Genomic DNA, 288,358 nt, shown 5'->3' with positions numbered 1-288,358 from the left:
ACAATCACAGCGGTCAGCTCTCATACATCTCTCTCTACCTCTTTTTTCACATCATCTGTGTGCTGTCATCACTTCTTTTCCTTTCTTCCACAATTTGCGTGTGATTAGATCTCTGTCTGGCCTTGCGTGCCAGTCCCTCTCGTCCTGTCCTCCATCTTCTCCAGCAAACACCTGTCCATCTCTCGTCTCTCCACACACCACTGTGCTTCTGCGTAACATCACCATGACTTCAGCTTGATCTAATCCAGGCTTTTTACGTAGTATCTGCACGAGTCAACAAAATAGACCATGCACAGTTTCTGCCAGAATAACAGTTACAATAAAATCATAATCATTTTTTATAGGATCAAACATTTGAGATTGTTCTTTTTCAGTAGTTGATCAGCTTCACATCAGGCGAACAAAGGACAAACACAAACACATGGCTGAACGTTTCATTTGGCAAACAGGTGTGAATATTACTGACATTTAACACTGTGTCATGAAACACGCATGCACGCACACACATAAGGGCTCGGTTGTCAGTATGATTTCTTGATTTTAATTACCCAGTGTCAATTATTAAATCATAAGATCGATCTTTTAAGACCCGTTCATGCACCATGTTCATGTTCATTTTAAGCAGGCGCTGCAGTTTATCTGCTGCTTTAAATGCTCGGGCTCTTTAAAGCTGAATAGATTCTGATTGGCTGACAATGTTGTTTTTTTAGCATTTGTAAGCTAGAGAAATGGTTCTGAAATTTATTCCAACCAATGTTGTTGTGTTGTTCTCTTAAAGGGGTCATCACACTGTAAAAAGTGATAAGTTGACTTAACTTAAAAAAATTGAGGAAACCCGTTGCCTTAAAATTATCAAGTAAATAATAATTAATTAAGTGAACATGACAATTCACTTAAAACAAAAAAAAAAACATTTGTGAAAGTTACGTTAGAACGTTCCCTGTAGCCTCAGTTCAGATTTAGCATGAGCTGTGTGTTTCTTCACACGTGTTCTTTGTCCGGTAAAAGTTTTAGTCTACTCACTAAAGTATAAATATGTCTGCTTCTCTCTCGTTCTGTCTGCACAAGAAGTGTTTGTTTTGGTCTACATAATTTGAAACAGTTCTTCTTGACAAAGGGTTTTTGGACACTTAAACATGAGAAGAAAGGGGAGCAGGCACTTGAGTAGTACGCGAAGGACCCTGCGCGAGGACATGTGTGCCACTCAGGCACAATGCAGAGGTTGTGTTGCCATGCCAACAGCGCATCGCCACTAGAGCCACTACTGTCCTTAGCATCTGTGCAACACGGAAACACGTGCAAATATCTTGTGATGAAAGTTGAAAGAAATCTAACATGCATCTCATTTAGGGTTTCAAAAGAGATGCCAACAATCTAAGTCTCATATCAATATCAATATATAAGTCTCAAATAAGATCCCAAATATCAGAGATCTCCATATGAACTCATTCAGTGAGTGCCATCCAATTATTGTCTTGGAAATATCTCAGAAATAGTTTGTTTATGGATAATATTTACTTTTTTTCATCTATTCTTCTTTTCAAAACATCAGGGTATCAAGGTTATGAGTTTCTGGAGTTTTGGTGTTGGAATATGGTCCCATTCTTGCCTGATATAGGTTTCCACCTGCTGAAGAGTTAGTGGTTGTCTTTGACATATTTTTCATGCAATGATACGCCAAATGTTCTCTATAGGTGAAAGATCTGGACTGCAGGCAGGCCAATTCAGCACCCGGACTCTTCTACTATGAAGCCAATGCTGTTGTAATAGTTGCAGTATGTGGTTTTGCATTGTCCTCCTGAAATACACAAGGCCTTCCCTGAAATAGACGTCGTCTAGAGGGAAGCATATGTTGCTCTAAAAACCTTTATATACATTCCAGCATTTATAGTGCCTTCCAAAACATGCAAGCTACCCATACTGTATGCAATTATGCACCCCCATGCCATCAGAGATGCTGGATTTTTAACTGAATGCTGATGACACGCTGGAAGATCTCCCTCCTCTTTAGCCCGGAGGACACGGCGTCCGTGATTTCCAACAAGACTGTCAAATTTGGACTCGTCTGACCATAGAACACTTTTCCACTTTGAAACAGTCCATTTTAAATGAGCTTTGTCTCACAGGACACGATGGCACTTCTGGACCATGTTCACATATGGCTTCCTTTTTGCATGATAGAGCTTTAGTTGGCATCTTCCGATGGCATGGGGGATTGTGTTTACCGACAGTGGTTTCTGGAAGTATTCCTGGGCCCATATAGTAATGTCAATGACAGAATAATGCCGATGAGGGATGCAGTGTCGTCTGAGGGCCCAAAGACCACGGGCATCTAACAAAGGTCTTCAGCCTTGTCCCTTACGCACAGAGATATCTCCAGTTTTTCTGAATATTTTGGTGATGTTCTACACTGTAGATGATGAGATTTGCAAAGCCTTTGCAATTTGACGTTGAGGAACGTTGTTTTTAAAGTATTCCACAATTTTTTTACGCACTCTTTTCACAGATTGGAGAGCCTCTGCCCATCTTTACTTCTGAGAGACTCTGTCTCTCTAAGACATCCCTTTTATAGCTAATCATGTTACAGACCTGATGTCAATTAACTTAATTAGTTGCTAGATGTTCTCCCAGCTGAATCTTTTCTTGCTTTTCAGCCCTTTGTTGCCCCCGTGCCAACTTTTTTGAGAACTGTAGCAGCATTAAAATTTGAAATGAGGTCATTTAGTGGATAAAATAGTAAAATGTTTAAACATTTGTTATGTTATCGATGTTCTGTTGTGAATAAAATATTGGCTCATGTGATTTGAAAGTCTTTTACTTTTTATTTTATTCAAATTCAATAAAAGTCCCAACATTTCGTGTTGTATATACTGTATATTTTTTCTTCTTCTATTATTATTTCCATTATTATATATTGTCCATCTACAGTAAATATATATTATAATATAAATATGGTCTAAAATATGTTAGAGAGTACATTGGAATTTTTTATTCTTGCTTCTTTAAGTACTTTTTTTCATATGGGACAAAACACTTTTTGTTGTTTACTGCACATTTAGGCAAAAATAGCTCTACTGTAGTTATTTCATTAAAATGTGCATACTGCATTTCAAACATACCCTAATGAATTGTATAGCTCATACGTGTCTGAAACATCTTAAACAATATCCAAATAAAATCTCCTTATGAAAGAGCTAACTCAGTCTCTCTCTCTGGATTGTAGTGCTCTATCCTCCTGCAGTATAAGTGAACTCTGTTCAATCAGCGGTGACCTTCACGCACACAAAGCGCTCCTCCTCTGCACATACATTCACAGAGATACAGATCTGTGTGTAGGTGTACAGGTACAGGATGATGGAGGCTGAATGTGATGGTTGTTAGTCTCAGACTGTTTGTTTGAGTTCCCCATGTGATCCTCAGCCTGAAACAAACCCAGCGCCGCACCAAGTAGCCTGCTGTGCTTTAATTTCTCGGGTCACAATGATTCCTGCTGCATCACACCTGAGAGGACAGACTGAATGTTTTAACAAGGTGCTGTAATTACTGAGCATCTGTTAGATCAGATGTGCTCTGAATGTCTTCTGCAATCATCACAGCACAGCTCCGTCTGCAACAGATGAGCAAAACAAACTTACAGCTTACCTGCTAACTAAACAGTTTACTGAACAATAGTTACTGCTTTGCAAACTGTTTTTACAATATAATACAACATGCAGTAAGCAAAACATGTATTTTCATATATATTTTTTTAATATATAAGTCAAAATATATAGGCAGCGGCTATTTGCACTAAGTGCAAATAGCAATGGATTCTATTTACACCAAGTGAAAATAGCAGTATTTTTTAACGATATGCTATTTACACTAAGTGCAAATAGCTATAGATTCGATTTACTCTATGTTAAAATAGCAAGATTTTTGCTATTTATACTACTTATTGCAAATAGTGGCAATTATCTGCGCCTCAGTATTGTAGTACATTATAAAACAGTACGCAATAATAACGTACTGTGTAAATTATAATTTTAATTCAAATTTATTAAATGGATGCCACCTTATTGGGACAATAAAGCCCTCCCTACACCTACCCTAACCCTACCCGATACTTTATTTTCAACTTTTTGATTATTTCCTTATTTTTTATTGAAAATAAATGCCTTTCTGATGCGATATGAGATTTGAAAAGGGAGAAAAAAATGTTTGGCAAAAGGTGGGCTCGAACTCGGGTCGATCGCGTCAAAAAGCATGCGCCTTACCATCTACACAACTGAAACTGATGTTAACCTTGCTTCTTTTTTTAATCTTGCCTAACTCAATCACACGGTAGTGGGCGGAGTTAGTGTAAATAGCCTTTGCCAACAAGATGGGCTATTTTAGTGTAAATAGAACTCCGAAATATATAATCATTGGATAAACATACTGCTAATAGAGATTTTTAAATATATTATACATTTTTGATAAGTTTTAGTTACTTTTATTTACTCATAAGATTTGATCATTTTTTAATCCACTGTAAATATATAATTGGAAATTAACTTGTTCCAAATATTATGTAGAATAAAGATCTAAATATATGTTAAGATTGTACATATATTTTCTTGCCTTTAAGAGCAGGTGCATTTTGTAATGCATTTTGTCAATAGGTTTAAATGAAAAATATTTTCAATCTGCAAAATATATTTCCTTAAGCCATGCTTACAACAATTTTTTTATTTATTTATTTAGCTTAAATACTACATAAGGTGGTGTACTTCAAAAAGGATGTCAAATAGGGTGTTTTTTAGTTGTTTGCCTCACATTTAGGGAAGTGTACTTTGTGTATTCCATATGAAAATGTTCACATGCATGTTTCAGAGATAGAGCAAGTATTTGTATGCCGTTTCATACATGCTCAGGGTGAAAACATCAGGATGATCTTTAGAAAGTGAAACACTGATCGTGCTCGTGTCAGTGAGTCAGTGTTTCATCTCAGCGCTCCCATGTGTCTGAAGCATAATTTCTGCCTGTGGAGATAAAAACGGTGTCCACAGATCTCAATAGGAGTAATTATGATAGATAGATAGATAGATAGATAGATAGATAGATAGATAGATAGATAGATAGATAGATAGATAGATAGATAGATAGATAGATAGATAGATAGATAGATAGATAGATAGATAGATAGATAGATAGATAGATAGATAGATACCTCTCTTTCTCACAGCACATCCTGTGCGGCAGCAGCATGTAAAGGCTCTTATGCAATCAGAGAGAGTCAAGGCTCTATCATTTCATCTAAACGCCCACAGACTCTCAATTATTTATTTATTTTGAATGAATGAATCGTGACATACTTCTCTCTACTTCATTACACGGCTGAGGCGGCATCGATTAGTACAGCTTTTCACCAAATCATCAGACCGACTCATGATGTCAGGATTTGTATGAAAATGTTTTATTTCAAATGTGACATATTATACAGCATCTCATGCATCCAAGCAAACCAGTCACTCAACAGGCTTTTCAGTCATTCTCAGTGGATCTTCATCAGAAGACACCATAAAAACGAGGCTCTGAGCAATAAAAGCAAATAAAATAAATAAGCGGCCTCAAGTCAATTCAGTTCGTCATGTCTCAGACATAATCACAGTATTTTCTTTCAAGTCATTAAATATGGCAGAGGTCTTCAACAGGGGGTTTGCGATGCAGATCTGTCATGTGAAGCTTAAAGTTTACATAAATGCTTCATTGTTCCTCCTGCATTAAAATGCATCGAGTAGAATTAAAATGACTCTGTAAATCAGTAAGAATTATTTTAATGGCTTTGCGATGATAGCATATGCAACATAATACATTTTATAGGCCAGGATGGTCAATTTTATATATGTAACCCTGGAACACAAAACCAGTCATAAGGGTCAGTTTTTTTAAATTGAGATGTATACATCATCTGAAAGCTGAATAAATAAGCTTTTCATTGATGTATGGGTAGGCCACTATTTGGCTGAGATACAACTATTTGAATAAGTGGAATCTGAGGGTGCAAAAAAATTTTTTTTTTAGAAAATCACCTTTAAAGTTGTCCAGGGATACATATTACTTATGAAAAAATATGTGTTGATATATTTACAGCAGGAAATTTGCAAAATATCTTCATGGAACATGATCTTTACTTAATATCTCAATCATTTTTGGCACAAACGAATAGCTAATTTTGACCCATACAATGTATTTTTGGGTATTGCTACAAATATACCCCAGCGACTTAAGACAGGTTTTGTGCTCCAGGTTCACATATAATGTATAAAAATGATTCTGATCCATCTCCAAAAGATGAATAAAATGTGTTGTGTTCTGGTAAACACATATCAAAGTGTCTGCAATATCGTTAGTGTTCTTTGTTGAAGCGGTTCTCTTTCTCTCAGTCTGAGTTGTTTCACTGAATCTGACACTTGTCCAGCGCTTTGCTCTGTTTTCTGCCGGCTTTGGGCCCGAGGACCAGCCGCAGGTCGGTGCCGAAGCTCGGTCTGCGGGCCAGCGGGAAGAGCGCCCCGCACGGAGCGTCGCACGCTGCCGCTTTGCTTCCTCTCTCCGCCTGCCGCGCCGCCCGCAGCGCCTGGTACGAACGGATGGACACTTTGCGGTGCTGCGAGGGTCCGGTCTCGAGGGGGAGCCCGCCGCGCCGCGCCAGCGCCTCGAACACCTGCTCCAGATTGACGCTGTCTTTGGCGGAGGTCTCGAACAGAGCGCAGCTGTTACCGAGCGCACGCAGCACCTCGGTCCGCGACACCGCGCGCTGCTCCAAGGGCAAGTCCACCTTGTTCGCGCAGACCACCGTCGGCACGCACACCTTCTGCTTGGATCGGTGCTGCGCCGTTTTTGCCGCGACGATCTCGGCGTGCAGAGCGCGCACTTCCTCGAACGAGCCGCGGTCGTCGAGACTGAAGACAAGCAGGAATATATCACCTAAAAAACACAGAAGAGACCACAGAGGGTCAATATCTGACATATGAAATATATCATTTTAGGCTATTAAGAAAAAAAAATGCAGCGCTGTTGGAATAAAAAAAAAAAAAAAAAAACTTTAGATTCAATTCAAGTATGAACCAAAGTTTGGCACTAAAGTATTGGCATCAGTTATATGATTTAAAAGAGCCTGCAATAATATAAATTTATTTATGCTAAGTAACATAATTATGATTTATGGTCCGTGTTCTAAATTAATAAAAACACGCGTTGGCTTTAAATTATGCTAATACTGATTATGGATGATGCTGATTCGCTCAATTTACATTAATTGGAGAAAAACATCAGTTTAAGAATTTCCTTTAACTGAATTTAAAATAGTAATATGTAACTTTTTGATTCTTGGTGCCTTTATTGATTGATTGATTGATTGATTGATTGATTGGTTGATTGATTGATTGATTGATTGAAAAAAAACTGCATTCTATCGTTATTCTATATCAGAAGGTTGATGTATAAAATCTGAGACTGAATGTATGATGATATTAAAATAAGTGCATTCATTCAGTTTTAACTTTTTCCTCCCTACAAATAACTTTTTATTATCTAGCTCTCCATCTGTACGGTAGGCCTACTTTAGAAACCCAACACTGTAAAAAAAAAAAGTTGAGCCAACATAAAATTAAGGCCACCAGCTTCAGCAGATTCAGGAACGCTATGCATAAACTGTTCATTAGAACGTTTTTTGAAACTTTTAAGAGTAAATACACAAATAAATATGGCATAAAATATTTCCAGAAACAAGATTCCAAGAAAGCAGAACACTTTTTGGTTTCACAAATAACTTTTCACCGTCTAGCTCTTCATCTGCAATGGTGCTTGGGAAAAGATCTCAAGCACCAAAGTGAAGAACACCAAGTTTTTCAAAACATCCATAAGGTTCATCAGCTTAAACTGTTCCTAATAAAAGCATATTAGAAGCTTTTACGCACCGGTCAGGATGGACAGTCTCCTCTTGGCGGGGAAGCTCCTCTCTCCGGACGCGTCCAGTATGTCTATCTGGTAAGTCTCTCCGCGGATTTGGTAGAGTTTCCGGTGGAAATCCTCACTCGTGGGCTCGTATCGCTCCTCGAAGCCGTCGCGCAGGAAGCGGCGCAGGATGGAGGTCTTGCCGACGCGCGGTGCGCCGAGCACCACAATGCGCCTGCAGTTCTGCGGCTTGGGGACATGCAACTCGTTCGCCAGCGGCTGGAGGCGTGCGCTACCGTGCAGGACAAGCGCGGTGAGTTGGTCCAGAGGAGACTTTTTATCGAAGGGCGCGGGGTGCGCTTTACCCAGACTGGACGCACGCACCACTCGCGCCTTCTGTTCCTGCTTCAGCTGAGTCGTGGCCAGTTTGAGGATTCCCAGTCCTGCTTTGGAGAGCGTGCTGACGCTGATCCCAGTCGCGCCGAGTCTTTGCGTCGCGCTTTTGTACGCGAGCAGGACGCTAGGCGAGCTGCGCGTCTGGATCACCTGCAGGGCTGCGGCCGCTTTGACGCTCTGCTCCATGACGGGACACATTGAAGAAGACAGCCAGATCTGTTTGATATTGATCGGATGCATCCACCTCTGCTTGTGCGCTCTGGAGAAGTACTTCGGTGCGCTCGCAGAGCGCTGCTTATATATATATACCCGCGCGCGCGTCATCGGTGTGATTGACAGGTGCGCCGCGCGTGTACCGCGAGGAACAGATCGTCTCCCGGAGCAGTACACGGTGATATAGGCCAGCTCTCATAATGAGCACAGCCTACAGCTGAAAACTCTAATTTGGTCAAAATAAATAAGTGAATTGAAAACACATTTCAATGGAAAGCTTTATGGAACAAAAGACAATAAAATAATTTATTATTAAAGCATTCAAAATTTGTATTGAAGGATTCCTAGAGTGTAAAAAAAGAGAAATCTGCTTTCATACATAATAGAAAATATTGTTTACAAATAGCCTATTACGAATTTTTAAAAGTAAAAATTTTTTTCAAATAAGCTTTTGTTACATGAAATAGCTTCAATTGTACAAATCAAAACATATTTTTTCAGAGAGAGAGAGAGAGAGAGAGAGATTCCATACATGCCATAAATATACAGACACACACACACTCACGTTGGTTTTGTGGTTTATGGGGACTCTCCATAGGCGTAATGGTTTTTATACTGAACAAACTGTGTGTGCTATTGCCCTACACCAACCCTACACCTAAACTTAGCCCTCACAGGAGACTATGTGCATTTTTAGATTTTCAAAAAAACACCATTTAGTATGTTTTTAAAGCCTTTTGAATTACGGGGACATAGGCAGTGTCCTCATAAACCACCTTCATATTGTAATACCTCTGTCATACCCATGTCATTATACAAATTTGTGTCCTCATAAACCACATAAACATGCACACACAATCACACACACACACACACACACACACACACACACACACACACACACCACATGGAAGAGCCAACTCTGCACTCTTCCTAATGCCCTTTCCGTGAAATATTGCTGTATTAATTTTCTGAAAAAAAGTAATTATATTATTCATAGGCTACTTATTGGGGCAGAATTGTACAGCGCTCTCTTCCACCTTCAATACCACGAGTGAAGTGCCCTTGAACCCCCAGCTGCTTAAATAGCTGCCCACTGCTCTGGGTGTGTGTTCACGGCGTGTGTTCACTGCTGTGTGTGTGTTCACGGTGTGTGTGTGTGTTCACTGCTGTGTGTGTGTGTTCACGGTGTGTGTGTGTGTTCACTGCTGTGTGTGTGTTCACGGTGTGTGTTCACTGCTGTGTGTGTGTTCACGGTGTGTGTGTGTTCACTGCTGTGTGTGTGTTCACGGTGTGTGTGTGTGTTCACGGTGTGTGTGTGTGTGTGTTCACTGCTGTGTGTGTGCTCACGGTGTGTGTGTGTGTGTGTGTGTGTTCACTGCTGTGTGTGTGTGTTCACGGTGTGTGTGTGTTCACTGCTGTGTGTGTGTTCACGGTGTGTGTGTGTGTGTTTGTGTGTTCACTGCTGTGTGTGTGTGTTCACGGTGTGTGTGTGCTCACTGCTGTGTGTGTGTTCACGGTGTGTGTGTGTGTGTGTGTGTGTTCACGGTGTGTGTGTGCTCACTGCTGTGTGTGTGTTCACTGCTGTGTGTGTGTTCACTGCTGTGTGTGTGTTCACTGCTGTGTGTGTGTTCACTGCTGTGTGTGTGTTCACTGCTGTGTGTGTGCACTTTGGATGGGATAAATACAGAGCACTAATTCAGAGTATGGGTAACCATACTTGGCCTCATGTCACGTCACTTTCACTTTTTCACTTAAATTCAACTATACTACAATAAACACTTCAAATAAATAACTGCGATCATATTATTGCTTACTATCTATAAAAAATCCCAACGGGGAAATACATTACTTCAGTGTGGTACAGCGTTGCCATACATTGATATTTCCTCAGTAAAACTATGTTAGACAATGTTGATCTGTGAATAAAAATATGTAATTTACTAAACAAAGATGATGCAAAAAATTATCTAATCTATAAAAAAATCCCTGTTAAGAAGAGATGTTCTGAAATGAGGTTAACAGCGCAATTTCTGGAGCATTTTAACAGGTGCCCTCCATGTGAGGGAGACAATGGGAAAAGTGTTTTGGAGGAACATTAAATGTAATTTGGCTGGAATACGGATGGATCCGTGGGATGTTTTTGGCTTTTAATGGCTCAGTTTTGGGGTTTCTGGTTAAAGATGGTCTCTATGTGGTTTACTGAAGGCTGAGATTAGGTAGCACTATTAAAACGGGCCCTGGCCCAGTTCAGGGCTGGTTATAAGCTACTGTTTGGCTGAGATTTGTCCCAGTTATGGCTCATGTGTGTATTCCAGGTCTGGGCCACACACGGGCCGAGGGTAACTGTGTTTGGCCCAGATGATGGTTGCTATGTGGGATGTGAGGGTGGCAGTGGGAAGAAGCGTTTTGGAGGAACATTAAATGTCATTTGACTCATTTGGCTGGCATATTGCAATGTATTTTATTTATTTATTTTCAGAACAACAAGGGAATAAGTATAATGTTGCCATATGGCAACTCTGTACCATAGAGGTTAAGCAAATGAATGTTGGAATTAACAATGTTTTTCAGTGTTGTTTTATGCTTTTTATTTTTCTGCGATCTACAACAAATATGATTTTAAAACTTACCTCATCTTGCTCTTTTTGTTTCGCGTTAATGAACTGCTCGCGCATCCCTTTGTTTTTAACGGCTCCGTTGCTACGGCAACGCGTCTGTACCCGGAAGTACCGCGCTGTAAACAGAGACGGCAGCGGGTCTCTATCCGTGTAAACTTTCTGCAATAACACACACCTGCTGCGTTTCACCACAGTCTGGCGTGTTATCTTGTTTATAGCTGGGGTTTGACTGAGGCCTGGCTTCATGGCGAGTGTCGGGAAATCAACTAGCAGGATTAACAAACGAGAAACGAGATCTCCATCAGGTATTATCTCATTAATATCAACTTCTGAACATATTTAGCCTAGTCCTTCTCGAATATGCCTCAATGAATAAACCGAGACCAGATCAAGCCGTTTATAATTTGGTTTATATACATGTAGATTAATAACAAAGCTGTGCTGTTTATTTGTAATAAATGACACCTGTTTATTGTCTAATGAAATGATCTGAAGTGTCCAAATACTTTTTTGCAGTCGCTGTGTATTTATAAGCTGTGACAGAGACACCATTGTGTGTGTGTGTGTGTGTGTGTGTGTGTGTGTGAATATGATATGAAATGAGCACATCATGGTCTCCGGTCATCCTCACTTTCTCTCTTCCCGCAAACGGTCCATGATGCTCCTGACAGAGAGAGATGGAGCAGAAAAAGACTTTTGCTCATTTTTTGTCCTCTTGTCAATATTTTTGAGATCAATCTCACCTCTTTCCTCCACTCCACCTGTGAAACAACACAGGATGTTCTGACTCCTCGGAGGGGAAAGACTGGCAGCAGCAGAGGACATTGGGATGTGTGTGTGTGGATGGGGAAAAAGTTATTGTGTTTTACCATGGCAACACTCATCCGTCTCCAGAACACTGAGGATGCACAGGCTTGTATAACAGCCTGTCAACTCTAAATGACTGTGTGTGTGTGTGTGTGTGTGTGTGTGTGTGTGATTACATTTGGTCAGCTGGAGTCAGTGTGGAGCTTATAGTGACTCATTAGTGTTCGCTCTCATCTGTGTGGGCTGCTTGTCTCTCTCTGTCTAAACACATTTGTTCTATAGTGGGAATTTCCATCGACTTCTATTGTTTTATAATGAACTATTTTCCATGCCCTACCCGTAAACCTAACCCTCACACAAATAGGCCTGTTATATTATGTTATGTTATATTATATTAATCATAATTTGTTGTTATATTGCATTAATTTAATGTGTGCTGAATTCATAAACATGATCATTCTAATTTTATTTTAATTTAAAATGCTAAATTTTCAATCACCTCTAATTATATTATATTTGCAATACTGGTTTGTTGTTATATTGCACTAATGCAAGTTTAGAATTTTTGATTTTATGTCATATATTGTCCAATGTTTTTTTTTTTTTAAATAATATATTTTACCATGTTTCTATGTAATACAGTAAAATGTAATAATTTGTTAGGATATTGTGCTAATGTTAATTTTAAATGTATTAACATTGTCTTTATTTTTAGTTTATATTGCAAATTATATTTTTCAAAAATTTGCTATAATATAATATAATAATTTCTTGTAATATTGCGCTAATCTTGGGGAGGGATTTATTAATTTTTTTTGTAAATGCAAAGTGTTTTTTGAATGTTTAAAATGAATTGAAAATACATAAATAACTGTTTAATTGGTTTTCTGCCACTTTAGGGGAATATTTTTCCCAAAACTAGAGCTAAGTATAAAATGCACATATGAAAGGCTCATTGATGGCCGTTACCTGTTTCCATGCGCCTTCAGGTGTTTCCATAGCTAAAAGCCGCTGTCATATTTGATCATATATCAGGTACCATTCTTTGCCCTGATCACTTTACGTCAGTGTTTTTGTCTCGTTGCTTTGATAGTCACTTACTGACATTTACACTAGCAGTGCTTGTGTTTTTCTTCTTTTGTTGAGACATGTTTTGTTCTCTCCTGATCGTAAGAGACATTGTTTATAGAAATTACATGCAATGATCTTATATATGTGTCTAATGAGGTTAAGAACTCTGTTTGATGAAGAAAGTAATTCCCACCATTTACTCTATTTTCAAAAGTTTGGGGTAACATTTTTTTTTTTTTTTTTATCAGCAAGGAGGCATTCAATTGAAACCAGAAAATACATGTATAATGTTACAAAAGATTTTCCAAAAGAATGCTGTTGTTTTTTTTGTTTTGTTTTTACTTTCTATTCATTAAAGAAAACTGAATCATAATATATTTGACAATTTCCACAAATATTGGGCAGCACAATGGTTTTCAACATTAATAATAATCAGAAATGTTTTTTTTGTGTGTGTGCAGCAAATCATCATTAGAATGATTTTTTCATTAAATAGCTTTTTTTTAAAAGCAATTTAAAATCTTCAATGAATAACATTAAATGTCCCAATATCTTGATATTAATCACAATTTATAATTGTAATCTTTTGACAGCCCTGGTTTGAGTAGTCACATTTTCACAGGTGTGTGGGTTTGTGGTTTGTCTCGTCCTCCTCTCCTCTGGTGTGTCAGATAAGAAGCTGTTGAGAAGCTGTGAGGAGATCTCATCATCATCCTCATGTGTGGGTGAGGAAGATCACAGTTCTGCTCTGAACGGACACGACATCCAGAGTCTGGCCATCACAGCTCAGGACCTGGAGAGGGTGAGAGTGTGTGTGTGTTTACGCCTCATTCACACTGATGTTACAGCTGGAGGTGTTTACATGTATATCATGTCTTGTTGCTTCTTTCTTCACAGCTGCGAGTCCCTAAACCTCCTTCCGATTCTCAGAAGCCCAAATCGATGACCCGTGTGTATGTTCGTAAGACACGCCCCCCAGACGAGGTCAGCAGGTCAGTTAGAGTTACTGTAGCAAGGCCCCTCCCACTGGATGTTGCTCCGCCTCATCAATTTGAATATGCAGGTAGGTGGGTGTGGCTTCATGTCAGAACATTAAAGGGTTACTCCACCCCAAAATGAAAATTCGTGTTAATGACATCGCTGTCTATGGGAGGGTCAGAGAGCTCTCAGATTTAATCAAAAATATCTTAAACTGTAACAAAATAACAAAATTTTAATTTTGGGGTGGAGTAACCCTTTAAGTTCAGTGTGATTGATGTTTTAGATTCTCTCTATGTGTCAAAGGTCCCGGTGGGCCGCGGTTTGACGCGCAGGGGATGGTGCTGCCGCACAGCATTCTGGGAAGCCTGGAGGATTTCAGGACAGAGATGCAGATGCGAGGAGAGACAGAGGTGAGGGTCACAGACAGCTGAAATGGCATATCATTTCGAAAAAAGCCAATTATATTTTTTGGGAACGCAAATAATTATAGAGTCGTAATCATTATACTTGTTCTAAAAGTTTTAGATATTTTACTGTTAATCTTTTGTCACGCTCATTCTCAGCTGGTGCAGCTGATTCCAGACCGACAGGAACGGACCCCTCTGTGGGTGGAGGATGAGAATGAGGACAATAAGGCCGAAGTTCATTCAGAAACGGGGTGGGGCCATCAGAGCCACGCCCTCCAGCACTGGGGCCGCCACATGACAGAGAGACGCAGACAGCAGGACTTCATCTCACGTGAGTCTGTCTGTCGTAGGGTGGAGAATGTGATTTCAGGCTGTCAAAATTAATGTGTGTGCTTAAGATTTTAATTAAATACTTTTAGAATTCACCAAATTTCATAGTATCACATTACATTTTTTTATGCTTCTCATGAAATATGACTCTAGTGATTATTTTATTTAAAAGTAAAAGTGCTATTTTTTAAAAATAAATTAATGCTTTTATTTATCAAGGATGCATTAAAATGATCAAAATTGACAGATTATAATAAGATAAATTGTTACAAAAGATTTAATACCATTCTTTCTATCAAAGAATCCTGAAAAATAAAGTGTATCACAGTTTCCACAAAAATATTTAGCAGCACAACTGTTTCCAACATTGATAACAATCAGAAATGTTTCTGGAGACGGGAGTAATGATTCTGAAAATTCAGCTTTGATCACAGGAATAAATTACATTTTACAGTATATTCACTGTTATATTTTAAATTGCAACAATATTTCACAATATTACTGTGTTTACAGTATGATTTGATCAAATAAATGAAGCTTTGCTGAGCAGAAGAGACTTCTCCCCAATATATATATATAGAGAGAGAGAGAGAGAGAGTATATATTATATATTTGTTAAATGTAGGAAAACTGTTGTGAGACCACTGAAATGATGTGTTTTGAGTTTCTAATTCCCAAAATAAGTGTGTCTGATGGGCCGCTGTATGTTTATATAACTAGTCGGGTCTCCTGTGGTCTCCATATAAGGTGAAGCTTTGCTGAAGTGATGAGTCAGTAAAGACTGCAGCCACTCCAGTCCGAATCAAAGGCTGTTTCCTATAGCCAACCTTAATGTGTGTGTGTCATTACATGAAACACGCTATCAGACGGGGTGATTTGTAACAGGATTATTTGCAGTAATAGTGCGTTATTATGATGTCTGTCTGATCTAAAGCATCAGCACAAAGGGTCTCTGCGGCGGCTGCTGCTCCTGGCGTCACACGTGGATCTCATGCTGTGTGTTTCGCAGGGTTCCTGCAGAAGCCGGCGGGGTCTTTACTGATGAACCGCTCCAGCACTTTCAGATGGGTTCAGGAGCAGAGGGATCTGATCAGCACAGCGCTGCCCGCTCTCAGCGCAGGACATGTGAGGCTCCGTCCCCTTTACACTGTGTCCATCTCGAGCAACGACAAGACCTTCACAGGCACTGGAGGTCACAATACGGTTTCCATGCATCATGCATCAGTGTTATATCACAGCATGTGGGATGAGATCGATCCTGTGACTCCTTCTCCTCCCTCTCACTCAGCTGCATATATCTTCTCTACTTAAGTTCAGACTAAAACTGGAATGTTTCCAGGAAGGAGTTATTTGAGTCACTTCTTATTTAGTGCTTTTATAGTGGAAAGTTGATCTGCAGTAGTTTGTTCACATTCATCAGAGCCAGTTTTGTTAATACTAAAGTTACGTTCGGCTGTATTTATTTCACTTGCACACTTGCCTCTGACACAAATGCACAGAGAATTCAATTACATGGGGGAAAAAAAAATGCTCCTGTGATGTATTTCCCAACATTTTATTCTATAGGCCTGGTTATTAATGTTCAAAAGTTTGAGGTCAGGAATATTTTGTAGTGTTTTTGAAGTCTCATTTGCTCACCAAGGCTGCATTCAAATGTTTCTATGTGAATATCTGATAAAGTGTAATTGATTTCTGTGATCAAAGCTGTATTTTCAGCATCATTACTCCAGTCTTCAGTGTCACATGATCCTTCAGAAATCATTCTAATGATGATTTGCTGCACAAAAAAACATTTCTGATTATTATTAATGTTGAAAACCGTATATTTTTGTGAAAACTGTGATGCATTTTACTTTTCAGGATTCACTGGTGAATAGCTCAAAAGAGCAGCATTTATTTGAAATAGAAAAATGTCTTTGTAAATGTCTTCACTGCTGCCTTTGAGCATTTTTTTGTGTCCTTGATGAACAAAAGAAGAAAAAGTCCTGACCCCAAACTTTTGGAGCTTTATTTTTATGAACTAATTAAATTCACACAGTCTTCCTAAAACTATGATAAACGACACATAACGGCTAATATTGTTAGCTTGACTAGTACTGCTGTAATGTCAAGAGTTTGATTCATAGCAAACATTTTTATGACCAAAGGTGTGGATTTAATGAGCTCTAAGTCAGTTTGCATAGAAGCACGTGAATGTAAGTCCCAGCTTGTCCCATCTCACACTGAATGAAAGAGGCTTCAGTAACTGTCCTGTCCATCGTGTGCTGAATCTCGTGTTGTGTTTGACTGTTCCTCACGTGTGTTTCAGGGTCATCGTGTGGGCAGCGAGTTCTGGAGCGTCCCTCAGCATTATGGGGACGAGATGAGCGGGATCACAGCCACACTCACCCAAACCGAGAGAGGAAAGCGTCCCGCCGTCACACGCGTGGCTCAGCCGCTCAGCACACGCCTGGAATCAGGTACACACATGAACGCTAACATGATCAACACGAGCCTATCACACACAACACACTCCATGCCTTAGAGTTTTTTAGTGTAATTGTACAAACGTCCAGCTTCTGCTCGGGCTTCACGTGTCTTTTTGCTGTCAAATCTTGACTGATTTTTATCAAGTAAACGTCTGAATAACTGCAGTCATATTTCCAGACGAACACTTACTGGATTGAAGCAGCTCGGCTTTACTTGATTCTCCATCAATCATGTTTTAGAAAAACCAGTGAGTCTCAAATCTGATCATCAGCCTTTTGAGGAACGTTTATTTTTTCATTCCTTTAATCCATTAGTGGACTGCATTGGATTATATGTTTTGATCATTTTTATCTCATTTTACTAAAACATACTATTAGAGATATAGAGTGACCACTGATATTTAGATAATTTTATGTAAGTATCTGCTGTATTGTTATAAAGATCTCATTGATTTACAAATATCAGAATTTCATCATATAAATATGAGCATCTGGACCAAATTGTATTATTTTGCTTAGTTTATGAATAACACCCTGCTGTTTTTTCCTTCATATCCTCACTTTATTAGACTATACGAGCCATAAAAACCTGATGGATTAAATATGATGCTCAACAAAAAACACACATGCAAACTTTTTTAAACATATTTTGTCTAAAGGTTCAATAAACTGTTCCAAAAATTGATTGCAATTAAAAATTTAGGTTTTTTTTTTTTTTTAAATATATATATATAATCTTTAGAACTACTTTCAAGTGCACAAACTCAACTGACTCTTGTCAACGTGACTGAATCGCGCTAAGGTCTCACCGGCCTTACATAAGCACAAGAAAAACAGCAGATTGCAAACATATGTGTAAATGTTTCTCATGGATGAATTTGTTCTTTGTAAACAACAGCGCATGTTGTAATCCATCCACATGTTCTGTCTCTATAGCAACAGTCGCTCCAATTAATGGCGGCGTTTATTTTGAATCTGTTCATCATGACAAATGAAAACCTATCAAGGTCATCAGAAACAGACTGAATTATGTCAGATTGTTGTTTATTTGCATCTTTATATAGACGAGAATCTAATTTGCAGATAGATTGAGTCAAATGACAGGAAATCAGGCTTTCATCAACACCAATCCAGACAATCTTCACCTACACAACACATGCATGTCTGAGGAGCGGCGGTGTGATGTTTGTGTGTGTTTGTAGGTAATGTGGCATGGGAGGCGGTGAGCGGCGGCTGGGATCAGAGTTTGTACCTGCAGCAGCGTCTTCATGAACTCAAGGACGTGCTGAGAGACTTCAGTCCTGTAAGACACTCGGCTTTGACTTCTGTGATCTGTCGCTTTCTGAACATTTCTGCACTTCTGCACATCCATTAAGACTTTGTTTGTGTGTGTGTGTGTGTGTGTGTGTGTGTGTGTGAAATTGTCATTAGACATATTCAGTAACTCAAACAGTAGAGATCATGGGTTTGATTCCCAGGAAATGCATGAAAATGTAACCTTGAATAAGTCATTTTCTATAGAAGCATTTGCCAAATGCATTAGTGTAAGACATAAGAAATAGATTCTATATGGCAAACATTTCTAACAAAATACTGCATCAGTAATATTTTTTAAATAATACATTTAAAAGATTTATATTCCTGTTCTTTTGAACTTTCTATTCATCAAAAAATCCTGAAAAATAAAATGTAGCACAGTTTTCAGAAACAAATTGGGCAGTACAACTGTTTTCAATATTGATAATATTTGGAAATGTTTCTTGAGCAGCAAATCAGCATATTAGACTGATTTCTGAAGGATCATGTGACACTGAAGACTGGAGTAATGATGCTGAAAATTCAGCTTTGATCACAGAAATAAATTACAGTTTAACAGATATTCATAAACATAAACCAAAACGTTTATTTTGGATGCGATTAATCGCTTGACAGCACTACTCTAAACCTTTGAACAATTCTAGAAGTTGATTTAAGATGTTCACACTTTATTTGAAATGTTCTTGTAATATAAAGCTGATGAAATCAGAAAGTGTCTTCAGAACAAAGTGTTAAAGGCGTCAGTACATTAAGGGTTTCTAACTAGTCCCAGATCTTTTGTGAAGAAGAGAAAGAAGAAGAGTTATTTCAAGCCATTTCAAGCACAGCGCAGACATCCTGAGTGATTGACAGTTTGACGATGTTCATTAGCAGTGTTTCCTTCACATGTGTCAGTTTCCAGTCTACACCTGCACGTGAGCATACCTCACGCGAGCTTCAGCAGCATGCGACATTCACGCACATGTGATTTCACCTAAATACTGGACGAGCGTCTCCTCTCCAGGTTATAATGTGATGTTCTCTGCTCATCACTCATCTGGACGGGCCGAGTGCGTGTGTGAGGATGCTGCTGTTGTTGTTATTGTGTGATCTGTATTAGTATTCAGACACACTCGTGTACCCATTAGCCCCCGGAGAGCAGATCCACACATCTCCTGTGGTGATTACTAGCCATTATCACAGAAACACCAGCTCTGGGACGGCTGTGTTCGGATGTGTTCTGTTACACTTATAGACTCCATATGCTCTTTTTCAATAGGTACACAGATAAATCATCCTCTCTTTATGATACGTTGTGTTGGAGAAGAGAATCTCTGCATTCGCTTTTCAGTGAGACGTGCCCTTAGAAGGCAGCTGACTGTGTAGACGGTGAGGAAGCTCACTAGCTTGTCATCAGAGATCATGTCAGATGAGATTTAGGATGGTGTTTGGTGCACAGACTGTCATAGAAAGGACAGGGACGGACAGTGATGATCAGTCTATCCAAACATTGATGCTGTAAAGCACAGCTGCCTCATATTGAGATAAAAAACATCTATCTATCTATCTATCTATCTATCTGTCTGTCTGTCCATCTGTCCGTCCGTCCATCTATCTTTCTTGCTTTCTTTCTTTCTATATATGCAATTATCCTAATAAAATAAACATGCATACAATTTTCTGCTTTCTTGAGCTGCATTAGTTGAGTCTGTGAGAAGGCGAGCTCTGTCTGTGTGTGTGTGTGTGTGTGTGTGTGTGTGTGTGTGTGGTTCACTCTGTTTGTTCTCATCTGACTCGCTGTACTTTTCCACAGCTTATCTGCAGATCTTGTTTCTAAACATCTGGGCTTTCTAAAATAAAACCTCTCAGCTGATCATCACAAACACTCACGTTCAGCTCGAGCATTTATTACTCTGTGGATTTACTGAGACTCTGATCTCACATCTCTAATGTAGTCTGTCTCAGATATTTCTCCTGGGAGAAATTAAAGCAGACACAAAGGAGTCTCTAGCTGTCATACAGTAAGACAGTGTGGAGTCGCTTAGAAATGCATGAAATGGTGTTGTTCTGTGGAGAAACATCTCCGCTGGAGTCTGAAGTGTTGTTTATAAAAAATAGTTGAGATGTTTCAGAGATTTGATCTGTGCTGTTTCAGGAGGCTGATGGTCTGGAGGTGGTCGGGTCTGGTCTTCCCGTCTCTTCACGTTCTCCTCTGCCAGATGAGAGAGAAGACGATGATAAAGAGCAGAAGGAGAACCAGTACGACTCTGTCTTCCGTGACTCTCGTCCTGATGTGAATGCTCTGTGTCTGACCTGTCTGTGTTCTCCTGCAGAGCTCCTCTAGCGCTGTATGAGGACGTGCTGACGGATGTGGAGCTGCGTCCCGCTCTCAGGGTTTGTGGAGATCTGGCGCTCTGGACCGGCAGCACTTCCTCCCACCAGGTATGAGGAGAGGAAAAGCTCTGCAGGTCTGAGGTGGGAGGCAGGAGGGAGATCTTATATCACCACATGAGTCACTCAGCACCACTCTATATGTCCAGTTCAGAGAGAGGAACCAGTCAAAGACACTCCCTCTGAACGTTCAGTGAATCATAATGTTGCCATGTTGAGAAAGTAATCAAACCTTCAGAACTTTTTAAATTTTTTAAAAATTCTGAACAAACTATCTTTTAATGGATTTAAAATGTGGCCTGGCAACTGTAAATAATGTAACTAAGCCTTGAACTGAACGATTCAAACTTTTGAATTGTTTAAAAAAATTTTATCATGCTGACATTTTTAAAAAACATTATGTCTCTCAAACTTCTAGTTGGTGGAGTAACGCACAGTGTAAAACAGTGTAAAACACTCCCTAACCATGGTAAAACACTGCAGTCTCAAGTGGTTCATTGCTGTAGTATAAACATACAAGATTACCACTCTTCCAGTAATATGTGTGTGTGTGTGTGTCAGGGGCAGGAGGGCGTCTCTGTCAGGCTGATGTTTGAGACGGTCACAGGACAGAGTGTGAGCGCTGATCTGGAGTTAAAGAATGAAGGAAGTACCACGATTTACTACAGCTGGGAGAGACTGACACAAACACACACACTCACTCAACACTTCTACTTCAACAACACTACAGGTACACACACACACACACACACACACACTGACAGCAGAAACCTCACTGGAATCATTATGATTGTTAAATGTTTTTTAAATGAGTCTCTTCTGTTAACCAAGGCTGCATCTATTTGAGGAGCAATACAGTAAAAACAGTAAAATTGTGAAATATTATTACAATTTAAAATAACTGTTTTCTATGTGAATATCTGTTAAACTGTAATTTATTTCTGTGATGCAGCGCTGTATTTTCAGCATCATTACTCCAGTCTTCAGTGTCACATGATCTTCAGAAATCAGTCTAATATGCTGATTTGCTGCTCAAGAAACATTTCTGATTATTATCCGTGTTGAAACCAGTTGTGCTGCTTAATATTTTTCTGGAAACTGTGACACATTTTATTTTGCAGGATTCTTTGATGAATAGAAAGTTCAGAAGAACTTTCTATTTATTTGAAATTGAAATCTTTTGTAAAATTATAAATGTCTTCACCGTCACTTTTGATCAATTTAATGCATCCTTGATGTATTTGAAGTTAGTATTCATTTATAAAAAACAAAAAACAACAACTTTTGAACATTAGTATACATATACAAACTATTTACATGTAAATTCTCAACCAGAAATGTGATTCCATGATCCTCAGTACTGTCTCTGAACACACTTCTAATCTTTTGAAAACACACATCTGATGCTCTCTGTCAGCGGCAATTCTGCCCGGCAGCACTAAACACATCAGCTTCGTCTTCAAGAGCGCGTCTGCGGGCATCATGACTGAGGCCTGGCGTCTTCACACACACCCGGTGCTGATGGGCGGAGCTTCACTGCGGGTCACTCTGAGGGGCGTGGCTTTAGAGCAGGACAACAGCGCCCAGCAGAGAGCCGCACTGGAGGTGTGTGTGTGTGTGTGTGTGTGTCATTTAAAACAATGACAACATTGATTCAGTTAAAATGATGCTGTGTGTGTGTGTGTGTGTGTGTGTGTGTGTGTGTGTGTGTGTGTGTGTGTGCAGAAGGAGCTGGAGCAGAAAGTGTCCGTGTCGCTGTGTGGACGGATCGTCAGGGATCTGCTGAGAGGAGTTCACACTCCAGAACGGCCCAGTTCTCCTGCTGATCTCTACATCACAGACGAGGAGCTGTTCAACACACTCAATCCTCATGTACGTGATCACAGCAACATACACAGCATTATATACACACACCGATCTCAGCGCAGGACGCCACTCATAACCTACTGTCACTACATGGCGAAACCACATTATGAAACTGATATTTATGGCTCTGAAATCTGATTGGATGAGCTGTATTCAAAGCTGTTGAGTTATAAAATATATATATATAAAAAAATAAATATATATATATATACACTGCCCTCCAAAAGTTTGGAAACACCCCTGGCAAAATGTGGTTTTGGACGATATCAGCATAAATCCTTATCATTTTTTGGTGCTAATACATTAAAGTAACTTGATATTATCATTGAAGACCAGCACTAAAACATAATAATGGCAATATATACATGTCAAAATCAGACATGCCCCTTTGCCAGCTGTGATGCCTGGTTACTGGTTTAAACTTGGCCCAGGTTTTTAAAAGATTGTAAAAATGTAAGTTTTTTTCTATGTATAAATTGTTTATGTAATAAAATATGTTTTCATAGTTTGTGTTGTCCCTTATCAGTGCAAAATTATCACAAATTAAAAAGGATTCATGCCAATATTGTCCCACTTTTCTAAGGTATTTCCAAACTTTTGGAGAGCAGTATATATATATAGATAGATAGATAGATAGATAGATAGATAGATAGATAGATAGATAGATAGATAGATAGATAGATATAATATTTAAATATATATTATTTTATATAACGTAAATAGCACAGATATTTTAATATTTTTGATAAGTATGTATTTGTTCATGTATTATATAAAACTTACACAAATAGACATATATATGCTTTCATAATTAATAATGTAATACTTAACTGTCATTTATTTTTATGTATTTGTTATATAAAAATAATCAAATAATTTAATATTTTATAACTGTAATTTATTTGTATGTATTTGTTATATATAAATAATAAAATAATGTAATATTTTGTAACTGTAATTTCTTTTAATGTATTTGTTATATATGAAGCATACGTATTTATATATAACAACTACTATTTAAATAATACAATTCTTTATGAATATTACAATATGACAATTTCTGTATATATGTATGCATGTTTATGTATCATAAAACATTTTTTATATTTTATAACATGTAAATGTTTATATACACACAATGTAAATTAATAATATAATATTGTATACATTTTAAAATCTATAATATGTAGATACTTATGTCTCATATTTGCTGAACATTGCTTTGATCATTTTGCTGTTTCTGTCATTCTATAAAAGTGATAAGAAAAGCCACAAGATAAAATCAGGGGTTAATAAATTGTTGAAACCCTCCAAAAAATACAAAAAACATATTTAAAACATTTTAAAAAACAATTTAATGTTTACATGATTACAACTTCATGGCTTCATGGCTTGTGGTCCCTTTTAATGCATTACACTAATGATGGAAAATACAAGCTTATAAAAGAAATGAATCAGTGTTTTCATAAGACATCAAACATAATGTCTCATTAAATCATCCGGTGCTGTACTGTGAGTCAGACTCAACATCGATTTCCCCAGAACACCTTTAGATCCTCCTCAGCTCGATGAAAAGATTCTCCTCATCATTATAAGCAGAAGAACAACGCTGTCATGCATTTCATTCAAAAGATGATTACATTGAATCAACATAATAAACATAATGCTGTGTGATTTAGCCATATTTCCTGCCGTTCATTAAGTAATATTTGCATCATCGTAAAGCCTTACATCACAGTTACAATAACAATCATCTTTAATATGAAAGGATTTAATAACAAAGTCATTCAGCCAGGTTTCTGTGTAACAGAGTCATGTATTATATTTGGCCAGTCGTGTGTGTTTTAGAAAGTCTTTATTTTCCATTTCTAAGCAGGAAGGGCGAGATCATCCTCACATCCTCTGCACAAACTTCAGCCTCATGTTTGGTCTTTTCCTCTAGTTTTCGCTCGTTGTTTGATCTTGTTAAACACGCGCTCTTGTCCACACAAACAGCAATAATCATCTCCATTAAGCGGATAATTGCTTGAGTTGTGTAATTTAGGCCAGAACATGATTGAGGCTCCGAGTACAGCTCAGTATGTGCCGGTCCCTCGTGTTCCCGCCGGAGAACAACCTTATTGAACCTGGAACTGGCAGACCATCCTCGCAAAATAAATGCGGCAGAAACATGTTGTTCTGAGAGTTTATAGTTGGCTTTGGTTGTGTTGCTGTATTTTTGGCAGGTGCAGTACCGGCGTGAGCCTGTGGAGGCGCTGCGGGGCTTATGGGAGCAGGTCAATGGGTCAGGAGACGCTCCGCCGTGGGATCTGTCACTGAACACACTCAGACAGGTACACTCCTGAACAAAATCTTAAGACCGGGGGAAACATTACAAGTATTCGCATTTCACGCTGGTGGATCGTAACCAGGTTGTAAGAACTGCTTCAGAATGCCAAAAGAAGAAACAGGAGCAAGAGACAAAAAATCAAGAATAGGCAATTTATTGAAAACTGCACTTAAACTCAAACAGGCTGTTCATCAGCTGATCGAAAGTTTAAGATCATAGCCTTAAAAATGTCAAATCTGCGCAAAAATATGGCTTTCATGTCATTGTCCTTCGTACATCTTCCTAAAAGTTCTCATTACTTTAATGCAAAAAATTATATTCTCATTGCTGTAATGTGAAAAAGTGACATATTATTATTATTGGCTATTTAACTACAAAAAAAACAAAACATGAGAAAAGATACTTGAAACAAAAGGAAAATAAATAATATCAAAATAATAAATAAAAATGTATAAAAACGATGTAGACATATTTGAAAGAAAACAAAAACGATTAAAAATAACAAAAATGCACACCAAAATTACTGAAACTTTAAAAGTGAAAAAATATATATAAACATAAAATCTAAATATTAACAAAAGCACTAAAATAATGTCTTCTTGAGGTTTTGAATTAATATTTTAGTAATTTAACAACACAATATTTCAATAATTATTAACAATACATTTAATAACATATTTGATCATTTTTAACTGTAAGTTTTATGTTGATCTTACTGAAATTTATTATTTATTTTAATGTCACATTTTTATGATTTAATCATGGTTTTATGATAATTTACTTTTTCATCAGATCAGAAACATCAGTTTGAGAACCCCTGCTTTAATGCAAATAAATAAATACATAAAAATTATAAATGTAATAATAAAAAAAATATATTAAAAAGCATAGTGTATAGTGAAACAAACATTCTGTACACCCAGAAAAAGTGTGTAGTTCCTGTGATCGTGTCCTCACTGTCATGTCTCTCTAAACTCGTATGATTTTCATTCTTCGGTGGGACACAATCTTCACGCAGCACTTTTCAATACACTGACAGTTCAGAGTGACCTCGATAGCTCGACAATGACAAAAAAGCTGCACAACAGTAGTGCATATGGCTGTAGTCCAAAATTGTGTCCCTTAAAACTCCTCTTCGAATCATAAAATTTACATATTTAAATGTTTTTTTTTTCTTGTGAAAATAATTTCCTCATGTCTTGATATAGCTTGAATATTACTCTACACCTTGTCCTCATTTGTATGCGGATCTATGAACATGCAAATTAGCCCGCCTCCACTCAGTCACACCAGTCAGCGCCTCCCGATCCACTATGTTTTTAGTAGCAGACACCTACAGTGGTAACACTCATTAAAAATCTCCATTGACTGTCACTGCATGGAAAAGAGCAGTGTGAACATTCTGCTAAACGTCTCACCGGAGAAAGAATCACTCACTCAGGTTTGGAGTCTCTTGAGGGAGAGAAACGATGTTTAAGTGAGCTCGGTGTGTGTGTTTTGTCCACTAGGCGCTGTTGTGCGTTTCTGAGAGCGACGGCGAAAGCAGAGAAATGAGTCTGAGCCGATTTAACTCTCTGATCCTGGAGCTGCAACAGCCGCAGATACACAGCACACCTGTGACAGTGCAGGACATCAGGTGAGACACACACACACACACACACCTCGTGATGAAGATGATGATGATGATGACGTGTGTGTGTGTGCGCAGTGTGCAGTTATGGAGGGAGCTGCTGGACGGTTTGGTGTGTGAGTCTGTGAGACTGAGACACTCGCTGGGCCTTCAGGAGAATAACAGATGGACTGACACCTGTGAGGACAAAACACACACACACACACACACACTCAGTAATGAAAGAGAGAAGCCTGACATTAACCGCGCTGATCCGCAGCTGAGCAGGAGGAGGAGAAACGGAGAGGAGGAGCGCTGCTGCCGCTGAAGGGCGAGAGGAGACGCGCGAGTGTCAGAGAGCTGGAGGAGACCAGAGCAGTGAAGGTGATGCTGCTCACCAGCAGAGGACAGCAAACCTCATCTCACACACACACACAGCGCTTTCCTCACAACACCTGCTGGAGAAAACAGAAAACAGCTGACACAATCACATAGACTGGGATAAACACCTAGCAACCAGCTAGAACTCCGTAGTTACTGCATAGCAACCACTCTGAACACCCTAGCAACCATCAATAACATCTTTACAACCATTCAGACCACCCTAGTTTACTGCATAGCTACCACTCTGAACCCTAGCAACCATTAGGAACAACTTAGCAACCATCCAGAACAACCTAGCAGCCTATCAGGTTACCTTAGCAATCACCAAGAACATCTTAGCAACCAGAACCCAGAGCACCTTAGCAACTGCATAGCAACCACTTAGAAAACCCTAGTTACCAAATAAACCATCCACAACACCATAACAACGGCATAGCAACCGCTCAAAATACCCTAGGTACAACATAAACCACCCTAGCAACTGCATAGCAACAACTCATATCACCCTAGCAAACACAAGAACTTCCTAGCAACCAACCAGAACACCAGAGTAACCAGTCAGGTCACCCTAGCAGCCACCAAGAACATCTTAGCAAACATAACTCCCTAGAAACTGCATAGCAGACTCCCAGAACAACCTAGCAACTGCACAGCAACCACTCAGTACACCCTAGTTACAACATAAACCACCCATATCACCCTTGCCACTGCATAGCAACCACTCAGAGCACCCTAGTAACCAGTCAGGTCACCCTAGCATCCATCAAGAACATCTTACAGGCCTACAAACTAGTCTAAACTAAAATAGTTTAGTCTAAACTAAAAAATTCGCAGTTTTGAATCAAAATATGTCATTTATGTGAGTCATCTAGATCCGAATTTTTATTTATTTATTTATTTTTATTTTTTATTTATTTTTTATTATTTTTTTTTGGGGGGGGGGGGGGGGGGGGGGGGTTCTGTGGAAAGAGAGAGAGAAATTGCAAGCTCGTAGATGGGAGTGTGTTCGAACTAAATCCCTTTCTCAGCAATGCGCAAATTACTAGATAAGTTTCATTTTATCTAGTAATTTGATGCTATAAAAATGGGGCATGTCATTATGGTTGATTGGGTCTGCGGGAGTTTGGGCAGGAGTTTGATTCCACAGCTCCACCTCACGACTCTACTGCGCAGACTCTGGCTCCAAATGACGTCATTTACTCAATATGGCTGTTTTTGCTCAATTTTGCAGACAAAGTTTCAATCAAAGCCACAGCAGAACTGTTTTGTGTCTCTGAGCAACATAGCAGTGTTTCGTTACTGAATGAATCCTCGTTTTTGAACAAATCAAGTGGGTCAATGATTCAGTAACCCATTCATAAAGACAGTAGTCACTTGCCTCGTTTTTGAATGAATCAGCCGTTTGAATGAATGACTAATGACTCGCTCATTAAAACAGTCATTTACCTCCATCTACTGGTGCTTTGGTTTTTAATATTTAAAAGTATTGCATTTTTCCCAACATTTTTAACTTATGTTCAAAAATACTAACTATGTCCCCTTTTTTACCTCTTATGAGTTTGCAGGTATGATCTTAGCAACTAGAAGCCTGAACTCCCTAGCAACTGCATAGCAGCCTCCCGGAACACCCTAGAAAGTGCATAACAACCAGTCAGAACATCCTAGCAACCACCCAGAGCACCTTAGCAACTACATAGTAATCACTCAGAGCAACCAAGCAACAACATACCAGCCTCCAAGAACACCCTAGCAATTAGCCAGAACATCTTAGCAACCAGATCAATCAGAACTTCCAAGCAACTCTGTAGCAACAGCACAGAATACCCTCACAACCAATCAAAACACCCTAGCAACCAAGAATATCTTAGCAAAACGATCCTATCAATTGCATAACAAACACTTAAACACCCTAGAAACTTAATAGCAACCACCCAGAAGACCCTAGTAACCATCAAGAACACCCTAGCAACTGAACAGCAGTCACTAAGAACAGAACATGCTCACACCACCCAGAACATCCTAGCAACCACTCAGAAGTCCTTAGCTACTGCATAACAACACACAATGTCCAAGCCACCAGTCAAAACACACTAGCAGCCATCAAGGACATCTTAGGAACCACCCAGAACACCCTAGTTACAACATAAACCACCCAGAACACCCTAGCAACCACCCAGAACTCCCAAGCAACTGTGTAGCAAAAGCACAGAATACCCTCGCAACCAATCAAACCACCCGATAAAATAAAAGTGAAATTAATTGAGTAATTAATTAAATTTACTAAAAAAAAAATGTAAGGTAAGTGGTTGCAATCAATTTATTTTAGCTACATTTAAATACATTTAGTTGACTAACTTCCAACAAAATTTGTTTATTTAAATGTAGTCAAAATAAATTTAATGCAACCACTTACCTTAAAAAAATTTAGTATCTTTTTTTCAGTGTAGCAACCAGGAATGTTTAAGCAAAACCCTATCAGTCGCATAACAAACACCCTTGAAGCTTCATATCAACCACCCAGAAGACCCTAGTAACCATCAAGCATCAGTCTTTGAGCTGTCAGTGTTGTTCAGAGAGTGAAGCGTGTGGTTTGTACAGCACCTGTGATGCTCACTCACTAGTGTGTGTCTCTCGCTGACTCACGCTGTGTGGGCGGCATGCTAACCGCTCTCAGTGTAGGACAGCTGCACGCTTTCACACCCGCTACCAGTGTGAAACTGTCTCTCTCTCGCTCTCTCTCTGATCTGTCTGTCTCTCTCACACACACACACACACAGCGGCAGTATAAACAGTATAAACTCTCTACGCTCTAACACAAATATGTGCTTTTAATACCCTGTGTCTGTGTGTGTTTGTGTGTGCAGGAAGGTGGGAGCATGAGGAATCATGTTCCAGAGGAGAGGAAGACAGACTTTACTACTGATCACTCACACACACTAGAGGACACATACAGAGCGCTGCTGCACACACAGGTACATGTGCATTATAGTCAAAAATACAATAAAAACTGTGAAAATTACTTCAATTTAAAATAACTCTTTCTATGTGAATATCTGTTAAAATATCATTTATTCCTGTGATCAAATCTGTATTTCCAGCATCATTACTCCCGTCTTCAGTGTCACATGATCCTTCAGAAATCATTCTAATATACTGTTTTGCTGCTCAAGAAACATTTCTGATTATTATCGATATTTAAAATGGTTGTGCTGCCCAATATTTTGGGGAAACTGATACATTTTATTTTTCAGAATTCTTTGATGAATAGAAAGTTCAAAAGAATAGCATTTATTTGAAATATTAATATAACAGTGATAAATAGTTGTGTGACTATATCAGGTGATTGTGACATCTCAGCTATTGTCATGACACACTTATGATACAGAGCCGTTCAAACACTCACACACTCCTTCGAGATGTTTGATCACGCATTCACACATCCAGTCGTGATTCATACTGTCATGTTTAGTCATAATGTGTGTGTGTGTGTGTGTGTGTTCCAGGTGTATGCGCTGATGGAGAGGATGATGGATTCTCTGTGTGATTTACTCGATGACACTCAACACACTCCTCAGACAGCATATTAATACTTCCATCTGTCTTCATTTCTCTAGTTACATTCTGTCTAAAGTGTCAGATCTTAATGTAAAGTGTCAGTAAATGTAATTTTGCTCTCCATAAGAACCTTTGATGTTTTTCTGGATGTGTTTGAGTGTGAATCCTTCTAAAACAACTAAAATTGTTACATTTAACTGAGAGATGATTCAGTTCATGATTTATGAGATAATCTATGATCTTGTCCATCAAGCGTTTCAAGTCCAAATGGCTGAAGGTTGTAACCTATTGTATCTATCTAACCGTCTTTATTAATGACCATTCAAAATTATCTGTATATTTCTGTTAAAATGAACATTTAAATTGCAAATATTTCAGAAAACTGCAGCAATATGTTGAAAATAAAATAATTAAAATAAAAATATTATTTATTCATTTATTTTATTTATTTATGTATTTATTTGTAATACAGCATAGCAGACCAAACGTTTATAAATAATACATTTTTAATTTTTTTAACCACGACCTCTGACTATACTGGATTAAAAAAAAAAAAGTTGAAGGCAAGTTGAAATATCACTTTGAGATTATATAACTCTTCCTTTAAGTATCATTACCTAATTAAATAGCTCAGAAAACATCTATTTTTAATCCCTGATGGCACAGTACATCATAAATTTGATGTCTGCATTACATCTGAAAGACGTATTTAACGGTGTGTTTCCACTACAGCGTCAGATCTGTTTTCTCCTTGTCGCACACCCAGACTTTTAAACTTAAACTTAATGACAATACAGTTTAAAAATATGAGATATCAGGTAACTATTAATGTACCTGAATTAAGCACTAGTAAAATAATTAAAATACATTATAGTATTTAATGTGAGACCACTATCAATAGTACTTTTTATACTAAATATAGCTGCCGCACAGTATCGGTGTCATTTCCAGCACAAGACTGTAATGTCTCTTTAAGAAGATTATGTGAAAGATTGTTTAGGTGGTTTCTATGGAAATGTTCAGTGACATCAGAGCACATGTTGGACATGGAGGGAACTGAAATTTTCATCAATAACAAATTAAGAAAAATCAAGGTAAATATTGCTTGATCAGTTAATATATTTATTCTACGTCATTTCCAAACATGCTGTACCTTCAAGGTTTTTTTTTTTTTTTAAAAAAAGCTAAAAATGATAAGTTAAATAAGAGTATTTTGCAGACATGAAATGCTAAGTATTCAAAGCTAATCAGTGAAGCTATCCTCCATTTTTTCACAAAAAAACCTTTAGAAATGTAATTTCCATCACTGCCTGTGTGGTGTAAATGACTTTTATGGTTTCAAAGTACAATTGATATGTTTAATGACTTTGTGAATTGAGTTTAATGAGTGTGATGAGTTTAAGATTGCTTCTAATAAATATCTCTGCTGTTTCTCTACATTTATGTTAATTCATAGTCATTTCCATCACCACGCATTTTTAAAAAATATTTATATTTATTATAAAAAGTTCTCATCACACATTAAAAATGTATCCACAATTTATGAGATCATGCTCTACTTAATATAAAAATCTAGTTATTTATTTTCTAATAAGCTCTTACCCAAACCAATATTAAATTTCTGAGTGTGACAGGTGTACAGTTCAGCATTTGGTCTTTAGGGCAGTTCATTTATCTGATTGACAAATGTATAATTATTGTTCATTGTGGAAAAACTGGTAAAACTAGTTACAAAAATGATCTTAGACAATTCTTGAGTGGCATAAGTTATTCTATATTTAAATAACAGCTGTGGTGGAAATGGCATTTGTTCACTGCGGGTCGGAAAAATGTCAAATATTAACAATTTCTCTTATAATCTAAGTTTGTCCTCTTACAGACCTTAAAACTAGACAAATTATTTAAACTTATGCGACTGTGTTACGTGACTTTTGAACATTTTTTTTATTATTATTCAACTTCACAAGGCTAAAAGTGTCCCTAGTTGAAGAAACACAGGAATGAATTGAAAACGCTTGCTGTTTGCTCATCTGCAGTGCATCATCAGATGTCAAACAGACGTCTATGAGATGTATTTAAGATGTTTATGCTTTAGAATGTATGTCAAACTGAGATCTGAAGTTTGATCGCATCAGATGCTTTCCAGATCAAGCAATCTTTAACAGACGTACCTGTGCTGTCTGGGATATTAAGTTTGACTCCATCATTCAGTGACACAGTACCTTTGCACTGTCACAATATTTAGTCATGAATTATATTTTGCATTGTCATCAATCTACTAGTTTATTATTAATTTATGTAATGTTGCGATGCACAGGGACGGGGCAGCAGTGTGATAACTCCATCTCGGTCCAGTTAGATTAATATAAGTAGGCTATAGTTAAACTGATATTTCGGCTTTTTTTGAGAGACTCCGGCAGCGATGCGGTTAAATGCTGAGTGCGCAGAGCATCAGTCTCTCTCTCTCTCTCTCTCTCTCTCTCTCACCGCATGTGTGAAGCTTGTGTAGATGGCTCATCTCACCCACATCACTGGAAACACTGCAGCATCCGCGCGATTATTGTCTCCGTGTTTCTCCTCCTGTCGCTCTCTGGGTCTGTGTCCGTGGATCGGTGTCGGTGAGGACCGCGGCTGCTGTGAGATGCTGCATGTAAGCGCGACTCCTTTATCTTCCTCATTAACCCTGCAGATGATGCGCGTGCATCTGTCAGCCTGTTATTGTCAACGTCCGCTGTCAGAAGTGTGTGTGTGTGTGTGTGTGTGATCTGTGTCAGAAGTGTGCCTGTGATGCTGAAGGCCTACTGGAGCATTTCCACACAGTCTCCAGGCTATGCCTGCTCTGATGCTGTTGTGTGGGAGCTGCTCATGTTGGATATATGCTTCTATGGAGATTCAGAAATGTGCTTGATGTTACATTAGTGGGGATATTAGAGTATTCGTTTTAGATATCATCTGTTTCCAGAGTAAAAGTAAAGCAGATCTGCCTTCTTTGAAGCATCAGTAAATATGGAAAGAACATTAAAAAGGTTCTTTTATGACATCAGCTTGGAATGGTTCTGCTATGACTTCACTGTAAATCCTAATAAGTTCAGCTTACTTAGAAAAACTTTGGAAACCGATTGCCTTATTTTTGCAAAGCAAACTTAAAAAGAAAACTGAAGTTAACTTAATAATTAGCTGCAAGTAAAGAAAACAAACACAACCTAAGTAAATTAAATTACAAACAGGAAGTTAGTTTAACATAAATCGTAGTTAACATACTCTAGAATATTTATTAAACTTACTTAGGATTTAATAGTAAGACTACTTTATTTCATTAACTTAACTTAGTTTTATATTGTGTTCTGCAAACATATTCAACGCTATTAATCTCAACATGACTTTAATCTGCCATTTTAATAGACTGAAAAAAATACATGCAATCGGTTTCCACAATTTTTTCAGGTAAAGTGAACGTAATTTTATTAGTTGAACAAGTATGGACTGCACTTAACACAAGTCTAAAATTCTCCATTTATTCTTGGGAAAAACAGGTTGTGTTTTGTTTTGTTTTTTTACAAAAAAACTTTAAGAACATCACAAAAATGTTATTCCAAAATATGTGTTCTGTTAAGCACTTTCTTGAATAGACAGTATTGGGCTGTCATATTTTCTGAACAGGCACTTCAAACAGTAGCAGCATAGCAAAAAAATAGTAATAATAATAAAAAAAAATAAAACGGGCCTTTACAGTCCTGAAATACAAACATTTGGAAAGGCTTTAAACTACCTAACAAAGACTGTAACTGTAACGACTTACTTGAACCATGCACTGGCTACCTGAAATTAGTGCAATTAAATATGCCAATATGCTAACATCTTGAACACTTTAAACATGGCAATGCAAGCATCCAAGGCAGAAAGTGAGAAGTTTAGCTTAAAAGCTGATTTTTCAGGGTCTGGAGCTTGGGTTTAACATTCTTCCCTCCCAAAGAAAGAAACACCCGCTGAATAAAATCAAATGTATTCCTCATTGTCTTTGGGTAATCCAAATTTAGAGCATAGATCAAAGCAAAGAGAAGACATACAGCATGTGGAAAATTTGGGACATCATCCACAACAATTCTTCCCTCCAGAATGATTGCCCATGTTGCGTCCATTCTGAGGGCGTTTGGACGTTTGGCAGGCATGTCTTCAGTTAAAACTGCGAGAAGGCCAACATCTACTTCGCTGAAGTCAGCATCTACATCTATATCCTAAGTAGAAAAAGAAAAGAGGAGAATTGTGAATTTCTTTATTCAAACAAATGTTCTGCAGCATGCACTGACCAGGAGATCAAGAGCAAAGGTAAAAAAGCAAACAAACAAAAAAAAAACATTTACTTGTCCTTGTGTTTGATTCATACTGATGGTGATGCGTCTCCCAAAAGCAACTATGGTGGAAAAGTTACAACCAATAGAGTTCAATTAACAACCACAGTTATCTAACAATGATTTTGGGACACGCACCTCAAAGAGGATATATTGAAGTTAACATTATGATCAACAAAGACAGATAACAAGATTCATAGTCTAAGAGTTGTAAAACAAAACACATAGTTTCAGAAATATTAAACCACTTGGTGAACTATTCTTTTAAATTCTGTTTTCTTTTCACCAGCACCTACTGCATGCATTTAGACATCTTGGAATATACAAGTTCTGTAGACTACTTCATTATACTTTTACATTGTTCTGAATTATTAACCTCATACAACTGAATTAGGAATACATTGAACTTTAACAATATGGTATTTATACTGCTTGGTCCACCATTAAGATTTTAGAACATTATCTTTTCGTTATGGAGATAAATCATCAATGTCACAAATCAAAATTGTTTCAGAAAAGACTAATACAGTATTTACTGCAAACCACCAAGAAGTTTTAGTATAGAACAAAATGGCTTAAAGGAGTTCACTTCCAGAATAAAAATTTACAGATAATTTACTCCACCTTCAACATCCAAGATGTTCATGTTTTTCTTTCTTCAGTCGTAAAGAAATTGTTTTAAGGAAAAAATATTTCAGGATTTCTCTCCATGTAGTGGACTTCTATGGTGCCCATGAGTTTGAACTTCCAAAATGCAGTTTAAATGCAGTTTCAAAGGGCTCTAAACAATCCCAGCTGAGGAAGAATGGTCTTATCTATAAAATAGTTTATATACTTTTTTTTACCTCAAATTCTCATCTTGTCCAGCTCTGTGTGAACTGTGTATTCCGCTTCATGACAGTTAGGGTATGTCGAAAAACTCCCATCTCATTTTCTCCAACTTCAAAATCGCCCTACAGGAGCACCGACCCAGTGTTTACAAAGTGAATGTGCAAAGGTAAAACACCAATGTAGAACGATTTTAAAGTTGGAGAAGAAAATAAGATGGGAGTTTTTCTGACATACCCTAACTGTCATGAAGCGGAATACACAGTTCACACAGAGCTGGACAAGTTAAGAAATATATAAGCAATTTTTTTTTTTTTTTTTTTTTTAGAAAATAATCAATCCTTTTGTTAGATAAGATATTCTGTCTCAGTTGGGATTGTTAAGAGCCCTTTGAAGCTGCATTTAAACTTCATTTTATAAGTTTAAACTCAGAGGCACCATTGAATTCCACTATATAGAGAAAATTCCTGAAATGTTTTCCCTCAAAAAACTATTTGTTTATGACTGAAGAAAGAAAGACAGACATGAACATCTTGGATGACAAGGTGGGGAAGAAATTATCTGTAATTTTTTGTTCTGGAAATGAACTTCTCCTTTAAGAAAACAAAACACCAATAACATTACTTACAAAGCACATCCTGAGAAACTCCTCTGAGTCATCCCCCAGAAGAAGTGGAAGACTCTGAAGCACTGCAGTGCGAACATGTGTAACATTGGATGACTATGAAAAAGGAGAGACAAATAGACAAGTTATAGGTCAAAGATATCAATTATATGCAAATCATGATTCAAAGATGACATCATAAAGAAATACCGTTGAATGAACTTGTTGCAAAATTTCATCCAGTTTTTTTCCCTGCTTTCCTCCTTTTTTCTGGGATATTTCAATCAAGCGAGCAGAATGCGTGTCCAATGCAGCATAGAACTCAGATGTCAGATTTTTTCCTGATATGCGGTTGAATTCTGCTAAGATCTAAGCACAAACATGGAGTTGTTAACATTCAAACACACAATTCACAAAAAAAAAACAAGGATTTAAAGAGAAAGGAAACAAACCTGGCTCTCCATGAAAAGTGCTGGCCACTTTTCCAAGATCTCACAGACAGGAGGTTCAGAGTGGACTATTTCTCTACGCCTCAGGGCAAATGTACCGTCCATCTTCTTCCCAATCAAGCTCATGTTTGGGGGCCTCTTTTTACATTCTTCTACTAGGTCTTTTCTTATACTCTCTTGACTTTCATCGCCTTCCCCGTTCGGAAAGTTTGGCAAGAAATTTAATTCAAACCGTCTGGGTTTTTTGATGGCTGACTTTGCACCTCCCATTGTTGCACCTCTCTTTCCGGCAACAGCAACATCACTACAGCCCGATTTACGCAACTTTGTTCTGTAGTTGGCCATCTTAAATTTTAGGCTGTTCTTCCACCCAGCTGAGCCTGTTGGTGAGCCCTGCTCAGTCAAACAGGGATGAGCTTTAATGAGAGCTGAGGCAACTTGTGCAAAATCTTCATCCCTGGGATACGCCTTATAGGTGTACATGGCCCCTGCAAGTGCTTCCAGTATGTCGTGCTTTATGTCTCTTCCAACATCAATAGTTGTGCCGTCTTTCATAAAAGCAAGGTTTCCCTGACGGAGACGGTACTCAACATGAACTGAGAATTTGGGTATTTCAAAATCCTCTGGCCATTCAAATTGTCGTTCAGCAGACAACTGCTCTGATGTATCAGATCCAGAGAGAAGTACAGTGTCAGCTTGACTTGAGGAGGGAGATGTGTGTAGAGGAATTATTTTCAGTGTTGCTCTCTCTGGCAAATCATTAATGTCACTGACGTTACATAGCGCATTACCAAAGTCAGGGTCTTCGTATTGGACACTGAAGGTGTATGTGAGCTGCAGCTTCTCTTTCAGTGCTTGTTTCAAAGAATCAACATCAGCTGGTTTTTCAGGAATGATTACTTTTCGGATGTTAGTATCGTGCACAATAACGCGAAGTGTCATCGACATGGCTATGTGAAATTCTGAAACATAAAGAAAAGAGCAGAAGTAAAAATGACAAGAAATAATACAATTCAATGTCATTTAACAGCAGATGTAATACTTCAATGTGACATAGCACCGGCCTCGGACATTATAAGCAGCCAAAGGGAAGGGGTCATTTAGCTCAGAAGGCAGGACAACTTGCAGTGAATGTAAACTGCACAATTCATAAGAGCGTAAATGCTCAGTGTACCATGCAGTCTGGGGTTTGCAGAGGAACATAACATCAGTGTTGATTGTCAAGATTCTCTCAATTCGCATGAATTCTGGCAAACCTGAACAAGATCCAACTGAAACCACCATGTCTGGGCAGTACTTAATCCCATTAATGTAAACACTGGATGAAACTAGCACAGTGCTACAATTAGGACTCTGCAGCTTTAAATAATCCTGAACATTTTCAGGAAAGGCTGTGGTAAGTGAACTACAGACCCTGTCCATTTGTACTCTTGGCTTGAAAAAAGAACTGGCATCCATGTGATAGGCAATTGCCATTTGATGCTTTTTGGCCAGCATTAGGGGGACATTTTTGAAGTTGTGTGCATCACGGATCACTTTCTTGAAAAACTTATGTTTCCCCTCAAACCTGATTGTCCATAGATTCCTCAATGGCCCATACGTTCTGATCAGTTGAGGATAGTGCTCCAAGTAGTGATGTTTGGGACGCAGCACAAAGTTTGGAAACACCTCTTGAAGCAAAGCTCTGTGTTCTGAGATCTTCCAGTTCAAAAACTCCACAGTGTCATCAGAAAAGTGGCTAGATAAAGCCAATTCAACTATATCTTTCAACAACATTAGAATTTCCCAGGTATGGTCATTCTGTCTCACTTCATGGCCAATCAAGAGTGGGAGTAGCCTCAAGAGGGCCCAATTTTCATGGCCGTTTCCCCCTATTGTTTTTTTGCTTGTGTACGATTTTGGAATTTGCTGTGGCTGGTCAGTCCTGTCTGAAAATTTGTACTGGAATTGTTTGATGGCACCATTTAAGGTATCCAGGGAAAAGTAACGTTTGCCAATTAAATCCTGCAAACACAATGCCATCTCTACAGGAACAACACCCTCCAAGAGATCGTGCAACAGGTCTGGGGGGAAACCACCAATTGTGCTGAAGTGTTTCAAATTGTCACTTAATGGACAGCTACTCTTCACGCCATACTGTGCCACCAAAGTACTGTCCTGTAGAACATCTTGAACATGCTGTTGGTGTTTTTCTTTTGTCCTCATTTCAAAAGTGCCTGACCTAACTTCCTTGTCTTGAATGTCATCCCTTGTGGCCATGCAAAATCTACATGGGAGATTCACTCTAAAGCTCTCCTGAAAGCCTGCCAATGAATGGGCACCTAGATTATCTGCCAGGACATGCAGAACAGATCCCCTTACACATGATCCTAACTGCTCGACATATACTCCCTGCTCTTCAAGACATTTTAAGTCTTCAATTAGTGGGTGGAGTATTTTTGAGTAGCCATGTTGCTTAACTAAATTTGTTTTACACAGCAGAGCTAGCTGAATGGTGTGCAAAGATGATGTGTGTTTTGCTGGTAGGTTCGCAAGAACCCAGTAGATGGCACACATTTTGTGTTTTTTTCGTGACGTTCCAAGTGGATTCGCCACTTCAAAGTCATCTATGTAGAGATTAAGGGATATTCTACAGTCATCTGCAAAAAATGAATTATTCCTATAATGTGTACCATCCTTGTAACTGCTGAATCCCCTTGATGTCTCACCTGAAGCCATCACCTCTTCAAGAACCTCCTGTTTATTTAGCAATTTCTGCAACATTTGAATAATTGGGATATACACATAACATTGCTCATCTCTATCTATTTTGTACTCAACAGGAAGAACAACTGGATATTCTCTTACAAAGTATGATGCTCTCCTCTTGGTTGTGGAAAGAGGACCTCCTTCATTTGTACAGTGTAACAGGACATTGCTGTCAGTAACTGCCCTGACAAGCTCTTTTACAACTGTGCCGTCTACCTCACCATAGTGCTTTTCAATAGTTTGCCGTATTGTGTTATACAACAGTGGCTCAGACAATAAATTAATCTGATTCAACTGTTGGATAATTTCTTGTGTAGCACTTTCAGAAATATGCAAGATTGTTTGCATTTTCAGTAAAAGTGATGCCAAATTGTGTTCCAGTTTTTGTTTTGTGTCATCCAAATTTCCATGTTCCTCTGCCATATTACATTCATCTTCACTGCCAGAGCTGTCAACAAGCGGATGAGCATTATCTTCTGTGTGACCAGGTTGAGTGCTTAACATGATCCCCAATTTAAAATGTTCATGGCAGTGGTGCTGGTGTGCCTTACTTTTATGTGCATTAAACGTGGAGTAGATGTTTGTCTCAAATGAACAGTCTTTGAAAGGACATTGAACTCTCTCGTTATTCCTCAAATGAGTACGCAAATGGGCAAAATAATCTGACATGCTACATGGCTCTATTAAGTCACAAACATGGCACTTGTAACAAACTAAATCATGACCAGAACTACTTGATCCTGCAGTTCTTTGTTGGGAATGGATTTTTGATAAATGTACTTTTAATGCATTAAATGACTTAAAAGCACACGGACAGTCAGTATGGAGACATGGTATTGGAACAACTCGTGAATATGTTCCATGGCTTATGCGGTAGTGCTTAAGAAGTTGTGCCCTCTTTTCTGATGTGTAAATGCAAACCTTACATTTCCACTGCATAGCAGCTCCTCATCTATTGGAATTCTGGAAAGAAAATGAAAAAAGTTATTCCATCAATCAAATGTCAATTAAAAAAAACAGATGCAGTGTTTCTGTTTTGTTTAATTGTAAGACACCTATTCAATATTAGTTATTTTAAAACTAACTAAAATTATCTACTTTTTCTTCCCCCAACAAGTTTACTGCGTTTTAAATTAAGGGAGACACTTCCAAAAAGAATGAAACAAATAAAATAATTCTTAACAGTTTGACTTAAGGAGCTGTAAATTTTCTTACATCAGGACAATAAGGTAATGCTTTTTATTTTAATGTGACATGGTATAACAAGAATATATATGGCCTTCTTAAGTTACTAATACCTGTCAGAAGTGGAATGATGGGTACTGGCTTACAAACTCAACTAAAAAAAAACACCTCAACATGCCCGTTTTATTTGCTGCCTACAGATTAACGTTATCGTAATCACCATAATAAGCACGCATATTTTCGTGGCAACAGGTTTGACTGGAGTGGAGTTCAACACTCCTAGCCGTGTTTTTAACACGCCGTGTCTAAGTACAAAAAAAAGAACCGATTTCAAAATGTCTGCCAGATATCTGACTGGATTGCGCGTTCTTTAGAGTGAATGCAACCGTGTCTTTGTGCTGCCTAGTTTGAAAGTGGCGCGCCCAGCACGTTTGATAGCATATAAATTATGCTTACATCTTATGAAAACTATTCAGTCACAAAATTAAAAAAAGAGGTCACCATTTGACACGTTTTATAAAATTGTCACTGAATTTCATATTATGTAATTGTGTCACGTCACGCATTATCTTGATCAATCATCAATTCAGATTACCTGCACACTCCTGTACAAATTAATTAATTAATAGTACTTCATAGGCGACCAGACAGCTGATACTTACAGATATCCAGCGGAAAGTAACTAGTTTGAAGAGAAATAGCTTCAAATAACGAGCTGTGTTTAAGACGTGTTAGCTACTGAAAGTTGTTAATATGAGCTAATAAAGTCCACAAAAAGCATGCAATAACGAAAAAACTAACGATTATTAAGACTAGCTAACAAAAATATCAGATAATTAGGTTCAAATTAAAAGAGATTACCTTAAATTCACCGATGTAGGTCCTCTCACTCTGAATCCTCAATCCATCTGCATTGGGTGGGGGCGGGGTGGCGCGAAGGAAAAATAATCCCCGACTACGCATGCGTAACAGCACGCCTTAGACATTTTGAGTAATTTTACTTAAATTACATTAGTTATGGGAGCTACGTGTTCAAATATTTCAGCAATAATTTAAAATTTTAAGTAAACTCAACTTTTTGGTTAAAATCAAGTAAACATACTAGTATTTCTATAGTAAGGAATACTATTTGGTTTTACAGTGTTCATTAGAACTTTAAAATGGTTCTACTATGACTTTTTTTATTTAAAATGTTTTTAAATGGAATTAGAAACGACATAACAGAAATTTGAAAAGGTTCTACCGTGACTATAAGGAAAGTGTTACTAAAAACATTTATATTAACTTAACTTTTTTGACATGATGTTCTTGGATTGTAGTCTAGATTGTAGAGTTGTAATGCTCAATACAATTAAAGTTTATTTGTATAGCTCTTTTCAAGATGCACCTTTCCTTGAAATTAAAGTTTCTACATTATATTTAGTAATAGCTTATCAGTGGTGCCTATCTCAAGTTGATGTCCATATGGCAGAAATGTATGGTAAAAATGAAGCAGTTAGTTAATGTCATGTAATCAGGCGGTGAACACTAATAACCGCGATGATTAAATGTTGCGATCAAGCTTAGAGCAAAATTTTGTAGTTTTGTATGTTGTCTGAGGGTTATTGGCATCATCTGAGTTCTAGTAGTATACCATATTGTTAAAGGGATAGTTCGCCCCAAAATGAAAATGCTGTCATTAATTACTCACCCTCATGACGTTCCAAACCCGTAAGACCTTCATTCATCTTCAGAACACAAATTAAGATATTTTCAATGAAATCGAAGAGATATCTGACCCTCCATAGACAGCAACGCCACTGAAATGTTCCCAGGTCCAGAAACGTTGTAAATACATCAATAAAACAGTCCATGTGACATCATGTGGCTGAACGAGAATACTTTTTTTTAGCGCAAAGAAAACAAAAATAACAATTTACTCAACCATTCTTCTCCCCCGAGTTACGTCGTCTGCCATTTTAGAGAGTATCACAATGCATACGCACGTTTTTGCCTAAGCGTAAACAACGCTTATTACTCAGATTACGTTCATGTGCACGCTGTCCCTCCGAACGTAAACAACGCTTATTACGTCAAATACGTTCTGAGGTACGCTCCAAAATGGTGTAAGACATAACTCGGGGGAGAAGAATGGTTGAGTAAATTGTTATTTTTGTTGTCTTTGCGCAAAAAAATAGTATTCTCATAGCGTCGCAAAACTGAAGTTGAGCCACTGATGTCACATGGACTGTTTTACCGACGTATTTACTACGTTTCTGGACCTGGGAACATGTCAGTGGCGTTGCTGTCTATGGAGGGTCTGAGAGCTCTACGATTTCATCAAAAACATCTTCATTTGTGTTCTGAAGATGAATGAAGGTCTTACGGGTTTGGAACATTATGAGGGTGAGTAATTAATGACAGAGTTTTCATTTTGGGGTGAACTAACCCTTTAAATATACATCTCTATAGATTGTCCACGTTGATTAAACATTGAAAACAACTTGGTTCCCAACAACAAAAATGGTTCCCACATTCTTTAATTAAATGCGAAAAACTTCAAGAAAAGGTCAAACTATTTTACGCTAAGAATGATACATAGACGTCTATAACACTGTGGAGCTGAAAAAGGTTCAAAGACATCATAGGAACGTGAAAAGGTTCTACCATGACGTTTTCAGGACTTGTTCTTTGACGTCATGGAACAAAAAAATATATAACATTGTGGAATTTAAAAAGGTTCATTGACATCATAAAAACTTTAAAATGTTATGACTTTGGGAAATGTAGAAAAAAATGGTTCCCACATTCTTGAAATGTAGCACAGAACTTCACAGCTGCCTTTAAGAATGTTCAAACAATATTAAAAGAACAATATTACACTACTTAAAATCTTCTGTATCATTGTGGAACTCACAGGAACTTAAGAAGGTTCTATGACATCTTTTAGGGCTTGTTTTTAGACGTGATGGAACTAAAAGAAAAATGGTTCATTGACAACATAAAGACATTAAATGTTTTTACTAAGACATTTTAACATTGTGGAACCCCCAAAAACTTCAAAGACATCAAAAACTCGGAACTCCACAAAACGGTTCAATAACATCATATGAGTTTAAAATTCTTCTATGGCATTTTTGAAACATTGTATATCCTCAAAATATTCTATGACATCACAGAAGAATATTTTAAATTCATACCACATTACTGAAACCTATAAAGGCTCCTCTGTGGCATCAGGCTGAACAACTATTTTTGGCTGTTTAATATGTATGCGAGATGAATCTGTGATCACTGCAGGAACATGGAGAGGAATCATTCAATAAGGAAAGCAGAAAAGGCCACTGACAGAATTAAACGTCTCAGTGGGGATCTGCTTGATGAAAGTGTGTCGTGTTGTGGAGCAGATGTCTCTGCTGAGATCACACTCATCAGTGACTCGTCCCGGACTCAAGCGCTACCGCAGTCATGGGGTGTCTGTTGTTTTCTTCTCATGTCTACAGCAGATGAACCAGGTCTCCCTTTCCCCAAAGCATCAGAAGTAGATCAGCCCCAGTGGCAGCTCAGGTCATTTATGTTCTAAAAATGTCTCATTTTGGTTGTGAGAATGATAAAATGGGAATTTCAGCTTCTGAATTGTAAGTAGCAGGGTATTTAAAGCTCTGGTGGTCAACCGATATTAGTTTATCATGGCAGATATTTAAAGAGCAGGGTGAGTGGTGATCAATATAATGCTGATATTAGAAGGGATAGTTCAAAAATGAAAGTGCGGTCATCATTTAAGTTAAATAATGAGACAATTGAGACAAAAAAGGCTGGTAACCAAACAGTTAACGGTAGACAAAGAAGTCAATGGCTACTGTCTAATGTTTGGTTACCAACATTTTTCAAAATATCTTCTTTTTATTTTGGGTAAACTATCCCTTTAATGAGACATAAGCACAATATTTACTCAAAATTGTCAAAAGTTGAAATTTTTATTGTCCAAATAAAATGTATTAGTTATTGGCTAATTTTAAAATCGCCAAATATCAGTTCGTTATGTGCCCTGGCTGATTAATTAGCCTGTCATTAGTAAATGTGAGTGAAAACATTATTTAACTTGAATTATTTACATAATGTTCCATACTGTGCGTAGATTTGTAATCGTCCTGTAGTGCATCATTTTGTTGAATATGGCTTCCTCAAGACTAGACTGTCTACATTATTTAAACCTTGAAAACAACTGGGAACTGTGCAATAAATGGTTGCCACTTTTATGAAGATGTTGTTTAAATCTAGCACACAAAATACTGTGAGAGCAAAGCAATTGTCTCAACAATTGCACGTTTAAAGAAGGTTCAAATGATATTACGCTCAGACTGTTCTCTCCAAATATTGTTCGAACCATTATTAGATATTATTAATAACATCTTAAAATGATTCGTCCAAAATTGAACATTTTTATCATCAATTTTGTTGTGTTGGTCTAGTTTGAAAAAGTGATAAGGAAAGTGCTGATGTTAGCAGCTCCTGGTTCAAGACCAGCAGGTATTGGGGCCGACGCAGAACCAAAGTCTCTTTGGAAACTCGTTGCAAGGATCTAGAGTAGGTTAAACATCTAGTAGATAAATGACAGTAGATGATCTCTGAGGAGCACCATGAGCCCTTCACAGAGAGCACGGACGTGTAGGATTAGGTTTTGCCACACACACAGAAATACAAAGTCAAAGAGCGCAGCCGTGTGAAGGGCAGAGATCTTCATTCAAATCAGCTGACGCTACACTAATAAATATTGTGACTTGAATGATAAAAGACTGTAAAATCTCTCTTACTGTAGAGCATTCTCTTACTGTAAATGGTAACAGTTCTCTTACTGTAAATGTAACAGTTCTCTTACTGTAAATGGTAACAGTTCTCTTACTGTAAATGTTAACAGTTATCTTACTGTAAATGGTAACAGTTCTCTTACTGTAAATGGTAACAGTTCTCTTACTGTAAATGGTAAATTCTCTTACTATATCTGGTGAAAAACTGCAATAAGTCCAATGGGACATTTTACAGTAAACTACTGTTAAATTTACAGTGCTTGGAAGTGAAAAATAATAAATCATCTTACAGATAATCTACAGTGAAACACTGGGACTGGAACAATTCCAGAATTCTTTGTGTGAGCCTTGACTTCACATTTGATGGTTTTTCATTGAAATAACAATACTTCACCTTAGTTTGTAGTTATTAGGATTTTATGTTACATTTTAAGATGTCAGATGAACGTTTATCACGTTATTATAGTGTTATGATGGTGTTTGTGTATTATATTAGCATCAGTGTTGCGGGTAACCCAAGTTACTTAAACAGATTACTGATTTTTCAAGTAACTAGTGAAGTAACACATTACTTTTAAATTGACGAAATATATGACTTACTTTTTCAAACAACTAACACCAGTTTCTTTGTTATGCACATGTAACGTAATGCATTACTTTACATAAACAGTAACTAAGTACCACAATTAGTAACTTTTTAAAGAATAAAACAATATTGTAATGCATTACTTTAGAAAGTAACTTTCCACAACACTGATTAGCAGTCACGTCAGTGAGTGGAAAAGCTTCTTTGATTCATCCTATGGTTTTCTCGTTATCTCCTGTGTTTTAAAGTGGTTGTTGGATGCATGCCTGTCCTATAAACATTCAGTCATTTCACCAGAGTCACGTTTGTTTGAGGATTTCTTGTGAATGAAATAGTGAGATGTTTCCCAGCTCCGCTGCTGCTGTGAAGTGTGATTAACTGTGTGATTAAACTCGCAGATTCTCCAGATGAAGCTCAGTTAACCCTTCGAACTATAGTGTTTTCTGAATGAAACACGTGGCGTGAGTCAAAGACACATTTATGCATTACTAGGGCCCTATAAAATCCAATGTATTTTTTCCTAAATCCTTTTTTTATTATTATTGTTTTTTTCTCTTTTAAAATTTCTGGACTCCTTTTTTTAATGGTTAAGTTTCTGAGTGTATATGATCTAGTTTCTCTCAAATGAAACGGTAAAATGCTCAATACTCTCAGAACAGTTCTGGAGATGTTGTAGATGTATTTATGTCCTCATAAAGTATCATTGGGGATCGAACCCATCACCTTGAGGTTGCGAGCGTATGACATCTGCAGGATGTTTGTGTGCTCAGGTGAATTCGGGGTCTGTTTTTGGAATCTGATGGACAGATAATGCTCGTCTCTCCGCGCCGACCCACTTCCTGTGGCTGTGTATTTCTTTACATAAGTGCTAGCTGGAGAGCCGAGCTGAATTATTGATGAAGCTGGTAATCGCTCTCCTCTCGCTGCAAATGAAGAGGAAGTGGGGGCATTTTTAATTAGAACTGCGTCTATGTGTTAAAAAGTTCATTAACCCTCTACAGACCACAAAAACTACAGCAAACAACTGATGTCTGGTAAATGACCTTTGACCTCTTCAGTGTCATTCGTGCATGACCATGGACTATATAAGGAAATGCTTTTTATAAGACTGAATATTTAAAAGCACATTCCTTTTGTAAATAAAATTCAGCTCTTTAAAATGCATTTTATTTATTTTCTCTTCATTGTTAATTGAGAAATCACACTATTAATGCACCAACAATAAATGAGATTTTAGCATATTCTGAACACTGTTATTTTACTGTTGTTTCTATAGTATTATAGTAGTTATACATTTTTCTGAATGGCATTTATTTATATATTTTCTATTTTCATATAGTCATGTGCTATTGTCATTTATATATATTAAGGTTTTTGTAAAAAATTCTATTCAGCTTTATTTCAGATTTACTTTAATTTTAATACCTAAACTTATTTTTCATGTGACACTGAAGACTGGAGTAATGATGCTGAAAATACAGCTTCGATCACAGAAATAAATGATATTTTACAATGTATTCACATAGAAAACAGCTGTTTTTAATTGTAATAATATTTCACATTTTTGCAGTTTCTACTGTATTTTTAATCAAATAAATGCAGCCTTTGTGAGCAGAAGAGATGTCTTTAAAAACCATGAATAATCCAGCAAGTATTAACAGTATTTGTGGTGTAAATGTGTGTGTCTCAGCTCTGACCGTCTGGGATCCGCCGCTCGCTCACACTCTCACTGTCGCCATGACGACCTCGGCCTTGCGGCGGCAGGTGAAGAACATCGTGCACAACTACTCGGATGCGGAGATCAAGGTGCGCGAGGCCACCTCTAACGACCCCTGGGGCCCGTCCAGCTCGCTGATGTCCGAGATCGCCGAGCTGACCTTCAGCGTGGTGGCCTTCAGCGAGGTCATGGCCATGGTGTGGAAGCGCCTCAACGACCACGGCAAGAACTGGAGACACGTCTACAAGGTATGCGGTGCAGACCACTTAACATGAGCTAAAGCAGATCAAGTTACCCCTCAACAGCTGTGTGTTACCTTTGAGGAACCAGGATTCACACAGTCTCAGAAAATCAGGACATATGAAGAAATAAGTTGATCTAATTAGCGATTTCTAATTATTTTTAAGGGTTATTAAAACAAAAAGTGTTAGTGTAAGTTTATTTCTACTGAATTTCTAGTCTAATTACCAGGGGCGTAGCCATCATTTCAAAAGTGGGGGGGACGGAATGTCTAGTGTTATACCTGTTTTTTTTGTTGTTGTTTTTTTTTTTCAGTTAACCCTTGTCTAATTGACAGGTTTTATTTTTAATCATACCTTTTTGCTTAATATGCTTTATGATTATATTATTATATATGATTATAAAATAGAAGGAAAGAAAGATAGAAAAAAGAAAAAGAAAGAAATACAACAGCTTGTCACTGGGACAGTACCATTAAAAGCACATCTTTGTACCTTATTTACCCCAAAAAGTTTCATAGTTGTACATTACGGTACATATTGGTACTCTAATGTACTAATGTGCACCTTTTTGAGTATAAGTTACAAAGATGTCCTTATAAGGGTACTATTGTTTACATATTTCAGATTGTATTTTGTGAGTGTTGTATAGAGTACATGGCACACAGTAATGGATACTTGCACATTCACATACTTCTTTATTCTGTTCTGTTCTATTATACATTAGTCTGATTAGTCTATGTTAAAAGAAATATCTTATCATAGACAATGCTGTAAATAATCTTTACCTCTGAAGCCTCACTGAAACTTTCTGCCTCATTCACTCTCAGCTCTGAATTCACTTCTGCCTCTGTCTATAGCAAATAAAGCAGTGTTTGAAACATGTACATACAGGGAATAGTGACATACAGAAGAAAATAACACATTAAGTACACTGCTGGACAATAACCAATCATTTATATCCTAGATTATTTTTTAACACTTTAGAATGGGGAACACACATTCACTATTAACTATGACTTTTACTTCAATACACTCTTCGTTTACTGCTTATTAATAGCTTGTAAGGTAGTCGTTGTAGTTGTTAAGTTTAGGATTATGGGATGCAGAATATGGTCATGCAGAATACAGAATTAATATGTGCTTAAGTGCTAATAAACAACCAATATGCAAGCTAATAATTAAATACTGTAGTTAAAAATGATAGCTGAGAAGTTGTTCATCATACTAATGTTATTTTTTATTTTTCTATATTTGACTAATTATGTGTTTTCTATGATTGGTCCATATATAATCCTACAAACGATCGTGTATTAATAGATTTTATACAATGTAAAAACAGCCAGGTGTTAAAAGCTACTCTATCAGTTCTTCTCAGCTGTGAAGTTTGTATTTCTTGTGTGTCGTCCTGACAAACCTAGGCTGACTGTTTCTTGTTCATTCTTGACAACACATAAAAACGTCAAATTAGTGCAATAATGACAGAGCAGCCCTAAATGAAGATCGGTCCTGTATCAGATCAGTGCTTGCAGACTTGATTGAAATACATCATGTAGATTTGGCAGAGTTAAACATGTCACAATGCTGCAAACGCTGTAAAATCTCAGTTCAACATTATCTTTATTCTTATTTGAAGGGTTCTGATAACATACATACGTGTTAAAATAAAAGACGTTACAAAAGAGTTACGGAAAAATACACTGAAAATAAATAAGTGCATGTTTGTCCAGGCAGCTTTTTTTTCTCCATATAATGAACATCAAAACTTGCTATTTATTCAACAAGAGCAATAGGCAGTCACTCAACATTGTGCAACACTATTCGGATCCCACATGACAACTTACGCTGCTTGACTTCTTCGTAAAAAGAGAGTGAAGAGTTTCTTGCCGCTTTGAACTCATCTCGACCTCTGAATGATGGAGACAGCGCGGGACCGCGGGCGCGAGTCTGGGCATGTCGCGACGTCACAAACTGAGTGACTGATTGCCATGGAAACGTAAACGTCATGTATAAATTATCTTGTCTCTTTGAATTTTAAATCATTCTGCATTTATATACATTGCTCCATTAAAACCTCAACATGTCGAGAACACAACTGTCCAATGAAAAAGTGCGGGGGACGAATTTACTTTTTATAAAAAGTGGGGGGGACATGTCCCCCGCGTCCCCCGCGTAATCTACGCCCCTGCTAATTACTGATTTCTAACCTAAGTTAAAATAAATAAAAATAAAAGCTAACATTTCTCTTTTTTTTTTTTTTAATTAATGACTAATTACTAGACTAGTGATTTATTGCCTGAATTTAAACAAATGTTTGATTTTAGTTTTATTAATATTATTATTAATAATTTATTTATTTCTAGTCTAGTTAGTGATTTCACATATATTCTAGCCTAATTTATTTATTTATTTAATATATATATAAAAAAAATATTTTTAATTTTAAATCTAATTACTGATTTCTGGTCAAATGTTTTAATGTTCTATTTTTAATCATTTAAACATTTATTTCTACTCTTAATTCATTATTTCAAGTTATTTCTACTGTTATTTTTTGAGTTTCTAGTGTATTTCTTATTTATTTCAAGTGATTTTTATATATTGTTATATATAGTTTATTCTAGTCTATTTCATGATTTCAAGTGATTCCTAATTTTAAAAATGTGTTATTTTTAGTTTATTTCTGGTAAAATTAGTGATTACTACAGTATGATTTTCTAGCCTAATTTAAAAAGTCTGTGTGTGATTTCTAGTTTATTTCTAGTCTAATTAGAAATTTGAACTTAACTGGTCTGCAGAAAGCCAAGTCCTGATCCCAGCTGAACTCCTCTGGTGTGACTTTATATGCAGACCTTGAGCCAAAAACTCATCACCAAACAGCTCTTAAAATTGGATTCCTGATTAAATTAAAGTGATTTCAGTTATGTATTTTAATCTGTGGAAACTTTAAATATGCTTCTGGACAACAGAGTCCAAGAGCACTGCTGTAGTGTTAATGATCAGTAACCCGTGATCTGGTGTATCTGTGCGGTCAGGCGCTGACGCTGCTGGACTATCTGGCTAAGACGGGCTCGGAGCGTGTTGCCCAGCAGTGCCGCGAGAACGCCTTCACCATCCAGACACTGCGGGACTTCCAGTACGTGGACCGGGACGGGCGTGACCAGGGCGTGAACGTGCGCGAGAAGGCCAAGCAGCTGGTGGCGCTGCTGCGGGACGAGGAGCGTCTGAGGCAGGAGAGGGCGCAGGCTCTCAAGACCAGAGAGAGGATGACGGGCGGCGGCGGGGCGAGTGGCGTTCCCCCGGCGTACCCCAGCAGACGCAGCAGCCAGCCCAGCATGAGCGCGCTGTACGGAGAAGAGTTCAGCCGCTCCAGAGGATCACCGACCTCCTTCAACTGTAACACTCTCATTAATATTACCAGCCCATAACTGACCAGCTCTCACTTTCAGCTCGTGTTCGTTCAAGAGGCAGCGCTTACAGGCTGTCAACACATGTGCTTTACAGCAACAGCATTCAAAAGGAAAATGATAGATTAAAAACAAACAAACAATCAGGTACAACAAGATGATTTCGTTTTGCTGTGGAAAATGTTATTTTTTAATTTAGCAACAAATGTAATATGCTAACTAAATTATAGTGATGATGCTGAATTGATGTACTGAACAAAAAAAAGAAAAAGGTTGCATTTTGTTTTACAATATGTGTACTCGCCTGTACTTACAGTACACTCACCTAAAAAAAGTATTGTTATTCATTTCATTAATTGCTTTATTTAATTAAATTAAGCTACATTTAAGCTATTTAAAGGAACACTCCACTTTTTTGAAAATAGGCTCATTTTCCAACTCCGCTAGAGTTGAGTTTTACCGTTTTTGAATCCATTCAGCCGATCTCCGGGTCTGGCGGTAGCACTTTTAGCTTAGCATAGATCATTGAATCGGATCAGACCGTTAGCATCTCGCTCAAAAATGACTAAAGAGTTTCGATAATTTCCCTATTTAAAACTTGACTCTCCTGTAGTTACATCGTACACTAAGACCGACGGAAAATCTCGTTCCGGCGTAATAATCAAGGAAGTTTGCTGCCGTACCATGGGTGCAGCAGGCGCAGTGATATTACGCAGGCACTGAGAGTATAGTTCCTAGCCATATCGGCCTAGAAAATCACAACTTTTCATTTTCCATCAGTCTTAGTACATGATGTAACTACAGAAGAGTCAAGCTTTAAATAGGAAAATTATCGAAACTCTTTGGTCATTTTTGATGACCAAATGCTAATGGTCTAATCCTAAACTAAAAGTGCTACCGCCAGACCCAGAGATCGGCTGAATGGCTTCAAAAACGGTAAAACTCAACTGTTTAACTCTTGGGGAGTTGGAAATTGAGCCTATTTCCAAAAAAAGTGGAGCGTTCCTTTAAGAGGCAATGTCTTAAATGTAAATAACAAACAAATAAATAAATAGAATTATAAAATAAAAAATAGCAATAATAAAATAGAAAACTATTCAATATGATATATATATATATTTTTTTTTTTAATCTACATATACATGTGTAAAAATGTTTAGGATGTCACTCCCAGAATATTTATTACAGTTATTTTTTGTCTGAAGGTGGCATCCTCATATTCATCATAGCTAATAATAAAGACATTAGTGGTTTTCTTCACAGCTGCTGCTGCCATGTGCTCGAGTGTTTGTAGTCTAATGAGGCCGTGACACACACACACTCACACACACACACAGACACACACACACACACACACACACACACACACACACACACTCACACACACGCACACACACACACACACACTGACAGTATAATAAAATCTGCAGTGAGATGATGATGATGGATTATGACGGCATTAGAGCCCCTCAGAGCAGCATCAGTCGTATCTATCACACACACATATATAAAGATGAATGATCCTCTGTCTGTCTGTGTGTCTGTCAGCGTCCTCCTCGTCTCCTCGAGCGTCTGATCTGGAGCAAACTCGACCGCAGACGAGCGGAGAAGAAGAGCTGCAGCTGCAGCTCGCGCTGGCCATGAGCAGAGAGGTACACACAAAGATATTGCTTTTTATTTCATGTTATGTATTTTATTATTTATTTATTTAAAAATATTATTTTAACAATTTTTAAGTTTCATAAATATTTTCATATATTTGTAATTACTTTTATCACTATGCACTAATTATTTTAGGTGATAATGTAGCACACATTTCACTATTATGACGTTTATTTTTATTTAATTTATTTTGTTAGTTTATTTTTTTTCAACCATTTTTAGGTGTCTTAAAATATATTTTCATATTTTTTATTTGTAATTGTATATTATCTATTCAACCATTATCCAAACTGCTTGTCCTTGATTATAAATGTATTATTTATGTTTATTATAATATAACTTATAACTTTTATTATATTGTAACTTTATATTTTATTATATTACAATCATTTTAGGTCATTGTTAGGTTTCTTAAATGCATTTTCAATTTTCATCTTACATATATTTTACATTTACTTTATTTATAATTTTATAATTATTTTATTTATTATTCATATTTAGTACAATCGATCACTTTTTCTTTTCTTTTTTTACCTGCTAACTCTAGGTTTGTTAGTTGTAGTGTACACTAATAATCCTGACACACACACTCTCTCTTCTTTACACTAGACGGTTTCCTAAATTATCCTGTGTGTCCTCAGTTTCTGTGGTGTTTGAGAGGCTTTTCATTCCCAGCATGCAGCAGCCGGAGCACGAGCCGGTCGAGTGTGTGTGTGTGTGTGTGTGTGTGTGTGTGTGAGGACGGCGAGCAGCTCCGTGAGCAGAGGAGGAAACGTGAGGAGAAAGACGAGCAGGAGTTTAGCTGCTGTTTCAGGAATATTTGCGTTCCCACAGGACACGGTGGAGGAGAAGAAACCACACACACTGCTGAAAATAACCCTGATTAACCCACATCCAGCGCAGACACGCCCCTCCACAGCAGCCAATCACTGCCTGCCACTCACTGTTGTCATGGAGACGCAGCAGGACGTCCTGTAGCTCTGCGCAGGTATCCGAGGAACCGCCGTGTGTTTCAGGATTCTCACCCGGGGCGCCTCAAAAATATCTAAAGTATTCAAACAACAAATTCAAAAGAAAAAAAAAGTTGTAAACTGAAATTTAGTCCATATATAATATTACAATATGCATTATATTAAAATAAAAACAAAAAAATAATTAATAATTAACAAATAATAATAAAACAATTATTTTCCCTCTCAAATTTTTTTTTTATTAATAAAATTATTATTATTAATGTACTGAAACAGTCAAACTCTAAATTAAAATGCAAAAAAACCCACAATCAAGATGTAAACAGAAATATATTTAATGTGCAATATTATAATATCATAACAAATATTATAATAGTATAATATAATTTTTTTTTGTTAATTATATTGTTAATTAATAATTATTTTTCCTCCTCAGAAGCTATTTGTTTCATTATTGATTGATAATATATTACAGTAGTCAAACTCTGAATTAAAGCGCTAAGAAAAACACAATTAAAATGAAAATAACTCAAATATATTTTATATAAAATTATAATGTAAAATTATGTATCATTATAATATAATAAAATATCAAAATAATTGATCAAAATAATAAATTATACAAAAAAAATATTTCCCCCCACAATAACTGTTTCTTTTAATTGAAGAACATACAGTTCTTGAAAGTCACAAAATGAATCATAGTTGATTATTTTAATACAATGTTACATAATATATCAATACTCCCAGTGTTGCTGTTAACTGTTAATAAAAAAGTCTGCAAACAAGCCGATATGTTGGACATCGTGGGCCCTTCAGTCAAAAAGCTTTAGATGCTCTTTATTAAACTATTAACAAGACAGATTTTTAACCTTATTTTCTGTATTTTGCAGGTTTTAACTTCTTTGTCTAGCTTGAACTAACTATTTCTTCCCTTTTCTGCTCTAATCTCTAGCGGTATTTCTCCTGCAGTGTTGTCTGTGGATGTCCTGTAAATGTCACGGAGCTCATTAACCTCCTGCTCTTTTCATCCTAATTAATCCTTGCACTAACGAACAGCTTCAGCTTCAGCTTCTGGTGCTGAGCTTGTTTTGTCTCCTGAAGGAGCAGCACAGCCGTCAGGAGGGCGACGCTCCTCTGCAGAAGGCTCTGGAGGAGAGTAAGGGCGAGCGAGACCCGCAGCCTTCAGAGGTGAGAGAGACACTCAACACCTGCATGATCTGCTGAGCTTCTGAGCGGCTCACCATTGATTTCCTCTCGCAGTCGGCCATGATCGATCTGGTGGATATATTCGGCCCCAGGCCTGCCGTGCCAGCCAGCGACGACCCCTGGGACACCCCGCCCACCTGCCCCGTGAACTCTGACCCCTGGGAGACTGTCGGTCAGTGATGAGCGACATCAGTTTTAACAAGAGTTAATCAACACTGAAACTGACATTAATCAAGATTATTTCCACCAAATTTCAACGTAGACGCTGTGTCAAGTAGAATATCTAAAAAGTATTATCGCCACAAATCTTTTACTCAACTGGAAAACTGGAAAAAGATGACTTCTTTTAAGTTTAATTAGTCCCAGTCACAGTTTCATCATTCATTCATGGGTTAATCAAGCTTATAGATGTTGATTTCTGTTTTGATTTTGCAAATCGAATCATTGCTCTTAAAAAGTAAAAAAGTCAAAGTAAACGTATCCCAAAAATGTATTTTGTTTTAAGGATTTTTAGACTTTGTATTTGAGAAGCAATGCAAAAAAAAATACCTTAAAAATATCTAAAAAATATTACCTTATTTCTTTAGATTTCATTCAATTAAAAAAAAAAAAAATTAAATTTCAACATTGATTTGTTAGTGTTCTGGTTAAAACTATTTAGCATTAAACGTTGTTTCGACATTGTTTAAATATTTATATAAACATTGAAAAAACAACTGACATTATTTCAACCACGTTTCAAGGTAGAATATGAAGATATAAAAAAACAAAAACATTTTGTTTTGGGGGTTTTCGATATTTTAACTCAACAGACAAAAATATTTCAAGGATTCTTTGTGAGAATGTTTTTTGGTTTGGTTGTTTGTTTCAGCTGTAGTTAAGTCTAGTAACCCAGTGGCTGATAGTGCCTGGACGACCCGCCCTTCCTCCAGTAGCCCCGCCCCCCCGTGGGGAACCCACCAATCACCTCCTGAGCCCGGGTATGCACCTCCTTCAGACTCCACCTCTAACATGGATGAAAAAGCCTGGAGGAGCCCAGCGCGACCAGGTACAACACCTCATGTTAAAAACCAAAGAGAGATACATTTGTAATTGTGACTTTTTATCTCATAAACTTGCAATTGTAACTTTTTTAAATTATTTGTGAGATGTAAACTTGCAATTGCAAGAAAAAAGGCACAATTTTTCACTTTAAATAAGGAAATATTTGTAGCTCTAGAGATCCATCTCTAGATTCTTTGCACTTCATTCCAGTGTTGAGTGTGAAGGACCCGTTTACTATTCCAGAGGAGGAGGAGCTTATAGTGGAGGGGGAGGAGCCTAGAGCAGAGCAGCCGGGGCCAAACCGAGTTTTCAGCCCTCGCTGTGAGAGTCCTGCAGGTCCTCAACACACCAAACCAGACCTTCTTCAGAATCGTTTTCCTCTCTGAGTCGAGCTGAAGCTCATTCACATCTCTTATTTCAGATACTGATCAGTTCGGCGAGTTGGTGGTGGGTGTTCAAGTGAATGGACGGGGAAATGACAGTCCAGAGACCTTTGACCTCTCTCGTCTCGGGCCTCCTCTGGACGCAGTGACCCCCAGACAGTGCCGGACCCCCGAAGCGTTCCTCGGCCCCACCGCTGCCTCCCTCGTCAACCTGGACACGCTCATTCCCACCAACCCGCCGATCAAGAGCAAAAACCCCTTCCTGTCAGGTAGGAAAACATTCACACCCAGACACGCTTATTATTTTGGGGAATTTATATTTTTCTTAAAGGTGCCATAGAATGGAAAACTATTTACATTGGCATAGTTGAATAATAAGAGCTCTGTACATGGAAATGACATACAGTGAGCCTCAAACACCATTGTTACCTCCTTCTTATGTAAATCTTGTGCGTGCAAAAGACCGCTGAAAAAGAGGCGAATCCCAACATAACACCGACTGTAACATTACAGTCGGGATCATTAATGTTTGCGCCCCCAACACTTGCATAATGTATACCAGCCCATGTTCTAGGTCAGCCGAATCATCGATGCAGTGTTGCCAGATATTGCTATTAAAACAAACAAAAAAAATGATAGATAAATAAAAATAAACCAAAATTTAAAAAAAAATGTATAGATAAGATAAATATATTGCTGACCCTAAACTGCAACGTCCTACTTTATTAACTGTGTCAAAAAAGTGGAAAAGACAAGTCCAAAAATGCTTTTAACAGCTGGATCTGGCAACACTGAGGCTGCGTCCGCGCCCTCACTCACAACTCTCTCTCAAGCCTCGTTCTTCCGGACGCTATCACGGACACTAAACATTCTTGCAAAATCTCTCAAAATGTGTATCTTCGTCTGATACAGGCTCGAACATATAAGATTGGATGGTCTCCCCATTATTCACACCGGACAGTAGAGATCTGTTTGCTGTGTGAGCTACTGAAATGAGCCACACTGTGAAACAGCCAATCAGAGCAGAGCTCAACATTATTAATCATGACCCTTCCAAATAAGGTAATAACAGACCATTTCATTCTAGGGACAAATCCTAGACATGTAAAACCCTTACCTAAGCCACACACCTTCTATGTAGATATCAGAGAACAATTTTAAATATTGTATCAATGCATTCTACGGCACCTTGAAGTGCTTTTGAAGCCAAATACTTTTATTTCAAACTGAATACTCTTAAGCACTTACATTTCCAGTGCATGATAACTCCTTACAATTGAACTTTTTGAATGTCTTATTTTATCAGATATATTAAATCATATTCTATTTGTTTGTTTTCTTAAATAGCATTGACCTTTTCAGCAATGAGTAAATAGTGATAAAAAAAGTTGTTTTATAAAGTTGCTTTAAAGAGAAAATCACTATTTTGTCAGTATTTGTAAGAAAAAACATTTCGTTTTTAAATGTATAAATGTGAAGTGAATACACAAAAGTTATTTCTTTATTTTAGGCATGAATCTAACAAAATTGAATGGGATTTATGTTTAAGCCAGAGAAAATGATTTGCCATTGAGAAAGAAGAAATAAACTAAATTTAAGATAAATAAATTATATGAAAAATCTTTTTGTGCAGTTTTGCTTCTCAGATATATGAAGTTTGGCATAAGTTTTTTCTGAGAGAGAAATGAATACTTTTATATGTCAAAGAAGCATTAAATTGATCAAAAGTGTCAGTAAAGACATTTATAATGCTACAGAAGATTTCTATTTCAAATAAAAGCAGTTCTTTTTAATTTTATACTCATCTGTCAGTCATGAAAAATAAAATGTATCACGGTTTCCACACAAAAACAATCATCAGCACAACTGATAATATTCATGATAGCAAAAATGTTTGTTGAGCAAGCAAATCAGCATGTTCGAATGATTTCTGAAGGATCATGTGACACAGAAGAGTCTACTGTATAATGATATTTTGTGTCCCTTGCAGGTCTGAGCACACCGTCTCCCACAAACCCCTTCCACTGTGAGCAGCCCAGACTGACCCTAAATCAGATGCGTCCTCACTCCACGTCGCCGCTGCCGGCTCACGCTCTGTCCTACAGCGCCTCCCTCCCTCTGCCCATCCTGCAGCAGAAGCCCCAGACTCTGCCCTCGTCCTTCACACAGCCGCCCCACGGCCTACTGGACCTGCCCAGCAACCTGCCACAGCCGCTGCTGCCCCTCACACCCTCCACCCGACAAACACAGCACCCTGGCCAAAGCCACAACCCCTTTCTCTGAGGAACCGCACTTCCTCTGAAACCATACTGAAACTAGATTACAGCAATTCGGATTCAGTGTGAACTGACTGAAGAGCTGATTTAAAGCCAAAAGAATGGGAAACGGAGACTGGAACTGGATTATAGTGATTTGGTTTCAGAGTGAACAGGCTGAACAGCTGATTTAAAGCCTAAAGAATGAGAAATGGATACTTAAACGGGATAAACCCCTTTCTCTGAGGAACCACACTTCCTCTGAAACCATACTGAAACTAGATTACAGCAATTCAGATTCAGTGTGAACTGACTGAAGAGCTGATTTAAAGCCAAAAGAATGAGAAATGGAGACTGAACGTAGATTATAGTGATTTGGTTTCAGTGTGAACAAGCTGAAGAGCTGATTTAAAGGTGGGGTAAGTGATTTCTAGTATCCAGTGTTGATATTTGAAATCACCAAAACAAACATGCCCCTACCCCAAAAAGGTTTCGCCCCTATTTTGATAGCTCCGCCCCACACATATGTACACAACCCAGAAAACGATTAGTTCTGTGAAACAAAGCAAAACCAATGTTACTCACCTATCGAGAAGAAACAAAGCAACCTTGGCGTCTGATCGCAGGCCTTTCCACTCCTTGAGTTCTCTCCAGCGCTGGAAAGCTGATCCGATATTTACACAAGTCCCACTTCTTGCCTTATCGTCACACCGCGTCTACCCCGGATGCGAGCGGCGCGACAAAATACTATAAAACTAATTATAATCAGTGTTTATGTCTACACTGGATGGGCCACGACAAATCCCTGACAGTAAACAGATCCCGCTTTCTATTTATGACATATTGACACAAATTTCAAATGATTTTCAACGGTCGCTTTATCACGTCCAGTGTAGACAGACTTTAGCTGTTGCGGCACGGTGTAAGCCTTCTTTTGTTCCGCAGACATTTTCCTCTTTTGTTTTTTTATCTGCTTTTTATCTTTCTGTCATCGCTCCGCTCGGCTAATATCCATCATGTGCACTGAGCGCTCTCCTCGCATCATGAGTAGACACGCCCCTTACTGCTGATTGCTACAAGCTTGTTTGGGTACTGGGCCCGATTCAGTTTTCTAAAGCGTTTTTGAAAAAATACATACCCCACCTTTAAAGCCTAAAAAAGAGAAATGGATACTGAAACTGGATTACAGCTATTTGGTTTCAGTGTGAATAGACTGAAGAGCTAATCTAAAGGCAAAATAATGAGAAATGGAGACTGAAACTAGATTATAGTGATTTGGTTTCAGTGTAAATAGACTGAAGAGCTGATTTAAAGCGTGAAGAATGAGAAATGGATACTGAAACTGGATTACAGCAATTTTGTTTCAGTGTGAACAGACTGAAGAGCTTATTTAAAGCCAAAAGAATGGAAAAAAGAGACTGGAACTGGATTATATTGATTCAGTTTCAGTGTGAAGGTACAGAAGAGCTGATCTGAAGCCTAAAGAACAATTCCGGGCCTGTTTTTAGTGAAAGTACTTTTCCAATACGATGATACACACTTAATGCTGGCTGACTTTAATAATTTACATGCGTGCATCTGTATTCTGCGTGATAATAGCTCAGTCTGGTTTATCACGTTTATATCGAGCTTAAAGTCAACATGAAATCAAAACTGACTCTGTTTACTTTCCTAACACACAATCCTGGTATTATTGTGCACTTATGTCATCAGTGCATGTTATTTCAAAAGCTTTTGGTCATAATCAATGCCACAGATCCCACAAATATAATCATGTAAGAGAATCCCGTTATAAATTTTAAAATACAGATACTTTAAAAATTAAATATGTAAAAAATATTATTTGGAAAATAATTAGTTATGTTTCACTGTTTTGTTTTGGGGGGTTTTCTTACTTGCTATAGTACTTTAGTTAGATACTCTTGGTTTATTTATGTATTTATTTATTTAAATATTTTAGTTTATTCAAAATCTCAAAATCATTTAAAAAATTTATTTTAATCAAATGTATTTGTTCAATATTTATTTATTTATTTATTTTAACAATATTTACACAGTTTTTATGTAAACTTTTCCAAAACTCTCTTACGGGCCCCTGGGGAAATAAAGATTGTTTTTCACAAATAGTTAACATAGTAACTTAATGCTGGTTAATATAATGCAAATGACAGCAATAATAGCCATTCTGGTATGCAACGTCCACTTTCTACCATCTACTCAAATCCTGATGGATAAAATCCAAACTGAATATCCAGAATTAGGGCACATTATGGGTCATTTCATTTCATGTTGACTTCATGACGTTGGCTCGACGCTTTGCTCTTCTGCTGCACAGGACCAGCATGCTGCTAATGAACCTACGGAGGGGTTAAATGTCAATAATTCAGTCAAAAACACCCTACGCTGTCTAAACGGGGAACATTTCAGGAACACAACAGAACTAATGATTCCCCACCGGGAACAAACTCACCGTCCTCCCCTTGTTCCTCAAACATCTCCCTCCTCGTTTCCTTTCTGTTGCCTTCAATCGATGGATCTCGCGTGATGAGATCCGGCACTGATTGTAACCGAGCTCCTCCACGTGCCTGTTTCACAGACAGTCCCACAATGCACTGGGGCTGGCACCTCACTTCCTGTTCGGATCTCAGGAGCGCCGCCCACAGGAACCTGCATAGCCAATTAAAACTCACTGACGCCGTCTGTCTGAAAGGGACGTGTTTTATAATCCCTACGGACTCAATATAAGTCAATGCTGAATTATCTGATGCTGTTATTTCCTCCACTCAGAAAAGTGATTGAAGAACAAGTACCAGCTTTACTGTTAATCACTGCTATTGAGTATGCCATCCAGTTTGTCCTAGTAAAGGAGAACCAGGTTAATCGTTTAATCTACTATGATGTATATTAAAGACACTAATAAATGAATGTTATTCACTTTTAACACTATTTTTCCCCTCAGCTCTCATATGTGCATCATGTGTCCAGCAGATTGATTATGATTATGGATTATGAATATAGATCAAGATTTCAGTGATGTACAATTAAAATAAAGGAGTTTGATATTTAGATATTTAAAGTTGTCTTTTCACTATCTGCGACAAATTAGAAAAAAAAAGCAGAAGAACATTTGGAAAGTTCAAATTCAAATAGTCCTTTTGTCTGGCCAGAGGAGAATGACACTATTTCGACACACTATTTCCCCGTCTAAATACTGTAAAGCTGATACTTGCCATTATCCATCCCCCACTTTTAAGCAGTAATCAAGGACTACAATCTACACATTGTGATCCTTCACTATTTCTCTTACACAAGGACAAATTCATGCAAAACTAATCACAATATAAAAAAATAGATAGCGAAAATCAGTGTAAAAATGTCCTCACCACCTTATATTGCTCCTCGTGTGCTGGACATCAGTAATGTGCATGCTCTTGGTTTTAATGCAAGATCCATGTTGATCATTCCTGGTACATTCTCAGTTATGCCTTAAGTGTTTGTAGCAATACAGCCCATGGCAGCATCTTGAAACTAGTATTCCCATTATTTCACCAAAATTGTCATATTTGTCACTAATTATATACAATAATAACATGGTGCATTGTTGTCTCAGATGTCATTCATCTGGTCAAAAATGTTGATGTCTTAAACAAAATAATGTTAATTAATTGTATGTATTTTTCAAGCATAAAATAAACTCATATGAGCCTGTCTGTAAAATTATGTATTTATCAAGCATTTTTAATACACAATATTCACCATATCGTTCATTTTATTGGCGGATACAGTTAAGAGTAGCATCAAATCAATTGAGATTCAATAAAAAATAAAGTGGATCATCAAAAATACAAATTAACATCACATATTAATCAGTTCACTGCAGCTGAAGCCACACAAATATCCTTAGTGCCACACAATCCCATCCAGTCAACTATGGTACAGATCATATGATACAACTAATACATTTGACACTGTTCTGGAAAATAATGATTGCTGAAATTAAGGCCTGTGTTTAAATGGTCTTTGAACAGTATGACTGAAGATTTCATGAATGCCAAAAGAGTCATTTCAGACTAGTTCGACCATTTTTTTATTTTGCATGTAAGAAAACCTCAAAACAATGCAAGGAAGATACATTTAACAGTAAAAAAGTATAAATAAACGTGATTCTGTGCTTCACCCGAGTTTCCCTGAAATATTTAAACTTCATTGGTTATAGTCTCTCATTTACTGGATTTATTTGAGTTTTTTTGTGTTGATTTTCTGACATTAACAGCAAATTCTCTTTATCCGGTTGTGTTTGCTTCGGCTGCTCATCTGTTTTCTCTTCAGGTTGTGTTTTCCGTGTGTTTTTGTCCATGTTTGATGTGGAATATTTGATGAGGGGGCGGAGACTTCTGTAGCGTCAGTGGAAGGGGCGGAGTCTTCTACACTTACACCTGATTTCACATCTGGAGCTGTTTTAGAGTCAGTGGAAGCTGTTTCGCTCACATCAGGTGCTGGACTTCGGACTGAGGTCAAAAGCTTTGTTTCTTGCTCCTGACAGACACTTGAATCAGAGTAACTGATGTTTCTGCTCAGGTTTGAACCGCCGGACTGAGCCAGCTGACAGAGAGCGAACGCAGCTGTTTTCTCTACAGGTAAATGATTGTCCTCTTGTGATGTCACTGTACCCACAATCTCCTCATTTCTCTCTCTGGATGCAGGTGACGCACTGTGCACAGAAACAAGAAATTAGTAAAAATATGTATCTTCTTTTTTTTTTTTTTACTATTTTGCTTTTTAAACTGTTTTATTTTTATATATTCATTTAAAAATAGTTTCTATTATAAATTCATAAATTATAAGAAACTGTAAAAGGAGTCCTTTTATAATTTAAAAAAGATCTGGGCTTAAATGTTCAAATTAAATTTGTATTTATTATTTAGTAAAATTATCAATATTAATTTGTAATATTATAATGTATCATAAATAAATAGTACAGAATGTGTGAATGCGTGTTTATATATATATATATATATATATATATTATATACATACACATACACACAATTATAATTTTAAATAATAAAAATATAATAAATGTTGAAATTAATAATTTAATAATTGTTTTGTACAAGATCTGACCATCGAGAGATTATTTCATTTTTTTAAATGCAATTTTATGTGAATATGTTGTGAAATGATTAACATTAATTTGTATCGTTTTTATTATGTATAACATAGTAAAATTATGAATTAAATAATTTGTAGAATAATTTGTGATTTGTAAAAGATCCTACCTCAGGGAGATTTAAAAAAAAACAATTTTAATTTTAACATTTTGTCAAATTATCAGTCATTTGTAAAATTATTATTATATGTTTTAAATAAATGACAAAACAAATTGTAAAAATCATAAATAATGAATAAATCATTTGTATTAGATCCGATCTCAGGAAGTTTTCATAGAGATAACCTCATAGAGATTATACATTGTAAAATTAATTATTTAATAAAATAATTAAATTGTAGAAGATAACAGTGAGATTACAGATTATTTATAATTTGATTTAATTTAATTTAAAATGATTAAATTCTGACCTCTCTGGGAGACTCCTGTCCTCTTGTGCTCGTGTGGCCCCGCCCCTCTCTTCTGATTGGCTGGCTGGTGCTGCACCCCTCTCATCTGATGTCTGCTGTGAATTGTGGGAAGGGTCTGGTCTGTCAGGTGATCCGGTAGTGGAGCGTCCCATCTGCGGACTCACCTGAACCTCCTTCAGATTCATGACGAGCGCATACGGATCATACGCAGAGCCCACGTCCATCACAGAGTACAGGGAGGGGGGCGCTTGCTCTGGCGGACCGTAGCTGTGAGTCGGGATCGTGTAGTAGTACCTGAAATACTCCTCCATTGGGAACAACATCTGAGGACATAGTCCGAGGACGTACGGCTCGTAGATGTGTGGCTGATAGTGAGGATACAGCTGGAGAAAACCTGCGGGAGCAGGATGGGGATAAAAGCCTGGGTGATAGGGGAAACCCTCCGCTCTCTCCTGCAGACGCAGCTCGTTCTGGAGAGCGGCGTCAGGCCTCCAGACCGACCTGGGACCGTGAGGATGTAGCACCTCGGGCTTGCACACAGGAGATGAGGTTTCCTCGCAGACGTCTGGAGATGAAGACGGAGCCGGAGGACGTGAGGGAACAGGGCTCGAGCGCTCGTCTGTATCCTCCTGCACTGAGCCGCCACGGCTGGAGCTGACGGAGACGGAGACGTGGCACAGGTTGTACTTCATGTGGTTGAACAGGTGTGATTTCTGGTTGCAGGTGAAGGGACACTGGAAGCACTGGTACCTGAAGGGCTTGCCCGGCGGACGAGGGACGTAGTGAGGCTTCTTCGGTTTGCGCTCTTTCTCAGGGATGTTCATCGCGACAGAGTAACCTACAACCAGTAACCAGTAACACATTAATTATCCTATACAGAGAAGAATGAGACATTTAATCATTGGACTCTCAAAGGGATAGTTCACCCAAAAATGAAAATTCTGTCATTAATTACTCACCCTCATGTTGTTGCAAACCCGTAAGACCACCGTGCATCTTCGGAACACAAATTAAGATATTTTTGATGCATTCCGAGAGCTCTCTGACCCTCCCATAGACAGCAAGGATCCTTACACGATCAATGCACAGAAATGTAGCAAGGAGATTGGTAAAATAATCCATGTGACTTCAGCGGTTCAACCGTAATTTTACAAAGCATTTATAGCTGTAATATCCTTGCTGTCTATGGGAGGGTCAGAGAGCTCTCAGATTTCATCAAACATATCTTAATTTGTGTTCTGAAGATTAATGAAGCTCTTATGGGTTTGGAGAGACATGTGGGTGAGTAATTAATGACAGAATTTTCATTTTTGGGTGAATTATCCCTTCAAGTGCAAGACATGATTTTTTACATTTATTTTTATTTTATTTACAATTATTTACTATATTATTATTGTGTTTTATATTTTTCTGTTTAGTTTGTGGTTGTGGCAAAGAAAGATATTTGAGATGTTCATTAATGGTAAAACTTTTTTTTTTTTCATCCTGCTTTGCTTTCTAAACATTTCTTTTAATCATAAGAAATGCTGTGTTGAATCTTTATTTGACGGAAACAACTTTTCTCACCGTAAAAGTAGTGTACATCCAAAAACATAGACTTTATTTTTTATTAAGAAGTCTCTTCTGTTCATCAAGGCTGCATTTATTTGATCAAAAATGCAGTAAAATTGTGAATATTATTCAAATTTAAAATAATTGTTTTCTAAGTGAATATCTGTTAAAAGGTCATTTATTCCTGTGATCAAAGCTGAATTTTCTGCATCATTACTCCAGTTTTCAGTGTCACATGATCCTTCAGAAATCATCCAAGTGGATGCTGCACACTGGTGGTGGTTGAGGAGAGACCCCCCCCACATGATTGTAAAGCGCTTTGGGTGTACAGCAATACACAATAAAGCGCTATATATAAATGCATCATTCATTCATTCATTCATTCATTCATTCTAATGATGATTTGCTGCTCAAAAAACATGTCTGATTATTATTAATATTGAAAACATTTGTGCTGCTTCATGTTTTTGTTGAAACTGTGACACATTTGATTTGTCAGGATTGTCTGATGAATATAACGTTCAAAAGAACAGCATTTATTTGAAATTCAAATCTTATGTAACGTTATAAATGTCTTTTCTCTCACTTTCGGTCCGTTTATTGCATCCTTGCTGAATAAAAGCATCCCAAACTTTATATATGCAAAAAACATTTAATATACACAACATTTTATCAGGATGACCCCAGATGTGCTCTACTAAATCATCCCTAATGTGCTTTTCCTTCAGCGGCTCATTTGAATAATAGCTGTCCCGTCTTTAAAGTTCAGTCTGGTGTTTGAATAAATGCTTAAAGCAGTCGTGAAACTCTAGCCTGAGGTGATGAGTCTGAATCAACGCAGCGCTATATGAAAATTAGACGGTCGTTCTTTTGTATCATGCTAGTCATGCTCATTTGCATCCAGACACTCAACAACGGCCGTCTGTCTGACCAACAGGACGATTTATTGTATTTTTCCGTCTTATCTTTCCTGGTTTTTCTCGTTCAGAGCAGACTTGGTCATGTTCTGGTCGTGTGTCGCAGCAGCTGGTCATGCAGGTTCCTCAGGTCGCGTCGAGTCAGTCTCAGATCCCTGTTTTACATCTAACTACTTCTGCTACTGCTTAAATATACAATTATATAGTTCAGTTCAGTTCAATTTTATTTATATAGCACATTTAACAATGTCTGCAAACTCACACACAAACAAGACAAATAGGCTACAACAAAAATGTCACAGTATCTCAGCTCGACTCAAAATAAAAGCCAAGGAATACAGATGTGTCGTAAGTAACGAGTTAACATTTTCAAGAGTCTGAGCAGTTCTTATGTGCACAGGTAAACTATTCCATAAATTAGGTGTCACCACTGAAAAAAACTCGGTCACCTGGCTCTCGGAGCACCTGATTGGACGACCTCTGCGCTTTAACAGGAGTGTGGACATGTACAAGCTCTGATAAATAAGCAGGTGTCAACCCTTTTAAATCTTAAAAACAAACAATAATATCTTGAAATCAATCCTGAAGTAGACAGGAAGCCAGTAGTGAAGCTAAGACTGGGGTAATGTGCTCATACTTTTTAGTCCCATTTAAAGAGATCAAGAGTTGAAGAGATGACTGATCCAAACCAATATATAAAGAGTTACAGTAGTCTAGTCTAGATGTTATAAAAGCATGAATTACACTTTCAGACTCCTTACGCGGCAAGTAGGGCTTGCCTTTACCCAACAGTCTCAGAGGAAAGAAACTGGCTTTTACAACAGAACTAATCTGTTTTACTAATTTAAAAGCATTGCCAAAAATCACACCAAGATTCTTGGTAAATGTACAAACATATAATCCTAAATTACCAAATGCATCTACACAAGCACGTAAATCCCCAGGATAACCAAACACAACAATCTCAGTCTTATTTTCATTAAGACAAAGAAAGTTCTGATCCAGCCTTATTTTTAAAATCTCTCAGGCAATTAAGTAATGACAGAAATGAAGCTTTGTTATTTGGTTTGACAGGCAAATAAATTTGTACATCATCCGCATAACAATGGAAGGAGACATTGTGTTCTCTTAAAAATATGCCCCAAGGGCAGCATATACAAAGAAAACAACATAAGGCCCAATACTGACCCTTGGGGGACGCCACAAGAAAAAAGGGCAGCAAATGAAGAAAATTCACCAAGGTGAACAGAAAAACTAAATGTATTTACATGAGTACATGTGTTTTTCAAAATAAACATCTTGAGAATTACTCTGTTTATAATAAGGATTTGCCATGGTAAACGTAATTTAGGCTACACCAGTTTGGAGTTACTGCTGTAAAATCATGATATGGGATCTTCATCAAAGTATATTAATATATTTGTTTGTTGTTATTCGAGTTATTGAAGATATAGTACCAGTAGCTGTTACTAGAAACACACAAAAACAAACTCCATGTCTAAAATGGCTTTATTATTATTATTATTATTAGAATTAGAGTATATTTTACAAGAAACTAACATTTCATTTTTTTCTGTTTAAAAACTTTAATTCAGTGTTAGTCTAGTTTATTTGCGACTATTTAATTTAGCAAGCTCTAAATGAACAAGGTTTCAGGCAATTCCTTTACCATTTTCCCCCCATTGAACTTTACCAGGTAATTGGTGTTTATTTGATTTATGGATTTTTTATCTTACCGCTGTGTAAAAAGCATCTGAGAGGATTGGTTTCGCTGAGTCAAGCTGTAATTACACGCATCTGTTTAATTTACTGCCCATGTTTTACAACTAATAAATGTTCAGGAGTTGAGTTTGTTGGATTGATGTTATTCCTACCTTTTTCTGCGTCGCTCTGCTCTGCTCTGGTCCTGTGACAGGTGTCTGGGACAGGTGAGGTTTAGCTCTTAACTCCTCTGAGGATCTCACCTGTCTGACTGGCTCTACCTGTCCGCTGAGGTCACGTGTGAAGGGCCCCGAGGACACAACAACATTCACATGTTTCGAGCTGCATCGTGTTTAAATATGCTAATAAGACGTCCTTTACAGCTATAAAGTATATTTGACAAGCTGCAAACTCCTTGTGCAAAATTCTCCATTGCTGACAGAGATATGATTATGATTTTTTTAAGAGGTTATATCTCAAATAATCATATTTTAATAGAAATGAGCAGATATGCTGTGTGTTTGGCGTGCTATTGGGCTGGCATTATCAGAATGTGGCTGATCGAGGTGTTTCTCTGTCCGGAGGACACAGACATCTCAGCGTAACCTCAGGTGCTGTTAAGAGTGCTTGTACAGGTGTGTGATGGAGGGTTTGAGGCGTGTCAGTTTAGCTGAATCAGCAGGTGTAGATGTCTAGTTCGTCACACTGTTACTCGACTGTAAACAGGAGCAGGTGAGGACAGGACAGATGCAGGCAGGTCTGCACAGGTGAGCAGCTCAACGGGTCCCGAGTACAGCAGAGATGGGATGATTGCTGCAATAATGTCTCCAATTAAAAAAGAAAATAGGTGTGTGTGTATATATATACACACACACACACACACTCACACAGTGCCATCTGTAATTACAAAATTGCTTATATAATATAATAATATTTATATAAGTGTATTTGTTTTTATTTGTATTTTATTCTATAGTCATTGTTTTGAATTTATTTGTTTTTGTTTTACTTTATTTATTGAATAATACCTTTAAAAAGAGTTCTATTCATTTTTATGTAATTCATATTTACTTAAACGATATAGATTTTATTACTTTTATTTTATTAATTCTCTTGAGCCATCTTTATTTATTTTATTTAGGCAATACTATATTACTTATTAATTTGTAAATTAATTATTTGTACTAATATAATTTGTATATATTTGTTTAACACACACACACACATAATTTTCTTCTAAAATTAACATTTTTCTCAGGCTCCTATGTTTATGTTCAGTTATTTCACCTTAGTGACAAGGAAAATAACCTATTATGTATTTTATACATTTTTATTAGTAGTATTTAGTCATTTGTTTTCATTATGTCTTAAAATATATTTATCTGTTTATTTAAATTGTTTAGATTTTTTTTTTTTCGTTGTTTTGTGTAATTGCTAACGAATAACGAAAAAGCAGTAATACTGTATTTTCTTTTGACAGCAATAACTTGTCGAAAGCTCCGTCCAATCAGAGCTGCGCTCGCTGAGTGACAGCCGTTCGGTCGAAGCAAATGCACGTCCGCGTTTTCCCTCGTCCAATCATCTCTCAGCTCCCGCCCTCAAGCGGAAGTGACCTGTGCGCCTGCGCTCATTCGCACACGTGCGCGGAAACACAGAAGAAGCCAAACACAAGCGATTTCAGCGCATATTTCACATTTGGAGAACGCAGTGAGCCCAGGTTTAGCTTCCTCTGTGTGAAGAGAATCTCTGGAGCACCGCTGCACGTGTGTCTGTGTGTGAGTGAGTGAGTGAGTGAGTGAGTGAGAGAGAGAGCGAGAGTGTGTGTGTAAGAGTGAGTTGTGTGTGAGAGATGAGCGGCACACGCGGGTCCAGCGGAGACTCCGAGCCCGCGTCAAAACGCCTCTGCACCGCGAGCGCGTCTCATGAGCGCGCTGAACCAGCAGAGGGCGCCGGCGCCGCAGTGGTGAGCTCCACCAAAGTCCCTTCCAAGCATAAAGTACAGTCTTTGGTTCAACGTGACGTTTGTTAGGCGTTAAGTGAACCTTAAACAGAATATACAATTCTGATATTGAAAATAACTCTGATACTTTGTTGCTTTCATGATGTGTTAGTGGAAAATATCCACACTTGTGCTTAATAATGCTAATACCTGATTTAGAATTATGGTAAATCTATTATATTCTGTTGTGCTCTATTCTGTTGTACCGTATTCTATTCTGTTCTGTTCTATTCTGTAGTTCTCTATTCTAATCTGTTTTGTTGTTCAGTCAGTGATCATGCCCGTGTTTAATGCATCTGATTGGCTGGACGAGTGTCTGCAGTCCATACTGGAGCAGGATTTCCCAGACCGAATGGAGCTCTCCGTGTACGACGACGGCAGTACGGTACACACACTCACTCACTCACACACTCACTAACACACACACACGCACACACACACACTACACACTCTCACACACTACTACACACACACACACACACACACAAACACTCTACACTGTCTCATACTGAATATGAAAATCAGTCTGGTTAATAAGACACAATATCATATGTGTGTGTGTGTGTGTGTGTGTGTGTGTGTCGCAGGATAACTCCCGAGAGCTGCTGGAGAGATGGAGGCAGAGGTTCGAGGACAGAGGTCGTCCCATGCTGATCTCAGGTCACAGCTCATCCAGCCCACGCGGAGGTGTGTGTGTGTGTTCCCGTCTTCACATTCACCCGGTTATCATGACACACATGTGTGGAGCTCATGCGACGTTAAACAGACACTCACACTCTGTCCGTGCACTTCAGGAATCAGAAGAAGTTTCTTATCAGTGTTTAGCTGCTGTCGGGACCTCAAAGCCTCTCTGTGTTCAGCATACCGAGCTTTCAGCATCAAACACACACACACACACACACACACAGAGAACTGTGTGAGCGAGTTCAGGCTGTCTTAACCGGGTGATTAACCGGCGATGAGTGTGACAGCAGCAATTTATTATTTATTTTTTTCCTGTAAGTCTTCAGGCCATATTTCACCTCAAAATCAAAAGGAAAAATAATATATTTTGCCTGAAGAAAACAAAGCCTATTTATATTTGTAGGAAAATGTATTATTCGTAATAATGATTAAACCAGCATAAAAGGGAAATGCAATAAATACTGCCCAAAAATATAAATTCAGCTATAGTAAAAAAAATATATATATATTTGTAATGAGATTTGGGGTGAGATCTGTACTTCATTATGAAGAAAATATATAATATGGCACTGGAAAAAATGGCTTCATTTTCTTAAAGCAGAATATAAAGAAATATTTTGAATGTGAGGTTCATATATATTTGAGATGATATATTTTAATCAGTGCTGCCTGCAACTTTGTGCACATTTAAATGTTTATAGTAAATAATTATTTATATGTAGACATTATGTGTGTGTGTATATATATATATATATATTAAACTATTTAGGTACGATATTGTAAGGTACTGATACATTAGTAGTATTTGTAATAGATTGATCAAGAAACAAATGAATCCTCACATCTGTGTATAATTTTGCTTGTTTTTGTAGTTGGATTTGCTAAAAACCAGGCGGTGCATCAGAGCTCTGGACGATTCCTCTGCTTTCAGGACGCGGTGAGTGTGTGTGTGTGTGACATGTACCACCTGTGAGTGTAAATACACTCCTAATGATGGTGCGTGTTTGACAGAGCTGTCAGAGGAGCTCAATGAATGACTAAAGCGTGTGTGAGAAGGTAAAACATGTTCATATATGCATGTAAATCCACCTTTTTGTTGGGTTCACGATGGCATCTGTTGTGTTTCATGTTGATGGAGAGCCGATGAGTCACTGTGATACTCAATACAGAAACACATGCTTCAGATTGAGTGTGTGAGTCCCCTGCGGTGTGTGTGAAATTCATGAGAAATTAAGGCATGGGGCTTTCCATTGACTTCTGTTGTATTTGTGCTGCATTTGCTGGCAGCGCAGTTCATAATAATGATTATAAAACCAAATCTATACGCTTGTGTTAGTGATTTAGTGTCGTAATGTTCAGCATGTGCCCTCGCAGTGATGTTGTGTAATCAGATCTGTGATCGTGAAGCTGATGTGTCAGCGAGAGTCTATGCTGCGGAGCCGCTGGAACCGATGGCATCTAGCTCTGTCGCAAGAAAGAGCGTGAGAGCGAGACTAACAAGCCTTCCCTCACTCGTCAGACTCACAGCAGTGCATCACACACATGAGCAGTTCTCTCACTGTTCACTCGATCTCAGGCCGAGCCAAACCTGTGTGTGTTTCTTGCTTCTGTGCAACTTAAAAGGAGATGTTTAGTTGAATGTTCAAGCTGCTCATTTCCAGACAAGCGAGCGACTCCATCAAGCCCCAAGCACAAAAAGCACTTTAAAAATAGTCCCAATTTCAGTCTGTTTCGCACTCGAAGCACTATTTGAGTTCATAATATTTGTGGAGATTTAAAAATATATGTATGTATGTGTGTGTGTGTGTGTATATGTATGTGTGTGTGTGTGTGTGTGTGTGTGTGTGTGTGTACACATGCATATATTAGTGTTGTCAAACAGTTAATCGTGATTAATTGCATCCAAAATAAAACGTTTTGTTTACATAATATATGAGTGTGTACTGTCTATGTATATATATATATATATATATATATATATATATATATATATATATATATATGCATGTATATATTTAAGAAAAATGTTATGTTTATATTTTAAATATGTGTATATATAATATATGTGATAACATAAATATATAAATTAATATTCATGTAAATATTTTAAAAATATATGCTGTATGAGTGTGTCTTTATACATGCATAATAAATATACACAGTACACACTCATTATGTTGACAAAAACATTTATTTTGGATGCGATTAAGCACGATTAATCGTTTGACAGCACTAATATGTGTGTGTGTGTGTGTGTGTGTATATATATATATATTGCTACTGTTAACTACAGCTATTTAAATTGTTTTCATTTGCTGAAATTGTGCTGAAATGATATAAAATAGAAATAGTAGGTGGAAATTTAAGTTAACTAAATGAGTTGAAGTATTGAAATTACTCAAATTTAAACCGAAATAAATACAAATTAAGGATAAATAGAAATATTTCAGAAAGGAAAACTAATACAAATAACAAAAGCACATAACAGAATTTCTAAACCTAATATTAATTGAAACAGAAAATCTAAAAATATAAGCTAATTTAAAATATTAAATATTGTATAGTAAATATAAATTATTAAAATATTATGTAAATAAATACTATGATATAACATATACATATATATATACACACATGCATGTGTAATTTTAAAATAACTGACGAGGCTGAATAAATCATGCTAGAATGTTCATTTTTGTTTGAATTGGTCTCTTAGTAATAACTGAAAAAATCCAGATGATTTATACTTCTCACTTTACTGTACTCTGTGCTGTTTGTGGGTGTTTTTGTTGTTGTAAGTGTGTCTGGTTGTGATTTACGCCTCTCGTAATCCTGACACACACTCCTACAGATGTTGCTCCATTAGTTCTGTTGACTTTACTCAGATGGTGGTTTTATGGCTGCTGTCTCTGGAATGACGGGCCGGGTATTTCGGAGGGATTTTTCCATGCGCTGGTTTCCAGAGACCAAAATCAGCTCTCCTTGAGGTTCAGAGGAACTCCAGGAATCCTGCTCTCCTCCAGGAGCTACTGGGACTTAAACTCAGATTCATTAGGACAAAACCAAATGCTGCTTTATATAAAACACCTCCCAATGATCCACTGATGGAGATTACGAGGACACATGTGAACCGAAGGCGTCATTCTACCTTAAAATCACTGAACATTTAAAAATAAGAAAGTGCAATCATTTTGTCCGTGTGTGCATTTATGTTGTTGATTTAAAGTATAGTTAAATTGTTATGTATTGTGTCTTTTAAGCTATATATGCACATCAAAACACACTTCCTGACTGATGCTTGTGATGATGATGATGACGTGTGTTTCAGGATGACTTTATGAAGCCTCAGAGAGTGCGACTTCAGTATGAAGCTGCTGCAGCGAATCCAACCGCAGTGAGTAATAATGACACGCTTTATTAAGGAAACGAATGCTTTCTTTCATCAGTGATGCATTCAATTGATCAAAAGTGGCAGTAAAGACATTTATAATGTAACAGACGATTAATAAATGCTGCTCTTTTGAACTTTGTTCACCAGTGAATCCTGGAAAATAAAATGTATTAGTTTCCACAAAAAATATACAGTTTTCAACATTTTTTTATTTGAGCAGCAAATCAACATATTAGACTGATTTCTGAAGAATCATGTGACACTGAAGACTGGAGTAATGATGCTGAAAATACAGCTTTGATCACAGAAATAAATGACACTTTAACAGATATTCCCTTAGAGAACAGCTATTTTAAATTGTAATAATATTTCACAATATTTGAAATATGAACCAAATTGATACTCCATGATAGTAAACATGGTGTAGTGTATTTTTCATAAGCAGCATCAGCAGGAGGGACAGTGTTTTTTTGATGTCTGGGATTGTTGCTTTGACCTCTGACCCCGGGTCACAGCAGGCAGAGCGGCAACAGACTGAAGAGCTGCGGCGCTAAACCCACAGATCTCGACTGATCACATGACAGGAAATGAGGAGGACCAGTGAAAGCGGGTGTTGTGTTTTGGTGTGTGTGTATGTTGGTTTAGGGTGTAACTTGAGTTTGTGTTGTGATCTGCCCAGTCTTTACTCTACACACACATTTATAAATGTAGAAATCTTTTCTAACTTTATAAACTTCTTCACTGTTACTTGGATCATTGATGAATAAAAGTATTAATTTCTATTAAAAAATGCACACCTTAAATCCCATATTTGCCACTAACATTGTGTGTGTGTGTTTTGTCAGATCGTGGGTTGTAAAGTGTCTCGCGTTCCTGAGGGCTCCACTGAACGTTACACCAGGTGGATCAACTCTCTGAGTCCAGAGCAGCTCCTCACACAGGTCTCACACTCATCACATTTTCTAAATGCATGTTATTAAACTTATTGTGAAAGATGCATCGATACAAGTTTTATTTTCTACATTTTTTGGGGACCTGGTAATGTTGAATCAAATATCATAACCAGCTCTTCTCTAAGCAATTAGTCTGTTTAAACTCCGCCCATTTTTTTATAATCCAATCCAAGCTCAGGTTCAGATCCACCTCCATATTTGAGACACGCCCACATCTCAACATCCAATCAACAACTGGTGGACAAAACCTGCCCTGGTTTTATTTTATTTTAAAGTTAGTTTGTTTTATTAATTGTATGTGGTTTTAGTATGAATTCAGTATAAAACAGAAGCAGAGAGTGCTACACGGGTGTCTTTATAAAGACACTGGTGCTCATTGGATGTGGTGGAGGTACCAAATCAAATTATATAGATGAAATACTTCCAAGGCACTCATGTGGTAAGATAAAAAGCCTTTAATGTAATGTCATTACAACAAGTAGGTTAAAAGTAGATCTACGCGTTTTGGCAAAAAACAGCCTTCTTCAGGACACACATCTATTGCTCAAACAGGTATTAAACTGGTGTTAATTAACGAATCATCAAAAACAGCTGGTTAATGTGTGGGTGTGGCCAAGACTAGCTTCTTCGTACAAATAAATACAATTCAAAGGAGAGAAAAAAAAAAAAAAAAAAAAAAATCCCCCACACATACAACAGAGTGTACCACCTTCTACTTTTATTTTGCAGTTGATGGAGGGGACTCTTAAAAGTAATGTATTTTTATTTCAAGATGTCTTTTACAAACAGATGAGAGGTACAGCAATTTGTGCTTGTTTCGCTCCCAATTATGCCAACCTATTTTTAGGATTGTGGGAAGAAAGATATACACAATATTGCCAAAAGTATTGAGTCACCCCTTCTAATGAACATGTTTGACTACTTTAGTAATGTCTATGAGTACAAATCTTAATGTTTAAGCATATAATGATATTCTAGGGAATTGTGTGCTTCTAATTTTATAGCAACAGTTTGGACAGAACCCTTTTCTATTCTAACATGACAGTGTCTCTGTGTATAAGACACGGTTCAAAAAGACATGATTGATTGAGTCAGTGTGGAAGAACTTGACTGGTCTGCAGAAAGACAAGTCCTGATCTCAGCTGAACACCTCTGGTGTGACTTTATATGCAGACCTTGAGCCAAAAACTCATCACCAAACACCAATGACTTGTATATCATTATATGCTTAAACATAAGATCTGTACTCATAGAAATTACTGAAGTAGTCAAACATGTTCATTAGAAGGGGGTGACCCAATACTTTTGGCAATATTGTGTATATATTCGACTCAAAATAATATCGTTATGTGGGGAAGATATATCGATGATGTCCTAATTATTTAATTCATTCATTTGAGAGGTGTGGGTGTGGTTGTAAATTTGTATTATTAGGGTTGTGTTATTGTATTGGTTTTGTGTTTTTATGTCTTGCCGCAAAACTTATTGCCCCTTGGGGACATGAATGAATGTTAAATGAATGAATGTTAAATGAATTATTTGGTCTGGTTCAGAATTAGAATTGCATACATTGTAAAAAAGAAAAAAGTTGAGCCGACTTAAAATTTTAAGGAGATTTTTGAGTCCTCTAAACTTATTTTTGTCGGAGATTCTCAACTTTTTGTTGTATAAACTTAAAACAACAAGTTGGGAACTCGAAAATCTGCTGAAGCTGGTTGCCTTAACTTTTTAAGTTGGCTCAACTTTTATTTATTTATTTTTTTTTTTTTTACAGTGTAGCTGTCACCAGTGTATTAATGACATAAATAGAAATTTGAAATTGAGCCTTGAATATTCAGTGTCTGAAATCAGTTTTCTTGATCTGAAAATAACTAAGGAGGCCAATGGTGCGCTACATACTTCCATCTTTAGGAAACCAACTGATTGAAATACGATTCTTAGAGCTAATTTTCATCCACCCTGGCTGACTGAGAACATACCTCATGGCCAATTTCAATGATTGAAATGTATTTGCGATCTAGAGGACGATTATGAAATTCAAATACAGGACATGACCAGCAGATTTCGACAGAGGGGTTATGATTCCAGAGTTTTAACTTGGGCCACAGAGAAAGTTGGATCAATAGATAGGAAACAACTATTGTGTAAGAAGAAAAAAGTGCAACAAGGCTTTGATGAATATAATCGGGTGTTTTTTTTCAACAACGTACAGTCGTGAAGCAACACAAATTAAGCGTATAATATATTCCAATTGGAACATCATTGAAAGTGACAGCACCCTTAGGGCAATTTTTCGAGAAAAAACAATGGTCAGTTATAGACGTTCACCAACTATATGAAATAAGGTAGTACGCAGCTATCTTCCTGCCCATGAAAAGATAACGTGGCTGGGCTCTTTAGCAGGAAATGTTAGATGTGGGCGGTGTAAACTTTGTGATAATATGCTGAGATCTAATAGTTTTACTGATGTGTCCTCTGGGAAAATATATCCAATTAAGTCTTTTATCAACTGCAATTCCTCGTACGTGGTCTATAGGCTAGAATGCGAGTGTGGACGTTTCTATGTAGGTCAAACAAAGAGGAAATTGCGTTTAAGAGTGGCTGAACACAAATATGCTATTTGTGTGAAAAATATGTTGTACCCAATGGCGAGGCATTACAATGAGGTGGGTCATGTCACTGAGAGTTCCCTTAAAGTGATTGGAATTGAATCTATCCCTTGTTCTATGAGAGGTGGAAATAGACAGAAACAGCTTCTACAATGAGAGACTTTTTGGATTCACACGCTCTGGGCGAAGTCCCCAGGAGTTAATGAAGAAATTGATTTTGCACCAATTTTGTAATTTGCACCATTGATGTATAATTTTATTCCTACACTGTTGTGGTTTTTTTTTTCTCTCTCCTTTGAATTTTATTTATTTGTACTAAGAAGCTAATCTTGGCCACACCCACATATTAACCTTTTATTACATTAAAGGCTTTTTATCTTACCACATGAGTGCCTTGGAAGTATTTAATCTATTTCATTCAGTTTTTTTCAAGTTTAGTTTCCCATTTAAAATTAATATTTTAAATTCTTTCAGCTTTATTTGAATTTACAAACTTTTTAATAGTTTTTGCTTTAGTTATCAACAACTGATACCAATGCTGGACTCGATTTCATGCAGGTTTTATCAGTTTTGTAAATTGAGTGTATCGTGAAAATTGATTTGTGGTTCTTTCTATTTTTCAGTAAAAATGGGGGAGTCCATTATAAAAACATAAATGAAAGTTGCTTTTTTTTTTCTTCAGAATATTGTGCACTTTATTAAGGAAGTGGATCTGAAGAGTGTGTCTCTTTCATGACAGTCTGTTTGATCTCTGTGTATCTCAGTGTGTGTGTGTTGGCAGGATGTGTGTGTGTGTGAGTGTGAGGAAACGCGAGGCATGTTGTGTTTTGAGGGGTCGCGTGCCACGCGGTCCGCGGGTTGCCACCGAAACAGGATGTGTACCTGAAGACAGATATTTCCACGGAAACGGTGCATGGGCGTAAGCTTAGAGCATCGCACACACTGGCAGGAAACGGATCCTGAAGGTCGTGAGGTCAGACCGATGTGTGGAACCTTCGCAAATCATCCTGAAAACACTCCAGTTACCATCCCAAACAGAAATTACAAGTGTTATTTCAGACGGCAACATCAAATTCTAATAACACTGCCTAGCAACCATTCGGAACACTGTAGCACTGTCTGTCATTGCCCTAGCAACCACCTAACAACCATCTAGAACACTGTAGCACTGCTTGGCAGTGCCCTTGCAACCACCTAACAACCATTTAGAACACTTTAGCACTGTCTGGCAGTGCCCTAGCAACCATCTAGAACACTGTAGCACTGCCTGGCAGTGCCCTAGCAACCTACATGGAATTGCATAGAAATGGCCTACCAACCTAGCATACATCTATAGAAGTATTACAGCAGCTACCTAGCAACCACCCAGAACTTCCTAGCAACTTCGAGGGACTACTAACAGCACCATAGCAACCACTGTGAAAATCTCTGTAACTTTATAACACCTTAGCAACACTCTAGCAACCACCACACGCAACCAGAGCACCAAGACGCCACTCTGCAATGCCCTAGCAGCTGCATAGCAACCACTCAAAACATTCTAGTAAAGTGACTCCTCATAGCACCATAGAAACCATGGAAAACACTAGTAACATGCTAAGAACACCTTAACAACAACAACCTACACACTCTTAACCGTCTAAGAGCCATGCAGAATATCCTAGCAACACACTATGCCTGCTCACAGCACCCTAGTAACTGCCAAAACCTTAGCAACGTCATAGCAACCACTCAGAACATTTTAGCATCACCTTAGGGATTGCATGCAGCAACCTAGCAACAAGCAACCATTCTGAAAACCATAGTAACAACATCACTAACACACTCAGAACACCTTAGCAACTGCATAGCAACACCCTAGCAACCTGGCGCACATCATGGCAGCATGTTTTAGATGATAAACACTGAAAATCTGTTTTGAATGATTGTTTTCTGCTGTTAGTTTCTCCTCCGCATGTTCTTGTTCACTGAGAAGGGAGTCGTGTTTCTCTAGGGTGTATTTGCACATTCCAGACGAGGTTATCCAGTGAAACACATACACACAGTGTCCAGTGGGCAATATCTCCGTTACAACACACTCGCACCAGCTCAGTGTCAGAGTCTGAACATGGACAGACTCGCTCACACACACACACACACACACACACACGACCTTTGACACCGGACTAGTAAGAACAGCAGGTTTTAGTTTGTTATTAAAGATGTTCTAACCTAGTGATGTGATTTTGGGCTTCATTAAAGGGATAGTTCACCCAAAAATGAAAATTCTGTCATTAATTACTCACCCTCATGTCTCTCCAAACCCGTAAGAGCTTCGTTCATCTTCAGAACACAAATTAAGATATTTTTGATGAAATCTAAGAGCTCTCTGACCCTCCATAGACAGCAATGATATTACCGTAGTAGAAACGTAGTAAGGACATAGTTAAAATAATCCATGTGAAATCAGTGTTTCAACTGTAATTTTATGAGGTTAAGAGAATACTTTTTGTGTGCAGAAAAACAAAAATAACGACTTTATTCAACAATGCCTCTCTCCCAAGTCACTCTCTGCCACCATTATGGAGAGTATCACCACAAATGCATGTGCGTTCCTCTGCTCGTAAACAAGCTGCGGTGCATCTGTGTTCTACGTAGACTTGCTGCGATAGTCGGTGTTGACAGTTTTACCGGTGTTAATTCGCAACACTGGTTATGACACTTGCCCACTGTCGTTTTGACTTTTTTATAGTAATAAAAATAATTTAGTTTAGTGTACAGACATTACACTACAATTAAAAACTGAATCCGTCTGCTCAATGCAGCTTGCCGAGTCACATCACAGATCAGGTTTCATTTGTCACGTGAGGAGAGTGAGGCGAGACGGGCAAGACGATGGCAGAAGATTTAGTTTAGAAACCAAATGCAAAAGCGCCTGTTTGCCAATTTTTGGGATTTTGAAAAGAAAAAAGAAAAAAAGTGACGTGTGGCCAAGTATAGTGACCCATACTTGGAATTTGTGCTCTGCAATTAACCCATCCAAGTGCACACACAGCAGTGAGCACACACACACACCCGGAGCAGTGGGCGCCCTGGGAGCAGTTGGGGGTTCGGTGCCTTGCTCAAGGGCAGCTCAGTCGTGGTATTGGAGAGAGGTGGAGGGTGGAAAGAGTGCTGGACATTCACTCCCCCCCCCACCTACAATCCCCGCCGGACCTGAGACTCGAACCCACAACCTTTGGGTTACAAGTCCAACTCTCTATCCATTAGGCCACGACTGCTAAAAGCTTGTTGACTGTTGCCATTTATAAAGTGATTTTGGAGGTTTCATTTATTTATTTATTTTATAACAAGAGGCCAGTTTTACTAAACAGGACAAATTAGCTCGAGAGCACAATTCCAAAACTGCACCGACAAAAAGAGGAAAATCTCAAACCCCCACCCTCCCCACGGTGTTACCGGTGTTGTCACATTGATTAACCAGTGGGACAATTTCCTCACCGTCACAGCCCTAGTGCCACGTCAGCAGCACCACACGTATGTGTCGTGGCACTCCTCATAAGGGCAGCAGAAAGTGCTGGAGGAGAATTGTTGAATAAAGTTATTTTTTTTTGCACACAAAAAGTATTCTCGTAGCATCCTAAATTTACAGTTGAACAACTGATGTCACATGGATAATTTTAACAATGTCATTGCTATGTTTTTGTACCTTGAACATGGCAGGACCCTTGCTGTCTATGAAGTAGGGCTGGGCGATATATATCTCATGCGATATACATGCGCATCTCGTCAGTAAAGCCGGTTCCTTGATTAGCGGTAAATCTCCATCGCATGAGATATATCGCCCAGCCCTACTATGAAGTGATTATTGTCTTCATGTTAGTTTAGTTCAAGAATTTCTGTATTTTTATTCAGCTACAGATAGCTGGATGCCCATTTTTCCTGGAACGCCATCAGTTCTATTACTTCTGTGACACTTATAAGGAGTTTCTGCACAAGGGCGCCCTCAATGAAACAGATGTTACATTACTTGTGTGCTTTTTTGGTAAAAGTAGGCAAGATAATACTTCTCTCTAAAGAAACAGGAGTTTTTTTTTTTTCGTCTCTCAGTGGATGCATATGAATTATCGTCATTGATATCATTATCGCAATAAATAGCAGAAACTCTCATGATATATTTTTAAGTCCGTATCGCCCATCCCTAAGTGCACACAGATCCCAGTGCTCTAGTTAGTTTATTTGCCCTGAAACACATCACTGATTTAATCTATTTTGTCATCATTGAAATATTCCTGTCTTTCCTCCCTCCACTCCGTTTTTCATTCTTTCTGTCTATATGTGTGTGTGTGTGTGTGTGTGTGTGTGTGTGTGTGTGTGTGAGAGCGTCTGGCCCTCCCTGATCTTTAACTCTCGATCTGAACACACGCGGCCAAAGCAAACTCATTAGAGCAGTGTGTGTGTGATTTAGAGAGTGTTGTGAACATGTAAATGGTTTTTATCTGCCAGAGGCTGTGTGACAGGATTGGTCTGTACAGACTGGAAGCTCGAATGCCGCATAACAATCGCAGACAGTCAGAACATATTTGATGTTTAATAATCAGTGATTTTAGTCCAATGAGAATTTGCTGTGGGCGGAGCTACTAAACACATCAGTGAGAAATGGAGACCAAACATCCTGCTTGGTGGACAAAACTCAGATTGTAAGTTTTGATGGTATTATTTGTTGTTTCCTGATGTGTGTTAACCTTAACCGAGGCAACACATCCTGTCACTTGCAGTAAAGACACTGCTAATGAGTTATTTTTGTCATAAATATCCCATAATGAAATCTCATTGGTCCAAAATCACACTCCTCACCAAATATGATCTGATTGGCTCTGATTCTTTAAGCATTTTGCCTTTAAATGAGGATAGTAAAATTAACTGATGCTATATGGCTGCTTACACTAGCGTTCAGAAGATTTAGGTCTCTTCTGCTCACTAAAGCTGCATTTATTTGATCAAAAATACAGTAAAAATCTACCGTATTTTTAGGATTTAAAATAGCTGTTTTCTGTGTGAATATCTGTTAAGATATAATTGATTTCTGTGATGCAGCGCTGAATTTTCAGCATCATTACTCCAGTGTCACATGATCCGTCAGAAATCATTCTAATATGCTGATTTGCTGCTCAATAAACATTTCTGATTGTTGTAGATGTTGAAAACAGTTGTGCTGCCCAATATTTTTGTGGCGACTGTGATGCATTTTATTTTTCAGGATTCACAGATGAATAGTCAGTTCAGAAGAAGTCAAGTCACCTTACTTATATAGCGCTTTTTACAATGCAAATTGTGTCAAAGCACTGCACAATATCAAAAAAAGGAAAATAAAGTGTCAATAAGTTTGAATAGTGTCTTTGCAATAAGGTCGGCGATATCGCTGGAAATGAAGCGTCCCCAACTAAGCAAGCCAGAGGCGACAGCGGCAAGGAACCAAAACTCCATCGGTGACAGAATAGAGAAAAAAAAAACCTTGGGAGAAACCAGGCTCAGTCGGGGGACCAATTCTCCTCTGGCCAAACAAACCAGCAGTTCAGTTCCAAACTGCAGCAAGTCAGGTTGAATGGGCTCAGCTGGTACCAGTGGTCTTTTCCGATGGCTGTCTAAGTGGCGGGGTCCTCAATGGGGATCTGTCTCTGGCGTTCATCCAGGTGTTTGGCCTCTGCCTACGATCAGGGACACATACGTCATCTCCCGGCGCTGATCCTCCATCTCAGGTGTTCGGTCATCTCAGATCATTTAAGGGTTGGATCCAGACTGAAGTTCTGTAATTCCTGGCTACCACGGGATGTTAATCCCGTGGCAGAAATGTAGAGACAAGCAGAGACATGATTAGCGTAGCTGCTGTTCCATCTAAGCAAAAATAAATTGTTCAACCCAAGCTAAAGAATAATAATAATGTACATTTGATCAGATATAACTGCAGTACAAGATTATAAAATGCATTATGTGTATGCTTGGCTAAAGAGATGTGTCTTTAATCTAGATTTAAACAGAGAGAGTGTGTCTGAACCCCGAACGTTATCAGGAAGGCTATTCCAGAGTTTGGGAGCCAAATGTGAAAAAGCTCTACCTCCTTTAGTGGACTTTGCTATCCTAGGTACTACCAAAAGTCCAGAGTTTTGCGACCTTAGAGAGCGGGTTGGATTATAGCGTGGTAGAAGACGAGTTAGATACGCAGGTGCTAAACCATTTAGGGCCTTATAGGCAAGTAATAATAATTTGTAAATGATACGGAACTTAATAGGTAGCCAGTGCAGAGACTGTAAAATTGGAGTAATATGATCATATTTTCTTGATCTGGTAAGAACTCTAGCCGCTGCATTTTGGACTATCTGTAGCTTGTTTATTGAAGATGCAGGACAACCAGCTAACAGTGCATTACAATAGTCCAGTCTAGAGGTCATGAATGCATGAACTAGCTTTTCTGCATCAGAAACAGGTAGCATGCTTCGAAGCTTGGCAATGTTTCTAAGATGGAAGAATGCTGTTTTTGTAACATGGGAAATATGATTTTCAAAGGACAAGTTGCTGTCTAAAATAACACCCAGATTTTTGACTTTAGAGGACGTAACAGCACATCCGTCTAGTTGCAAATTATAATCCATGAGATTCTGTGTACGTTTTTTTGGTCCAATAAGTAATATCTCTGTCTTATCTGAATTTAGTAGGAGGAAATTATTGGTCATCCAATCTTTTACACTTTTTACACAATCTATTAGCTTAGATAGTTGAGAAGTTTCATCTGGTCTTGTTGAGATATATAATTGAGTATCATCAGCATAGCAATGAAAACTTATCCCGTGTTTTCTAATAATATTACCAAGGGGCAACATGTAAATTGAAAATAGCAGAGGACCTAGGACAGATCCTTGTGGTACTCCATACTTTACTGGTGATAATTGAGATGACTCCCCATTTAAATGAACAAAGTGGTAGCGATCGGACAGGTAGGATCTAAACCATCTTAAAGCCTGTCCTTGAATACCAATATATTTTTGTAATCGATCTATGAGTATATTATGGTCTATAGTGTCAAACGCAGCACTAAGATCAAGTAATACTAGCAATGAGGTGCAGCCTTGATCTGAAGCAAGTAGTAAGTCATTCGTAATTTTAACAAGTGCAGTTTCTGTACTATGATTGGGCCTAAAACCTGATTGAAATTCTTCATAGAGATCATTTTTTTGCAAAAAGGAGCATAATTGAGTAGACACAACTTTTTCTAAAATTTTTGACATAAACGGAAGATTTGAAATGGGTCTGTAATTTGCCAGTTCATTAGAATCTAGTTGTGGTTTCTTAATAAGAGGCTTAATAACCGCCAGCTTGAATGGTTTTGGGACGTGACCTAAAGATAACGATGAGTTAATAATATTGAGAAGCGGTTTTTCTGCTACAGGTAACAACTCTTTCAGTAGTTTAGTGGGTACAGGATCTAATAAACATGTCCAAGAACAACATTTATTTGAAATATAAATATTTTGTAACTTTATAAATGTCTTCACTGTCACTTTTTATCAGTTTCCATGACTACAGTATTGATTTCTGTCCTAAATCAGGTGTACACGTCTCACGGGCCGACGGTCATCATGCCCACCTGGTTCTGTTCTCGGGACTGGTTTGAGAAAGTGGGTCCGTTCGATGAGGGAGGGAAGGTGAGGCTCTTCTGATGCTAAAACAGATGTGAATCTCCTGATCGGCGGTGATCTGACCTGATTCTCTGTCAGGGCGTTCCTGAGGATCTGCTCTTCTTCTACCAGAGTCTTCGTGGCGGAGGTCACGTGGTCCGAGTGGACGAGTGGCTGCTGGTTTATCGCTATCATGAACACGCAGCTACACATTCAGTGCTGGAGTGAGTGTGTTTACAGTCACTGTATCAGTCTGATACTACATAGTGCTGTCAATCAAAGAAACACAGACATGCCGCATATTTCCACATAAGCACTGTACTTGAATACAGTTAGTTTTTTCCCCTCATGGGGCTTAATTGTTATAATTATTCTTAAGTAACATACTTAAAAACATAAATAAAAATAATGAATTAAAATAATTACAATTTAATGAATAATTAACATTATTAATATAATGAAGGGACCTAAAATACTCAAATAAATAAATACAAATAATATTTTGTATTATTTTAATTAGTTAACACTGAAGAGACTTAAAAATAAGTAAATAGCTAAATATGATAAAAAATTACAATAAATAAGTAAAGTTATGTATTGTTATTATTTAGAATACTGAAGGGACTACTAAAATAAATACATAATTCAAATTATTACCAATTAATGAATAAATAACATTATCATTATAAATAATATATAAAATAAATAAATGCAAACATGAATAAATATATTAATAAATAATGTTTAGTGTTATTTTTTAAATTAGCTCACTGAAGAGACTTAAAAATAAACAAATAGTAAATATAATCAACATAATTGCAATAATGAATAAATAAAGTTTTGTATTGTTTAGTTATGTATTTATTTAAAATATGTATTTAAATACTGAATTGATGTATTTAAAATATCGAAGGGACATTAAATACTAAATTAAACAAATAAATAAGCATGATTAATTATATATATACTAATAATAATAAAGCTACAATACTGAAGGGTCTTTTAAAATATTAAATTATTATTATTTAAATATAAAAAATAATTTGATGAATAATTAAAAGTATTTTATTATGACTGTCAATGATTGAAAACTGATTTTCCAGACATGCAATGATAGCACATGTGTTTTATAATCCTGCATGACACATTCAGCTTGAATGTTGTTTTTGTTACAGTTTATCAGTGGAAAAAATGTTTCAAGATCCATATATTCTCACGGGTCACTTCATCTGTAAAGTGAAGTGTGTGTGTGTGTGTGCGTGTGTGTGTGTGTGTGTGTGAGTGAGTGAGAGTGCTTGTGTGTGTGTGAGTGAGTGAGAGTGCTTGTGTGTGTGTGTGTGTGTGAGTTATTGAGTGTTATCTGTCTCTGTCTGGAACGAGTGGCATCCTCTGACTCGGGGATTCCGCTCGTTTTCTCTCCGTGGGTCCAGAGGGCCGTAGCTGTCTGTCAGTCTGGTTCTGTGTGTGTGCTCAGTGCTGAGGGCTGATTGATGGATCTCAGAGTTTTATGATGCTGCAGGGTGAGGGATGTGCGCAGAGGAAGCTCAGTGCTCTTTAAATAACCCAAAGCAGCATGTTTCCACCTGAAGCGCTCCTGCTTCCTTCGCTGTCGCTGCAGTGTGTGGGTGATGTGAGAGACTTCATTAACCGTCTCCTGTCCTCTGCTCTCAGAGAGACCATCTGGAGTCTCCGCGTCGACTTCCTGCAGGAGCGAGTGCTCAGCCAATGGGAATCTTTCACCGTCTGGAACGCTGGGAAACAGGGCCGCAGACTCTACCGGAGCTTGAGCCCCACCAATCAGAAGAAGGTACCGGATCCAAACACAGCACTGCTGCACGCTTCCTCGTGTTTACAAACGATAATATCAGGAAGAACAGAATACACTTTAAAATACTAAAATAAATAATTAATTAAAAATAATTCAAATAAATGAATCATCATCACACTTATTATGAATTAGTTAGGAACTTTAAAATAAAATTTGTGTTAATTATATATATTGTTATATAAGGGACTTGTAATCATAAGAAGATAACAGGTAATGGCTCAAAACATAACCATTAGATATTTCCTTGTGTATATACAGTAATATAAGGAAATACAAAATGGATTTTAAAATACAAAAATAAATTAGTTTTAAAAAATATTATAATTATTATTCACTATTATTATTAATGTTATTTTATTACTAAGTACTTAAAAATTCTAAAGTGATTTTAAAAATAATGCAGTAAATAAATAATAACAATTAAAAATAATCTAAAGTATTATTTTTATCATTATTAGTTAAAATGCTGGACCTCAATACTGAAGTAAATAAATAATCATGATTAATTACAAAATATATTTAAAACACTAAAGGGGCTTAATTCTTATTTATATATATATATATATATATATATATATATGATTCATTAAAAATAATTCCTTATTATTGATATTCACAATACTAAAGGGGCTTAAAAACATTAAAATAAATAGATAATCATATTTAAATTAGAGTTTACATTTGTGGTAATAATCTGGTGATTGTTGTTATTATTAATTATGAATATTAAGGCAAATTCAAATTCTAGTAATCCCTTAGTAACTGCCCTTAGCAACCAGCCAGAACACCACAGCACTGCAATAGTTAGTTAATAATATTCAGTTAATTCATGTTTAATAATTCAGTAATTGAAGAGGTTGTATTGTGCTGTTGTGTTGTTCTTTATTGTGTCTGTGTTTGTGATCGCAGGTGAAAGCGTTCTGTGACGTAGATGAGAACAAAATTCAGAAAGGCTTTTACACGTACGAGGAGTCGAAGGTGAGTCTCTTCAGCTCATTATAATCTCTTTATGCAGAATTACAGTGGTTATACATGCTTTAATACAAGAACATAATCACAGTTTCAGCTGGGAACATTTTCATGGGAAGGTGGTTGATGTAAATGCAGAATAGTGATTAGTTATGCATATATAACACTAGTAATGAATCAGGGTTTATGCTCAGACACAGATTAGCCGTCAGCTGTTTGCAGAAGTGCATGCGGTGACTAATTCATTTCCTGGGAAATCCATCATTAGCCACATTAGCGTATGAAAGCCAAAACCATGCAATCAACACAGGAACAATCACTTCCTGCAGAGCAGCAATCTTCTGAAGATGAAGAGAAGACACCACTCTCACTTGAGCTTATTAATAACCGCTAATTAAACAGTGAAGCGCTGATATTGCGATTAAACACTCGCTTGTTTTCTGTTTCTCTCAGGAACGGCCCAAACCCAGGATTCCTGTGCTGCACTTCACAAACGCATCGCCACCTTTCATCGTGTGTGTGAAGCTGGTGAGTGAACTGTGTGTGTGTGTGTGTGTGTGTGTGTGTGTGTGTGTGTGTGTGTGTGTGGAAACACACTTTAATAGCACACAGGAAATTAGTTTTCTCTAATATCGGCCCGCTACACACACACACACTGGTCCAAATGACTGTGAGGCTCATATCAATCACAATCATCATCTGTGTTTCCCTGCTAATGAAACTCTGTCGGGATCTGATATTATCACACACAGCTGTTTCTTACCGCCGTCTGCGCCCTACATAGACAGCATATTAGGTGTGGGGCGGTGAGATTTTTTAATGGTTTTGAATGAAGTCTCTTCTGCTCACTGAGTGTGCATTTATTTGATCAAAAATACAGAAAATCTGAAATATTTTTACAATTGAAAACGGCTGTTTTCTATGTGAATATAGTGTGAAATGTAATTTATTCCTGTAATCAAAGCTGAATTTTCAGCATCATTACTCCAGTGTCACATGATCCTTCAGAAATCATTCTAATATGCTGATATGCTGCTCAAGATGCATCAAGGCAACTGTGATGCATTTTATTTTCAGGATTCACAGATGAATAGAAAGTTCAAAAGAACAGCATTTATTTGCAACAGAAATCTTAGTAACATTATAAATGACTTTACTGGCAATTTTGATCAATTGAATGCATCTTTTATGAATAAAAGTATTATTTATTATAATTTAAGTGTTTTATTTATGTATGTACGTATTTATTTATAATGGTGTAATTTGTGTAGGATATGACCCACGGAGTCCTGGAGGGAAACCTGCGCTCGCTGCAGCTGACGGAGGGAATACATTATTATCATTTCAGCTGAAGACGCTGTGGTTTGGGCGGCAGTACAGTGAGAGCTCAGGGACCGCAGGAGCTGACAACACCTTCTGCTAGATAACAGCTTCATAATGGGACTGAGTCACGTCTTAATGAGAATATAAGAATGCACAGCCTTTTCTGTCAGAGTTGGAGGAAAGAAACCCTCATCAGATGAGTGTCAAACTATGTGAAATGTGTGTGAGAGCTGGGAACTGCTTCCTGCTGCCCTTCCCAGAGTTCCCGGCTTGAGAAACCTCTCACATCCCTCTAGTACCTAGACTACAACACGCACACACACACTCACACTCATTTAGGCATCTGCTTGCATTCCTGATGCCTCTGGATTTCTCCATCGTTTCTGAGTGACACTCAGAATAAACCCTTTTCCTGCAGACACCTCCATCTTAAAGGGTTAGTTCACCCAAAAATAAAAATTAGCCCGTGATTTACTCACCCTCAAAGCATCCAAGGTGTATATTACTTTCTTCTTTCAGACGAATCTAATCGGAGTTATATTAAACATTGTCCTGGCTCTTCAAAGCTCTATTATTGCAGTGGGTGGGTGTTTTTGTTCAACAGTCCAAAACACGTTAAATAAAGCGTGCACATCTGTAATAAAACGTGCCTCACACGGCTCCGGGGCGTGAATAAAGGCCTCATGTAGTGATGCGCATGCTTTATTTGGACTGTTGAATAAAAACACCCACCCACTGCCATTATAAAGTTGAAAGAGCCAGGACAATTTTTAATATAACTCTGATTGGATTCGTCTGAAAGAAGAAAGTCATATACCCCTAGGATGCCTGGAGTGTGAGTAAAACATGGACTAATTTTTGGGTGAACTGACTCTTTAACACACCGACCACAATGTGCTGCAGGCTGCTCTCAATCAGGTCCTCTTGATGTCAGAGAGTGCTGGAAAGGTACAGAAACTCAATCAGTGTTTAAGACATTACTGTACTAACACAATACTGCAATCTACCCCAAACAGGCAACATGACGATACAAGCCAGCCTGTTCAACTGTGTGCAATTATAGCAGGTAATGGTGAAGTACAGTTACACTGCCCTCCAAAAGTTTGGAAACACCCTAGAAAAGTGGGGTTTTGGACAATAATGGCATGAATCCTTTTTAATTTGTGATCATTTTGCACTGATAAGGGACAACACAAACTACAAAAACATATTTTATTACACATTTTTCACGGTTCACGTTGATTTTAAAGGGGTCATATGACGTTGCTAAAAATAAAATTATTTTGTGTATTTAGTGTAATGCAATGTTTACGTGGTTCGAGCTTCAAAAAACACATTATTTTCCACATACTGTACTCTGATTGGCCAGCTATCCAGTGCGTTGTGATTGGCTGCATACCTCGAGCGTGAGAGGGAAATGTTACACCACTCACTGTATTGTTATGCCATGTCCCGGCGCAACGACACAAAAACAATAAAACCCATTACAAATCAGGCATTTGTTGCGATTATATAATTACTGATTATAATGACTTATACTGTCTTTTTACCCGTCGCGTTGCATCGTGGCGCGTAAACATTACCATGTCTGCATTTGTGATCGGAGAAACGACAAACAACAAGCACTACTCTACACAGCTCAAAACTCACGTTTGAATCGTCATTAGCAGAAACATACTTACAGGCTGTGAGTCAGAATAGTCAGACTGTTCTTGCAAAGTTGGAATTGCCCCACTTTATAGAAAAAGCCTTTGTGCGAGCCAGCATTGTAGGCTACTCTTCCAAGTTCAGGAAATATTCCTCCGTAAAATGCGCAGCACACACTCTAATATTTGGGTTGAACTGTTCTGGAACACTGTTGTGAATACAACTTAACCACTGATTTCTAGTTGTGTCCTCTTTTGGAAACCCAAACAAAGTACTTTCACTTTCACATGGCGCCGGCGGCAGCAACAATACTACAGCGAGAATAATAGTTCCGCCTTCTTTCATTGCGTGTACATTTGGGCGGTGTTATGAAAATCTCCACACATCGTGACATAGACATGTGGGGGCGTGTTTGAATGAGCCGTTTTAGGGGGCGTGGACGAGTCTTAACTTTTATAAAGAATATCTCTTTGGTTTTGAGACTCTAGTCTTTGCAACTTCAGGGATCTTATCTATGCACAAACAGCCTGTACCACTCCAAAGAGAAAGGAGAACTTGAAATCGCATCATATGACCCCTTTAAAAAGCCAGTGACATTGAGATGTCAAATGCATGTGATCACAGTGTTGCTTCTTCACGTGTTGATTTTCTATTTGAAGCTGTGTTTGAGAACAATGTTGTGATTCTGCCATTGTTTCAGTTCATTTAGTGCAATTGTATACTGTTTTAGCATTTATTCATATTTTGACTATTTAATTTTTATATAGTTTCCATTTTATTTTCTGTAATTTTCTTATGTTTTTGAATGTTTTGATTATTTTTGTAATATTTAGAATAGAATATGTTTAGCAGCTTTTGGACTTATTGTAATTCAGTTATTTTCTAAGGCAGTATTTCTCTTTTTCGTTTTAAGTTTTCATCGAATATATGTATTTTATTTATATATATATATATATATTATTTCAGAGATTTTAAATAGTTTTAATTAACACTGATTTAGTATTAGATTTTATTCTAAATGCTTCTTATATTAAATGTGTATTATGGTATTTTTAAAACTGGTTTCTATCATGTTTTTGCCGTGTATGTTAGCAGCAAACTTTAATAATTCCTGACAGACTTTGACAGGTCTGGTTAGTTTTATCTCTCTTGCTCTCAACAGTCCTTGGTTTCTGTGTGTGTGAGACAGACTGGAATGTGTGTGTGTTGCATTAAGACATTATCTGAGGTCAGCGGCCACGTTCTTCTGTGTGTGTCAGGTGATGGAGCATGTGCTGTAGGTGTGTGTGTGTGTGTGTGTGTGTGTGTGGGTCAGGTCACAGTTCATGGCCTGTAAATATTTAGGATGGTGTGTAGGTTGAGGGTCAGAGCTCATCTGAAGGGTGACACACGCACACCGTCCAAAATAAAAACGTCTGTAGATAGAAAACTGAATCTTCTGACACAACACAACCATCTCAAACACCTTTTTTTGTTTGTTTTGTTAAAAACGTTATTGTCTTCCTTCGTACCTAAATATATATATATATATATATATATATATATATATATATATATATATATTAAATATTGGGTTGGTATTCATTAACCATATTATTGCATTACATTTATTAAAATGGGTTAATTAAAAATGAATGTAAACTGCTTTTTTTATGAATGCCATAGTAATATTTAATCATGTATAAATGAAGAGTTCCGATGCAAAAGCCATCTATGCAAAAAGTGCTGTCTGAAATCTTATAAAATGAGCATTTTATCAGGCTCAGATATTTCACTTTAATTGCATAGAAACGGACCTGCAGTAGCCTATGCATTGCCATTAGAGTAAAATTACTGAACCTGATAAAGATGCCCATTTTAGATGAGAATTTCAGACGGCACTCAGAGAGACTTTTGCATTATTTTATATCTATTTTTATCTAGCTGTTGGAGTGGGACTGAATCAATCTTGTGCTCGTGGCGCTATGTTCGGTGTGCGGCGCATGCGCGGTGAGGTTCGTGTCCCGCGAGGCGCGTGCAGCCGTAATAACAGCGCGCGACTCAGCAGCATCTGATAGCAGTGTTTATAGAGCCCAGAATAACCGCAGCCGCCTCCAGACACACGCCTGGAGTCACACACCCTATAAGAGAGCCATATGCTGCATGAAGCTATCAAATACTGAATATACAGCCTACCGTACTGTATTGGGACTTGAAGATGCTTCACATACAACCACAGCACCACTAAATGGGGTTGCAAACTTACGTTTTAGACTTAAATAGGACTTAATCAACATAAACACAATGCTGTTCAAAAGGTTGGGATCAGTAAGATTTTTTTTTTTTTTTTTTTTTTTTTTAATGGGGTCTCTTATTATGCTCACCAAGGCTGGTCAAAAATACAGAAAAAATAAACAGGAACATTGTTAAAGGTTAAAAAGCTTTTATTGAAAATAAAAATCTTTTCTAATCCATTTAGCACATCTACTGAATAAAGTATTAATTTCTTTAAAAAGAAAGAAAGAAAGAAAGAAAGAAAGAAAGAAAGAAAGAAAGAAAAAGTATCCTGAAAAAAAAATATCACAGGTCCCAAAATATATGAAGCAGCACAACTGTTTCCAACATTAAGGATAAATCAGCATATTAGACTGATTTCTGATGGATCATGTGACACTGAAGACTGGAGTAATGATGCTGAAAATGCAGCTTTGATCACAGAAATAAATGACATTTTAAAGCACATTGAAATAGAAAACGTATTTTAAATTCCAATAATATTTCACAAAATTACTTTTTCTTTTGTAGTTTTATCAAATAAATGTAGGCTTGATACGCATAAAAACTTCTTTTAAAACATTAAAAATCTTACTGATCCCAAACTTTTGAGCAGCAGTGTGAGTGTGTCGGTGCTTGCTGCTGTAGGATGGTTATCGCGGGGGCGTGGCTTAGAGGTGTGTGGAGTGTTGTGGGCGGGGCTTGGGTTCGTATGAGGGAGAAGTTACTGCGGGACTCTCTCTCAGTGTCTGGGGTTCAGACTCACGCGCGATCATGCTCTTGATCCCGGATCTGTCTGCTCTTGATCCGCTCCTGTTGTTTCTGATGTGATCCAGAGCGGCGGTGGAGTGAGATTTTCTACAGACTGGAAGAGATTGTTGGGGGTTTTGAGGATGTTTTTATTCCTTCTGTTATCAGCTCTGGTCCTGTGTGGATGTACACAATATTCCAGCGACCAGTGCAACTGGAGAGGAAGGTGAGCCTTGCATTTCAATCATTATAAAGGTCTTCAAATAAAACCCTGTCGTTATTCTGTCCGGAGAAAATACGTACAAAACTAATTGCACATTAAAAACTATTGGTTTTTGGATAGTTTGCATGATTGCATTGCATACAAAACAAGCTGAATATTTTATGAAATATCCTATTGATCATTGTCAGTTCATATTGCATGTTTGTAGCTATAAGGAAAACTTCTGTAGCCTATACATTTTAGGCTATAGGCCTATTTATTTATTAATCTATTATTAATATTTTTTTGGCCATGCAAAGACTTGCAATAACTGTTAAGTGTAAGATGCAATGGGTTTAAATTATGAAATCCTGTGAGAGCTAGGTGATGGGGAAGGTCCGGGCATGCCCTTAGAGGACATGTTATTACATTTTACCTGAAGACACTGATTCGCGAACCGATCGTCCTTATGAACCACTTCTTAATGCTGCCGCCGGGACGATTCGGATTCGTGAAGGTTTGTTCGTAAATTATTACTCCAGTGGAGTACAACTTTGTTTAAGAGTGAAAAGTTGAACATGTATGAATCATTAGATCGCATCTGAGTCAATATACTTTTGTCACTACAAGAAAATAATACGGGAAACTATTCACGAATTCCAAAAATGATCTGTTCGAAAGAATCGGTTCACTAAAATGAATTCGCTACAGCTGAAAACCCGCACGCTTTCATTTGTATCTTATGCGCCCACATTGATGTTCGTATCCATCTCTCTCTCTCTCTCTCTCTCTCTCTCTCTCTCTCTCTCTCTCTCTCATTGACTGACTGTGTTTTGTCTGTTCTCTGGTTTAGTAGCTGACTCGCACTTTTCCTTTTAACTACTTCATTTAACTCTTTGAAGCAGCCCGCGCAGAATCTGGCCTCTATTACGCGCCGCAAGCTTAATTAACTCCAGAAAATGATTTAATAACGTTAATTAAAAGCAAGCCGGATGAAATGGGGGGAATTTCGGGGTCATGATTGTGAAACTCGGCTCTTTTGCTCTGAGGACATTTGGCACTGATTTGAGCAGAAACCAAACCCCGTCTGTTTAATTATAACACCCCAGCTGGAGTCCACCCACCATACTCATCCTCATGAACACCCAGTCCTTCAATATTTGGTGGAAATGCGGGAATATGGTCAATCTGTATTTTGGAATCAACCAGTTAGTTTTTAAATGCATGAGATTGGGCAAACTCAACTGGGAAGGTGAATGGGGTTTTCAATGCTGCTTTTTTTCAGAAGGAGGTCATATTTTTTCATGCTGTACACCTGAAGAGTGTAAATCTCAAAGCCTCTGCACACCCATCAGCTGCAATCCAGCCGAAATAGACACAAACGCTGTAATCATCCCAAAATAAGCCAAACCTCAACCACTTGAAAGCGCTGTGGCGGGGAAAATGAAAACATCACATCTGGATGACAGCTTGTGCCATATATCTGCATGTAACCCTTCTCATATACGATAAGCTTCTTGACTTCAGGTTGAGCTGGTATCTCACACGTTTGACATCTGATCTGTCCTGATGTTGCTCTTGGAGATGAGGAGCAGGTCACGCTCATCCTGAAGGTCACGGGATCAAAGCCATGGACATCACAATTGGTCAAGCTCTCAGATTTCTGTGCCATTTGAAAAAAAACACAACAACAACAACAAAAAAAAGCAATTCATGCACTTTGGCTTGAACTAAAATAATACCAATAATAAATGTTGTAAAAAGGAATACAAATGACAAAAGCCTATAACAAAATTAGTAAAACTAAAAATATGAAGATAATTCAAAATATGAATAAATACTATAAGTAGATAGGCCTAGATAGTAGATATAGTAGATGCAATACTTGAATAACATTGGAAAGTTGTCACTGCGTGGCATTCTTTAATGGTTTTATTTTGTGGGAGAAAAAAAAAATATATATATATACACTTTTTGTCTGTATTGCTAAAATTGTGCATATAGATACAATAATGAAAATAAATGTATTTCTTTCAAGTGGTATTTTAGTGTTTTTTTTTCTTTTCAGTATTTAATATTTTAATATTATTTATATATATATATATATATATATATATATATATATATATTCTTAATATTTTAAATTAGCTTATTTTTTCAGTTCTATTTTAAGTTTGTGCTTTTTCATTTTTATTATTGTTTTCAAAATATTTATTTTTCTTTTTTTATATATGTTAATTCAGAAAAAATGTGGTAAACATCTGATTTTATTTTTACTTTTTGCATTAAACATTTTGAATCTGTTTATTAACAATGGCTGTGATTCTGATTGCCTTGACTGGGGAAAAAAAAATATATATATATATATATATTTCAGGTATTTCAAAGCAAATGCATAATTTACAAGATAAATAATGAATACCGTGTAAGATTTTCAGTTCTCCTGGAGCCTGTGTGAAGTTCAGCTGATACTGAAACGCTGGGATTCTCCAGGAGGATGTCCACCAGGGTTTGTGACAGTATGTCTCCTTCGTGCAGCGAGCGTTGAGGAATGATCAGCTCTGTTTGTGATCTCTGTCTGTCTGCAGCGGGCTGATGCACGAGTCTCATGCGCGGGACGTGGAGCAGGTGTACCTGCGCTGCGCCGAAGGCTCTCTGGAGTGGCTCTATCCCACAGGAGCCGTCATCGTCAACCTGAGGCCCAACCTGCCGGCGGCAGAGGGTCCCCTGCACGCCTGCATCAAGCCGCGGCCGGACTCGTGCGGGGCCAGGCTGTATGTGGAGCGGGCCGGGGCGCTGCGGCTGCTGCTGACGGAGCAGGACCAGGCAGCCGGACGTGTGCGCTGCTTCAGTCTGCAGGAGGGGGTGCTGTTTGTGGAGGCCTCGGCCCGCCGGGACATCAGCCGGAGAATCACTGCCTTTCATTACCAGTTGACCTCCACACACACGCCTGGAGACCTGCCCCACTCACATACAGGTATACTGACTCAATTCAGACTTTACCTCCATATTTATACACTTGCCCCGATATGCCTTTAAAACATCTTTTTAATATCGGATCTCTGGCAACCTTCAAGCAACAACTGAAAACTCATCTCTTTCGGCAGTACTTGACTTCATCCTAAACTCAAAAAAAAAAAAAAAAAAAACTTTCCCTCTATCTTTCTCTCCACCTACTAGCTTGTACTTATTTGAACAATGACTGAGACTTGGTGTTACGAGCACTTCCTCTGTCTGACTGCCTCTTCAAGATTAATCGCTTTTTGTATTCCCCAATTGTAAGTCGCTTTGGATAAAAGCGTCTGCCAAATGACTAAATGTAAATGTAAATGTAATATTTTACTTCATTTTTTTTCCACACTCAAAAGAATCATAATCCCATTGTTGTCAAATACATCCAATATTAGAAGTAAAATATAATAAGAATAATCAGGCATGATTATTACACTTTTTCATTAAATTTATGTAGAACATGTTACATAATTTAACAATACACAAAATTATAATTGTTTAAAATATATATAATATGTTATTTATATACACCAATTTAACAATGCACAATATTATTTTTTTAAATCCAGAATACTACTACTACTACTACTAATAATAATAATAATTACATGTTTTTTATACAAAATAAAAACATGTAAAATGCTATCCAGGGACATCTTGACAATGATATTTTAATATTAAATGCATACTATAATGTGTTAATAAATATATATATATGTGACCCTGCAGCACAAAAGCAGTCTTAAGTCGCTGGGGTAGCAATAGCCAAAAATACATTGCATGGGTCAAAATTATTGATTTTTATTTTATGCCAAAAATCATTAGGATATAAAGATCATGTTCCATGAAGATATTTTGTACATTTTCTACAGTAAATATATTAAAACGTAATTTTTGCTTTAAAGATGATTTGTGTTTTTGCACCCTCAGATTCCAGATTTTCAAAAAGTTGTATCTGTCAAATCTTGCCCTATCCTAACAAACATTACATCTATGGAAAGCTTATTTATTCAAATTATATATATATATATATATATATATATATATATATAATTTGATTTTGTTTTTATATTTTCATTTATATATATTTTTTTAAACATTATTTCACTCTTTTCTACTTTATTGTTATTGTTAAGTTATATTTCGGTTAGTTGTCAATGCAACATTTCAAATTTTTGTTAATTTTTTGTAGGTTTGGATCTAATATTTTATATTCAACATTTATAAGATGAAAATTTTGGTCAAATATTTTTTTTTCTAATATATTTTTACCTTATTTTAAATAACAAAAGAGGATTTTCAATAGTTGTTGTGCATTGTTTTTGTTGTTTTTTTTTAATTAGGATGCAAATGAATAATCAGTTCTGCATCGATTCACTGATTGAAACATGAGAAGAAAAAGAACTGAATCTCTATGTGTGTGTTTTGCATCTGAAGTTTAAATAGTCTAATATTCCTGATACAAGAAACTGGTGATCATCATAATATTTACATTGTTATTGAATTTTATATAATACTAATTTAAAAAAAAAAACAGTATTGAATATATTGTAAATATTCACCACATTACCCAGCTCTAGCGTGTACAGGAATATGTGCGAAAGAGTTGTGCTGGGGGTCGAATAGCAACACTGTCAAATGGCCGTCATTCACATGAAAGACTGCTTTAGAGAGGCTGTAAAACGTCTGACCCTGTAAAACCTAAACCATCCGCCCCGCCGCTCCCCCAGATCCGTGTTCAGCCTGACATAAGAAAATAAACAGTCTAATCAGGAGGTCCGCCGGGGTCAACCGGCCTGTAGAGCTGTCAATCACAGTCTGGTCTGATGCTCACCCAGGTCCACTCTCATTGGTTAGTTTGATATGATTCATCCTTCGTTTCTTCCACATAGCTACCAGAATGCCTTTTTCTTTTGTTTCCCTTCCCCCTCTCTTTTCCCTTCTTTTTCTCCCCGCTCCATTCCCAGAGGCTTTAGATTCATAAACATGTAAGTCTTGAGGTGTCCCGAACTCCTCACCTGTTAGTCTCACTCACGCTCACACTTGGACAGGCTTCTGATGGGTCTACAGAGAGAAAAGTGTGTGTGTGTGTGTGTGTGTTAGTGAAAGGAGGTTTTTTAGGAATGTCCGAACTGTTCTCTTGTAAGCAATGAAAGTGGATCCTGATTTATACAAGCTCAAGCTCCAAAAAAAGTACCATAACAGTCATCCATATGGCTAAAATCCCATTTTTTGTCAGATTTCCAGTCAATAAATTTGATTCTGTTCATCATAGAGCTATCAAACTGTGATTTGTTGGTTCAACTGACCCTTTAACTGAAGTCTGCGGCGCTCATAAGACAGCTGTTTCAGTCATTTATGGTTCCCAGAAAGTTCTGAGAATGTTAGGTTTTGACATTTAAAGTTTATAAATACAAATCTAATACATAACCATTACGGAAAATTACTTTACATCTGTAGATATAAAACCTTTAAAAAACAATTAAGGAACTTCAAAATAAGCAATAGGGAAAGTTCTGTTTAAAAAAAAATAATAATAATAAATATATATATTTTTATATATATATATAACCTTTAAGGAACCTAAAAATAACTATTATGGAACATAAAAAATAACTATTAGGGAATATTCTGTTAATTTTTTATTCTGTTATATTCTGTTAAATTAATTTTAAGTTGTCTTAAATAAAAACAAATCTTACTGAAACATAGGAAATGTATTTTCTAAATACGATTAAGCACAATTGTTTTTGAAGAACCTAAGCAAATGCTAACATCAGGGGACCTGTGTGTTTGGTGATTGTTATGTAATGTTGTAGTTGAGCTCTTCGGTCTCACTCGGGCTGTGTGTTTGTCAGCAGCTCTGTCTCAACAGCTGATCTGAGGTCTGAGCTCTCATAGTAAAATATCAGCGCTGGTCTGGAGGCTTCAGCTGTGTGCGATCAGTAAAACGAGACGGACGCGTCCCTTCCCCCTTCACAATCTCAGCTCCGCATGTTAATGAGCCGTTAGCCGCGGGTGGACGGTGATCAACGTCGTTAAAGAGCAGTTTAGAGCGCTTTGAGTCGGGATCTGTATGTAAGTGTGAGTCTGAATGTGCTTTTATGGGTTAAATCAGGTGAGAAATCACATTTACATTGAATCGGTGCACAGGGCGAGTCTGGAGATCAATGCTTTACATTTACATTTTACCCAATTTGTCAGTCTAAACTGAATTTGATCTCGACTTTTTTCTTGCAATTTAATGAGTTTATTCTCAACATTTTATTTTGACTTTTTTTTATCGAAATTTAACAACTTTTTTCTCGTGATTTAATGAGTTTATTCTCAATATTTTATTTAAACTTTTTTTATCGAAATTTAACCCTTTTTTCTCGTAATTTAATTTTTTTTTTCTCGTAATTTAACGAGTTTATTCTCAACATTTTATTTCAACTTTTTTTTATCGAAATTTAACAACTTTTTTCTCGTGATTTAATGGGTTTATTCTCAACATTTTATTTTGACTTTATCGAAATTTAACACCCTTTTTTTCTCGTAATTTAATTTTTTTTTTCTCGTAATTTAACGAGTTTATTCTCAACATTTTATTTCAACTTTTTTTATCGAAATTTAACAACTTTTTTCTCGTGATTTAATGAGTTTATTCTCAACATTTTATTTCAACTTTTTTTATCGAAATTTAACAACTTTTTGCTCGTGATTTAACGAGTTTATTCTCAATATTTTATTTAGACTTTATCGAAATTTAACACGTTTTTTTCTCGTAATTTAATAACTTTTTTATCGTAATTTAACGAGTTTATTCTCAATTTTCTCAACTCTTGAAATTTAACGATTTTTTCCTCAATTTAATAACTTTTTTTCTCATAATTTAATTCTCAACATTTTATTTAGACTTTTTTCCTCACAATTTAATGTTTTTTTTGTCGAAACATAACGACTTTATTCTCAAAATTTTATGAGTTTAATCTCAACATTTTATTTTAATTTTTAATTTTTTTTATTATTGTTTGGCCCTAATCCTCTTCCGTATAAAAAATAACCATTAAGGAATGTTCTATAAATGTTTTTTAACGTTGTGAATATAAAACCTATTCTGAGAATTGTTATAATAAATGTCATAATGTTAGATTTTGGTTCACGGGATATACATATTTACGATGTCATTGTCACTGAACATTGCGAGTAACACAGACAACAATTACAATAGTAAAAACTGTTAAAATATTGAAAGGCTAAACAGCACAAATATGCAACCTTTAAAAGTATTAGGCACTGGAGGAGCTCTAATATCATTGGGTGGATTTTTGGGTAGACTTCTCAAATATTATGTGCAAATCAACCATAAAAGCCTTCTTTAAATGTACAGGTGTTTATTTAACGTGCTGTAATGTGGTTTAATCTCAGTCAGATGCCGGGTTTGGCGGCAGGGAAGGCAGATAATGATGATAATATCTGAACGGGGTCAGAGAGCAAAGGTCAGAGATCACAGGACTCAGACACAGCTGGAGTGTGATGGGTGTGACGCAGCACAGACCCGACGCGTCTGAGGAGGAAATGTGTCTCCATTTCCCTGCGTTCATGTGTGTGTGTGTGTGTGCGCCACAGCTGCAGTCTCAGACTCATGTAACGTGTGTGTGTGTGTGTGTTTTAGCTGCCTGCAGACCCTGTGCTGATGAGGAGCTATTGATGGCGATCTGCACCAGTGACTTTGGTAAGATAAACCTGATTCTAACTGCTCTAAACTAGTTTAGATTTTAATTGCAATTTTAAGACACTTTGTCGCGGCACATTTCAGACTTGAATTTGGGAAAATAAGTTAATTAAAAAGAAAATGGTTCATGCATGTCTTGCCTGTTATTTGCGTTATATAAGCTCCAGCACGATTCCGATGTTAAAACTTGTGTGTTTTATTCTGTAAATCGTGGTAAGCTCTGTCGCTGCTCTCTGTCTCTCAGCGGTGCGCGGCAGTATTCATCATGTGGAGGAGGAGGAGGAGGAGGATGAAGACCAGGCGTCAGTGGTGGTGTTGTTGAGTCACGTGTATCGTCAGAAGAGCCGTGTGTTCGTGTCCGGCGGAGGAGTGCGCGGACACGGCCGGTGGACGGGTCGTGTGAAGATGCCGCGCCGCTGCGGCCCACGGGCGGGACAGGGCGAGTTCCTCTTCATGGGAGCCGTGCGGTTCGGGGAAGCGTGGCTGGGATGTGCTCCGCTTTATAAAGACTTCATCAGACTGTACCGCGCGGCTCTGGACGCGGGAACAAACCCCTGCCACATAGACACAGACTGAGAGATGCACTCAACAACCTCTGCCGAACTTAACAGACTCAATCTCATGAAAACATTGGGGTTTTTGATTCATGCCTTGGTCCAAGGTCGCATTTTATCCCAAAATCAAAAGGAAGAAATAAGATATTACATTTAGGATACTTAAAATACAGATTTTATAGCCAGGTTTTTAAATAATTTGAATAATAATTAAATACATTGCCCCTCCAAAATTCTCATTACTGCATTTCACCCAGAGGCTTTTCAAAATTATTATTATTATTTATAATTAATAATTTTCAGTTGTAATTTTCTTTAGATTTATTACTGATTTAATTTTACATTAATACAGTTAATCAACAAATTAAATTGAAGTTCAGTACTGTAAATACTGCAATTATGTATAAATATTTCACTTATTTCAATATTTAATTTACTTTAACATTACTGAAATAATAATAATAATTATTATTATTATTAGTTGTTATTATAAATAATATTATAATATTATTTGTAAATAAGTTGGTCCAAAATTGTCAGAATATTAGAATTATAATATGACAAAAAAGTAGTAACATAGTATATATAGTGAAATAGACTCTATTTGAATTTATATATATATATATATATATATATTATTTTTTTATTATATATTTTTATTATATATATATATATATATATATATATATATTTGTTTTTTTATATATATATATATATATATATATATATATATATATATATTATTATTATATATTTTTTTAAGTGGGTATTTTAAATTGTCCTGAGAATAATGTCACGATTTGTCTTTGTAGATTCATCACTAAAACATCCAGGTGTTTAAAATTTTCCAAAAAAGGTACTTTTTATTAAAATCACTGGACTATAAAAAGCTTAACAAGACCTTTCGGTGTCTATCCAAACACCTTCCTGTTTTTACAACTGATGAAGGTGTTTGGAGAGACACCGAAACGTCTTAAGCTTTTTATATATTAATGTCACAATTTTCTTTTAATTTTTTTTTTTTTTGATGCACAACATTTCTTCTTTATTTGTGTTGATTTTGGGGAGAAATGAGGCCCGGGTGTGTTTTGGCAGGTTTTTCAGATGGAATACCCAGTGCTTCCAGATGGACGGATCTCAGTCATCAGTCCTCCCTGAAGGCTCTGATGTTGGTTACAGACAGAAGTTGTGTTTGCTGGTTTCTGTCTGTTGTTGTTGCCTGATTCCATACGTCTTTAAGCCATGCAGAGAAAGTGTGTCGTAACACTCGGATCCGTGAGATGAGCTCTTGCCTGCACTTGTGTGCTGCTGCGAGACGATGAACGCTGCTTTTGTTTAAAGCTTTGTTTAGAGTTATTGAGCGGTCAATTCTTCTGACTGACATCTGGACTGTGTTCATGTGTTCACGAGTGAGTTTGAGTGTATTGTGTGTGCGTTTATGCTGTTTGTTTCTGTTCCTTGGACTCAGAACGAGTCTGGAATAAAATACTCCTAATGGAAACCTCATGGTGTCATTTTCTGTGTTTGTGTTGCTGGGTGTTTTCTGTACAAACTGCCCAACTGTGGAGAAAATTGTGAAATTTTCATATCATGTGAACGCAAGCGATTTCAGCTACACAAGTCTGATGTCACTGCTCAAAGTACGTTACTTGAATGCTGTAACAGGATTTTAATTAAACGGTCTGTATTCAATTCAATTTTGATTGGTTTAATCAATTCTCCAGATTAACTTTGATATATAGCTTGCTATAATGGTAACACATCTCATTCCACCGAATGGGTGCCATTTGCTTCCAAAACTCTTAAAAAAATCATTTCTATCTTTTTTTTTTTTAAAAAGACAATGTAGTAATACACATATTTAACTATTCAAAATCTGTATCAGTCCATCTCAGGCAACTTTTTTTTTTTTACACAATTTTTAAGTGGAAGATTTTTCTCAGTCCTGTTACCAAAACTGTCTTTTAAAAAAGCATGTTTAAAATTATTTCAACAAATTCCTTTTATTTTAAAAAAATGGTTGGTTTCATGGTCAAAAAAAATTATTTTTATTATAAAAAGTCACTACACAAGGTGTATTTTTCTAAAGTACACAAACCCATTTTTTTTTCATTTTAAAGGCGACTCAAACCTCAAGCTTATCAATTTTCTATGATGCAATTTATTAAACAATAGGATAAATTATGGACCAAACTTTGTACTAATGTAATGGATACTCCTTCCTGTTACTCATTTCATTCCCGTTACTTATTAGTTTTTTTTCTTTAAAAAACAAAGTGAAACCACTTTTTTTTTTTTTTTTTTTTTTATATTATATAATATTTTTTTTTTTTATAAATGTCTGCCAGGGCATTGAAAATGGGTCATGGATGGATGTTCCAGGGTAACAATGGAGTGGCTCAAGAAGAAGCACATTAAAGTCCTGGAGTGGCCTAGAAAATCTGTGGAGGGAGCTGAAGGTTCGAGTTGCCAAACGTCAGCCTCGAAACCTTAATGACTTGGAGAGGATCTGCAAAGAGGACTGAGACAAAATCCCTCCTGAGATGTGAACAAACCTGGTGACCAACTACAAGAAACGTCTGACCTCTGTGATTGCCAACAAGGGTTTTGCCACCAAGTACTAAGCCATGTTTTGTGAAGGGGTCAAATACTTATTTCACTCATTAAAATGCAAATCAACCCCCCCCCACCCCCCCCACCCCCACACACACACACTGTATAAGTATAGGATATATGAGTATATGAGTAACAGGACTTAAGTATCAGGATTGAGATTTTAGGATAAAATTTGCAAATGCATATAATCTAGCCACATGGAGTACATGCTAATATTATGAGAATACTCAGCCAATTATAGTGATTCACAAAGATTTGTATTTTAAAAAAAAACAAGTAACATCTAAGAAATAATTTAGGTAACAGGAAAGTATATTTATAATGATGCACCCAGCCACCATTAAAATATCATCAAATGTACAGAAAAGAAAAGAAAACCGCATGTTTTTGATCATTTCTTTGCCTTCAGAAGATCCAGATGTTGCAATATTAGGTTAAAAATGTGGAATTTTAGAGGAGGAATGTGTTAGGTTTAATATAAACCTAGGGACATGACTAAAATGTGTATTTTATCCAAAATATTATACATTTATTTTGAAATAAATGTATTTAAAGCACAAATGGGATATGGAGGTACACAAAAATGCGAAACAAAAATGATTTCTGAAGGATTTTAAAAATATTTAATGTTAAAATTAAGCATTAGATACTGGGGACATGTACAAATGCTATATTTTCAGTGTTTTAGGTTTTCATTTTTTGTTTAAAATTATACATTTTAAATTTGCAGTTAGATTAATGTGCTTAATATTAAAATGTATTTAATAGTTCACTTTTATGCATGTTTGTACCTATAAACTCCTGAATGACACCCATTCGGTGGATTTAAAGGAAACTAACGCCCCCTTGAGTACTGCGGCTTAAAAACTTTAAGTATGAAATGAAATAATGTTGAACAAGCCTTGAGAAAATATGGTTACTGTGTATGAATAATTTGATGTGTTTATTGAGGACAGTTAGATCTTAAGACATTATATGAAAATAAAATAACCTATTATTTCGTCAAAGCTAATTATTGATTCCTGGAAGGTTCGGGGAAGGTTCATTTCTGGATTAAAAAAGAACCGACAGAGAACTTATATGAATGTTATTACTTGCTTCCCAAAAATGAACATATGAGAACGCTAAAGGAATGGTTTGTGTTTGCTGAGTTGATAAATGCATTGGTATTGTAATGCAGAATTCATCAGTGCGTCTTACTGTAAAGACAATATTTGTTTTTAAGCAGGTTTTCTACTTGAGAAGATGTTTATGTCAACCTAACCAAGACCGGATGTCCACAGAGAAACAATATTAACCAACAACCCTTATTTCTGCCAGAATATCCTGTTTCAGATGTAGAAATGCATTGCAGATGCCATGCCGTCCTTGGCATTCACGTTTTGCCACCTTTAGCCTATTCCAAGTTAAAGTTTACATTAACATAACAGCACTGTGCCAGGCTCATAAGAAGCATGCACTCTAAGATTGAATTTCCAACTTGTGTGATTCTGAACCACAGTTTTATTAATCCTTCATGTAAAATAAGAACCGCTCTTTACTGTTTTTCCGTGAATTGTGCCAAGTCCCTCTCCGTGAGTGACGGGCGTTCACGGCTGTTTAGGGACGAACTGGATCTTCATTTCATTCTGTTAAACTTTCCCTCAAACATACATATATAAAAAAAAAAACATGCACTAATTAATCATTTGCAATAAGGGTAGCCCTTACGAAAATTAGCCATGCTTTTCATAAATATAAACAAAACAAAAACATTAAACCACGGTAACCACAAATTAACCGTGATTTTGATACACCAGCCATAGTTTAATCATAGTGTTTGTAGTAAAACTGTGGTTATACAAATGGTAGTCAATACGCCAAAAAAACATGGTTACTACACTTTTACTACGATAAAACCATGATTAATTTTCATCAGGGAAGTGTTTTCCAACAAAGTTCTGTCAAAATCAGATTAGACAGTAAATCTGGTTGTGTTTGCTTACAAATCCTGGGCAAACGTCCCACTATTCATCTCACACCAGAACCATGACAGTTCCCATGGTCGTTATGTATTGGTCATGTATGTCTTTCTGAGCCGTTCCTCCAATCGTTTGCGGGCTGATCTCCAAGCGGAGCGAACACGAGCCCAGCTCTCATCTGATCTGTCTTGAGTCTTAAGACTTTCTCCCGCTCAGCTGTCTCAAGCACGGCTGGAATGAAAGCACAGAGGACTCAGACATGACTCTGAGTGTGTGTGACGGGTTATTATTACCAGCACTGACCTGACCAGACACTGTCTTTCTGTGGTTTGCAGGTCTCTGCTGGAAGCCAGTAAAATCATTACGACCTGAATAGTTTGTTTTAAAGGTGCGCTGCTGTTTAGCCTTAATGCAAGGAAAACCAGCTGATTGCGATTTTAAAGTCATGCAACCTACAATTTCATGAAAACTCGGCCTGTTTGTTTTTATGGTGCATTAATTAAATACCAGTTTTAATAGAGATACCCTTAGGCTGACTTTGGCATAAACACCAGCAGAGAAGCAAGTCTTTATGGTAGATATGTAGCCTATTTTGAGCAGAATACGCATATTTTCGATTTTCACAATGTACTTAATTTGTCAAAATGTGCATGCAATACTGTGTCCCACAATGCAACGCACTCAACAAGACTTTTTTAAATCTGCATTTGGAAAAATCAGATCAGCCGTGTACTTCTACATTGGTGCATCACTTTTGGTTTGCACAGCGTTTTGTGTCAGTGGCCTTTAACCCTTGTCCAAGAGAGTTTTTCATGCACTCACCTTACTTTTAACTTAAGAGCTTCCGGTTATTTTAGCGGTGCCTAAAAATGATCCTTTGGTTGTATGATTTGTTGTATTATTTATTGAGAACTCAGGTCAGCAACATATCTGTGTGAGCTGAGCGGAGAGAAACTAAAGACGACTGGCCTCAAAAACGATTCTACTAGAATGCTCCATGGTGGACAGTATAGGTAAGTACATCTCTACTGAAATTGTTTTCTCTTCTATAGGGTACTGTACTTGAATAAGATCAGTGTGTAAATCAGTGTAATTTTAACACACTGCTTTTCTTCAGTCACATATCAGATTAAAGTTGACCTGTTAACACCAATCCATAATGTTTTAAAAATCACTCTAATAATGGTAGGTGTTTCTGCAACTACAGGCACTTTTAAGTCCCAACATTTGTCATACTGCTTTATAAATATATTCACAGTGTCATTACACACCTTGACAAAAAATATAATTAATGTGATTTAATATAAAATTATGAAGCATTTATAGATCCAAACACCATTTTTGTTCATGTCCCACAACTCACAATGTTGAGATACGTAAAATAAAATTTGACATTATTTCAAATAGACATAATAATAGACATATTAATTTACAGCATCTTAATTATTTTTGTATTATTTACTGATTATTTTTATGATTTGTTCAACTAAATGCGCCTGTCCCACGCGTTTGAGTCCTTACCGCAACAATGAAAAAAGGCTTTTATTACAGGTACTGCTCACTAGCAGTACTGGGTGGAGTTATGTTTAGTTATAGGGTAAGGGTGTGGTTAGGGGTCTATCTCCACCCATTACCTCCAGCGAGGGGGGGCTAGAGATCCAGCTCCTCCCATTTGGCTCTGAGCGAGCACCCTCTCTTTTATTATGACATTTTATCAAGGACAAACAAGTCTAGTTTCTATGGAAATATAAATTAGTGCCTGAGCACATTGCTGACAGATTGGGCCACCTCACTACCTCACTCACAAGATCCCAGAAATATAAGGTAAATATCATCTTTTCTGTGTCAGTATTTATTGCGTGTCCTTACAATACAGCTTAATAATTATGTTCTTTGAACTACATTTTAAAAATAAATATATATTACTGTTTAATACATGTATATTAAGAAGCTAATTATTGCCAATTAATTGCCAATTAGCTGCAATATTAGCAAAAATGTCATTTCCGCAACATGCCTTTACCACAGAAAATTTAGGTGTTGTGGTAAAGACCTTGTGTTGCGGTAGAGACAAGTTCAAGGTTTACTTTATATTAAATTACAAATATTCCGTCTACTGTAAATTATATTTCAACATGTCATTTGATGAGACCAAATTAATCAACAATAAGATCAAATAAATGCAGAGAGGAAATGAGAAAAGACACAGAGAGGTATGCAAAGTATCTGCAAAAGGAAACAGAGCGTTAGAAAAAGAGAAAGTAAAATGGGCAGTGTGAAGAGTACTGTACTGGCACACACATTATACATATACATACACACTTACCTCATTCCAACCCCTGCTGTTTAGCCATCGGAGAGCGGGTGCACACTTAATCTCGATGACAGACAGAAAGTCTGAAAAGAAGGCAGAGGAGGATAATTAAAAGAAACCGGAGGGAAAAACACAAAGCACTGCATGCCCCAAATCAGTTTGTTTCAACAAACACATCAGCTTTAGGAGATAATATTTTTTAAACATGAAAAACAGTTTGAGTTCTTTACTGCAAAACTACTGCTATCTTTTACACAATACCTTCTGTTTTCTGTTTATTTGACTGTTGTTCTGTACAGTAGCCCGTTTTTGATTTCATAGCACTTTAACATTGTGTCCTTACCGACACAAGATATCATTACCACAGCTCTGCTTTATTTTTTATTTTTTTCATACATATATATTTTTTATCAGTATTTACAAAACTCAGTAAGATAAAAATAAACATGTTCCAGCTTAAAATCTTAATGACTCTTATATGACCTTTATATAAGTATTACAGACTCTGATGGTTAAAATAAAAATTTCACAGGGCTAAATTTTGGAGAATCAAAAGTGTCCGTAGTTGCAGAAACACCTGGTAACACTGAAGAACAACATCAGGATCATTTGTCCCCGATTGATGAACGATAAAAACACTGACAGACAAAAAAGCATGCAATAACTTTGTGAGAACTGAGGCACGTTCTCAGAAGCTCAGTCTGGCCCAACGTTTTGCTCCGGTTTCCAGATTGAACGACATGTTTCCTGGAAACAGTGTGCAACGGGGTTTGAGATAGGTTTTCTCTTGTTTGGTGGGTGCGCCAAAAATGTCAGCCCAATCAGCAGCAACATGTATATAAAGCACGCGGTATTAAAGAGACAGCTCGCACAATGGGTCCAAGTGATTAATGTAACATAAAAATACTATACATATTTATATATTTGGCAGTTGTATTGTGGAGTGACACTTTCATAAACTTTTCTACTCTACTCTGATTATATAATGATAAATATTACAATATCATACCACAAACAACAGTGATCAGCAATAATCAGTGTTGGGGTAACGCATTACATAATAATATTACTTTTTTCAAGTAACTATTAAAGTAACGCATTACTTTTTAATTTAATTATTTTAATTTATTTTTCAAAAAAGTAACGCCAGTAACTTTTTCCCATTTATTGACTGACAGTGCGCTGTGTGAACATGTTACTGTAGTTCTAGACTAAATGTGAATGTGCATTAATTCATCCCACTCGCAATAAAACAGATGTAGTATTCATCAAAATGAATTAAAACAGTGAAATGCAAACTCAGAATATGACGCAAACTGCAATAATTAAATATGTTAAACAACACAAATGTATCTAATCCCATTTTATTAACCAATGTCTTTGCTGCTGACCTCTGATGATCCAGTTCAACCATACTAATAAGCAAACATGACTTTAGATAAACTAACATTTGTGCTTCATTGTTTTTTTATTGCTGAAGAGTGTTGAACCCTCTTATCCTGCGTTCTACTGTACAGACATCAATTTACTTTTCCTTCCGCCTGGGGTTTATTCATTACACTTTTTGGTGTGAAAGGGCTTTTACTATACATTTGCTATGATTAGAACTTTAGCCAACTTTACAATCAAGCCCTGCTCATATTTAAAAATTAACGCAAAAGTAACGTAACGCAACGCATTACTTTTCTATATTGGATTTCTATATTGCTTTGATTAAAAGTACCTCGAGAGCGTTTTGAAAACACAAGGAACCGAAGTCATACACCACACGCAAACGAAGCCAAAACCTTGATATTTTAGGCAATGCAGAAATCCTGGCCAGGACGCGTCCGGGAAAAATGGCACGTATGTTCACCCTACAGAAACAAACCTATATATTATTATAGATTTGGCATACATCTAAGTCAATCATGAGGAATTCTGAATGATATATAACCCTTGACAAATGTGAATATAATGTGTATATAATATTATGGATAGGCCTACTGAGTTCATAGAAAGTGTGGCCGTGATTAGATCAGTTAAGTTTATCCATTGTAATGCAAATCATGGTATTTAGGCAATTCCTATGTAATTTCCCTGCAATGACAATAGTTTGAGAATATTTTTATCAACGACATTCAGTGGGAGCACAAATTGACCCACAAAAGTTGTTTGCAGCGGGCTGTTTTGTCGCTTGATCTTTCGTTTAGGTGCGTTGATCCATTAAATCACTTATTATACAAAACCATGATCCGCACTCACATGAAATAGTCTTTTCTTTTGGTTTTATTCTACATTTTATCACCAATAGGACAAGGACACATACGTTTCAGCTCAAAGGCCTTCCTCAGTGTGTATAAATTACATAAATTGACCCTGAATTGCCAACAATGTCAACCGTGTTAATCCTTGTCAACTGGGTTACAGCTGATGGGTAACACAGTTGACATAACACAGTTGACATTTTGGCCATTTTAGGGTCTTGTGCAAACTGCTGACCTTGAACTAGTTAATTAGTAAAATTGATAGAGTCCATGGACATGACATGTACCCCTAATTATAGGATCACTCATTTATACAGATTTTATCAGACTCTGAAAATTCTTCAAAAAGATCACACAGAGTGGCCTTCTCAGCTGCCATAGTTGCAACACTTGTGCCATCAGAACAGGGTGTTCAACGCATCACCTTTTGCGTTTAATAAACCGTTTGCACCGTTTTGTCGGGGCTGAACGCAGCCCTGGCTTTTACTCTGCACATGCGCACTAGTGTTTTCTGTGCTTCAGAGAAGGCGCGCAATCACATCACGTCGTTAGGAAGAAAAAAGGGCTTTTTGAGGTCTAGTATTTTCCTGTTTATATGCATCAAATAAAGAGGTGCCGAAGTTAAGCTGATGCATGGAACAAAACCATCAACATATTAAAATGTAACAAATTAATGCATTTCTAATGTCAGACGTCGACAGAACATCACCAAAAACACATATATAAACTTTATTTAAATCTTAATATATACCAATACATTAAACATACATGAAATTATAATGTCAAAGCATCAAACATGTTTTATGAAACATGAAAAAGAGACACGAAAGACAAAAATGGATGCTTACGGAAGAGTGACTAAGACATGTAACATGGAAACTGCAGTTCATGGAAAATTACGCAAATCTTTGGAAACATTACAAAACATGCTATTAACAGAAAGTGTTTCAACATGCGTTTAAATGCAGCCAGTTGAGGATGTAACTTCCCACACAGACGCATCAAATCACTAACCACAGTCTTAAAAAGATCTAACAATGTAGATAACCACCATGGGCATTCAACTACAGATAGGGAGAAATGTCATGTGACTTCAATCCATGTGTCGGGTCCTAGATCATTTGATTCTGCTGTAAATTACTGATTTACCCTCCATTGCATCGGATCTGAGGAACAACAATCAAACAATCAAGTGTGAATGACCATTTAAGATCCACCACAAGCAATGCAGGAGACAGTCAAAGGTCATTCAATTCTGAGGGATCATGCAATTAGTATGTTTCAACATAAGTTTAAATATGACAGGAGAAAATGTCACTCAAACTATTTAGTTTCTCACCTCGCAGCAGAATCAGGATGGTGCACTCTCAGATTCTCATGGTTGTTTCTGATGTGTTGGACGGTTGCATACATTATCTTTGTAGTTTTTTCTGTGATCTGATCTGCTCTGGGTGAAACTCCAGCGTACAGACCATCATCACAGTGGTTTCTCTCATAGCTGGAAGGTTGTTGCACCTGGAGAAAGAAGCCAAAATCTCTCATATAGTGAAGCATAAAAGTAAAATCACTTGCATGAGATGCATGTTCCTTTAGCTCTTTTTCTAAAACACACTGATTTCTCATTCTTTGGCATGCTGGATTCATATCCAAACAATTAGAAAAAAAAAAAACATTTTATAAAGCACAACATATATAATGAAGTTGTGATTTCATTGTCATGACAGAAACAGAGATGTTTCTTTGTTCTGACCTGCTTCTGCCTGACATCAGACACTCCACTTTTTCTCTTCCTGTAGTGCAGAGATAAGCATGTAAACACAAACACACATTCATAATTATTAATGAGTACACCAGCACGCATTATTAAAGATGTCACCTTATGAACATGATGATGCAGATAAGGAATAAAACTCCACATCCGGCTGCGATCACAACAGTTGCATACAGGACTGTTTTATCTCCTCCTGAAAAAAAAATAAATTAAGCTAAAGTATGATCGTATGTCTGTACAAATAGCAATATATGCAGCATTTTGTTAGATGCAGTAATTTGAAAATGTTCAATGGTGACTAGAAATATAATATGCCAGTCAGAGCATTCCGGCAGGTCTTTGGGTGACAAAATAAATTGTATGGAAATGCACTTGAATTAAGCAAAGGAAAATGAATGTGTTATTTAAATTTCAGTTCATTGGGAAGTCTACAAGACTTTAATATAACAGTTTTGACTAGCTTGATAAATATTAATTGGAAGCAATTTGTAAGATTGGAAAGTCCAGTGAGTTTACCTTGCATCATCAATACAGGCTGATCAAATGAGCTAAGCATTAATCATATCATATGTCACATCTAGCACTTCTGCAAACCACACCTTCAAAACATTCATTCATAATTTTTCATACAAATGCTCAGCAGAAATATTTAACCGATTTACCTTTAACAGTGACAGTAACAGCGTCTGATCTCTGAGATCCATGTTGATTGTGAGCCTCACAGTAGAAGCGTCCACTCTGTAGTGCACTGAAACTCTGTCCAGATCCAACAGATGAGCTTTGATCCTCCTTAAACCAGCTGAAGTTCAGAGCAGGTGGGTTTGAATCACTGCTGCAGATCAGAGTCACTGAATCTCCCTCCACTATTTCACCAGATCCATTTATGAACACTGAGACATTCCTGGGAGGATCTTAAAAGAACAAAAATGAAATGTCAAAATAAATATTAGAAAATTATGAATTTGGAAATTTGAGCAATGTAAAAATGATTATTAACTCACACATAACGTTTAAAGTCACATTATCAGAGTATTTCTCTCCATGTTCATTGATGGACTTGCACTTGTATTCTCCACTGTGATCAGAGCTGATCTTTGAGATGCTGTAGATTCTTCCAGATCCTACAGTCTCTCCTCCTTTAATCCAGCTGATTTCTGGAGGTGGGTTTGAATCACTGCTGCAGATCAGAGTCACTGAATCTCCCTCCACTATTTCACCAGATGGACTGATGGACACTGAGACACTCTTTGGTGGGTCTAAAAAGGACAAAAAAAAAAAAAAGGTTCCTTTGGAGGATATAGAGGTCCAGCATAAATGAAATTAATATTAACAAACACTTTTTTGTATTTCTAATTCGATTTTGTTGAAACTTTGGTAACACTTTATTTTGGTGGTCCCTTTTTAGCACTCTTTTTGACAGTAAGTAACTTTACACCTACATGTGAACAAACGGTCATTAGAGTATTAGTAGACTGTTTGTTTGATTAATATCTGCTAACATAGTAGACTGTGTTAAATATTTAATAAATATCTGCGAACTCTTTATTGTGATGGTCTCCAAACAGACATTCTACTGACTAAGTAACTTTGCAAGCACATCTTGTAGGGTCAAAAATAATCAAAGACTTCTGCTTTCCTGTCCCAAACCCATCTTGAGAAACAAAAGAGCTATTTGGTATTCCTGAAGGCACAGGGGTGCTGCTAGTAATCAAGGCCTGTAGGCTAAGATGTGTGAACATTGGGGTCTACTAAATGTCACACCTATTGAACAGAGTGAAGCTGCAATCTTCTGATTGGCCTGTTTGAATGTCTCACATTTGTTTTTTAGTCACATGGTCAAGGAAGGGATAAAATATTGTAACTGTTGCTCTGTCTCTCTCTCTTTGCTGCGTCTTTTCTTTGCTGGCACTCTCTTCTTGGGGCCTTCTCAATTCAATTAAATTCAATTCATATTGCTGTATTGGCATGACATACTTAGATACATATTGCCAAAGCATTGTACATAGCAGAAAAAAACCAAAACAAAAATATATAATATACAACCATAAATAAACAAAACATGTAAAATACATCCATATATATATATATATATATTTATACAAACATTAATGGTACTGCTACATAATGAAGATGTGTTCACTGTGTGTTCAAGTCTTCTCTCTCTCTCGTAACATTTTACATACATGCTGGGTACAATTAGCTGTTTATGTTTTACCATCCTTCATCTATTTTGTGGATGAAGTTACATTATAAGTGTAACTATAACAAAATATTGCTATTAAACCATATCAATTATTAATTATATGCTACCTAATCTTGATTCAAGGTTAATATTGAAGTGCTACCTATTGGAATACAATATAGTCACTCAATAGCAACGCTCTCCCACATATGTAGCTATTCTAACTGTGCTTATTTCCGTCGTTGGTATAAGTGGCAGTGGGTGGTAATAAACTAGAAATGTACAGTTTTATACCATCGTGCTGACAATGTGTATTTAGTCAATCAGCAATCCTACAGCCTGAACCACTGTAGGGAAACCACCCTTACAATCTCAACTTATTCTAACCCTACCAGTCAACAAACACAGTACTAACAATCAAATGAGAGTTAGTAGATATGTAGGTGCAATGTGACTTATAGTGAACAGAATGTGTTAAAGGGACTATCAAAATAAAGTGAAGTCGAACCTTATACATAATCTTGTGATATTCAAACAAATTTACTCAGGTGGCGAAAAAATATGATTGAATCTGTACTCACACGTGACACTGAGCTGAACAGCAGGAGAGATGTAAGTGTGTCCATGTAGAGCACAGCTATATCTGCCTGCATCCTCTCTTCTGACTGACTGCAGCAGGAGTTGATTGTTTCTGTCTCCTATCTCAGTTAATGGCTGTGAGTTTCTGTACCAGATGAATGTTGCTCTGTCAGTCAGAGCGCAGCTGCTTTTACATGTCAGACGGACATTATGACCCTCTGTCACTCTCTCAGGAGACTCCACCTGAAGATCTGAACACAACACACACATTATATCTAGTGCTGCTGTCAGACACTGATTATTATTCAACATAATGCACAGAAGAAGAGTGAAACCTCATCAAAGTCACCTGTGACAGTAAGAGTTACTCCTGGATAACCAGTCCATTTACCATCAGGTCTATCAGTGATGAATCTGAAATAGTACATGTGTTCATCTTTCTGTGTCACATGACTCAGTCTGACGGTGCAGTTCTGCTGTTTATCTCCCAGATACTGAAGCCTCTGACTGTATTCAGGGTCCTCTTGTTTCTCTTCACTTGATTCTTTATTTTTACCTTTAACAAGTGTTTTTATCCAGAACACTTTCTTGATCTGATATCCAGTAGGGTATGTATAAGTGCACCTCATTATCACTGATGAGTTCTTTAGTGCACAGATGTGTGAATGACTGTAACTCACACCCCAACCAGCACCAGAAACACCTGAAACACACAATTCATAAGAAGAAAAGTTTAGCAGCAGTTACTAACAGAATGTATTTGCTCAAGATCTTTGAATGTCTTTTGGTTGCTAAGTAGAGGGTGTTGAAGAAAAGCAGCATTGAACAGCTGAGCCAGAACAGTGAAAACAGTGATATTAATCAGATGCAATCAATATTATACATCAGTATTTTCTGAGAAAAAACACATAATGAAGATAAGTTTGGCATTAGATTTACATTAGAAATGAAATACTGAGTAAAGCATTGGACAGACATAAAGACAGACTTCATGCGTGCACTGCTCCAATATAAGAGAATACATTGTTTTATTCCTTTACAGGGTTCTCATTTACTTTTACATTTAGTCATTATTTCTGTCAGACATCTACAAAAGCACTTATTGAGAATTAACAGATTTAGATGATGTTTTATTGTTTTGTTTGACGTTACCATCGTGGTGATTTGACTGATCACGGTCGAGAGTAAAGAGCGATAACTAACTGATCATGGTGGAGAATTTGCTGCTCAACAGATCCTGAGCTCTTTGACAAATATCTTATTTTGTAAAATTAGTTCCCTTTACACAGAGTGCGACCGCGAAATTGAAAGTGAACCACGAGCGCCCATTCAAAAGCGATTTCAATGCCTCGCATATTGATAGCGGCTCCCTGATGCGCGAAAACTATACACCTTGTTTTTTTCCTAACAAAGTGCGGACATTTGCAAATTGTATGGATCCCGTTTGATCCACGTCCAGCTATTTTTAGCAGTACGAAACAGCTCGTTTTGCTGCTTGATATCGCAAACTGGTGTGTTTTACCATATTATTTTAATGTGTTATCTTAATTATGCTCACACTGGTTTGTAGTGCAAACAGTTTTACCGTTTACTGCACTTTGTTGTTCTTCTGTTTTCTTTTTTCTCTCTACCGTGCCTAATTAACAGGAAGTCTCACCCAAAGGTTTACTTCTGGGTTGAAGAATAAGGAGGATATACAATATTAGCACGTTTGTGGGTGCGGGCGGGAGTGGAAGATACATATTGCAGGAGCGGGCAGTAAGAAAACAAAAAAAGAGAAATATATGGAGTTCAATTGAATATCGCACCAAGTTTGTGACAGGCCTGCTACAAAAACATCTGACGTGTTTGCATTTTGGCCGTGGCGTGAGAACATGAAAAATATACACTAAATCTGATCTGAGCAGTCAGATTGAAACAGATTTCCAGAAATGCCATTTTAGCAGGATTTCAAACCACATATGAATGTAGCTTCTAACAGATTTTTGCTGTTCACACATGCCAAATATTAGCGGATTCCAATCGGATATGCACAAAAAACCGACTTGGACTGACAATCTGAACAAGAAGCATTAGAAACTCACTGTGAATCATGAGAGAAAAGATGAGAGGAAGAAGAGCCATTCTGACTGCCATCACCATAGCAACACCTGCAACACGAAAATTCCAATATGGTTGAGATTTACAACAAAAATATAGCTCAGTCTTTCTACCTCAAAATTTGTAATTATTAGTGAAATTTACTAGCAATTTCTGAGTGAAAACAGTTTCAAAGGAGATTCTACATCTTGTTCAGTGTAGAAGCATTAAACATGGATCTCCTTATAATCAAACAAACAAAACTTGATAAGAAACTGGTCATACCGTAGCACAGGACAACTCCCCAGCTGAAACAAAATGACACATGAAGAGAAACAAGGAAGGTTTACCAGCCTCATTTAGAACCAGAACGACGTAATGTCCTCCTCATTTCCTGTCTTTTTTTAAACCTCTGACTAATGATGTAAAAATATTGCAAAAAAAAAAAATTTTTTAGATTTTTTAAGATTCAAAAAATATTGTTTATTTCCTGGTTTATTTAGCAGATTTTAAGATCATGAACACTTTCTTGTAAATGAAAGCCAGGAATGAGCACATATAAGGGTAGAGTGGGGGAAGGAGAGTGTTTTTTTTTTTCTACTGTGAAACAAAAGTTAAATGTCATAGTTTTAGTGACAATGGCATACATGATCAACCAAGCATGAAACATGTCCAGAGTTTTCATTTTATTAGATTAACAAATATTAAATGTGTACCAAGGGGGCGTTTTGCCCCACAGGTGGGGTAAAATGGTGCCCAGGCTGATAAAGCTATTTGCTTTAAACATTTATAGCAAAATTAAAGTACAGGCAGTTTCAACTTAAAATGAAAAATAAAACAAATTATAATTATGAATTGCAAAATTATAATAGCCTATTTGCAAATGCTAACTGGCTAGCCAACTAGCTACCTGGTGCTAATTTGAGGTCATTTTTAAATATAAAGTCCAAGTATTTTCCCCACTCTACCCTATTGCATGTAAGCAGGACTACTTCTATCAAACACACAAGTGAAAAAGTACCTAAAGTCTTAAAATATAGATGTCTGCTGACGTATGACGGCCCACGTAGATCTATTATTTCTAGATGCTGTGCCAATACATTAATGGGCAACAAACAACAGTGACTGTGTTGGTGTTTCCTGTTGCACATACGCATGTCTGACCAGCAGAATTCCAGTGTGTCGAAACATCTGCAAAAGTTGTGGTTTGTGGTTTTTTTGCTGTTATGATTGTGCATTAAAGAAATTAAATAGAATTTTAAAAATCGTTAGTCACACAATTAAATCAGTATCATGTGCATGTTGGTATAACCATATTTAGGTTGATTCAGTGATGTTAAATGATAATCAAGATTGAAATAAAAACAATCGAGACGTTGTCATAAAACACAGAAAGAGGATGACAATCATAGGTTTCACTTCATCGACAACCAGCAGAAGATAGTGAGACTTCTAGTCACTCACACTAAAGTACCAACCAACACCAGTGTTACCTGAATGACGGAAATGGGCCTTAAAATAATAATTGATTCCATGTAAGTGGAAGCACTTCAAGTCATCTGCAACGTTCAAACTAAAATACTTCTATAACGATCTGTGCAATTTGAAAGACACCAAATCAGGTCAAATAGGACAAGATATTGCATATCGCAACATGTATAGATAAATTTGGATATTGTGCTCACAGTAGGCAGGTCATGAAAATTATGAAATTATAAAAATTTAAGCCAAAGGCTTTGACAGAATTTCTCTTGACAAGTTCTCTAGACGAAACACATTTCATACAAACCGGATGAGGAGTTTATTCTTTTTGAGGGTTTACAAGCAATAATGTAGATTAAAAATAACAGTCATTATATTTCCAAAAATGTATCTGCTTTTACCAACATTTTGTCAGGAGGGTCTCTAGAGTCTCTAGAATTCAGGATTTCAGCAACATCCCGATGAGAGGACCAGTGAGAGAAAATGCTCTTTGCAAAAACATGGAATAATTCAGCTCTTAGCTAAAAAAGAAAAAGAAAAAAAGAAATGAGAATCCAGCATCAGACCATCTCTGCCACAGTCCCACCACACGAGGGCGATGTCAACATGGAGATCAGTTTTCCCAGAAACAGCAATTTGACCAAACTGATCTGTTGATCATTTGATTGTGCTGTAAATCACTGATTGATCCGCCACCATCTGATCAGTAGATCTGTGAAATTAATATATCCAGAGATATTGCATCAAAGACCTTTTCAGATGCCATTTAATACAACCTCAAGCAATGCAGGAACGGCATTCACTGGTGCTCAAAAGTATTTGATCATGTTTATGAACATGCCATGATCGAGTTTCTCACCTACTGGCAGCATCAGTCCGGTATTTTCTAATGTTGTCGTACTGGCTTTCCTTCTCTTCCGGTTGGTTCATCTCTTTGTTTTGGTGATGCAGGACCGTTACATACTGGATCTCTTCTGTATCTTCAGAATCAGATGCTTTTCCTTTAGTCTGATTGTGACTGAAATTGTTGAGAGTAATTAAGGAATACAGGGCATCGTTTTTACTCGCGGCATCAGATTCAGACAGAGACCCATTGTGAGCTGATATGTTGACATAAAGATCATCCTAAAATGAGTGAAAATTACTTATTAAACTTTATTTACAGCAAAAATTATTAATACCTTTGCGTATAACATTTGCTTACAGCTCATTTGATTTACCTGCTTTTGAACGATGTGATTAGGTCTCTGTTTTCTCCTCCTGTAATACAGAATCATCTACAATGCATTTATGAAATAAGCTTGGTATACTAATGGGTTTCCTGACAGACAACATCTTACATGAGCAACACCATGACGAAAATGAAGATTAAACCTCCCAATCCACCAGTGACTCCAGCAACTGCATACAGAAACGTCCTTCCTACAAGACAAGTGACAAGACGATTCTTTCATCTTTATACACTATGAGAAAAAAAACTAACATGATTCATAGTGTATAGCTGCATTTCAACACAAATGCATTTATCTTCATAGTCAAAGATTGCATGACCGTTCCCCCTTTGTCACATCTGAATGGATTGCTATTGCTGCTTCAATAGACATCCCTGTGTATTTTACAGACTCTAAACGTATTGTAGATAGCAGACGCACGTCTGCAAGATGTCTGTTAAAGATTGCTTGATCTGGAAAGCATCTGCTGTGTAAAAACACATGACAGACGTCTTTAAGATGTCAGTTTTACATACATTCTAAAAATCATAAACATCTTAAAGACATCTAATAAAGGTCTATTTGACATCTGATATGGAAACATCATAGGCATATTTTCTTCTTTCCCTAGCTCATCAGAATTGGAAATATTTCTCCAGTCACAGAATGACTCAGTGAAACACACCATGTACAGTGACAGTAACAGCGTCTGATCTCAGAGATCCATGTTGATTGTGAGCCACACAGTAGAAGCGTCCACTCTGTAGTGCACTGAAACTCTGTCCAGATCCAACAGATGAGCTTTGATCCTCCTTAAACCAGCTGAAGTTCAGAGCAGGTGGGTTTGAATCACTGCTGCAGATCAGAGTCACTGAATCTCCCTCCACTATTTCAGCAGATCCAGTTATAGACACCAAGACGCTCCTAGGTGGGTCTAAAACATCATTAACAGTCACAATACATTTGACACGAAAGAGGATTAAATAGCACAGTTACAGAACCATCATTAACTCACACATGACGTTTAAAGTCACAGCAGAGTATTTATTTATATCTCCATATCTGGACTTGCACTTGTATTCTCCACTGTGATCAGATCTGATCTTTGAGATGCTGTAGATTCTTCCAGATCCTACAGTCTCTCCTCCTTTAAACCAGCTGATTTCTGCAGGTGGGTTTGAATCACTGCTGCAGCTCAGAGTCACTGAAACTCCCTCCTTTATTACACCAGATGGACTGATTGACACTAAGACGCTCTTAGGTGGGTCTAAAAAAGACAAAAATGAAATGACAAAATAAATGAAAAAATTATGAATTTGGAAATTTGAGCAATGTATAAATGGTTATTAACTCACACATGACATTTAAAGTCACAGCATCAGAGTATTTCTCTCGATGTTCATATCTGGACTTGCACTTGTATTCTCCACTGTGATCAGAGCTGATGTTTGAGATGCTGTAGATTCTTCCAGATCCTACAAACGTTTCTCCTTTAAACCAGTTGATTTCTGCAGGTGGGTTTGAATCACTGCTGCAGCTCAGAGTCACTGAATCTCCCTCCACTATTTCACCAGGTGGACTGATGGACACTGAGACGCTCTTTGGAGGATCTAAAAAGGACAAAAAAAAAAAAAAAAAAAAAAAAAAAAAAAAAAAAAAAAGTTTCCTTTGGAGGATCTAGAGGTCCATTTTTTTTTTTTTTGCATTTCTAATTCGATTTTGTTGTTGAAACTTTGGTAACACTTTATTTTGGTGGTCCTTTTTTAGCACTCGTTTTGACAGTAAGTAACTTTACACCTACATGTCAACAAACTGTCAGAGTATTAGTAGACTGTTTGTTAAATATTTAATAAATATCTGCGAACTCTTTATTGTGATGGTCTCCAAACAGACATTCTACTGACTATAAGTAACTTTGCAAGTACATCTTGTAGGGTCAAAAATAATCAAAGACTTCTACTTTCCTGTCCCAAACCCATCTTGAGAAACAAAAGAGCTATTTGGTATTCCTGAAGGCACAGGGGTGCTGCTAGTAATCAAGGCCTGTAGGCTAAGATGCAGAGCCGATCTTCCCTATACGCAGAATACGCAAGCTGCATAGGGCCCCAGAAACACCAGGGGGCCCCCTTACTCTCAAAGATGTTTTAATTTTAGTTGAGTTTTTGAATTTGGCCAGCAGTAATGAAAACATGAATTTGAACATGAACATCATTTTAATTTTAAGGCAGTGCGCGGTCACGCTCTCTACGTAAAAATCAGTCAAATCATGTAACGTGAATGTCGTACAGTCTCTTGATCTTACTAAAAAAAAAAAAACGAGTTGAAAGCGTACCGAGCCGCGGAAGAGATACGGTTTCTCGAGCGCTTTCCATGAGCACGATTTGAGACTGCGTGAAACACGGACAAATGCGCAGACAAATTTGCAGCAGGTACAATGATATTACGCAGCGCCTGAAAGTAGTCCCCAGCTATATCATAACTAGTTATCTAGCAGGAGACTACTTTCAGGCGCTGCGTAATATCATTGTGCCTGCTGCACACATGGTATGTCAGCAAAGTTCCTTGATTATTACGCCAGAATGAGAGTATAGTTCCTAGCCATATCCGCCTAGAAAATCGCAACTTTTCATTTTCCATTGGTCTTAGTACACGATGTAACTACAGAAGTGTAAAGCTTTAAATAGGAAAATTATTTAAACTCTTTGATCATTTTTGATGACCAAATGCTAATGGTCTAATCCGATTCAATGATCTATGCTAAGCTAAAAGTGCTACCGCCAGACCCGGAGATCAGCTGAATGGATTCAAAAATGGTAAAACTCAATTGTTTAACTTTAATGAGAGTTAGTCGATATGTAGGTGCAATGTGACTTATAGTGAACAGAATGTGTTAAAGGGACTATCAAAATAAAGTGAAATCGAAACTTATATATAATGTGAATTCTCTGTTGTGTGATATTCAAACAAATTTACTCAGGTGGCGAAAAAATATGATTGAATCTGTACTCACACGTGACACTGAGCTGAACAGCAGGAGAGATGTAAGTGTGTCCCTGTAGAGCACAGCTATATCTGCCTGCATCCTCTCTTCTGACTGACTGCAGCAGGAGTTGATTGTTTCCGTCTCTTCTCTCAGTTAATGGCTGTGAGTTTCTGTACCAGATGAATGTTGCTCTGTCAGTCAGAGCGCAGCTGCTTTTACATGTCAGATGGACATTATGACCCTCTGTCACTCTCTCAGGAGACTCCACCTGAAGATCTGAACACAACACACACATTATATCTAGTGCTGCTGTCAGACACTGATTATTATTCAACATAATGCACAGAAGAAGAGTGAAACCTCATCAAAGTCACCTGTGACAGTAAGAGTCACTCCTGGATGACCAGTCCATTTATATTTATCTTTCTCGGTGATGAATCTGAAATAGTACATGTGTGAATCTTTCTGTGTCACATGACTCAGTCTGACGGTGCAGTCCTGCTGTTTATCTCCCAGATACTGAAGCCTCTGACTGTATTCAGGGTCCACAGACAGATCTGGAGGCTCTTCACCCTTTACAGGGTTTTTGGTCCAGAACACTTTCTCGATCTGATGTCCAGTAGGGTATGTATAAGTGCAGTCCATTTTCACTGATGAGTCCTTTAGTGCACAGATGTGTGAAGGACTGTAACTCACACCCCAACCAGCACTGAAAACATCTGAAATTATAATTTTTTTTTATTATTATTCAAATTAACTGCATCTGTAAAGCTAGAGAATGTTGAAAAGCAGAAATAGTTCTGACTCACCGTGAATCATGAGCAGAAAGATCAGAGGAAGAGGAGGAGCCATTCTGATCGACACCATCATAGCAGCACCTGCAACACAATCAATGCGCAGTGCTTTATTTTAGCTGCTGTGAAGGTGAATCTCATAAAATCCATCAAGAACAAGATCAAGCCATTGTGAGATTTGTGTCAGAGTAAAAGTAAGGCCCTAAATATAAAAGTTTATTTATTATTTATTTATGTAAATATATAAACACATTTACATGTAATCATTTGGCAGATGCTTTTTAACTTAAGTTAAAAGCAACTTTATGAGGGCAAAAGCAGCAATCAAACCAAAAAAAAAAAAAAAAAAAAAAGTGTAGCAATATGTTGTGACAAGTCCCGGTTAGTCAAACGGCAAACATGTAGCAAACAAACAGAGAAATTCTCTTACCGTTTTTCCGTGATGGAACGATACTGTAAGAACAGAAGTTTACAATCATAAGATTTCTCTTGAAAATGAATGCTTTATCTTCCTCTTATCAGGTACATTTTACCATCAGATTCTGCTTAAAAAACAGCTTTGTTTAAATCCATTCAAAGAGTATTTTGATAATGTCAAAAAATATCTCATCATAAAAAGGACAGGGCAAATGAAGCAGCATCTGCCAGTACATGAGAGTTAGTGAAACTGAGGAAAAAAAAAAAAAAGGAGGAAGTGAAAACGGATGAGAGAACAACATGCAAAGTTTCATAAAACTGTTTTACACAAAGTTTCTCGTCCTCTAGCGTCCACACATTGCCTCTAGTGTGCAGATAAGAGGCCTGTGAACTACAATAAACCTTTATGCAAATCCTGTATCATTATGACACAGACGGTCTCGGTTCCTTATACATTTCTAACGATTGGCCTTATCGACCGAATTACATGGATTTAAAATTTAAAACTGTGTGAGAGCTTTGAGTGTTTAAATAGATGAGACAAACAACAATGTTTAAAGTGAAATCAAATATGTATTCACAATATTCACATCAACACAATAAAACTAGAATAATTTAAGCTGTTAAAAGCACTTAAAAAGTCTTTTAGTTCCATACAATAAAACAGTCCTTAAGAATCCTAGTGTGCTGAAAGTCCCAATATGAATGTGCTAAAGCCCCGTTCACACTAGCAGTGAATCAGGTTTCTTGCCGCCAAGTACAAACATTTTGGACTAAATATAATCTAAATTAAATCCGTACATACAAAGAAAAGTGAATGAGAAACAGAGCATACTTTCTTCCATTGCATGTCTTCTACGGCTGAGAAGAGAACAATCACATGAGCTCAACCATCTTCTTTCCTATTGGCTGTCGCTCTACATTGAAATGAATGGCATCGTGTCACTTTGTCACTTGTAGTGTGAACGGGGCTTAAGTGTCCACCGGTGTATATACAAAAGTCCAGAGAAGTGATAATCCAAAAGTGCTTTAAAGGAAAGTCCACAAAGGTAACTCCACTATTCCAGAATGCAGGTGATCACCCAAATGTTCGTAAGCAATGACCATGATTGTTTGACATGCTGTCTCCTTTATGCTGTCAATTACCTATTTCCTGTCATGTGATCAGTCACATGACAGGCAGACCCAGACTCATTTAAAGACATACACACTAAAAATGTTAAGAGGAATGGAATGGACTTAAGAAATCATGTAAACCAGTTAAAACTCTATTATACATAAAATCATTGTTCACATTGTTCCTCAAAGCTTCAAGGGAACTCAGTACCACTCAGATACCATCTATCTATCTATCTATCTATCTATCTATCTATCTATCTATCTATCTATCTATCTATCTATCTATCTATCTATCTATCTATCTATCTATCTGTGCATGCGTCGGCGTTTGTGGAGCGTGTGTGAGGGCATAGTGAGTGTGAGCACGTGTAGCTATTTGTTTCCTTTTTCTCCCTTTTATTTTCTTCTAAGTTTGTTTGATTTAATATATAATGTGTGTGTGTGTGCGCTTGTGCGTGCTTGCGCTGCCTGCTTTCTTAGAGAGCATGGCAGCTTCGGGTGAGATTGGGCTTGATTTCCTCACACGGCGTCACAGAGTTAAAATAGTATCCATGGCAAGTGTGGAGGCCTGCTGTCTGGGTGTTGGAGAGGTTGGTCATCAAAACATTCTCTCTGCATCCAGAATGAATAACGAAACAGTGTTTTTTTTTTTAATTCACTGGTAAGGGCGAACAAAGTGGTTGTGCATAATGCACAATATCAAATATCCCTCCTTTTCTCAGTGATGATATACTGAAGCAAGCACTTTCACGTTATGGAAAGTTGGTTTCGCCAATCAAAAAGATCACGATAGGGTGCGAGTGGGGATGGGTATTGTTTACATTACCGGCTTATTGATACCGGAACTTATCGATACTATTTGGTGCAAAAAGATATGATGTGAAAAGTTCTTGAAAAAAGATAAGATGTGACTTTAGCGTATCTTACCATAGATAGTATCTTAGTAAGTTTAGCCTCCTACTTCAGATGAATGAGATCATCCTACCACAGGTAAGGGAGATGAAGTGGGATGTGTAAATTTGATATTTTAATACTGCACTGTTATATCTAAACAGGCAGTTTGCGGCCTTGAAAAACTGCTGGTGACCACAGAGGCAATGGTTGCGAGACCCAAGCCTAGTGGAAGACTGTCAGAGTTCCTGGCTGACATGAGGCTGCAGAGAAGGCAGCAGCAGGATGAGGGTGAGATGGCAATCTACAAATTCCAGGTATATGTATGGTTCTGTCTCCCATTTAAACAGAGAACAGTCTATTTTTTCAAATATTTCTAATATCTAATTTACAATCTCTATTTATGGTTTATGCAACACACAGACAATAACACTCCAAGAAGAGGCATGAAAGCTGGCAGGAGATGGTGTTGCTGCCACTAAACTTAAAAAAAAATAATGGATGCATCAATCAAATCCACTGTAAAACATCTGAAAGCAAGATTCAGTAGCCTCCTAGGCAATTGTAGTCACCTGTCTTATAAACACATGTAGATGAGAAATATTGTTACTCATTTACTAAAATGTATTTGTTCTTTCAACAGGGGAGAGTGCTTCTGAGTGTGACACAACCAAGGCTGTCAAATGCTTAAACATTTAAGCATTTAAGCCATGATAGCTGGCCAGAGAACCAAGAGGACTTCCTTGCATTTCTCTTGGATCACTTCTCCACAGTCCTGAGAAGGTAGCTGGTGGATTACTACAATATTATGTGTACTGGTGGTAGATATTTTGTTCATGTGAACACTGATTAGCTGTGTAATCCACATCATTTTCAGAAATGGTGTAAACACTGAGCTTGCAAAAGAAGAGTTTGTAGGCTTGAAGCTGTTAATTGCTAGAATGTTCAAAGACAAGACCTATCTCAGCCTTCGGGAGCTCATGTTGACCAGAGAGCCCTACTGCTCAGAGTACAAGGTCAGTTTTTGTTAATATTCTTTCTTAAGATTGTGTCAGTTTTGCTATCTAACACACATTGCTTAAATAAATCTCTTGAATGTATTTTTTTCCAGAACATCCTGCACCTTGTACACATTATGCTGGTCCTCCCTGTCTCAGCTGCAGTTCTCTGCACAGAAGAGGATCAAATCAGACACTAGAGCATCCCTTCATTCAGACACAGTGGAAGATCTGATAAGAATCAGTGCAGAGGGGCCAAGTCTGGAAGATTTTGATGCTAGAAAGAGTGTGGCCAGCTGGTTTAGCCAAGGCCAAAGATCAAGAAGGCCAAACTACAGGAGTTGGCCATCCGAGGGGCATGTGACTGATATCATATTGCATACCGTAGAGGGTTTTTAATGTAACAAAGGGGATTTTTGTGTGCACGATTAATATTAATACCGGTAAATTGTGACAGCTCTGTGGTGTCTAATGGTGCCATCATTCCACGCTACATGTGGGCCAGATCATCATTCCACATGTGCTAGACACTATGTTGCTATCTGGGTCTATTACCACCCATGTCTGGCAGATGACTTCCTGTCACTATCTACGTGAACACATTCACCCTCATCAGTGCTAATGAAGTCAACATTCTCTCATATGTTTCTCACAACCCACTGTCCCACTGTCCATTAAAGCATTAAATGATAAGTTAGCTAGAGGTCAACAATTATATATTTTTTTCTCTTTTCTTTTTTCTCCCGATCTGATATTAGCACTGTCAAATGATTAATCGTGATTAATCACATCCAAAATAAAGGTTTTTGTTAACATGAGTGTGTACTGTGTATACTTATTATGCATATTTCAAATATATTTTTATATAATATAAAAAATAATATCAATATATAAATGTATATACATGTAAATATTTTCAAAAATATATACTGTATGTGTGTGTATTTATATATACATAATAAATAAAACAGTACACACACATATTATGCAAACAAAAACTTATTTTGGATGCGATTAATCACGATTAATCATTTAACAGCATATACTGTATATATAATTATGATGATTAGCTGTGTTGCACAATAGGTAGGGTGCAGTTTAGTTGTTATATTGTGGGGAGGGCAGAGACGGGTCGCTGTATGTATTATATGTACATAGTATGTTATTTGTATAAATCAGCAGATATCAAATTGTATGTGTCCAACACAAATTTCCTACGGGACAATAAAGTTTATCTTATCTTAAATAAAGAGGATTATCTCAAAATCATGTCATCGACGTTGATGAGGGGAAATTGTGCAGTTATAGTCAAGTTGTTACACAGAACAAAACCATTAGCATTCAACATATAGAAATTTAACAAATTCAAGTATTACGGTAACACTTTATTTTAGGGTCTCTTATCTAGTTGCCTATTAGCATGAATATAATAGAATATTAGCCATTTATACGACCTTATTCTACATCCCTAATTCTACCCAATACCTAAACTTAACAACTACCTTACTAACTATTAATAAGCTGTAAAATTAGGAATTTATTGAGGGAAAAGTCGTAGTTAATAGTGAATAAGTGTTCCCTGGTCTAAAGTGTTACCAGTATTTCTAATGTCAGACATCAGTAGAATATCACCAAAAACACACAATTATATTATACACTCATCTTAAAATAAACCAATCAATTAGACATCCATGAAATTATGTGAAAGCATCAAACGTGTTTTATGAAAAAGACACAAAAACGGATGCTTACTGAAGAGTGACTAAGAGACGAAACTACAATTCATGGAAAATAATGCAAATCTTTGGAAACATTACAGAACATGCTATTAACAGAAAGTGTTTCGACAGGTGTTTAAATGCAGCCAGTTGAGGTTGTAACTTCCCACACAGACGCACCAAATCACTAACCACAGTCTTAAAAAGATCTAACAATGTAGATAACCACCATGGACATTTTTCTAGTTTGTGGTATTGGTCCGTCTGACCAGTGCTTCCTCTTCAACTACAGATATGGAGAAATGACATGTGACTTGACACACATTTAAATCACTATTATAAACATTATTGTAAACTGATTCAAAGCTGCATTATCTGCAATGTATTTACACTTTACACTGGAGTCCAGCTTTATCCTGGATCATTTGACTGTGCTGTAAATCACTGATTTACCCACCATTGCATCGGATCTGTTGAACAACATAATCAAATTTGAAGCGTGAATGACCATCCTCCACAAGTAATGCAAGAGCCAATCAAAGTTAAGTCAATTCTAAGGGATCATGCAATTGATACGTTTCAAAATATGTTTCAATATCACACAAGAAAACGTGTCTCAAAACTATTTTGTTTCTCACCTTGCAGCAGAATCGGGAAGGTGCACTCTCAGATTCTGATAGTTGCTTTCATTGCTTCTGACGTGTTGGACGGTTGAGTACTTGATCTTCTCAGAATCTGTGGATTCAGGAGTTTTTCCTGCAGTCTGATCTTGTTATGGGTCTCTTGGGTGAAACTCTACAGACCATCATCACATTGGTTTCTGTCAGAGCCGGAAGGTTGTTCAACCTGGAGAAAGAAGCCACAACCTTCTAGAAAAGTATAAAAGTAAAATCACCTGCATGACATTCATGTTCCTGTAGACTTTAGTCGCCTTATAAGAACGTTTTCTTAAACACACTGATTTCTCTTTCTTTGAGATGATGTATTCAGATACAAAACAATTTGAAAATAAATTTCATAAATCACAACATAACTAAGTTGTGATTTCATTTTCAGTTGGATATTTCTACACTGTGTTCTGACCTGCTTTTGCCAGATGTCTGATACACAGCTTTCTCTCCTCCTGTAGCACAAAGATAAATGCATGAACACAAACACATTAATAATTATGAATGAGTAAACAAATGCACATTGTTAAAACCAAAGATCTCATGATGCAGCTAAGAAATAAAACTCCACATCCAGCTGCGATTGCAACAGCTGCATATATGCAGGACCTAAAGGATACAAATTCCATTGCTTTTATTATCTGCAAAATTGAAAATGTTTGATGGCATTATGCAATTGAACAATTATGCACAATTTATTTTAAAAGTTGTACTACGTTATAATGTTCTACTACTCTTTTTGTAAAAACACTTAAGGAGATGTGGACAAGTTGTCTTGTTAGGTCTACAGGACAGTGATAAACATCTGCACACAACACTACAGCACACATTCATCATTTCATGCCAACTAGCACTTCCACAAACACTCAACTTTAAAAATAATTATTTTTCTATCAAAAGTTATGGACAAATATTTATCTGACCTTTAACAGTGACAGTAACAGAAAGTAGCCCTCTGTGTTCTTACCATGTTTGGATCGACCTATCGGTGAGAGTTTGCATACTCAGCCATGAATGTTGTGAAGAATTCAGACTGCAGCAGCTTGACTAATGAACATTTAGGCCTGTGTCTCCATCTAGCAACCACACCTTTTGTGTCATGCTTTAGGCAGCTGATTAGAAAGCATTAGACTGCTTTGTATTTTGCACCATGTTACTTTTGGCCTACCTTTTGTTCATAAGAAATGCTAACACTTAAATTAATTGTTTTGCTACCTTTGCAGTTGTTATCAATGTATTTTGAAGGCAAAAAGCACTTTATTTATTTTTCAGAAAATGAGTGTTGATTTGTAATGCATGTTATGCATGTTTATTAAAAACAAGTTTTGTAATAACCAATAGTTCCGGACCTTTGACATTGATGAAAATTCAGATTTGGACCTTTGAATGAAGACTTTGAGAACCCCTGGTCTGCACCCTTATTAGTCAGCATTTACATTGCAGTACACACTACAAAGTATTCAAAACCTGTTGTGTAAATGCATGAATAAATAATTTACAAAGCTTTCTACATCCCCTAAAGTGTATCAGTTGTGCATGTTTTACTAGATCTTTCACCCTGGCGTGTACACACACACATAACCTGTAACCGACAGATTTGTAAAACATTTACAACTAATGAGTATTTTATACTTTAGATTAGGGGATGCAGAAAGTTATGTAAATGCCTTGTTTACACCTACAGATCATTTGGCAGATGCTTTTATCCAAAGCGACTTACAAATGAGGGCAATAGAAGCAATTAAAGCAACAAAACAGCACAGAACACCATAGAACATGTAGCAAGGTGTGTGTATATATATTATATACATCAGAAATCATGTCAACAAAACTCTAGACCTGAAATTTTATTCACGGAACAACTGAACATTTACATCTTTTCATGCAGTATGAACAACTAAAACATCAATCTTTTTAAATTAAAGTGTAAAGGGAAAACACACTTAAGTGATTACACCCTTTTTTCAATTCATTAACTCGTTTTTTTTTTTTTTTTTTTTTTTTGCTCAACTATCTGTAAAATGATCCACAAATTACTTCAGTCAAATGTCATCAGGACACTGTTGTCAATCATTCAGGTCTCCGCTAACAAATCGATTTGTCAAAGCTGTAAAATATTTGCTTTGTGTCCAAAACACTACTTCCTCCTCTTCTTACGCTGAGAATGAAAAAAGAAACAAAGAGAAAACATTAATAATGATATATTTAATAAAGACATCAAGAACATCAGTCATGAGGAAAAGCCAATAGGATTTTTATTTTTTTGATTATATAGGTGTTCTTACTTACTGGAATATTTTCATAAACATGGGAGTTCGGTTCAGGTTTACACACATTAGAGCCGTGTTGAGCAGCCTTTATGTATGAAGAGACAAAATACAGTTAGAACTGTGTTGTTTATGACATTTGGAGACATTCTGACTTTGAAGAATATTTCATTTCTTTCGACTATAGGTGTGTAGTTTGTATGAAAACTTCAGCCTAAAAACCTACCATTTTATTTTCATACACAGGTTCATTCAGTTCAACATCACACGTTTTACGTTTGTCGTGATGAGGTCTAGAATGATTTATCTTTGCAATTGGTAAAGAGAGAGAGAGAGAGAGATAATAAACTCAGCAGATAAAGTCACAAAATCAGACTTTCAGTCTTTTATTGACCAGCTCATTTACCTGATCAGTAAATTACTAATAATCAAATTAATGTTCTCACCTGTGCATTATTTCTCTTTTTCATCCACCTGCTTCCGCTTTAAAGACAATGATTTGAAAGTTGCAACCGGTCACAACATATTTGATGTTTGTTTAGACATGTGGTCAGTATCACACACACACATCTTACCAAATCAGCAGCACTGTGATGATAACTGCAGCTCCACAAACCACTCCAATGGATATGTATAATATCACCAGACGTCCTACAACAGAGACCAAAGAATAAAACGCCTGAACAGATTCATTTGCTTCACTTCAGAAAGAGTAAATGAGCTGCTCTACCTTTAACAGTGACAGTAACAGCGTCTGATCTCTGCGATCCATGTTGATTGTGAGCCTCACAGTAGAAGCGTCCACTCTGTAGTGCACTGAAACTCTGTCCAGATCCAACAGATGAGCTTTGATCCTCCTTAAACCAGCTGAAGTTCAGAGCAGGTGGGTTTGAATCACTGCTGCAGATCAGAGTCACTGAATCTCCCTCCACTATTTCACCAGATCCAGTTATAGACACTGAGACGTTCCTGGGAGGGTCTTAAGGGGGACAAAAATCCAGTGTATATTTACACACATAAACTCAACCATTAAAAAAAAAAAAAAAAAAAAAAAAAAGCTGTACTCACACGTGACACTGAGCTGAACAGCAGGAGAGATGTAAGTGTGTCCATGTAGAGCACAGCTATATCTGCCTGCATCCTCTCTTCTGACTGACTGCAGCAGGAGTTGATTGTTTCCGTCTCTTCTCTCAGTTAATGGCTGTGAGTTTCTGTACCAGATGAATGTTGCTCTGTCAGTCAGAGCGCAGCTGCTTTTACATGTCAGACTGACATTATGACCCTCTGTCACTCTCTCAGGAGACTGCACCTGAAGATCTGAACACAACACACACATTATATCTAGTGCTGCTGTCAGACACTGATTATTATTCAACATAATGCACAGAAGAAGAGTGAAACCTCACCAAAGTCACCTGTGACAGTAAGAGTCACTCCTGGATAACCAGTCCATTTACCATCAGTTCTATTAGTGATGAATCTGAAACAGTACATGTGTTCATCTTTCTGTGTCACATGACTCAGTCTGATGGTGCAGTCCTGCTGTTTATCTCCCAGATACTGAAACCTCTGACTGTATTCAGGGTCCTCAGACAGATCTGGAGACTCTTCACCCTTTTCACAGTTTTTTGTCCAAAACATTTTCCTGATCTGATGTCCAGTAGGGTATGTATAAGTGCAGCTCACTATCACTGATGAGTTCTTTAGTGCACAAATGTGTGAAGGACTGTAACTCACACCCCAATCATCTTCACTAAAAACTCCTGAAACACAGAATTTACACCGAACAATAGTTTTTTTAGTTTCAATTATTATTTATTTATTTTTACAAGCAAGTATAGACACAGTGATTCCAAGCTCTCACTCTAACTGCTCTTTATGTGCATTCTTATACGTTCATTTTTAATCTGTGGAAAAATCCCACATACAGTAACCAAGATCTTATGATTGTCACACTTCGTAGGAGCAAGGAAACGAGGAGGCAGGGAAACTTCATCAAATAACTGACTTAATTAATACAAACACTTTAGCTTACTATGTACAAAACTAAACGAGGAGTAAACTATATAATTAACGACACACGGCTGGGGACTAATCAACTAATGAGGAGAACTAAACTAGAACAGGACACAGACCAAATAAGGGCACGAGAGGAGGGGAAACACAAGACACAGGACTGACATTGATCATAGAACTACAGCTTAAGCAGACCTTGAGCAAATTTTTGCACTTACATAATATACCGAAGGAGATAGCCAGGACACAGGGCTCTCCATGGATTGTTGTTGGCTCTGGCAGGTGTCAGAGGTGTAGTAAACACAGAAAAAAAAGCATGGATGCCGCTCCGGCTTACTTGCCAATCCATTGCTACCCAGCATTTTTCTCACCATTTCCAGATATCTTGTTGTAGGCCCTCTCTGCCTCTCTGCAGTCCTATGCACTCTGTCCCCCCTTTCCCCCTGGTTGTAATGCCTCTTCTCCTAATCCCAGCATACAGGAGTAGAACAGAACACATCTCTGATGTTCTCACCTGGGCTCTCATCCTCACCCTCATCCTGAGGATCCTCAGGGAAAACCACTTGCAAAACAAGCTGCTGTCCTGAAGGTCATCAGTACAGCCCAAAAGATCATGGACTGCACACTGCCCTCTCTGGAGAATTTATTCAGCTCTTGCTGCCTCAGAAGAGCAGCCAAAAATTTGAAAGGCCCTGGACACAGCCATTTTGACCTGCTGCCCTCTGGTAAATGCTTCAGGCCCATTCTGTCATTAACAAACGGATCACGGATATTTTGTCACAGGCTCAAAAGCAGTTTATCCCCCAGAACAAGAACCAGACACCAACTTCCCGCTCGGTTGAAATAAACAACACCCCCAAGAATCAAGCCCTGAGAAGTGACAGTGGTAGTGACAGCCCTGGCTAGGTACACAGTAAAACCCCCAGTGTTAAATCAACACTGCTTCAGAGTGTATTTGGTCCCACTCCAAATTGTGATTCATTAAGTGATGATTGAGCATTAGTGATGAACAGCTGCTCTTAACAAGCAGAATCACTGAAGAAAAGAGAAACACAAGAACTACAACTGACTTCAGCCACAGCCTTGGAGGAAATCAACTGAAATAAAAGACATTAAATCTCTGAAGATCTCAGCAGAGGAGGAGTAAACAACTCCACAAACTGAATCACCAGCTTCACTCATGATTGACTTTATTTCTGTCAGATCACTACAGAAGCTCTTACTGAGAATTATCAGAGGTTTAAATGTTGATGTTTTATTGGTTAAAAAAATTCCAGGGGTGGACTGGCCATCGGCAGCACCGGGAGAATTCCTGGTGGCCTGTCAGCCAATTTGGCCCGCTGCCCTACACTTTTTTTTTTTTTTTTTTAATGTTGTTGATTTTTTTTTGTTTTCTTGCCTGCCGAATGCACTAAAGTGATTATTTCCGAAATCGCCCTTCAATACTAAAACTCTAATAAATCATGAATCGGTTTAGTCTTGACTGGGAACACAATTCGCCTCACGCACGCTCCGTGCATCCACATGTCCGCCAGAAGCAGAAGGATGCGAGACTCGAGAACGGAGTGGAAGTGCCCTGGTAGAGCAGAGAGTCAAAACTGTCCTGTTCAGGACTTCAAGTGCAGGTCAATTACATCTGTAAATAGACTATTGTAGTTTTGTTTTTGTTTACTTAGTTAAGCATTAAACTGCTAGCAAATGTTAGCAGTAGCAGTCAATTAATTACTGCAAAATTATCAAAAGTACATTGCTATTGTATAGAGTAGGAATTTAGCAGACAAATATTCACATAATTTTTATAACAGGTTTATAGGGAGCTTAGCAATGTTGGGGAGTAACTAGTTACATATAACGAAATTACATAATTTAATTACAATTATAATTAGTTACAGTTACTGAGAAAAAAAAATATGTAATTCATTTACACTTACTTCTGAAAATGTTAACGATTACAAAGATATTTTTTGGATTACATTCCAATTTTACACAATTAATTGACTTCTTTCATAAATTGCATTGACTGCTCTAAAATATGACACACCAATGTTTCAGAAGTTTAGCACACATGCTTATTCAATAACTGCTTTATCTCCTATTTGGGTTTATGTACATGCTTTATATTAACTTTTTTTTTATTTTGAAAGTCTGACAGTAATCAGTGTTGAGTTCTACTGTAAGATTGTTTCAAAATTATTAACAGTTGAAAACATTTGTTATAAATTTAGAAGAGTAATCAAAAAGTAATCACATGTAATCAGTTACATTAATAATGTAATTGAAAAGTTACACTACTTATTACATTTTAAATAGGGAATATATTTATAAACAATTATATCTGGTGTCTGAATAATTTTTGGTTTGACTGTATGCTGTGTACATATCGTTTTGTAACTACATTCTGTATACGTAAAACTGCTTTAGAACCATGCCAAATTGTGAAAAAAAAAAAAAACACTCAATTTGAAGTGTGGTTAAATTGTTAAAAAAAGGTAAAGGTCATAATTATAAAAAAAGTATTGCATGATTACAAATTATTATTATTATTTGCAACTCCAAAATTTATTTTTATCTATACTATTTTTATACTCAACAAGTAGAACTCAAATACAGTGTATTGTATTGTATTGTACATTTAATCATAACAGGTCAACAGAAGATTCAACAAAAATAAATTACTGAAGAATTACTTCAATATTTAACTAATTAAATTGTTTTATTTGCAAACTGTTAATTTGCGCTGTAGGCAAAAGTTGCGTTTGGACACTCTGCCCGTACAGCACCTGTTAGCAGAAACATATCAGATGTTTCAATTCATATCTCTCATTTTCTTTGGTTTTCCCAAAAAGAAAGTATCTTTAAAAAAAAAAAAATGATTTCAGATTTGAAAAACATGGTGAGACTTGTGTCTTTAGCTGCAATGAGTTTCTAGACTCTAAAGGTTTCTTATGAAAAATGTGCCAAATCTGCAACACAGAATCCCAATAGTGTGCACTCTACCGAGTTCAGATGATTAGCAAAAGTACAGCAAAACTGATTGTGAAAGTTAGATGAGGAGAAACTGACTTATCAAGCCCCCTTCACTGAACATTATGTAGCGTATATTTAGGCCAATGTTAAAATCACATTATTACAATATTTAAGACACATTTAAGGGGCAAAGGAACAAACAAATATCTATACACAGAATGTGATATTGTCTTTTGTGCCATAGTCTTAGGTGATAACTCATACAGCAGCCTTAATGATATGACAACAACATATAATACAAACAATCCTCACAGACATACATTAAAATGGCCTTCATACATCTACAGGATCATAAGATGAGTTGCCTCATTCATCTTTTACCAAGACTAATTGCTGGGTTGAATAAGCATGCACATGTCATTGGGGTTATGCAGTTTCATCCAGTTGGCTTTTATGGCTGTGTAGGTTTTTTTTTTTTTTTTTTTTTTGTGTGTGTCCAGAGAGCACCATTATGAAAATCACTTGTTGTACATGGAATTAAGAACCTAGCCAGTGCACTTTCTTAAGGATGAATATATCTATTTAATCCTTTACCAAATGCATTTGTAAAAAGTATAGTATTTTACTAATTAATTTGTAGTGCACTAAGTTTGTGCTTGATGAAAACATGAAATAAGTACAATTTAGAGTGTATTTTCAGTTAGTATAGACATATCAATCTATTTTTAGTATACTTATCATAAAATAAATATATTTTAAATACAATTATGCATATTTATTTTTCACTACAGTAGGGATTTAAACTTTTTTATGTGATGATGATGATGATGATGATGATGGCGATGATGGCCATATAAAAAAAATATTATTGTCCATGGTTTCAACATTTTTTGTGGGTATATGGGATGGCCTGGATGAGTGTGAGATTTCCCGGCCTGAAATGTTGTCCCAGTCTGCCCCTGTCTAAGGCTGCAGCTGAAGTCAGTTGTAGTCAGTGTTGGGAAGGTTACTTTGGAAAAGTAATAGGTTACAGATTACACTTAAAATGTAATAAGCAGTGTAACTTTTCAATTATTTTATTAAAGTATTGTAACTGATTACATGTGATTACTTTTTGATTACTTTAAGATTATTTGATTACTATAAGATTATAATAATTTAATTTTAAAGGAGACATTGGATACAAAATACCTTCATTTGCATATAAACGTGTCTTAGCAGTGTGTGGACACAACCACCCCACAATGATAAAAAATCACTGCTTTTTTTTTAATCCCCCAAAAACCTAAACAGTCTTCATTATCAAGCCATTTTGATTTTGGAGTGAATAACCAGCGCTCTCTTCCACCTTCAATACCACGACTGAGGTGAGACCCTTGAGCAAGGCACCGAACCCCCAACTGCTCCCCGGGCGCCGCAGCATTGGCTGCCCACTGCTCCGGGTGTGTGTTCACTACTGTGTGTACACTTGGATGGGTTAAATGCAGAGCACAGATTCTGAGTATTGATCACCATGCTTGTCCACACACCACTTCCCCTTTACCTTATTTATTTTTTTAAATATTTCTATGTGTTATTTTTGCTTTATAATGTTGTTGTGCAATGACGATACAGTAAATGATCTGAATAGATGTTTGAGAAAAGCATGAAATAGAATCTTGAAGAAGTGTTTCTGAAACATCAGTGACTCACCGTGAATCATGAACAGAAATATCAGAGGAAGAGGAGGAGCCATTCTGACTGACATCATCTTAGCAACACCTATGACAAACGTACAGTGGCGTATTTTAGCATTCGTGCCTCTGACGTTCTTTAAAACTTATTTGTATGTCTTTTTGAAAAGCTTTATAAAGCAAAAAGGTAAATATTACAGTAACTCACTGCCTGTAGATGCTTTGGTATATTAAGGAATCATATACGTACTCAAAATACCCAACTGTGTATTGTATCGTGTTGCTGTACTTGTAACTTTGCATGCAAATGTACTAGTTTGTGGTTAACTTAATGTAGCATCAGTGCTCTTATCTTCCTCTTTTTTTGTCAGGGCAAGTCAAACACCACCTGTTCTGAGATTGAGCAAAGAATAACCCCCTTCCCCCCAAAAAAATAAATAAAAATAAAAATAAGAGATAAATTTGCTCTAGGTCTAATTCTTAATTGACTCAGAAAACAATTAAATAAAGCAGTATTTATCCAAGAAAAGAAAATGACTTTAACATATTGAATTGAACCCTCTATGGCACACATTATGTTCTAACCTAGTGACTCCCCAACACTGACCACTGCTGCCGTTTTTTTACCTTAAATTTTACAGATTTCTTTTTATGGTTACTGAGATACAGTCCTGTGACAACTAGCCCCAACCAATCTCCGATACTTAATATATTTGACAGAACGGTTATAAACTCATGCACTTACCCATTTCACCACTCATGACCAGTGACAGCACTACAGAAATGATCAGGAGGATACCAGCAACTAGTACTCTAAATGTCACGTGATTAACACATTCTATTTTAATATCATTTTGACACCTCAACTACTGATGAAGCAGAAGAAGTGTTTTAGCAGATGAAATTACACTAAAGGCCAATGAAAGTTAAACTGAGGGAAAATTGATGTTAGCTCATAAAGATGACCCTGTTGTGTTTTCAAACTTGGGAATATCTTAATGTAACCAATTTCATACAGTTGGAAACAACAAGGAACCTGTGCCTGTGAGAGAGAGAAAAAATAAACATTGCTTGAATACCTGTAATTTGCATTTGCAGACCAGCCGTCCAGGTTTGAGAACTGCTGGACCCAGGATTGTGAAAAACTGGAAGGTACTGCATCGGCAGAGACTGGAATATTCTGTGCATTTACTAAACCTTCAATTCATTCCGACATAATCAATCAATGAAATGAACAAAGAACTGAAAACATGCTGATGAAGCAGAATCATCTGAAGTTTTTTATTGTATGAGAACTTATAAGCTTTTCATTCTGTCAGTAGCCTCGTTCTGGAATGCATCACAAGTCTCTAAATATGGCCATAAGTACAGTTTTCTCTGTAGTGAGCTAGGTGTGAAAAAAACAAAACCTGACTGTCGATCACGTGATCTTCATGAGAAATGGAGTGACAACAAGCGACGTCACACCAGGCAGGAAGAGGAAATCAGTTCCGTCAGATTAAAGCTTGAGGCCTTAAAACTCAACTGCAGTAAAACATGATAAACATATGCTGCTGTTAATAGAAAATATTAGAAAAAAATGTTTTACTGAAAAAAAGAAAGTTACATTTCAGGTGTCACTTTTGATTGAGTGTGACTCCCAAATGAACAACACCTGAGGACTAAGTGATCACACACTTTTACAATTCATTAACCTTTAACTGCTATTTTAACCCATATGATCCACAAATGACTTTAGACATATCATGACACTCCTGTGAATCATGCAGGTCTCCACCCACAACGAGATTTGTAAAAGCTGTAAAACGTCCAAAACACTACATCGTCATCTTCTACTTCTTCTTCTTCTTCTTAATAGGAAAGAAAGAAAGAAAGAAAAAGAAAATGAATAATGAAATATGTAAATAATGAGAACATTAGTCATTAGGAAAGGCTACTAGATTGTGTTTTGTCTCGATGCAGTAGTTGTTCTTACTGGAATATTTTCATACACAGAAGAGTTCAGCTCAGGCTTACAGGTCTTAGTGCAGCGTTGAGCATCCTTTATGAATGAAGAGACAAAGTATATTCAGCACTGTGTTATTTCAATTTCCATATACTTATTCCATATACTTAATTTCTTTTTGGCCAAAGGTGAAGAGAGTTTAGTGTTTTATAGGAAATCCTCAGCTAAAATACTTACAGCTACATTCTCATACACAGAATCAGTCATTTCAACATCGCAACCTTTGTGTTGGCCATGATTCATCTTTGCCATTAAAAACAAAACACAAAGAATAGAGAGAAAATAAGTAATGTCCATAAACAACCCAAAAGATAAAGTCAACTACATTCAGACTTTCGATCATTGAGTGATCAGTTCATTTACCTGATCAGTAAACCACTGATCGCAAAATATTTCTTTCTCACCTGAGCATTCTGTGAGCCATTTCTTTTTTTAATCCATCTGCAAAGACAAACACAATTACAGCCAATCAGAAATTATGATTTTGAACCAATGGCATTTCTCTAGGATGGACCGTTGTGAATGTGATGAAATTTGGTGTATCAACATGGTTCCCTTTCGATACGGTTTACTCACATTGCATTTACCATGCTATGGGAAAACTGTTTTATCAGAATACTGGAGCATGATTTGTCAACGTTCGTGTAGTTGCACGAATAAATGGCATTTCAGTCTGCCAAAATGGGCGGAGCTGACTGCCTATTTAAGTCGACGCTGAGTGCCATTTCATCAGAATCTTTCTGATGAAAAGGCCTTGCCCCTTGATGAATGGTTTCTGCGTCCAAGGCATAGACTGTATAAAACATGGATGTAGCATGGATGTAGCCCAAAGTCGGCGGAGCTGGCCGTCACCATTTTGGCACTGCATCACTCCCGGATAATCGAAAATGGGCAAAGAGGCGGGATCAGTGTGCCATATGCATCAGACGTTCAGCCAGTGGTCCGTGATGTCTGAGGCTGAGACCCCTTAAGTGTTGGATTCAAGAGAGAGACTGGAAGGTTGCCACTTAGTCCAGGGCAACACCAGCGAGCCCCCCTCAGAGACTTGCTCTGTTCTTTCACAATGAACATATGTGACCCTGGACCACAAAACCAGTCTTACGTCGCTGGGGTATATTTGTAGCAATAGCCAAAAATACATTGAATGGGCCAAAATTATTTATAATTATTATAATTATTTTTTCTTTTATGCCAAAAATCATTACGATATTAAGTAAAGATCATGTTCCATGAAGATATTTTGTAAATGTTTTACCGTAAATATATCAAAACTTCATTTTTGATTAGTTGCTAAGAACTTAATTTAGACAACTTTAAGGCGATTTTCTCAATATTTAGATTTTTTTTGACCCTCAGATTCCAGATTTTCAAATAGTTGCATCTCGGCCAAATATTGTCCGATCCTAACAAACCATACGTCAATTGACAACTTATTTATATAGATTTTATAAATCTCACTTTCGAAAAATTGACACTTAAGACTGGTTTTGTGGTCCAGGGTCAGATCAGAATCATTGATTCACCTTCCCAGAACTGAGCAGACTGAATGATGGGCACTGAGATGCTCTTTGGACGGTCTAATAACAATCACTATATTAATTATTTAAGTCATCTAACACATTTTTATATTTCTTATGTGAACTTGAATTATAAAAAACATAAAACATAAAATTGGCATCTTTTGTTTTATGATAAACTCACATTATCTAGTCACATGGAGCCCTCTCTTCTTGGTTTTCAGTATGGCTGCCCTCACCTATGTTGACGGCGCCGAATAGAAGAGGCCATTGTGTGCATCTTTGCCCACCCATAGCTGTAGGATGGTAAGCCAAGGCTGTTCATCCTTCTTAGTCTTGCAGAGCCATTTTGGCCCTATATAGTGGCCTAGTGTACTATATATTTTTATAATTTTATATTTTTATATATTTTTTATATATATATATATTACAATATTTTTGTCTGAGAACTCCGGGCTCATGGCCTGAGCCTCGCTGATTCTGGGTTTATTGTGCCCAGTTGACGCTATTGGATATTGTTCCCGAGAACGGGTAAACACAGTGTGAGTGAACCGTATCGAAAGGAAATTACTAATGTAACCTTGTTTGTCTAGATAACAAGAACTAGCCTACAAATCGATGCTGCCACTTCTCAGTCAAAAGATTCTCGTGAAATGGCACTCAGCGTCACTTATGTGGGCAGTCAGCACTCCCATACCCCCCCCCCCCCCTTTTATAAGTTGTAACGGCATTTGTGCAGCTATAACATTAACCAATCAGGCCTCAGTATTCAGAGAAAATAGAGTTTGCATGGTAAAAAAACAGTGTTAATTCCCGTTATCTTCTGGAAACAAGGTTACATTTAGTAATCAGACTGTTTAGCCCAGCAATGATGTGAGCTTCAGACTTCCTTATTCAGTACCTGAGTGAGTAGCTATCAGTGTGGAAAGAAAAGTCTCACTGAATTCATAACCTTCTCACTCATTTACACACACTACATAGTACCACACACATATGTCGTACAAGATCAGCATCGTGATGATGAAAACTGCAGCTCCACAAGCTCCACAAACTATGGATATTGGTATTATCACCAGACGTCCTACAACAGAGACAAGAGAGTAAAACACCAGAACAGGTTAATTTACTTCAGAAAGAGTAAATGAGCTGTTCTACCTTTAACAGTGACAGTAACAGCGTCTGATCTCTGAGATCCATGTTGATTGTGAGCCTCACAGTAGAAGCGTCCACTCTGTAGTGCACTGAAACTCTGTCCAGATCCAACAGATGAGCTTTGATCCTCCTTAAACCAGCTGAAGTTCAGAGCAGGTGGGTTTGAATCACTGCTGCAGATCAGAGTCACTGAATCTCCCTCCACTATTTCACCAGATCCAGTTATAGACACTGAGACGTTCTTGGGTGCATCTATAGAGGACAAAAATGAAAAGTGTAGCCCCAAACATAAACTCAACAAGTTATTAAATAGAACTAATGAATCTGTACTCACACGTGACATTGAGATGAGCGTCAGGAGAGATGTAAGTGTGTCCATGTAGAGCACAGCTATATCTGCCTGCATCCTCTCTTCTGACTGACTGCAGCAGGAGTTGATTGTTTCCGTCTCTTCTCTCAGTTAATGGCTGTGAGTTTCTGTACCAGATGAATGTTGCTCTGTCAGTCAGAGCGCAGCTGCTTTTACATGTCAGACTGACATTATGACCCTCTGTCACTCTCTCAGGAGACTCCACCTGAAGATCTGAACACAACACACACATTATATCTAGTGCTGCTGTCATACACTGATTATTATTCAACATAATGCACAGAAGAAGAGTGAAACCTCACCAAAGTCACCTGTGACAGTAAGATTCACTCCTGATTTACCAATCCATTTATTTTTATCAGTTGTGAATCTGAAATAGTACATGTGGTCATCTTTCTGTGTCACATGATTCAGTCTGATGGTGCAGTTCTGCTGTTTATCTCCCAGATACTGAAGCCTCTGACTGTTTTCAGGGTCCTCAGACAAATCTGGAAACTCTTCATCACCATTTATGATATGTGTTTTGGTCCAGAAAACTTTCAGGATCTGATGTCCAGTAGGGTATGTATAAGTGCAGTTCATTATCACTGATGAGTCCTTTAGTGCACAGATGTGTGAACGACTGTAACTCACACCCCAATCAGCACTAGAGACCCCTGAAACACATAATTTACATCAAGCAATATATATATAATATATATATATATATATATATATATATATATATATATATATATATTTATTATTATTATTATTTTTGCTTTTGCAAGAAAGTAGGCAGCAAGTATAGACACGGTGATTCCAAGCTAATTGCTCTTTATATGCATTCTTACACGTTTGTTCACCAAACTTAAGCTGTGCAATTTCCACATACAGTAACCACGATCTTCTGATCACAGAACCACAGCTTAAGCAGCTTGATTCAAAGGAGAGGACACAGGGCTCTCCATGGATTGTTGTTGGCTCTGGCAGGTGTCAGAGGTGTAGTAGACACAGAAAAAAAAGCATGGATGCCGCTCCGGCTTACTTGCCAATCCATTGCTACCCAGCATTTTTCTCACTATTGCCAGATATTTTGTTGTAGGCCCTCTCTGCCCCTGGGTCCTATGCACTCTGTCCCCCCTTTCCCCCTGGTTGTAATGCCTCTGCTCCTAATCCCAGCATACAGGAGTAGAACAGAACACATCTCTGATGTTCTCACCTGGGCTCTCATCCTCGCCCTCATCCTGAGGATCCTCAGGCAAAACCACTTGCAAAACAAGCTGCTGTCCTGAGGGTCATCAGTACAGCCCAAAAGATCATGGACTGCCCACTGCCCTCTCTGGAGAATTCATTCAGCTCTTTCTGCCTCAGAAGAGCAGCCAAAAATTTAAAAGACCCTGGACACAGCCATTTTGACCTGCTGGTAAATGCTTCAGGCCCATTCTGTCATTAACAAACGGATCACTGACATTTTGTCACAGACTCAAAAGCAGTTTATCCCCCAGAACAAGAACTGGACACTGACAAATACTGAACCCAACCCCCCCTCCCCCTCCCCAATCAGCTGGGGTCCCCTAGAATCAAGCCCTGGGAGACGTTCTCCCTGCTATTGACAGCCCTGGGTATAGGTATACTTCTTTTTGTTTTTGTTATGTGTTATTTTTACTATATAATATTGTTGTGCAATGAATATACAGTAAATAATCTAAATAGATGTTTCTGAAATGTCAGTGACTCACCGTGAATCATGATCAGAAAGATCAGAGGAAGAGGAGCAGCCATTCGGACTGACATCATCATAGCAACACCTACAACAAACATACAGTGGCTTATTTTAGCATTTTTGACTCTGATGTTCTTTAAAATTCATTTGTATGTCTTTTTTGAATGCTTTTTAAAGCAAAAAAAATTCAATATTACAGTAACTCACTGCCTGTAGATGCTTTGGTAAGGAAATTTATCATACATGGCGTTTGACTCTTGGTGAATAAGTTTTACTTAAATGGGTCATATGGTGCGATTTCTTGTTTTAGTGTGTTATGTAGCTTTTAGTACATGTATAAGATCTGTAGAGATACAAAGCTCAAAGTCTCCCACACAGCAAACAATCCAGAATGAAATTAACTCTCTTGGGAGTACATGTGAGACCACTCTCAGGAGTGTGAAAGTGTTAAAATAAGAGTGTTAAATTAACAGTGTTGGGTGTCTATATGTGTCCATCATGTGTTAAAAGTAACACTGTTACTTACAGTGTTAAAGTTAAAGAGGTAATTAAGAGATTCATTGAGTGATGATTGACGATTATTGAAGACACCTGATGTTAACAAGCAGAACCACCAAAGAAGAATATCACAATTTTAAGTCACCATTATAGTAATCAGTGTTTACTTTAGTTGGGCTCTTTTTTTAAGTTAGATTTGCTTGGTTGTTAGAACTGAATTATGACAGACAGACAGAAAAAAAAATATATTCATTCATTCATTCATATATAGTTTTTCCTAAATCTCCAAACTCGTTTAGAACCAAATATCTGAGTTAGATTTACATTGTTGATTATAGCAGTCCTGTGATTCTTAAGCATAGGATTTCCAGCACTTTCAATACAATCCCAGAGATTTCTTAAAAGTTGTGTGCTTAAAACTCTTGAAAACCTTTTCTTTACACACACAAAGATCAATAATCAACCTGTGAATCTCAACAACGGTGACAATCAAAAAAGCATGCTGCATTGTATTCTGGGTGCCACCAATCAAAATTCATCCATGGCTCCCATGATGCATTGCAGCATGAATAAATTATTAGCTGAATTGTTTTAGCAATTTCCTTTATTCTTACTATGTATGTGACTTTTAGTAGCTTGTTTTCTAATGTGTAGAGTTGATCCGTTTTTCTGAATATGCTGTTTTCACCGTTGTTGAGATTCATAGGCTGATCCTTGATGTATGTGTGTGCCTAAGACAAGCTTTTCTATTTTTAATTAGCAAACCAGCTTTCAAAAAAATATTTTAATCAGTGTATACAGTAAAATCACAGGGCTGTTAATCAATAAAGTAAATCTAACTCATTTAGGTTTAGACTCCAAGTTTGGTGATTCAAATCAAACGACAGTTCTGTAAAAACATAATATAATCACTTTTATTGTTGTTGTTTGACTGTATGTTATAACTACAGTATGCAAACAAAATCTAAGGGTCAAGAGCACAACTAAAGTAAACACTGATTACTATAATGGTGACATAAAAATTGTGATTTTCTTCTTTGGTGATTCTGCTTGTTAACATCAGGTGTCTTCAATAATGGTCAATCATCACTCAATGATTCTCTTAATTACCATATTAACTTTAACCCTGCTTCAGTGTTAATTTAACACTCTTAAAGAGAAGGCTGATCCAGACCGGCTAAAACGCCTCATTCAAACACACTCCAACATGTCTACATCACGATGTGGAAATAGTTGTGTAATGCCGCCCAAATGTTCACGCAAAGAAAGAAGGCGTGGTTTCAGTAACCCCAGTAGTGCTGAAGCAACCATGTCAGGGAGACACTGTGTGTTTCAATATGAAAGCAAAAGCACTTTATTTTATCTTCCAAAAGTAGATGCAGTTAGGAATCATAGGTTAGGATTATTTACAACAGAACAGCAAAACCCAAATTTTCGGATTTTGCGGATGACAGTTTCATGAATCTAGGAAAGTACAAGGCCGTCTGTGAAGGCTAGTTATTTAAAAAAAAATTAATTCGGTTAATTGGGTCAGTTCTGACATTGCTATGACAATCTGGCACTTCTGAATCACTGACTGTAAGTTTTATTTAAGTATTTGCTATTGACTGTTTAAATGCACAGTTTTGTCGTCAGTTCAGTTATTATATCTTGAAAATGCAGATGACCCATCTGATCGATCGCAACCAACTTTGCAAGCGCAACATGAGCAATAGTAGTCCAGGTGATATGTAGGCAATAGTAGTCCAGGTGCAAAGTTTGAGGTGATATGATCACTTTTTCATAAAAGCATGAAACTTGGTACAATTATAAGGGTTAGGGCCCTGAACATTTTTAGAAATGGACAGAGCTGGATAGTCCAGGGGTCAGAAAGTAAAAGTCCTGCCATATGTTTATTCCACCCATGAACTCAGCAGCTGATTTCACCAGAGGAGGAACCAAGTCATTCCTTTCAAGTCACAAGCAAGTCTCAAGTCAAATCCCAAGTCCTCAAAGAGTTAAAGTTAATGAGATAATTAAGCAACTAATTAAATTATGATTGTGCATTAGTGATGAACACCTGCTGTTATTGAGAAATACAGAGGATCAGATGTTGATGTTTTATGTTAGAATGATGACACCATCATGGAGATCAGTGTTTGCTTTAGTTGTGCTCTTGACCCGTTTAATAACTCCAAGTAATTTTATAACCAGCTTGACTAAATTTACACATGCAATTGTATCACATGCAATTGTATCACATGCAATTGTATCACAGACAACATTTTGGTAAAACCTCTAGAGATCTCTGATCGTTTCTTTATTAAATTTAACCTACATATTACTACTTGTGTGCCACCAATTCCTCTACCAGTTACTTTTAGGTGAAACCTACGCTCCCTTTCACCCTCCCATCTTTCCTCTGTAGTGTCATCTTCTCTTCCCTCACCCACCCATTTCTCATCTCTGGATGTAAATACAGCAATGACACTTTATGATCCACTTTAATTAATGTCAAGACAATATCTGTCTAGACAGGCCAGTTCATACTACCCATTCTAACCTAAAAAGTTGCCCCATGTATCATCGTCTTTACTATATTTTTGCTGGGCAGTCTTTTGGTTGGCTAGTTTTGTTTTATATTTTGTTTTACCCAAAAAAACCTGATTTAGAGATTGAGTTGAAGTCATTTTCTTCACAGTTGAAATATTTTATCATGTAATTTAAAATGTATTGACTACCACATAAAATCAACAGATATTAGGTAAAAAAAAAAAAAAAAAAAAAAAATTTAATTTAAAGGGCTGTAGGTTTTTACTTTAAAAAATCTTTACGATATAGTTGTCATTTGTCCATTTATAAGCCAACCATAATGTAATAGGAAGAATGACACCTTGACTGTCCACCACGGTTGCCTCTATCAGCCTGTAGGCTCAGTTGTGTCTGGAGGAGTCGGGTCCGAATTGGCACAAAAATTAACAAAATGTGACGTCATGCACGTTCTCGTCTACAGCGGCAATCGCTAGCGGTAGTGTTTGAAATGGACTCTGCGGACGGAAAGAAGCGACCAGCCTCCAGCACAACCCAGACACCCACGGAAACTCCTCGTAAGCTTAAAAAAAAAAAAAAAAAAGCCTTATCTAGTGCACACCGAGAATGAGCATGAGACTGACTGCAGTTCCTCTAACGGCCACTAGTGTCAGTAACTGTTAGAAATTTCAGAACGTACGCAGTGCTCCTTTAAGAGGTGGAGTGGTTTGAATGATGATGATGCATATTAGCACATTAACTTTGTCCAGAGGAATTAATAAAGAAACATAAATGGGGCCCAGTTCCGACCCACTGTGGTCCCACAAAAACCCCATAAATAGGCCATTTTCAGTGTGGTCACCCATTTGGGCCCTATAAGGGTTCTGTATGTGGCCTACCTTAGCCCCAATTATTAGAATCCATTTGGGACCCATGTGGGCCCACATAATGAAAATCTACATTGGCCCCACCTAGAGCCCACTATGGACCAATCCTGTGCCCCTATTGATTAACACATGGGGCCCAAGTGGAGCCGATGGACAAAATTGTATGTGTCCCATTTGGGTTGCCCATGCAGGGCCCAAGTGACAGCCCATCAAAAACCCACATGGGGCCCATGTGGAAATGTTGGCTGGGTACTAGTTTGTGGTTAACAATGTAGCATCAGTGCTCTTATCTTCTTCTTTTTTTGTTAGAGAAAATCAAACACCATCTTTTCTGAGATTGAGCAAAGAACAACCCAAAAAGAGAATTTCACTCTAGTTCTAGTTCTTAATTGACACATAAATCAACAAAATAAAACAATACTTATCCAAGAAAATTATATGTCAGTAGGGACATGCACTTTAACGTGTTGGATATAAAAGTCTTCATTATAGAGTTATCTGTTGTTAAAGAGGATCATTTGTACCAGATATACTTGTACAAAACCGCTGAAAATTAAAATAAATACATAAATATATAATATATATATATATTGCTATTGAACTCTTGACTTTAAACCTTATGGTTACTGAAATACTAGCTCCAACCAATCTCCAATACATAAGATATTTGACAGAACGGTTATAAAATCATGCACTTACCGATTTCACGACTCATGACCAGTGACAGCACTGCAAAAATGATCAAGATGATACCAGCAACCAGCATCACTCTAAATGTCACGTGATTAACACAATCTATTTTAATATAATTTTGACACCTCAACTAGTACTGTTAAAGTGGATGAAGAAGTGTTTTAGCAGATGACATTACACTAAAGGCCAATGAAAGTTAAACTGAGGGAAAATTGATGTTAGCTCATAAAGATGACCCTGTTGTGTTTTCAAACTTGGGAATATCTTAACGTAACCAATTGCATACAGTTGGAAACAACAAGGAACCATGTGCCTGAGAGACGAAAAAAAAAAAATACATTGCTTGAATACCTGTAATTTGCATTTGCAGACTAGCCGTGCAGGTTTGAGAACTGCTGGACCCAGGATTGTTAAACACTGGAAGGTACTGCATCGGCAGAGACTGCAATATACTATGCAGTTTTAATCAATGAAATAAACAAAGAACTTAAAACATGCTGATGAAGCAGAATCGATTCATCTGAAATTTTTGATTGTTTGAGAATTTGTAAGCTTTTCATTCTGTCAGTAGCCTCGTTCTGGAATGCATCACAAGTCTCTAAATATGGCCATAAGTACAGTTTTCTCTGTAGTGAGCTAGGTGTGAAAAAAACTAAACCTGACTGTCGATCATGTGATCTTCATGAGAAATGGAGCGACAACGAGCGACGTCACACCAGGCAGGAAGAGGAAATCAGTTCCGTCAGATTAAAGCTTGAGGCCTTAACTGCAGTCATAAATCACGAGAAACATATGCTGCTGTATTGCAGTTATGCTGCAAACTCACCAGGTGATGTCAATGAGATTTATACAATAAACAGTGACAAGTGCAAATTTCACCACAGTGTTATATTAAAGATCGTATGATACCCAAGACAGTTCACTCATACCACTATGAATGGGAGAAACTGCACAGTCAATATGTCAGTTCTAGTAATGGAAGTCCCGCCTTCTAAATAAACCCGCCAATCAGCAGTTGGTAAATCCATTGTGTCACTGCAGCTTCCGTTAGAAGCTCCAGTTCCCATAAAAACAGTTCTGAGATGCACGCTTGGGACTGCAAATATGCATTAGCTGGGTCGCTACAAGTAAGTTAAAGGGTTAGTTCACACAAAAATGAAAATTAGCCTGTGTTTTACTCACCCTGGATGCATCCTAGGTGTATGTGACTTTCTTCTTTCAGACAAATCACGGCTTTCGCATAGGACAGTCAGTGGAAGTGAGAAAAAAGGGTCTATAATGTTTGAAATCGGCTATGGATATTTTAACAAAACAAAAAAAGCAGAAGTTTTTTTTTGAGTAAATATATTATATATATTATATCTAAATATATTTCCAAATCTACAACTGACTTCAGCCACAGCCTTGGATGAAATCAACTGAAATAAAATGAGACATTAAATCTAAGATAGAAGATAATTAAACAACTCCACAAACAACATCACCAGCTTAACTCATTACTAATCAGGGGTGCGTTTCCAAAAAGCATCGTTAGCTAACTATGGTGATAAGTCCCATTGAACTCTATTGGTAACGACAGAACTTGCGACCATAATTGCTTTTGGGAAACGCACCCCAGACTGACTTCATTTCTGTCACGCATCTACAGAAGCTCTTACTGAGAATTACAGAGGATCAGATGTTGATGTTTTATTGGTTAAAATGATGCCACCATCATGGAGATCAGTGTTTGCTTTAATTGGGCTCTTGACCCTTGACTCCTATGTTAGATCTGTTTCTGTAACAATGCATGTCATGTTATAAAGCAGGGAGATCACTGCTGTACATTAAGCTGCTTTTATTATGAGATAGTCATCATAGGCTGGTTTCATTACAAGTAATCTTGTATTTTTGTTTTCTTTTCTCATTAAAAGTATAGGTTTTGCATAACCAACCCTGCGAAGCTACAGCTGGCAAACGAAGTGCTGCTCTTATAGTTTTTGTGAATTAGTGATGGGATTTATGGCTCTTTGAGGGGATCCGGATTTTGGCGATCCGTTCCTTTCAAAGAGCCGTTCAAAAAAATAGCTCTTATGGCTCTTTTTAAATATTTAGTCAGTTTTAAGAAGCAAGTTTGGGGGCATCTCAGTTTATCCTGGAAATAATCACTGGGAGGAATGATGAGGTGAGATTTGTAGTCAAATAATTAAAACTCAGATATCACACACCAATATCTGAGATTGAATTATTCTGAAATATTGATTATTACCTAATTTGTCATGTGTGGACTATATTCCATAGGGTTGCACAACATCCCTCTGCTTAGACAGTGACATCACTATTTTGGATTTACCTGTAGTACAAAGTGTGTGTATGTGTAAAGCTACGTTGACTTATGTTTTTCATACAATACCTACTCACACATAAACATCAAAAACAAAGCCGGCTGCAATGAATTTCTGTGCAAAACAGCTGGAGTAAGCATGTGACGGCAGCGTGCACAAGTCATGGCTCCGCTCCTACCCAATGACAGAGGCACGCAGGGTTTTTTTCCACTGGAGTACTCACGTGAAGGATGCGTGCACAACTATCATCATGCTGTTAGGCAGTAGCACCCCTGCGCTGGGTGCGCCCCTCCCCCTATAACTGTTCTGTCTCACGGAGGAGCTAATTTGTGTGCATCTGTGTGAAACACGCATAGGAAAAAAAAGAACGACAGAAAGAACGGCTCCCCCCCAGCCGCGACTCGGCTCCCATCATTCATGTTTATGAGCCGTTCAAAAGAATCGGTTTGTTCGCGAACGTCACAACTCTACTGTGAATGACTTTAAGCCTATGTAATGCATACAAAATGTCAAACTTCTATATTACGTAGTTACACAGACATCAAGAACCAGCATATGAATCTCAACAATGGTGTCATGCTGCAATGCATGCTGGGTAAGGCCATAGTAAAAACTAGAAAAAATAGAGTCTGTCCTCGCTGCAGCCTGTAGCACGATGACGTACTGGATCAGATCCAATACGTAGTGGATGTTTTACGCACATGTGCATTATTTGATTTTAATGCGCATGTGTAAATTGTAAATTAAACTGTAATTACGAGTTGTATAGGTGTGTTTCACAGGCTTACACAAATTATAGTATACTGTGATTTTAAACCAGTAGTGCAGGCTATGCCAACTTAATTTAAGCAAGGATGGTGTAGTTTTGAATGAACAAATTTATTTTTTAGTAGTTTGCTTCGTTTTGAAAATGCAAATCTACTAATTACAATTTTGTTTGTTCTTTATGAAAAAATGGGTTCTATTGTCTTTTTTTTTCCATAATAGTCTCACTGAATATAAACCTAACAGACCACTCAGATCATTAGGATCAAGTCAGAAACACCAAGGGTTCACACAAAACAAGGCGAGTCTGCCTTTTGCTATTATGCCGCCCGCAGTTGGAACCAGCTTCCAGAAGAGATCAGATGTGCTAAAACATTAGCTGCATTTAAATCCAGACTCAAAACTCATCTACTTAGCTGTGCATTTGTTGAATAAGCTCTGTGATACGTCCAAACTGACTGCAGTAATCAAATTATGTAATCATTTTCTGAACTGTTTTAAATTTATTTTAAATCAATTTCTATATCATTTTAAAATTCCATGTTTTTATTATGTATGAAATGTGCTATATAAATAAACTTGCCTTGCCTTGCAGTTCTGTCAATTATTCATTCATGAATCAAATATTATTTTTCATTCTCACTCTCTGTGCTATAGGCCTACGTGACAGAGTATAAAAGTTATAGGCCTACTAAAATATGCGGATATCTTTTTTTTTATACCGTATACAAATAAAAAGAAGAAAAACAATCCTGTCAGTCGGGGTTCCGTTAGCCAATAGACCCATTATCCTGGGTTATCCCGGGTTTTTACAGTCAATCCTATGTCCTACAAATAAACACACACACGGTCGGGGACAAGGTAACAAAGATGATAATTTCTATTTTTTGTGTGTTATTCATATGAAAGTTAAATCCCTGGAGATAGATCTAATGGCTAAAGACATACCATCCATTCCGTTTCGAGAGCTCTCTCTCTCTCTCTCTCTCTCTCTCTTTTTGAGTGTTTTGTATCAGATTATGTGTGAAAAGCAACTAATAAAACATTTATGTTACCTGACTGAGGAGTTATTAGCGAGGTAAAGTCTTATTATAAATGTAATGTTTTTTTTTATTATTATTATTATTAGCCTATTGAAAATGTTTGTAATAGCTATATAAACAAAATAGATCGGCATTAATTTAATATCCCCTATGAAATTTAAATAAGTATAAAATAGCTATTTTTACAGTGCAACATCTGCATATGAAGAGTTAATTTGCAAAAACAGATAACTATGGTTTTAACAATTCTCAGAAATCATGCTTCTTCACTGTGCATTCCAATTAATCTCAATCAAACTGCAGTTGGGTTATTTTGGCAAGGTTAAAAATAACTAAAAACAGCTAATTAACACAACAAAACATAATAACATAATAAAAAACATGATCTTTGAAAAAAAAGAAAAACGGAGGTGTCTGTTTTTCCAAATAAACTCTTCGTATCATGTTACAGTGCTTATTGTATCCTTATAATAATAGATACAGCACTGATTTGGGCATCCTGGCGATAACATATGAAATGAAAAGACAAAAACATTGTGGATGAATTTAAACATTAAAGTTTTTACATTGTAATGTAGCTCAAAAACCCTTAATTGCTACATGTACTGCGGTAGACTTCACTTAGACTGAGTCGCTTTAGATAAAAGCATCTGTGAAATGATTAAATGTAAATAAAATATGAATTTATTCGAGACCTATACAGCGAATGCGCATAAAATCTCCACTACGTATTGGATCTGATCCAGTATGTCATTTTGCTACAGACTGCAGCGAGGACCTCTTGCAGAAATACAGCATGATTTTTACTTCCTGACCCCTGGACTATCCACCTCTGTCTGTAATATATCTGCTTGTTTTACACTCTTTGGCCACCAGGTGGTATTGTGAGCAAATGAAGCCTCCAGAAATGAACCCTTTTGTGAACCACGTGGCTGAAAAACTTAATGCTTCATGAAGCTTCATTTCATCATCACCACTGACCACCATTATGGTGGCATCGTGTTTTTTTTTTTTTTTTTCTTAAAACATCAACATCTAAACCTCTGTTAATTCTCAGTTATAGCTTCTGTAAACATACAATAAACTTAATCTGGTTAGTACTGAGTGAAGCTGGTGATGCTGTTTGTGGAGTTGTTTAAACATCTTGAGAGATTTAATCTTATTTTAGGATATTCCAGTGGTCAGAAAGTAAAAGTCCTGCTATATGTTTATTCCACCCATGAACTCAGCAGCTGATTTCACCAGAGGAGGAACCAAGACATTACTTTCAAGTCACAAACAAGTCTCAAGTCAAATCCCAAGTCCTCAAAGAGTTAAAGTTAATGAGATAATTAAGTGACTAATTAAATTATGATTGTGCATTAGTGATGAACTCCTGCTGTTATTGAGAATCACAGAGGATCAGATGCTGATGTTTTATTGATTAAAATTATGTCACCATCATGGAGATCAGTGTTTGCTTTAACTTTAACTGTTTGAGGACTTGGGATTTGATTTGAGACTCATTTGTGACTTGAAAGAAATGTCTTTGTTCCTCCTCTGGTGAAATCAGCTGCTGAGTTCATGGGTGGAATAAATATATGGCAGGACTTTTACTTTCTGACCCCTGGACTATCCACCTCTGTCTGTAATATATCTGCTTGTTTTACACTCTTTGGCCACCAGGTGGTGTTGTGAGCAAATTAAGCCTCTAGAAATTAACCCTTTTGTGAACCAAGCTTAAAGCTTCATGAAGCTACATTTCACCATCACTACTAGATAGACACTGAGTTTGTTTTAACTATACACATTAAATGTGAGTCACTCAACCGGAGGGAATCCTGTCAGATCGTCCATCCTTTGAGTAAAGTGTGTGCAAGTCGGCCAATCTGGTTTCGTCCGTTAAATTAAACTTTTCAAATAACATTGGCGGTCCTGGACAGTGCATCTATACCGGTCATGTCACAAAGGGACTCAGAGGCAAAGGAAAGTTAAAACAGAAAATTTATTGTTCAAAAACGAACTCAGGAACATAGAAAACAGACTTGACTTGAACGAGAGGGCGAACGGTCCCGGCCAGAGAGGCGAGCGGTGACCTCCACAGGAGACTGTATTGTCTGAAGGGCTGCGCCCGGAGGCAAACGGACCAGTGGCCGCCGACAACTGGGAGACTGGGCAGAGATAAGGTCAGACACTCGACAGGACTCGACTTGACTGGACAGGACAGGACTGTTCTTGACAAAACACAGAATGAGAGAGAAGAGTTGGCAGAATGGCTGCAAAGCACAATAATCTGACAAAGAAGTCTAGAAACACACAGAGAGAAATAGAGGAACAAATCAGCGTCAAAAAAGGAAACAGTCGAGCGCTGATTGAGAACGCGAACAGCTGAGTCTAGGAGGCAGAGCAAGAAATAGGAAGGAAAAGAAAACTGGAATCAATCCTGGCTCATGACAATACCTTACATATGCAGGTAAAATCGGAATTTCTCCAGTTATTGTTAAGAAAAACAGACTTCATAGCTAGCGTTAGTGAAGAGTCAGTGGACTCTTTCTGCCTCCATCTAAGCTCCGCCCACAGAAAAACGTCACATTGTTTACTAACAGAAAAAGGGTCTATTGGAATCTAGTGGCTAAACCATAGAGGCTAACCATATATATATATATTTTTTATAATATTCAGACCAGATTACTTAAAAAAAATTGCCATTGTCTCTATTTTAACATGAAATACTGCCATAATTGAAAAGTAATAGAAAATATTAGAAAAAAAAAAAATTTTGTATTGTTTTCAATGGGGAAAAAAATAAATCATAAGCATTACATGTTAGTACCATGAAATTCTCTCAAAACACAACATAAAAAAATATTATTATTATATTATTATTATTATTACATTGATTTTTCTATGCATAAATGCATATTATGTATGTAACCCACACATTTGACTATCCTTGTTTTAATCAATCATTGTGTATGTCTTGCTTTTAATAAGTATTGAATAGCTTAAGCCTTGAAGGATAATATTCATGTTTGGTATGTATGAGTTTGAAAAATCATGCTTTAAATGTTTCTTCCAATCAATTCTTTGTCAAAGAATGCTTCATAGTGCTTCATAGTCTTGTTATAGAAATCATGTTCAAAAGTATACTTTGCAAGAGCCTGTAAAGTTCGGACCATGTGACTTATAACATGCTGATTTATGATGGAAGGAACACCCCTAGCTAAGATAATAGCCTATCTAAACACAGTGCTCATTCCCATTATCTTATGGAAACAAGGTTACATTTATTAATCAGACTGTTTAGCCCAGCAATGATGTGAGCTTCAGACTTCCTTATTCAGTACCTGAGTGAGTAGCTATCAGTGTGGAAAGAAAAGTCTCACTGAATTCATAACCTTCTCACTCATTTACACACACTACATAGTACCACACACATATGTCGTACAAGATCAGCATCGTGATGATGAAAACTGCAGCTCCACAAGCTCCACAAACTATGGATATTGGTATTATCACCAGACGTCCTACAACAGAGACAAGAGAGTAAAACACCAGAACAGATTAATTTGCTTCAGAAAGAGTAAATGAGCTGCTCTACCTTTAACAGTGACAGTAACAGCGTCTGATCTCAGAGATCCATGTTGATTGTGAGCCTCACAGTAGAATCGTCCACTCTGTAGTGCACTGAAACTCTGTCCAGATCCAACAGATGAGCTTTGATCCTCCTTAAACCAGCTGAAGTTCAGAGCAGGTGGGTTTGAATCACTGCTGCAGATCAGAGTCACTGAATCTCCCTCCACTATTTCACCAGATCCAGTTATAGACACTGAGACGTTCTTGGGTGCATCTATAGAGGACAAAAATGAAAAGTGTAGCCCCAAACATAAACATAAACTTCCTGGGAGGGTCTTAAGGGGGACAAAAATCAAGTGTATATTTACACACATAAACTCAACCATTAAAAAAGAAAATAAAAAAAAAAGCTGTACTCACACGTGACATTGAGCTGAACAGCAGGAGAGATGTAAGTGTGTCCCTGTAGACCACAGCTATATCTGCCTGCATCCTCTCTTCTGACTGACTGCAGCAGGAGTTGATTGTTTCTGTCTCTTCTCTCAGTTAATGGCTGTGAGTTTCTGTACCAGATGAATGTTGCTCTGTCAGTCAGAGTGCAGCTGCTTTTACATGTCAGACTGACATTATGACCCTCTGTCACTCTCTCAGGAGATTCCACCTGAAGATCTGAACACAACACACACATTATATCTAGTGCTGCTGTCAGACACTGATTATTATTCAACATAATGCACAGAAGAAGAGTGAAACCTCATCAAAGTCACCTGTGACAGTAAGAGTCACTCCTGGATAACCAGTCCATTTACCATCAGGTCTATCAGTGATGAATCTGAAACGGTACATGTGTGAATCTTTCTGTGTCACATGACTCAGTCTGATGGTGCAGTTCTGCTGTTTATCTCCCAGATACTGAAGCCTCTGACTGTATTCAGGGTCCTCAGACAGATCTGGAAACTCATTATCAGCATTTCTAACTTGTGTTTTGGTCCAGAACACTTTCTTGATCTGAAGTCCAGTAGGGTATGCAAAAGAGCAGTTCATTATCACTGATGAGATCTTTAGTGCACAGATGCATGGATGGGTGTTATTCACAAACTCCTTCTCACTATACGCCCCTAAATAAAATCACACTGAATAAATTAGCAGCAGCTTGTGCATAAAAAAAAATGTAGTGTGCAAAATCTCTTACGTATTTATTTTGCAGAGACTTGAGACTTTGCAGAAAGATCAGAGGAAGAGGAGGAGCCATTCTGACTGACATCAGCATGGAAACACCTACAACAAATGCATAGTATTTCATTTTTCAGCTTTAAAGTCAGCATGAAAGATAAACAACACTGCTTAATTTGTCAAAGAAAAATAACGGTAACTGCAACAGTCTTTTTTTTTTTTACTGCATGCAATAGCTCTCCTATGGACACTACGACCACGTTCACCTCTGCCACCCCCATCCCCATTGGTAAAGTGTCTAAATGATCACTTGTTTGTGCTTCATGAACACTCTTGCCTTGCGCGGTGGCACCATTGCACTGCAAAGATGTACTGAGAGAAGTGCGATCATTAGACTACCGATCGTCATTTCCAAAAGACAAATATTCCCCTTCAAAGTCAGAACAGGCGAATGACATTTGCAACACATCCTCATGAAAACAAGCTTGATGCAAATGTACTAGTTTGTGATTAACAGTGTAGAATCAGTGCTCTTATCTTCCGCTTTCTTGTTAGGACAAATCAAACACCATCTGTTCTGAGATTGAGCAAAGAATAAGCAAACAAAGATAATTTTGCTCTAGGTCTAATTCTTAATTGACTCAGAAAACAATGCGATAAAACAGTATTTATCCAAGAAAATAACATGACACACACTTTAACACATTGGATAGAAAAGCAAATTAAACTATATAATGAAACTATCTTTATTATATAGTTATCTGTTGTTAAAATTTTTTATTTGTACCAGAGCTATTTGTAATCAACATACAAAATCGCTGCAAAAGAAACATATATATATATATATATATATATATATATATATATATATATATATATATATATATATATTATTTTTATTTTTTTATTTTTAAGCCTTATAGTTACTGAGATACAGTCCTGCAGCAACTATCCCCAACCAATCTCCAATACATAAGATATTTTACAGAACGGTTATAAACTCATTTCACCACTCATGACCAGTGACAACACTGTAAAAATGATCAAGATGATACCAGCAACTAGCACTGGTGTTTTCACACTCTAAATGTCACGTGATTAACACATTCTATTTTAATATCATTTTGACACCTCAACTACTGATGAAGCAGAAGAAATGTTTTAGCAGATGACATTAAACTAAATGTTCAGGGGCCAAAGATCAAAACTCCTGCCATATGTTTATTCCACCCATGAACTCAGCAGCTGATTTCACCAGAGGAGGAGCCAAGACATTACTTTCAAGTCACAAGCAAGTCTCAAGTCAAATCCCAAGTCCTCAAAGAGTTCAAGTTAATGAGATAATTAAGTGACTAATTAAATGATGATTGTGCATTAGTGATGAACACCTGCTGTTATTGAGAATCACAGAGGATCAGATGTTGATGTTTTATTGGTTAAAATTGTCACCATTTAATTAGTGACATAATTATCTCATTAACTTTAACTATTTGAGGACTTGAGATTTGTCTCGAGACTCGTTTGTGACTTGAAAGGAATGTCTTGGTTGCTCCTCTGGTGAAATCAGCTGCTGAGTTCATGGGTGGAATAAACATATGGCAGGACTTTTACTTCCTGACCCCTGGAATATCCACCTCTGTCTGTAATATATCTGCTTGTTTTACACTCTTTGGCCACCAGGTGGTATTGTCAGAAATTAACCCTTTTGTGAACCACTTGGCTGAAAAGCTTAAAGCTTCATGAAGCATCATCTCACCAATCACTACCTCAAAGAGTTAAAGATAATGAGATAACTAAGTGACTAATTAAATGATGATTGTGCATTATTGATGAACACCTGTTGTTAACAATCAACATCACTGAAGAAAAGAGAACTTTCCACCTTTGACTTTCCACCTTTGAGGGAAAAGTGATGTTAGTTCATAAAGATGTTCCTGTTGTGTTATCAAACTTGGGAATATCTTAATGTAACCAACTGCATACAGTTGGAGATGAAAAGGAACCTGCGCCTGAGAGACGAAAAAAAAAAAAAAAAAAAACATTGCTTGAATACCTGTAATTTGCATTTGCAGACCAGCCGTCCAGGTTTGAGAACTGCTGGACCCAGGATTGTGAAACACTGGAAGGTACTGCATCGGCAGAGACTGCAATATACTATGCAGTTTTAATCAATTATTAATCAATGATATAAACAAAATAACTGTATTATGCTGCAAACTCACCAGGTGATGTCAATGAGATTTATACAATAAACAGTGACAAGTGCAAATTTCACCACAGTGTTATATTAAAGATCGTATGATACCCAAGACAGTTCACTCATACCACTATGAATGGGAGAAACTGCACAGCCAATATGTCAGTTCTAGTAATGGAAGTCCCGCCTTCTAAATAAACCTGTAGCGAATATGGATTTGCTACATGAGGCCTTTATTCACCCCCTGGAGGGTGTGAGGCATCCGTTTTATTTCGGATGGACGCACTTTATTTAACATGTTTTGGACTGTTAAACAAAAACACTGCAATGATTGAGCTTAAAAGAGCCAGGACAATTTTAATATAATTCCAATTGGATTCGTCTGAAAGAAGAAAGTCATACACACCTAGGATGCCTCGAGGGCGAGTAGAACACAGGATAATTTTCATTTGAACCCTTTAATAGTGGAAACTCGGATTTGTGAGGAGCACATTTTTGAAATTGAAAATTGAAAACATGGAGTGGCTGATTACAGATCGCTTTGAGCGAGAAAGGAAATGTCTCTCACTTCACTCCACCTATTTACATTGATCCAGTCCAGCTTTCAGTCTGTGTGTCGGTTATTCACTCATGAAGTGAATTTCATCATCGGAGAAGAATATACTATATGTTCCTATATACTAAGGACTTTTTGAAAAGCTGTCGCTCAGAACAACAGCAACATAGCAAGTTTAATAATGCGGAGTATTATAACCACTGTAATAATATAATGTATTATTCAATATAATAATAATAATATAATTATAATAATAAAACAATCTTTGTTATTCTCTAAAAGTTTCTAAATGTAATGTATCTAAATGTAACCTGTGTGGTTGTAACAATATTCAAATAAGATGCTGATCTCTGATAAAGCATCCTTAAGTTTTTAAAACTTTGATGTTATGTGTAATAAAATGTCTTTCTCTGGGTTCAGGTTTGACTGTACTAAAATTAATGCAAAAACTGACATTTCAAATCAACATTTCAAAAACAAAACCAAAAAAGCCTTTACAAAAAGTTGTTTTTGGGAAGTTCTAAATATATTTCCAAATCTACAACTTAAAAAAAAAAAAAAAAAAAATGCATGCTCGCGTTTGGAGCGCACACTTCTTATCAGAAAACATTAAATAAAGTACTGTCTTTTGTTGTTATGGGTGCGTCTAAAGATTTATTATGCATCTCACTATGTCGTGTATGAAATATTGTCTGTTTGCATGTGTGTAAAACAACAAACTGACAATTAATCATATGTAATTGTATATACATTGTTGTGATTAATTGTGGCTGGAATAATAATGTAGCTGTAAAAATAGTTGCCTGCTGAAATTGAAATGTATAAACATAACTAGATAGAATAGATAGACACTGAATTGGTCTTAACTATACGTTAAATGTGAGCCACTCAACTGGAGGGAATCCTGTCAGATCGTCCATCCTTTGAGTAAAGTGTGTGCAGGTCGGCCAATCTGGTTTCGTCCGTTAAATTAAACTTTTCAAATAACATTTGCGGTCCTGGACAGTGCATCTATACCGGTCATGTCACAAAGGGACCCAGAGGCAAAGGAAAGTCAAAACAGAAAATTTATTGTTCAAAAACGAACTCAGTCTGTTGTTCGCTAGCCGGATCAGCCATTTGCAGAACAGGAAAATAACTCAAGAAACAAACTGGAACATAGAAACAGACTTGACTTGAACGAGAGGGCGAACGGTCCCGGCCAGAGAGGCGAGCGGTGACCTCCACAGGAGACTGTATTGTCTGAAGGGCTGCGCCCGGAGGCAAACGGACCAGTGGCCGCCGACAACTGGGAGACTGGGCAGAGATAAGGTCAGACACTCGACAGGACAGGACAGGACTGTTCTTGACAAAACACAGAAAGACGCTAATCGAGAGAGAGTTGGCAGAATGGCTGCGAAGCACAATAATCTGACAAAGAAGTCTAGAAACACACAGAGAGAAATAGAGGAACAAATCAGCGTCAAAAAGGAAACAGGTGAGCGCTGATTGAGAACGCGAACAGCTGAGTCTAGGAGGCAGAGCAAGAAATAGAAAGGAAAAGAAAACTGGAATCAAACCTGGCTCATGACAATACCTTACATATGCAGGTAAAATCGGAATTTCTCCAGTTATTGTTAAGAAAAACAGACTTCATAGCTAGCGTTAGTGAAGGGTCAGTGGACTCTTTCTGCCTCCATCTAAGCTCCGCCCACAGAAAAACGTCACATTGTTTACTAACAGAAAAAGGGTCTATTGGAATCTAGTGGCTAAACCATAGAGGCTAACCATTTTTTTATTTTATTTTATAATATTCAGACCAGATTACTTAAAATAATTGGCATTGTCTCTATTGTAAGATGAAATACTGCCATAATTGAAAAGTATTATTAGATATTAGAAAAAAAAAAATGTTTGTATTGTTTTCAATGGGGAAAAAAATAAATCATAATTATTACATACATATTAGTACCATGAAATTCTCTCAAAATACAACATAAAAAAATATTATTGAGCAAAAATATATTACATTGATTTTACGAAAAAAATGAAAGTTATATTTCAGGTGTCACTTTTGATTGAGTGTGACTCCCAAATTAACAACACCAGAGGACTAAGTGATCACACACTTTTACAATTCATTAACCTTTAACTGCTATTTTAACCCATATGATCCACAAATGACTTTAGATATATCATGACACTCCTGTCAATCATGCAGGTCTCCACCCACAAAGAGATTTGTAAAAGCTGTAAAACGTCCAAAACACTACATCGTCATCTTCTACTTCTTCTTCTTCTTCTTAATAGGAAAAAAAGAAAGAAAGAAAAAGAAAGTGGGAATATTAATAATGAAAAATAAAGAAAGTGGGAGAATGAATAATGAAATATGTAAATAATGAGAACATTAGTCATTAGGAAAGGCTACTAGATTGTGTTTTGTCTCTATGTAGTAGTTGTTCTTACTGGAATATTTTCATACACAGAAGAGTTCAGCTCAGGTTTACAGGTCTTAGTGCAGCGTTGAGCATCCTTTATGAATGAAGAGACAAAATATATTCAGCACTGTGTTATTTAAATTTCCATATACTTATTCATTAGACATTTGTTATTTTTAGACTGACATTGAAGAGTGTTTAATTTCTTTTTGGCCAAAGGTGAAGAGAGTTTAGTGTTTTATAGGAAATCCTGAGCTAAAATACTTACAGCTACATTCTCATACACAGAATCAGTCATTTCAACATCGCAACCTTTGTGTTGGCCATGATTCATCTTGTCCATTAAAAACAAAACACAAAGAATAGAGAGAAAATAAGTAATGTCCATAAACAACCCAAAAGATAAAGTCAACTACATTCAGACTTTCGATCATTGAGTGATCAGTTCATTTACCTGATCAGTAAACCACTGATCGCAAAATATTTCTTTCTCACCTGAGCATTCTGTGAGCCATTTCTTTTTTTAATCCATCTGCAAAGACAAACACAATTACAGCCAATCAGAACTTGTCTGAACTTATGATTTTGAACCAATGGCATTTCTCTAGGATGGACCGTTGTGAATGTGATGAAATTTGGTGTATCATCGATACGGTTTACTCACATTGCATTTACCATGCTATGGGGAAACTGTTTTATCAGAATACTGGAGCCTGATTTGTCAACGTTCGTGTAGCTGCACGAATAAAAGGCATTTCAGTCTGCCAAAATGGGCGGAGCTGACTGCCTATTTAAGTCAACGCTGAGTGCCATTTCTTCAGAATCTTTCTGATGAAATGGCACTGCCCCTTGATGAATGGTTTCTGCGTCCAAGGCGTAGACTGTATAAAACATAGATGTAGCGTCACCCGCAGGTTTCTGAAGATCATTTTTAAGCCCAAAGTCGGCGGAGCTGGCCGTCACCATTTTGGCACTGCATCACTCCCTGATAATAAAAATTGGGCAAAGAGGCGGGATCAGTGTGCCATATGCATCAGACGTTCAGCCAGTGGTCCGTGATGTCTGAGGCTGAGACCCCTTAAGTGTTGGATTCAAGAGAGAGACTGGAAGGTTGCCACTTAGTCCAGGGCACCACCAGCGAGCCCCCCTCAGAGACTTTCTCTGTTCTTTCACAATGAACATATGTGACCCTGGACCACAAAACCAGTCTTAAGTCGCTGGGGTATATTTGTAGCAATAGCCAAAAATATATTGTATGGGTCAACATTATTGATTTTCTATTATGCCAAAAATCATTACGATATTAAGTAAAGATCATGTTCCATGAAGATATTTAGTAAATGTTTTACCATAAATATATCAAAACTTCATTTTTGATTAGTTGCTAAGAACTTAATTTAGACAACTTTAAGGCGATTTTCTCAATATTTAGATTTTTTTGACCCTCAGATTCCAGATTTTCAAATAGCTGCATCTCGGCCAAATATTGTCCGATCCTAACAAACCATACGTCTATTGACAACTTATTTATATAAATTTTATAAATCTCAATTTCGAAAAATTGACACTTAAGACTGGTTTTGTGGTCCAGGGTCAGATCAGAATCATTGATTCATCTTCCCAGAACTGAGCAGACTGAATGATGGGCACTGAGATGCTCTTTGGACGGTCTAATAACAATCACTATATTAATTATTTAAGACATCTAACACATTTTTTAATTTCTTATGTGAACTTGAATTATAAAAAACATAAAACAAAATTGGCATCTTTTGTTTTATGATCAACTCACATTATCTTTAAAGTCACATGGAGCCCTCTCTTCTTGGTTTTCAGTATGGCTGCCCTCACCTATGTTGACGGCGCCGAACAGAAGAGGCCATTGTGTGCATCTTTGCCCACCCATAGCTGTAGGATGGTAAGCCAAGGCTGTTCATCCTTCTTAGTCTTGCAGAGCCATTTTGGCCCTATATAGTGGCCTAGTGTACTCTGCAACTGATAAAGTTCTGCTTCCTGTCGGTGGTCAGGAATATTTTTTATCTGAGAACTCCGGGCTCATGGCCTGGGCCTCGCTGATTCTGCACAGCAAAAAATCCAGAGTGAAATTAACTCTCCTGGGAGTACATGTGAGACCACACTCAAGAGTGTGAAAGTGTTAAAATAAGAGTGTTAAATTAACACTCAAGCAGAGTTAAAGTTAATGAGGTAATTAAGAGATTCATTGAGTGATGATTGACCATTATTGAAGACACCTGATGTTAACGAGCAGAATCACCAAAGAAGAAAATCACAACTTTTATGTCACCATTATAGTGGTCAGTGTTTGCTTTAGTTGGGCTCTTGACCCTTATATTTGTAAAGTTAGATTTTGTGTGGATACTGTAACTGAGCTACAGCAGAGAGACAAACAAAAGGAAAAAAGAGGTCATGTGATGTTGGTAATGTTATTACATAACGATCATTTGATCCATATTGCCAAACTCATTCAGAATCTAAAACAGTCAGATTTACCTTGTTGATTATACAAATCCTGTGATTCTGCAGTATTCAAAAATTAAAAGGAGTCCTTGAAAGTTGCTCTGGTAATTTAAAAAAAAAAAACCTTATTTTTTTAGACACACACAGATATCAAGAATCAGTGTATGAATCTCAACAACGGTGACAAACAGCATAAACAGATCAACTCTAAACATTAGAAAACAAGCTACTAAAAGTCACATAAAAAAAAAAAATTATAATAATGGTAAGAATAAAGGAAATTACTAAGAAAATTCAGCTAATAATTTATTCACGCCGCAATGCATCATGGGAGCCATGGATGGAATTGATTGGTGGCACCCAGAATGCACTGCAACATGCTTTTTTGATTGTCACCATTGTTGAGATTCACAGGTTGATTCTTGATGTTTGTGTGTCTAAACAATAGACTCCTTTTAAAGATTTTTGAACAAACAACTTTAAGAAATCCCTCAGATTGTATTGAAAATGCTGGTAATCCTATGCTAATGAATCACAAGACTGCTATAATCAACAATTATCGAAATCAGAGATTTAGGAAAAACAATACACACACACACACACAAATATATATATATATACATATGCATATATTTTTCCTTTTTCTCTTTGCTTGTCTGTCTGTTATAATTCTGTTATAACAGCAAAGCAAAGCAAAATCTAACTTTAAAATTATAAGGGTCAAGAGCCCAACTAAAGCAAACACTGACCACTATAATGGTGACATAAAAGTTGTGATTTTCTTCTTTGGTGATTCTGCTCGTTAACATCAGGTGTCTTCAATAATGGTCAATCATCACTCAATGAATCTCTTAATTACCTCATTAACTTTAACTCTGCTTCAGTGTTAATTTAAAACTTTTATTTTAACACTTTCACACTCTTGAGAGTGGTCTCACATGTACTCCCAGGAGAGTTAATTTCACCCTGGATTTTTTGCTGTGTGGGTTTATTGTGCCCAGCCGACGCTATTGGATATTGTTCCCGAGAACGGGTAAACACAATGTGAGTGAACCGTATCGAAAGGAAATTACTAATGTAACCTTGTTTGTCTAGATAACAAGAACTAGCCTACAAATCAATGCTGCCACTTCTCAGTCAAAAGATTCTCATGAAATGGCACTCAGCGTCACTTATGTGGGCAGTCAGCACTCCCATACCCCCCCCCCCCCCCCTTTTATAAGTTGTAACGGCATTTGTGCAGCTATAACATTAACCAATCAGGCCTCAGTATTCAGAGAAAACAGAGTTTCCCTATAGCATGATAAACACAGTGCTCGTTTCCATTATCTTATGGAAACAAGGTTACATTTATTAATCAGACTGTTTAGCCCAGCAATGATGTGAGCTTCAGACTTCCTTATTCAGTACCTGAGTGAGTAGCTATCAGTGTGGAAAGAAAAGTCTCACTGAATTCATAACCTTCTCACTCATTTACACACACTACATAGTACCACACACATATGTCGTACAAGATCAGCATCGTGATGATGAAAACTGCAGCTCCACAAGCTCCACAAACTATGGATATTGGTATTATCACCAGACGTCCTACAACAGAGACAAGAGAGTAAAACACCAGAACAGATTAATTTGCTTCACAAAGAAAGAGTAAATGAGCTGCTCTACCTTTAACAGTGACAGTAACAGCGTCTGATCTCTGAGATCCATGTTGATTGTGAGCCTCACAGTAGAAGCGTCCACTCTGTAGTGCACTGAAACTCTGTCCAGATCCAACAGATGAGCTTTGATTCTCCTTAAACCAGCTGAAGTTCAGAGCAGGTGGGTTTGAATCACTGCTGCAAATCAGAGTCACTGAATCTCCCTCCACTATTTCACCAGATGGACTGATGGACACTGAGACACTCTTTGGTGCATCTATAGAGGACAAAAATGAAAAGTGTAGCCCCAAACATAAACTCAACAAGTTATTAAATAGAACTAATGAATCTGTACCCACACGTGACATTGAGCTGAGCAGCAGGAGAGATGTAAGTGTGTCCCTGTAGAGCACAGCTATATCTGCCTGCATCCTCTCTTCTGACTGACTGCAGCAGGAGTTGATTGTTTCTGTCTCTTCTCTCAGTTAATGGCTGTGAGTTTCTGTACCAGATGAATGTTGCTCTGTCAGTCAGAGCGCAGCTGCTTTTACATGTCAGACTGACATTATGACCCTCTGTCACTCTCTCAGGAGACTCCACCTGAAGATCTGAACACAACACACACATAATATCTAGTGCTGCTGTCAGACACTGATTATTATTCATCATAATGCACAGAAGAAGAGTGAAACCTCATCAAAGTCACCTGTGACAGTAAGAGTCACTCCTGGTTTACCAAGCCATTTCACACCAGGCTTATCAGTGATGAATCTGAAACAGTACATGTGTGAATCTTTCTGTGTCACATGACTCAGTCTGATGGTGCAGTTCTGCTGTTTATCTCCCAGATACTGAAGCCTCTGACTGTATTCAGGGTCCTCAGACAGATCTGGAAACTCATTATCAGCATTTCTAACTTGTGTTTTGGTCCAGAACACTTTTGTGATCTGAAGTCCAGTAGGGTATGTAAAAGAGCAGTTCATTATCACTGATGAGTCCTTTAGTGCACAGATGCGTGGATGGATGTAATCCACATGCTCCTTCTCACTATACGCCCCTAAATAAAATCACACTGAATAAATTAGCAGCAGCTTGTGCATAAAAAAAAATGAAGTGTTTCTTTTGCAGTGACTCACTGTGAATCACGAGCAGAAAGATCAGAGGAAGAGGAGGAGCCATTCTGACTGACATCAGCATAGTAACACCTACAACAAATACACAGTAGTTCATTTTTCAGCTTTAAAGTCAGCATGAAACATAAACAACACTGCTTAATTTGTCAAAGAATAATGATGGTAATGATCTACAGTAATTGGGCCTCATTCATGAAACATCCGTAAATATAGGCCTACATTTTAAGTAATTTGCGCGTAAAACTGTCCTTCCCGAAAACTCTCCTCCGGATTCACAAATGCTTCTGTAACGGCCACTAGAGCATTTATGGTAGTTTTGTGGCAGATTGAAATCCACGCATGTGCATAGCATGTGTCTGTATGATATGGAAAGATGAAGAGATAAGTCGCTCTACCGACAATCTGTTTATCTTTATTTTATTTTATTCCTTTCTGTTTGTGGCCTGAGTTGGATGCTTATGTACATTTTTCCTCACTCGTTCCTCATGTATGTGGACGAGTGTGTCGGCGCTTGAGGTGTTTTATTAAACTTGGGAAAATACGCCATCTTCTCATCTCCCGTGCATTATTAGCACCACACAGTTTTCCCTTCTGGGCTGCTGTTGAACATTTCAACTTGGTGTTACAAAGTGGTGCCCGAACAGTGTGGATCTACCAAGGTTATCTCTTTAACCTGTCTCTCCTGGCAGCTATTGATTATTGACAGACGTCTTCGTGGTACGGTGGGGTAACGTTATCCAGGAAACACCGCTTGCAGGTTAGAGAGAGGAGGCTGCGCGGATCCCGGGAAAAAAGGATGTGTGATGGTGTTCCGCAGATTTTCTGCTGTTCTTTGAAGACTTGTTCAGGATCGATCGGAGAGAGAAGGTGAATTTTGTGCTGTCTCATCTATGTTAGTAGGCCAGATTTTTGTTTTCCTTTCGAAGGGAGAGACGGTTCGTTATTCTATAGCTACGGAACTTTGATTGAAAAGACATAAAGAAGAAAGGGACACTTGGAAGTTTTTACATTGTTTTTTTTTCTCTTTGGGTGACAAACGCATGTTTATTTAGTTTTTTGCTGAGTGGACATTTTTGAAGTAACCATATAATATTTTACTGGTTGCATCAAGTTTTCCACTCACTTCATGTGGCCTGACACGTGCAACAAGGAACACTGATTCTGAAAAAAAAAAAGAAAAAAGAAACCATTGGATTGGGGTGGGGTCCTCATGTGAGACAAAGCAGCCACAACAACACATATGTTTTATTTATGTTTTTTCCTTTTTATTTGAAACATTCCCAAACGCATTAACTATATCATGCAATATCTTGATTCTCACCTTTATAGATTATGTCAGTTGATCTATAGTGGGCGATGGTCAAAGTAACCTAATATAATCTATTAAATATGCATAAAAACCTGTCTGTTTACTTATTAACAGCTATGGGTGCCATGCATATTTTTAATACGACTGACTTTATATTTAATGTGAATTTAACATTGAAAGTTAATGTGAATAAAAACATTATAAGTTAGGCTACTAATCATAACTTTCATTTTACAGAAAGAGAGCAAAAAGATAATTTGCATTATCAAAGAACATTTTCACTGACAGTCAGAGTTCAAGCACTCTCAAAAACTCCCATTAAAATCACTGAAGCTGTTTACAGTATTAAATTAGTATATTACTTACAGATTCGTACACACTTCTGCACTTTATTGTTTCTTACGAGATAATTCGCCAGAGAGAGGTATTCAGTCAGCGAGCGAGTGAAGAAAACACTGGCATTTTAGCGATGACTCATCTGAACGTCTCTGATTGGTCACTGCATTCATAAGCTCAACAGCATCGTGTGTGATTGGTTAGAATGTGCAATGCGCTCTCTCTCTGGCTCAGAGCCAGCCAGCGAACAGATTTAAACCTCATTAAAGCAGATTTGTCTTGTGGTTTGGGCATCTCCACAATTGCTTTGATCTTGTCTTGGTCTGGCTTCAGACCTTCTCCACTTATGCCCGATGTACTTTATTTCATCCATTCTGATCTTGCACTTTTTCCAATTTAATTTCAAATTTATACTTTTTACTCTCTCAGAAGCTTCCCAAGCCTTGCATCATGCTTTTCCACATTTTCTTCCCATACGCGTACATCATCCATAATATTTACAACTCCTTCCAGGTCTTCAAGCCTTTGAGCTATGCACTTCTGGAAGACTTCTGGAGCTGAGGATACTTCAAAAGCGAACCTCTTGAAACAGTACCTTCCGAAAGGTGTATTGAACGTGCAAAGCTTGGAACCTTTATTTATATAGCACTTTTAACAATGCAGATTGTGTCAAAGCAACTTTCCAATATCAGAATAGGAAAATAATGTCAGTAATGTAAAATGACCAGATTAAAAACTCAATATTCAGTTTAAGGCATTTCATTATTGAATTCAATGATGTCAACGTTCAGCTCAGTTCAGTTTAAATAGTATCTGTGCAATCATGTGGATGATATCGCTGGAAAATAAGTGTCCCCAACTGAGCAAGCCAGAGGCGACAGCAGCAAGAAACCAAAATCCATCGGTGACAGAATGGAGAAAAAAACTTTGGGAGAAACCAGGCTCAGTCGGGGGGGCAGTTCTCCTCTGGCCAGACGAACCAGCAGTTAAATTCCAACTGCAGCGAAGTCAGATTTTGTAAAGGACTCATTTGGTTCCTGTGGTCTTTACATTTTGTTAAGTTCTGTCTTTATTTTGTCTTTTAGTTCTATCTGGGCTTTTCTGGGTGGATGTATCACAGGTGCCATGGCTGGATCAATCTTAATGTGATGCACACCTCGTATGCACCCCCATCCGTTGAACACATAATCAAACTCCTTCAGGATGTCTGTGTTTTCTTCACAGTCTACTTTGTAGATTCTTTTGACAAGTCCTAACTCTGTGCATGCCGATCTTCCCAGGATGGCAGGTGAGTCTTTCCCGATAACTTGGAATTCGATCTCAGCTTCATTGTTTTTAAACTAGCAGATGAGTTTTGTCATACTCTTTGATTCCGTCTTGTGGCCAGAATATGAAACTAACATACAGTCTGCACAGTGACGCTGATTTCCCTGCAACTCCTAGAAAGTCTTTGTATGAGATTACATTGCACTCTGCTCCCGTATCCAATTTAAAAGAAAGTGCTTTTTGTTTACTTTTAGTGTTTCAGTCCACTTGTCTTTCTTCAACACCGTGGCATCAGTCACTGTATTAACTTGCATCTCGACTTGTTTCCAGTCTGCTTCTCTTCGATGGCACCCACGAACAGTTCTGTGTGATCCTCTTGTTTAATCTCATGAACTTTCTTCATTGAAAACCTTGTTTTGTCTTTCTGTTTTTGCGTTTTGCACATCCTGCCGAGTACTCACGTGCTGTGAGATGTGCTTTCTGGGTGTATATGCTTCAGTGTCTGCGCACAGAAAACAGGACCCAAGTGAGTTCTCTCTTGCGTCTTCAGATTTATCCATATGGCTGCTCATCTTACTCCCACATATTGACATTTTTGAAAATTTTATGCTCCGTGCAGCAAGTGTATTTTAGCTTATGTCTCACCAGTTCAAATGTTCGCATCTACCCTCCTATGCAGCATATTGGTTCTGAATGAATCTCTTCCCAAATCGTCCCTCCCTAACATTTTTGTCTTGTTTTTATTCGTTGACGAAAATGTCAATAGATTTACATCGTATTTTTTGTCATTCACAAAGAGTTTCGTTCGTTATCGTCTCATTGTCGGTGAAAAAAAATGTCATTGACAAAAATTATGACACAAATTATTCGTCAATGAATATTAACACTGGTTCTCTGACTCCCAAGATACTTGAATACAGCGTACCACCTAGTGGTAAGAACCAGCATATATCACAAGATACAAGGTGACACAGTCCAAATTCACAAAATGCTAAACGTCACACGTAGACATTCGTAAAAAATGCTAAACACCGGCATCTTGAGTTTCTGCTACTGATCCCTATGGGGAAAAATCTCTTCCTGACCTGCTGCATTTTGCTCCACAGCAATGATGTCATGTCTAAACAACCTATTAACTGAATATAGGTAAAATGTGATATTGGCAAACAATTACTGATACAAATTGTTTTGTGGTTTCAGGAGTAACACTTCTACAACAGATAAGCTCCTATATATCTAAATGTCTGAAAGAAGCTGCGGACAGAGATGTGGGAAACATAGGTAAGCTGAGAAAGATAACTTTACATTTTTTTAACATTAAATCACTTCATATGCCTTTTTCACTACATATTTGCCTATATCATCATGCATCTGTTACACTTCTTTATTAAAGTTAAGAAGGTTTTGACATCCAAACATGAGTGAGTGATGTTAAACTGTAATTTATTTCTGTGATCAAAGCTGAATTGTCAGCATCATTACTCTTCAGTTTTACATGATTATTCAGAAATCATTCTAATGTGCTGATTTGCTGCTCAGGAAATATTCCTGATTCGTATTTTGTTTTGTGTGTGTGTGTGTTTTCAGGATTACTTGAACAAAGTAGAAAATGAACAGTTTATTTGAAACTAAAATATTTACTCTCACTTCTCATCAATTTAATGCATCTTGCTAAATAAAAATATTAATTTCTTAAAAAAACCTCACTGACTGAAAACTTTTGAACAGTATTGTACACTACCATTTAAAAGTCTGGAGCCTATTTAACAATGAATCCTGAAAATTTATTAAAATACATATTTTAGCCAAACATTCACATAACACATCTCATAACCTTGTAATAAATGCACATGGTCATATTTTGCCTGTAATAATATGAACAGCATCTATGCTAATCTTTCTCCTTTTGTTTTCCTGTTTCTATCTCTCAGGTTGCCCATCCCAGTGTTACTAAAGCTTGTATCCAGCCTCACTTGTGGTGACTTCAGGTTAAACCTCACTCCCCGACCTCAAGTGGCGCTCTAGCGACTGACGCTAGAGGCCGTGGCCTTTAGCCTCCTTGTTAGAGCGCAGGCCTCTTAAGCTGGAAACTGTGGTTCAAATCCCTCTCGGAGCGGGGCAAGTAGGACCGCGGCATTGGTGCCGTGACCCAGATGGGAGTGAGGTTTAGTAGGGTGAGTGTAGCAGAGGCCAGTGGGTAAGTGCTGTGCAGGTTAAACCTCACTCCCCGACCTCAAGTGGCGCTCTAGTGACTGACGCTAGAGGCCGTGGCCTTTAGCCTCCTTGTTAGAGCGCAGGCCTCTTAAGCTGTAAACTGTGGTTCAAATCCCTCTCGGAGCGGGGCAAGTAGGACCGCAACATATGGACATTAATGGGGAAGTCGTGGCCTAATGGTTAGAGAGTCGGACTCGTAATCCAGAGGTTGCGGGTTCGAGTCTCGGGCCGGCAGGGATTGTAGGTGGGGGGAGTGAATGTCCAGCGCTCTCTCCACCCTCAATACCACGACTGAGGTGCCCTTGAGCAAGGCACCGAACCCCCAACTGCTCCCCGGGCCCCGCAGCATAAATGGCTGCCCACTGCTCCGGGTGTGTGTTCACGGTGTGTGTGTGTGTTCACTGCTGTGTGTGTGCACTTTGGATGGGTTAAATGCAGAGCACAAATTCCGAGTATGGGTCACCATACTTGGCATTATGTCACTTATTTACTAGGTTTGCTATGCTGTAGTAAGCTCATGGTTATGGTAGTCACTGTGAATTTACTACAACAGTCATAGTTAAACCATGGTTAATTTTGTGGTTGACTTTTGTACGGACATATGTGAAATTAATACTTTCTATTTGAAAGTCACATTGGATAAAACCATCTGATAAATATACTGTAAATGCATTTTTATATTTAATCTGTTCACTGAAAATAAATTTGCAATTACGATTGTACATTGTTTTTGATCCATTATTGTGTGCAAGGATATTCTAGTTAGCGTAATCGAACTGATTATGAACCACGGACCGACCGTGGACCGCTAGCAAACAGTAATTATAAACCAGCGGCTCGTCAGTGGACGAAATAACGCTTGAAATAACGATGAACAAAACAGGCGGTATCCGCCAGTGGGCCGCCGACTTTGCCTCTGGTGGGCCACCAATGAGATCAGTGCTGTATACTGAAGAGATTTTTAGCTGTTTTTATATGATGAGATGTTCATTGAGCTGGCCTGTTTAGCAAAACCAGATGATTGGAGCAAAATACTGACTTTTACTTTCTGAACCTGGACTGTCCACCTCTGCCTTTAAACACGTTTGTGTACATAATGGTACCTTTAAAGGTACACTTTAGGTCTTTGGGGTACAATTATATGTTTTGTTCCCCTAGGAACAAAATTGTTCCTCCACTGTACCTTTTTTAATGACATCGTGCACGTTCTTAAGGCGATTATGCTTAATAAACCAAAAACGCACGTGGTCATATAACCCGTAACCTGTTTTCTTTTATCGGATTAAGGTCATAAACGGCTTAAGCATAAACTGGTCGTAAGAAAGGTAGTTTTTTGCCTCTTACTCTGATTTTGCGCAGCATGTAAACAAAATAACCCGCTTTCTGTCGGCTTATTGAAGGCCGCAGCTGTGATGTGTGACAGGAACGCATCATTAGTGCAGATTTAAGCGCATAGACCGAGCAAACGTAAAGAAGGAAATGTATGACAAAAGCAGACTTTTTCATGACTCAGAAAATGATAAAAATGTGTTCTCATCTCGTGCAGCACAGAAATGTTTCAGCCACAATGCTGCATTTATAACTGCAGAGGATAATAGACATGAGCTGTAAGTTTCCCTCTAACATGTTGCAAGCTTAATTTAACATAACAACTGACAAATGTATGGAATACTCAGAGTCAGATACGCAAATGATTATATTTCGATGTCACTACAGGGAAATAACCTGATTTATTAATGAAGTCCTGTAAACACAGCTTACTTGTGTTGTCAGGTTACTGATGTGCATGTAAACAGCAAAAACCTGGTTATTTTAATAAGCTGATATTTGTGAGTTATCAGCTTACTGACAAGCCCTGTGTTTTACTCAAAGCTAAACAGCTTATCAACTCTCGGCTACAAAAAAACAAAACAACAGAGCAAATGAACTTGCAAAATGTAATGGCAGTGCATCAAAATTCAGTGTCATCAGCAGGTGTACATTTCTTTCACACCAACTAACGTTTTGAAAATACGAACACATTCATGAATCCAGAAATTTACATCAGAACAGCTTTGCGAACCATTTACAGACACACACACACACACACAATCGTTCTGCTCGTGTTTCATGAATTAGGCCCATTGATCAGATTAATGAGGTTTTTTTTTTTTTTAGATCGAGGCGAAAATACAAAACACTGCTAGAGGGAAAATGAGCTGTTTAAACCTCATAGTTATTGAGATCCAGCCCTGTGACAACTAGCCCCAAATAATCTCCAATACATAAGATATTTGACAGAATAAATATAAAAATGTTGTTCTTACCTGTATTATCAACTCTCATGACCAATGATAGCAGTATAAATGATCAAGATTAAACCAGTGTTGGTGATTTCACACTCTAAATGTCACATGATTCACACATTATATTTTAATATGATTTTGACACCTCAACTAGTGCTGATAAAGCAGAAGAAGCATTTTAGCAGAAATGAAACTTGATGGCAGTCCATAAAGATACCCATAATGTTTTCAAAGTGGGGAATATAACCAGTTAATCAGTTGCATACAAACAACAATAACAAGGATAACTGCTCTTTCAACAATAACTGCTCTTTAATTTGCATAAGTAGACCAGCTATCATGGTATGGACCACGATTGTAAAACACTGGAAAGCATTGCAATGGTAGTGACTGCAATATGCAACATTGTGCATAACTGTGCATTTGATAAAACTCAAATTAATAGAAATTAAATAAACAAAGAACTTACAATATGCAGGTGTAGAAGCTAGATAGTGTCTGTACACATTTACTCGGTCAGTGGTTTTGTTCTCTGAAGTGTCGTCTTTCTCTGAATCTGATGACAGATACAGTTTCCTTTGTACTGGGATAGAAAAAAAAAGCTGAACCTTTTTATAGCTGCATCACTGTTTGGTGGACTGTATGATCATGTGACAATGAAGAACATCACACTCAGGAAGAGACACTCAGTCCTAAAGCTTGAGGCCTTTTCACATACCCAAGATGGCAGCTCTAGAAGTTCCACCTTCTAAACAAAAGAAGTTGGTAAAGTCATGGCATTACTGCAGCTGTTGTTAGAAGCTCTGGTTTCCATAAAAACCAGGTCTGAAACACACATTCAGGACTGCACGCATGCATTGGCTGGACAAACCTGAAATAAATGTTTTTTTGGGTTTTTTTTTCATTATATCTGTGTGTATGAAGCAACATTTATGAGACAGTTAATATTAATTTTATTGCAGATTTAAAATGTTATTGAAATGTGACTTTGGCCAGCAGCTTTTGAGATGTTTTACAAATATGGCAAAGTCAGCGAACTGACTTTCCTTGAAAGGGATTTTGATTCTTTTTGACCTACAAAAGGTAAATATTCAGTAATTACCTCAATGTTGGCATTAAAATGAACGTGTGATGCATTTCAGAGTAAAATGGCACATCAAAAAAGAATAAAGCATAGATCGGGAAATTATTTTATCCACTGGCATTGACTGGATTGTGAGAAGTGAGCATTGCACACAGGATTGATCAATTGTTTTTTGCGTAAAATTTGAAATAAAATGTGAAATAAGTGTCAAATAGCACTACTAGTATTGAGACCACTGATTTATTGAATGAAAGAAAAAATCCAAAATGTTAAATGTAAATAAAACAAAAAAACTCCTACAAATAAATAAACAATTATCAATAATTACAATTACAATCAAACAATCATAATGCATAAAGCAACAACATATTCACATGATGATATTACTAGCCAGCAACTTTCACTTGTAGTCTCCAGTAACGCATCATCAGGCACTTCTGTCAATCATCTAGGGCTCCACCCACACAGAGATGCATAAAGGCTGTAAAATATTTTGGTGGTGCCATCATCCACTACAGCATATTCCTGTTAGGCTGAGCCAACGAGACAAAAACAAGAAAGTTACAAATTCACAATTTACATAGTGGTGCTTATTATAGTTAATCAGAATACTGCAGTGGTGTACACTGATGAGCGTTACATTATGAGCACCCCCAGCCTAGAGCAATGAACTGGCCTGGCGAGACAGAGCAGTATATATATCACACAAGGACTGCCTTTCGGTCAGTAGAGTGTTCAGTGCCTTGTGGGTTGTTCACATGCTGTAGTGAGTACGCTTTAAAAATGGTGTACGGATGGCCAAAAGACAAACCATCGTGTGTCTCCCACAGCTCAGGGGAGCACACTGTTCACAGCAACTGCAGGGTCACAGTGTGATAAATAAGCGACAGTATTGATTCCTGAAGCATCACATCTATGGCTGAGCGCAGATGTGGATTTACCAGCATAGGCTATGGCACCTGGATGCACTGTTGGTTGGGCAAAATCCAGAACATGGCTAAATCCCCAGCGTTAAATTAACACTGACAAGTGTTTATATGTGGCCACACTTCAGAGTGTTAAAAGTAACACTAAAGCAGTGTTAAAGTTAATGAGGTAATTAAGAGATTCATTGAGTGGTGATTGACCATTATTGAAGACACCTGATGTTAACAAGTGACTTGAAAGTCTCACCTCTGCTCTCAAGGTCCAGAAAAGTATGAAAAACATCGTCAGAATAATCTGCCATCGGTGGTTCAACCGTAACGTTATGAAGCGACGATAATACTTTTTGTACAGAAAAAAAACAAAAAATAACTTTATTCAACTATTCGGCAATTGGAGAAAGACAAATTGGAGAATATCGCTGCACGCAGAATGCGTACACTCATCCGTGTTATTTACTCAATGGGACAGTCACAGTATTTCATCTAAAATATCTTAATTTGTGTTCCGAAGATGAATGAAGCTTTTATGGGATTGGAACAACATGGGGGGTAAGTGAATAATGACAAAAGTTTCATTTTGGGGTGGAGTAAGACTTTAAGTAGCAAATGAGAATCGCTAATCGCTAACGCTAATATTTTGAGACAATGGTCTTCTTAACGATTTTCAGTTTTGTTTACAATAATTAAAGCAATGAAAGAATATGTAAAAGTAAGGTATTTGGGGTAAAAAGCACCCCAGCTGTTGTGGCCAAAGGCGCAGTAATTAACATGATAATTAATAGATGGCTGACTTTTCCACTTGTTGACATGACACGGTTAGATTCAGATGGTAATTATTATGTTGGGTGTCCATATTAGAAATGATCACCATGTTTAGAATGAAACCATCATATTTAAAAACATAATATTAATCATATCATATAAGAAAATATAATTTGTTGTTACTGTAAATCTAAATTAAATTATTATGGGGTCTCCTAATTATTTTATTTTTCAAAATAAGCGGAAAATAGTATAAACTTTGCTTAAGTGATTGTTTAGAACAAGTATTAAATGAGACATTATTTAATATATATATATGTATATACATATTAGGTGAAGTATTTGTATAAATACTGTGTGCCTTTTACCCCATGCTATATTGACCCCTTGCCACCTCATACATTTATAAGATTTTTAAACAAAATAAACAACTTGTATGACTTATTCTCACACAAAATCATTTGCTACATTAATGATCAATGCAAACATATGTATATGTATTCAGATTGAAAAACTTTATTAATCCCAGGGGGAAATTGCTTACCATACAAATTTTTAATTATATATATATATATATATATATATATATATATATATAATTATTTTAAAATTTTCATACCCTCATTGGGGCTGATCCTCCCTAAAATAAAAATCCTATAATCACCCCTGCTGTCAGCCACGATGTAACACAATGGTAATGTACAGAAACCTCAGGTTGAAACTATAATCTAATTACTATTTTGGAAATTATAACGAGTTAAATAACTCCGTTACTAAAAAAGTAATCAAATTACAGCAACACGTTACTAAGTAATGTGCTACTGCCCAACATTGACCTTTGCCAACAGGATACACTGCCAGAATTATCACGGAGTGGTTTGAGGAACATGATGGTAAATTTCTGTTAATGCCAAATTCACCTGACATAAACCCAATGTTACATTTGTGGTTTGACTTGGGAAAAGTTGAGCACCCCCCCCCCCCAACCCCCAACCCCCAACCCCCCATCTATTTATATATCTATATTAGGGCTGTCAACATTAACGCATTTCATTAATCTAAAAATTTGAACGCGTTAATATTTTTCAACACAAATTAATCGTTTGATAAGGTTTGACCCCAGCTTCTTGCCGTCATCGCAGCGCGGAAGGAAATCATTGCCTGCATCCCAATGTGCACACTATCCATCCTAAATTCTATGTGATTTTAGTACTTTTCAATACTGTTTAGGGCAGATAGAGTGTATAATATACACATTGGGATGCAGGGATTGCGTGATTATAAGGCGCCGGGCTCGACAGAGAGAGCGCGCGAGAGAGAGATGTATATGTCACGAGTCCGGGCTCGGCATTTCTTCCCTGTCGCCACCAGAGGTCACCATCTCCCTTCCTCCCGGACTCATCTACGTAATCACATACACCTGCCACATCACATACACCTGCTTAACCACACACACCTGTACACTTAACACTCCCAGCTGTTCTCCGTTTGCCACAGACTATATAGTCTCCCCTTTCCCACCACTCTGCCTGGTTCGTTAATTGTAATTCACAAATGTGTTGCAGTGAGTACATTTCTTGTGTTTGGCTCTGGTCTGGGATACATGCACTGTATTGCCGTCTGGTATCCCAGATCTTTTCTGTTTAGTTTTTTGCCGTGTTGGCTTGCTGTTTTTTGAAATTAAAGAGCACTTCCCTGCACTTGGACCCTGACCTCATCTTTTCACGCCATTCCCGAGGCGTACCGTGACAGAACGAACCAGCAGACATGGGTCCAGCAGGGAAGCTCCTCAATATCCGCCAGGGAGACCGGAGAATGGAGGAGTACGCCAGGGATTTTATTGGAGTGGCTCGGCGGGTGGATATGGAGAAGACCTGCCTCATGGTCTTCTTTTACGGAGGCCTGGCCGAGCCCTTCAAGTCCCTGGTGCCATACTGGGACCCCGAGGAGTCGCTGGAGGACTACATTGACCTGGCTCTGCAGGTGAGCGGCTCAGCCTTCAGGGTGAAGTTAGCTGCGGAGCCCGTTCACCGTTCTCCCGAGGCGGCAATCCGGGGGGCGGCGGAGGCATCTGTGGCCGCACCCAGTGCCTCGCACCCGCTTCTGGAGCATCCTGGGCTGATGCACAGCGTGCAGGATCCCCCACTGATGTCGGTGCGAGCAGCGTGGTCTGTTCGTGGTCTTTCCAGGGCGGTGGTGCCCGCTCTCAAGGCTTCCGAAGCAGCGGTGCCCGCTTACAAGGCTTCCGAGGCGGCGGTGCACGCTCACAAGGCTTCCGAAGCGGCGGTGCCCGCTCACGATCCTCTCGAGGTGGCGGTGCACGCTCACAAGGCTTCCGAGGTGGCGGTGCACGCTCACAAGGCTTCCGAAGCGGCGGTGCACGCTCACAAGGCTTCCGAAGCGCCGGTGCACGCTCACAAGGCTTCCCAGGCGGAGGTGCCTGCTCACGACCCTCCTGAAGGGGCAGTGCACGCTCACAAGGCCTCCGAGGCGCCGGTGCCCGCTCACAAGGCTTCCGAAGCGGCGGTGCCTGCTCACGATCCTCTCGAGGCGGCGGTGCACGCTCACAAGGCTTCCAAAGCGGCGGTGCCCGCTCACGGTCCTCTCGAGACGGCGGTGCCCTCTCACAAGGCTTCCGCAGCAGCGGTGCCCGCTCACGACCCTCCTGAAGGGGCGGTGCACGCTCACAAGGCTTCCGAGGCGGCGGTGTCCGCGCACGAGGCTTCCGAGGCAGCGGTGTCCGCTTGCGAGCTTCCCCGGATGAATCCACCGTATCCGCCCTGGCCTCCTGTTCTGCCGGCGCCGTCCTGGCGCCCGTGTCTGCCTCCGTCTCTGGGCCCTCTTCCGCTGCACGGGCCTGGCCCACCATCCCTCCCCCTGTTCCACCTCCCTCCAGACGATTGGGGGTGTTGGTGGAACGTCTGGAAGCCGTTCCTTAAGGGAGGGGTCATGTCACGAGTCCGGGCTCGGCAGTTCTTCCCTGTCGCCACCAGAGGTCACCATCTCCCTTCCTCCCGGACTCATCTACGTAATCACATACACCTGCCACATCACATACACCTGCTTAACCACACACACCTGTACACTTAACACTCCCAGCTGTTCTCCGTTTGCCACAGACTATATAGTCTCCCCTTTCCCACCACTCTGCCTGGTTCGTTAATTGTAATTCACAAATGTGTTGCAGTGAGTACATTTCTTGTGTTTGGCTCTGGTCTGGGATACATGCACTGTATTGCCGTCTGGTATCCCAGATCTTTTCTGTTTAGTTTTTTGCCGTGTTGGCTTGCTGTTTTTTTAAATTAAAGAGCACTTCCCTGCACTTGGACCCTGACCTCATCTTTTCACGCCATTCCCGAGGCGTACCGTGACAGTATACTCATATGTGATAAGGGTATAGTGAACCAGTGTTGCCAGGGTCGCGGTTTCCCCGTTATTTTGAAAATACAGTCGGGGGAAAAATGACAGAGCTTTTATAATGTATTGCGGCCGCCCAAAGTATACACATGTGATTGCAAAAGAGAGTTATTACAAACACTCGCTGGTGGTTTAAAGTGAGTTCTGAGTAAAAGTGTACTATTAATCTCATAAATTGTCTTATGTAGCATGATGCTAATGTTAGCTCCAATGCACCTGCAGACCAGGTCCAATTCTTCTTCATGATGCATTTTATCATAATACTTCATGTAAGGTCGCAAGAAAATATTTTGTTGTATTTATCTAGAAATACTTTTGATAATAGTTGGGTAAATGTGTACTGGGATTGAAGCGATAGGGCTTGGTAAATGTTTTATTGCCAGTATTAAGGCTGATTTGAATTTATGATTAATCGTGATTAATCACAGTCCTGGACTATTCTATCTATCTATCTATCTATCTATCTATCTATCTATCTATCTATCTATCTATCTATCTATCTATCTATCTATCTATCTATCTATCTATCATCTATCTATCTATCCTACATGTGTATACAGCGGTTGCCAAAATTATTAGAATAGATTATTTATCAGCTAAACATGGTTTTAAGTCATATATTTATATTTTGTTGTAGTGTGTCAATAGGAAATATCAGTTTACATTTCCAAACATTCATTTTGTCATTAATTGTAATATTCCAGTGAGATTTTTGTTTGTACAAGGAGTCAGACAACAGCCAGAGATCCGATCTGATCATCATCCAGTCTGTCTGGAATAACATGACGAAACAGAACAAACTGAGACAGACTCAATCCAGAACAACTGTGCCAACGTCTCCAAGATGCTTCAAGAGACCTACCTGCAAAGTGAAAAAAGTAAATACGAGCTCATGTTGTGTCAATCATGTTTACACACTGCCTCCGAAACTTTGGTGATGCTTATTTGGTGATGTTTTTTTGTGATGCTCACACTGCGCTGCCATTTGAACTTTTATTAACTAAAATACTATGGTTAAACTATAGTTAGTATTGCAAAACGATGGTTAATTAGTGGTTACCCATGGTTGAACTATGGAAACCATGTTTTTTTTGTTTTATTTGTAGTAAAACCATGGTTAGTTTTTATAAGAGGATCCGAGCGTATAAACGGTCTGTGTGGCGTGCTTCAAATGAGTAGCACTGTCCCCTGGTTGCGAACCACTGCCTTAGGAGATCTAGTGCCACCTCGTTGAATCAATGCCTCGCCGCTACAGGTTATTAGGTGATCATAATGTAATGGCTCATTAGTGTAGATTACAGAGTAGGATATTTAATAGCACAAAAAAAAATATTCTCTATTGACTCACAATTGGAAGATTCTCATAAATCGTAACATTCTCATACAGAGGGATGTTCATTTTAGGATCAGGTGTTTTACTGTTCAGATTAACAGCCTTCATGAGAGAGAGAGAGAGAGAGGGGGGAGAAAAAGGAAAACACATATAGTTTGGAAAATACTAGTGATATTGTCTAGGCTTGAATAAAAAGCTGCACACTCACCACCATATTCTCATACACATATGAGAACTGACTAGGATCATATATTATGCTCATGTCATCAGACATGTTTGTGAGGGACTGAAGAGAAGAAGAAAAATATCCAGTAGTGTTGCCATCAGCAATCCAAGACAGAAGAATTGAGAATCAGAGTAATAAAATGAAAACACATAAAACAAGAATGGCATACATTATAAAACACATCAGTAAACATATTTGTGTGTTTGTTCCTTTGTGCATTTGAGTGGGTAAACGGAAATCTAGTGCTCTTTCAGTAGATTAATAGAACTAACATTTTAGTGTACACTAAAGCAAAAGATTACAAACATGGACATTTCAATACTTTAGCTGATGCATGATGTAGTAGCCTCTAAGTGTTATTTGTGAATGAATCATTCATCTGAGTCATATCTTTTCAGTGACTCAAGTTCAGTAAACCAGACTGAATGATTCTTTTAGAAATCAGACTGAATCGGTGAAAACGTCTTTTAGTCATGTCCGCCTAAAGCCTTAAATACACTGCACAATTTATTATTCATTTAACGTGCTATAGCATAGTACTATATCATGGCCATGAATTAAGAATTTGTTCCCCAGACTTAATTCATGAGCCGTTCATATTAGCTCTGTTCTGCCTGAAGTACTCAGAGATGCATTTGATAGGAACTTAAACTAATTCGTCATAAGCTTTTAAAAAAACACATTTGCTAATTGATTCTAACTAAAATCGCTGTTGTTAGCACTTAATATTTCTGTAGTACAGCCAAACAGAGTAGATCATTCATAAAAACGTATATAAAAGAACGATCATGCTCAAATGTCTACACATTAATAAGCTCTGCAGGGTGCACTCTGGGGCTACTCCATATTTTCCTTATTCATTTATAATTGCATTATTTTTCCCATCAGCGCGCCCTATTGGTAAAATCGTGTATTTGAATCCATACAGTGAAACTGACTGACCTCAGACTGCAGTTTGTTCCTTTTTACACAGCTGCTTGAGAAGAAAAACAAGCAGAAAAAACACTTATTTTAACATCACACAATATTAAATCACATAACTAACACAAAAAAGAAAAGTCTGAGTCTTACCAGGTTAGCAATGCAACTATGACAGCAGCAACAATTCCACAAAGTGTTACTACAATAGCTGTATGAGATATCTTCCAGTATAGTACTGAGACAAGATGAAAGATTAAAAGAAATTGATCAGTTTGACTCAGTTCAGAAAGATTCATGTAAGTAAATGAGCTGCTCTACCTTTAACAATGACAGTGATAGCGTCTGATCTCAGAGATCCATGTTGATTGTGAGCCTCACAGTAGAAGCGTCCACTCTGTAGTGCACTGAAACTCTGTCCAGATCCAACAGATGAGCTTTGATCCTCCTTAAACCAGCTGATTTCTGGAGGTGGGTTTGAATCACTGCTGCAGATCAGAGTCACTGAATCTCCCTCCACTATTTCACCAGATCCAGTTATAGACACTGAGATGGTTTTTGGAGGGTCTAAAACAGAAAAAAAAGAAAATAAATAATGATAGATGTCGTTATCAATAATGATACATTTGACTATCACATGACAGAGGATTAAATATCACAGTTAATGAACCATCATTAACTCACACATGACGTTTAAAGTCACAGCAGAGTATTTATTTATATCTTCATATCTGGACTTGCACTTGTATTCTCCACTGTGATCAGAGCTGATGTTTGAGATGCTGTAGATTCTTCCAGATCCTAGAAACATTCTTCCTTTAAACCAGCTGATTTTTGCAGGTGTGTTTGAATCACTGCTGCAGCTCAGAGTCACTGAATCTCCTTCCACTATTTCACCAGATGGACTGATGGACACTGAGACACTCTTTGGTGCATCTGAAGAGGGCACAATTTAAATCATCTTTTTTTTTTTAAACCCTTGTGCATCAATAAAAAAAAGTTACACTTAGGTCCATAGTGGACAAAAATGTCCATGTCAAAAAAACGGTCATGAAAATTTGAAGCTTCGGAGCAGAGACTTAAGTGTGGTTTCATTTTAAAGAAGACCCATGGCAGATTAATGTTGAAGTGAAAAAAGTTTAAAAAGTGAAACAAAATAAAATGTTATACAGGTTTAAGTTTATGAAAATGATTTATGAACAATATTTTATATTTTATTTTATGAATATTTTATATATGAAACATGTTGAACTCTAAACCTGCTAGAAAATCAAAGCCATACATCTGAACAAGTTGTGTTCCAAATTTGAGGTTGATATCTCAAAAAAATGAGCTTTCAGTAAGATTTTGTTTGGGCGCAGTACCAAATTCTCCCCATTAGATGCCAGCAAAACTCTGCTGGTGCACGCAGTGGTTGGATTTGTGATTTACCGTAGAGTTCTCTCTCTCAATTTTTACAAGAACACACACAGACAAACATACAAACAAACCACACTCTGACATCCATACCAATACACCCACACAATTATAGCTGCATTATTTGTCCAATTGGCTGTATAATATGCAGAAGCAGAAAACGGGAATAAAGCAATTATTTGCTTTATAGACCTTTTATAGACCAAACCTGAAAAAATGGCACCATCTGGTAAAAAAATTATAAGTTTGAAGCCTTGCCAACAGAATGAAAGCCTGTTAACAAAAATTGCATAATTTTACAGTTAAACGGCACTGCGATTAAAAATGGCTTTTTTAATGGGTTTCAATGGGGACATTTTGGTCCAAAAGGCACTGAGTGTAACTATTTTGTGTACCTAGTTAAGTTTGGTCTCATTTTAAAGAGGACCCATGGCAGATTATCGTTGAAGTAAAAAAAAGTTTAAAAAATGAAACCAAAAAAAAAAGTTGTAGAAGTTTAAGTTTATGAAAATGCTTTATGAACAATATTTTATATAAAATATATATTTAATGTTACATGTTGAACTCTAAACCTGCTAGAAAATAAAAGCCATAAATCTAAAGTTGTGTTCCAAATTTGAGGTTGATATCTGAAAAAAATAGCTCTCAGTAAGATTTTGTTTGGGCGCAGTACCAAATTCTCCCCATTAGATGCCAGCAAAACTCTGCTGATGCACACAGTGCTTGGATTTCTGATTTACAGTACAGTTTTTCTTTCTCAAATATTACAAGCACACACACTCATTTTTTTTAGGACAAACATACAAACCACACTCTAACATCTATACCAATACACCCACACAATTATAGCTGCATTATTTATCCAATTGGCTCTATAATATGCAGAAGCAGAAAACAGGAATAAAGCAATTATTTCCTTTATAGACCCTTTATAGACCAAACCTGAAAAAATGGCACCATCTGGTAAAAATTTTAATTTTGAAGCCTTACTAACAGAATGAAAGCCTATTAACAAAAATTGCATCATTATACAGTTAAATGGCACTGCGATTAAAAATAGCAGTTTTAATGGGTTTCAATGGGGACATTTTTGTCCAAAAGGTTCTGAGTGCAACTATTTTGTGTACCTAGTGTAAAATAGATTTATTAAAGGAAATGAGGGTGGAATATTAAAATTCCAATAAAAATACACACCTGAGCCAAAATTTATGCAGTTAGCATTAACACAGGCAAAATTATAAAAATAATAAAACAAAACTAAAATGGACAAAAATGTCCACAAGGGTGCACAAGGGGTAAACACAATATCTATTTTATTTTTTTTAAGTACTAAAGATTCTGTACTCACACGTGACACTGAGCTGAACAGCAGGAGAGATGTAAGTGTGTCCCTGTAGAGCACAGCTATATCTGCCTGCATCCTCTCTTCTGACTGACTGCAGCAGGAGTTGATTGTTTCTGTCTCTTCTCTCAGTTAATGGCTGTGAGTTCCTGTACCAGATGAATGTTGCGCTGTCAGTCAGAGCGCAGCTGCTTTTACATGTCAGACGGACATTATGACCCTCTGTCACTCTCTCAGGAGACTCCACCTGAAGATCTGAACACAACACACACATTATATCTAGTGCTGCTGTCAGACACTGATTATTATTCAACATAATGCACAGAAGAAGAGTGAAACCTCATCAAAGTCACCTGTGACAGTAAGAGTCACTCCTGGATAACCAGTCCATTTCACACCAGGCTTATCAGTGATGAATCTGAAATAGTACATGTGTTCATCTTTCTGTGTCACATGACTCAGTCTGATGGTGCAGTTCTGCTGTTTATCTCCCAGATACTGAAGCCTCTGACTGTATTCAGGGTCCTCAGACAGATCTGGATACTCTTGTTTCTCTTCACTTGATTCTTTATTTTTACCTTTAACAAGTGTTTTTGTCCAGAACACTTTCTTGATCTTATATCTAGTAGGGTATGTATAATTGCAGCTCATTATCACTGATGAGTGCTTTAGTGCACAGATGTGTGAAGGACTGTACCACACACCCCAACCAGCACTAGAGACCCCTGAAACACAGAATTCTTACTGAGCACAACGTATATTAATGTAAAATACTAATCTATATATATATATAATGAGTGCAGAACGAATCTGCGCAGTGTCTACAGTTGCAGTGACTCACCGTGAATCATGAGCAGGAAGATCAAAATAGTAGCAGCCATTCTGTCAAACTTCAGCAATACAACAACTACAACAAATATACATTAGATATTTAAAATTACATAATTTATGACATCATTAACATCATGGCTGGAAAACCCCTGTGTTCTTCAAGAAGGATCAACCCAGGACAAGTTAGGTCCTGTATCCATTAAACTTCAGAAAATGAAATGTATATCTGTTACTTTAAATAGAGGCACTTTTTTTTTTTTTTTTTTGTAAAAATAACCATTTTAAATTATTACTTTTATGCATATTTTTTGTTGTTTTGTTGTCTTCAATCGTAGCGGACACAAATAGAAATTTGAACTTTTGTATGTTTACAACTTTAGTAATCTACCCAAATAATGAAGAAAATATATGCCTTGAATCAAGAAGTGAACAATGATTATTTATACTTTTTATAAGTATTTTATAAGTATGATAGTTTTTTATCATTCACATTTCTTCCTGTCTGAAGATTTTAAATACATAACATTAACATTTAGCTGACGCTTTTATCCAAAGCGACTTACAATTGCTATATATGTCAGAGGTCACACGCCTCTGGAGCAACTAGGGGTTAAGTGTCTTGCTCAGGGACACATTGGTGTCTCACAGTGGATTCGAACCCGGGTCTCTCACACCAAAGGCATGTGTCTTATCCACATCACCACCACCCCATAAAACCTGGCTCAGGCACAATTTAGTTGACACTGATGTTTACTGAAAGATTGCACAGCATCATATGAACAACTGATAATGTGTTCGAAAAATAAACAAAAACAGAGACTTTTGGAAAAAAGAACATAGAGATAACAAAAGTCTGTCTTACCGTGCTCCTTAAAGCCTGAATGACAAATAATGAGTTCAGAGCACACACACGGTCTAAACCACATCATGGTAAACCAACATGATTTAACTTCCTCTCTCCCTTGGTTTGTGGCAAAAAAGGGTGACATAAACAAATGTCTCATTTTAGGCAAATAGATAGATAGATAGATAGATAGATAGATAGATAGATAGATAGATAGATAGATAGATAGATAGATAGACAGACATATATTTTGATAAAACATTGAACATCTGTTGATGACATTGGAGTTTTTTGTTTAGTGGCCTACAGGAGTTTTCCTGCACTTCAGATGGTACAAAGGTCTGTTTTAACAGAATTATATAAAAAGTAACATCATCATGACTATATCAGCTGACTTCAATCTAAACCCCTCATACCATAAAAGCTTCATCCATAAGGAAGTCTTTCTGGGAAAAAAAAAGAAAAAAGGCGTGTTTGTGTTTAAGCCCCACCCCCAGCAGATACTTCAGTCTGATGAGGTTTGGGGCTTCAGATTCGTCCCACACACCTGACCGCTTCGTTCACCTGTGGACGGGTAAGACTGCTTTCATCTGTTCTTTCACACACAGAACATAAAAGAGATATTATATGACTTACATTGAGGTTTTCTGGGTTAAAACTACCAAAATGTTTAGGTTCTATAATTGTAGATTTGTAAGACGAGGAACACATTCATGTTTATACAGCCAAACTAACAGAAAGCGAGATAGATTAATAGTTTTGCTAATGTAAAATCTCAATAGCTCTGACTGCTTCTCTCTTACACACACACACACACACACACACACACAAACACACACACACACAATGAGCACACAGAGAACACCAACGCAATAATTTTAACAAACGTCCTCCTCCAGTGAGCTTCACCACATTTCAAGGAACCAAAACACCCTGATGACTTCAGAATTGCCTTCGTTAGTCATATATATCTTAGAACCAGACAGTTGTAATTACTCATTCCAGTTCCTGTTAGCAGGAAGTAAAGCAGCTGTCCATTAATCTTTTTAGAAACACAGGTTTCTATTGTTATTGTTTTCTTTAGTTTGTTTTAATGGTGCACTTCTTTACAGTTCTGACGTAATTTCAGAGAAGCATATGATAAAATAGCTACACTTTTAATGATCACAATTACTTTTTAAAACAACACTATTTTATAACATTATGCCTTCCCAAGCTAACAAAAATATTCCACTACAGAATATTTGCAAATGTTCCCAGTGGATTTTGAGAACATGATTTCTGAATCTCTTCTGAATGTTCAGAATGTCTACTTCAATTTTTTATATATATTTTTTTTTTTTTTTCTTGGCAGTATACAAACATTAAGGGAACATTCAATTTATAATTAATAATTCCAAACATTATGGGAATACATTAAGGAAACATTCCATTTATTATATATTATATATTAATTTATAATGAATAGTTCCAAACATTATGGTAATGATATTTTTGAATGTTCTCTGAACTTTCTGAAACAAGTAGTAAAATTAAACAACAACAACAACAAAAAAGGTTACACAAACATTAACATTTTAGAAAAAAAAAAAAAATCCACAATTTGTGTTTTTTTTATATAAATGTGTATATATATATATATATATATGTTATATGTATTATTATAGAACATATACATTTAAACAGTATACTTGAATGTTCTATTAATGTTACTGGAAGAAGTTTAAAATAAATTTGCCAGAATGTTAGTCAAAGTTAGTTGGTTTACTGTCACCTTTGATTAATTTAATGCATTATTGCTGAATAAATTGATTAAAACAACAACAAAAACAACATTACTAACCCCATACTTGAATGGTGAAATAATAGGAAAGATAATAAAATTATCTATTACAGTTATTGCTGTATGTAGATTCAACAGTTCTGTAATAATAATAATAATAATAATAACTATCGTTATTTTCTTTACAAATTTAGTTTGTCATGACTGGCTCTTTAGGTTCACCTTCATGCCCTGGTTTTCTAAAGACATTTGTACTCGTATGTTATGTATGAATGAAGAAATAAATAAATAATCTGCTTTTTTTTTTTTTAGGAATAAGGAAAATCTGCCAAAATGTGCTGCAAGGGTTTCCTCAAAGTTATGATGTTCGTCTTCAATGGCGTCATCTTTGTGAGTATAATCGTTGTTGAGTTCTGGCCTTTCAATTTTCAATTTTTTCAATTTCGTAGCACAAATCTATGACTTTTATCTCTGAACTACATTTACTGTAAAGTCCTCTTTTAAACTGAGCTACACTAACCCTTATCAAGGGAATATAATAAAAGTCATGTTACTAGTCAGTCATGTTTCCACATGCAAAACGGTTTATTGCCTCATTAAACTGTAAAATGACACAGTGTTTTCCTCTGTTGTCTTCTTCATCATTGCAGCTGGCAGGTGCTGTCATATTGGGGGTAGGCGTCTGGGTGGCAGTGGACAAAGTTTCTCTTCTGGGCATTTTAGGCAACATTGAAGACGCGCCTCCTGAACTGGCCCAGCTGGCAAACATCGGCTACGTGCTGATCGGCGTGGGAGTGTTTCTAACGCTCATAGGCTTCCTGGGATGCTGCGGAGCCATAAAGGAAAGCAAATGCATGCTGCTTTCGGTGAGTGAACCCATTTCTGTCAAATGTGTTCAGCTAAAGCTGCTGTGAATGTTTCAGTCCTAAAGTTCAGCCACAGATGCAGACAAAAAGGTCAATTTCTCAACTTTTCTCCTAGTTCTTCAGCATTGTGCTCATCATCTTCCTCGTGGAGGTGGCAGCGGCGATAACGCTTTTCGTCTTTGAGCCTTTGGTGAGAGCTGATGCACCGCACCAGAATAAAAGCACATACTCTGAAAAAAATTGGTGTTGGATTTACAATTTGCACTCTAAACTTTCTAGTAAATTTCACAAATAATTATAAAGAAACAGCGAGAAACTCATTGATTTAAACGTGAAGTTTTGAGATAGCATTTTCTTGTAAAACATTATTTTTATTTCATTTACATTATTTTTACAACATTTTGCCCAATTTTCAATTGGATTGGTTTTCAAGATTGTTATTATTTTTATTATTGGATAAGGATTTTTGAGAAAATTACTCTCAGAAAGAAAAATTCTAGCATATTTTAAGCATATCTAGACAAACAAATAGAAATGTCCATATTTCAAACCGTGGAAGCTCACAGAAATAACACAAATGCAAAACAGCAACTCAAAAAGCCTATATAGCAAACTAAAATAAATAATTAATAATAATAAAATTACAAACTAATGATGTTATATAGAAGGGATTTAAAAAAATAATTTTATCCTGAAAATATGTGTGATTTAAATGAATTTGATTAAATGCATTGTCCATGAGTTCATATTCACAGTACAGGAAACAGCACATTAAGAAGCACAATGGTTTATTCTGTCTGTATAAAAATACATATAACATCCACATCCTTATGATTTGTTTATGATTCCATGTGGTTGAAATGAATCTGTCTTCACAAGTATGTAGCATGTGATTCTGTAAAATCAGAGGCTGAACGTGAATTTTATCCACATTCCAGGTTCAGAAAGCTCTGGATGAAATTGGACTGAAAGTTGTTAAAAGCATTGAGGCCGAGTATGGCAAAGATGAGAGTTTCACTTCAGTCTGGAATAGCACTATGTCTGAGGTACGGCACCAGACATCATGTCTAGCTGTTTTCTGATATTAGAAGCTCTAATAATTCAAACCCCTGTTTGCAAACCACTGCATATGCAAGCATGTGTTTTTTTGTTTTTGTTTTTCCTAGCTGAAATGCTGTGGATATTACAACTACACTGACTTCATGGGCTCTCAGTTCGTAGCTACAACGAGTTTATATCCTGTCACATGTTGTGCAAGCAGTTTAAGACCATGCAATTTAAATGAAGCAAACAAAGAGGTATGTTATAGAACGCTTTGCGCAGAAACGTGTATGTATGAGATATGTAATGTATTGTGAAATGAATGAACGTATGACAATCCCATATAGCCTCACTGCACACCACTAATTTGTCATACAGCAATTTGCATTATTTTGGCGCATTGGTTTAGCCCATTGGGTTGGGAATAATATGTGCATAATTGTCTAAGCAAATGCAGATATTGTGTTGATGTGTGCATTTAATCAGTGTGTGTTTTTGCTGTTGTTGTAGCCGGTCGTGGGCTGCTTCCAGGTATTAGTGGATCTGATTGAGAATAATGCAGTTCTGCTCGCTGGTGTGGCTTTGGGAATCGCTGCTTTAGAGGTATTTACTTCATTTTTACTTTCCACTTGAGGAATTCAACACATGGAAGATCCTCTGTGCAGATTAATGTCTTAACATGCACAGAATGACAAAAGACAAACATCATGATGATCAATATCTTAGTATGCGATACAATAGAACTGATGGTCTGAATTAATTTAGGAAAGGTCCACCTCATATTTCATAAAAGTTCACAGATTTTTGATATGGAGGTTTGCATATCTATAAGCAAAATTTAGCACAAAGATGGTCAATCTGGTTAAACCAATTAAGATACAAATAAAGTTTAGTTACAAAAATGTAAGTAGATGTAAAAAAAGGTAGTTAGATTGTGACTTAAAAAAAAAAACAGAAAAAAAGGGTCAAGTAGCCAACTCATTCAAATTCGTATTACTGCAAATGATCTATTTTATACATTATTGCACACCATTTCTTTCTTTACAGATTGCAGCAATGGTTGTTTCCATGATCCTCTACAATAATGTAGGAAGATGAGACCAGGACTGACTACAGACGGTGTTTACATCACTGTTTACTGTAAAATGTAACTATTAAATATCTGAACTAGAGTTATGTAAATACTACATGTGCTGCAGTATGAACGACATTTGCACTAAAATCTTTGATTTTTTTCCCTTTTATCCTCAAGTACAAGCACATTTTTACTCTGTGCTCAGTGTACTAATATATGAGCCTGACTCCAAAGGTTTAATATAAAACAATATTGTGTTGAATACTATAGCTCATTAAAGATCACTACAACACTTTCTACATGATCTCTGATACAATAAAAAACCTACATCCTGTAATATTTTGATGTATTTGTATGAATGAAACAAACTGATATTTTTAAACGTCTGTACCAACTATCTTATAAGTCGGGAAACACTTTTGAATACTCAGTTGATGTCAATGTTAATTCATAAACGTCTCATGATTGTATCATATCACAGCCACTGGGGGTCCCTCTCAGTCGAAAGATTTATTAGCTCATGAGTCATGGATGTTAGCGAAACAAATTAACTGTATCTGCCTTTTGTCTTTTGGATACACTGTAAAACCCAACAAGTTAGGTAAACTCAAGCCGTTTGCGTAAACTGATTGCTTTAAATTGCCTCGGGAATTTGTTTACTCAAATGGTTTGAGTTACCCTAACTTGTAATTGGCTGTAAATTCGAGGCACAGGTAGCTCAGTCTTTTGTTTATCACCACTCCCCTACACTCCAAGACAAACACAGCTGGAAAGGGCAACCTGGTCTCATGGCATAAACATACCTGGGGGCAGTTTTTACGTACCTTGCTGCACGTTTCGCCGCAGTTTCAAAGAGAAATGTCCACTGAGTGGCGCTAAAACACGGGTTCAATACGTAAACCCTGGCACATTTTTATTACATTGCTTCAGGTACGTACTGTGGCGGTTCAGAATTCAAATATCCGGGGTCTGTCCCTAAAAGTTAATGCTCTAACGTGTTGGAAATATGCTCTACACCAAACCCAACCCAAAACCTACCCGATAGTGTCGACAAATGCAAAACGTATATAAAAACGCATTTGTTGATGCAACCGTGCTATTTGAACTTCCTTTTATGCAGATTTGAACTGTTTTGTTGAACCGTAGCTACACTGGATTCGAACCGGAGCTCCTGTGAGGCTAATGTTCAAAAGCATCAGTTTTCACATCTCCCAGCATATTAATATTGTTTTGAAGCCATAACATGAAATTCCTCAAGTAATTTTGCGAAAATTGCGCTTTATTAATCGAAACTAAATTTGTGTGAAAAGGAATAAAAGGCTTCAGAGTTTTACTGCCTCTAGTGTTCATTTCTTTTGGAAACTGCAGTTAGTGATGGCCAGATGAAGCCTCTTGAAGTTTTTCAGCTTTTCAGTGAAGTGGTTCACAAAAGGGTTAATTTCTGGAGGCTTCATTTGCTCACAATACCACCTGGTGGCCAAAGAGTGTAAAACAAGCAGATATATTACAGACAGAGGTGGATAGTCCAGAGGTCAGAAAGTAAAAGTCCTGTCATATGTTTATTCCACCCATGAACTCAGCAGCTGATTTCACCAGAGGAGGAACCAAGTCATTCCTTTCAAGTCACAAGCAAGTCTCAAGTCAAATCCCAAGCCCTCAAAGAGTTAAAGATAATGAGACAATTAAGTGACTAATTATAATTATAAATTATGATTGTGCATTAGTGATGAACACCTGCTATTATTGAGAACCACAGAGGATCAGCTGTTGATGTTTTATTGGTTAAAATGATGGCACCATCATGGAGATCAGTGTTTGCTTTAGTTGGGCTCTTGACCCTTGAATCCAGTGTTAGATTCTTCTCTGTAGTAATTCATGTGGTGCTGTAAAGTAGAGAGAGATCAGTGCTCTGTACTGATCATATAATCACCATGATCTGGTTTGATTATATCCAAAATAAATTTTGTTTAATTTATATGTTCAGGTTTAGCATAATCATCCGTGTTCTCAAAGAGTTGCAGTGAATAAATTTGAAATCTATGTAACGCACTTAAAAAGTTGAACTCCAGTAAGTTTTAGACACACACATATATCAAGAACCAGCATATGAATCTCAACAATGGTGACAATCAACAAAATGATTCATGCTGCATTGCATGGAAAACTCCCATCATACACTGCAGTATGAATAATTATTGTCACCACTGTTGAGGATCATATGATAAATGTTCATGTCTAAAAGCCTAATCCTAAAACTTTTTTTTTTCTCAACTTTGAAGCATTATGTTTAATGGGAGTTTTTTTTATTTAATACTCAAATGCAGTTAATAAACCAAAGAGAGAAATATAAACCAAGGACATTAATTCATCAAACGCGTAAGCTAATCTGCTACTCCAAGGTTTGACTGAACAATGCACAAATGTTTGCTGTAATACAATATTGCAATTGCTAAACAGCTCAAGAGTCATACTAAAGCAAACACTGACCACAATTATGGTGCACATTTTTTTTTTTTTTCATCCAGTTGATTTAATCCAAGGCTGTGGCTGAAGTCAGTTGTAGTTCTTGTGTTTCTCTTTTCTTCAGTGATGTTGATTGTTAACATCAGGTGTTCATTACTAATGCACAATCATCATTTAATTAGTCACTTAATTATCTCATTAACTTTAACTCTTTGCGGACTTGGGATTTGACTCGAGACTTGCTTGTGACTTGAAAGTATTGTCTTGGTTCCTCCTCTGGTGAAATCAGCTGCAATATACTAAACACGTTTATTTAGTACTTCTTAAGATAAACTTAAGATCATCTAAGTGTACTCAACTGTGCTACTTTGAGACACCATGAATATGAACTAAACTGCACTTTTAACATAATATCTCTGTATTAACAAAAATGTATTTCGTCATCACTTATAGTACACTTGAACTAGGGGTGTGCGATATGACGATTTTTGATCGTGGACGATAAAAATGTCTCCACGATCTGCTTTTGAAGAAATATCGTAGTATCGCGCTACCGCGCACATTGTCAAATACAGTTCTGGCGCCGCCGTCTCTATGTACTGTACAACACGACATACAGCAGTAGAGTTACTCAGACAGGACACTGCACTTATTCGCGATCGCAAAAGTACATTATTTGCATACAAGCCTTGCTGGTTAAATGTTTAATTCGCGCGCTGGTCTGACGTGCGCTTGTTCTGAGCACATACACCTGAAGCACGCGCACTAAAACGCCTGTCTAACAGCGCCTGATTACTCAACTAAGTTATATTTTGCGCTAATACTGTCAAAACACACAAGGTTTACATACAGACTGAGTTGGTTATCTCTAAAATGAAAGTAAATAGTTAAGAGAGAAACGGATGCGTGCCTGTATATTAGATGCGTGCAGCTCTTAAAGGGACAGGACACTAAACATGCTGTCGACTGTCATTAAAGGGATAGTTCACCCTAAAATTTAATTTCTGTCATTATTTACTCAGTGGAAAACCAAACAGTTGCTGGTCTACATTGACTTTCATAGTAGGAAAGAAAAATCCTATGGAAGTCACTGAGGACCAGCAACTGTTTGGTTTTCCACCTTCTTCAAAATAGCATTTATAAATGTTCAGCACAAGAAAGAAACTCATTCCGGTTTAAAACAACTTTTGAGTAAATGATGATATAAAAATACAACATTATGACAGAATTGACAGACAGATGACAGAATATTAATTTGTGGGGGAACTATTCATTTAACGTTAACAAAACAACAAAACGCAAAAGAGAAAAATCACTCACTATTCTTGACTGAAAAACTTTAATACAGTTGCTTTAGGAATCAGTCTATGTAGTGTTTTATTTTTATATTTGTTCATTCAATTTCATTGAATGCTCTGCTAAATACACCTATTGTACCTGGAAATAAAGCACTGTTTGTTTTATTTGTATATTATGTGTATTTGTAATGTGTATCTTTGTTCTTATTTTTTAATAAGAAAAATAAAATAATGACAAAGATTTTTTTATCTTCGCCCACTTTGGCCTAAATATCTGCCATGCATCTTTGTCTTTCTAGTTTGGCTGTAATGCTCAGACAACTTGTAAAACCAAAATAGTAAAACTAACAAAGAATCGGGATAAAAATCGTGAATCGTGATATTTCTATAAAAAATCGTGATATGATATTTTTCCCATATCGCCCACCCCTAACTTGAACCATCTTTCATACATTAGAGCACTCAAGTACACTTGTTTTTCATCTGGGTATGCCAAGGACGTCTACATGCAAGGGTACTGTATAAGCATGCACACTCCCTGCAGACATTGATGTTCTCAAAAAATAAATAAATGAATAAACTCATGTGCATATGATCTTGTGGAGTTACAGCAGTTGCCTCGCATGGTATCACAGAAACATTTGTATTTTAGAAAGAAAGCTAATTATGCTGCTTTGGAATAATGTCACCAGCAGGTGGTGCCAAGAACACACAAATATGGCATCTTCAGTGAGACAAACCAGGATGCACTTTTTTCCAGGGCTTTCAGAACAGCGTAATCGAAAATGCGTCATCAGGTAGGCATGGCCTATTTGAGAATCTGCATAGGTCTCCGATCATGCGCAGTTGGGGAATAGCCATTTACTTCAGATACCTGTCCTGATCACAGGTGTTTCATGTCAAATACCTTTTATATTATATACAGTAACTTCAGATACCTGTCCTGATCGCAGGTGTTTCATGTCAAATACCTTTTATATTATATACAGTAACTTCAGATACCTGTCCTGATCGCAGGGGTTTCATGTCAAATACCTTTTATATTATATACAGTACCTTCAGATACATTTATTGTTGTTATTGTAAAACCATGGATAATTTTCGAAAGGAGACTGGCTACAATTTAACGTTACAGTAAAACACAATCACGCTATTGACGGTTACTGCACGTTTTACATTTCTTCTGGTTGTTTGTTTTCGAAAACCGTTTAAATGTAAGGTTATAAAACATAAAAAAAAATAACCTTTATGACTGTTTTGTTCTTCATTATCCATCGTAGGTATGCTTTTCATTATCCATCTGAGCTGATCCTGGGATTGGAAATGCCCGCGCAAAAAAAAAAACAGCATTCTGCGCATGATCGGTGACCTTAATTTTTAAAAAAATTTTTGGAAAGGGGGCGTTTTCCCAATACCTCCAGAAACGCCCATTTTACATCGTGGTAATGAAACCCCTGGAATTTAGTGACAGCCGTGCATTCCCAAAATAATTGTTGGCTGGTCGCAAGTTCCATTGAACTCTATTGGTAAAGACAGAACTTGCAACCATATTTGCTTTTAGGTGTATTTCTAACAATCTCTATTGATATTTATGCTGTTATACTGAGGTATTGAATGACAAAAGATTTGAATTACAGAATTATTGAATGATAGACAATGGCAAACTACTGCAGTCAGATCTTTCAGATCAAATCTTTATTTTCTGCCTTGAAAACACAAACAATGCCGCATAAGGTTAAATAATACTTTTAAAATGAAGCAAACTAAATATAAAACACAAACTGTAAAAAAGAAACAAAGACAGCCTTACACTAGCACATTTGATGATATACTTGTATATAAGCTTTCAGAGCTATGCAGGGCTCCTCCACATAGATTTTCGCTCCACACATAAGAGATACAAAAATGCTATAAAATGTTTTTGCCAGGTTTCCAAAACACTATGGTCTCTTCTTACCAAGCTGAAAGAAGAAAGGGTAATAAGAACATTAATAAATAATACTCTTCAAATTTTGTATGTGACTTTGATATTTAATCTTTAACAGTAAATGATATTCTTTGTATCATCTGCAAACCAGTGTGTTGACCAATCATCACTAAGCTCTGTCCCCTTAGCTAACGGTGCTCTATCTGAAAACTTGTCATGCTTGTTCTCTTTAAAATTACCATATATTTAGTCAATAGACATTTAAAATTATCACACTGACAGTGAAGAGGATTTAATTCATTTCTGCTGAACATGAGGAGAGTTTAATATTTTGTAAATCAGCAAAACTTACCCCTACATTCTCATAAATAGGTATATTCATCTCAACATCACAAGCTTTATGTCTGTCATGATGGCGTCTGCAATGATTCATCTTTGACATGGAATAAAAGCACAGTAGAGATAAAAAAATACTGATGTTTATGAACAACTCAGTATATAAATTCACAACTCAGGCTTTCAGTGCTTGATTTACCAATTAATTTACCTGATCAGGACACTACTGATAGCAAACACATTTTCTCACCTGAGACTCCTGTGTGTCATTTCTCTTTTTCATCCTGCTCCTCCTAAAAGATATTGAGTATGATCATTTAGTTTTTTAAGCAGAAAATCTGTTTGTCTAAACTTTCAATAAAATTGAGTATTTCAGATTAGATGTCAGTCTTCAAATCAGTCTGTCAACAAATCCTTCCCCTATACTGGATATTTCCAAAAAAAAAAAAAATAGACATTGCACTGGCTGTGATCAAATACTACACACATCTTACCCAATCAGCGCCATTGAGATGATAGCTGCTGCTCCACAAACCACTCCAATGGATATGTATAATATCACCAGACGTCCTACAACAGAGACAAAATAATAAAACATGTAATAATGATTCATTAGATTCACTTTAGAAAGAGTAAATGAGCTGTTCTACCTTTAACAGTGACAGTAACAGCGTCTGATCTCTGAGATCCATGCTGATTGTGAGCCTCACAGTAGAAGCGTCCACTCTGTAGTGCACTGAAACTCTGTCCAGATCCAACAGATGAGCTTTGATCCTCCTTAAACCAGCTGAAGTTCAGAGCAGGTGGGTTTGAATCACTGCTGCAGATCAGAGTCACTGAATCTCCCTCCACTATTTCACCAGATCCATTTATAGACACCGAGACGTTCCTGGGAGGATCTTAAACAGACAAACAAACCAAAAAATTATATCATCAACAACCATATTAAAACTGACATCACATATGTTTAGAGGATTAAATATCACAGTTACTGAACCATCATTAACTCACACATGACGTTTAAAGTCACAGCTTCAGAGTATTTCTCTCCATGTTTATTTCTGGACTTGCACTTGTATTCTCCACTTTGATCAGAGCTGATCTTTGAGATGCTGTAGATTCTTCCAGATCCTACAGTCTCTCCTCCTTTAGTCCAGCTGATTTCTGCAGGTGGGTTTGAATCACTGCTGCAGCTCAGAGTCACTGAATCTCCCTCCACTATTTCACCAGATCCAGTTATAGACACTGAGACGTTCCTGGGAGGATCTTAAACAGACAAACAAACCAAAAAATTATATCATCAACAACCATATTAAAACTGACATCACATATGTTTAGAGGATTAAATATCACAGTTACTGAACCATCATTAACTCACACATGACGTTTAAAGTCACAGCTTCAGAGTATTTCTCTCCATGTTTATTTCTGGACTTGCACTTGTATTCTCCACTGTGATCAGAGCTGATCTTTGAGATGCTGTAGATTCTTCCAGATCCTACAGTCTCTCCTCCTTTAGTCCAGCTGATTTCTGCAGGTGGGTTTGAATCACTGCTGCAGCTCAGAGTCACTGAATCTCCCTCCATTATTACACCAGATGGACTGATGGACACTGAGACACTCTTTGGTGGGTCTAAAGATGACAAACGTAGTTCAGTCGATAAACTTAATGTTAATAAAAATAACTAATAAAGCTGTACTCACACGTGACACTGAGCTGAGCAGCAGGAGAGATGTAAGTGTGTCCATGTAGACCACAGCTATATCTGCCTGCATCCTCTCTTCTGACTGACTGCAGCAGGAGTTGATTGTTTCCGTCTCTTCTCTCAGTTAATGGCTGTGAGTTTCTGTACCAGATGAATGTTGCTCTGTCAGTCAGAGTGCAGCTGCTTTTACATGTCAGACGGACATTATGACCCTCTGTCACTCTCTCAGGAGACTCCACCTGAAGATCTGAACACAACACACACATTATATCTAGTGCTGCTGTCAGACACTGATTATTATTATTATTCAACATAATGCACAGAAGAAGAGTGAAACCTCATCAAAGTCACCTGTGACAGTAAGAGTCACTCCTGGTTTACCAATCCATTTTCCATCAGTTACATTTGTAGTGAATCTGAAATAGTACATGTGTTCATCTTTCTGTGTCACATGACTCAGTCTGATGGTGTCGTTCTGCTGTTTATCTCCCAGATACTGAAGCCTCTGACTGTATTCAGGGTCCTCAGACAGATCTAGAGGCTCTATACCCTTTTCACAGTTTTTTGTCCAGAACACTTTCTTGATCTGATGTCCAGTAGGGTATGTATAAGTGCAGTTCATTATCACTGATGAGTCCTTTAGTGCACAGATGTGTGAAGGACTGTAACTCACACCCCAATCTGCACTAGAGACCCCTGAAACACAGAATTAATATAGAAACAAAATAGCAACAGCTTGAGCAAAATGTTGGTGGGAAAACTGCATGCAAATCTCTTGATTGTTTCTGAAATGCTGCAGCAACTCACCATGAATCATGAACAGAAAGATCAGAGGAAGATGAGGAGCCATTCTGACTGACATCATCACAGCAACACCTACAACAAATGCACAGTGCCTTATAATTCAGCGGTTTATTTTAAACTCTCATTGTATTATTTTATAGGACAATGCCTTAGAAACTTTACAGTTGCTGGTGCATGAAAAGGTATTTATTATATCATTGCCTCGCCAGACTCATTGGTATGGGTTAAAAAAAAAACTGTGGGGTTAACACACTGTAGTTAAGAAGATATCTTCCTCTTTCTGTAACGTGTGAACCAAGCACCATCTATAGCACTGAGACTCGCAAGTAAACACAGAAGGAGAATAAAATATAATCTATATACCTATCTTATACACAGTCAATACACACACAATCCTGTTGTTCACTGGCCAGGCAATCAACATTTGCAATTGTTCTCTTAAACCTACATACAAAACATGTCACTTTCATGCAACTACTCAAAAACACAACAACAACAACAACAACAAAAAAGCAGGTATAGTTGGCTGACAAGCATAATTTTTTCTGGTGAAACTTGCTAACCTTTATTTTTTTATAAAATGTTGTGCAGAAACCATCCTAAATTTGATCTTCCGATCATCTCTCAAATAGGCGTACTGTGATTCATAAAATTTATGTACATACAAAAAATGCATGAGTACGAGTCTCTTTCTGATGTGAAATCTATGAATCGCAAAATGATCTTGAACTTCAGCGCAAATGAATGGTTTCAGTTCTCTGCTTGTAAACAACGCCTAATTAATGTCATTAAAGGGGTCATATGATGCGATTTCAAGTTTTGCTTTCTCTTTGGAGTGTTACAAGCTGTTCATGCATAGATAAGATCCCTGAAGTTACAAAGACTAAAGTCTCAAAACCAAAGAGATATTCTTTATAAAAGTTAAGACTCGTCCACACCCCCCTAAAAGGCCTCATTCAAACACACATTCGAACCTGGGAGTAGCCTGCCAGCTGTACACAAAGGCTGTTTTTATAAAGTGGGGCAATTCTAACTTTGCAAGGACAGCTTCTGACTCACAGCCTGTAAGTACATTTTCTTATTTAAAGAATTTGCCACTGACAATTCAAACGTGAGTTTTGAGCAGTGTAGAGTACTGCTTGTTGTTTGTCATTTCCCTGATCACAAATGCAGACATGCCAATGTTTACGCAATGCAACGCGACGTGTACAAAGACAGTATAAGTCATTACAATCAGTGATTATATCCCCACTGGATGCAACAAATGCCTCGTTTATAATGGGTTTTATTGTTTTAGTCTGGCCAATCAGAGCACGCCTCGCTTCTCAGAATGATGAGCTTTGTAAAAACCAACGTGTTTCAGAAAGGCAGGCATAGCGGAGCAACTATAATGTATAGTATGTGGAAAATAATGTGTTTTTGAACCTTAAACCGCATAAACACATTGCATTACACCAAATACACAAAACAATGTTCTTTTTAGCAACGTCATATGACCCCTTTAACATGTAAGATCATCAGTCATCATCCAAATCCTTTAATTTAGAACAGCGTGCTGCAAGAACAGCTTACATTTTCAAAAACCTGCAGTACTCCGACAAGAAAAAGTGCGTACGTCTGCTCAGACCCTGACGTGACGCTAAGCACTTTTCCACGTCAAAGTCAGTTTTTTCAAATATGAGCCTGGATATAAGCGTACCCGCACTCTAAGATCAAATCTGAGCGTATGCATGCTTTATAAATGAGGTGTAGGACATCAACATCTAAAACACAGTACATGATGCTTAAACTAGGAAATACTAGGTGATTGCTGCCAACATACAAAACCACTTCTTAACTTTTGAACCTAGTTACTGAGAACTGATACATGTGACAACTAGTCCCAGTCAAGCACACACACACACAAATATATATTTGATGATAATCAGTCTACAGAAAGAATATAAAATCATGTTCTTACCCGTTTCATCAAAACTCATGACCAGTGACAGCACTACAAATGATCAGAAAGAAACCAGTAATGGGGTTTTGATGTGGTTAGCACCTTATATTTTAGCAGGAGGATATGACGCTTCATAGCATTAAGCAGAAGAGTTTTAACAAGGAAACTGAGAAATGTTGTCAAATTTTGAGCTCTTCTAAGCGTTTTATTCTTACTCTGGCCTTGTATAATTTCTCTATTGTTACTGGTTATCTTGTGAATCTCTAAATACAGCCATAAATACAGTTTCCTCTGTAGAGAGAGAGGTGGCAAAACAAGACATATTCAATCTCACAGCAGGATCTCTCTAGTGTTGCTGACTGTGTGATCACGTGACCCCAATGAGAGACAGACAGACGAGTGCTGACCTCACAGACCTGTTGTTCTGGTATCTGTAGTTAAAGGTCCCATATTGTACACCTTTCTGGAGTTTTATTTCAGGTTTTGATGTCCTTAAGAATATATATTTGTGGTATAAGTACCAAAAACCATCTCAATATATTTTTACAGCTCTTCTCTCAGGAACTCTGATAAGAACAGATCGATTTTGGCCTAATTAATATTCATGAGCCTCTCTTCTGATTGGCCTGTTGTTTTCTGAGTGATGCACGGCTACGCCAACCACAGGTAACTAGGGTCATGTAGGGCTGACGTCACAATTACGTCACAGCGCTAGCTGGAGGAAAAACAAAGGGAAAACTGGAGGCGGCCCATTAAACCAGCGCATATTCGGCTACATAAGGAGCTTAAAATATCTTCTTGTTGTGATGTTGGGTGCCGGAATCAACATAATACAGCCTCAAATTAGAAATTTGATTGCATACCTGCTGCCACTGACAGACGAAAAAACTATAAAACGAGTGGACTGGACAGAAACGATCGTCAAAAATGCTTGCGTTTGCAGTGCACAAAGGTTCAATAAAGTATTGTGTTTTGTTGTTATGGGCGCGTCTGAAGATTTCTTGCATCTCACGGCTATGTCGTGAAATGTCTGTGTGCATGTGTGTAAAACAACAAACTGATGAAATTTAAGTTTTAACCAGTGGTGGAAAGAGTACTGAAAAAATATACTCAAGTAAAAGTACCATTACCTTCCAAAAAAAGTAGTTTGAGTAGAGTAATAGTACTTGTCCAAAAAACTACTTGAGTAAAAGAGTAGCCTATTTAAAAGTACTCCTGAGTATTGAGTAGTGAGTACTGAGCTGTGGATTCTACCCCGTCATAATAACCGCTCTACGCTGCAATTTATACATTTGTAACCCTGGAGCACAAAACCAGTCTTAAGTCGCTGAGGTATATTTGTAGCAATAGCCAAAAAATATACATTGTATTGGTCAAAATTATTGATTTTTCTTTTATGCCAAAAATCATTAGGACATTAAGTAAAGATCATGTTCCATGAAGATATTTTGTAAATTTCCTACTGTAAATATCTCAAAACTTAATTTTTGATTAGTAACAATGCATTGCTAAGAACTTCATTTTAACAACTTTATACACGATTTTCTCAATATTTAGATTTTTTTGCACCCTCAGATTCCAGATTTTCAAATAGTTGTATCTCGGCCTAAAATTGTCAGATCGTAACCCACACAAAAATGGAAAGCTTATTTACTCAGCTTTCAGATGATGTATGGATCTCAATTTTGAAAAATTGACAGGACTGGTTTTGTGGTCCAGGGTCACCTTTAAAAAACGTTGTACATTCTGGAATTCACATTATCTTGTTTGTCATAAAGATGAAGAATATCTATAATCCAGCAGTTTTGATTGATTTTGACTGCCAACTCTTTAAAACACATCAAAACAGCACGGAAACAGTATTCAGTTGAAGAAAAGATGAAAGTTATTCTCAGTACAATCATCACCATTTAAATCATAAAGTTTGAACAATAGATTTAAAATAATGTGTAAGGCCACTGAGAGCATGCTGTTGTTGCACATCAAATATTAATGTTTAGAACAGTGCAAATACAAACACCATTAGAAACTCATTGTTCAGCATCACACACCATGATATGGGTTAAAATGAGAGCCCATTTCTCTCTTGCATTTTGCAATAAAGAAATAAGAATAACTAAACTTGATAATTTATGTTACAATTTTAACATAAATGCACATTGTTCTAGAAGGATGGCATCATGCCATACCTTTGATACATTTACTCGAATTGTTATGTTGATAAAACAATTTGTAAGGAAAAATGCATTAAATAGCCAAGTATTCTGGGGAAACCATTTCAAAAGAAAAGACAAACGCTCGTCTCTTTGCTGAGCCGTGGCGGTCTCGGTGAATCAGCAGCATCCACAACTGAATGGAACAAAAAGTGTTGAACTTGAAAATTGTTTATGCGCGAATGCACTTGCTAAATGAAGACGGATTGTATAAAATGGATCAAAATAAATAATTAATAAAAAAAGTTTATTAATGAGCTGCATTTTTATTACATCACGTGCTGACACAGATGCAGTGTATTAACGCCACGGGTCATCAATATGGTGTAGATTGGTCTTCAATTTGAGTACAATATTGCAAATCGTTTTACAGTGTTTCGAACACACTTTTTCACAGCGCGCATCACGGAGTAGCCCCAGAGTGCACCTTGGACGAAGGGGCGGGGCGACACATTAAGGTGGGGTGACACGTGTCGCTCTGCCCACCCCCAATTTAATTGGCTTATGATACAGCAGAGCTTATTGGTGTAGACGTTTGCTCATGAGCATTCTTTATTATACGTTTTTATGTACGCTGTTTGGCTGTACTACAGAAATATTAAGTGCTAACAACAATTTTAGTTAGAATCAATTAGCAAATGTGTTTTATTTTAATTTTTTTACTTATGACGAATTAGTTAGAGTAAGTTCCTATCAAACGCTTGGTGGCGGCATCTCCGAGTATTCGGGCAGAACAGTTATAGTAATATGAGCGGCTCACGAATTAAGTCTTCAGAACAAATTCTTAATTCGTGGCCATGATATAGTCCTAATGGCACGTTAAATTAACTCATTTATTATTGCACTTTTCACAGTACACGAAGCAGACATACTTAAACATTGAGCAGTTTTAGCTGGGCGATGCTGATAAAAATGATCCACTGTTTGAGATTTAGCTGTTTTGTATAATTAATATTTACATGTAGCCTATATTCTTTATTTTAGGATCGATGGATAAGCACAAACTTCATTCATTGTAGTTCAGGAAGACATGGGACAAACCCGCAAATGGTTTTAATTTAAAGAACAACACTGCGGTGACAAATAAGACAATAATACCAAATAGCCCATCAGCGTGAACTGGGGTATGATGTGTGGATAATGGGAATAAAAACCTTGCTGAAACACACACTCATTTATTTATTTGCATATACAGTCAGGTCCATAAATATTGGGACATCGACACAGTTCTAACATTTTTGGCTCTATACACCACCACAATGGATTTCAAATGAAACGAACAAGATGTGCTTTAACTGCAGACTGTCAGCTTTAATTTGTATTTACATCCAAATCAGGTGAACGGTGTAGGAATTACAACAGTTTGCACATGTGCCTCCCACTTGTTAAGGGACCAAAAGTAATGGGACAGAATAATAATCATAAATCAAACTTTCACTTTTTAATACTTGGTTGCAAATCCTTTGCAGTCAATTACAGCCTGAAGTCTGGAACGCATAGACATCACCAGACGCTGGGTTTCATCCCTGGTGATGCTCTGCCAGGCCTCTACTGCAACCGTCTTCAGTTCCTGCTTGTTCTTGGGGCATTTCCCCTTCAGTTTTGTCTTCAGCAAGTGAAATACATGCTCAATCGGATTCAGGCCAGGTGATTGACTTGGCCATTGCATAACAGTCCACTTCTTTCCCTTCAAAAACTCTTTGGTTGCTTTTGCAGTATGCTTTGGGTCATTGTCCATCTGCACTGTGAAGCGCCGTCCAGTGAGTTCTGAAGCATTTAGCTGAATATGAGCAGATAATATTGCCTGAAACACTTCAGAATTCATCCTGCTGCTTTTGTCAGCAGTCACATCATCAATAAATACAAGAGAACCAGTTCCACTGGCAGCCATACATGCCCACGCCATGACACTACCACCATGCTTCACTAATGAGGTGGTATGCATAGGATCATGAGCAGTTCCTTTCCTTCTCCATACTCTTCTCTTCCCATCACTCTGGTACAAGTTGATCTTGGTCTCATCTGTCCATAGGATGTTGTTCCAGAACTGTGAAGGCTTTTTTAGATGTCGTTTGACAAACTCTAATCTGGCCTTCCTGTTTTTGAGGCTCACCAATGGTTTACATCTTGTGGTGAACCCTCTGTATTCACTCTGGTGAAGTCTTCTCTTGATTGTTGACTTTGACACACATACACCTACCTCCTGGAGAGTGTTCTTGATCTGGCCAACTGTTGTGAAGGGTGTTTTCTTCACCAGGGAAAGAATTCTTCGGTCATCCACCACAGTTGTTTTCCGTGGTCTTCCGGGTCTTTTGGTGTTGCTGAGCTCACCGGTGTGTTCCTTCTTTTTAAGAATGTTCCAAACAGTTGTTTTGGCCACGCCTAATGTTTTTGCTATCTCTCTGATGGGTTTGTTTTGTTTTTCCAGCCTAATGATGGCTTGCTTCACTGATAGTGACAGCTCTTTGGCTCTCATCTTGACAGTTGATAGCAACAGATTCCAAATGCAAATAGCACACTTGAAATGAACTCTGGACCTTTTATCTGCTCATTGTAATTGGGATAATGAGGGAATAACACACACCTGGCCATGGAACAGCTGAGAAGCCAATTGTCCCATTACTTTTGGTCCCTTAACAAGTGGGAGGCACATATGCAAATTGTTGTAATTCCTACATCGTTCACCTGATTTGGATGTAAATACCCTCAAATTAAAGCTGACAGTCTGCAGTTAAAGCACATCTTGTTCGTTTCATTTGAAATCCATTGTTGTGGTGTATAGAGCCAAAAATTTTAGAATTGTGTCGATGTCCCAATATTAATGGACCTGACTGTAGGCCTAAATGTTTTTGTTTACTAAAAGAGCTGTTATTAAATCTGACCTACAGCAAATATTATTATTAATGTGCTTTAGTGTGTATTTAAACAATAGCCTACATGTTCATATATTTTCTCTGCAACATTTTTATTTATACTTTTATATATAGACTATATGTACAAATTAGATTACTGGTTTTGTGGCTCAGTCCTTTAAAAATAACCAATCACTGTACTATATTAGGCCTACAGATGTTAGATTTTTAGCAGCTATATAGTCTTTAATAAATAAATAAAAATATTAATCACAGAGAAGGTCTTTTATTAAAAGTGCTCACGCACCTTTTGCACAGATTCACAGCGCCGAGATATTTAATATTTTATATTTACGCAGGTCTATATGGCTACAATGATCGAGTGTTAATAACTGAATCTAAACTCATCCCGTACACAGATTAACACACACACACACACACACACACAATGAGGGTGTGGATACAGAAATTATTGGATTTTTAATATTTGATGTCATAGACACTTATTTACTATAAGATAGGAAACTTTAAAAAACTGTAAGAGAATCGATATGTGTTCAAATATTTTATTGAGATATAAACAAGGAAACATTGAGCTTCTCATGAAAATATTTATTTGCACTTTATAACCTACAAGTTTGTGACGCATTGAGCAACATAGGCTAACTCATCTCTATAAATAACAAAAAACAAACAAAAAAAAGGTTGTGCTTTAAAACATATAAATTAAAACATATTCGCGTTATATAACAAATTATATTCGTGTTTGTCCATGTCTAAAATACAGTAAATTATCATCATTTGTGTATAAAATCCCAATTTAGTGCTGATCCATGGCCTTCTGATCCTCAAGGAAATATGAATGAAGCGTTATAACCTGAAGAAGCCGGAGGTGCTGTCATCAAAAGTTTATTTTTAAATAATGACTTCATCTGACTAAAATTACTATGGTTACTAAACAGATAATAATTAAAGCCTATGATTCTAGAGTTAGCACATATTTCTGTAGTATGTCCAAATCAATTTTACAAAATTGTACACAAAGGAATGCGCATGCTCGGGTCTACACCAATAAGGCTTGCCGTGTTATAAACCAATGAAATTTGGGGTGGGCGGAGCGACACGTGTTGCCCCACCTAATATGTCGCCCCGCCCCATCGTCCAGACTGCACTCTGGAGTACTTGGCATCACGTGCTCAAACTCATCAAAAGTCAACAAGTTCAACAAGCAACAACAACTTAGCAGAACGCACGCGAGAGAGAAAGACTCAGTGAGCGGGAATTTACCAAACGTGGCACTTGCGGGAGTTAACACTGTATGCAATACCCGAAACCTCACACCACATTTCAGGCCGTGTAGATAGGCAAGCATATATACAAATCATTTAGTACGCAGAAATCCGAAATTTACCTTAACATATTAGAGGAAGATGTGACTGAATTGATACTTAAAGAATGCACTTCCAGCAGCCATGATAAACAACTGTTGGCGGTTAAAGTTTTCTATGCACAATTTGATTTGACGAAAGTCACGAGACCAATTACTATGTCTCTATCCAATCACATTAATGGATAAAAAAAAAATTTAAATAAGCATGTAACGACTACAAACGGAGGAAAATAGAGGAGCAAAAGTACCAATACATCACTTAAAATGTATTCAAGTAAAAGTAAAAGTACACCATTTTTAAACTACTCAAAAAAGTACAATTACTGATAAAAACTACTTAATTACTGTAACATGAGTATTTGTAATTCATTACTTCACACCCCTGGTTTTAACAATAACCAATGACCTGTAAGACAGATGTTTCTATGTTACAACACCACAGTTGTCTTTTATCCCTTGTGAAAAAGTACGCTTAAGTATACTTTTATATATTGTACTTATTGCAGAAATAATATACTTTTAAAATAACACACATAAGTGCAAATTAAATATGTTATTTTCAACGCTTAAATACATTGTATTTGTAATTAACTTCAAATATATCACATTTTAAAGTGATATTAAATGCAACAAGTTGAACTTTCTAGTTATTTTTTTTAAACCAATTAAGTGATACTTTTTAGTACATCTTTACATGTACTTTCATAATTGTTTCTAGTGTCTTTAAAATATGGTTAAAGTGTACTACTAATGTACTGAGAAGCAAATAATGTTAACTAAAATAACCAGGGATTGAAATGAACTTTTTCACTCACTAGCCAATTTGGCTGCTAAATTTTTAAGTTACCGGCCATTCAAAACTTCTACTAGCTAAAAAACAAAACTGAAATAAACCAACAGCTTGAGGCTGTCTACACTGGACGTGACAAAGCGACCATTGCAAATCATTTTTAGTTTAAATTGATTTTATCCTTTTATGGGCATTTTTACCTTTATAAAGCCATTTTTTTTCTAAAAGTGTGCATTATCTTTTGAGTCAAATTCTTACATTTAATCAATCAATTATAATAATAATACATTTAGGCTGTTACTAAACAAATTAAATCAGTATCAAGAAATGCGATTGAACCGAATGATTTAAACTGTTGATTCATTCATGAACGAAACACCGTCATGTTGCTCAGAGACACTAAACAGGGCTGTGGCTGTGTTTGGAAAGTTTTTTGTTGGCAAAATAGAGCAAAAACAGGCAATAGGGTGTCTAAAATGTAAGTTTCTTGATATTAACTTTTTTTTTTTTAACTGTTGTATAAAATCAATGCTGATTCTTTAAGAAAACAACAGTACCCCTCGTGTTATATTTATTAACTATATGAATGGATATAAGTGTATACATTTCCTCCCCCCTTATCTTGAATTATGTAATCATTCAGTTGTTTGCCAAAATTGCAATCGCTTGAATCTCTGAGGATGTTCTTGACTCTGTTGGGGTTGAGAGAGTCCTCTCTCTTAAGTAAGCACATGGCTGGGTGTAAAATGGGGCCTATTGGCCCTGTGGCATGCAGTGAAACTGCAGACTGCAATCCATAAATGAAGATGCGGAGACTGCTGGGAGCAGGAAGAGAAAAATATCTGAGCCTTTCCATGATGGTGACTTCCAGGGTTGAGTGCAGATGAGTTCCAGTGGCATTACACTCCAGTGGTCAGGAGTCATCTCCCCAGGCTGGGGAGACCGCACACAGCTCTATGTTGGGGCCTGCCGGGCATGCCCATGCAGGTTCAGGAGCTCCGTTAGTCCAATCACACGGGCAGCAATCGGAAGATTTAGCAGAAGAAAAGGACGGACCTGTGCGTGAGCCCTTTAAAGTCAGGGAAGAGTCACACCTTTCAGGATGGGCTTGACCAATGAGAAAGGCTGAATTTCCAAGCGGGAGGCTGGAAATATTGGGGGTTTTATGACCCTTTGTCTAAGATCATGGTTCAAAAGGCTCTGGCATTGTATACTTTGATTAAATTACAAACACACATGGCATTCTATGAGAAGGTGCGTCAGCAAATGAGAATTAATTTGGTAGGAGACACGATATAGATGGGGTTACATTAACTAGTACTTCACTCATAAAGCATGTATAAAACAAAATACAATGCAAGAGACAACATACAAGACAATTGAAATCATACACACAATGTCCTGGGATGCATGTTCATTCGTAGAAAGGTTTGTCTATAAATGAAAAAGGAGGAAAGTTCTGTTTTTTATGGGCATGGAGTGGGTTTCAGAAGGGTCTGTTCTTACTGCACTTTGCATCTCACATGCTTTTGAGCAATAAAACAGTCTTATCAGATGGTTTCCCTGGTAACTGAGTCCTTTAGGGTGCTCTTTCAGGAGAAGGGTCCAAAGACCCTCATAGTTTGTATGTGGAATGAGAGGGTTTCCTGAATTATTCATTAAATATAATGACTAAATGTGTGTCTGATTGGTCAAAATGCTACATATTTGTATATTGTTACAGTTAACCCCGCATTTGTGCCCAGCTCAATGCGTACATGTGAAATGCTTTTTACAGACAGTTTATCGATTAAATGCATATGAAGGAACGAAAACAACAAACTCTTTAAATCTCTCGGAAAGAAACAGCGCCGAGTTCAAACAGACAATAGAAATGAATGAACATAGCCTACCTGAAACAGTTTTTCACAACATTTGAATTTTCTGCCCAGTCAACAATTTGATCTCACAGTGATGTCACTATCAACTCCCAGGATACTCGTGATGAGGTCACAATGTGAGGTCACAGTGAGCTAAATGTGTAACCTCACAGCGCCCTCACTGTGTGCTTGTACTAATGTGAGATCAAAGTGCACTCACTGCACAGAGACTAGGTACCCAGCATGCATTGCAGCATGAATTTGATTGTCACCATTGTTGAGATTCATACACTGATTATTGATCTTTCTCTTTGGGTTTAAATGACAAAGTGGTTCAAAATGTTTGTTTCAACATGCTTTTAAAATCTTTGATAAATTATTATACTTTTGTAGCTGTCAGAAATAAAGTCAGTCTGGTTAGTAATGAGTGGAGCATGTGATGCTGTTTGTGGAGTTGTTTAATCATTCTCTGCTGAGATTCTGATAGATTCAGTGTCTTTTATTTCAGTTGGTTTCATCTAAGGCTGTGTCTGGAAGTTAAGTTTTATGTTTGGAGAAGGTTCTTATAATAGAAATCTGTTAGCTGGGCGTGCACTCATGAGCTCATCATGTGAGAGCACTGCCATAGTGTTGAGAAACAGGAAGTAGAATGTGCCCCTGGTGACTGATATTTGAACAGCCTCCTCTCAACCTGCTCAACATTTTGAATTCACAATGAGCTCACATGTGAGGATCACTGTATGAGAATGGGGTGATTTCACTGTGATCATCGAGTGATCTCACGTGTTGACTGGGCGGTGTATGCAATCTCATGCAGAACACAGTGCAGTGAAGTGAGCGAATTTCTTCTCATTAATAATGAGGACCTAGCATTTTAATAATGAACTGTCGCTCTGAGACCCTCACTATACAACTCGTGTGTGCCAGCGCTTCAAAACACTCAATGCATGTTTTAAATCCCGGCCTTTGTGATTCTAAAATCGCACTGACCAATATCCCAACTCGTAATTAATATTTGTATATCGTCCAGCCCAAGGAACTGAGTGTGTGTCATTTAGCTGCCGCCAAGTGGCTTTGTGCAACCTACCTTGTCCCACTCTGGGACCAACAAGTGGGTCGCGACCCACAGTTTGAAAACCCCTGTTCTAATGGACCGCTTTGTGATATCACAAACACCTGAAATCAACGCTATAGTTCAAACAAGCTGTACGTTGTAGTTCTTGAAAAAGTGAATTAAAAAAAATAAAATTATCTCCCTTTGGAGTGCACTTTCAGAGTTGTAACTTTGTAAATCATTTGTGTGTCCAAACATAAACACTACACACCAGAGGTGGAATTAAAAAAAGAAAGCTTTACAACACCATATGCATTGCTACAAAGAGAGATTTAACACAGCAAGTTAAGGGTCGAGAGCCCAACTAAAGTAAACACTGATCTCCATGATGGTGGCATCATTTTAACCAATAAAACATCAACATCTGATCCTCTGTAATTTTCAATAACAGCAGGTGTTCATCACTAATGCACAATCATCATTTAATTAGTCGCTTAATTATCTCTTTAACTTTAACTCTTTGAGGACTTGGGATATGACTTGAAGACTTGTTTGTGATTTGAAAGTCCCACCTCTGCTAAACACTGACTAAAATTCAAAAAGTGAAAAAGCATAATAGGGCCCCTTTAAATCCTATTGTTACTGAGAATGTCCCTATGTGTTATCCAGCCTCAATCTCTCCTACACCACACACATACACACACAATATTTTATGATAATGAATCTGAAGAAAGATAATAAAGTAATGTTCTTACCCTTTTCACCAACACTCATGACCAGTGAAAGCAATACAAATGGTTAATTTGAAACCAGCACTGTGGTTTGACAGACGTGTGATGCATGCGTGTTATATTTGAGTGTGGTTATGACACTTCACCTTGTGCGGATATAGTGTTAATAGCCATCATCACTGTAATGTCATTAGACTAAATGCATACAACAGCAGTTAAACTTTAAGAAACTGTACATCAGTCAATAAAATGTTTTGCAAACCAATAGGCATATGTTTTTAACTGTCCAAGAGGAATTAGAGTTGTTTCTTCTGAATGTCGAAAGGTTCCCATTCTTTTTAGGTCTTCTAATTATTTTTATTTATTTTTTCCCTAAAACTCTAAATATGGTCATAAATAGTTTTCACTTTAGTGAAAAAAGTGTGAGAAACAAAACAATAGAAGAAGAAGAAAAAAACTAAATTACTTCACCCACCAGATCTGTGCTCCCTCGCCTGATGGTTTGAGTGGTCTCAAGTCAAGGGGTTTTCCAAGTTGACTGTGTGATCACATTGTTATGTTCTCTCAAACGTGTTGTTTGATAAGACGTTGAGTTAGTGTTCAGTGATGCATCGAGTTTGATTGTGCTGAAAGCATTTTGTCATGCCTGACCAATGTAGGTCTTCGTTTACTGGGGTCTGGGACGGGGAGTGAGAAAAGTAAAGTGAGACAACAAGTTGATGCTACTTGCTGTGTCAGTGTGATTCTTGTCAAACACAACATTTGGCGACGAGGATGGCTGATATCGCACTACCACCCCTGCTCCTTTCCTGGCCCTACCCGGCGAGCCTCCGATTCCCTGGACTCGCTGGTTAGAGTCCTTTGAGACTTTCATCTTGGCAGTGGGGCTGACTGACGTGAGCGCAGCCCGCAAAAAAGCGCTGTTACTGCATTGCTTGGGAAGCGAGGGTCAGTGTGTGCTGGGAGCGTTCGAGCCAGACACCGCAAGTGACTATGACACAGCCGTGGAACTACTGACCGCGCATTTTGCAGCCCCACAGAGCGCTCTCTTGCGACGGTTTTTGTTCCGTCAACGACACCAGCTGCCCGGTGAGTCTGTACAACAGTACGTAGCCAACTTGCGGGGATTGGCCAGCTCATGCAAGTTTGGTGCGTTGCAGAACGAAATGATTCGAGACCAGTTAATTGAACATACCAACGATTCAAAAGTGCGTGAAACTCTGCTGTTAGAACCGGATGATTTATCACTGTCCCGGGCAATCACGATTGCATTAAGAATAGAGAGTGCAGCGGCATGTGCGTCGACTCTGACCAAACAGCAATCAATTGCGGACTGCCCGGCCCCCTCCCCCATGCCACCACTGATGTCACAACCCAGCCAGAACTATACATTAGCGGCAGCAGATTCCCCGGCAGTTATGCTACTGAGGCGCCAGCAGCGGTCTCAGCCACGCCCACAAGCACAAACCTCACGGCCCTGCGATAACTGTGGATCTTCATCTCATGTGTCTAGAGCACAGAACTGCCCAGCCCGTGGCCAGACGTGCCGCAACTGTGGTAAACGCAATCATTTTGCCTCAGTCTGCCGCTCTGCTCCAGCTGTTTCAGCCCAAGCACCCACTATTATTCACAATGTCTACTCTGGACGAGTCTCATTTAAAACATGTTCAGTGCGCTTAAATGATGTGTGTATCCCACTGCTTTTGGACACTGGTGCCAGTGTGTCTCTCCTGAATATGCAAACATATAGCACTTTTTTCGGAGCACTGCCACTTTCGGCACCCTCTGCTTCACTCTGTGGCTATGGCGACTCAAAGATTGACTTAGTGGGTTCACTGCAATTAACCGTTGGGTATGGCAGCAAGATGGTGCCCAAATTTACCTTCCATGTTGCCCGTCGCGGGGCCAACCTGATGGGTCTGGATTTGTTTTCGGCTCTGGGATTTTCTCTAGTCGACACTAAGGGAGCTGCAATCCTGACAGTCTCTACGCCTTGGCAGCAAAAGGGGCCTTCCCTGTTTGAAGGTTTGGGATGCCTTACTGCTTTTGCCCACCAACCTCTCCTGAACCCCTCCATTAAACCAGTCATCCAACCGCTCCGACGCATTCCCTTGGCTCTCCGTGATGGTGTCTCGGCTGAGCTCATGCAGCTGCTGGACATTGGCATTATTGAACCAGTGGATGCGTCGCCCTGGGTCTCAAACCTGGTGGTGGCTCAGAAGAAATCAGGTGGCCTACGGGTGTGTGTCGACTTGCGAGCGGTGAATAAGGCAGTGATCCCGGACAGGTTCCCTCTGCCTACCTCAGAAGAGCTCACTGCTCAGTTCCATGGATCAACCGTGTTCTCTAAACTGGATCTTAGACAGGGCTACCTACAAGTGCCTCTTCACCCCAACAGCAGAAACCTCACAGCCTTCGTGACCCATGCAGGTGTGTTTCGATACACACGTATGCCGTTTGGACTCAGCTCCGCCCCCAGCTGTTTCCAAAAAATCATGGTGTCGGTGTTGGCTGGTATCCCGGGGGTGACCATTTACCTGGATGATGTGGTTATCCATGGGTCCACCCCTGAGAGTCACGATGAACGCCTCAGCAGAGTCTTCACAGCCCTAGCTAAACACAAACTAACTCTCAATGTTGAAAAATGTGTTTTCTCTGCACCGACCATTGAATATGTGGGTTTCCGGCTGTCAGCGGATGGCATCACACCACTTCAATCAAACATAGATGCCATACTGGCAATTCGTGAACCCAGCTCAGCTGTCCAGGTCGCCTCCTTTTTGGGCATGACAGGCTACTACCTGAAGTTCCTCCCACATTATTCCGCTACCACTGCCCCACTACGGCGACTGCTGCCATGGGTGTGGTCACAGGCATGCTCTGATGCTGTGCATGTTCTCTAGGTGCAGCTCACCACAGCCCCAGTGTTGGCTCACTTCGATATCTCCAGCCCCACCTGGGTGACCTGCGATGCATCGGCTACAGCCATAGGAGCAGTGCTGTCACAAACACAGCAGGGCATTGAGAAGCCCATTGCCTTTGCGTCACGGGCCCTCAATCAGACAGAGCAGCGTTACTCAGTGGGGGAACGTGAAGCATTAGCCTGCATCTGGGCCTGCGAGAGGTGGCATCTGTATCTCTATGGCCGCGCCTTCACCCTAAGGACAGATCACCAGGCCCTGACAGCGCTACTTTCCACAGCTGGGACAGGCCACAGGCCACTGAGGCTACACCGCTGGTCCGACCGTCTTCGCCAGTATAACTTTGACCTGAAGTTCACCCTGGGCAGAGACAATGTTGTGGCCGATCTACTGTCCCGCTCCGCTCCGCCGCACCCCACCACACACATACATACTGACACGGATCAGGTGGAACGGGATATTGTCCAGATGTTACACACACCCCTGCAGGCCGTTGTATCGTTACAAGAATTGAAGGAGACATTGGAACAGGACCCAGTCCTTTCTCAGCTCAGAGTCTATATTCTGAATGGCTGGCCTCAGGAGGTACCAGAGGGGCTGGCAGCATTTTCCAGAATAAAGCAAGAGCTGTCCTGCTGGAACGACACCTGTGTGGCACGCGGCCTCTGCACAGTCATCCCCAGCACCCTATGTGCACGTGTCTTGGCGATGGCTCACAAGGGCCACCTGGGTATTGTGAAGTTGAAGCAGCGCTGCAGAGACCGGGTTTGGTGGCCAGGGATAGATAAAGACATCGAGGCCCTGGTAAAAGATTGTGCGGCTTGTCTCTTAAGCGGTAAAACTGGTCACCAGGTTCCCCCACCCTTACAACCTCTTGCTTGGCCATCGCAGCCCTGGGACCACCTGCAGCTGGACATTTGTGGTGAGATACAGGGAGTTCCTCATCACCAGCGCTTCCTAGTGGTTGTCTATGACCTGCATTCGAAATGGCCTGAGCTCATTGCCACTGGCTCCGTGACTTCTCAGGTCATAATTAACTTCCTGGACTCTCTGTTTTCTCGCTGGGGCCTTCCAAACACGATCACTACTGACAATGGCCCACAGTTAATCTCAGCTGAGTTCACAACATACCTCAAAAACAAAGGTATTCATCACATCCGCACGGCCTACTATCACCCCCAAGCTAATGGTGGCGTTGAACGCTTCCATCAGTCCCTGAAAAACAGTCTCAGAGCACACTTGTTCCAGGGGTGGACCTTCTCACGGGCCATTCATCACACTTTGCTGCACTACAGGGCCACCCAACACCCTACGACGGGTGTCTCTCCAGCTTTCCTCATGCTTGGCCGTGAGCTCCACCTTCCCCTCGACAGGCTCAGCCCCGCACTACCTAAGGGCCCACTACCGAGAGTCAAGAGAAGAATGAAGCAGAAATTTGATCTCTCGGCACGTGTTAAGGTCCCTGACATAAAGGCCGCAGATTGGGTCAGGGTTCGCAGGCCCCACAGAGATAACAAACTCGCTTCATATTGGTCTGCCCCTCTCCAAGTTACTCATCAGCTGGGCCCAGTCACCTTCTTGCTCAGCAATGGCACACGGTGGCACGCAAGCCGCCTCCGCAAAGTGCACATACAACAGGCATCACGCCTCAAGCCACACCCCCAGCTTGGCAGGACACCCCAGCACTTCAGCTGACACCTCAGATAGCTCCAGCACAGGCTCCAGACATGCCTATCAACCTGCCAGCTGAGATTTGTGCCTGTCCATCACAGGCTGCCCAGCCTTATCCCCTTGTTTCTCCACGGCCTGTCCGCATTCGTTCTCGCCCAGGGCACTTACAGGACTTTGTGTCAACATTTCATGTGTGAAACCCTGTAGGAGGGGGGGAAATGTTATGTTCTCTCAAACGTGTTGTTTGATAAGACGTTGAGTTAGTGTTCAGTGATGCATCGAGTTCGATTGTGCTGAAAGCATTTTGTCATGCCTGACCAATGTAGGTCTTCGTTTACTGGGGTCTGGGACGGGGAGTGAGAAAAGTAAAGTGAGACAACAAGTTGATGCTACTTGCTGTGTCAGTGTGATTCTTGTCAAACACAACACACATGACCCTTGTGAGAGAAGGCAGGGCTGCCAACTCTCATGCCTTTGCCACTCTTTTCACACCATCACACCACACGTTCATTTTCTCATGCAGTCAAAAAAGCAACCTGAAAGCAAGAGCACTCTCAGTTAAAAGTGTCTGAACAGGACATTGGAGAAACACATTTGGCAACCTATCCAGTGTGTGTTTGCGCTCTTGGGGTATTCCAGAAAGTAGGTTATGTGACATACCCGGTCTGGATCATCCATGCTGCGATCAGAAGGAAGGCTATGCAAAGGTTGTACAGCATCTTGTTTTCTTCAGAGGCATCTTTATATGTGTGCTTGTACTAATGTGAGGTCAAAGTGCAGTCACTGCACAGAGACTAGGTACCCAGCATGCATTGCAGCATGAAGCTTTTGATTGTCGCCATTGTTGAGATTCATACACTGATTATTGATCTCTCTCTTTGTTTTTAAATGACACAACAGTTCAAAAAGTTTGTTTCATCATGCTTTTAAAATCCTTGATAAATTATTACACTGCGTGATCCTATACTGTATAATAAAAAAAGCTGTTATAATTAAAACAAGTTTAGACTAATAACATCTCACAAAGACTGCATATTAAATCTAGGTGATGAACAGACCATACATTATCTGGATGCAATCCCTTTTCAGCTTTCTTTGCCATAACAAATATGCTTTACAAACACAGTTACAGCAGCCCCCCACATAACAATGCTGTAAAGTCAAGGGTCAAGAGCCCAACTAAAGCAAACACTAATCACTTTGACGGTAACATGAAACAAAACTAAAACATCTAATTCTCAATAAGCACTTTTGTAGCTGTCAGAAATAAAGTCAGTCTGGTTAGTAATGAGTGGAGCTGGTGATGCTGTTTGTGGAGTTGTTTAATCATTCTCTGCTGAGATCCTGATAGATTCAGTGTCTTATTTTATTTCAGTTGATTTCATCTAAGGCTGTGTCTGGAAGTTAGTTGTATGTTTGCAGAAGGTTCTTATAATAGAAATCTGTTAGCTGGGCGTGCACTCATGAGCTCATCATGTGAGAGCACTGCCATAGTGTTGAGAAACAGGAAGTAGAATGTGCCCCCGGTGACCGATATTTGAACAGCCTCCTCTCAACCTGCTCAACATTTTGAATTCACAATGAGCTCACATGTGCAATGTTATGAAGCTGCAGGCCCGGAGGCCCAGCTGCACACTCAGACCTGCACGCTCAGACCTGCACTCCCAGACCTATCGTTTTTTCAGACAGTGCCACCTGCTGTTTGGATGATTATCTAACCTGATTAGATAAGATTACCTAACCTGAATTCAATTGCTGATAGATTGCAACTTACACTATTTTTCTACTATAAAATATTACGCTATGACTGAATGCATTATTATATAAAATATTACACATACTAGGTTATGATTTAATGCATTAGAAATTGTTTAGTTACTTAAATATTTTCATAGTCATTTATTATTTTCCTAATTATTAAGGATTTATCACATTCTTTAGTATTGAGTTATAGGATGAACATTAATTCTATATTTACATACAATAAATTATAGAGTCATTTCCTCACACCAAACTTTATTTTTGTATTCTTTTACATGAGGTCCTACAAGTCATCGACCTGTAAACAATGCAGAGAAAAATGGCGAAAAAAAGAATTGGGTTAATAATGCATATATTACATATTAAATAACATCAGATTCAGAATCAGAATGAGCTTTATTGGCCAAGTATGTTTACACATACAAGGAATTTGTTGTAGTGACAGAAGCTCCACAGTGCAACAGAAAGACATCAACAGGACAGGACACAGATAATAAAAGAATAATATACAAATATACAAATAGGGCAATGTACAAAGCAGCAAAAACACAATATATAATATAGTCAATTATGTGTGTACAGGTCTGATGTGTGCAAATTTGAAAAAATTAGATAAATAAAAAAGTAACAAGTGTGGTGAATAAATAATAGAGTTCCGTGTTTTATTGTCAAGTGTTCATGAGATGGATTGCCTGAGGGAAGAAACTGTTCCTGTGTCTGGTCGTTCTGGTGCTCAGAGCTCTGTAGCGTCGACCAGACGATAACAGTTCAAAGAGGGAGTATGCTGGATGTGAGGGGTCCAGAGTGATTTTACCAGCCCTTTTGCTCAGTCTGGATAAGTACAGTTCTTGGAGAGTCGGGAGGGTTGTACCAATGATTCGCTCAGCAGTCCGGACTACCCTCCGTAGTCTTCTGAGATCAGATTTGATAGCTGAGCTGAACCAGACAGTTATTGAAGTGCAGAGGATGGATTCAATGATGGTAGAGTAGAACTGTTCCAGCAGCGGCTGTGGCAGGTTGAACTTCCTCAGCTGGCGAAGAAAGTACAACCTCTGCTGGGCCTTCCTGACAATGGAGTCTGTGTGAATATCCCACTTCAGGTCCTGATAAATAGTGGTGCCCAGGAACCTGAATGACTCCACTGCAGTCACAGTGCTGTTCATGATGGTGAGTGGGGGGAGAGCAGGGGGGTTTCTCCGGAAGTCCACGATCATCTCCACAGTTTTGAGCGTGTTAAACTCCAGGTTGTTGAGACTGCACCAGACAGCCAGCTCCTTAACCTCCAGTCTGTAAGCAGACTCGTCACCGTCCTGGATGAGGCCAATCAGTGTGGTGTCGTCTGCGAACTTCAGGAGCTTGACAGAAGGGTCTTTAGAGGTGCAGTCGTTGGTGTAGAGGGAGAAGAGCAGTGGGGAGAGAACACAGCCCTGAGGAGCTCCAGTGCTGATGGTTCGAGTGCTGGATGTGAATTTACCAAGTTTTACTAACTGCTGTCTGTCTGTCAGGAAGCTATTGATTCACTGACAGATGGAGGTGGGGACGGAGAGCTGGGTTAGTTTATTCTGAAGGGTGTCCGTGAGGATGGTGTTAAAAGCGGAGCTGAAGTCCACGAACAGGATCGTCACATAAGTCCCTGTTCTGTCCAGATGCTGCAGGATGAAGTTTGCTCTGTAGGCAAACTGCAGGGGGTCCAGTAGGGGCCAGTGATGTCCTTCAGATAAGCCAAAACCAGTCTTCTAATGATTTCATGGCGACAGAAGTTAGAGCCACAGGTCTGTAGTCATTAAGTCCAGTAATTTTGGGTTTCTTTGGGACGGGGATGATGGTGGAGCGTTTGAAGCAAGAGGGGACTTCACACAGCTCCAGTGATCTGTTGAATATCTGTGTGAAGATGGGGGCCAGCTGATCAGCACAGGTTAAAATAAAAATAAACAACATCAAATAAAATAAATGCTTTACATTCTCGTTGGAGAGATTTTTCATTTGTCGAGCAATTCTTCTGTCAAATTACTCAACTTCACTAAAAGAAAGGATAAATGCTGTTGTCAGAAATGTTGTGTAACCCAAAAATCCAAGTTTTTGTACAAACAAAAATTGAAAACATACCTTGAGTAATAAATGGGGCCCTGCACAGCAAAAAATCCAGGGTGAAATTAACTCTCCTGGGAGTACATGTGAGACCACACTCAAGAGTGTGAAAGTGTTAAAATAAGAGTGTTAAATTAACACTGAAGCAGAGTTAAAGTTAATGAGGTAATTAAGAGATTCATTGAGTGGTGATTGACCATTATTGAAGACACCTGATGTTAACGAGCAGAATCACCAAAGAAGAAAATCACAATATCTGTGTCACCATTATAGTGGTCAGTGTTTGCTTTAGTTGTGCTCTTGACCCTTATAATTTTAAAGTTAGATTTTGCTTTGCTGTTATAACAGAATTATAACAGACAGACAGATAAGCAAAGAGAAAAAGGAAAAAAATATATGCAAATGTGTGTGTATTGTTTTTCCTAAATCGCTGAACTCCTTCAGAGCCAAATCTCTGATTTAGATAATTGTTGATTATAGCAGTCTTATGATTCATTAGCATAGGATTACCAGCATTTTCAATACAATCTGAGGGATTTCTTAAAGTTGTTTGTTCAAAAATCTTTGGAAAGTGTCTAATATTTAGACACCCAAACTTCAAGAATCAACCTGTGAATCTCAACAACGGTGACAATCAAAAAAGCATGTTGCAGTGCTTTCTGGGTGTTTTCTAATGTTTAGAGTTGATCTGTTTATGCTGTTTGTCACCGTTGTTGAGATTCATACACTGAATCTTGATATCTGTGTGTGTCTAAAATAAGTTTCTTTTATTTTTTTTTAATTACCAGAACAACTTTCAAGGACCCCTTTTTATTATTGAATACTGCAGAATCACAGGATTTGTATAATCAACAAGGTAAATCTGACTGTTTTAGATTCTGAATGAGTTTGGCAATATAGATCAAATGATCATTATGTAATAACACTAGCAACATCACATGACCTCTTTTTTCCTTTTGTTTGTCTCTCTGCTGTAACTCAGTTACAGCAGCCAAACAAAATCTAACTTTAAAAATATAAGGGTCAAGAGCCCAACTAAAGCAAACACTGACCATTATAATGGTGACACAGACATTGTGATTTTCTTCTTTGGTGATTCTGCTCGTTAACATCTGGTGTCTTCATTAATGGTCAATCACCACTCAATGAATCTCTTAATTACCTCATTAACTTTAACTCTGCTTCAGTGTTAATTTAACACTCTTATTTTAACACTTTCACACTCTTGAGTGTGGTCTCACATGTACTCCCAGGAGAGTTCATTTCACTCTAGATTTTTTGCTGTGTGGAGGAACACCTCTTCAGCCTCCTGCCAAGACAAGCCCTGCAGCTAGCAAAGGCCATGAATGATGGCCTGTACAAATAAACCATCTGGGAAAAAATACACAAGTCACACGCAAATTATTTAGACAACCCAACAGAGCTCATATTGTCAATTCTACGCAGATTACTTGATATTTTGATGAAAATAAACCCAAGGCCGCATTTTATTCCAAAGATCTTATTTGTAATTATTACAGAACTTATTTCTAATTGGTACACTGTTATTGTGTTACTATTATTGTCCGTGGTAGCACTTGAGATTTGTAAAGTACAATGAAAAGAATGTGCAATATTATTTTTCTTACTACTACTACTAATAGTATATGTAGTAGTAATATTAGTATGAAACAATAATAGTTAATACAGTATTACGTACAGTAGACCTACATAGTACTAAAATATGTTACAAATAATAATTTTATTATATATTATAAATTTTATTTTAACAGTTTTACTTTAACATTTTTTATTTTGTTAGAAAACATATTAAGTATCCCAGAATGGTACAATAACACAGAAAATAAGAGCAAGCTGTAAATATTATAAAATAATGCTATCTTTCGACACTAATTTTGATCAAATCAAATACTGACTAAGCTAGCAATAATAGGTTACACAACATGAGTTTGAAAATAACTGGGGAGAACAAAATTCACAGCTTATTTTGTCGAACTATCTAAACTATCATTAAATACTAAAACAGGCTATTCATTTGTTGGTGTAATAAGATGTCACATTGATTTATGCCATAAAACCTGGTAATTTTCAGGAATTGCTTTAATAAAATTAATAACATTCTAAAATCGCACTGACCAATATCCCAATTCGTAATTAATCTTTGTATATCGTCCAGCCCAAGGAACTGAGTGTGTGTCATTTATCTGCTGCCAAGTGGCTTTGTGCGACCTACCTTGTCCCACTCTGGGACCAACAAGTGGGTCACGTCCCACAGTTTGAAAACCCCTGTTCTAATGGACCGCTTTGTGATATCACAAACACCTGAAATCAACGCTATAGTTCAAACGTATGGTTTCTGCAGGGACCTGAGTGTTCGCCTCTCTCGTAAACACTACATGTACAATTAGGTGAGCGGGGCTAAACAGGCAGTGATGTTGAAGCAGGCATTGATCATCGTCTGCGGAGGCGGTGCTTATCCACACTATTATATCATTACCCCTATTCGGACACTATTTTTTTCTCAAGGGGACGTAAGTGATTTTCACCATTTACAGGGGGTAGTTGGTGATTTTAATGCCGTCCGAATCCAGGATGTCAATGTTTTTCTCTCACCACCCCCGTAAAAATCCCCGGCCGAATTACCTACTGTTTTTTGACAAACACCAAGGTCGTGTGCTAATTTAATTGACGTCCGAATCCACATCTCTGAGTTTACAAGAAAAAACTGATTCAAAATTCAGTGTTTAAACCCTTTTTGAGCACTCCCGAGCACTGTATAGTCCGTCCTCGTTGCAGCCTGTAGCACGATGACGTACTCGATGACGTGCATGTGCAGTATTTGATTTTAATGTGCATGTGCAAAGTGGGGCTGTCATTAAAGCTAGTATTAAATGTAAATTAAACTGTAATTACGAGATGTGTGTTTCACAGGCTTACACAAATTATAGTATACTGTGATTTTAAACCAGTACTGCAGGCTATTCAAACTTTTTTTAAGCAAGGATGGTGTAGTTTTGAATGAACACGTTTATTTTTATTAGTTTGCTACATTTTGAAAATACAAATCTACTAATTACAATTTTGTTTGTTCTTTATGAAAAAATGGGTCCTATTGTCTTTTTATATTTATTTATCTCATTAATTTTAACTCTTTGAGGACTTGGGATTTGTCTCGAGACTCGTTTGTGACTTGAAAGGAATGACTTGGTTCCTCCTCTGGTGAAATCAGCTGCTGAGTTCATGGGTGGAATAAACATATGGCAGGACTTTTACTTTCTGACACCTGGACTATCCATCTCTGTCTATATCTGCTTGTTTTACACTCTTTGGCCACCAGGTGGTATTGTGAGCAAATGAAGCCTCCAGAAATTAACCCTTTTGTGAACCACTTGGCTGAAAAGCTGAAAAGCTTCATGAGACTCCATCTGGCCATCACTAACTGCAGTGATATGTACTTATTGGCACGTATTTCGCGTCTCGCTAAAAATTACCCTCAGGCACATTTATGCCATGATACCAGGTACACGAAAGGGAGGGAGGACTTCACTTCTGTGGCTCTCTGCCTGTCTGTGATGTGAGTGTGCCGATCAATGTGTGCTACACTGTTGTGCTGCGCAGAGAAGCGGAGATGAGAAAAGCATCGAAAACTCAAGACTCAAGTCTCAAGACCTCCCGACCCGACCTATGCATATATTCATTTATTAGAAAAAAAATAAACAAATAAATAAATAACAAAAATAAAAATCTCCCCAGAAAAAAGGGCACTTTCTCTCAAGGAAGAAAAAGGGCAGGTGCTCAAGCCCCCTTTGATGTCTATGTGTGCACGTGCCTGTATGTGTGTGTGTATGTACACATACATACATACACACATAAATAGAGGCATATTTCACTATTATAAAAATTATATATATTGTAATTGTATTGTCATCGCACACATCACAGATCTGCATTCAAACTTTTTTTTTTTTTTTGGCAATGGAATGCTTTCTATAATAAAATACATTGGTGATATTTCTTAATAATATATCATTAACATCAAACAAACATTAGAATTCTGTTCTCAGTGATTAAAGATTAAATGAAAAAAAACACTAAGTATGTAAATGGCCATTTAACAAAAGAAGTAGAAAGCATGCTTTTTTGTAGCATCCGTTTCCATGGTGACTCGTTGATTCTTAGCTCTGTTAAGAATGTCTTAAGACTTTAACATTCTTAAGACATGTTTGTTCACAGACCTGTTGTTGTATGGTAACATGAACCATGACTACCCAGGTGAAAAACAGGTGCACTTCCATTATGTACTTAAAGTGCTCGATTTTTGCAAACTAATTTTGTACTTAATATACTAAAAACGGTTATTTAGTACTTCTTAAGATAAACTTAAGATCATCTAAGTGTACTCAACTGTGCTATTTTGAGACACCATGAATATGAACTAAACTGCACTTTTAACATAATATCTCTGTATTAAAAAAAAATGTATTTCGTCATCACTTATAGTACACTTGAACCATCTTTCATACACTAGAGCACTCAAGTACACTTGTTTTTCATCTGGGTATGCCAAGGGTACTGTATAAGCATGCACACTCCCTGCAGACATTCATGTTCTCAAAAAATAAATAAATAAATAAACTCATGTGCATATGATCTTGTGGACTTACAGCAGTTGCCTCGCATGGTATCACAGAAACATTTGTATTTTAGAAAGAAAGCTAATTATGCTGCTTTATGATAATGTCACCAGCAGGCGGTGCAAAGAACACACAAATATGGCATCTTCAGTGAGACAAACCAGGTGTGCATTCCCAAAATAATTGTTGGCTGGTCGCAAGTTCCATTGAACTCTATTGGTAAAGACAGAACTTGCAACCATAGTTGCTTTTAGGAAATGCACCTCAGATTAGCACCAACTAACCAGCACACAGTACTGCGTAGGTCATAGTCCAGTACAATGTGTGTATTTCTAACTATCTCTATTGCTATTTATGCTGTTATACTGAGGTATTGAATGACAAAAGGTTTGAATTACAGAATTATTGAATGATAGACAATGGCAAACTATTGCAGTCAGATCTTTCAGATCAGATCTTTATTTTCTGCCTTGAAAACACAAACAATGCCGCATAAGGTTAAATAATACTTTTAAAATGAAGCAAACTAAATATAAAATACAAACTGAAAAAAAAGACAGACTTGCATTAGCACATTTGATGATATACTTGTATATAAGCTTTCAGAGCTATCCACACATAAGAGATACAAAAATGCTATTAAATGTTTTTGCCAGGTTTCCAAAACACTATGGTCTCTTCTTACCAAGCTGAAAGAAGAAAGAGTAATAAGAACATTAATAAATAATACTCTTAAATTTTTTTATGGAATGACTTTGATATTTAATCTTTAACAGTAAATGATATTCTTTGTATCATCTGCAAACCAGTGTGTTGACCAATCATCACTAAGCTCTGTCCCCTTAGCTAACGGTGCTCTATCTGAAAACTTTTCATGCTTGTTCTCTTTAAAATTACCATATATTTAGTCAATAGACATTTAACATTCTCACAATGACAGTGAAGAGGATTTCATTCATTTTTGCTGAACATGAGGAGAGTTTAAAATTTTGTAAATCAGCAAAACTTACCCCTACATTCTCATAAATAGGTATATTCATCTCAACATCACAAGCTTTATGTCTGTCATGATGGCGTCTGCAATGATTCATCTTTGACATGGAATAAAAGCAAAGTAGAGATAAAAATACTGATGTTTATGAACAACTCAGTATATAAATTCACAACTACATTCAGGCTTTCAGTGCTTGATTTACCAATTAATTTACCTGATCAGGACACTACTGATAGCAAACACATTTTCTCACCTGAGACTCCTGTGTGTCATTTCTCCTTTTCATCCTGCTCCTCCTAAAAGATATTGAGTATGATCATTTTGTTTTTTAAGGAGAAAATCTGTTTGTCTAAACTGTTCAATAAAATTGAGTATTTCTGATTAGATGTCAGTCTTCAAATCAGTCTGTCAACAAATCCTTCCCCTACACTGGATATTTCCAAAAATAAAAAAGACATTGCACTGGCTGTGATCAAATACTACACACATCTTACCCAATCAGCGCCATTGAGATGATAGCTGCTGCTCCACAAACCACTCCAATGGATATGTATAATATCACCAGACGTCCTACAACAGAGACAAAATAATAAAACATGTAAAGAGATTCATTAGATTCACTTCAGAAAGAGTAAATGAGCTGCTCTACCTTTAACAGTGACAGTAACAGTGTCTGATCTCTGGGATCCATGTTGATTGTGAGCCTCACAGTAGAAGCGTCCACTCTGTAGTGCACTGAAACTCTGTCCAGATCCAACAGATGAGCTTTGATCCTCCTTAAACCAGCTGAAGTTCAGAGCAGGTGGGTTTGAATCACTGCTGCAGATCAGAGTCACTGAATCTCCCTCCACTATTTCACCAGATCCAGTTATAGACACTGAGATGTTCCTGGGAGGGTCTTAAACAGACAAACAAACCAAACATTTATATCATCAACAACCATATTAAAACTGACATCACAGATGTATAGAGGATTAAATATCACAGTTACTGAACCATCATTAACTCACACATGACATTTAAAGTCACAACATCAGAGTATTTCTCTCCATGTTCATTGATGGACTTGCACTTGTATTCTCCACTGTGATCAGATCTGATCTTTGAGATCCTGTAGATTCTTCCAGATCCTACAAACATTCCTCCTTTAAACCAGCTGATTTCTGGAGGTGGGTTTGAATCACTGCTGCAGATCAGAGTCACTGATTCACCCTCCACTATTTCACCAGATCCAGTTATAGACACTGAGACGTTCCTGGGTGGGTCTTAAACAAACAAACGAACCAAACATTTATATCATCAACAACCATATTAAAACTGACATCACAGATGTTTAGAGGATTAAATATCACAGTTACTGAACCATCATTTACTCACACATGACGTTTAAAGTCACAGCAGAGTATTTATTTATATCTTCATATCTGGACTTGCACTTGTATTCTCCACTGTGATCAGATCTGATCTTTGAGATGCTGTAGATTCTTCCAGATCCTACAGTCTCTCCTCCTTTAATCCAGCTGATTTCTGGAGGTGGGTTTGAATCACTGCTGCAGCTCAGAGTCACTGAATCTTCCTCCTTTATTTCACCAGATGGACTGATGGACACTGAGGCACTGTTTGGTGGGTCTAAAGATGACAAACGTGTAGTTCAAAACATAAAATTAATGAATGAATGATTGAATGATGCATTTATATAGCGCATTTATTGTTTATTGCCGTACACCCAAAGCGCTTTACAATCATGTGGGGGTCTCTCCTCAACCACCACCAGTGTGCAGCATCCACTTGGATGATGCGACGGCAGCCACAGTACAACGGCGCCAGTGCACTCACCACACACCAGTTACAGGTGGAGAGGAGAGAGTCATAGAGCCAATCAAGTGGATGGGGATTACTGAGGCCATGATTGATAAGGGCCAGTGGAGGGAATTTGGCCAGGACACCGGGTTACACCCCTACTCTTTACGATTTTTAGTGACCACAGAGAGTCAGGACCTTTTTTTATTATTGTTAATAAAAATAACTAATGAATCTGTACTCACACATGACATTAAGATAAGAAGCAGGAGAGATGTAAGTGTGTCCCTGTAGAGCACAGCTATATCTGCCTGCATCCTCTCTTCTGACTGACTGCAGCAGGAGTTGATTGTTTCTGTCTCTTCTCTCAGTTAATGGCTGTGAGTTTCTGTACCAGATGAATGTTGCTCTGTCAGTCAGAGCGCAGCTGCTTTTACATGTCAGACGGACATTATGACCCTCTGTCACTCTCTCAGGAGACTCCACCTGAAGATCTGAACACAACACACACATTATATCTAGTGCTGCTGTCAGACACTGATTATTATTCAACATAATGCACAGAAGAAGAGTGAAACCTCATCAAAGTCACCTGTGACAGTAAGAGTCACTCCTGGATAACCAGTCCAACTTCCTTCTGTTCTATTAGTGATGAATCTGAAACAGTACATGTGTTCATCTTTCTGTGTCACATGACTCAGTCTGACAGTGCAGTTCTGCTGTTCATCTCCCAGATACTGAAGCCTCTGACTGTATTCAGGGTCCTCAGACAGATCTGGAGGTTCTATACCCTCTACAGGGTTTTTAGTCCAGAACACTTTCCTGATCTGATATCCAGTAGGGTATGTATAAGTGCAGTTCATTATCACTGATGAGTCCTTTAGTGCACAGATGTGTGAAGGACTGTAACTCACATCCCAATCAGCAGAAACCCCTGAAACACAGAATTCATATAGAAACAAAATAGCAACAGCTTGAGCAAAACGTTGGTGGGAAAACTGTATGCAAATCTCTTGATTGTTTCTGAAATGCTGCAGCAACTCACCGTGAATCATGAACAGAAAGATCAGAGGAAGATGAGGAGCCATTCTGACTGACATCATCACAGCAACACCTACAACAAATGCACAGTGCCTTATAATTCAGCGGTTTATTTTAAACTCCCATTGTATTATTTTATAGGACAATGCCTTATAAACTTTACAGTTGCTGGTGCATGAAAAGGTCTTTATTATATTATTGCCTCGCCAGACTCATTGGTATGGGTTAAAAAATAAAAAATAAATAAAAACTGTGAGGTTAACACACTGTAGTTAAGAAGATATCTTCCTCTTTCTGTAAAGTGTGAACCAAGCACCATCTATGGCACCGAGACGCGCAAGTAAACACAGAAGGAGAATAAAATATCATCTATATACCTGTCTTATACACAGTCAATACACACACAATCCTGTTCTGTTCACTGGTCAGGCAATCAACATTTGCAATTGTTCTCTTAAACCTACATACAAAACATGTCACTTTCATGCAACTACTCAAAAACACAACAACAAAGACAAAGACAAAAAAGCAGGTATAGTTGGCTGACAAGCATCATTTTTCTGGTGAAACTTGCTAACCTTTATTTTTTTATAAAATGTTGTGCAGAAACCATCCTAAATTTGATCTTCCGATCATCTCTCAAATAGGCGTACTGTGATTCATAAAATTAATGCACATACAGAGTCTCTTTCTGATGTGAAATCTATGAATCGCAAAATGATCTTGAACTTCAGCGCAAATGAATGGTTTCAGTTCTCTGCTTGTAAACAACGCATATGTCTTTAAAGGGGTCTTATGATGCGATTTCAAGTTTTCCTTTCTCTTTGGAGTGTTACAAGCTGTTTGTGCATAGATAAGATCCCTGAAGTTGCAAAGACTAAAGTCTCAAAACCAAAGAGATATTCTTTATTAAAGTTAAGACTCGTCCACACCCCCCTAAAACGGCTCATTCAAACACACATTCGAACCTGGGAGTAGCCTGCCAGCTGTGCACAAAGGCTGTTTTTATACAGTGGGGGCAATTTTAACTTTGCAAGGACAGCTTCTGACTCACAGCCTGTAAGTACATGTTCTTATTTAAAGAATTTGCCACTGACAATTCAAACGTGAGTTTTGAGCAGTGTAGAGTACTGCTTGTTGTTTGTCATTTCCCTGATCACAAATGCAGACATGGCAATGTTTACGCGATGCAACGCGACGTGTACAAAGACAGTATAAGTCATTACAATCAGTGATTATATCCCCACTGGATGCAATAAATGCCTGATTTGTAATGGGTTTTATTGTTTTAGTCTGGCCAATCAGAGCACGCCTCGCTTCTCAGAATGATGAGCTTTGTAAAAACCAACGCGTTTCAGAAAGGCAGGCATAGCGGAGCAACTATAATGTATAGTATGTGGAAAATAATGTGTTTTTGAACCTTAAACCGCATAAACACATTGCATTACACCAAATACACAAAACAATGTTCTTTTTAGCAACGTCATATGACCCCTTTAACATGTAAGATCATCAGTCATCATCCAAATCCTTTAATTTAGAACAGCGTGCTGCAAGAACAGCTTACATTTTCAAAAACCTGCAGTACTCCGACAAGAAAGAGTGCGTACGTCTGCTCAGACCCTGACATGACGCTAAGCACTTTTCCACGTCAAAGTCAGTTTTTTCAAATATGAGCCTGGATTTAAGCGTACCCACATTCTAAGATCAAATCTGAGCGTATGCATGCTTTATAAATGAGGTTTATGACATCAACATCCAAAACACAGTACATGATGCTTAAACTAGGAAATACTAGGTGATTGCTGCCAACATACAAAACCACTTCTTAACTTTTGAACCTAGTTACTGAGAACTGATACATGTGACAACATACAAGTCCCAGTCAAGCACACACACACACACACACACACACAAATATATATTTGATGATAATCAGTCTACAGAAAGAATATAAAATCATGTTCTTACCCGTTTCATCAAAACTCATGACCAGTGACAGCACTACAAATGATCAGAAAGAAACCAGTAATGGGGTTTTGATGTGGTTAGCACCTTATATTTTAGCAGGAGGATATGACGCTTCATAGCATTAAGCAGAAGAGTTTTAACAAGGAAACTGAGAAATGTTGTCAAATTTTGAGCTCTTCTAAGCGTTTTATTCTTACTCTGGCCTTGTATAATTTCTCTATTGTTACTGGTTATCTTGTGAATCTCTAAATACAGCCATAAATACAGTTTCCTCTGTAGAGAGAGAGGTGGCAAAACAAGACATATTCAATCTCACAGCAGGATCTCTCTAGTGTTGCTGACTGTGTGATCACGTGACCCCAATGAGAGACAGACAGACGAGTGCTGACCTCACAGACCTGTTGTTCTGGTATCTGTAGTTAAAGGTCCCATATTGTACACCTTTCTGGAGTTTTATTTCAGGTTTTGATGTCCTTAAGAATATATATTTGTGGTATAAGTACCAAAAACCATCTCAATATATTTTTACAGCTCTTCTCTCAGGAACTCTGATAAGAACAGATCGATTTTGGCCTAATTAATATTCATGAGCCTCTCTTCTGATTGGCCTGTTGTTTTCTGAGTGATGCACGGCTACGCCAACCACAGGTAACTAGGGTCATGTAGGGCTGACGTCACAATTACGTCACAGCGCTAGCTGGAGGAAAAACAAAGGGAAAACTGGAGGCGGCCCATTAAACCAGCGCATATTCGGCTACATAAGGAGCTTAAAATATCTTCTTGTTGTGATGTTGGGTGCCGGAATCAACATAATACAGCCTCAAATTAGAAATTTGATTGCATACCTGCTGCCACTGACAGACGAAAAAACTATAAAACGAGTGGACTGGACAGAAACGATCGTCAAAAATGCTTGCGTTTGCAGTGCACAAAGGTTCAATAAAGTATTGTGTTTTGTTGTTATGGGCGCGTCTGAAGATTTCTTGCATCTCACGGCTATGTCGTGAAATGTCTGTGTGCATGTGTGTAAAACAACAAACTGATGAAATTTAAGTTTTAACCAGTGGTGGAAAGAGTACTGAAAAAATATACTCAAGTAAAAGTACCATTACCTTCCAAAAAAAGTAGTTTGAGTAGAGTAATAGTACTTGTCCAAAAAACTACTTGAGTAAAAGAGTAGCCTATTTAAAAGTACTCCTGAGTATTGAGTAGTGAGTACTGAGCTGTGGATTCTACCCCGTCATAATAACCGCTCTACGCTGCAATTTATACATTTGTAACCCTGGAGCACAAAACCAGTCTTAAGTCGCTGAGGTATATTTGTAGCAATAGCCAAAAAATATACATTGTATTGGTCAAAATTATTGATTTTTCTTTTATGCCAAAAATCATTAGGACATTAAGTAAAGATCATGTTCCATGAAGATATTTTGTAAATTTCCTACTGTAAATATCTCAAAACTTAATTTTTGATTAGTAACAATGCATTGCTAAGAACTTCATTTTAACAACTTTATACACGATTTTCTCAATATTTAGATTTTTTTGCACCCTCAGATTCCAGATTTTCAAATAGTTGTATCTCGGCCTAAAATTGTCAGATCGTAACCCACACAAAAATGGAAAGCTTATTTACTCAGCTTTCAGATGATGTATGGATCTCAATTTTGAAAAATTGACAGGACTGGTTTTGTGGTCCAGGGTCACCTTTAAAAAACGTTGTACATTCTGGAATTCACATTATCTTGTTTGTCATAAAGATGAAGAATATCTATAATCCAGCAGTTTTGATTGATTTTGACTGCCAACTCTTTAAAACACATCAAAACAGCACGGAAACAGTATTCAGTTGAAGAAAAGATGAAAGTTATTCTCAGTACAATCATCACCATTTAAATCATAAAGTTTGAACAATAGATTTAAAATAATGTGTAAGGCCACTGAGAGCATGCTGTTGTTGCACATCAAATATTAATGTTTGGAACAGTGCAAATACAAACACCATTAGAAACTCATTGTTCAGCATCACACACCATGATATGGGTTAAAATGAGAGCCCATTTCTCTCTTGCATTTTGCAATAAAGAAATAAGAATAACTAAACTTGATAATTTATGTTACAATTTTAACATAAATGCACATTGTTCTAGAAGGATGGCATCATGCCATACCTTTGATACATTTACTCGAATTGTTATGTTGATAAAACAATTTGTAAGGAAAAATGCATTAAATAGCCAAGTATTCTGGGGAAACCATTTCAAAAGAAAAGACAAACGCTCGTCTCTTTGCTGAGCCGTGGCGGTCTCGGTGAATCAGCAGCATCCACAACTGAATGGAACAAAAAGTGTTGAACTTGAAAATTGTTTATGCGCGAATGCACTTGCTAAATGAAGACGGATTGTATAAAATGGATCAAAATAAATAATTAATAAAAAAAGTTTATTAATGAGCTGCATTTTTATTACATCACGTGCTGACACAGATGCAGTGTATTAACGCCACGGGTCATCAATATGGTGTAGATTGGTCTTCAATTTGAGTACAATATTGCAAATCGTTTTACAGTGTTTCGAACACACTTTTTCACAGCGCGCATCATGGAGTAGCCCCAGAGTGCACCTTGGACGAAGGGGCGGGGCGACACATTAAGGTGGGGTGACACGTGTCGCTCTGCCCACCCCCAATTTCATTGGCTTATGATACAGCAGAGCTTATTGGTGTAGACGTTTGCTCATGAGCATTCTTTATTATACGTTTTTATGTACGCTGTTTGGCTGTACTACAGAAATATTAAGTGCTAACAACAGCGATTTTAGTTAGAATCAATTAGCAAATGTGTTTTATTTTAATTTTTTTACTTATGACGAATTAGTTAGAGTAAGTTCCTATCAAACGCTTGGTGGCGGCATCTCCGAGTATTCGGGCAGAACAGTTATAGTAATATGAGCGGCTCACGAATTAAGTCTTCAGAACAAATTCTTAATTCGTGGCCATGATATAGTCCTAATGGCACGTTAAATTAACTCATTTATTATTGCACTTTTCACAGTACACGAAGCAGACATACTTAAACATTGAGCAGTTTTAGCTGGGCGATGCTGATAAAAATGATCCACTGTTTGAGATTTAGCTGTTTTGTATAATTAATATTTACATGTAGCCTATATTCTTTATTTTAGGATCGATGGATAAGCTCAAACTTCATTCATTGTAGTTCAGGAAGACATAGGACAAACCCGCAAATGGTTTTAATTTAAAGAACAACACTGCGGTGACAAATAAGACAATAATACCAAATAGCCCATCAGCGTGAACTGGGGTTTTATGTGTGGATAATGGGAATAAAAACCTTGCTGAAACACACACTCATTTATTTATTTATTTATTTGCATATACAGTCAGGTCCATAAATATTGGGACATCGACACAGTTCTAACATTTTTGGCTCTATACACCACCACAATGGATTTCAAATGAAACGAACAAGATGTGCTTTAACTGCAGACTGTCAGCTTTAATTTGTATTTACATCCAAATCAGGTGAACGGTGTAGGAATTACAACAGTTTGCACATGTGCCTCCCACTTGTTAAGGGACCAAAAGTAATGGGACAGAATAATAATCATAAATCAAACTTTCACTTTTTAATACTTGGTTGCAAATCCTTTGCAGTCAATTACAGCCTGAAGTCTGGAACGCATAGACATCACCAGACGCTGGGTTTCATCCCTGGTGATGCTCTGCCAGGCCTCTACTGCAACCGTCTTCAGTTCCTGCTTGTTCTTGGGGCATTTTCCCTTCAGTTTTGTCTTCAGCAAGTGAAATGCATGCTCAATCGGATTCAGGTCAGGTGATTGACTTGGCCATTGCATAACAGTCCACTTCCTTCCCTTCAAAAACTCTTTGGTTGCTTTTGCAGTATGCTTTGGGTCATTGTCCATCTGCACTGTGAAGCGCCGTCCAGTGAGTTCTGAAGCATTTGGCTGAATATGAGCAGATAATATTGCCCGAAACACTTCAGAATTCATCCTGCTGCTTTTGTCAGCAGTCACATCATCAATACATACAAGAGAACCAGTTCCACTGGCAGCCATACATGCCCACGCCATGACACTACCACCACCATGCTTCACTGATGAGGTGGTATGCTTAGGATCATGAGCAGTTCCTTTCCTTCTCCATACTCTTCTCTTCCCATCACTCTGGTACAAGTTGATCTTGGTCTCGTCTGTCCATAGGATGTTGTTCCAGAACTGTGAAGGCTTTTTTAGATGTCGTTTGACAAACTCTAATCTGGCCTTCCTGTTTTTGAGGCTCACCAATGGTTTACATCTTGTGGTGAACCCTCTGTATTCACTCTGGTGAAGTCTTCTCTTGATTGTTGACTTTGACACACATACACCTAGCTCCTGGAGAGTGTTCTTGATCTGGCCAACTGTTGTGAAGGGTGTTTTCTTCACCAGGGAAAGAATTCTTCGGTCATCCACCACAGTTGTTTTCCGTGGTCTTCCGGGTCTTTTGGTGTTGCTGAGCTCACCGGTGCGTTCCTTCTTTTTAAGAATGTTCCAAACAGTTGTTTTGGCCACGCCTAATGTTTTCGCTATCTCTCTGATGGGTTTGTTTTGTTTTTTCAGCCTAATGATGGCTTGCTTCACTGATAGTGACAGCTCTTTGGCTCTCATCTTGACAGTTGATAGCAACAGATTCCAAATGCAAATAGCACACTTGAAATGAACTCTGGACCTTTTATCTGCTCATTGTAATTGGGATAATGAGGGAATAACACACAACTGGCCATGGAACAGCTGAGAAGCCAATTGTCCCATTACTTTTGGTCCCTTAACAAGTGGGAGGCACATATGCAAATTGTTGTAATTCCTACACCGTTCACCTGATTTGGATGTAAATACCCTCAAATTAAAGCTGACAGTCTGCAGTTAAAGCACATCTTGTTCGTTTCATTTGAAATCCATTGTTGTGGTGTATAGAGCCAAACATTTTAGAATTGTGTCGATGTCCCAATATTAATGGACCTGACTGTAGGCCTAAATGTTTTTGTTTACTAAAAGAGCTGTTATTAAATCTGACCTACAGCAAATATTATTATTAATGTGCTTTAGTGTGTATTTAAACAATAGCCTACATGTTCATATATTTTCTCTGCAACATTTTTATTTATACTTTTATATATAGACTATATGCACAAATTAAATTACTGGTTTTGTGGCTCAATCCTTTAAAAATAACCAATCACTGTACTATATTAGGCCTACAGATGTTAGATTTTTAGCAGCTATATAGTCTTTAATAAATAAATAAAAATATTAATCACAGAGAAGGTCTTTTATTAAAAGTGCTCACGCACCTTTTGCACAGATTCACAGCGCCGAGATATTTAATATTTTATATTTACGCAGGTCTATATGGCTACAATGATCGAGTGTTAATAACTGAGTCTAAACTCATCCCGTACACAGATTAACACACACACACACACACACACAATGAGGGTGTGGATACAGAAATTATTGGATTTTTAATATTTGATGTCATAGACACTTATTTACTATAAGATAGGAAACTTTAAAAAACTGTAAGAGAATCGATATTTGTTCAAATATTTTATTGAGATATAAACAAGGAAACATTGAGCTTCTCATGAAAATATTTATTTGCACTTTATAACCTACAAGTTTGTGACGCATTGAGCAACATAGGCTAACTCATCTCTATAAATAACAAAAAACAAACAAAAAAAAGGTTGTGCTTTAAAACATATAAATTAAAACATATTCGCGTTATATAACAAATTATATTCGTGTTTGTCCATGTCTAAAATACAGTAAATTATCATCATTTGTGTATAAAATCCCAATTTAGTGCTGATCCGTGGCCTTCTGATCCTCAAGGAAATATGAATGAAGCGTTATAACCTGAAGAAGCCGGAGGTGCTGTCATCAAAAGTTTATTTTTAAATAATGACTTCATCTGACTAAAATTACTATGGTTACTAAACAGATAATAATTAAAGCCTATGATTCTAGAGTTAGCACATATTTCTGTAGTATGTCCAAATCAATTTTACAAAATTGTACACAAAGGAATGCGCATGCTCGGGTCTACACCAATAAGGCTTGCCGTGTTATAAACCGATGAAATTTGGGGTGGGCGGAGCGACACGTGTTGCCCCACCTAATATGTCGCCCCGCCCCATCGTCCAGACTGCACTCTGGAGTACTTGGCATCACGTGCTCAAACTCATCAAAAGTCAACAAGTTCAACAAGCAACAACAACTTAGCAGAACGCACGCGAGAGAGAAAGACTCAGTGAGCGGGAATTTACCAAACGTGGCACTTGCGGGAGTTAACACTGTATGCAATACCCGAAACCTCACACCACATTTCAGGCCGTGTAGATAGGCAAGCATATTGTGGCGGGAGGAGCCAACGACAGACACAGTGGGCGTGGCGTCAAGCCTCGGAGAGGTTTTTATTAAACAATATATCAAAATAAAGTGTCCAAAGGGGGAAAAGTGTCCAAAATAAACGGGGATCTGGTGTCCTCGTCGTGCTGCGGGGCTGTGCAGGAGGGCAGTGTTCAGGAGGGAAGGGTCCAGGGAAGGGGCGGAGTCCGGTGGCCGCACGCGCTCCCCTCTCGGGGCCGGGAGCGAGTGGCGGCGGCGTCTCTGGCGCGGCTTCGTCCATCTTCGGGATCCCGGCACTTCTGGGGGACTCGGCGGCTCGGCATCCTAGCCCGTCAGCCGCCTAACGGGTGCGGCAGTCCTCCTCGGCGCTCCCTTCCTGGACCCACGAGGACACCAGCGTGCATGCACGGGAAGAGACCGGTCTCTCGAGGAGAGGCGCGTTCGGCATTTAACGGCGGCGGTGATGAGGCTCTATTCACGTCAGGTGCGCCTCATCACACGCCGCCAGCCCTGGCTGTTTCAGCGCCCCTCCTCTCTCACACACCCACTCCTGTCGGGAGCCTGGTGAAGGGCGGCGAATATGGGACGGGGTGGTGATGATGGACAGGGGGGAGGCAGCCGACTCGTCACAATATATACAAATCATTTAGTACGCAGAAATCCGAAATTTACCTTAACATATTAGAGGAAGATGTGACTGAATTGATACTTAAAGAATGCACTTCCAGCAGCCATGATAAACAACTGTTGGCGGTTAAAGTTTTCTATGCACAATTTGATTTGACGAATGTCACGAGACCGATTACTATGTCTCTATCCAATCACATTAATGGATAAAAAAAAAATTTAAATAAGCATGTAACGACTACAAACGGAGGAAAATAGAGGAGCAAAAGTACCAATACATCACTTAAAATGTATTCAAGTAAAAGTAAAAGTACACCATTTTTAAACTACTCAAAAAAGTACAATTACTGATAAAAACTACTTAATTACTGTAACATGAGTATTTGTAATTCATTACTTCACACCCCTGGTTTTAACAATAACCAATGACCTGTAAGACAGATGTTTCTATGTTACAACACCACAGTTGTCTTTTATCCCTTGTGAAAAAGTACGCTTAAGTATACTTTTATATATTGTACTTATTGCAGAAATAATATACTTTTAAAATAACACACATAAGTGCAAATTAAATATGTTATTTTCAACGCTTAAATACATTGTATTTGTAATTAACTTCAAATATATCACATTTTAAAGTGATATTAAATGCAACAAGTTGAACTTTCTAGTTATTTTTTTTAAACCAATTAAGTGATACTTTTTAGTACATCTTTACATGTACTTTCATAATTGTTTCTAGTGTCTATAAAATATGGTTAAAGTGTACTACTAATGTACTGAGAAGCAAATAATGTTAACTAAAATAACCAGGGATTGAAATGAACTTTTTCACTCACTAGCCAATTTGGCTGCTAAATTTTTAAGTTACCGGCCATTCAAAACTTCTACTAGCTAAAAAACAAAACTGAAATAAACCAACAGCTTGAGGCTGTCTACACTGGACGTGACAAAGCGACCATTGCAAATCATTTTTAGTTTAAATTGATTTTATCCTTTTATGGGCATTTTTACCTTTATAAAGCCATTTTTTTTCTAAAAGTGTGCATTATCTTTTGAGTCAAATTCTTACATTTAATCAATCAATTATAATAATAATACATTTAGGCTGTTACTAAACAAATTAAATCAGTATCAAGAAATGCGATTGAACCGAATGATTTAAACTGTTGATTCATTCATGAACGAAACACCGTCATGTTGCTCAGAGACACTAAACAGGGTTGTGGCTGTGTTTGGAAAGTTTTTTGTTGGCAAAATAGAGCAAAAACAGGCAATAGGGTGTCTAAAATGTAAGTTTCTTGATATTAACTTTTTTTTTTTTAACTGTTGTATAAAATCAATGCTGATTCTTTAAGAAAACAACAGTACCCCTAGTGTTATATTTATTAACTATATGAATGGATATAAGTGTATACATTTCCTCCCCCCTTATCTTGAATTATGTAATCGTTCAGTTGTTTGCCAAAATTGCAATCGCTTGAATCTCTGAGGATGTTCTTGACTCCGTTGGGGTTGAGAGAGTCCTCTCTCTTAAGTAAGCACATGGCTGGGTGTAAAATGGGGCCTGTTGGCCCTGTGGCATGCAGTGGAATTGCAGACTGCAAACCATAAATGAAGATGCAGAGACTGCTGGGAGCAGGAAGAGAAAAATATCTGAGCCTTTCCATGATGGTGACTTCCAGGGTTGAGTGCAGATGAGTTCCAGTGGCATTACACTCCAGTGGTCAGGAGTCATCTCCCCAAGCTGGGGAGACTGCACACAGCTCTATGTTGGGGCCTGCCGGGCATGCCCATGCAGGTTCAGGAGCTCCGTTAGTCCAATCACACGGGCAGCAATCGGAAGATTTAGCAGAAGAAAAGGATGGACCTGTGCGTGAGCCCTTTAAAGTCAGAGAAGAGTCACACCTTTCAGGATGGGCTTGACCAATGAGAAAGGCTGAATGTCCAAGCGGGAGGCTGGAAAGATTGGGGGTTTTATGACCCTTTGTCTAAGATCATGGTTCAAAAGGCTCTGGCAGTGTATACTTTGATTAAATTACAAACACACATGGCATTCTATGAGAAGGTGCGTCAGCAAATGAGAATTAATTTGGTAGGAGACACGATATAGATGGGGTTACATTAACTAGTACTTCACTCATAAAGCATGTATAAAACAAAATACAATGCAAGAGACAACATACAAGACAATTGAAATCATACACACAATGTCCTGGGATGAATGTTCATTCGTAGAAAGGTTTGTCTATAAATGAAAAAGGAGGAAAGTTCTGTTTTTTATGGGCATGGAGTGGGTTTCAGAAGGGTCTGTTCTTACTGCACTTTGCATCTCACATGCTTTTGAGCAATAAAACAGTCTTATCAGATGGTTTCCCTGGTAACTGAGTCCTTTAGGGTGCTCTTTCAGGAGAAGGGTCCAAAGACCCTCACAGTTTGTATGTGGAATGAGAGGGTTTCCTGAATTATTCATTAAATATAATGACTAAATGTGTGTCTGGTTGGTCAAAATGCTACATATTTGTATATTGTTACAGTTAACCCCGCATTTGTGCCCAGCTCAACCCGTACATGTGAAATGCTTTTTACAGACAGTTTATCGATTAAATGCATATGAAGGAACGAAAACAACAAACTCTTTAAATCTCTCGGAAAGAAACAGCGCCGAGTTCAAACAGACAATAGAAATGAATGAACATAGCCTACCTGAAACAGTTTTTCACAACATTTGAATTTTCTGCCCAGTCAACAATTTGATCTCACAGTGATGTCACTATCAACTCCCAGGATACTCGTGATGAGGTCACAATGTGAGGTCACAGTGAGCTAAATGTGTAACCTCACAGCGCCTTCACTGTGTGCTTGTACTAATGTGAGATCAAAGTGCACTCACTGCACAGAGACTAGGTACCCAGCATGCATTGCAGCATGAAGCTTTTGATTGTCACCATTGTTGAGATTCATACACTGATTATTGATCTTTCTCTTTGTGTTTACATGACAAACTAGTTCAAAATATTTGTTTCAACATGCTTTTAAAATCCTTGATAAATTATTATACTTTTGTAGCTGTCAGAAATAAAGTCAGTCTGGTTAGTAATGAGTGGAGCTTGTGATGCTGTTTGTGGAGTTGTTTAATCATTCTCTGCTGAGATTCTGATAGATTCAGTGTCTTTTATTTCAGTTGGTTTCATCTAAGGCTGTGTCTGGAAGTTAAGTTTTATGTTTGGAGAAGGTTCTTATAATAGAAATCTGTTAGCTGGGCGTGCACTTATGAGCTCATCATGTGAGAGCACTGCCATAGTGTTGAGAAACAGGAAGTAGAATGTGCCCCTGGTGACTGATATTTGAACAGCCTCCTCTCAACCTGCTCAACATTTTGAATTCACAATGAGCTCACATGTGAGGATCACTGTATGAGAATGGGGTGATTTCACTGTGATCATCGAGTGATCTCACGTGTTGACTGGGCGGTGTATGCAATCTCATGCAGAACACAGCGCAGTGAAGTGAGTGAATTTCTTCTCATTAATAATGAGGACCTAGCATTTTAATAATGAACTATCGCTCTGAGACCCTCACTATACAACTCGTGTGTGCCAGCGCTTCAAAACACTCAATGCATGTTTTAAATCCCGGCCTTTGTGATTCTAAAATCGCACTGACCAATATCCCAACTCGTAATTAATCTTTGTATATCGTCCAGCCCAAGGAACTGAGTGTGTGTCATTTAGCTGCCGCCAGGTGGCTTTGTGCGACCTATCTTGTCCCACTCTGGGACCAACAAGTGGGTCGCGACCCACAGTTTGAAAACCCCTGTTCTAATGGACCGCTTTGTGATATCACAAACACCTGAAATCAATGCAATAGTTCAAACAAGCTGTACGTTGTAGTTCTTGAAAGAGTGAATTAAAAATAATAAAAATAAAATTATCTCCCTTTGGAGTGCACTTTCAGAGTTGTAACTTTGTAAATCATTTGTGTGTCCAAACATAAACACTGCACACCAGAGGTGGAATTAAAAAAAGAAAGCTTTACAACACCATGTGCACTGCTACAAAGAGAGATTTAACGCAGCAAGTTAAGGGTCGAGAGCCCAACTAAAGCAAACACTGATCTCCATGATGGTGGCATCATTTTAACCAATAAAACATCAACATCTGATCCTCTGTAATTTTCAATAACAGCAGGTGTTCATCACTAATGCTCAATCATCATTTAATTAGTCGCTTAATTATCTCTTTAACTTTAACTCTTTGAGGACTTGGGATATGACTTGAAGACTTGTTTGTGATTTGAAAGTCCCACCTCTGCTAAACACTGACTAAAATTCAAAAAGTGAAAAAGCATAATAGGGCCCCTTTAAATCCTATTGTTACTGAGAATGTGTTATCCAGCCTCAATCTCTCCTACACCACACACATACACACACAATATTTTATGATAATGAATCTGAAGAAAGATAATAAAGTAATGTTCTTACCCTTTTCACCAACACTCATGACCAGTGAAAGCAATACAAATGGTTAATTTGAAACCAGCACTGTGGTTTGACAGACGTGTGATGCATGCGTGTTATATTTGAGTGTGGTTATGACACTTCACCTTGTGCGGATATAGTGTTAATAGCCATCATCACTGTAATGTCATTAGACTAAATGCATACAACAGCAGTTAAACTTTACGGAACTGTACATCAGTCAATAAAATGTTTTGCAAACCAATATGCATATGTTTTTAACTGTCCAAGAGGAATTAGAGTTGTTTCTTCTGAATGTCGAAAGGTTCCCATTCTTTTTAGGTCTTCTAATTATTTTTATTTATTTTTTCCCTAAAACTCTAAATATGGTCATAAATAGTTTTCACTTTAGTGAAAAAAGTGTGAGAAACAAAACAATAGAAGAAGAAGAAAAAAACTAAATTACTTCACCCACCAGATCTGTGCTCCCTCGCCTGATGGTTTGAGTGGTCTCAAGTCAAGGGGTTTTCCAAGTTGACTGTGTGATCACATTGTTATGTTCTCTCAAACGTGTTGTTTGATAAGACGTTGAGTTAGTGTTCAGTGATGCATCGAGTTTGATTGTGCTGAAAGCATTTTGTCATGCCTGACCAATGTAGGTCTTCGTTTACTGGGGTCTGGGACGGGGAGTGAGAAAAGTAAAGTGAGACAACAAGTTGATGCTACTTGCTGTGTCAGTGTGATTCTTGTCAAACACAACATTTGGCGACGAGGATGGCTGATATCGCACTACCACCCCCTGCTCCTTTCCTGGCCCTACCCGGCGAGCCTCCGATTCCCTGGACTCGCTGGTTACAGTCCTTTGAGACTTTCATCTTGGCAGTGGGGCTGACTGACATGAGCGCAGCCCGCAAAAAAGCACTGTTACTGCATTGCTTGGGAAGCGAGTGTCAGCGTGTGCTGGGAGCGTTCGAGCCAGACACCGCAAGTGACTATGACACAGCCGTGGAACTACTGACCGCGCATTTTGCAGCCCCACAGAGCGCTCTCTTGCGACGGTTTTTGTTCCGTCAACGACACCAGCTGCCCGGTGAGTCTGTACAACAGTACGTAGCCAACTTGCGGGGATTGGCCAGCTCATGCAAGTTTGGTGTGTTGCAGAACGAAATGATTCGAGACCAGTTAATTGAACATACCAACAATTCAAAAGTGCGTGAAACTCTGCTGTTAGAACCGGATGATTTATCACTGTCCCGGGCAATCACGATTGCATTAAGAATAGAGAGTGCAGCGGCATGTGCGTCGGCTCTGACCAAACAGCAATCAATTGCGGACTGCCCGGCCCCCTCCCCCATGCCACCACTGATGTCACAACCCAGCCAGAACTATACATTAGCGGCAGCAGATTACCCGGCAGTTATGCTACTGAGGCGCCAGCAGCGGTCTCAGCCACGCCCACAAGCACAAACCTCACGGCCCTGCGATAACTGTGGATCTTCATCTCATGTGTCTAGAGCACAGAACTGCCCAGCCCGTGGCCAGACATGCCGCAACTGTGGTAAACGCAATCATTTTGCCTCAGTCTGCCGCTCTGCTCCAGCTGTGTCAGCCCAAGCACCCACTATTATTCACAATGTCTACTCTGGACGAGTCTCATTTAAAACATGTTCAGTGCGCTTAAATGATGTGTGTATCCCACTGCTTTTGGACACTGGTGCCAGTGTGTCTCTCCTGAATATGCAAACATATAGCACTTTTTCGGAGCACTGCCACTTTCGGCACCCTCTGCTTCACTCTGTGGCTATGGCGACTCAAAGATTTACTTAGTGGGTTCACTGCAATTAACCGTTGGGTATGGCAACAAGATGGTGCCCAAATTTACCTTCCATGTTGCCCGTCGCGGGGCCAACCTGATGGGTCTGGATTTGTTTTCGGCTCTGGGATTTTCTCTAGTCGACACTAAGGGAGCTGCAATCCTGACAGTCTCTACGCCTTGGCAGCAAAAGTGGCCTTCCCTGTTTGAAGGTTTGGGATGCCTTCCTGCTTTTGCCCACCAACCTCTCCTGAACCCCTCCATTAAACCAGTCATCCAACCGCTCCGACGCATTCCCTTGGCTCTCCGTGATGGTGTCTCGGCTGAGCTCAAGCAGCTGCTGGACATTGGCATTATTGAACCAGTGGATGCGTCGCCCTGGGTCTCAAACCTGGTGGTGGCTCAGAAGAAATCAGGTGGCCTACGGGTGTGTGTCGACTTGCGAGCGGTGAATAAGGCAGTGATCCCGGACAGGTTCCCTCTGCCTACCTCAGAAGAGCTCACTGCTCAGTTCCATGGCTCAACCGTGTTCTCTAAACTGGATCTTAGACAGGGCTACCTACAAGTGCCTCTTCACCCCAACAGCAGAAACCTCACAGCCTTCGTGACCCATGCAGGTGTGTTTCGATACACACGTATGCCGTTTGGACTCAGCTCCGCCCCCAGCTGTTTCCAAAAAATCATGGTGTCGGTGTTGGCTGGTATACCGGGGGCGGCCATTTACCTGGATGATGTGGTTATCCATGGGTCCACCCCTGAGAGTCACGATGAACGCCTCAGCAGAGTCTTCACAGCCCTAGCTAAACACAAACTAACTCTCAATGTTGAAAAATGTGTTTTCTCTGCACCGACCATTGAATATGTGGGTTTCCGGCTGTCAGCGGATGGCATCACACCACTTCAATCAAATATAGATGCCATACTGGCAATTCGTGAACCCAGCTCAGCTGTGCAGGTCGCCTCCTTTTTGGGCATGACAGGCTACTACCTGAAGTTCCTCCCACATTATTCCGCTACCACTGCCCCACTACGGCGACTGCTGCCATGGGTGTGGTCACAGGCATGCTCTGATGCTGTGCATGTTCTCTAGGTGCAGCTCACCACAGCCCCAGTGTTGGCTCACTTCGATATCTCCAGCCCCACCTGGGTGACCTGCGATGCATCGGCTACAGCCATAGGAGCAGTGCTGTCACAAACACAGCAGGGCATTGAGAAGCCCATTGCCTTTGCGTCACGGGCCCTCAATCAGACAGAGCAGCGTTACTCAGTGGGGGAACGTGAAGCATTAGCCTGCATCTGGGCCTGCGAGAGGTGGCATCTGTATCTCTATGGCCGCGCCTTCACCCTAAGGACAGATCACCAGGCCCTGACAGCGCTACTTTCCACAGCTGGGACAGGCCACAGGCCACTGAGGCTACACCGCTGGTCCGACCGTCTTCGCCAGTATAACTTTGACCTGAAGTTCACCCTGGGCAGAGACAATGTTGTGGCCGATCTACTGTCCCGCTCCGCCACACCCCACCACACACATACATACTGACACGGATCAGAACGGGACATTGTCCAGATGTTACACACACCCCTGCAGGCCGTTGTATCGTTACAAGAATTGAAGGAGACATCGGAACAGGACCCGGTCCTTTCTCAGCTCAGAGTCTATATTCTGAATGGCTGGCCTCAGGAGGTACCAGAGGGGCTGGCAGCATTTTCCAGAATAAAGCAAGAGCTGTCCTGCTGGAACGACACCTGTGTGGCACGCGGCCTCTGCACAGTCATCCCCAGCACCCTACGTGCACGTGTCTTGGCGATGGCTCACGAGGGCCACCTGGGTATTGTGAAGTTGAAGCAGCGCTGCAGAGACCGGGTTTGGTGGCCAGGGATAGATAAAGACATCGAGGCCCTGGTAAAAGATTGTGCGGCTTGTCTCTTAAGCGGTAAAACTGGTCACCAGGTTCCCCCACCCTTACAACCTCTTGCTTGGCCATCGCAGCCCTGGGACCACCTGCAGCTGGACATTTGTGGTGAGATACAGGGAGTTCCTCATCACCAGCGCTTCCTAGTGGTTGTCTATGACCTGCATTCGAAATGGCCTGAGCTCATTGCCACTGGCTCCGTGACTTCTCAGGTCATAATTAACTTCCTGGACTCTCTGTTTTCTCGCTGGGGCCTTCCAAACACGATCACTACTGACAATGGCCCACAGTTAATCTCAGCTGAGTTCACAACATACCTCAAAAACAAAGGTATTCATCACATCCGCACGGCCTACTATCACCCCCAAGCTAATGGTGGCGTTGAACACTTCCATCAGTCCCTGAAAAACAGTCTCAGAGCACACTTGTTCCAGGGGTGGACCTTCTCACGGGCCATTCATCACACTTTGCTGCACTACAGGGCCACCCAACACTCTACGACGGGTGTCTCTCCAGCTTTCCTCATGCTTGGCCGTGAGCTCCACCTTCCCCTCGACAGGCTCAGCCCCGCACTACCTAAGGGCCCACTACCGAGAGTCAAGGCCTCCGTCAGCCGCCAGCAGAGAAGAATGAAGCAGAAATTTGATCTCTCGGCACGTGTTAAGGTCCCTGACATAAAGGCCGCAGATTGGGTCAGGGTTCGCAGGCCCCACAGAGATAAGTCGTGGCCTAATGGTTAGAGAGTCGGACTCGTAATCGAAAGGTTGCGAGTTCGAGCCCCCGGCCGGCAGGAATTGTAGGTGGGGGGAGGGAATGTACAGCACTCTCTCCACCCTCAATACCACGACTGAGGTGCCCTTGAGCAAGGCACCGAACCCCCAATTGCTCCCCGGGCGCCGCAGCATGGCTGCCCACTGCTCCGGGTGTGTGTTCACGGTGTGTGTGTGTGTGTGTGTGTGCATTTGTTCACTACTCACTGCTGTGTGTGTGCACTTGGATGGGTTAAACGCAGAGCACCAATTTCGAGTATGGGTCACCATACTTGACAATACGTCACGACTCGACTTGACTCGACTTGATAACAAACTCGCTTCATATTGGTCTGCCCCTCTCCAAGTTACTCATCAGCTGGGCCCAGTCACCTTCTTGCTCAGCAATGGCACACGGTGGCACCCAAGCCGCCTCCGCAAAGTGCCGCCCCCGGCACATACAACAGGCATCACGCCTCAAGCCACACCCCCAGCTTGGCAGGACACCCCAGCACTTCAGCTGACACCTCAGATAGCTCCAGCACAGGCTCCAGACATGCCTATCAACCTGCCAGCTGAGATTTGTGCCTGTCCATCACAGGCTGCCCAGCCTTATCCCGTTGTTTCTCCACGGCCTGTCCGCATTCGTTCTCGCCCAGGGCACTTACAGGACTTTGTGTCAACATTTCATGTGTGAAACCCTGTAGGAGGGGGGGAAATGTTATGTTCTCTCAAACGTGTTGTTTGATAAGACGTTGAGTTAGTGTTCAGTGATGCATCGAGTTCGATTGTGCTGAAAGCATTTTGTCATGCCTGACCAATGTAGGTCTTCGTTTACTGGGGTCTGGGACGGGGAGTGAGAAAAGTAAAGTGAGACAACAAGTTGATGCTACTTGCTGTGTCAGTGTGATTCTTGTCAAACACAACAAACATGACCCTTGTGAGAGAAGGCAGGGCTGCCAACTCTCATGCCTTTGCCACTCTTTTCACACCATCACACCACACGTTCATTTTCTCATGCAGTCAAAAAAGCAACCTGAAAGCAAGAGCACTCTCAGTGAAAAGTGTCTGAACAGGACATTGGAGAAACACATTTGGCAACCTGTCCAGTGTGTGTTTGAGCTCTGGGGGTATTCCAGAAAGTAGGTTATGTGACATACCCGGTCTGGATCATCCATGCTGCGATCAGAAGGAAGGCTATGCAAAGGTTGTACAGCATCTTTATATGTGTGCTTGTACTAATGTGAGGTCAAAGTGCAGTCACTGCACAGAGACTAGGTACCCAGCATGCATTGCAGCATGAAGCTTTTGATTGTCGCCATTGTTGAGATTCATACACTGATTATTGATGTCTCTCTTTGTTTTTAAATGACACAGCAGTTCAAAAAGTTTGTTTCATCATGCTTTTAAAATCCTTGATAAATTATTACACTGCGTGATCCTATACTGTATAATAAAAAAAGCTGTTATAATTAAAACAAGTTTAGACTAATAACATCTCACAAAGACTGCATATTAAATCTAGGTGATGAACAGACCATACATTATCTGGATGCAATCCCTTTTCAGCTTTCTTTGCCATAACAAATGTGCTTTACAAACACAGTTACAGCAGCCCCCCCACATAACAATGCTGTAAAGTCAAGGGTCAAGAGCCCAACTAAAGCAAACACTAATCACTTTGACGGTAACATGAAACAAAACTAAAACATCTAATTCTCAATAAGCACTTTTGTAGCTGTCAGAAATAAAGTCAGTCTGGTTAGTAATGAGTGGAGCTGGTGATGCTGTTTGTGGAGTTGTTTAATCATTCTCTGCTGAGATCCTGATAGATTCAGTGTCTTATTTTATTTCAGTTGATTTCATCTAAGGCTGTGTCTGGAAGTTAGTTGTATGTTTGCAGAAGGTTCTTATAATAGAAATCTGTTAGCTGGGCGTGCACTCATGAGCTCATCATGTGAGATCACTGCCATAGTGTTGAGAAACAGGAAGTAGAATGTGCCCCCGGTGACCGATATTTGAACAGCCTCCTCTCAACCTGCTCAACATTTTGAATTCACAATGAGCTCACATGTGCAATGTTATGAAGCTGCAGGCCCGGAGGCCCAGCTGCACATTCAGACCTGCACGCTCAGACCTGCACTCCCAGACCTATCGTTTTTTCAGACAGTGCCACCTGCTGTTTGGATGATTATCTAACCTGATTAGATAAGATTACCTAACCTGAATTCAATTGCTGATAGATTGCAACTTACACTATTTTTCTACTATAAAATATTACGCTATGACTGAATGCATTATTATATAAAATATTACACATACTAGGTTATGATTTAATGCATTAGAAATTGTTTAGTTACTTAAATATTTTCATAGTCATTTATTATTTTCCTAATTATTAAGGATTTATCACATTCTTTAGTATTGAGTTATAGGATGAACATTAATTCTATATTTACATACAATAAATTATAGAGTAATTTCCTCACACCAAACTTTATTTTTGTATTCTTTTTCATGAGGTCCTACAAGTCATCGACCTGTAAACAATGCAGAGAAAAATGGTGAAAAAAAGAATTGGGTTAATAATGCATATATTACATATTAAATAACATCAGATTCAGAATCAGAATGAGCTTTATTGGCCAAGTATGTTTACACATACAAGGAATTTGTTGTAGTGACAGAAGCTCCACAGTGCAACAGAAAGACATCAACAGGACAGGACACAGATAATACAAGAATAATATACAAATAGGGCAATGTACAAAGCAGCAAAAACACAATATATAATATAGTCAATTATGTGTGTACAGGTCTGATGTGTGCAAATTTGAAATGAAAAAATTAGATAAATAAAAAAGTAACAAGTGTGGTGAATAAATAATAGAGTTCCGCGTTTTATTGTCAAGTGTTCATGAGATGGATTGCCTGAGGGAAGAAACTGTTCCTGTGTCTGGTCGTTCTGGTGCTCAGAGCTCTGTAGCGTCGACCAGACGATAACAGTTCAAAGAGGGAGTATGCTGGATGTGAGGGGTCCAGAGTGATTTTACCAGCCCTTTTGCTCAGTCTGGATAAGTACAGTTCTTGGAGAGTCGGGAGGGTTGTACCAATGATTCGCTCAGCAGTCCGGACTACCCTCCGTAGTCTTCTGAGATCAGATTTGATAGCTGAGCTGAACCAGACAGTTATTGAAGTGCAGAGGATGGATTCAATGATGGCAGAGTAGAACTGTTCCAGCAGCGACTGTGGCAGGTTGAACTTCCTCAGCTGGCGAAGAAAGTACAACCTCTGCTGGGCCTTCCTGACAATGGAGTCTGTGTGAATATCCCACTTCAGGTCCTGATAAATAGTGGTGCCCAGGAACCTGAATGACTCCACTGCAGTCACAGCGCTGTTCATGATGGTGAGTGGGGGGAGAGCAGGGGGGTTTCTCCGGAAGTCCACGATCATCTCCACAGTTTTGAGCGTGTTAAACTCCAGGTTGTTGAGACTGCACCAGACAGCCAGCTCCTTAACCTCCAGTCTGTAAGCAGACTCGTCACCGTCCTGGATGAGGCCAATCAGTGTGGTGTCGTCTGCGAACTTCAGGAGCTTGACAGAAGGGTCTTTAGAAGTGCAGTCGTTGGTGTAGAGGGAGAAGAGCAGTGGGGAGAGAACACAGCCCTGAGGAGCTCCAGTGCTGATGGTTCGAGTGCTGGATGTGAATTTACCAAGTTTTACTAACTGCTGTCTGTCTGTCAGGAAGCTATTGATTCACTGACAGATGGAGGTGGGGACGGAGAGCTGGGTTAGTTTATTCTGAAGGGTGTCCGTGAGGATGGTGTTAAAAGCGGAGCTGAAGTCCACGAACAGGATCGTCACATAAGTCCCTGTTCTGTCCAGATGCTGCAGGATGAAGTTTGCTCTGTAGGCAAACTGCAGGGGGTCCAGTAGGGGCCAGTGATGTCCTTCAGATAAGCCAAAACCAGTCTTTCAAATGATTTCATGGCGACAGAAGTTAGAGCCACAGGTCTGTAGTCATTAACTCCAGTAATTTTGGGTTTCTTTGGGACGGGGATGATGGTGGAGCGTTTGAAGCAAGAGGGGACTTCACACAGCTCCAGTGATCTGTTGAATATCTGTGTGAAGATGGGGGCCAGCTGATCAGCACAGGTTAAAATAAAAATAAACAACATCAAATAAAATAAATGCTTTACATTCTCGTTGGAGAGATTTTTCATTTGTCGAGCAATTCTTCTGTCAAATTACTCAACTTCACTAAAAGAAAAGATAAATGCTGTTGTCAGAAATGTTGTGTAACCCAAAAATCCAAGTTTTTGTACAAACAAAAATTGAAAACATACCTTGAGTAATAAATGGGGCCCTGGAGGAACACCTCTTCAGCCTCCTGCCAAGACAAGCCCTGCAGCTCGCAAAGGCCATGAATGATGGCCTGTACAAATAAACCATCTGGGAAAAAATACACAAGTCACACACAAATTATTTAGACAACCCAACAGAGCTCATATTGTCAATTCTACGCAGATTACTTGATATTTTGATGAAAATAAACCCAAGGCCGCATTTTATTCCAAAGATCTTATTTGTAATTATTACAGAACTTATTTCTAATTGTACACTGTTATTGTGTTACTATTATTGTCCGTGGTAGCACTTGAGATTTGTAAAGTACAATGAAAAGAATGTGCAATATTATTTTTCTTACTACTACTACTAATAGTATATGTAGTAGTAATATTAGTATGAAACAATAATAGTTAATACAGTATTACGTACAGTAGACCTACATAGTACTAAAATATGTTACAAATAATAATTTTATTATATATTATAAATTTTATTTTAACAGTTTTACTTTAACATTATTTATTTTGTTAGAAAACATATTAAGTATCCCAGAATGGTACAATAACACAGCAAATAAGAGCAAGCTGTAAATATTATAAAATAATGCTATCTTTCGACACTAATTTTGATCAAATCAAATACTGACTAAGCTAGCAATAATAGGTTACACAACATGAGTTTGAAAATAACTGGGGAGAACAAAATTCACAGCTTGTTTTATCGAACTATCTAAACTATCATTAAATACTAAAACAGGCTATTCATTTGTTGGTGTAATAAGATGTCACATTGATTTATGCCATAAAACCTGGTAATTTTCAGGAATTGCTTTAATAAAATTAATAACATTCTAAAATCGCACTGACCAATATCCCAATTCGTAATTAATCTTTGTATATCGTCCAGCCCAAGGAACTGAGTGTGTGTCATTTATCTGCCGCCAAGTGGCTTTGTGCGACCTACCTTGTCCCACTCTGGGACCAACAAGTGGGTCGCGACCCACAGTTTGAAAACCCCTGTTCTAATGGACCGCTTTGTGATATCACAAACACCTGAAATCAACGCTATAGTTCAAACGTATGGTTTCTGCAGGGACCTGAGTGTTCGCCTTTCTCATAAACACTACATGTACAATTAGGTGAGCGGGGCTAAACAGGCAGTGATGTTGAAGCAGGCATTGATCATCGTCTGCGGAGGCGGTGCTTATCCACACTATTATATCATTACCCCTATTCGGACACTATTTTTTTCTCAAGGGGACGTAAGTGATTTTCACCATTTACAGGGGGTAGTTGGTGATTTTAATGCCGTCCGAATCCAGGATGTCAATGTTTTTCTCTCACCACCCCCGTAAAAATCCCTGGCCGAATTACCTACTGTTTTTTGACAAACACCAAGGTCGTGTGCTAATTTAATTGCCATCCGAATCCACATCTCTGAGTTTACAAGAAAAAACTGATTCAAAATTCAGTGTTTAAACCCTTTTTGAGCACTCCCGAACACCGTATAGTCCGTCCTCGTTGCAGCCTGTAGCACGATGACGTACTCGATGACGTGCATGTGCAGTATTTGATTTTAATGCGCATGTGCAAAGTGGGGCTGTCATTAAAGCTAGTATTAAATGTAAATTAAACTGTAATTACGAGATGTGTGTGTGTTTCACAGGCTTACACAAATTATAGTATACTGTGATTTTAAACCAGTACTGCAGGCTATTCAAACTTTTTTTAAGCAAGGATGGTGTAGTTTTGAATGAACACGTTTATTTTTATTAGTTTGCTACATTTTGAAAATACAAATCTACTAATTACAATTTTGTTTGTTCTTTATGAAAAAATGGGTCCTATTGTCTTTTTATATTTATTTATCTCATTAATTTTAACTCTTTGAGGACTTGGGATTTGACTTGAGACTTGCTTGTGACTTGAAAGTAATGTCTTGGTTCCTCCTCTGGTGAAATCAGCTGCTGAGTTCATGGGTGGAATAAACATATGGCAGGACTTTTACTTTCTGACCCCTGGACTATCCATCTCTGTCTATATCTGCTTGTTTTACACTCTTTGGTCACCAGGTGGTATTGTGAGCAAATGAAGCCTCCAGAAATTAACCCTTTTGTGAACCACTTGGCTGAAAAGCTGAAAAGCTTCATGAGACTCCATCTGGCCATCACTAACTGCAGTGATATGTACTTATTGGCACGTATTTCGCGTCTCGCTAAAAATTACCCTCAGGCACATTTATGCCATGATACCAGGTAGACGAAAGGGAGGGAGGACTTCACTTCTGTGGCTCTCTGCCTGTCTGTGATGTGAGTGTGCCGATCAATGTGTGCTACACTGTTGTGCTGCGCAGAGAAGCGGAGATGAGAAAAGCATCGAAAACTCAACAGAGTCTCAAGACCTCCCGACCCGACCTATGCATATATTCATTTATTAGAAAAAAAATAAACAAATAAATAAATAACAAAAATAAAAATCTCCCCAGAAAAAAGGGCACTTTCTCTCAAGGAAGAAAAAGGGCAGGTGCTCAAGCCCCCTTTGATGTCTATGTGTGCACGTGCCTGTATGTGTGTGTGTGTGTGTGTGTATGTACACATACATACATACACACATAAATAGAGGCATATTTCACTATTATAAAAATTATATATATTGTAATTGTATTGTCATCGCACACATCACAGATCTGCATTCAAACTTTTTTTTTTTTTTTGGCAATGGAATGCTTTCTATAATAAAATACATTGGTGATATTTCTTAATAATATATCATTAACATCAAACAAACATTAGAATTCTGTTCTCAGTGATTAAAGATTAAATGAAAAAAAACACTAAGTATGTAAATGGCCATTTAACAAAAGAAGTAGAAAGCCCGCTTTTTTGTAGCATCCGTTTCCATGGTGACTCGTTGATTCTTAGCTCTGTTAAGAATGTCTTAAGACATTACCATTCTTAAAACATGTTTGTTCACAGACCTGTTGTTGTATAGTAACATGAACCGTGACTACCCAGGTGAAAAACAGGTGCACTTCCATTATGTACTTAAAGTGCTCGATTTTTGCTCTCTAATTTTGTACTTAATACACTAAAAACGGTTATTTAGTACTTCTTAAGATAAACTTAAGATCATCTAAGTGTACTCAACTGTGCTATTTTGAGACACCATGAATATGAACTAAACTGCACTTTTAACATAATATCTCTGTATTAAAAAAAATGTATTTCGTCATCACTTATAGTACACTTGAACCATCTTTCATACATTAGAGCACTCAAGTACACTTGTTTTTCATCTGGGTATGCCAAGGACGTCTACATGCAAGGGTACTGTATAAGCATGCACACTCCCTGCAGACATTGATGTTCTCAAAAAATAAATAAATGAATAAACTCATGTGCATATGATCTTGTGGACTTACAGCAGTTGCCTCGCATGGTATCACAGAAACATTTGTATTTTAGAAAGAAAGCTAATTATGCTGCTTTGGAATAATGTCACCAGCAGGTGGTGCAAAGAACACACAAATATGGCATCTTCAGTGAGACAAACCAGGTGTGCATTCCCAAAATAATTGTTGGCTGGTCGCAAGCTCCATTGAACTCTATTGGTAAAGACATAACTTGCAACCATAGTTGCTTTTAGGAAATGCACCTCAGATTAGCACCAACTAACCAGTACACAGTACTGCGTAGGTCATAGTCCAGTACAATGTGTGTATTTCTAACAATCTCTATTGCTATTTATGCTGTTATACTGAGGTATTGAATGACAAAAGATTTGAATTACAGAATTATTGAATGATAGACAATGGCAAACTATTGCAGTCAGATCTTTCAGATCAGATCTTTATTTTCTGCCTTGAAAACACAAACAATGCCGCATAAGGTTAAATAATACTTTTAAAATGAAGCAAACTAAATATAAAATACAAACTGAAAAAAAAGACAGACTTGCACATTTGATGATATACTTGTATATAAGCTGTCAGAGCTATCCACACATAAGAGATACAAAAATGCTATAAAATGTTTTTGCCAGGTTTCCAAAACACTATGGTCTCTTCTTACCAAGCTGAAAGAAGAAAGAGTAATAAGAACATTAATAAATAATACTCTTAAATTTTTTTATGGAATGACTTTGATATTTAATCTTTAACAGTAAATGATATTCTTTGTATCATCTGCAAACCAGTGTGTTGACCAATCATCGCTAAGCTCTGTCCCCTTAGCTAACGGTGCTCTATCTGAAAACTTTTCATGCTTGTTCTCTTTAAAATTACCATATATTTAGTCAATAGACCTTTAACATTCTCACAATGACAGTGAAGAGGATTTCATTCATTTCTGCTGAACATGAGGAGAGTTTAATATTTTGTAAATCAGCAAAACTTACCCCTACATTCTCATAAATATGTATATTCATCTCAACATCACAAGCTTTATGTCTGTCATGATGGCGTCTGCAATGATTCATCTTTGACATGGAATAAAAGCACAGTAGAGATTATAAAATACTGATGTTTATGAAAAACTCAGTATATAAATTCACAACTACATTCAGGCTTTCAGTGCTTGATTTACCAATTAATTTACCTGATCAGGACACTACTGATAGCAAACACATTTTCTCACCTGAGACTCCTGTGTGTCATTTCTCTTTTTCATCCTGCTCCTCCTAAAAGATATTGAGTATGATCATTTGGTTTTTTAAGCAGAAAATCTGTTTGTCTAAACTGTTCAATAAAATTGAGTATTTCTGATTAGATATCAGTCTTCAAATCAGTCTGTCAACAAATCCTTCCCCTACACTGGATATTTCCAAAAATAAAAAAGACATTGCACTGGCTGTGATCAAATACTACACACATCTTACCCAATCAGCGCCATTGAGATGATAGCTGCTGCTCCACAAACCACTCCAATGGATATGTATAATATCACCAGACGTCCTACAACAGAGACAAAATAATAAAACATGTAAAGAGATTCATTAGATTCACTTTAGAAAGAGTAAATGAGCTGCTCTACCTTTAACAGTGACAGTAACAGCGTCTGATCTCTGGGATCCATGTTGATTGTGAGCCTCACAGTAGAAGCGTCCACTCTGTAGTGCACTGAAACTCTGTCCAGATCCAACAGATGAGCTTTGATCCTCCTTAAACCAGCTGAAGTTCAGAGCAGGTGGGTTTGAATCACTGCTGCAGATCAGAGTCACTGAATCTCCCTCCACTATTTCACCAGATCCAGTTATAGACACTGAGATGTTCCTGGGAGGGTCTTAAACAAACAAACAAATAAAAAATTTATATCATCAACAACCATATTAAAACTGACATCACAGATGTTTAGAGGATTAAATATCACAGTTACTGAACCATCATTTACTCACACATGACGTTTAAAGTCACAGCAGAGTATTTATTTATATCTTCATATCTGGACTTGCACTTGTATTCTCCACTGTGATCAGATCTGATCTTTGAGATGCTGTAGATTCTTCCAGATCCTACAGTCTCTCCTCCTTTAATCCAGCTGATTTCTGGAGGTGGGTTTGAATCACTGCTGCAGCTCAGAGTCACTGAATCTCCCTCCTTTATTTCACCAGATGGACTGATGGACACTGAGGCACTGTTTGGTGGGTCTAAAGATGACAAACGTGTAGTTCAAAACATAAAATTAATGAATGAATGATTGAATGATGCATTTATATAGCGCATTTATTGTTTATTGCCGTACACCCAAAGCGCTTTACAATCATGTGGGGGTCTCTCCTCAACCACCACCAGTGTGCAGCATCCACTTGGATGATGCGACGGCAGCCACAGTACAACGGCGCCAGTACACTCACCACACACCAGTTACAGGTGGAGAGGAGAGAGTCATAGAGCCAATCAAGTGGATGGGGATTACTGAGGCCATGATTGATAAGGGCCAGTGGAGGGAATTTGGCCAGGACACCGGGTTACACCCCTACTCTTTACGATTTTTAGTGACCACAGAGAGTCAGGACCTTTTTTTATTATTGTTAATAAAAATAACTAATGAATCTGTACTCACACATGACATTAAGATAAGAAGCAGGAGAGATGTAAGTGTGTCCCTGTAGAGCACAGCTATATCTGCCTGCATCCTCTCTTCTGACTGACTGCAGCAGGAGTTGATTGTTTCTGTCTCTTCTCTCAGTTAATGGCTGTGAGTTTCTGTACCAGATGAATGTTGCTCTGTCAGTCAGAGCGCAGCTGCTTTTACATGTCAGACGGACATTATGACCCTCTGTCACTCTCTCAGGAGACTCCACCTGAAGATCTGAACACAACACACACATTATATCTAGTGCTGCTGTCAGACACTGATTATTATTCAACATAATGCACAGAAGAAGAGTGAAACCTCATCAAAGTCACCTGTGACAGTAAGAGTCACTCCTGGATGACCAGTCCATTTACCATCAGTTCTATTAGTGATGAATCTGAAACAGTACATGTGTTCATCTTTTTGTGTCACATGACTCAGTCTGATGGTGCAGTCCTGCTGTTCATCTCCCAGATACTGAAGCCTCTGACTGTATTCAGGGTCCACAGACAGATCTGAATTCTCTTTACCCTTTTTTGTCCAGAGCACTTTACTGATCTGATATCCAGTAGGGTATGTATAAGTGCAGCTCATTATCACTGATGAGTCCTTTAGTGCACAGATGTGTGAAGGACTGTAACTCACACCCCAACCAGCACTATAAACCCCTGAAACACACAATTCATATAGAAACAAAATATCAACAGCTTGCTGTGCAAAAAGTTGGTGCAAACTGCATGCAAATCTCGTTATTGTTTCTTTCTGAAATGCTGCAGCAACTCACCATGAATCATGAACAGAAAGATCAGAGGAAGATGAGGAGCCATTCTGACTGACATCATCACAGCAACACCTACAACAAATGCACAGTGCCTTATAATTCAGCGGTTTATTTTAAACTCTCATTGTATTATTTTATAGGACAGTGCCTTATAAGCTTTACAGTTGCTGGTGCATGAAAAGGTCTTTATTATATTATTTCATTAATGCCTCGCCAGACTCATTGGTATGGACTAAAAAAAAAAAAAAAAAACTGTGAGGTTAACAAACTGTAGTTAAGACTGTATAAACTAAAGATATCTTCCTTTTTCTGTAAAGTGTGAACCAAGCACCATCTATAGCACCGAGACGCGCAAGTAAACAGAAGGAGAATAAAATATCATCTATATACCTGTCTTATACACAGTCAATACACACACAATCCTGTTCTGTTCACTGGTCAGACAATCAACATTTGCAATTGTTCTCTTAAACCTACATACAAAACATGTCACTTTCATGCAACTACTCAAAAACACAACAACAAAGACAAAAAAAAAAAAGCAGGTATAGTTGGCTGACAAGCATCATTTTTCTGGTGAAACTTGCTAACCTGGGGGCTTATTTTATAAAATGTTGTGCAGAAACCATCCTAAATTTGATCTTCCGATCATCTTTCAAATAGGTGTACTGTGATTCATAAAATTAATGCACATACAGAAAACGCATGAGTACGAGTCTCTTTCTGATGTGAAATCTATGAATCGCAAAATGATTTTGAACTTCAGCGCAAATGAATGATTTCAGTTCTCTGCTTGTAAACAACGCCTAATTAATGTCATTAAAGGGGTCATATGATGCGATTTCAAGTTTCCGGTCACACTTTATATTAGGTGGCCTTAACTATGTACTAACATCAAAAAGTAAGTACAATGTACTTATTGTGGCCATATTGCATTGCAAAACAATTTTGCTGCTATTGAGGTGGGATACGGGTTAGGTTAGGGACAGGTTTGGTGGTATGGGTAGGTTTAAGGTGGGTTAAGGTGTAAGGGATGCGTCAACAGTTTAATTATAAATGTAATTACAGAAAATAATTACAGATGTAACTACATAATCGTATTTTTAAAAATATAAGTACAATGTAAAAACATGTATGTACACAATAAGTGCATTGTATCAAATGATTAATTTAAATGTAGGTACATAGTAGTTAAGGCCACCTAATATAAAGTGGGACCAAGTTTCCTTTCTCTTTGGAGTGTTACAAGCTGTTTGTGCATAGATAAGATCCCTGAAGTTACAAAGACTAGAGTCTCAAAAACAAAGAGGTATTCTTTATTAAATTTAAGACTCGTCCACGCCCCCTAAAACGGCTCATTCAAACATACATTCGAACCTGGGAGTAGCCTGCCAGCTGTGCACAAAGGCTGTTTTTATAAAGTGGGGCAATTCCAACTATGCAAGTACATTTTCTTATTTAATGAATTTGCCACTGACAATTCAAACGTGAGTTTTGAGCAGTGTAGAGTACTGCTTGTTGTTTGTCATTTCCCTGATCACAAATGCAGACATGACAATGTTTACGCGATGCAACGTGACGTGTAAACAGACAGTATAAGTCATTATAATCAGTGATTATGTCTTGTATTCTTTGAATGTGTATTCTTTTTAGCAACGTCATATGACCCCTTTAACATGTAAGATCATCAGTCCTCATCCAAATCCTTTAATTTAGAACAGCGTGCTGCAAGAATAGCTTACATTTTAAAAAACCTGCAGTACTCTGACAAGAAAAAGTGCGTACGTTTGCTCAGACCCTGACGTGACGCTAAGCACTTTTCCATGTCAAAGCCAGTTTTTACAAATATGAGCCTGGATTTAAGTGTACAGATTTGACACTCTAAGTGTCATATCTGAGTGTACGCATGCTTTATAAATGAGGTTTATGACATCAACATCCAAAAGACAGTACATGATGCTTAAACTAGGAAATACTAGGTGATTGCTGCCAACATACAAAACCACTTCTTAACTTTTGAACCTAGTTACTGAGAACTGATACATGTGACAACTAGTCCCAGTCAAGCACACACACACACAAATATATATTTGATGATAATCAGTCTACAGAAAGAATATAAAATCATGTTCTTACCTGTTTCATCAAAACTCATGACCAGTGACAGCACTACAAATGATCAGAAAGAAACCAGTAATGGGGTTTTGATGTGGTTAGCACCTTATATTTTAGCAGGAGGATATGACACTTCATAGCATTAAGCAGAAGAGTTTTAACAAGGAAACTGAGAAATGTTGTCATATTTTGAGATATTCTAAGCTTTTTATTATTACTCTGGCCTTGTATCACTTCTCTATTGTTACTGGTTATCTTGTGAATCTCTAAATACAGCCATAAATACAGTTTCCTCTGTAGAGAGAGAGGTGGAAAAACAAGACAAGTTCAATCTCACAGCAGGATCTCTCTAGTGTTGCTGACTGTGTGATCACGTGACCCCAATGAGAGACAGACAGACGAGTGCTGACCTCACAGACCTGTTGTTCTGGTATCTGTAGTTAAAGGTCCCATATTGTACACCTTTCTGGAGTTTTATTTCAGGTTTTGATGTCCTTAAGAATATATATTTGTGGTATAAGTACCAAAAACCATCTCAATATATTTTTACAGCTCTTATCTCAGGAACTCTGCTAAGAACAGGCCGATTTTGGCCTGTCTAATTAATATTCTGATTGGCCTGTTGTTTTCTGAGTGATGCACAGCTAGGCTAACCACAGGGTCATGTAGGGCCGACGTCACAATTACATCACAGCGCTAGCTGGAGGCAAAACAAAGGGAAAACTGGAGGCGGCCCATTCAAACCAGCGCAGATTCGGCTACATAAGGAGCTTAAAATATCTTCTTGTTGTGATGTTGGGTGCCAGAATCGACGTAATACAGCCTCAAATTAGTAATTTGATTGCATACCTGCTGCCACTGACAGACGAAAAAACCGATGACAGCTGTGGTTAAACGTGATAAAACGAGTAGACTGGACAGAAACGATCGTCAAACATGCTCACGTTTGCAGTGCACAAAGGTTCAATAAAGTATTGTGTTTTGTTGTTATGGGCCTAGTTTTCTTGCATCTCACGACTATGTCGTGTATGAAATAATGTCTGTGTGCATGTGTGTAAAACAACAAACTGACGAAATTTCAGTTTTAACAATATGGGACCTGTAAGGCAGATGTTTCTATGTTACAACACCACAGTTGTCTTTTATCCCTTGTGAAAAAGAAGTGCACTTAAGTATACTTTTATATATTGTACTTATTGCAGAAATAATATACTTTAAAATAACACACATAAGTGCAAATTAAAGGTTATTTTCAACGCTTAAATACATTGTATTTGTAATTAACTTCAAATGTATCACATTTTAAAGGGATATTAAATGCAATAAGTTGAACTTTCGAGTAATTGTTTTAAACCACTTAAGTGGTACTTTTTAGTACATCTTTATATGTACTTTCATAATTGTTTCTAATGTCTTTAAAATATGGTTAAAGTGTACTACTAATGTCAAGCAATTAATGTTAACTAAAATATACTTTAATGTCAGTTAACAATATACTTAAGCATGAATTAAATTTAATATTTTGGGTCGGATTTTTTAGTTTTTTAAAACAGGGCTGTATCATCCGCTAGTTGATTAATTAAAGTACTTCTACCAGCAATATGAATTCCTTCTAGCTTACTATCCTTAATAAAATGACAGAGCACTTGAGCTACAATAAGAAAGAGGTATATGGATGCTGCTGAATACCTCTCTCTAAAAGAAATCTCTGTGTAGTGCTGTGTCCTCATTTCACTGAGCTGTCCCACCCCCCACGCATACAAAGTTTTAATCGCATTACAAAAAAAAAAAGGCCTGAAACCAAAATGCTCTAAAAAAAAAAAAATAAAATAAAAAAAAAAAAAAAAAAAATGAAAGGATGCTCAATAGTGTCAAAAGCTTTGAAGAAGTCCAAAAACAGAATTAAACTATCGTCCTCAATAAGTTCAGAGTAATCAATGAGGTCAAAAACAAGTCTAATATTATTAAAGATATGATGATTTTTCATGAAACCTGACTGATTTTCATCAATAATGGAGTTCAAAATCAATTTAAAACATTTAGAGAAAATAAGAGCAAACAATTTATAATCATTATTAAGAAGGCTAACAGGTCTCCAATTGTCCAAGAGAAGAGTGTCCTTTTTAGGTTTAGGTATTAAACAAATGACACCTTGCTTCATCTTAACAGAAAACTCAGAGTAATTTAAACTCTCTGTATACACTTGCAGGAGGAACGGAGATAACGGCTCAGAATATAACTTATCCCATCACTACCAGGCAACTTGTTATTTTTTAACTGTAAAATTGAATCCTTAACCTCATTGATAGTAATTGACGGGTCGCATAACATTTTTTCATCATGACTAATAATATTAACATTACCAAGATGCTTACTGAAAGTGTTCAGATCGGCAAGATTAAATTTAGATTTATACAAATTTTAGTAAAACTTATAGCAAAATTGGGAAATTTCATTAGGATTTTTTGACACAACCCCTCCAATATTTAATTGACAAATAGAATTTTTCTCAATTAAGCTTAAAAAAGTATTTGTTCTCCGTGTTCAAGCCACCTTTGCCTTGATCTTACAATAGCACCTTCTGCACTTAATTTATTCAAGTCATCCAACTTAATTTTTAAATCAACTAAATAAGTTCTTTGACTATCGGACAAATTTTCAGGCAAGATCTTGGTAACAGACGAGATTTCACTAACAATATTGACTTCTTCAAGATGTTTAAATTTAGCCAAATTACCACTAAATTTTCTGAGGTATTTCCCAATTTCATATTTTAACAATTCCCAGTTTAATCCAAAATAATTTTCTCGTTTTGCTTTGCTCCAATAAAGAACAATAAGTCTTTCCAGCTCTGACTTCACCTCATTACTATTAAGTAACGAACTATTCATTTCCCAATAAGAAGAGCCCATGTTAAGTATAGCTTCAGGAGAAAACATGATTTTAATAGAGACAGCCTTATGATCTGTTAATGGCATTGTAGAGATATCAGCATATACATTTATCTTAATCTAAATTCCTAGAGACTAACCAAAAATCAATTTGTGAAAGTCTAGATGAATTTTTATTGCTCCACGTGTATTCTCTGTCATTCGTATTTTTAACCCTCCAGATATCTACAAGCTCTAATCTATGCATAAAAGCTTTCAAAACTGTGTTTGAGTTTGATGGGTGACCAGGTGACCACCTATCAAGCGATTCATTTAGGACAGTATTAAAATCACCTCCAATCACTACGTAAGCATAAGGAAATTTTGACTGCCAGTAAGTAAGCTTATCTTCCAAAACAAATAATAACTGATCATTCTCAGATCTAGAGCTATACCCATAATAATTAACAACAATAAGAATTATATTGTAACATTTTAGAATTAACTAAATAAAGTACCCATACTCATCACAGTGTGCAACACCTCACCTGCAAAATTATTTTTTAAAACAGGAAACGCCCGCAGAGTGCTCTGAACCATGAGAAAACCATATCTCACTACCCCACTGCGACTTCCAAAAATTAACATCTTCATCATTAGAATGTGACTCTTGAAAAAAACTAAAAGTAAGAACCAAACTGTCTAGAAAATAAAAAAATAAGGCCTTGCATTTAAATGATCTCTTAAACCCCTAGCATTTAAGGACACAACAGAAAAAGACATTTAGAGAACTGGAACAATTAACCTGCTTTAAGAAAGTTCTATGAACTTAGATTTTTGAAAATAGTTCGCAAAGCCAAAAAATGCTAAAAAAAAAGCAGTAGCATATAAAATATCAAAAATTACAAAAAGAACTAAAGAAAAATAAATTGAGGCAGTTCCTTAAATGTATAAAATAAAGGACAATTGCTGACAATTCTGGAATTTCAGTCAAATACATGCTTATTTCACTGCTTATAAAACATGCAATATGCTTCAAATGATCATTCATATCTAGCCTATAAATACACTGCTTTAGCGAAAAGACAAATGGATGTAGTTTTTTTGTGAAAACAGCATTGACACCATGAATGGTTGTCCCCTCCACCATGTTTAAAGTTTATGACCCGCCCAACTCGAGAACTCTGGTGTCTTGAGTTTCCCAGTAGTAAACACGACTTGAGAGGCGTCCATGTCCAATTTCTGATTAGGAAACTTGTATTTACGATAATTCCGATAGCAAGTGATGGCAGCATATGCATAAGTGCGTTATAACTTATATACTTACCGCCACCACTCCTAATTGAGTTTGTAGATAGAGTGTCAATGGTCAATTTGAGAGATAAGTGGTGGTGGTTTTCACTTATAAGTATGCGATCTGCCGTAAAGCAAGAAGAAGAAGACGCGCCGACCAGGGATTGAAATTAACTTTTTCACTCACTAGCCAATTTGGCTGCTAAATTTTTAAGTTTCCTTCCAGGAACTTCGAGCTGCGTCGAAATGCATATGGGAACGCCTTCAGCGTGACCAGGCTCTGAATATGATGTGTAATCAGTCAAACAAGGGCGAGGCGTCACGGGCGGGGTGACGTCACGACCAGGAAGCATATAAGCACGTGCGGCAGGGCCGGCTTCAGCTTTTTGTCATTCAGCGAAGCGCTCTGTGTGTGTCAGTCTTATTTACTGTTGTTTGTCCTAGTTTTAAGTGGAAAGTATTCAGTATCATGCCAAAGCCAAGGGCAAGCTCAGGGGTGAAGCTTTCAGACCACGTTTTGAGTCGTGTGTGCATCCTTGCCCTCGCTATATCACGAGCGAGGACACACACGATTTGTGCGTGGTCTGCCTGTGTGCGGAGCACGCAGAATCGGTCTCCGCACCCAGAGGGCTCTCTTCGAGAAGGGAGCCTTCGCGAGCTCCCCACGCGGTGCCGGTCCCGCTGCTGCCGAGGCAGAGCGGCGGCTGCACTCGTGGGGCTCGCAGGCTGATCTTGCTGGCGAGTGTGAGACGGGCATGTCCTTATCTCCTCCCGTATCCGCCAGATCTGGCGCCCCGTCTCTCGGTGTGGAAGCTGTCTCTTCCCCCGAGACGAGGGCTCAATGCTTCGTCTCTCTTCCTCTGAGGAGGTTGATGTGACAAGCGTTCACGAGGGTTCATGAGGTCCTCGCCCGGAGTGATGGAAGCTGTTGGTGTGACCCCTGAGGGGGCACAGCTCATAGCTTCCGGTCTGTCAACCGAGGTTGTCGAGACCATCCTCCAATCCAGAGCTCCCTCTACGAGGAAACTGTACGCCTTGAAGTGGAGGCTCTTCACTTCTTGGTGCGGGGACCGCCAGCTCGACCCAGTCAACTGCCCCGTTGGTGCAGTACTGGAGTTCCTGCAGGCCCGTTTCTCCGCAGGGGTAACCCATTACACTGTTAAGGTCTACGTGGCAGCTATTTCGTCATACCACGCCCTTACCAGTGGCCAGTCAGTGGGTAGACACCCCCTGGTTACACGTTTCCTCCGCGGTGCGCTGAGGCTGAGGCCTCCGGTACGATCTCGTCCCTACGTGGGATCTGGCTGTGGTTCTGGAGGCTCTGTGCAATGCACCTTTCGAGCCCATTCAGGAGATAACTGAGAGACTCCTCACTATCAAGACTTGGCTATCACCTCTCTGAGGAGGGTGAGTGACCTTCAGGCCCTGACTACGGCCTCTATTCACTTTGCGCCCGGTTCGGCGAAAGTATTCCTCTACCCCTGCGTGGGGTATGTTCCGAAGGTCCCATAGGTCGTTCCACAGCCGGTCGTACTGAAGGCCTTCTGCCTCCTCCCTTCGGGGAGCCAAACCAGGAGAAGCACAACCGTATGTGTCCAGTGCGAGCACTAGACGCATACATCCACAGGTCCTCCCTGTGGAGAAAGTCGGACCAGCTGCCCGTGTGCTATGGTCCGCCTAGGAGGGGTCTTCCTGCTACGAAGCCCTCCTCTTAGTAGGTGGATTGTGGGTGCCATGGCTTTGGCATACGAGGCCTCTGAGCTCCCCCCGCCGGTGGGAGTCAGAGCGCACTCAACCCGAGGTGTGGCGGCCTCCAAGGCCTTCTGGGCAGGTGTTCCATGCAGGACATCTGCAACGCAGCTGGGTGGTCCACGCCCCTGACTTTCGTTAGGTTCTTTGACCTCGACATCCGAGCCACTTCCGGCTCCTCTGTCCTTTCGTCCTGACACCAGGTAGGGACTTGTCAGTCTGGCGGCGTTGGTATCTCGTTCCCATATGCGTTTCGACGCAGCTCGAAGTTCCTGGAAGGGAACGTCTCAGGTTACGTATGTAACCATGGTTCCCTGAAGGGAACGAGACGCTGCGTCGCGTTGCCACACTTCCGGCATCCCTGCCAGCGCTTGCTTCATGACTTGAAGCTGAAGCCGGCTCTGCCGCACGTGCTTATATGCTTCCTGGTCGTGACGTCACCCCGCCCATGACGCCTCGCCCTTGTTTGACTGATTACACATCATATTCAGAGCCTGGTCACGCTGAAGGCGTTCCCATATGCGTTTTGATGTAGCGTCTCGTTCCCTTCAGGGAACCATAGTTACATACGTAACCTGAGACGTTACTGGCCATTCAAAACTTCTACTAGCCAAAAAAAAAAAAAAAAAACCCTGAAATAAACCAACAGCTTGAGGCTGTCTACACTGGACGTGACAAAGCGATCATTGCAAATCATTTTGTGTCATTACTAAGGGTGTGCGATATTGACAAAAAAAAAATCTCTATTTTCTGGGATTTTATCGTAAAGAAAAACCATTCATATGCTGATTCTTGATGTCTCTGTGTGTCTAAATATAACTGGAGTTCAATTTTTTATATGCATTATATAGATTTGCATGCTGTAGTTTCACAGGGTTAATTATGAAAACCCTTAACATATAAAATAAATAAAAGCTATTTTGATTGTAAGATCAATTCATGATTACTGTCTCATCATATTAAAAGAGCTAAGAGCTGCTCACTGCACAGCACTGACCTCTCTGCTTTACAGCACCACATGCATTACTACAGAGAGATATCTAACACAGAAGTCAAGGGCCAAGAGCCCAACTAAAGCAAACACTGATCTCCATGATGGTGGCATCATTTTTAACCAATAAAACATCAACATCTGATCCTCTGTAATTCTCAATAACAGCAGGTATTCATCAATAAAGCACAATCATCATTTAATTAGCCATGCAATTATCTCATTAACTTTAACTCTTTGAGGACTTGGGATATGACTTGAAGACTTGTTTGTGACTTGAAAGTCCCACCTCTGCTACACACTGACTAAAATTCAAAAAGTGAAAAAGCATAATAGGACGCCTTTAAATCCTATTGTTACTGAGAATGTCCCTATGTGTTATCCAGCCTCAATCTCTCCTACACCACACACATACACACACAATATTTTATGATAATGAATCTGAAGAAAGATAATAAAGTAATGTTCTTACCCTTTTCACCAACACTCATGACCAGTGAAAGCAATACAAATGGTTAATTTGAAACCAGCACTGTGGTTTGACAGACGTGTGATGCATGCATGTTATATTTATATATTTATATATTTGAATGCGGTTATGACACTTCACCTTGTGCAGATATAGTGTTAATAGCCATCATCACAGTAATGTCATTAGACTAAATGCATACAACAGCAGTTAAACTTTAAGAAACTGTACATCAGTCAATAAAATGTTTTGCAAACCAATATGCATATGTTTTTAATTGACCAAGAAGAATTAGAGTTGTTTCTTCTGAATGTTGAAAGGTTCCCATCCTTTTTAGGTCTTCTAAGTCTTTATTTATTTTTTCCCTAAAACTCTAAATATGGTCATAAATAGTTTTCACTTTAGTGAAAAAAGTGTGAGAAACAAAACAAAAGAAGAAGACATAAATAAATGATAACTTCACCCACCAGATCTGTGCTCCCTCGCCTGATGGTTTGAGTGGTCTCAAGTCAAGGGGTTTTCCAAGTTAACTGTGTGATCACATGACCCTTGTGAGAGAAGGCAGGGCTGCCAACTCTCATGCCTTTGCCACTGTCTTCACACCACACGTTAATTTTCTCATGCAGTCAAAAAAGCAAACTGAAAGCAAGAGCACTCTCAGTTAAAAGTGTCTGAACAGGACATTGGAGAAACACATTTGGCAACCTGTCCAGTGTGTGTTTGTGTTTGCACTCTGGGGGTGTTCCAGAAAGTAGGTTATGTGACATACCCGGTCTGGATCATCCATGCTTTCCTAATGTTGCGATCAGAAGGAAGGCTATGCAAAGGTTGTACAGCATCTTGTTTTCTTCGGAGGCATCTTTGTCATATGGTTTTTGCAGGGACCTGCATGGTTGCCTCTCTCGTAAACACTACATGTACAATCAGGTGAGCGGGGCTAAACAGGCAGTGATGTTGAAGCAGGCATTGATCATCGTCTGCGGAGGCGGTGCTTATCCACACTATTATATCATTACCCCTATTCGGACACTATTTTTTCTCAAGGGGACGTAAGTGATTTTCACCATTTACAGGGGGTAGTTGGTGATTTTAATGCCGTCCGAATCCAGGATGTCAGTGTTTTTCTCTCACCACCCCCGTAAAAATCCCCGGCCGAATTACCTACTGATATTTGACAAACACCAAGGTCGTGTGCTAATTTAATTGCCATCCGAATCCACATCTCTGAGTTTACGAGAAAAAACTGATTCAAAATTCAGTGTTTAAACCCTTTTTGAGCATATTCATTACTGAAATGCTGGAAAGTATTTAAAAAGAACAATACTAGTGATGGGGAAATGAAGCTTCATGAAGCATTAAGCTTTTCAGGCAAGTGGTTCACAAAAGGGTTAATTTCTGGAGGCTTCATTTGCTCACAATACCACCTGGTGACCAAAGAGTGTAAAACAAGCAGATATATTACAGACAGAGGTGGATAGTCCAGGGGTCAGAAAGTAAAAGTCCTGCCATATGTTTATTCCACCCATGAACTCAGCAGCTGATTTCACCAGAGGAGGAACCAAGACATTACTTTCATCCAACTACTTTTAATGTAGTTTTCAAGTATTTTAATTCATACAATAATATATATTTATTTCAATCCCATGCTGAAAAAAATAAAATAAAAACATAATTTGTAATGGTTTTACTGATTTATAATGAGAATTGTATTGGTTGTAATGGAAACTGCAGTGTGCCTATTGGTCTCTACTTGTAATTGGTTGTAAAAAAAAAAAAAAAACTAAATCCTAATGTAATGTGTCCCAAAACACACTACAGGACACCATTATTTAATTGTTTTAATGGTTAAAAGTTGATAGTTTGCAATGGTATTTGTAGTGGAAATCAGTAGAATTTCTGTGATGATTTCTATTGTTTTTTTCAGCAGGGTCACCATGGGTTTTGTGATGTTATTTGCCATAAATGCGACAGGATTGCTTCAATATTATGAGATATATAGCGACTGTGTGTACTGTAGTTGTGGTGGGCCTATTTGGGAGAAAATGCAGGGCCGTATTTTAACTCCCAGTCTATCCCTGGTTCTCGTTTTACCATGAGATGCCTGCACATAGATCCTTGCCTCTGCCTGTTTTCCCCAGCTAACACAGGAAGTAAGGGTCAAGAGCCCAGCTAAAGCAAACACTGATCTCCATGATGATGATATAATTTTAACCAATAAAACATCAACATCTGATCCTCTGTAATTCTCAATAACAGCAGGTGTTCATAACTAATACACAATCATCATTTAATTAGTCACTTAATTATCTCATTAACTTTAAATCTTTGAGGAATTGGGACTTGAGACTTGCTTGTGACTTGAAAGTCCCACCTCTGCCCACTTAAACTCAATTTATTAAAATCTAGGACTCAACACTGGACTTGGACACTGGACTCGGATACAACACTGTGCGAGTATGAAATATTATATTACTGTGTAAAAAGATAATCACTATGCTTAAAAAAAAATATATTTTTTTTTTTGTAATGTTCGGATCATTTGAAATCAAAATAACAGTGGTAAATAGCCGTGGATCATAGCTCACTACAAATAAAGCACAATGAGCCCGTGCTGCTTCTGCACCGCATATGAACCGAACAAACTGCACTGCAAAAAAACGCTTAATTTTGTTTACTCTTTGCTGATACACTGTGCTCATAGGCACCAGAGATTTGAGAATCAGTGAAGACATTAGCGATTTCGGAGTCAACGTACAACGAGAGTAGATTCCAGTACTGGAGTTGACTTCGACTCTAGAGCTATTCAGAGCCGGGGAATCGAGTCTTTTGGAGTTGACTCCCCATCCCTTATAGTTAGGCAAAACTGATGTTGGTAGGTCATGTGACAGTAACAACATGGCAAATATAGTACATCCAGATTACATTTATACTGCACATACTCATACCATATAGAACATACTCTTTTTGCAGTCGCAAAGTAATTACTTTTTTCAAAAAAGTACTGTACTCGAGAGAGTACTCATGTTCTGAACGCCGCAGACTGAGGACATCTGCAGGTCAAACACGTGTAAATACAAGGAAGGACTGAAAACACAAGATACAGTACTACAATACAATTTAATAAAAGAGCAATGTACAATATCTTTAAAAAAAAAACTGAATAGAATATGTAAAAATTAACATATAATGAGCTCTTCCTTGATTATATTTGTTTTTAGATGTAGTTTTTGATTGTTGTAAATGAAGATTGTTTTCATTCTAATTAATATGATATTTGTATGCTTTACTACATAAAAATATCATGTTTAATATGTAATGCAATAATTTTCATTTTTTGGGAACCTATCCCTTTAATGTAAATAAAGACACTACTGTGAATCATTCGGGGCTCCACACACAGAGAGACAGAAAAAGTCCGTAAAATGTTTTGCCAAATGTCCCAAACACTATGGCCTGTCACGCTGAAAGAAAGTAAATTAATACATTAATAAATAATGCACTTCAAATCTCTGGTCAGTATAAAATGACTTGAATGACTTGATTGTGAACAGTGAATTATATTTTCTGCACCATATACTTTGTCAATAGACATTTGATATTAAAGAAAATGAGTGAGAACACTTACCATTGTATTCTCATACACAGGTTCAGTCATCTCAATATCACAAACATTACGTTTCTCATCATGAGGTCTGGAATCATTCATCTTTGCCATTGAAGAAAAAAAAGAATAGAGAGAAAACTGAATAAAAAATGGACAAATGTATAATAACTATTAAGTCAGCTATAATAACAATTACATAAGTGTTCATATCAACAGACTATAACAACTTACCGTTACATTCCCATACAAAGGTTCAGTCAACTCCACATCAGCTGCTGTACATCTGCCATGATCAGGTCTGGAATGATTCATCTTTGACATTTAGGAAACAGAGACAAATGTAGAGACAAAATAAATAACTAGCAGGCACATTCACATATTTCTAAAGTCCAAGTCAAGTCTCAAGTCTTCATTCAGCTGCGAATCAAGTGCAAATTGAGTCAAGTTTCCATCGCTGATAACTAATGCTTATAAATGAACCATCACAACTGCATTCGGACTTTCAGTCTTTTAGTTAGTTAATTTATTGATGAGAAATTAATTACTAAAATCATTTTTTCTCACCTGTGTTTCAAGTGTGTCTTTTTTCTTTTTCATTCTGCTTCTCCTTAAAAATAATGAATATGTTACATAAAAGAGTAGATAAATTATTTGTTGTACTAGAACAATATTGGACTCTGATACATTTCTACTATGGTATTATACACTCACCTAAAGGATTATTAGGAACACCATACTAATACTGTGTTTGACCCCCTTTCGCCTTCAGAACTGCCTTAATTCTACGTGGCATTGATTCAACAAGGTGCTGAAAGCATTCTTTAGAAATGTTGGCCCATATTGATAGGATAGCATCTTGCAGTTGATGGAGATTTGTGGGATGCACATCCAGGGCACGAAGCTCCCGTTCCACCACATCCCAAAGATGCTCTATTGGGTTGAGATCTGGTGACTGTGGGGGCCATTTTAGTACAGTGAACTCATTGTCATGTTCAAGAAACCAATTTGAAATGATTCGAGCTTTGTGACATGGTGCATTATCCTGCTGGAAGTAGCCATCAGAGGATGGGTACATGGTGGTCATAAAGGGATGGACATGGTCAGAAACAATGCTCAGGTAGGCCGTGGCATTTAAACGATGCCCAATTGGCACTAAGGGACCTAAAGTGTGCCAAGAAAACATCCCCCACACCATTACACCACCACCAGCAGCCTGCACAGTGGTAACAAGGCATGATGGATCCATGTTCTCATTCTGTTTACGCCAAATTCTGACTCTACCATCTGAATGTCTCAACAGAAATCGAGACTCGTCAGACCAGGCAACATTTTTCCAGTCTTCAACCGTCCAATTTTGGTGAGCTCGTGCAAATTGTAGCCTCTTTTTCCTATTTGTAGTGGAGATGAGTGGTACCCGGTGGGGTCTTCTGCTGTTGTAGCCCATCCGCCTCAAGGTTGTGAGTGTTGTGGCTTCACAAATGCTTTGCTGCATACCTCGGTTGTAATGAGTGGTTATTTCAGTCAAAGTTGCTCTTTTATCAGCTTGAATCAGTCAGCCCATTCTCCTCTGACCTCTAGCGTCAACAAGGCATTTTCGCCCACAGGACTGCCGCATACTGGATGTTTTTCCCTTTTCACATCATTCTTTGTAAACCCTAGAAATGGTTGTGCGTGAAAATCCCAGTAACTGAGCAGATTGTGAAATACTCAGACCGGCCCGTCTGGCACCAACAACCATGCCACGCTCAATATTGCTTAAATCACCTTTCTTTCCCATTCTGACATTCAGTTTGGAGTTCAGGAGATTGTCTTGACCAGGACCACACCCCTAAATGCATTGAAGCAACTGCCATGTGATTGGTTGATTAGATAATTGCATTAATGAGAAATTGAACAGGTGTTCCTAATAATCCTTTAGGTGAGTGTATTTTATTGGACAATACCAATGAAATTGTATTCCGTAAAAAAAAACACTTCCACCAAAATTAATATTTATAGAAAGTTACAATAACCACAACAATTTTCAGTGTGTTAGAAATCAGTTAAGAAATCAAATACTACACACATCTTACCAAATCAGCAACATCTTGATGATAACTGCAGCTCCACAAACCACTCCAATGGATATGAACAGTATCACCAGACGTCCTACAACACAGACAAAAAACATCTGAACATATTAATTTGCGTCACTTTAGAAAGAGTAAATGAGCTGTTCTACCTTTAACAGTGACAGTAACAGTGTCTGATCTCTGAGATCCATGTTGATTGTGAGCCTCACAGTAGAAGCGTCCACTCTGTAGTGCACTGAAACTCTGTCCAGATCCAACAGATGAGCTTTGATCCTCCTTAAACCAGCTGAAGTTCAGAGCAGGTGGGTTTGAATCACTGCTGCAGATCAGAGTCACTGAATCTCCCTCCACTATTTCACCAGATCCAGTTATAGACACTGAGACATTCCTGGGAGGGTCTTAAACAAACAAACAAACCAAAAATGTATATCATCAACAACCATATTAAAACTGACATCACAGATGTTTAGAGGATTAAATAACACAGTTACTGAACCATCATTAACTCACACATGACGTTTAAAGTCACAGCAGAGTATTTATTTATATCTTCATATCTGGACTTGCACTTGTATTCTCCACTGTGATCAGATCTGATCTTTGAGATACTGTAGATTCTTCCAGATCCTACAGTCTCTCCTCCTTTAATCCAGCTGATTTCTGCAGGTGGGTTTGAATCACTGCTGCAGCTCAGAGTCACTGAAACTCCCTCCTTTATTACACCAGATGGACTGATGGACACTGAGACACTGTTTGGTGGGTCTAAAGATGACAAACGTGTAGTTCAAAACATAAACTTAATGTTAATAAAAATAACTAATAAATCTGTACTCACACATGACACTGAGCTGAGCAGCAGGTGAGATGTAAGTGTGTCCATGTAGAGCACAGCTATATCTGCCTGCATCCTCTCTTCTGACTGACTGCAGCAGGAGTTGATTGTTTCCGTCTCTTCTCTCAGTTAATGGCTGTGAGTTTCTGTACCAGATGAATGTTGCTCTGTCAGTCAGAGCGCAGCTGCTTTTACATGTCAGACGGACATTATGACCCTCTGTCACTCTCTCAGGAGACTCCACCTGAAGATCTGAACACAACACACACATTATATCTAGTGCTGCTGTCAGACACTGATTATTATTCAACATAATGCACAGAAGAAGAGTGAAACCTCATCAAAGTCACCTGTGACATTAAGAGTCACTCCTGGTTTACCAATCCATTTTCCATCTGTTACATTTGTAGTGAATCTGAAATAGTACATGTGTTCATCTTTCTGTGTCACATGACTCAGTCTGATGGTGCAGTTCTGCTGTTTATCTCCCAGATACTGAAGCCTCTGACTGTATTCAGGGTCCACAGACAGATCTAGAGGCTCTATACCCTTTTCACAGTTTTTTGTCCAGAACACTTTCCTGATCTGATATCCAGTAGGGTATGTATAAGTGCAGTTCATTATCACTGATGAGTTCTTTAGTGCACAGATGTGTGAAGGACTGTAACTCACACCCCAACCAGCACTAGAAACCCCTGAAACACACAATTCATATAGAAACAAAATAGCAACAGCTTGAGCAAAAAGTTGGTGGGAAAACTGCATGTAAATCTCTTGATTGTTTCTGAAATGCTGCAGCAACTCACCATGAATCATGAACAGAAAGATCAGAGGAAGATGAGGAGCCATTCTGACTGACATCATCACAGCAACACCTACAACAAATGCACAGTGCCTTATAATTCAGCGGTTTATTTTAAACTCTCATTGTATTATTTTATAGGACAATGTCTTATAAACTTTACAGTTGCTGGTGCATGAAAAGGTCTTTATTATATCATTGCCTCGCCAGACTCATTGGTATGGGTTAAACAATAAATAAAAACTGTGAGGTTAACACACTGTAGTTAAGAAGATATCTTCCTCTTTCTGTAACGTGTGAACCAAGCACCATCTATGGCACCGAGACACGCAAGTAAACACAGAAGGAGAATAAAATATCATCTATATACCTGTCTTATACACAGTCAATACACACACAATCCTGTTCTGTTCACTGGTCAGGCAATCAACAGTTGCAATTGTTCTCTTAAACCTACATACAAAACATGTCACTTTCATGCAACTACTCAAAAACACAACAACAAAGACAAAGACAAAAAAGCAGGTATAGTTGGCTGACAAGCATAATTTTTCTGGTGAAACTTGCTAACCTGGGGGCTTTTCTTTATTAAATGGTGTGCAGAAACCATCCTAAATTTGATCTTCTGATCATCTCTCAAATAGGCGTACTGTGATTCATAAAATTAATGCACATACAGAGTTTCTTTCTAATGTGAAATCTATGAATCGCAAAATGATCTTGAACTTCAGCGCAAATGAATAGTTTCAGTTCTCTGCTTGTAAACAATGTCCTTAAAGTGGTCATATGATGCGCTTTCAAGTTTCCTTTCTCTTTGGAGTGTTACAAGCTGATTGTGCATAGATAGGATCCCTGAAGTTGTAAAGACTAAAGTCTCAAAACCAAAGAGATATTCTTTATGAAAGTTAAGACTCGTCCACACCCCCCTAAAACGGCTCATTCAAACACACATTCGAACCTGGGAGTAGCCTGCCAGCTGCGGCATACGGAGACACTGAAGAGGTACTTCAGAATCCTGATCGAGATGGTGCACAGCACATCGCCCGCGACGACGATCATCATGTCAGAACCGCTTCCCACGTAGTAACGAGGACATAAAACATTCAGCAGACTTTTTGTTTTAAACAAACAGTTATTACCATGTTGCAAAGAACAGGAACTGCTCTATGTTATTAATTGGAATATTTTCTAGGTGCATCTTAGGTTCTCTGCTTTACAACACCACACGCATTGCTAAAGAGAGTGATTTAACACAGGAAGTCAAGGGTCGAGAGCCCAACTAAAGCAAACACTGATCTCCATGATGGTGGCATCATTTTAACCAATAAAACATCAACATCTGATCCTCTGCAATTCTCAATAACAGCAGGTGTTCATCAATAAAGCACAATCATCATTTAATTAGCCATGCAATTATCTCATTATCTTTAACTCTTTGAGGATTTGGGATATGACTTGAAGACTTGTTTGTGATTTGAAAGTCCCACCTCTGCTACACACTGACTAAAATTCAAAAAGTGAAAAAGCATAATAGGACCCCTTTAAATCCTATTGTTACTGAGAATGTCCCTATGTGTTATCTAGCCTCAATCTCCCCTACACCACACACATACACACACAATATTTTATGATAATGAATCTGAAGAAAGATAATAAAGTAATGCTCTTACCCTGTTCACCAACACTCATGACCAGTGAAAGCAATACGAATGGTCAGTATGAAACCAGCACTGTGGTTTGACAGACGTGTGATGCATGCGTGTTATATTTGAGTGTGGTTATGACACTTCACCTTGTGCGGATATAGTGTTAATAGCCATCATCACAGTAATGTCATTAGACTAAATGCATACAGCAGCAGTTAAACTTTAAGAAACTGTACATCAGTCAATAAAATGTTTTGCAAACCAATATGCATATGTTTTTAATTGACCAAGAAGAATTAGAGTTGTTTCTTCTGAATGTCGAAAGGTTCCCATCCTTTATAGATCTTCTATGGTTTGAGTGGTCTCAAGTCAAGGGGTTTTCCAAGTTAACTGTGTGATCACATGACCCTTGTGAGAGAAGGCAGGACTGCCAACTCTTATGTCTTTGCCACTGTTTTCACACCATCACACCACACGTTCATTTGCAGTCAAAAAATCAACCTCAAATGAAAGCAAGTAAAGTCGTGACGTATTGTCAAGTATGGTGACCCATACTCGAAATTGGTGCTCTGCGTTTAACCCATCCAAGTGCACACACACAGCAGTGAGTAGTGAACAAATGCGCGCGCACGCACGCACACACACACACACACACACCGTGAACACACACCCGGAGCAGTGGGCAGCCATTTATGCTGCGGCGCCCGGGGAGCAGTTGGGGGTTCGGTGCCTTGCTCAAGGGCACCTCAGTCGTGGTATTGAGCACTCTCAGTTAAAAGTGTCTGAACAGGACATTGGAGAAACACATTTGGCAACCTCTCCAGTGTGTGTTTGTGTTTGCACTCTGGGGGGTGTTCCAGAAAGTAGGTTATGTGACATACCCGGTCTGGATCATCCATGCTTTCCTAATGTTGCGATCAGAAGGAAGGCTATGCAAAGGTTGTACAGCATTTTGTTTTCTTCGGAGGCATCTTTATCTGTGTGCTCATACTAATGTGAGGTCAAAGTGCAGTCACTGCACAGAGACCAGGTACCCAGCATGCATTGCAGCATGAAGCTTTTGATTGTCGCCATTGTTGAGATTCATACACTGATTATTGATCTCTCTCTTTGTTTTTAAATGACACAACAGTTCAAAATGTTTGTTTCATCATGCTTGTAAAATCTTTGATAAATTATTACACTGCTTGATCATATACTGTATAATCAAAAAACATGTTATGATTAAAACAAGTTTAGATTAATATCATCTCAAAAAGACTGCATATTAAATCTAGGTGATGAACAGACCATACATCATCTGGATACAATCCCTTTTCAGCTTTCTTTGCCATAACAAATGTGCTTTACAAACACAGTTACAGCAGCCCCCCTCACACAAAAGTGTCAAGAGCCCAACTAAAGAAAACACTAATCACTTTGCCGTTAACATGAAACAAAACTAAAACATCTAATTCTCAATAAGCACTTTTGTAGATGACAGAAATAAAGTCAGTCTGGTTAGTAATGATTGGAGCTTGTGATGCTGTTTGTGGAGTTGTTTAATCATTCTCTGCTGAGATCATGAGAGATTCAATGTCTTCTTTTATTTCAGTTGATTTCATCTAAGGGTGTGTCTGGAAGTTAGTTGTATGTTTGCAGAAGGTTCTTATAATAGAAATCTGTTAGCTGGGCGTGCACTCATGAGCTCATCATGTGAGAGAACTGCCATAGTGTTGAGAAACAGGAAGTAGAATGTGCCCCTGGTGACTGATATTTGAACAGCCTCCTCTCAACCTGCTCAACATTTTGAATTCACAATGAGCTCACATGTGAGGATCACTGTATGAGAATGGGGTGATTTCACTGTGATCATCGAGTGATCTCACGTGTTGACTGGGCGGTGTATGCAATCTCATGCAGAACACAGCGCAGTGAAGTGAGCGAATTTCTTCTCATTAATAATGAGGACCTAGCATTTTAATAATGAACTGTCGCTCTGAGACCCTCACTATACAACTCGTGTGTGCCAGCGCTTCAAAACACGCAACGCATGTTTTAAATCCCGGCCTTTGTGATTCTAAAATCGCACTGACCAATATCCCAATTCGTAATTAATCTTTGTATATCATCCAGCCCAAGGAACTGAGTGTGTGTCATTTAGCTACCACCAAGTGGCTTTGTGCGACCTACCTTGTCCCACTCTGGGACCAACAAGTGGGTCGCGACCCACAGTTTGAAAACTCCTCTTCTAATGGACCGCTTTGTGATATCACAAACACCTGAAATCAACGCTATAGTTCAAACGTATGGTTTCTGCAGGGACCTGCGCCTTCGCCTCTCTCATAAACACTACATGTACAATTAGGTGAGCGGGGCTAAACAGGCAGTGATGTTGAAGCAGGCATTGATCATCGTCTGCGGAGGCGGTGCTTATCCACACTATTATATCATTACCCCTATTTGGACACTATTTTTTTCTCAAGGGGACGTAAGTGATTTTCACCATTTACAGGGGGTAGTTGGTGATTTTAATGCCGTCCAAATCCAGGATGTCAATGTTTTTCTCTCACCACCCCCGTAAAAATCCCCGGCCGAATTACCTACTGATATTTGACAAACACCAAGGTCGTGTGCTAATTTAATTGCCATCCGAATCCACATCTCTGAGTTTACGAGAAAAAACTGATTCAAAATTCAGTGTTTAAACCCTTTTTGAGCACTCCCGAACACCGTATGGTAACGTTATACTTTGGTGTAATTTACATACATATTTATTTCTGAAATGCTGGAAAGTATTTAAAAAGAACAATACTTCATAACTGCTCCACCACAGCAACTGGGAGCAGAAAGAGAAGAAAAGCATGTACACATTCGAAATGGGTCTTTATTATGGCGGAAGCAGGTATGCAATACAGTTTTAAAATGTGTATTATAAACAGATATATATTGTGTATAATTATATAAATCTATAGCACGTCTGTTTTCCTATTTTTAAACAGGAAATTTAAATAATCAAATAATAAATAGGATTATATATTATAAAACATGCTTGTAATAATAAGAATACATTTTACACAATAATAAGACAATCATGTGACTGGTCACGTGAGCAGTGAGTTCCCGGGTTCGCAGGATCACAGGACTCGCCCCTCCACTGTGAATAACTCGCCATCTAAATCCATGAGTTTTATCACTGAGGTGATATGTAAATTCATTTTTACAGACATCCATATGAGAAACATTTACAGTCTGAATTGGGCTATAGACAAAGTTTTGAAACTTACGCAATGTTTTTATTGTACAATGACCTCTTATATGTCAAAAGAGCAAAGGAATTCGGGTTTCTCAGTTCATGAACCATTTAAGACAGACCTGTTTCACTATAATAACATAAAATGTGAATATACAAGGAAGTGAGCACTCCCATTCATCTCAAATGACATTTGTTTGGCTGACTGACGCACTCAGCACCAGTACAATCTCTTGAATCTCATGTGCACCAAAGGTGTGGTAGATGAAGAAACGTTTAATGTAGGTTAAGTCCTGTAGAGCTGGGTTATTTCAGTTCGTTAATCAGTGGAGTGAGAAACAAAGCTTCGAATCGACTGAACCAGTTGTCTTGTAAAATTAATTAACTTTTCGAATGCTGCAGGACTGAGGACATCTGCTGATCAAACTGTCCTGATTAGAGCCCTGCACGGGCCCAAAATATAGGCCTTAGCCCGGCCCTGGCCCGAGATACTCAGGCCCTAGCCCGACCCGTGTCTGACAGCTTATCAGAATTACCGGCCCGAGTCCGACCCGAGCCCGTCTTTTTTTTCCCCCTTCTCCTAAAACAGCTTATTCTGTCTCAGCTATTAAAATACTTCAGTTTTTTATGAAATGGCAAAGTAATTGTATTTTGTTTCGTTATTTTATTAAGTTAATTTAGAAAAACGGTTGGAGCATTTTTAATTTGTTAAATGTAAGTTTTTTTGTTTATTAAAGTAATGACCAAGCGGCCAGCGGCAGACAGTGAGTTGATCATAGCCTATATTTGATATATTTAGCCTTCTCAAATTATCACGGCTTGTCTGAAATTAAATCTATAGTTATAAAACAGCTCCACAATGTTAGTTTAAAGGCTTAACCTAGGTTAATGTGCACTGATGCATATCCAGTTGTTTGTGCGGAGAGTGCAAGCTGAAGCGCGCTTTACAGGACATGGACGAGCCAGAGCGATCACTTGCATTGGAAACATTTCAAATACGCTGTCATTTCTGCTCATAAAGGTAAGAGTAATCGTTTAGGAACTGTAAAGCGCCTGCTTTTATTTGTGTGCACTCAAAATATCAACAAAGCATGCAATAAAGACATTAAATAAAGTGGAAAAAAGCAGTTTCGGTTTTGAGCAGGAGTGCTTCTGAAAAACTCTAAAGGTGCATCCATGAGGAGACGGCGAGTCAGGATCATCATCAAATGCATGGATGATCCAAAATGCCCGAAGCATTTTCCCGAAGCATTGGGAACTTTTATTAGTAACCATGCTCCAAATGATCCCTGATGCTCTGCATTGTCATGTGTATGTGTAATATTTATAATATAATCAGTCGGCATATGTGCTCTGCATGTAATATGGGTACAATTAAAGGAGAGAAGCTAAATGAGCCCGAGTCCGACCGGAGCCCGATCTGTAAAAAAAAAAAAAAAATGGGTCCCGGGTCCCGACAGGCTTGCAGACCTCTAGTCCTGATCCTTTGCAGAATATCCTATGCAGATTTTTAAAATACAATGAGATCATTCATGGTTATATTAGGTTTCTTTTATGTTTGCTGCAAATTAAGATTGTTCATACTAATTTTATATGTATGTTTTATTATTTGTATGTGGTTCATATATTATAGCAGTTGGATCAACTTTAAAAAAATACTTCAATTGGTTACACCTAAAAATATATATATTTGTATATATATAAAGACATATGTTTTCAACTTAATTTATTACAAATAAAGGTAATAAATTAAGTTGAGAAATAAAACTAAAAATAATAATTAGGTGTTTCCAATTAGGTGTAATTTTCATTAGGTGTAATTTATGTAATTTTCTAAAGAATAAGGTACATTTTCAAAAGTATTAGAACACGTCTCCTAACCTCCTAATCCACAATGTAATATATTTAAAACATGGTTTAAATAACATTTTCTTTTTATTTAGTAATAACAATCAATAATCAGCTTTTTTGTAAATTAATGGTGAATAAACTAGCGTTTGATCTATTGGTTTTTAAAAGGAATACTTCGTTTAAAAATAGTAATAAAGTCTCATTTTCTTTGCCTAATGTCGTCCCTTAAAATTTCTGGACTCCATTAACCTGCATAGCATAGACCTACAGAGCTGAGAAATTATTCTTGAAATGTTTGTACATGTTCAACAAGAGAATAAAGTCATGCATATATGGCATGGGGAGAATGTTTTAAATTCGGTTTAACCCTAATGCTCATTGTGCTTCTTGTGTACCCACCAGGTTATGTTGGGAAGGGCAAGCGAGGCGAGCTCTGTGGAATTTACTCAGAAGCAATGCATCCTGGATTGTGCAGTGTCCACTGCATGCAAGTCCATTGTGCTGAATGAATAATTGTACATAATTTGAGTCATCAGAAATAAAATAATTTACCCACCCTGAGATTTCAAATAATACATTTATTTGTGTAACATGTTCTGAAGAACATTAGTCTGTCATTTGCTGTAATTTGATTTAAAAAAAATATGCAAAATAAAAATGTGCAGTACAGGCAAATGGTAACTACATTTTCTTAATAGTACTCAACATTTTCTTTATGTATCAGAAAGCCGATTAGTCACCAGAAGAGACGGACTACAGCTGCGTAAGTGTTTTGAATAACTTGGTTGCAGTTCTGTTGTTTAAATAATTTACTTGCTACTAGGAAGGAATAGTTCGTTTCCTACCTATTTCTACTCTGCATTTTCGTTGTTTTCTCTGTTAATTGCACTTACTGGAAATTAGAATAATTTGCGCCTCAGCTGAGAACGAGCCTTTGTGTTTGTGCAAAGTGTTAGTTTCGTCTTGAGCTATTTAGCAGTCCTTTAACCTTATTGGCTGGGCTGATCAGAAGCCGGCAACAGCTGTTTTCACTCTAGTTTCTTAGACTGTATTTAGTTGATGTCAGAGCGGAAGCGTTCAGCCTCCTCGTGTGAAGACCAACGAGTGTAAAGACAGACGACTTTTTCCTGCGCGACTTTAACTGAGCAACGACACCGAGCGCACACTTAAGTATCCTTTATATCTTCCCTCACGC

General features: G+C 38.1%; 17 protein-coding genes across 21 annotated transcripts; 5 read left to right on the top strand and 12 right to left on the bottom strand.

The window, feature by feature from the left end:
• Positions 1-6,418: 6,418 nt before the first annotated feature.
• LOC306872284 (dexamethasone-induced Ras-related protein 1-like) lies at positions 6,419-8,637 on the bottom strand (the record flags this gene model as incomplete). The annotated part of the gene is made up of 2 exons (XM_079420789.1): positions 6,419-6,948; positions 7,941-8,637. 2 exons carry the CDS (start codon positions 8,635-8,637, stop codon positions 6,419-6,421), a joined length of 1,227 nt encoding a protein of 408 aa, XP_079276915.1.
• Positions 8,638-11,245: 2,608 nt separating this feature from the next.
• mycbpap (mycbp associated protein) lies at positions 11,246-31,039 on the top strand. Its single transcript, XM_079421948.1, has 19 exons — positions 11,246-11,452; positions 13,697-13,827; positions 13,923-14,088; positions 14,310-14,416; positions 14,570-14,744; positions 15,753-15,868; positions 17,052-17,202; positions 18,414-18,514; positions 20,663-20,766; positions 20,841-20,949; positions 21,460-21,628; positions 22,316-22,503; positions 22,624-22,770; positions 24,990-25,097; positions 26,602-26,729; positions 26,802-26,902; positions 26,983-27,086; positions 29,951-30,058; positions 30,590-31,039. Exons 1-19 carry the CDS (start codon positions 11,392-11,394, stop codon positions 30,671-30,673), a joined length of 2,358 nt encoding a protein of 785 aa, XP_079278074.1. The 5' UTR covers positions 11,246-11,391; the 3' UTR covers positions 30,674-31,039.
• Positions 31,040-34,143: 3,104 nt separating this feature from the next.
• LOC306872983 (sterile alpha motif domain-containing protein 3-like) lies at positions 34,144-41,716 on the bottom strand. The gene is made up of 6 exons (XM_079421964.1): positions 41,666-41,716; positions 40,546-40,582; positions 36,875-37,833; positions 36,633-36,791; positions 36,447-36,539; positions 34,144-34,876 (listed from the first exon to the last, which is right to left on the bottom strand). The coding sequence occupies exons 3-6, from the start codon at positions 37,817-37,819 to the stop codon at positions 34,553-34,555; spliced, it is 1,521 nt and encodes a 506-aa protein (XP_079278090.1). The 5' UTR covers positions 37,820-37,833; positions 40,546-40,582; positions 41,666-41,716; the 3' UTR covers positions 34,144-34,552.
• Positions 41,717-47,914: 6,198 nt separating this feature from the next.
• Positions 47,915-59,092, top strand: LOC306872282 (epsin-3-like; the record flags this gene model as incomplete). Its single annotated transcript, XM_079420780.1, has 9 exons — positions 47,915-48,142; positions 51,169-51,529; positions 53,089-53,192; positions 55,278-55,364; positions 55,437-55,554; positions 56,254-56,430; positions 56,637-56,762; positions 56,848-57,078; positions 58,800-59,092. The coding sequence occupies 9 exons, from the start codon at positions 47,915-47,917 to the stop codon at positions 59,090-59,092; spliced, it is 1,725 nt and encodes a 574-aa protein (XP_079276906.1).
• A 3,496-nt stretch (positions 59,093-62,588) lies between these two features.
• Positions 62,589-69,082, bottom strand: LOC306872993 (uncharacterized protein). 2 transcript variants are annotated; one of them, XM_079421979.1, is made up of 4 exons: positions 68,987-69,022; positions 68,849-68,893; positions 64,645-65,482; positions 62,772-63,775 (listed from the first exon to the last, which is right to left on the bottom strand). In XM_079421979.1, exons 3-4 carry the CDS (start codon positions 65,466-65,468, stop codon positions 63,331-63,333), a joined length of 1,269 nt encoding a protein of 422 aa, XP_079278105.1. In that variant the 5' UTR covers positions 65,469-65,482; positions 68,849-68,893; positions 68,987-69,022; the 3' UTR covers positions 62,772-63,330. The 2 variants fall into 2 exon arrangements, with proteins under 2 accessions (XP_079278104.1, XP_079278105.1); XM_079421978.1 differs by lacking the exon at positions 68,849-68,893 and having other exon boundaries at positions 62,589-63,775; positions 68,987-69,082.
• Positions 69,083-70,423: 1,341 nt separating this feature from the next.
• On the top strand, positions 70,424-91,688 carry b3gntl1 (UDP-GlcNAc:betaGal beta-1,3-N-acetylglucosaminyltransferase-like 1). Its single transcript, XM_079421988.1, has 12 exons — positions 70,424-70,776; positions 71,081-71,197; positions 71,400-71,499; positions 72,369-72,433; positions 74,825-74,890; positions 75,733-75,828; positions 86,033-86,128; positions 86,201-86,325; positions 87,773-87,908; positions 88,839-88,907; positions 89,352-89,426; positions 90,170-91,688. The coding sequence occupies exons 1-12, from the start codon at positions 70,663-70,665 to the stop codon at positions 90,248-90,250; spliced, it is 1,140 nt and encodes a 379-aa protein (XP_079278114.1). The 5' UTR covers positions 70,424-70,662; the 3' UTR covers positions 90,251-91,688.
• Positions 91,689-94,815: 3,127 nt separating this feature from the next.
• Positions 94,816-103,478, top strand: LOC306873001 (meteorin-like protein). Its single transcript, XM_079421990.1, has 4 exons — positions 94,816-95,097; positions 97,662-98,050; positions 102,743-102,802; positions 103,047-103,478. Exons 1-4 carry the CDS (start codon positions 95,015-95,017, stop codon positions 103,376-103,378), a joined length of 864 nt encoding a protein of 287 aa, XP_079278116.1. The 5' UTR covers positions 94,816-95,014; the 3' UTR covers positions 103,379-103,478.
• Positions 103,479-113,206: 9,728 nt separating this feature from the next.
• LOC306872986 (B-cell receptor CD22-like) lies at positions 113,207-120,057 on the bottom strand. Its single transcript, XM_079421967.1, has 9 exons — positions 119,110-120,057; positions 117,375-117,728; positions 117,028-117,276; positions 115,266-115,520; positions 114,927-115,175; positions 114,370-114,457; positions 114,244-114,283; positions 113,833-114,008; positions 113,207-113,659 (listed from the first exon to the last, which is right to left on the bottom strand). The coding sequence occupies exons 1-9, from the start codon at positions 119,165-119,167 to the stop codon at positions 113,611-113,613; spliced, it is 1,518 nt and encodes a 505-aa protein (XP_079278093.1). The 5' UTR covers positions 119,168-120,057; the 3' UTR covers positions 113,207-113,610.
• Positions 119,779-126,891, bottom strand: LOC306872976 (B-cell receptor CD22-like). 3 transcript variants are annotated; one of them, XM_079421952.1, is made up of 12 exons: positions 126,827-126,891; positions 126,005-126,027; positions 125,590-125,658; positions 125,155-125,499; positions 124,808-125,056; positions 123,153-123,407; positions 122,813-123,064; positions 122,483-122,731; positions 121,927-122,008; positions 121,807-121,846; positions 121,446-121,711; positions 119,780-121,298 (listed from the first exon to the last, which is right to left on the bottom strand). In XM_079421952.1, exons 3-12 carry the CDS (start codon positions 125,648-125,650, stop codon positions 121,244-121,246), a joined length of 1,854 nt encoding a protein of 617 aa, XP_079278078.1. In that variant the 5' UTR covers positions 125,651-125,658; positions 126,005-126,027; positions 126,827-126,891; the 3' UTR covers positions 119,780-121,243. The 3 variants fall into 3 exon arrangements, 2 of the variants coding, with proteins under 2 accessions (XP_079278077.1, XP_079278078.1); XM_079421951.1 differs by lacking the exon at positions 126,827-126,891 and having other exon boundaries at positions 119,779-121,298; positions 126,005-126,243; XR_013784443.1 differs by lacking the exon at positions 126,827-126,891 and having other exon boundaries at positions 120,049-121,298; positions 121,446-121,604; positions 126,005-126,243.
• Positions 126,892-133,389: 6,498 nt separating this feature from the next.
• LOC306872414 (B-cell receptor CD22-like) lies at positions 133,390-141,084 on the bottom strand. The gene is made up of 10 exons (XM_079420946.1): positions 141,054-141,084; positions 140,328-140,396; positions 135,059-135,415; positions 134,721-134,969; positions 134,383-134,631; positions 134,228-134,303; positions 134,099-134,135; positions 133,879-133,959; positions 133,675-133,740; positions 133,390-133,543 (listed from the first exon to the last, which is right to left on the bottom strand). Exons 1-10 carry the CDS (start codon positions 141,067-141,069, stop codon positions 133,523-133,525), a joined length of 1,221 nt encoding a protein of 406 aa, XP_079277072.1. The 5' UTR covers positions 141,070-141,084; the 3' UTR covers positions 133,390-133,522.
• Positions 141,085-141,576: 492 nt separating this feature from the next.
• LOC306872424 (B-cell receptor CD22-like) lies at positions 141,577-151,670 on the bottom strand. Its single transcript, XM_079420967.1, has 10 exons — positions 151,650-151,670; positions 147,074-147,142; positions 145,655-146,008; positions 145,317-145,565; positions 144,986-145,234; positions 144,833-144,911; positions 142,718-142,754; positions 142,491-142,556; positions 142,284-142,349; positions 141,577-142,158 (listed from the first exon to the last, which is right to left on the bottom strand). Exons 1-10 carry the CDS (start codon positions 151,663-151,665, stop codon positions 142,141-142,143), a joined length of 1,203 nt encoding a protein of 400 aa, XP_079277093.1. The 5' UTR covers positions 151,666-151,670; the 3' UTR covers positions 141,577-142,140.
• Positions 151,671-164,305: 12,635 nt separating this feature from the next.
• Positions 164,306-178,915, bottom strand: LOC306872425 (B-cell receptor CD22-like). The gene is made up of 10 exons (XM_079420968.1): positions 178,804-178,915; positions 170,928-170,996; positions 170,498-170,848; positions 170,151-170,399; positions 169,820-170,068; positions 169,663-169,741; positions 166,169-166,205; positions 165,942-166,007; positions 165,702-165,767; positions 164,306-165,537 (listed from the first exon to the last, which is right to left on the bottom strand). The coding sequence occupies exons 2-10, from the start codon at positions 170,986-170,988 to the stop codon at positions 165,520-165,522; spliced, it is 1,176 nt and encodes a 391-aa protein (XP_079277094.1). The 5' UTR covers positions 170,989-170,996; positions 178,804-178,915; the 3' UTR covers positions 164,306-165,519.
• Positions 178,916-179,641: 726 nt separating this feature from the next.
• On the bottom strand, positions 179,642-190,639 carry LOC306872281 (sialic acid-binding Ig-like lectin 14; the record flags this gene model as incomplete). Its single annotated transcript, XM_079420779.1, has 9 exons — positions 179,642-179,951; positions 185,872-185,958; positions 186,065-186,142; positions 187,025-187,055; positions 187,154-187,238; positions 187,322-187,567; positions 189,765-190,013; positions 190,112-190,483; positions 190,600-190,639. The coding sequence occupies 9 exons, from the start codon at positions 190,637-190,639 to the stop codon at positions 179,931-179,933; spliced, it is 1,209 nt and encodes a 402-aa protein (XP_079276905.1). The 3' UTR covers positions 179,642-179,930.
• Positions 190,640-193,549: 2,910 nt separating this feature from the next.
• On the top strand, positions 193,550-196,221 carry LOC306872280 (tetraspanin-1-like; the record flags this gene model as incomplete). The annotated part of the gene is made up of 7 exons (XM_079420778.1): positions 193,550-193,606; positions 193,867-194,082; positions 194,198-194,272; positions 195,021-195,128; positions 195,249-195,380; positions 195,634-195,726; positions 196,171-196,221. The coding sequence occupies 7 exons, from the start codon at positions 193,550-193,552 to the stop codon at positions 196,219-196,221; spliced, it is 732 nt and encodes a 243-aa protein (XP_079276904.1).
• Positions 196,222-201,628: 5,407 nt separating this feature from the next.
• Positions 201,629-218,082, bottom strand: LOC306872423 (B-cell receptor CD22-like). Its single transcript, XM_079420966.1, has 11 exons — positions 218,039-218,082; positions 204,736-204,804; positions 204,280-204,624; positions 203,927-204,175; positions 203,601-203,855; positions 203,234-203,488; positions 202,873-203,121; positions 202,717-202,792; positions 202,473-202,515; positions 202,239-202,319; positions 201,629-201,920 (listed from the first exon to the last, which is right to left on the bottom strand). The coding sequence occupies exons 2-11, from the start codon at positions 204,791-204,793 to the stop codon at positions 201,900-201,902; spliced, it is 1,632 nt and encodes a 543-aa protein (XP_079277092.1). The 5' UTR covers positions 204,794-204,804; positions 218,039-218,082; the 3' UTR covers positions 201,629-201,899.
• Positions 218,083-231,070: 12,988 nt separating this feature from the next.
• On the bottom strand, positions 231,071-248,088 carry LOC306872422 (B-cell receptor CD22-like). Of its 2 annotated transcripts, XM_079420964.1 has the most exons (11): positions 247,983-248,088; positions 234,478-234,546; positions 234,025-234,366; positions 233,678-233,926; positions 233,010-233,261; positions 232,643-232,897; positions 232,282-232,530; positions 232,127-232,202; positions 231,886-231,928; positions 231,649-231,729; positions 231,071-231,327 (listed from the first exon to the last, which is right to left on the bottom strand). In XM_079420964.1, exons 1-11 carry the CDS (start codon positions 247,999-248,001, stop codon positions 231,307-231,309), a joined length of 1,656 nt encoding a protein of 551 aa, XP_079277090.1. In that variant the 5' UTR covers positions 248,002-248,088; the 3' UTR covers positions 231,071-231,306. The 2 variants fall into 2 exon arrangements, with proteins under 2 accessions (XP_079277090.1, XP_079277091.1); XM_079420965.1 differs by lacking the exons at positions 232,643-232,897; positions 247,983-248,088 and adding an exon at positions 236,445-236,549.
• A 12,517-nt stretch (positions 248,089-260,605) lies between these two features.
• On the bottom strand, positions 260,606-274,358 carry LOC306872597 (B-cell receptor CD22-like). Its single transcript, XM_079421214.1, has 10 exons — positions 273,592-274,358; positions 263,641-263,709; positions 263,189-263,524; positions 262,842-263,090; positions 262,174-262,425; positions 261,813-262,061; positions 261,658-261,733; positions 261,417-261,459; positions 261,178-261,258; positions 260,606-260,856 (listed from the first exon to the last, which is right to left on the bottom strand). The coding sequence occupies exons 2-10, from the start codon at positions 263,696-263,698 to the stop codon at positions 260,836-260,838; spliced, it is 1,365 nt and encodes a 454-aa protein (XP_079277340.1). The 5' UTR covers positions 263,699-263,709; positions 273,592-274,358; the 3' UTR covers positions 260,606-260,835.
• Positions 274,359-288,358: the final 14,000 nt, after the last annotated feature.

Source organism: Barbus barbus (genome assembly GCF_936440315.1).
Source record: "Barbus barbus genome assembly, chromosome: 7".
NCBI classification, from domain to species: domain Eukaryota; kingdom Metazoa; phylum Chordata; class Actinopteri; order Cypriniformes; family Cyprinidae; genus Barbus; species Barbus barbus.
The sequence above is the reverse complement of the archived record's forward strand: the minus strand, read 5'-3'. Positions and strand labels throughout refer to the sequence as shown.

Coding starts and splice junctions, on each gene's coding strand:
- b3gntl1 (XM_079421988.1), top strand. CDS start 70,663: ATGAGCGGCACACGCGGGTCCAGCGGAGACTCCGAGCCCGCGTCAAAA. Junction 71,500..72,368: donor CTCATCCAGCCCACGCGGAG/GTGTGTGTGTGT, acceptor TTGTTTTTGTAG/TTGGATTTGCTAAAAACCAG. Junction 86,129..86,200: donor CGTTCGATGAGGGAGGGAAG/GTGAGGCTCTTC, acceptor ATTCTCTGTCAG/GGCGTTCCTGAGGATCTGCT.
- LOC306872423 (XM_079420966.1), bottom strand. CDS start 204,793: ATGATGTCAGTCAGAATGGCTCCTCATCTTCCTCTGATCTTTCTGTTC. Junction 203,122..203,233: donor TGTGACTTTAAACGTCATGT/GTGAGTTAATGA, acceptor TGTCTGTTTAAG/ATCCTCCCAGGAACGTCTCG. Junction 201,921..202,238: donor CTATTTATGAGAATGTAGGG/GTAAGTTTTGCT, acceptor TTCTTCTTTCAG/CTTGGTAAGAAGAGACCATA.
- LOC306872414 (XM_079420946.1), bottom strand. Junction 133,960..134,098: donor AAAAGAGAAATAATGCACAG/GTGAGAACATTA, acceptor CCAATTGCAAAG/ATAAATCATTCTAGACCTCA. Junction 133,544..133,674: donor ATGTTTATGAAAATATTCCA/GTAAGTAAGAAC, acceptor TTTCATTCTCAG/CGTAAGAAGAGGAGGAAGTA.
- LOC306872986 (XM_079421967.1), bottom strand. CDS start 119,167: ATGGTGATGGCAGTCAGAATGGCTCTTCTTCCTCTCATCTTTTCTCTC. Junction 115,521..117,027: donor TGTTCAGCTCAGTGTCACGT/GTGAGTACAGAT, acceptor TGTCCTTTTTAG/ACCCACCAAAGAGTGTCTCA. Junction 114,284..114,369: donor TGCATCATCATGTTCATAAG/GTGACATCTTTA, acceptor TCTGCACTACAG/GAAGAGAAAAAGTGGAGTGT.
- LOC306872422 (XM_079420964.1), bottom strand. Junction 233,262..233,677: donor TTCTTATCTTAATGTCATGT/GTGAGTACAGAT, acceptor TGTCATCTTTAG/ACCCACCAAACAGTGCCTCA. Junction 231,730..231,885: donor ATGACACACAGGAGTCTCAG/GTGAGAAAATGT, acceptor TCCATGTCAAAG/ATGAATCATTGCAGACGCCA.
- LOC306872976 (XM_079421951.1), bottom strand. CDS start 126,053: ATGATTGTAAACTTCTGTTCTTACAGTATCGTTCCATCACGGAAAAAC. Junction 123,065..123,152: donor TGTGACTTTAAATGTCATGT/GTGAGTTAATAA, acceptor TGTCTTTTTTAG/ACCCACCTAAGAGCGTCTTA. Junction 121,847..121,926: donor TTCGTCATGGTGTTGCTCAT/GTAAGATGTTGT, acceptor TCTGTATTACAG/GAGGAGAAAACAGAGACCTA.
- LOC306872597 (XM_079421214.1), bottom strand. CDS start 263,698: ATGATGTCAGTCAGAATGGCTCCTCATCTTCCTCTGATCTTTCTGTTC. Junction 261,460..261,657: donor ATCTCAATGGCGCTGATTGG/GTAAGATGTGTG, acceptor AATATCTTTTAG/GAGGAGCAGGATGAAAAAGA. Junction 260,857..261,177: donor ATATTTATGAGAATGTAGGG/GTAAGTTTTGCT, acceptor TTCTTCTTTCAG/CTTGGTAAGAAGAGACCATA.
- LOC306872993 (XM_079421978.1), bottom strand. CDS start 65,468: ATGAACATCCCTGAGAAAGAGCGCAAACCGAAGAAGCCTCACTACGTC. Junction 63,776..64,644: donor GACAGGAGTCTCCCAGAGAG/GTCAGAATTTAA, acceptor TTCTGTGCACAG/TGCGTCACCTGCATCCAGAG.
- LOC306872425 (XM_079420968.1), bottom strand. CDS start 170,988: ATGCTGATGTCAGTCAGAATGGCTCCTCCTCTTCCTCTGATCTTTCTG. Junction 170,400..170,497: donor AGTGACTCTTACTGTCACAG/GTGACTTTGATG, acceptor TGTTGTGTTCAG/ATCTTCAGGTGGAGTCTCCT. Junction 170,069..170,150: donor TGCTCAGCTCAATGTCACGT/GTGGGTACAGAT, acceptor TGTCCTCTATAG/ATGCACCAAAGAGTGTCTCA.
- LOC306873001 (XM_079421990.1), top strand. CDS start 95,015: ATGTTTTTATTCCTTCTGTTATCAGCTCTGGTCCTGTGTGGATGTACA. Junction 95,098..97,661: donor CAGTGCAACTGGAGAGGAAG/GTGAGCCTTGCA, acceptor GTCTGTCTGCAG/CGGGCTGATGCACGAGTCTC. Junction 98,051..102,742: donor CCTGCCCCACTCACATACAG/GTATACTGACTC, acceptor TGTGTGTTTTAG/CTGCCTGCAGACCCTGTGCT.
- mycbpap (XM_079421948.1), top strand. CDS start 11,392: ATGGCGAGTGTCGGGAAATCAACTAGCAGGATTAACAAACGAGAAACG. Junction 25,098..26,601: donor CACTGAACACACTCAGACAG/GTACACTCCTGA, acceptor TTTGTCCACTAG/GCGCTGTTGTGCGTTTCTGA. Junction 30,059..30,589: donor GAGCGCTGCTGCACACACAG/GTACATGTGCAT, acceptor TGTGTGTTCCAG/GTGTATGCGCTGATGGAGAG.
- LOC306872983 (XM_079421964.1), bottom strand. CDS start 37,819: ATGTCGATGACACTTCGCGTTATTGTGCACGATACTAACATCCGAAAA. Junction 36,792..36,874: donor CACTTTTCATGGAGAGCCAG/GTTTGTTTCCTT, acceptor GTTTGTGCTTAG/ATCTTAGCAGAATTCAACCG. Junction 36,540..36,632: donor TGCAACAAGTTCATTCAACG/GTATTTCTTTAT, acceptor CCTTTTTCATAG/TCATCCAATGTTACACATGT.
- LOC306872424 (XM_079420967.1), bottom strand. Junction 145,566..145,654: donor TACTGTCACAGGTGACTTTG/GTGAGGTTTCAC, acceptor TGTTGTGTTCAG/ATCTTCAGGTGGAGTCTCCT. Junction 145,235..145,316: donor CGCTCATCTCAATGTCACGT/GTGAGTACAGAT, acceptor TGTCCTCTATAG/ATGCACCCAAGAACGTCTCA.